The sequence below is a fragment of the Crinia signifera genome, chromosome 3 (genome assembly GCF_055691185.1).
Source record: "Crinia signifera chromosome 3, ASM5569118v1, whole genome shotgun sequence".
Lineage (NCBI taxonomy): Eukaryota > Metazoa > Chordata > Amphibia > Anura > Myobatrachidae > Crinia > Crinia signifera.
In genome coordinates, this window is record NC_139219.1 from 123,648,350 (window position 1) to 123,896,788 (window position 248,439).

Sequence of the window (248,439 nt, forward strand, 5' to 3'; positions counted from 1 at the left end):
CCGGCCCCCACACAGACCCTGCTGCTTGCTCCCCCAAGCGGCTGCTGGGGCTGCCTTACAGTAGTTACGCCACTGCAAATGACTAGAATGCAAAGATAGGCTAACCAGGCAGTAGAAGGTAAGTATACTTACTTGACCCCTGTCAGGATTCCCTCCATCGGCTGATGGCATTCTGACCGCCAGTATCACCACTGCTGGTTATCCATATTTATCCCCCTCACTGATCTATACAATGTGCTGAAATGCATATCCTGTATGTACTGTATGTGTGAAAGCAGGTGGACAATGAGATATTGCAGTTGTCTGTACAGTCAATATTTTTTATTCTTTGTAGTTTCCTTGGGAACTATAAATTTCCTATGAATCTCTTGAAATTGGCATTGCAGCATTTTTGGTAATTTGTTGATGATTGTGCTATCTTAAATATCCCTTCAAATAGCATTAAAGCTAAATTATTTTTACTCCAATTGTTTTCTTATTTCACATTTAAACTAGACTATTATGTTAATAAGTTTCCATTTTGCACACTTTTCAAAATTTAATTTACAAATAATTAGATAAAATAGGATAACAAAAAGGTAATTGTTTTTAAATAGAAGTACCCGAGAAGTATCAGAAATTCATACAGCTCTTTATACAGTAACCACAGCCAATATGCATTTCGCAAAACACCAAAACATGCAATTTGACCAGTGATAACCAAAAGAGTAATAAACTGACTGATTAATTTCAGAAAGGAGGGAAAACAAGTCATTTTGCAGTGCTGTGATGTGCACATTGTGGTTCTTGCCATACACAGTGTAGGACATCTATGCTGTATCTGTATCTTTGGGACCTTCTTCATTCATTGCAGTAGCACTCCCATATTCTATGTATTCCACTGCTCCATAAAGCAAAATTCCTACAACTACAACACACATTAATACATACAGCTTTATATAAACGCATAAAAATGAGCTGTATCCAAAAGCGATGGCAAATCCGAGGGATTCCCAAAGAGAAAAATTGGCAAAGGCAGCTTCTTTATTCTTTTCAAACAGTACACCGTATAAAGCTACAAAATAAACACAATAATGAGACACATTTTAAATGTGGTATTTAGCAAAAATATATAGTATAGTAATTATAAATGCAGTAAGGAATACAGTTTATTGTCTACATGTTGGCATTCATTTGTGTTACACATTTGTAGTCATTTTCTGAAATTTTGCATCACTCGTGGGCCATTTTGAATGTTATCACTGCAATTTCTTACTTTCATGATTATATTTGCAAGCAAATGTTTTTGTTACTATAAAAGGCAATTACATAGCCAACGCAGCCATCTAAAAGCTGAGGTCTACAAACATTGAATACGTTTAATTAACATTAAGATTTGGAATAAACTGTATTCCATGCCTTTTTAGATTATGTACTGAAAATGTTTGTTAACCTTTAAAATTATCTACAGTATGTACACATTGTAAACAATGTAAAAAAACAGACAAAACAAAAACACATGATTATACAGTACTATACTTAAATTATGACATATTGTCATTAACTTATTACAAATCAATTTTTTCTACATGGCCACCCTCAAACACAAGATCATTGATCATGTTCCCAGCTATTTACATGGTAGAGACGGATCCAAGAAGTTGTTGTAGCTTGAGTCTCACTGGATTTTTCGTTTAGACACCCTACGGCCCAAAAGTCTGAACGAGACACTGGGTTTAATTAACTTCATTAAATATGAACAAACACTAGGCTCTTCTTAGTGGAGGGTACATGCAAAGTTGATATCGTGTTGAGTTATATGTCTCGACCTTCTAGTATTATTGGTCTCCAGACCTTTGATTTTGATCCTTGGGGCAGCATAAGTATACACATGTTTGCGTTTCATGTGTTCTATTTTGCACTTTTCAGTTCTAACATATACTATGGGTAAGAAGAAATACCCTTGGACCTGGCACTTCTCGTTTAAATTAATAAAATGTGCTGGTAATTCCCCTAGAGACCGTCAACCTCTAAAAAAAACCGTATACATAAAAAAGGGGTTTGGGAACAGCGCTGTATAACAACTTGCTTATGTGCAATATTGTGTGGGTGGGAAAGCCACAGATAATTCAGTCAGCCTAATCTCCCTATGGTTCCACACTTAGGGCCTAATTCAGGTTTGTTTGCAAAAGCAAACTCCTTTAATGAACAAAACCATGTGCATTGCAGGTGAGGCAGATAAAACGGTACTTCCTCATCTTTGCGAGGACCGCTATGCCAATTACATTAGCCGCTACTTAATCGATACGTAAGGATTTTCGGTGAGGGAACAATTACAAATCTGCTAGATGTGATGTATCGCTACTGTAGCTATAGCAATACGTCACATTTAAAATTTTCCCCTAAAAATATGCCTCCATACTGATAAGGTAGAGGGTGCTATAATGAACGCTCACATTCTTTTTTTATATTAAGTTTATATGTACTCTAGGTTTGTGCTTCAGCATATATGTTCTTTAATAGCCAATAGGTACCAGTACAACATTTTTGTTGGTGATATATTTCAGTAAGCCTTTATTTAAAAAGTTTGATCCCTATATGACATCTGGGTCCCGACTGCTGGACAGCCGAGATCCCGCCCAACAGGTACTATTCCCTCTTGGGGTGGTCCATAGAGGGAGAATAGAATCAGCGTGGCAAGTGCAGCAAGCCAGCAAGGGGCTTTTATGCGCTCTCCCCATGTCGGAGTACCACGAGATCCCAACCGGCCAGTCATACCACACCCATAACATATACTAGACAAACCATATTTGCCCTTATTTACACAAACATAGAACTACTTACAAAAATTCTAAGTGGTAAAGTAAAAGAAAAGTTACATTAAAACACCACTTCAAAAGCTGTCCCCGCATATTTCTTTGTACTTACAGCTTAGTAGTGTCTGCCACACTGCATCTGCAATTCCCCAGAGACCAGACATGACAAAAAATACAGCAAAATTGCCAGTAGTTGGTTTCCATATCAAAAAGCCAATAATGCAACCAATATTTACAGCTGCTCCTGTCACAGAAACATTAAATACAATTAGGATTAAAATAATAACATGATACAATATACAGAAAAAAGACTTGGAAAGATGCATTGTGATTCAGTAGAGATTATCACATTATTATTCTTATCCTTTATTTTTATGATACCACATCGGGTCCACATTGTGTTGCAAAGTATGTAAATAAAAACAGTATTATCAGAACAATAAAAGTGACTAATATTTTCTGAAGGTCAGTATTATACCACTTTCACACTGCCTACATTTTTTTTAAAACGGTATTTTGAAAAGGTATTTAAAACGGGTTTGAGCCTTCACATTGCAGTAGATTACCGTTTTAAATACCATTCACATCAGTCAACCCGTTTAATCCCCTGAACATGTTTCAAGGCAGCCAGCCTATCACAGGTCTGTAGTCTGTTGTTTTTACTAAATACCGTTTCAGAGCCATTCTCACTGCATAAAAAATGGCTCTGAAACGTGTAGGACTCTGCTTTTTAAATGTTTTGAAATACCGGTTATCTTTAACTGGTAAAGGAAGTTCGGTGTGAAATGGGTATTAATCTATTTTGAATGATTAAAGTTCTTAATCAATAATGGTCTTCCAGGGTTAAAATACATAATTTACTAACAGATGAATTGTTTAAATAAATTTTTAATGATAGTACAATTGTTTGAGCCCTGCAAGCCTAACAGGGATGAAGATTGATTTTAATCGGTCTGAAATGTATCAAAATCGATGTTTAGCAAATGTACCTTACAGTGAAAACATAGCAGCAGTCATCAAGACCAAAATAAGCAGCCAGCTGCCAAACCCACAGTTTTGGTGCTTTTGTTGGCAGTGAGGGGGTTATGGGTTAAGTAAGGGGAGGAGTGACAGGCAAAATGTCACAGACAAACAGCAATATCAGGGTCCACCTCTAAATCACACCCAGTGAGTCTGTGAGTATTCTGTGTCTTGTATGAGATATGATGTAGGTATCTTACATATGTTTCTTTAGATGTTTGCATTTGGATACAGATTAAAAAGTAGAAAGCAAATTGAGGCCATCACAGATGAGCGATTTAGAGATAGAGGTAAATATCAGATTAATCAACATAGAGATGATACTGAAACCCAATGAAACTTTTTGGCTTCCTAAAGCTGGTAATGCACTAGGTGATATTTAATAATAATAATAATAATAATAATAATAATAATAATAATAATAATAATGTTATTTATATAGCACTTTTCTCCTAATAGGACTTTTTTAAGGCAAAACCCTCTTTGTATCCACTTTACTTCGAATTTGCATCTTCCGTTCATTGTATCATTGCTAATGTTGTGCTACCACCTTGTGGTATTTAGCTAGCATTACACTTGGGGATATATTTGGTTATTTTGCATAATTTTTCTACAATATTTGCACATATCTTGTACATCTCAGCCAGACATATTCCAGACATGATTTCAGCCGCCTGCCCTGTCTTTGTCCCTGTGCCCGCAAATATGTCAGTCTCCACTGACTTATATTTGCGAGCCCAGGAGAAATCATTTAATGGTTTTGGTGGTACGGGCACTCTGGGACTCGGTAAGTTCCGAGCTTATCGCATCAACCCAAAATGTAGTCACTGCTTTTTTAAGCTTTTCCATCCATTGTGCGGAAAGGAAGATTTGGCTATGTTTGGACAGGTGAAATTGGACTTTCCCTTTTCAGTGGGTACACAAATACATTACATATTTAGATAGTCTACTTCCTTTCCATCACATTTATCTTTACCTTTTATCTTCATCTTTTATCATCTTTTTGTGACTGAATTTGTGTCCAGCTGTGATAAGTTTTGGACTAAAATATGCTAATTATGATACCTATCCCTCTGTGTAAAAGTTAAGGGCCCCATACATCAGCAATTAATTGTGACAATTTTCAGATATGGAGATGATTGCCACAATTAATTTTAGATGTGTGGGCTCCCCCTTTTGGCAATCCCAATCAAAATCGCCAATCGATTGCTTAATCAGGTTTTTAAACATGTTTAATAATCTGGTATTATCTGCAGATCTTTTTTATATGTGTGGGCATTCCCAATTCGTCTTCTTCATCTATTTACATTATGAACAGCTGAAATGACAATCGATTGGGCAATTTCCAGATATGAAGATGCAATCTTTCGATGGAAAAATCTGCCGATCACTGAAATAAATCTGTAATGTGTGGGCAAAGTCAGATAGATTGTAAAATCCATTTATCTGGCCAAAAAATCCCTGTATCTGGAAATCCATTAATTGTGATTGCTGATGTATGGGGCCCATTAGTTGGATGTCATGTGTTCCGGTTAAACCACTATCTGTGTTTTTGTTTCTGTGCTTCAGGCATTATGAAAAGTATCTGCGCTTGAACCAATTCCATGCTGGGTGCAAAATTGTCTTCTAAAACAGGCTTACCAAATTCATCTAAATGCCTAAATCAAGCATAGAAGTCTGGCTTACAACACCCATCAGACACAGCTACTGTACTTCATGTGTTTTATGGGTCTATGCATTAAGCTTTGGATGGAGATAATTTGGAAGGAGATAAAGTACTAGCCAATCAGTTCCTAACTGCCATGTTATGGCTATGTTTAAAAAATGATAGGTTGGTTGGTACTTTATCTCTGTCTACTTTATCTCTCTTCCAGGCTTATTACATAGACCACATAATACTTGAAAACACGTTGCCGCCCAGAAATGCCTGCTTGATGTTAATCTTCATTTAAGATCTATCAAGGTCTAGAACTACTGTACTTGCTACTGAGATATCATAGTAACTTAGTAACATATAGTAACATAGTAATTAAGGCTAAAAAAAGATGTTAGTCCATCGAGTTCAATCTATCTAACTTGTAACTACTGACTTGAGTAAGTCATATCTATAAGATTCCCTTAGTGGCCAAAAATGCATCCAGTTTTGATTTAAATTCATTAACAGTAGTTGCTGTAATCACCCCCACCAGCAATGAGTTACAGAATTTGACTGCTCTAATGGTGAAGAATCCTCGTTTTAATTCAGTATGGAATATACTAATCATATAGATTGTAAGCTTGCGAGCAGGGCCCTCCTACCTTCTGACTGTCTGTAAATACCCTGTTTGTTGTATCACTGTCTCCTTTTGTAAAGCGCAACGGAATATGCTGCACTATATAAGAAACTGTTAATAAATAAATAAACATACCATATTCTCTTGTGAAAACATATTCAGCCTGGTTAACCTATTAACCTATTAGTATTCTGGTTAACCTATTAACCTATTAGTATTCTAGTGATTTAAGACCTTTTACTAGCCTACTCGCCCTTCTCTGTACTTGGCACATATGCAAACCAAACTTAGTTGCATGCGCAACCATGCCTCTATTCTTTATGATGTGTTGGACTCACCCCCACAGTCTAGTCATGGATAAGATTAGGGAGGAACTTGATACTGTATGTGACAAATTAGAACATAATTTTTATTGGGTTACTGCAGCTTTCTAATACTCATATATATATTCGACCTCTTATATAACGACAATGATATGCTCAGACTCAGTAAAACATTTCAGACTCTTAAACTACAGCAACCTGATCAAACAGGGGATTGGGTGTTTGTGCTAATCTGCTTAATATAAAACAATATACAATTGCTTGTCTGCTTAGATTTTGCTTAGCTGGTTAAGAGACAACACACTCTAAAGCTGTGTACACACGGGGGCGATAGGGGCTGAAATCGCTGGAAATATGATAGCTGGCGACCATATTGCCAGTGATTGGAGTGCGCACCAGCGGGTGCGCGCTCCCATTTTCAGCCCCGTTCTAATCGCTGGTCGCAGGAGCTTGTTGATTACCTCTGCGGCTCCCCCGGCAGAGGTTCCTTCTCATCAGCGACCATCTCTGGTCGCTGATGAAAAGGAGAAACTGAGCAATATATTGCTCAGCCATATATTGCTAGCAATATATGGCTGAGCAATATATCTCCCCCCGTGTGTACGCACCTTCAGCTGACACATGACCTCTCTATTTGCAATACAATTGCAAAGTATGCACTGGCACCTAATATTTGTAGATCTGTAAGCATCAGATCTATAATAACAATCATTGTTTTTAGTCCGTGTTGGCTAATGACATGCCACACATGCTTTAATTATATTTGGAAAGTATTACCCTGGTACCCAACGACTATGCAACAAGCAGGTACTCTGTGCTACTGCACAGTAATTTTTACATTATTTTAATTAAATACAAGTGAAGATGCCAGATTGAGTAAGGTTATATGTTAGGAGAGAGGTCCTCCAAATCAAAAAAAATTATTTTCATTTTTAAAAAGAATGATAGTTAGCATACAACTTACCAAGTAAAAACAAAGGAATCCTTCCAGTATATTGTGCAAGTTTTCCAAAGATAGCTGCACATATTGCATTGGTAACACCAAAGCAGATTATTACAAATCCCACATATTTCAGTCCCAGGATACAGGTCACGTAAGACTAGAGAACAGAATCAATAATTGTATTATAAATTAGTAGTAAACTTCAGTTCTTTTATCTTCTACAGGAATAATTACAATTTATGGAGACCACAGAAAAAAAAAGCTGCCATTTTGTTTTTCTGAAAGCCAATATGCAAGAATTAAACTGAACTCTTTAGGTAGGGTTAAGCTAAAACTCTACTTATACAATTGCCTGATTGCCATATTTTATGTTTGGAAGGGAATATAATAACATGATCTAGACGATGGTTTTTTGAACATCCATTGTACTTGGTTGAAGACACCTGCTCAGAAGATTAATTGACTGCATTTTCTTTTTAAAGACATAAACAGAGCTTAAACAAATCAAACAAAATATCTGGAAAAGCTATAATTATTACAGAGAATCGTCCACAACTAAAAAAATGGTACAGGCCTATACTTGAAATTAGAGAAGAGCGGGTTCGGTTTTACTTGGCTCTCAAAGTGGGATCTTATTGGATATTCAAAACACGTGACTGCGATAGCCAATAAGAAAAATCAGAAATTCCAGTAATTTGGGGAACAGAACCGAGTAAAACTGAATCTGCACATCTCTACTTCAAATGGACATGTTTGCCTACAAGCACATTTCTATTGTGAAACACAAGCCAAACAATTTAGCATTACGTTCTCCTATGAAAAAAGGAATAAATTAGCGCTACTACACCAATGAACATATAAAAATGACCATTTAATGAATAAAACAATTAAAACACTTCAATTACGGGTAAAAAGGATCCGTTCCTATATGTACCGCCAAGTGTCCACATGAACTCCAATGTTCCAAATCAAACTCTGGGTAGATGAAGTACCACAGTCCCCATAGGTGGGTTATGGAGTTTTTATAGTTACCACAGTGGTTGTCACCTGGAGATTATATTCCAATCGGATTGCATTCCAGCATGAGATTCTCCAAAAGGGGTGATGTTATCCAGAGGTGGAAAGGAGGATGGAATGGGTGGCAATGAAGTCACTGAGGGCAGGTTTGCTGCTGACGCGTTTCCCTGCATCAAAGCTGCACTTAGATGCAGGGAAACGCGTCAGGAGCAAACCCTGGACATTTCACCCAGCACTTTATCATACTACCCCTTGGATCCGGACCAGCCGCCCTCAGTGACAAGTCAACACCCCTAGCCAGCGCCTAGTTTTCTTTGTTGCTCCGCAACTTGTCCCTTACGTTCTCCTATGGCTGTTTTGCATGTACTGAGCACATACTTTAGCTACCATCTCATAATTCAATCGTTGTTATAAATGAAGTCTAGTAAACGCTATAGTAAAACCTACCTTGGTAAAATCGCTGGCAATAAAACCTTGTTCAAAACCACTGAACATAGTAAGTGGAATGAGTAGACATTGTCGCTTATCACGCAGATGTTTGAGTGCTGACAGAAGTGTGGAACAACAGGCTTTATCTGCTTTTTCATCTTTATCTCCTTCTATTTGATCCAAGAATATAATTATCATCAATACTGCTAGAACTCCACAGCCTTAAAAGAGAATAAACAGAGTCAACATTAGTATTACAAAGTTATACTGCTTTCACATTGCAGAAATGGGTAATGACACGATATTCTTAAATGGGACTTTAAAACGGTCTGAGCCTTGAGACCTTTCACATTGCAGGTGAAAACCGTTTTAAAAATCATTTAATACCATTCAAACATTCAACCCGTTTAACCCCCAAGGGACACGTTTCAAGCCATTGAAATAGAGCTGTTCAAACTGCCCAAAAAACGGCTTTGAACCGTGTAGGACTCTGCTTTTTAACCGTGTTGAAATACCGGTTAACTTTAACCGGTAAATCAACTCTGGCACTTTCACATTGCAGCCTTAAATGTTTTAAAATGGAAAAAACGGCAATATACAGTTTTAAAAGTGCAATGTGAAAGGGGTATTAGATGAATATATATGTACAGTTATATATATATATATGGTTATATATATGTACAGACTGGTTATATATATGTACAGACTGGTTATACAGACTACTCCAAATTCTCCTGAACATACCTCTGGGTAAAAATTGTCTGGAGGGAAATCCCCTAGCCGAAAAGGATAAAAATAACTTGCGTAAATACTCATTATTAGGATTAGGCATTAGGAGCAATTCCTTCTATTTTTATGGCAATATATGCAACACCCTGCTTTTAAAAGCACCGCCTACAATTCCTGATTGTGAGAAATGTTGTCTCCTTTATTAGATCCAAATAGATTTCTACTACCCCTGATGAAGTCCATGCTTGGACAAAACACATAGGGTCTCTTTTATGAACTGAAGTCATTCAGGTGATGGACCAAAATTCTCTGAATTTTTTAACTTGTTGTAACTTTTATGTGTCTACATTTTATTTATTATTCCATAAATATTCATTCTTTTGATTTGGTGAACATATATATAGAGCGCACTTCTATATTCTTTTGTTTTCTGTCAATTCACTTGTTCCTCTATTAACAGCGAGGTTCTATAGAAGTGCTGCCACATTTAGCGCAACAACAGGGTCACACTCTTTTGTGTTTTATGTATATATATATGCACGAAAATGCACCAGCATTGAAACGTTGACACAAGACCAGGCTTGGTGTCGTGTATTTATTTATCCTGAGCGCCGTCAATCTGCAATATATATATATATATATATATATATATATATATATATATATATATATATAAAGCACTTACCCCCCCACGGTGTGAGGCTGTGAGCAGTTGAAACGGCTGTCGGGTAATACAGCTGTTAATGTCTACCTGTTGCTGATACATTAAATCACCTATTCTTAAACTCCGTGTGCCGGCTCCAATTCCTCACGTCGTGGGGGGTAAGTGCTTTTATTATCAACCTTTATGTGCCTGGCACCGGGACTGTGTTTTACTTTGTGGAGTGCCCACCTGTGACCCCTGCATATATATATATATATATATATATATATATAACCAATAGTGTTAAACAGCGCCCTCTATAATAAATCTCTGTCTTTTCTACTACTTTTGCAATAATAGTCAACCAAGATTATTTCTTAAATATAAAACATTTATTGTAAAATACATAAAAATAAATATTCTTGGACTGTAAGTATTTTCTTGGAATAAAGGATCATACAAAGTTTCGTCTCTTTATGAGACTTCATCAGGGGTTAGATACTTTTGGTATGAATCTTTAAAGATTCGATAGTATTGTAACTTTTAGTAAACTAAAACAATGTTCTTGATAATAGAAGTTCAAAGCAAGAAAAGAAAGTCTATAACTGTATTAACTAATCGTAGGCATATGATCTGCCGATATTTAATCTTTCTTTATTTCAATACTAGATGGACGCCATTAGGAATTAAGTATTAATTTCATCATTTAATTAGAGACGTGTTGCCAAGAACCAAAACAACTGTGTTCATGTACAATGGGGTTGTGGATGACAGTGACCGCCTTTATTTTTTAACCTCCAAACTAATGGAACAAATACCTTCCAAAATAAGGCTTGTAATCAGGTTTAAGAGCCCCTCAATGTGGCCTGTGCAAGTGTACTCTCCAACATCCAAATATATATATATATATATATGCAACAGAATTACGGCACTCCATCCATTTAAAAGGTTATTTATTCATAGCAATAAGTAATTCTGCTGCCTGTATATTACCCTCATTACAAGCACCCTCCCAGCAATTTCCTCTAAGTGGCAGCGCTGGACCCACTCAATAAGCTCATCTCCTGAGCAACCAGTGGAAAGTCAGTTTTTTTGCCCTCAGCTTCTCCTGTCCCCAAGAGACCATTCTCTGGGCCGTCCTTTCGGTCCTTTTGGGGTTTCTCTAAGTTCAAAGGCAGACACAGAGGATAATATACATTGGTCAGAGAGGTAGGGGATCCTTCTTCTCATCCTACTCCACTGCAGCATCCTGTCATTAGGGTGCAAAGTATGCAGACAAATCAGAGGCATGATGGACTTCTAGCATACCTGGCGGACCCCAGAGTGGGGGCCCGTCTGCTGGATTTCAAGTGGTTACAAAATTGCTGGGCTTAGTGGATTGTATCCCAAGGATTCAACTTAGAATTCGCATTCCAACCTCCCAATCGTTTCATCACTACAGGACTGCCAGTATTGATGACAAAAATAAATATTATCCTATCACGCCCTGAGCATCTATGTGACAGGATGGCTTCCTTGCGTAAGTCAGATTCCCTGTTTGTTCTCTTTGATGCAGCCAGCAGAGTATGGCCTGCCTCCAAACAGATGGTGGTTGCCTGGCCATTAAATAGGCCCTCAGAGGCCCTCATCTGTTTTTTCATCTCATTCTACTCGTTCAGTGGGACCTTTATTGGCAGCTGCACGCAATGATTCTATGGCTTAGTGGTGTAGAACTTAGTTTGGCTTGTATACTTTGGTACCATTTTACAGGTCTGACACCTTTGCGGCCTCTGCTTCCCGGTTTGGCCGGGCAGTGCTACAGGATTCTCAGAGCCCTCCTGCCCGTGCTGGTAGCTTTGGGACATTTCCAATGTAAGAAAACTGCAGTATCCACTAGGGGATGAAGGGGAAAACAGGAAATTGATACTCACCAATACTGTAATTAAATTTCTGCGGTTCCACAGGGGACAATGCACACCCATGACTCCATGCTTCTTCTGTTTTGGTCCTTTACTGTCTTCTCCTGCTCCTCCTACCCTAGAGATTCCCTGGTCCCTTTCTCCTCTTGGGTACAGTTTTTTAAGACTGGGTCCGGGAGGAGGATAGAAGAGGGGGATCCTGCCACATTTCAATATTTTTAAAGGGACAACTCCTTCCTTTAGTCAGAGGTTTCAATTCACAACCAGACAGTTAGATTGTGTCTACTCTATCTATACACTGCACATGCAGAAACGTATTGCCCATCCATCCTACTGCAGGTGTTATTTATTGGCTGTATATGAAGAAGAATGTTTGTGATGTAAATGCTAATGTACAGTAGGAACAAATATATGTACAATCTATATGACTTCTTCTGTTTTTGACCATTTTTAATGAAGTCTAGTTCCAAAAGCAAAACACGCATGAGTGTTTTCACCAAAATCAAACCATAAAGATGGGTTTATAACAAAAAATAAAACATGAGGGGCACATACATCTCTAGCTTTAAGTTGAATGCATTTTGAGCTAAGTGCAATACAACATATATGTTTGTATCACATTTCTGTTATAAAATTATAACAAATTTGTTCAGGGGACAAAAGGCCTGGTATATCTGTAACTGGTATGCACTACAGACATTGATACCACTTTCACACTGCCTAAACGTTTTAAAAACCGGTATTTTGAAACGGTATTTAAAACTGGTCTGAGCCTTCACATTTTAGTAGATTAACGTTTTAAATACCATTTAAATACCATTCACATCAGGCAACCCGTTTAATCCCCTGAACACGATTCAAGGCAGAATGCAGGGGACAGCCTATCACAGATCTGTAATCTGTTGATTTTACTAAATACCGTTTCAGAGCCATTCTCACTGCATAAAGAACGGCTCTGAAACGTGAAGGACTCTACTTTATAAACGTTTTGAAATACCGGTTATCTTTAACTGGTAAATGAAGTGCGGTGTGAAAGGTGCTTTCCCACTGCAGCCTTAAACATTTTAAAATGGAAAAAAACGGCAAAATACTGTTTAACAAGTGTGGTGTGAAAGGGGAATTACAAATCTATACATCATTATAGTACAAACAAATCCTGTTCTCACCGCAAAAGCACAATAAGATAATATAGTTGACATTCCAAAAAATATAACCATAGATGAAAAAAAAACAATTTCATCTATTCACCTACGTACCTGTGTAAGAGCCCAGGAGAATATAAATAACAGTATTTGATGGGCGATCTGCTGTATTATTTCCAGACTGAGTGACCTGATTTGGACAATCACCTGCTCCACAAATAGTTTGATTTGGAGTATTCAGACCTAAGAATAGTGAAATAGTGTTAAAAAAAAGTACAGTATGTTGTTTTTTATTTCATAAATAGATTATACGATATAAAGCAGCACCGTCCACCAAGAAATTGTGATCATTCATAGTATACAGTACCTGCACAATTACACCTACATTTTAGTTTTTTGTACCGGACAGGGAGAAGCCAGGGACCAGAGCAGTGGCGTAACTCTGGGAGGCAATGGAGTCACCTTCCGTCCTGCTCCTGCTCCCAAGGGGGAACCTCTCCTCCCCTGCGAGTTTGAAACAGTTAATTGAAATACGTTTATATTGTTTCTAAGGCTGACTCCCTCTACTTGCAGGACAATAGAGGTCACACTCTCTTTTTATACCACTTGTTGTCGGTTTTCAGGATTGTCCAATTGCAAGAATTCAAAAGCACATATCGGTCAGACCTGATCGTTGTGCTGCGATTCTTCAGAGCCCAGTGATCAGGTAAACGACATCACGGTCTCCCCCCACCCCTGTGCATGACTGTGAATACGTTTGCAGCTGTAAACACAGGGGGAAAACCATTCGCAAATACTCACCATCTAATGGTTTTCTCTCTGTGTGCAGCGGCTGGGTAAGTCTAACCTTACTTAGCACTGTAGAGGCTGTACGGGGGAGAAGGAGGCCACTGCTGATGGCCTGTCACTCAACTTGCAAACATCCCTGGGCGGCTTGCATTTGCACACTGTGGAGCAGGTGCATGTGAGGTTGTTCCATAATAATAATTCACAACTGGGTCTAAATGACCCCCATGTTTTCAGGCTTGCAGGATAAAAGGAGCTGATATGCAGTATCTTGCAGCCAAGTACGCTCATAAAAGCAAGGATGGAAATCATTTAATTTTCCCTCAGGACCATCGATCAGATGCATTCTATTAGGTGCTGCGGAACCCTTGTGACACATACCTCCCAACTGTCCCACTTATCGTGGTTTTTTGGATGTTCCCGCATCCCTTCCGGGGCCGGCAGTGTCCCGCAGCAGGGGGTGGGGCAGTTGGGAGTCCCCCCTGTCATCCGTAAGTAGATGTTATGTGCATGCGCACAGCGTCTATTCCTGCAGCCAGAGGGGCTGGGGGCATAGCCAGTAGCTCACGGAGCTGCTGAGCATGCCCCCACAGTGGCGAAAATGGTGCATGACAGCGTCGCAAGCACAGGCCACACCCCCTTTTCACTAGGCCACGCACCCAGCAGACAGCCAGGAAGGGCTCAACACATTGTGGCAAACGAAGCACCCATACCTTCTATCCTGCTGCAGATTCTGCTAAGCCCTGCCCCTCACGACCCTCTAAGCCCCACCCCTTACAATCCATTAAGCCTTGCCCCTCACAGAGCCGCTGGACACAGTACAATCAGAATCAGCCCCTTGCAGCATCCAGCCGGACTGCAGACATCACAGCCTCCAGGCATGCTGCTGCAGCCTCTAAACCACTGTGGGCAGAGGGAGTAAGAACCCAGCCACTGCTGCTGCACTGTAAAGGGAAGGGAGAGAAGGTGCCCTCTAGAGTTTTCGGCGCCAGCAGAACACGCTCCACTGGAACCACCCTCCCTACAGTGGCAAACGCAGGATTTTCAGAAGGGGGTTTCCAGAGGGGCGGAGCAAAGCACGGAGATGGACACTTAGGTGACCCAGTATATGCCGGGTCAGTTAAAGTATTATAGATAGACCAAATGTATATAAATAATAATAATATATATCTATATGTATATATATATATACCGTACATATATATACATACAGGGGCGTCAACAGCAGTGTAAACCGCTGGGCATAGCAATGTATTGGGGCCCCTACCGATCCTCCAGCGGTAGGGGTGGGGGAAGCTTTGATGTCCCGCGGGTGGTAGGGGGTATTATATCAAGCGATCAGCATGTAGGGCCTGGATCAGTAATTTCCACTAATTACCCCTTTACTGCACAGATGGTGGGAGATGAGGTGGGAGAAGGGGGCATTGGGCTGAATGAAGGGGCCCTGATACATAACTTCCAGGGTGGTAGAGGATGTTTAGTACTGTTACCATATACAATTTTGCACAAACAGATATGTCAGAAAATGCTAGTAACAGCACAAATATTTTTAATTGAATTATGTTTTATGATGTGTGTTTTCAATCATGATTAATTGTACTTTGCGGCAAGAGTTTGGATCATTGGGTATAGGACGGTGTATTGGGTCATCAATATAGATAGAAGGCTAAATGCTTAATACAGTATAAATGAAATGGATTAATCCCATGTTTTATTAATGGAGTAAGCAATGTATACACTATGGGCCAGACTGCAGCCATCTGGTTTTCTTTCTGGAGAATGTAGGTTACATTGCAGGACAGACAAGACACTATTGTATTTTGACAACAGGAGTGTAAAATAGATTGATGCACAGGAAGAGCCCAGAAACAGGCAATGAAGATTACCACTAGCGTCCAGACAAGTAGGAGACCCTGTCACCATTAGCATCCATAAATTCAATAACGTCATGAGAACAGGGAACTCCATTCTGTGTATTTGGGTTAAAAGGGAGATATAGAGGTTTTGGTAGTTCAGACCAGAGGGACAGCTGAGAAGGAAAGACCCTGAGACGTCAGGTAGTTATTCATATTTACCCTCAAATATTCTTGCAAGTGTATAGTATGTGTATTGTGTAGGTTAGTATAAGTGTTTTGTTTGTTATGTAGGTACCATAAATAAGGAAGCGTATAATATTATAGGACTTATTATCATTGTGTTTCTTATCTTGTATTATTTGTGTATCTAGAATAAAGTATCATTTTAATAGAGCTGACATTCCGTGTCTCGAACTTTCTTGTTGGGATCTCTAAATATCTCATAAGAGATCTATATATGTATATCCTGCACTATATTGCATAGGGACTGCAAGGTTGGTTGACAATTGTATTTTGTAAACATAATTTTCACATAGTCAATGAGCTGGGATGAAATATATGTGTGAAGTATATTTTAATGGTTTAGCTCCCAGACAGTAGATATAGCAGTATTTACCCTGTGGGTCAATCACACTTATATGTATCCAAACGTTTATGTGAAGTACATCTCTGTGTGATTGACTAGTGATTATATTGCCCCTCTAGTTACAAGTCAACCTATCTTGTAGGCCTATTATAATATAAAGGCAGATATTAAATACCTGAAGTGTTGCATCAATATATAATATAATCTATATCATATGATATGATATAATATATATATACACACAGCAGAGAGACCCCAAACTCTTCATTTGGCGACCACGAAGGGACACAATTGGAATGATCGGTATCTATTTTAACTGATACAATATTTTTAGAAGCAACACAAAAGGCTAGACGCCTGTTGCCAAATGTACAAGATCACAGTGGAATAGGTTGTAAATGAGACAGATCTGAAAAGGCCTAAAATATAAAAATCAAAACACTGGTGTTAGAGTAACTTATCAGGCTAGCGAACAGATAAGAGAGGACACCAAGTGTAAAATTGTAGAAAATATTATTCCCAAATAAATATAATTTGTTATTCTTAGCTATAGAATACATTTAAAGGAAAGGGAATAAAACTTTAAAATGGCTACAATGTCAAATATTGACAGTTTTGTAGTGAAATACATCACAAAGCAAAAGTGTACAGACTTTGCTTGTGATGCAAAATTAAATGAAAACCCCTGGAGCTATGTCCAGAAATTGTTTGATGATGAAATCAAATCAAAGAAAAGCAGTAAGAAACATAAAGGTTTAGCCATTGCAGGCTTGTATGCAGCATGTATGGCTATGAATACCAAGCTGAACAGTTTAGCTGAAACCCTCCAAAAATGTAGGGAAGAATCTAATTTAAAAGAAACAGAAAGCAAGAAAAAAATAGAGCAGTTAAATGTTCAACTTAAAACGTTAACAACACTTAATGACATGGGTAAAATCTCCCAGGATGAAGTCATTCAAAAGCATAAAATTTCTCAAAGAGAAGCAACCGAGTGTAGAAAAGCACTAACAGAGGTTACAACAGAAAGAGATGAAATAATAAGTGCTTATAAAGTTATGCAGAATCAGCTTACAGAGTGTATGAAAGGAAAGGTAGTTGACCATGCCCCTTGTATGGACAGGGAGATGCAGCTTAGACAGGATGTATCTGTTTTAAAGGGACACATCGCTGCAAACACTAAAATAGGAGCTGCAGCTACAGGCTCATGTCCTGTATATGCATATGAAAGGGAACAATGGGACCCAAATCATGAGGAGAGAGAGAACTGCTGGGGAGAGGGGAATTCTACTGAATATACCCCTAGGTTGCCCATAGCAATGGGAGAGTTTGCAGAGTCAGCAGGGAACAGGGAGTGCTCTATATTAATAGGTGCAGAAAGTGATGAAGAGCAGACAGAAATAGAGATGCACAGGCCCTATAGACAACCAGCACCCCTCACCGAAAGTAGGAACACCTTACTGGGGTTCAATAGCGAGGGGGAGGCTATTCACTCCAGGGCCACTAGGGCCGACCACCCCCCACAACCCATAAAAACACTCATGGGAGTTGCAGATATGATTGGGAAAATGAATTCAGGCGAACACATCACATCCCATGCAGTTAATGTCCAGCAGAGGTGTGAAATGCTAGGAATTAGAAACATCACTGACCAAGTTAAGGTATTGCAATTAACAATTCCCTTAGCTTCCTGGAGTGCTCTGCCCGATTTAATTAAAGAAGGAAAGGGTACATATAAGGAAACAATAGAGGAGCTTCAAAAGATAATAAACCCTTCAGTGTCAGGTTCAATGGTAGCATATGAAATAAAACAGCAAATTGAGGAGAACCCATTAATATATGCAAATAGGTTATGGGCAGCATATAGTGCTGGAAACAGCAAAAACAACAATAAGAACAGCAAAGATTTTAAAAATTTGTTGGTGCATAACTCACATCCAACAATTAAAGCTAAATGTGAGCACTTGATAGACACCACAAAGCATAGCTATGATAAAATAATGGGGTTAATGCAGCGGTCCTTTCAAGCAGTTCAGGCCAGTAAACAACGCAAAATGGCAGAGAAGAATGAAAAATGTTTTGTAAAAAAGGTTGCAGCAGTACAGCCTGTGGTAGTTGAAGGGCCCCAAATTCCAGGGGAAGTAAATACTCCCTTTAATCCACAATGGAACACAGGTTCACAAAGGAGAGGGGGAATGTATAAAAGCAGACCCATGTTTAGAGGAGGAGGAAGAGGTTACCAAGGCCACTCAAATGATGGTGCTTGGAACCGACACACGGCTTACCCACAACACTTTGGGGACAGAGCTAAGGACTCAGGAGAGTTTAAATACCAGGGTCCCACTTACACTGAGCTAAGACACCAGCTACAGGCCATAAAGGAAAAATATGACATTTTAGAAAAGGCAAATAAAATGCAGCAAGCTGACCCACAGAAAGATAAAAATTGACTATCAGTGGCCCCAAGGATAGTTGCACCAATCACTTTAGATAGGTGTGGGCGCCCACAAGTCTCAGTTCTGTTCAGGGGTCACCAACATACCATGTTACTAGACACAGGTGCCGCAATATCTATCCTACATGATGACCAACCACAACATTCACCTCTGTCAGCAGGCAAAACAATTCACCTTCAAAGCTTTGCTGGGAATAAGGTAGACACAGTATTGTCAAAACCTCTCCCAATACAAATAGGAGATGTGTCTGTTATACACACGTTCGCATTAGCTTCACTGCCTAATGAGACTAATTTGTTAGGGTCTGATTTTATGATCCCTAATGGATGTGTATTGGATCTGACTAATCTTTTACTCCTGCAAAGTCCTCCTAACACAATGCCTGAGATTGTGATAATACCAGATTCCCATGTTATTGCAGAGGTAAAACCCAACAATGCAAAATACAATGTACTTGAGGCTAATGCTAATCACCCTGACAAAGATTTACTTTTGCCATTGCTTGAAGAATTTCAGGATGCCTTTGCTAAACATAAACATGACTGTGGAAAGGTAAACAGATTGATTGATGTCAATGGTCCTGACCCTCCTCCACAAAAGCAGTACAATTTCCCACAAGAGGCTATATGCTTCATTCAAGAGACAATTGACTCTCTGTTAGAGCAGCATGTAATTAGGCCATGTGTATCCACAAACAATGCCCCAATATGGCCAGTAAGGAAACCGGATGGTTCCTGGCGTCTTACAATTGACTACCGCAAGCTCAATGGCCTCACTCATAGCTGCGCACCTACAGTGGCATCAATGCCAGACGTCCTGAAAATGTTAAGCCCAGAACATAAATGGTTCACAGTCTTAGACATTTCAAATGGTTATTGGTCACTGCCTCTATCTGAGAAGTGTCAGTACAAATTCGCATTTACATTTCTGGGAAAACAATATACGTTTACGTGTCTTCCCCAAGGGTTCCATAATAGTGCCAGTTTCTTTCACACTGCCATGAGAGATGTTTTAACTGACTTTTCTTCCCATAAGAATTTGTTACAGTATGTAGATGACCTCTTGCTAGTGACAGAGACAAAGGAAGAGCATCTCCGATTGCTGAGAGAACTCCTCGGCATCCTCAAAGACGCAGGTTTGAAGATTAACCCTTCTAAAGCGCAACTCTTGTGCGACTCTGTTTCCTTTCTGGGGATCAATGTCACATCTGATGGGAGAGCAATATCGGCAGATAAGGTAAAAACCATCCTTCGTCTCCCTCTTCCTGTCAGCATCCCAACACTGAGATCCTTCCTGGGGTTGGTAAATTACTCTAGGACTTTTATTCCAAACTTTGCACAAGCATCTGCACCTCTCTACACGCTCCTTAAAAAGGATGTAAAATGGGAATGGACCCCTAGTCACACAAAGGCAGTGGAAACCTTAAAGGAAGCACTAGCTAGTGCACCTGCTCTTGCAAATCCAAACCCTCAGTTACCTTTTCACATAGAAACAGCAGCAACAGAGACAGCTATGTCAGCAGTCTTGTCACAGGACATACATGCACAACAGAGGCCAATAGCCTATGCATCAAAGTTGCTAACACCTGTGGAATTGAAATACTCTGTATGTGAAAAACACCTTCTGGCCACATTTTGGGCAGTAAAATTGTTCACATACATGATAGGCCTGAACCCAATCATCTTACAATCCACTCACACACCAACAAGGTTCCTCCTCACAGACAGGATCAAAGATGGAAATGTTTCTAATGCCAGATTAGCTCACTGGGCTCTTTTGTTGCAGGATAGGGACATTACAGTAAAGGCAACTGCCAGCCCATCTGCTTGTGCATATGGACTCATTTACCAGGGAGTACCACACACATGTGAATTACCCCCAGCTGACCATTCAAAACATTTCTTTAGAGCAATGTCACAGGAGGCTACAGCCCCTGAACACATCACGCAGATATTTACGGATGGTTCATGTTTTTACATAGAAGGGTCACCCCATGCAGGTTTTGGTTTGTACATACTGCAGCCTCAGACCACACCACAGTCTGTGTCTCGCTCTTGCGATGTAAAGTCTGCACAGTATGCTGAGCTGGCAGCAATAGCACATGCCCTTGAATTGTTTAAAGACCACAAAAATGAGATTGCATTATACTCTGACTCAGCATGGGTATGTAATGCCCTTACAGAATTTTTGCCCTTTTGGCACACACATCAGTATACCTCATCTGATGGAAGCCCTCTGAAATATGCAGACCTCCTCAGGTACATAGTGTCTTTGGCACAGAACCTAGCACATGTCCCCTGGGTTTGCAAAGTCAAAGGACATTCCCTAACATCACAACACCATGAGCACAATGAAATGTCTGATCTGTTAGCCAAACAAGGGGCACAAGAGGGGGAGCCATGGCAGATACCAAAAGAAAGCACAGAATCAACTGTGTGCCCTCTTGTATGTGCAGTAACAAAAAGGCCAGAGATGGTAAATGCACCAGACATTGCAGAGATTCAAAGGCAGGACCCTGAAATTAAGGAAATCATTCAAAAATTGAGAAATGAGGAATTAAATTTAACAGAGGGAAACACATTGGCAAAATACATACACAACCTTACATTAACCAAGGACAAGGAGCTCCTTATCCACAATGGGGAAGATGTAACGTGGGTGGTCCCAAAAGAGTACAGACATGAAATGATTTATCTTGTGCATGACCTCCCTACAGGTGGACACCAGGGTGTAGAAAAAACAAACCAGAGACTAAAAACAGTAGGTTGGTGGCCAGACATGGGGAAAGATGTACAGCAATACTGTGACAACTGTGTGGTATGTGCTCAAGTTAACCCAGCGCCTAGAAAGATAAATGCTCCCTTGAGAATACAGAGGAGGGAAGGTCCCTGGAATGCATTGCAAATTGATTACATGGGCCCTCTGCCGGTCACAACTAAAAGTAACAAATATGTGTTGGTTGTGACTGACTTATTTTCAAAATGGGTAGAAATTTTCCCTACTAAAAATAACACTGCTTTGAGCACAGCTAAAATCCTGGTTGAGCAGATTTTCACACGGTGGGGTCTCCCAGCATCAGTTGAATCAGACCAGGGCTCACATTTCACAGGTAATGTGATGCAAAGTTGCCTAAAGATGCTGGGAATAAAACAAAGCTTCCACATTTCGTATCACCCAGAATCTTCAGGACAGGTAGAACGAGCAAATAGACATATCAAAACAATGTTAAGAAAGCTTGTGGACATAAATGGCAAGAATTGGGATAATTTATTACCCCTAGTGGCAATGGCGATAAGGGCCACGCCCTCATCAGCTACTAGATTAACGCCCTTTGAGTTAATGACAGGAAGACAAATGAGGCTGCCCGAGCATCTCTGGATAGACCTGCACACCCCCACTATTGATAGATTGTCCATGGACCAGTACCTTACAAAACTGGAAAGAGCACTCACAGAGGTTCATCTGTTTGCAGCACAACACTTAGGGAAAGCGCAGAGAAAAGCTAAGGCCTGTTTTGACAAAGGGGTAAAGGAGAATTGTTGGGAAGTGGGAGAAAAAGTTATGCTTTTAGAACTCCGACCCACAGAACACTGTCTGGGCAAGAAGTGGAGAGGACCATTTGTAATAATGGATAGACTAAGTCCCTCAGTGTATAAAATCAGAATCAAAGACACAAAGAAAGTGCAGGACAAATGGGTACATGCCAATCAAATGAAACTGTACAAAGGAGATGGACCAACTGAATAATTCACATTTCCTCTCCTCATACAATTTCATCTTTCTTCTCCCCTCATAATTGTTTTTCTTATTATTCTACAGGAAAATGAGAATCCCAAGTCTGATCCTGTCGTTTCTGATGAGCCTCCAACTCCAGGGTACCAGTGAAATTAATATTTCGATCAGAGTGGAAGCCAACCCGATCCATTGCAAAGAGGGAGAATCCATCCTCATTCCAGTGTCCGTACAAGGCACCACGGGAAAACAAGTATCCTGGTGGGGCCCAAAGCATAAAGGATTGAAAGCCTGGGATAATGGAAGCGCAGGAAACACGCCACAGTACCGCGGTAGAGTACACGTTTTCCCAAATGGATCCTTATTGCTTAGCCATGCAAAGCTCACAGACACAGGAACCTGGACATATGGTTTCATTATTCCCATTCCTACATATGGAAGTCCACCCACTGTGCAAAGAACTTATGTCCCTGGAAGCATCACGCTTAATGTTTCCCAAAAGGTAGCCCCTAACCCAACAATCGCCACAACCAAGGCAAAAATATTTCCATCTGCTATGCCAATTGCATGCCCACAAACCAGTGAAGGGCCCATGAGTGGACTTACGGCTACTTCCATTCCTGGTTCCCTCATAAACAATGTAAAATATATACATGTGCCAGTAGTCCTCAACTTGTCTAAATGGAACATGGCAGAATTCGGTCATTGTGTAAATAGTAGTGTTTCTTTGTTTTACGCTTCCTTATTAGTAGATATTGTTACTTCTCACCAGAGCAGAACTCAAGACCTGTACACAGGACAGGCTAACACTCACCAAAAAGGTATTTTTAGATCCAGAAAATTACAAAGCCTAGATGGTATCATTGGATCCATCCCTGGACTGTTTGGTTCCGGGATGTCAATTTGGAATAGGGCTGATCTGGAGGTGATCCGCAGACACATAGGGAATTTTGAGCAGAAAGAAGGGCAATATGTCCTGAAGCCTGTCCTGCAGGGTATTGAGGGTCTGGCCAGTGAAGAAAAATTTACTGTTTATAACATGCATGATATAGCAAGATTGTTTTCAGAGACACAAGCCAAGATCAATGAAATCATTGAGCTCAACAATAGAGAAGCCACACAAAATCATATAGGTAAAGAGATCATATGCACTGCATATGGTACTTATGTCCTCAATACAATCACACATGTAATTAGAGACATACAATCTGGTAGAATACCTGATATTTTTAGAGATAATGATCTGACCTATTGGTATTGCTCACAATCTAACACTGGACATGGGAGAAATACCCCGAGAGATGATTGCAGACCCCTGCCTATCTCCACGATCAGGAATTTAGGCACTGTGACCCCACACCCAAACAGAGGTTCACCCCATTGCTACAACAAGCAGCAACCCTGTGCAGTCAACGATATACTGTATGTTTCCTTTACCATTTCTCTACCTGTGTTCGAGCCAAACAAATCTGTCTTTGATGAACTGTGCACTGTCCACTCTATCGGCTACCTGGAAAAGGACATTTACAAGGAGCGGCTGGACCTACCAGAACTACTGGTCCGAGTCAATGACACGTGGAAAGTACCGCATACTGCTTGCTGTGCAGTCAAGGACAATCGATATTTGTGTCGCTGCAACGTCTTTGAAATCGAGACACCAATCTGCGGCATGGACTCAAGTACGCCAAGCACCTTGCTCACCGATATAAATGGACTAGACATCATTCCCAGCAAAGTTGTGGGAGGTACCAAACACAGTGCAAAGCTTAACACATCGAACAGCTTCACAGCTAGGGACGTTGCATGTCCAGTGCAGCTAACCAAATGGAGAACTCCAACAGCAAAGGTTACATACAACATGAATGGACAGTACTGCGTGGTCACAAATCACAGAGAGTTCTTGTATGGGGGAAAGTCTTGTCCAGTGCCAAACCCAAACTTCTGTTTCAGCCCACAGGAATATACCGCCATTGGTCTGACTGTTATCACCCCAATTCCTGTTTATGAAGAGGACATAGATATAGATAGTGAACCAGAAATCTCCAATCTTGGAGAATATACACCTGTGTTCAACATACTCATTAACCCTAAATTTAGAGAAACTCTTGAATAGGAAAGACACACACATAGTTCAAATTAATAATATGGTCAAGAAGGCAGACTCCACACTAAATGAATTACTTCATGATGGAGATTTTGAAATTGCCATGACCAACACCTGGCTTGAGTTGAGTTTAAAGGGCTTGTTGATCGGACAAACAATTTTGCTAGTCATTCTAATTTCTTTGATATTTTGGCTTAAGCGACTTATGAGACAGGAACGTAGAAAGCTTAAAAACCTGGTAGATGTAAGGTATAAGCAATTATTATGTTGATGTATGTGTGGCCATCGTCGTCAATTCCCATGGCCACAAGGGGGGGACTGTTACCATATACAATTTTGCACAAACAGATATGTCAGAAAATGCTAGTAACAGCACAAATATTTTTAATTGAATTATGTTTTATGATGTGTGTTTTCAATCATGATTAATTGTACTTTGCGGCAAGAGTTTGGATCATTGGGTATAGGACGGTGTATTGGGTCATCAATATAGATAGAAGGCTAAATGCTTAATACAGTATAAATGAAATGGATTAATCCCATGTTTTATTAATGGAGTAAGCAATGTATACACTATGGGCCAGACTGCAGCCATCTGGTTTTCTTTCTGGAGAATGTAGGTTACATTGCAGGACAGACAAGACACTATTGTATTTTGACAACAGGAGTGTAAAATAGATTGATGCACAGGAAGAGCCCAGAAACAGGCAATGAAGATTACCACTAGCGTCCAGACAAGTAGGAGACCCTGTCACCATTAGCATCCATAAATTCAATAACGTCATGAGAACAGGGAACTCCATTCTGCGTATTTGGGTTAAAAGGGAGATATAGAGGTTTTGGTAGTTCAGACCAGAGGGACAGCTGAGAAGGAAAGACCCTGAGACGTCAGGTAGTTATTCATATTTACCCTCAAATATTCTTGCAAGTGTATAGTATGTGTATTGTGTAGGTTAGTATAAGTGTTTTGTTTGTTATGTAGGTACCATAAATAAGGAAGCGTATAATATTATAGGACTTATTATCATTGTGTTTCTTATCTTGTATTATTTGTGTATCTAGAATAAAGTATCATTTTAATAGAGCTGACATTCCGTGTCTCGAACTTTCTTGTTGGGATCTCTAAATATCTCATAAGAGATCTATATATGTATATCCTGCACTATATTGCATAGGGACTGCAAGGTTGGTTGACAATTGTATTTTGTAAACATAATTTTCACATAGTCAATGAGCTGGGATGAAATATATGTGTGAAGTATATTTTAATGGTTTAGCTCCCAGACAGTAGATATAGCAGTATTTACCCTGTGGGTCAATCACACTTATATGTATCCAAACGTTTATGTGAAGTACATCTCTGTGTGATTGACTAGTGATTATATTGCCCCTCTAGTTACAAGTCAACCTATCTTGTAGGCCTATTATAATATAAAGGCAGATATTAAATACCTGAAGTGTTGCATCAATATATAATATAATCTATATCATATGATATGATATAATATATATATACACACAGCAGAGAGACCCCAAACTCTTCAGTACGCAGAGGAGGGGTGTATAGTGGAGTGGGCTTATTATTCATAATTTTCTGGTGGGAGGACAGCTTGCTTGACTGCAGATATCTCCAGTTCCCAGAAATAGATTTCTTAGATTTTAATGGAATTAAAAACTAGAGAATCCCACCTACCAAATGGTATTGGGGACTAGGGGATCAAAGTTCAGGAGGCAGAGCAATCTGCCAACGAGAATATAAAACTACATACCAGGTGTGTGGAGCTGGAGCAGTAACCAGCTGCTGAAAGGCTGATATCTCTGGTTCTAGGAACAGAAGAGACAAGCTGCTAGTATCCATCAAAGGGGGAGAATCCCAGCTTTTGGAATATACCCTCAGGAAAACTCTAAGTCAGACAGAACCTGAAATATCTGACTGGGAAGAGCATTTAACAGGCTTGGATGGGGACCACTGCTTTGAAGTCGGATATCTCCGGTTCCCAAGGGCCGATTTTTAAAATTCTTGTACCCATGGAAAGAGGGGACCCTCAGCTTTCAGGATAGGGCCCTTAGACTCCTGGGGGGGGGTTCTGGGTACTCAGAACCCCCCCTGCGTGCGCTACTGCCCTACTCCCCTGCAGTTAATGACTAAACAGACAGTCATTCTTTAAATAGTGGTGCAAATAGGGTATCCATCATACAGCATGATGCGCATCTATACAGCTCCATTAATATTTAATATTTGTTTATTATCACTGGTGGCTCCAGCACTGACCATGTGGTGCAAAGGGGAAATTTTAAGGAAAAAATATTTTCATGTATGTAATATATTTGCTGGATAGGTCCCTCAGGGATCGGCATCAAAGTATATTTAGCAGTTGAGTGCTGGATAAAATATTTGGTTTATTTAATAATACAGTATATATTAAATGCAATTGCAGCCAATCAATACTGTGCATTTACCATTTATTCAGCAGCACTTTAATACCATTCCTGCTGCCCAGTTATTTAATTTTATAAAGAATTGTTTCTGAGCTCCCAGTGTTCCCCACCCCTTACTTCTTGCCAAACATTTTGAAGTCTTTTATAGTGGGAGGTGACTATGATGGTACAAACAGGAACAGGAAAGAAAGTGGTCAACACTAAGTGTTGTCCCTGGGAGCGCTAGTTTATGAACTGCTAATCAATGTTAGCTGCTGCTATGTTGGGGGGAGGGTCAGTCCCCGCAGTGGGAAAAGCAAGAAAAAACACAAGGTAATAGCAGCGCTCAAAATTAAATGAGTGAATCAAGATTGAAGGGTAAAATACACTTATTTATTAATACCAATTAAGGTATGGCAATTTATAAACACATAATAACACATCTATTATGTGTTTATAAATTGCCATACCTTAACCCCTTCCCGACATTTGACGTACATTTACGTCATGGTCGGGATGTACTTCCCGACACATGGCATAAATGTACGTCATGCCATTTAACTGTCACCGCGTCTATAGACGCGGTGACAGAGGGACGATGTCTGCTGTCCCTGACAGCAGACATCTTCCCTCATTGCCCAGGGGGGGCAGCGATGCCCCCGCCCATCGGCGATCGCTGTGATTGGCTGTTCAATGTGAACAGCCAATTACAGCGTTTTCTGTGTACCGGCGAATAACGTTCGCCGGTGACACAGGGATCGGTGGTGATTGGTGCTGTTCACGGACCAATCACAGCCATTACACCTCAAATAAGATAACGCAGACAGCCCTGCAGCCGCCATTCCGGTCAGGAACAGCGTGCAGAGCGGTCTCCGTGCCCATCTGTGCCCTATACTGACCTGATCAGCGCTGGTGCTGCCAGCTACTGGTTGCTTCCTGGTTGCTCTTGCTTCCTGTCTGCTTGTGCTGCTGCTGCAGCAGCATTGTGTCAGAGATATAGATATTGTGTGATTTAATTTTGTATCTGCTGCCCCCTGCTGCCCCCCTTTTGTGCTGATCAGTATAAACTAACTGATCAGCACCTTTTTTGGGGTGCAGGTTTTTTTTTTTATATATACCCTGTCAGGTTGCACCCACAGTTGTGGGTGCCTGCTGCCCCTCACTGCTAATCACTGATCAGCAGTTTTTTTTTTTGGAGAGTGCTGTGGGGTTTTTTTTTAAATTGTTTTTACACCCACGGTGCTTTTGTGGGTGTCCTGTGGCCGCTGAGCGCTGATCAGTGACGTACATCACTGATCAGCATTTTTGGCACAGGGTTGATCTAATTTTTTTTTTTTTATCAAATTTCTGTTGCCTTTGACTCATCAGCAGTTATTTTAAAAAATTTTTTTTTTGGAGAGTGCTGTGGTTTTTTTTTTTTAAATTGTTTTTACACCCACGGTGCTTTTGTCGGTGTCCTGTGGCCGCTGAGCGCTGATCAGTGACGTACATCACTGATCAGCATTTTTGGCACAGGGTTGATCTAATTTTTTTTTTTTGATCAAATTTCTGTTGCCTTTGACTCATCAGCAGTTATTTTTAATTTTTTTTTTTTGGAGAGTGCTGTGGGTTTTTTTTTTTATTGTTTTTACACCCACGGTGCTTTTGTGGGTGTCCTGTGGCCGCTGAGCGCTGATCAGTGACGGACGTTACTGACCAACATCTGTGCTCAATTTTTGGCGCAGGAGCTTTTTTTTTTCTTTTAACTTACACGTGTTAAAGCACTACATACACACTACATACCCCCCGTGTTAAAATAAAGTTTGTACCCCCCCCTACACTATACACGTGTTGAAACACTACACTTAAAAATAATAAAAATGTCCCAATCATCGCAAAGACTGTTTTCAGCGGAGGAGGCATATGCCCTTCTTGCCTCTGACACTGACACAGCCAGTGAAGTAAGCGATGAATTGGCATTTGTCTTAAGCTCCTCTTCCTCTAGTGATGAGGGACCCCCTCAAAGACGCCCCCGTAGAGCAGCTGAGACCCCCCCCCAATGATTGATCTCGTATGGACCCCACCACCAGACAATTTTGAGCCCCAGGTTCCTGAGTTTTTGGCCAACCCAGGAATCCAATTTGATAGTACAGGCCTCAAAGAAATTGACTTTTTCAAAGTCTTTTTCTCTGATGATTTTATAAATTTAATGGTGGACCAAAGTAATTTATATGCCCAGCAGTTTATTGCCCAAAACCCCACGTCATCATTTGCTAGGTGGACCCCTGTAGATGCAGTAGAGATGATGACGTTTTGGGGTCTGGTGTTACATATGGGCATAGTTAAAAAGCCAGAAATTAGGCAATATTGGAGTACAGATGTTCTGTACAGCACCCCACTTCATCGTATGGCCATGACCCGGACTCGTTTTGAGACGATCCTTAAATTTTTGCATTACAACGATAATGCACAGTGCCCACCCAGAGATGATCCCACCTTTGACCGGCTATTCAAAGTCAGGCCGGTCATTGATCATTTCAGCGCCAAATTTGCTGAGATGTACATCCCCCAAAAATTCATTTGTGTAGACGAGTCACTTATACATTTTAAAGGAAGGGTTAAATTCCGCCAGTACCTTCCCAATAAGAGGGCAAGGTATGGCATAAAAATGTATAAGCTGTGCGAAAGTACCTCAGGGTACACCCACAGGTTTAGGGTATATGAAGGGAAGGACACAAGAATTGAACCGCCAGAATGCCCCCCCTCCCTCGTAGGTGTTAGTGGAAAGATTGTCTGGGATTTAGTGCACCCCTTCCTGGATAAGGGTTATCACCTCTTTGTGGATCACTTTTACACCAGCATCCCCCTGTTTAAGGCCCTTGGTTCAAGAGGTACAGCAGCTTGCGGTACTGTGCGCAAGAACCAAAGAGGCCTCCCAAAAACGCACGTTGCCCAATTACTGAGAAAGGGTGAAAGCAGGGGAATATGCACCGAAAATATGTTGTTGGTCAAATATAAGGACAAGAGGGATGTCCTTATACTGACAACAATTCACGGAGACAGTACCACCTCCGTCCCTGTACGAGGTACCAGTACCCACACCTCAAAACCTATTTGTATCCTAGATTACAATAAGTACATGGGCGGAGTGGATCTTTCAGATCAGGTACTGAAGCCGTACAGTGCCCTGCGGAAAACAAAAATATGGTATAAGAAGCTGGCCGTGTATATCATCCAGATGGCACTGTATAACGCTTACGTACTATTCCGTTCTACCAGCCAGACGGGGACATTTATGCACTTTCAAGAGGAAGTCATAAAGGGCCTAATATTTGGGAACCAGCAGGCAGAGGGCCCCAATACTAGAAGTACTGGCCCCAGTACTTCTAGTACTGGCCCCCGTATTGTATCAGGGCAGCATTTTCCTAACGAAATCCCCTCCACTGGAAAAAAGGGCAGAACACAAAAAAGGTGCAAAGTTTGCTATAAAAAGGGAATACGAAAGCAAACTATTTTCCACTGTGAAACTTGCCCCGACAAACCCGGCCTATGTATGAAGGAGTGCTTTAAAATATACCACACATCTATGGATTATTAGGTTCATCATTTCACCGTGCTTCGGGGGTCTTGCTAATGCGACATAGCACCCACCATTCATTCCACCAGAATGTGTGCTGCAAAATCCAAATATCACTCCTTCCCTTCTGAGTCCTGCCATTTTTTGGTCACATATGAGGCATTGCCGTACTCGGGAGAAATTGGGGCACAGATTTTGGGGTGCTTTGTCTCCTTCATTCCTTGTGAAAATGAAAAATTTTGAGCCAGAACTGCATTTTTGTGTAAAAAAATGTAATTTTTCATTTTCACAGCCCAGTTGTACCACAATTGGTGAAACCCCTGGGGGTTTGAAATGTACACTATACACCTAGATGAATTCCCTGAGGGGTGTAGTTTGCAAAATGGGGTCACTTGTGGGGGGGTTCCACTGTATTGGTGCTTCGGGGGTCTTGCTAATGCGACATAGCACCCACCATTCATTCCACCAGAATGTGTGCTGCAAAATCCAAATATCACTCCTTCCCTTCTGAGTCCTGCCATGCACCCAAATGGTATTTTTTGGTCACATATGAGGCATTGCCGTACTCGGGAGAAATTGGGGCACAGATTTTGGGGTGCTTTGTCTCCTTCATTCCTTGTGAAAATGAAAAATTTTGAGCCAGAACTGCATTTTTGTGTAAAAAATGTAATTTTTCATTTTCACAGCCCAGTTGTACCACAATTGGTGAAACCCCTGGGGGTTTGAAATGTACACTATACCCCTAGATGAATTCCCTGAGGGGTGTAGTTTGCAAAATGGGGTCACTTGTGGGGGGGTTCCACTGTATTGGTGCTTCGGGGGTCTTGCTAATGCGACATAGCACCCACCATTCATTCCACCAGAATCTGTGCTGCAAAATCCAAATATCACTCCTTCCCTTCTGAGTCCTGCCATGCACCCAAATGGTATTTTTTGGTCACATATGAGGCATTGCCGTACTCGGGAGAAATTGGGGCACAGATTTTGGGGTGCTTTGTCTCCTTCATTCCTTGTGAAAATGAAAAATTTTGAGCCAGAACTGCATTTTTGTGTAAAAAATGTAATTTTTCATTTTCACAGCCCAGTTGTACCACAATTGGTGAAACCCCTGGGGGTTTGAAATGTACACTATACCCCTAGATGAATTCCCTGAGGGGTGTAGTTTGCAAAATGGGGTCACTTGTGGGGGGGTTCCACTGTATTGGTGCTTCGGGGGTCTTGCTAATGCGACATAGCACCCACCATTCATTCCACCAGAATCTGTGCTGCAAAATCCAAATATCACTCCTTCCCTTCTGAGTCCTGCCATGCACCCAAATGGTATTTTTTGGTCACATATGAGGCATTGCCGTACTCGGGAGAAATTGGGGCACAGATTTTGGGGTGCTTTGTCTCCTTCATTCCTTGTGAAAATGAAAAATTTTGAGCCAGAACTGCATTTTTGTGTAAAAAATGTAATTTTTCATTTTCACAGCCCAGGTGTACCAAAATTGGTGAAACCCCTGGGGGTTTGAAATGTACACTATACCCCTAGATGAATTCCCTGAGGGGTGTAGTTTGCAAAATGGGGTCACTTGTGGGGGGGGGGGTTCCACTGTATTGGTGCTTCGGGGGTCTTGCTAATGCGACATAGCACCCACCATTCATTCCACCAGAATCTGTGCTGCAAAATCCAAATATCACTCCTTCCCTTCTGAGTCCTGCCATTTTTTGGTCACATATGAGGCATTGCCGTACTCGGGAGAAATTGGGGCACAGATTTTGGGGTGCTTTGTCTCCTTCATTCCTTGTGAAAATGAAAAATTTTGAGCCAGAACTGCATTTTTGTGTAAAAAAATGTAATTTTTCATTTTCACAGCCCAGTTGTACCAAAATTGGTGAAACCCCTGGGGGTTTGAAATGTACACTATACCCCTAGATGAATTCCCTGAGGGGTGTAGTTTGCAAAATGGGGTCACTTGTGGGGGGGTTCCACTGTATTGGTGCTTCGGGGGTCTTGCTAATGCGACATAGCACCCACCATTCATTCCACCAGAATGTGTGCTGCAAAATCCAAATATCACTCCTTCCCTTCTGAGTCCTGCCATGCACCCAAATGGTATTTTTTGGTCACATATGAGGCATTGCCGTACTCGGGAGAAATTGGGGCACAGATTTTGGGGTGCTTTGTCTCCTTCATTCCTTGTGAAAATGAAAAATTTTGAGCCAGAACTGCATTTTTGTGTAAAAAATTTAATTTTTCATTTTCACAGCCCAGTTGTACCACAATTGGTGAAACCCCTGGGGGTTTGAAATGTACACTATACCCCTAGATGAATTCCCTGAGGGGTGTAGTTTGCAAAATGGGGTCACTTGTGGGGGGGTTCCACTGTATTGGTGCTTCGGGGGTCTTGCTAATGCGACATAGCACCCACCATTCATTCCACCAGAATGTGTGCTGCAAAATCCAAATATCACTCCTTCCCTTCTGAGTCCTGCCATGCACCCAAATGGTATTTTTTGGTCACATATGAGGCATTGCCGTACTCGGGAGAAATTGGGGCACAGATTTTGGGGTGCTTTGTCTCCTTCATTCCTTGTGAAAATGAAAAATTTTGAGCCAGAACTGCATTTTTGTGTAAAAAATGTAATTTTTCATTTTCACAGCCCAGTTGTACCACAATTGGTGAAACCCCTGGGGGTTTGAAATGTACACTATACCCCTAGATGAATTCCCTGAGGGGTGTAGTTTGCAAAATGGGGTCACTTGTGGGGGGGTTCCACTGTATTGGTGCTTCGGGGGTCTTGCTAATGCGACATAGCACCCACCATTCATTCCACCAGAATCTGTGCTGCAAAATCCAAATATCACTCCTTCCCTTCTGAGTCCTGCCATGCACCCAAATGGTATTTTTTGGTCACATATGAGGCATTGCCGTACTCGGGAGAAATTGGGGCACAGATTTTGGGGTGCTTTGTCTCCTTCATTCCTTGTGAAAATGAAAAATTTTGAGCCAGAACTGCATTTTTGTGTAAAAAATGTAATTTTTCATTTTCACAGCCCAGGTGTACCAAAATTGGTGAAACCCCTGGGGGTTTGAAATGTACACTATACCCCTAGATGAATTCCCTGAGGGGTGTAGTTTGCAAAATGGGGTCACTTGTGGGGAAGGGGGGTTCCACTGTATTGGTGCTTCGGGGGTCTTGCTAATGCGACATAGCACCCACCATTCATTCCACCAGAATCTGTGCTGCAAAATCCAAATATCACTCCTTCCCTTCTGAGTCCTGCCATTTTTTGGTCACATATGAGGCATTGCCGTACTCGGGAGAAATTGGGGCACAGATTTTGGGGTGCTTTGTCTCCTTCATTCCTTGTGAAAATGAAAAATTTTGAGCCAGAACTGCATTTTTGTGTAAAAAAATGTAATTTTTCATTTTCACAGCCCAGTTGTACCAAAATTGGTGAAACCCCTGGGGGTTTGAAATGTACACTATACCCCTAGATGAATTCCCTGAGGGGTGTAGTTTGCAAAATGGGGTCACTTGTGGGGGGGTTCCACTGTATTGGTGCTTCGGGGGTCTTGCTAATGCGACATAGCACCCACCATTCATTCCACCAGAATGTGTGCTGCAAAATCCAAATATCACTCCTTCCCTTCTGAGTCCTGCCATGCACCCAAATGGTATTTTTTGGTCACATATGAGGCATTGCCGTACTCGGGAGAAATTGGGGCACAGATTTTGGGGTGCTTTGTCTCCTTCATTCCTTGTGAAAATGAAAAATTTTGAGCCAGAACTGCATTTTTGTGTAAAAAATGTAATTTTTCATTTTCACAGCCCAGTTGTACCACAATTGGTGAAACCCCTGGGGGTTTGAAATGTACACTATACCCCTAGATGAATTCCCTGAGGGGTGTAGTTTGCAAAATGGGGTCACTTGTGGGGGGGTTCCACTGTATTGGTGCTTCGGGGGTCTTGCTAATGCGGCATAGCACCCACCTTTCATTCCACCAGAATGTGTGCTGCAAAATCCAAATATCACTCCTTCCCTTCTGAGTCCTGCCATGCACCCAAATGGTATTTTTTGGTCACATATGAGGCATTGCCGTACTCGGGAGAAATTGGGGCACAGATTTTGGGGTACTTTGTCTCCTTCATTCCTTGTGAAAATGAAAAATTTTGAGCCAGAACTGCATTTTTGTGTAAAAAATGTAATTTTTAATTTTCACATTCCCTGAGGGGTGTATTTTGCAAAATGGGGTCACTTGTGGGGGGGTTCCTAACTTTTAGCATCTTATGGTGCCTAGAAACCTACATGGTGCCTAAAAAATAATCTCATAAAAAGGAGGCTCCAAAATCAAGTAGGTGCTCCTTCTATTATGAAGCCTGTGGTTTGGTCAACGTGCACACTAGGGCCACATATAGGATATTTATGAAAACAAAAGAATTGGGGGAATCAATTTTTAGTCACATTTCTCTAGTAAAATCTACTGTGTTCCTTAGAAAAATGTATTAAAATTGAACATCTGCAAAAAAAATGAAGTTTTGAAATTTCACCTACACTTTGTTTTAATTCCTGTGAAACACCTAAAGGGTTAACAAACTTCCAAAATGCTGTTTTGAATACTGTGAGGGGTGCAGTTTTTGAAATGCCATCATTTATGGGGGTGTCTCACATACAAGTCCCTCAAAGTCACATCAGAACTGAACTGGTCCCTAAAAAAAATCAGTGTTTGAAATTTTCTTGAAAATTTGAGAATTTGCTATTCATATTTTAAGCCTCCTAGTGTCCAAAAAAATTAAAAGGAGGTTGAAATAATGATGGAAACATAAAGTATACATATGGTCTATGTTAGTTATTAACTATTTTGAGTGGTATGATTATTTGTCTCACAAGCAGAAAATTTAACATTTTGCAAATTGCAAAATTTTCAATTTTTTTACGACATTTTGGTATTTTTCACAAAAAAACACAGACTTTATCGACCAAAATTTACCACTAACTTGAAGTACAATATGTCACGAGAAAACAAACTCAAAATCACTGGGATAAGTAAAAGCAAAAAAAAGTTATCCCCACTTAAGTGATACATGTCAGATTTGAAAAAAAGGGCTCTGTCAGGAAGGCAAAAACAGGCTGCGTCGGTAAGGGGTTAATTGGTATTAATAAATAAGTGTATTTTACCCTTCAATCTTGATTCACTCATTTAATTTTGAGCGCTGCTATTACCTTGTGTTTTTACAAACAGGAACAGAGCATTTTGAACCCAATTCAGACCTGATTGCTGGGCTGTGAGTTTTCGGAGCCTAGTGATCAGGTAAATGCCACCCTATGCCACCCCGCAAAAGTGAAATCTCACCCATGTGCATGGCTGCAAAAGATCACAGCTGTTTGAAGAGGGGAAAGGAATTTGACCATCAAATGAAGTCACCCCTCATCTCCATGTGCAGCACGCCTAAGCTGACTTACTGGGCTCTGCAGTGGCTGTGGGGATATCAGGACCGCCGATGACTTCAGCGTCCCTCCCTCCCAAGTACCAAGTGTCATCTGCATTTTCTGGGGCACTGACCAGATAACTCTGCTGGCTTCGAAGTTGCAATCCAGCAATTGGGTCTGAATCGGGACCTTTTTTCCTCCTGGAATGGGCCATGTTGAGGACAAAACTGCCCCTTGGAACAGGAGGACCAGGATAGTATAGAAGAGAGAGAAATATAGGCGAGTGCTGAAAAGTGTACATGCTGCTCGTCCTACTCAAGATAGAGTAGCAACCTGTAATACCACTGTCATAAAATAAGAAGCACCAGGGCCAGTAATAGGAAAAGGATGTGACCAATGCTCAACAACAACCTTCAAAGAAGGTAAACGTATAAAGTGCCATTAGGAAGTTACAATTAATTCTCCAGTGAGAATGGGGATGTAGACCAGTGGCGGAGCTTGTGGGTTGTGGGCCGAGGTGCAAAAATATAGTTTATGCCCCCTCTTCTACCCCAACCCAGGTTTACAATATGAAACACTGCAGTGGGTGACAGTGAGGGGAAGAGGGTGACAGTGTAAGGCAGGGGAGGTAAAATGTGTCAGGGAAAAAGAGTGGGTGACAGGTGAAGACTGGGTGATGAGTACAAGCACAATGTCCTGCGTGGTGCGAACAACGGGTCATGTACCTTGGTGGAGGCAGGACCACAGTGGTTTCTGCTCTGTCTGTGACAGGCCCTCTACCCCATGGCTTTCCTCAGTTTGGCACTCGGGCAGACATACTCTGACAGTGCCAATTACCCCGGTTGTGAGCTGCCTTTACTTCACAGACAGAAGTGAACCAGAAAAAACTGTACAACCATCTGATAATTAGAGGCAGAATGTGACTGATCATCATTGCTCATAAGTGGCAGGACTCCTCTATCAGTCCGAAACACAGGTAAGGGCCAGGTCTCTCAGGCAGTAAGCCCCCCCTGCTCCCTGAACTGGCCCATTCATTCAACATTGCTGAAAATGTTCTTGGGGAGGTCCCAGGGGATAACTTACTGCTGGTTTAGGCAGAAATGGGCCCCTTATGCTGTGTACACATGGTTCGATTTAGTGTCATTTTCAATTTGATTTGGACTAAATAGTCCAATTTGAATCGAATATGACACTGAATCAAACAGTGTTAGCTACATTCGATGCAGATTTAATCTTGATGCGCGGCCTGAAGCATCGAGATCGAAAGAAGAAATAAACTTGCCAGCACATCTATTTCTGCTCCGATCTGCTAGATCAAAAGAGTGCAATGCTGCTCAATGCAGCATCTTCCCACGCGCCGTCCCTCCCTCCTGGTCGGCACCTGTGTGTACACATAATTATTCCTCAGGGGCCCCAATGCAATGCACCTGCTGCACCATTGATAGTTCCGCCTCTACTGGAGACGGTATGTAAGGGAAAAGGAAATTAATACAAGCAAAAGGGACTATCAGATAATATTATGCATTCAGGTCTGCTCTTCTTGTGAATTTATTGAATAATATTTTAAATATAATATATATAAGATATTTTTACTTACCTGCATTTGGTGTTAAGTTAAATACCAAAGAAGAGATAAGATTTCCCCAAACACGACATGTTTGAACAATTAGAAAAAAATAACCAAAATACTGGTTCACAACATCTTTTGGTGTTTGGCCACATGTTTCTGCATTTCTATTTCCGGTTATTGTAATATAAGTGCTTTTGCTGGCCCAGAGTGGCCCTCCTCCTATTCCAACAAGTATAGAGGAAATGATCAGTGTTGGCCTGTAAAAATACACACACACCTTTAAAAAAGCTTTGGATATTATTACCATTGTGACATGCATAAAACTTAAGAATCTAAATCCGTTTTTAAATATATACCAATATATTTAAACATGTATACACTACTATATAAACCAAAATAAGACATCTCAAAAACTTATGTCTATCTTACATTTGTACTTGCTGATTAATATCTCTGAATTTAAAAGGTGTATGTTCAATAGTTCTAAAATGTACTACACATTTAAGTTTTGTTCATATGCAGTGCAATGGTTTGGGCCAGTTCACATTGGGGGTTATTCTAGTCCATTCTTTCTGACAAAATCCTTCTTAGATGGACAAAACCATGTGCACTGCGGGTGGGGCAGATGTAACTTGTGCAGAGAGAATTAGATTTGGGTGGGGTTTTTCTTCAAAGTGAGATCTATATTGAAGTGTAAAATCATGCAGTCAGTATTTTCCCTGCACAGAAACAAAATAACTCACCCAAATCTAATTCTGTCTGCACATGTTTCATCTGCCCCCCTGCAGTGCACATGGTTTTGTCCATCTAAGAAGGATTTTGTCAGAAAGAATGAACTAGAATAAACCCCATTGTGTTCTTCGTATGTCATACTGTAGTCAAACCATCATTTAACAGGTGAAGTCCACCAAAACAGGGGCCAGATGCAAGCTTAAAAAAGTGATAAAATGGAGAGGGTAAACAACCAGCCAATCAGCTCCTGCCTGGCATTTTTCAAACCCAGCCTCTGGCATGGCAGTTAGGAGCGGATTGGCTGATAGTTTATCCTTATCCATTTTTTCACTATTTGAAGCTTAGTGCATTTGGCCCCAGGTCGCAACTGCTCCATTTTTTAAAATTTAAACTGATGTCATACATTATATTTATATAATTACAATTTTAAATCCGAGAATAATGAAAGGGCTTCCAGGAGCAACCTCCATTAATTGGATAAAGCCTGAGTAGATGTTACCTGCTCAGTATAATAACCCAATGTAGATATATTTTGTAAGCATGAAGTAATGTTAAAAATAAAACTGCCAACTCTACCACTGTATAACCTGAGGATAATTTCCACTATGAGACAATGAAGACCAAATAACTTGGGCTTCTCCTGCTACGGTAAAAACCGCTCCAGTCTGGACAGACTGGGTTGATCCTCTTTATAGCAGGGAAGCAAATAAGTGGGCTTCACTGTGTTATTAGCTGCTCTGACTATCACAAGATATTTGCCAAAAGCTGGACAATCACAATGTGGCCACTAGTCGTAAGCAGGTAGAAGTGACATCCCATGGGGGGAGAAAGAGATAGCGGAGTAGTTAACCAAAATAATCAATCTGCTTCTGTCATTTACATAGCACAGTTTTCAAAATTACAGAAGCTGATTGGTTGCTTTGGGCACCTACTGCACTTTATCTCACTCCGGTACTTTATTCCTTGCCCCTATTATTTATTTTATTACCAATTGGACAGCAAAGGAAAACGATTTACCACTGAATTATAAGCAACAAGAAAACAAGACCTTTCATTATATACAGCGGTGAACAATGTATTTTGGGTGAGATTACGTTACATATAATCTTATTTTTTTAAATTTACTTTATTGTGTAAAGAACAATGATTTTAGGGAGTCTTTAGGATTTTGTCATGTATAATGATATGGTGAACCATCTGTAACTATGTTTAATCTAGCATGCTATGAGTGATCTCTTAAATTACAACCCACAACAAACAAAACTGAATCACTATATGCAACGTAGCTACATGGTGACATTTCATGGTTCATACTCTCAATTATCTGTTTTTGGAATTTCTGCATTTGTTAACTTTTATTCAGACGCCGATTGGCAGGATTTTTGCAAGGCATTCACAGACTTGCACGGGTGGGTTTTCACTCTGAGTAGCAGATATCTGATCTGCTACATTGATCACCAGAGATCTGGTCCGAATAACTCCCATTGTTCAATGTAATTCAGATATTATTATTTTCATATAATATGTGTAAAATATTTACCAGCTTGAATAAAAATTGCAAAGACTGTAGGAAATGAAGCAAAACATAGATGCAACAATGGTCCATTTGCAGCCAATTTTCTTAATTAGTAGAGGAGGGAGGAATAATGAAGAGAGACTGAGGGTCACATACATCACACTTAGCGAAGCAACGCCAAGTCCTTCAATCTGATTCATGCTACTCTGTATGAGAAAATAAGCAGAATGTTAAAGATAATAAAGCTATGAGAACAAAACATGTTTGAAAACTTTTAGTTTTTAAGTTTTTAAGTTTTTTTGAATACTCTTGTTTATGTTTTAGAATTGTTTGTAATTCCTAAATGTTTCAGCGATTCAAATAGATTTGAATACAAAAATTCAAATATGCTCTGGGTGCAGGGTGCTATAGTGATCAATATTGTTAGTGTTATGTTGTCAATGTTTATAAATTATAGCTATGTGCCAACTATAGCTTTATTTCTTATTAAAATTCAATTTGAACATATATTAAATATAATAAAATTATCCAATAAACCCTTTTTCCTACTGCCATTCTAATCAGTTATTTAAGTATTATGATGCTTTCGCTGCTTTCTAGTCATTATTACATAATAATTATGGTATACAGTACAATGCATAACACAACATGTCAGCTGTCATTTTAATTTCATGAAAATTAGAAGTGGTAACAGCCCAAGGGAAGAGTCAAACACGCCTCATTTGGATGTGTGTGACAAAGCGTGTTCCTTTTATGTTACACTTTCTAAATTACAGGACACTACATGTAAACGTACAATGTGTTGCATGCTGCACATGATTCAATTGCTTTTCCATTTATAATTATGATGCTTCCTCAAAATCAAAAATGTAGGTCTTTATCCAAAACTATAAAGATATATGAGGCATGCGGAGGTGTTATGACTCCAAATACTTGATGCATCATTATGTATCAGAGAGGAAGCTTGTTAGTAAATGATTGCACTGAAATAATGCAGTGATGGTTTCCACACCTTCATGGACGTAATGAGTGAAGCTTTATTATGGTAATCATAAACCCAGGATACGTTATGATCAAGGTGCTTGTAACTTGTGGTGTGGTTGATTTCTATTAATCAGCTCTCGAATTACATGTCATACTTGCACAGCATTGATTAATGAAACAAAGTAATGTGGTCATGATGTAGTATAGTTAGGTGAGCAGTCCATTTTACCAGGTAATTCCACATTTGGATTACCTGATATTTAGCCAGCCCCCTAAATGGGGAAATCCATAAGCTATATGGACCTTTATTGATCTTCCAGTCCCACTGCACAGAATGCCGGCTTTCCTGGCACTTTGGCAGGGGGCGGGGCTAAAATGACAAATTGCAGAATTTCATGTTATTTTAGCCCCACCTCCTCTCCACCATTTAGCTGGGATGGGGTGGGGCTTAGTGGCAGCAGTGTCCATCCACGAGCTGCACAAGAGTCTCCTCTCTGGGATTTTCCCAGAGAGGAGCCCAATAATATCCATTCATTTTATCTCAGTTCGAATCTTAGTACATAGATCCCACAGACTGAGTGTACCACATCTGTCTGCATGCTACCAGATATGGCATCCAAAGGAAAGTGATAATAGCATTCATGGAGGTAGACATTAACCATAAGACTTCATGTTTTACATTTACTAATTATTTCCTGCTTAAATTATTTAAGAAGTTATAAATGTAGAAACTCCTTCCAGTATCTCATTTTAAGCATTAGAAACATATATTCACAATATGATTTTCAACAATGCATAGCATGGGCTGCAAAGGATAAACAAACAAACAAACAAACAAACAAAATGTGCACCTTACCTGCAGAGTCTGAAGCCCCATATATGCAGTGTATAAAAGTAATATTCCAAATGATAGAACAAGGATATTTTTGAGATTTGAACATTGCATCCTTTATCTCCTTATTTCTTGAGGGTATGTGGGTAATCTAAGTATGTAAGTAACAGTGAAGTGTTACAGTGATTTTATTTAACAATTGCAATTTATGAGACATATTGCATAAACATATACATAGGTGCATGCGCACATTCTGCTTTTTCATGTTTACACCTGCGCTAGTTGCTTTGCACAACATTTTGCTAGCTTGCAGTGTGTAATCATGTCCAGGAAAGTCATGAAAAGGTAAATTGTCAATGCAAAATACTGCCTTTTACCACAAACTATTTTTTCTTCTTCTAAAATACTGGCTTGTTTTGTGTCTCAGTGAAAAGAAAACCCCATCAAGCTGAAATGTAGTAGTGTTACCGACAAAGCAATGCTTGCCATTTATGTGCCATTCACCAGACCTTCTTGGGTTACCGTTATTTGGAACAGGTTTCTTGCAGCTGCTGTGCTCTGTACGCTATCCTTTCGCCAAGCAAGCTGGCATCAAAGGTGCCGATTTATGTTTTTGCTGGTGGGTGCTCAAGCCAAAAATATAGAGGAGTGGCTTCATGGGCAAGGTGGGTGGCCACAAAATAATACCAATTTATATTACGGAGCACAGTTGTCTCCAATATTCAAATTACGGCAACAGAGTTCCACATACATAAATGCCCCCACAGTGCAGGTACATAAATGCCCCCACAGTGCAGGTACATAAATGCCCCCACAGTGCAGGTACATAAATGCCCCGGCATACTGTTTCCCAGGTGGCAATGTGGGTGCTGCAGCTGCAAATTAGCAAGTTAATATGGCGGCCCAGCAGCGGGACTCGGGCCCGTGGGTGCTCATCAATTTCTGTGGGTGCTCGGGCCCTTGAGCACCCACAGAATCGGCACCTATGGCTGGCATGAATACCCATATTCATTTAATTTTGATGGGAAGACAAAATTACAGTACAGGACAGAGCAACGTAGATAAGTACACTGAACAAGTTACACTTACCCAATCTGGCGATATATCAGACCTATTTTGTGCCAACAGCCCACACTAACAGCCACGTATTTACAATGTTTCTGCTGACTAACTTAGCTATTCTTGCTTAACAAGCTCACACCAGCAGCTTTCTATCAAATCCTGCAGCTGGCTGGATAGCAGTAAGGCAGGGACCTACAGACCCTGCACAATAAACCTATAACTGGTTATACTATCCCCTAAAACCACGATCTGCCTCTCCATATGTGACCTATGATTCAAATCCCCCAAGAATAGCTTACCTGCACATTGGTACAATTATTGGGGATATATGAGGCAGGGCCCGCGCTACCCACTCAGCAGCTCCTGCAAAGCAGGGAGGCGCCATGCTGAAAATGCGCTGTCTCCCTCCCTGCTCTGATAAAGCTGCCTCAGCCCTCACTGTCACTGCCTCCTGCACGCTGCCCGCAGCACCTGTCTAACAGCGGGCGGCAGTATGGAGAGGCTGAGCAGCTCCCTGCACCGCGCACACACTGTCCTCCTCCTGCGACCTGCCCTCTCTTCCTCACGGACACTTGCGATGAGGCATGTAGCACTGTCTGTGAATGCCTGGATGACATGTCATGTCCGGACCCGCCCCCTACCCATTGCTCCCTGCACCTGTCAGCTGTCAATCAAATGACGAACAGGCAGCAGCGCCGCCTCCCCTTCCTTCCCTCTTCTCAGTGTGCTGTGCCGGTGCCGCTGCCAGTCCTCAACACTCCGCCCCCCTCTATCTCCTCCCCTCTTCTTCCATCTCCTCCTTCTCTCCCCTCCTTTCCCCCTCAGTCACGAGTGCTGCACATACTTTTTGTACTGCTTTCGGATCGCATCGCACACACATTGCATGCATGCCGTGCAATGCAATGCGATGCGATCTAGCCCATAATGTATGCGATTCTCACAGCGTGTATGGGCACCTTTAGTGCCTGCAACATTTTGCGGACACAGCACTGAGATGGTGTATGCATACATGTACATGCACCCGAGATCCATGTTGCATACACTCCCACAATTGAGCTGCAGCTTGTTACAGTGGCAATGTGAAAGGGCACAAAATGTATGGTTTGCAGGAGGGCGCCGGATACCCTAGCACTGGCCCTGATATGAGGATCACAATTGTTACACATAGAGTTTCAAAGATCTGTGTGACAGCTGTCAGGCAATAAGAAGCCCATACTACCAACTACTATAATTTTGCCGAGCGCTGTTGTTAGACAAGGAAACAATATTGCACTAAAGATTTTAATAATTCCTCTAATAAAAATCCTATGTTTTAGACATAAGCAATAATAGCAAATGTATTGTCTGTGATATAAGGGTGACCCCACCCAGAGTACTTCTTTTTCTCTCCTCCTCTCTTGGAATAAGTGTTACCTGATATATCAGACCTATACAGGTTTGGTATATCCAGCAGGGATACAGTCACTAGGACTACAAGCATATAGGTCAACAAGCATTTGGTCCACAACACTAGGTTGACATGACTGATGGGTGACATGCAGGAAGGTCAACAAGCTCATTAGGTCGACACAAGCCTTAGATCGACATGGGAAAGGTCGACAGGTCGACAGGGTTTTTCACTTTTTTTGAGCCAACATGTACTTGTAAGACAACAAAAAGATTACAGTATCCTATTGGCGCACAAAAAGCTGCAGTAGGTACAGGGAAATGAAGGTCACCCAACCTTTAATAGAGACAAGGAATACAAAGAAAAGTTTTCCCCTGTCGCACACCGCGCTCACAAACTAGTGTAGATATCTAGAAGATAGTCCTTGGTAGGTGGTATAATCCTCTTCCAAGAAATGTCTTTTTCTTCTTTCTTTACTTTTTCTTCCTTCTTTCCCCCTTCCTCTCTCCGTGGCGGGAGTATGAAAGAGAAGCAGAAAAAAGAAGAAGGAATATAGTGTAGTATGTTCTAGAACTAGTAATGGATTATTTTGTAGCCGCCACCCTAAATAGAAGTGGGAAATTGTTTTATATATATATGTAAATCCAGAAGGGTAGCGTACCCTACTCACACCGAGAAAAAGATGTGCTCCTCACATAAAGGTTTCTTTTCAAGCCTATGGGTAAGGCCTTTTTTCTATCAGTTCCTCTCCTTCCCCAAGGTCAGAATGAGTCTCCACCCGGTGCAGGACACTTGTAAGCCCCAGGAGGCAAGGGGTTAATCTATCCTGCCCCGACAGCCTGTGACTGACGGGGCCAGGAGCGCCGTGGATTGGAGGGGGAAGGAGAGGAAGAGGCGGGGAAGAAGAGCAGGAAGGGAACTGGAGCGCGGTCTGAGGTGCGTCCCAGCGCATGGAGGAGAAGGGAGAGAGACCGGCAGCAGCGTGCAACCCCCGCCGCGAAGGAAGGAGAGGACGGAGGAGCGGGTGACGTCAGCGGTGACCCCCGCCGACCTCCAGCTCGGAGAGGAGACGCGGCGCTGGAGAAAGCCGCATCCAGGCAGGAACGGGAGCGCAGAGAGGCTTGTGACCCCCGCTGACCTCCCTGCCTATCTGCCGCGCCGGGGGAGAGGGAGAATGCCCTCAGCGACCTACCCCCACAAGCCGCATCTACAGCGTGGCGAGGTGGTGACCCCCGCTGACCTCACAGCCTGTGCTGCAGCAGCACGGAGCCTAGCAGCAGTGGAGAACCCGCTGACCCCACAGCCTGTGCAGCAGCAGCACTGAGCCCAGCAGCACTAGGCTGGCAGCACCAAGCCCAGCAGCATCAAGCCAGCAGCCCCACATAGCAGTGTCACGACACCAGACCCTGTGTAGCTGAGTGTGGCAACACCTGGCGCCCACACTAGCAGTCCCTGGAGGGTACACAGCACCGGAAAGAACCCCTTGATCCCCAGCCGGAGCTGGCATCATACACCAGGTACCCCAAGCCTTGCCCCTTGAGGCCCTTTTCTACAGTCCTTCCCCATTTCCCAGAACCACTGATGGAAGTCACCCCTGAGACTTAATTCTGCAGTACCCCTGTTTGGTGGGAGACAATACACCAGGATTTTACCCAGTTGATGTGATTACAGTGATAGGGGAACGGTGCCACCTGGTGGACAGAGGGTGGAAACACAGTCCTCATACGAAGAGGGAGTGGGACTAGCCCTCGTTACTGAGTGACTTCGCCCCTGGACTCAAATCCCATGCACGGTCCCTTTGTGGGATTTACCGGTTTAAGTAATAGAGTGTACCCGGGTACTTAGATTTAGTAACATTGCGATGTTATGCTTAATGTTGAAAAGGCCTGTTTAGTGTAATATAGTGTGTGGTGACGCTCATTCGTATTCGTTGGTATTGCTGCCCCCAAGTGTAAATAGTGCATCGAGCCGGTCTGCGGTGTGTCGCGCCTGACTCCGTAAGAAGCAGTTGTTCCCCCCCACAGTGATACCACGAATACCGAATGACCCTGGGTTACCGGTAACTCCATTGTCTTGTATCGTATGTTACGTTTACGCGTAGATTGTTGAATTCATTGTTGAGATATATGTATCCCGTGAATTGCATTGCACCTATAGTATTGTGATACTGTTGAACTTCTGTCATTTTTGGTGAGTAAGAGAAGGTCGACGTTGCTAGTGGCCGCCCCCAGAATAAAAGGTTAACGTTGATTTTGTGTCAATTGGTCTGTGTCGCCATCCTGCATCAAGAGAAGACTCCAGACTAGGATCCGCGAGATCGGGGCAACACAACCCTCCCGGCATCCATAAGGTAACCCCTTTTCAGGTGTCTACATACTGACAGGCGGTATTTCATGCCCTACCATCCACTAGGGCATTGTGGAACAACAAAACAGTGTGCCCGAAGCATGGCGAGCGCAGCGTGGGGACGTGCTGCACTTTTTTAGTGTCCATGTCAACTGTGTCGATATTCGGGTCAAAAAAGTGAAAAACCCCATGTCAACCTTTTGACTGTCAACCTTCCCCATGCAAACCTAATGCTTGTGTCGACCTAATGACCCTGTCAACCTAACCCCATGTTGACCTTCAGTCATGTGGACCTTCATGCATGTCGACCTAGTGGTGTCAACGTAGTTGCTGTCTATCCAATGAGCCATACCCATCCAGCAAATCGAGTGACTGTAACTTATACTTAAGGGAGGCTTATGCAGAGTCAAACATATGCCCAGCTTTTTTGGGGCGTAGGCACACAATTATAGGCTATACAGGGTTGTACATATTGGGCCTAATTCAGACCTAAACACTGGACAAATTTGTTCTCAAAATGGACAAAACCATGTGCACTGTAGGTTGGGCTGATGTTACATGTGCAGAGAGTGTTAGATTTGGGTGGGGTGTGTTCAAACTGAAATCTAAATGGCAATGTAAAAAAAAAAACACAGCCAGTATTTACTCTGCCCAGAAACAAATGAACTCACCCAAATCTAACTCTCTCTGCACATATTACATTTGCCCCACCTGCATTGCACGTGGTTTTGACCATTGTGAGATCAAATTTGTCCTGCAAACTGGTCTGAATAAGGCCCATTGTTTTGAATGCATCTGCATTTAAGACCAGTTCTGGATATTATCTTGGGGCAGCAGCCACCCCTACTACACTCTATAACAATCTACCAATCAGTGAGCCTCCAGTAAGTGCAGCTGCTTTGTATTGAAAGCACAATAAGCTCTGTGAATAGTGCTTCCAATGGGAAGCCACTCCTTTGCCTTTCTGACAGCTTTAATATACTTCCAGGGCCCTTGGCCAATGCAGTCCCAAAAAAACTGAAGGGGAGAAAGGATCTGTTGTGCAGTTTTGCCACTAGCAGTGTATGCTTCTAGGGCAGGGCTGGGCAACACCGGCCCTCCAGATGTTGATGAACTACACATCCAAGCATGCCTTGCATCAGTTTCAGCATGGCCACATAGCAAAACTAATGCAAAGCATCCTGGCATGTGTAGCATACTTGCCTACTTTTGAAAACTAGTTTCAGGGAGATTATAGTTGGTAGCAGAATTTTGCACAGCGCCTCATTGAGGGGGCGTGTCATGCTCCACCCAAAGGACGTGTCTAGTTCCATATATGGAGAGATTGTGAAAAGAGATTGTGAAAAGAGATTGTGAAAAGAGATTGTGAACTTGGCACCTAAAAGCGTGGGTGTGTACTCCTACATCTGAGAGGAATCTTTTAAAATGACTTATATCCAAATGTGGATGAGCCCCAAAGCAGTTAGTAAGAGCTACTATACTTTCTAAAGTGCTGGGGAATGGTGCAGACAATTCAATGTAACTGAACCTATCTCTCATTCCTTGTAATGTAACAGTGTAATGTGGGCTAGGTGAAATGAGGGAGATTGCTAGACTAATGAGGGAGAGAGGGAGATTGCTGCTATTTCAGGGAGGAGGGTAGGCAACTATGATGTGTAGTTCACTAACATCTGGAGGACCGGTGTTGCCCAGCCCTGTTCTAGGGGCTGTAGCTGATGCAGTCCCTGCAAGGTATGTTCCAGTCTCTGTTTTTTTTCTTGTGCTACACATTGCTGCTTACTTAGGTAGGTTGTGGACAGTGGCAGTCCCTCTAAAGACAAAAGGTAGAAGCCACTACTGCTTAAAAAAACTGAATAAGCGGTTTGTTATGGGATAATTAGGCAAAATTCTGTGGAAAATTCCTGCAAATGTGTTTTATTCAAGTCTGTATGTAAGCAAAACTGTTTTTTGGGGGTAAGTATCAGTTGCATCTAGAACATAATTGCTGCTGATGGATAGTAGCAAACCAGGTGCACATGCAGATACAGTATAGCCCCGTACACATGGGGGAGATATATTGCTGAGCAATATATTGCTAGCAATATATTGCTCAGCAATATATTGCTCTGTGTCTCCTGTTCATCAGCAACCAGAGATGGTCGCTGATGAAAAAAAAACTGCCCGGGGGAGCCCGGCAGTGGAAATCAGCTGGTCGCAAGAGCATGTTCCTGCGACCAGCGATCACTACAGGGGTAAAAACGGAAGCACGCACCGATATATCGCCGGTGCACACTCCCATCGCGGGCAATATGGTCGCTCAACGACCATATTTCCCGCGATATTACACAAAATCACCCCCGCGTGTACGCACCTTTAGATCAGATACCAACACACATCCTGCGCTTCATATGGGCATATTTTCTCATACATTTTCTCATACAGTCTTCATTTGGGCATTGTATGTCCAATCTACTGCCAACTATACATCAAGGCCCAGTGTGCGATTGTTATACATGTAAGAGTACATTAAGCTGTCTCAATTACATGCATCACATTTTTGCACTGCACTATTTTAATTTCATTACTATATACAGTATGTGCATAGAATTTTACAAATGGCACAGTAGACAGTCCTATAATAGCAATGGCCAAGACCCAATTATCACTTTCATTGGGGAAATGAAGAAATCAAAGCTTTGTATGTGTTATAAAGAATCTTCTAGCACTCATTAACTAGTTGACCAAAATACCTTCTATTCCCACATCAAGGCCCTTATTCACATGTGATCGCAGTACAAATGTGTTTGTAAAATGGGAAAAATCATGTGCACTGCAGGTGGGGCAGATGTAAAATGTGCAGAGAGAGTTAAATTTGGGTGGGTGTTGAAACAGGAATTTGCAGTGTAAAAATAATTCAGCCAGTATTTACCCTGCACAGATACAAAATAACTCACACAAATCTAACTCTCTCTACACATTTTACATCTGCCCCCCCTGCAGTGCACATGGTTTTGCCCATTTTCCAAACAAATTTGTACTGCAATCCTTTTGTATTGTATAAGTCATTGGATTCTCCTTTTGTTGAATCAGATGAATTACATATTAAATGTTTTCTGATGAAATACTATTATTGTTTTGGCACAAAGTTATAAGATTACTTGTGTGACTACTAGCACTAAACTAGCAGAAATCCACACAAGTTGATAAAGACACATGTGTTTACAAGTAAACAATGCTTTGGAAAGCAGTTTTTGCCCCAGCTAACATTGACATTCCATATAACAGTGTAATGAGTTCCCAGAGTGTAGAGGAAATGGGGTGCCGGACGGTTCCCCAACAGTCGGGATTCCGACAGTCAGTACTCCGACGTCGGAATCCCGACTGCTCCCTCGTGGGGGTCCACGACCCCCATAGAGGGAGAATAAAATAGGTGGCGAGCGCACCATGCCCGCAGCGTGGCGAGCGCAGCAAGCCCACAAGGGGCTTCATTGCGCTCCCCACGCTGTGCAGTTGGGATTCCGATGTACTGACTGTCGGAATCCCGACTGTCGGAATCCCGACTGTCGGGCTTATTATACCACACCCGAGGAAATGTTTAACACCTTTATACTGTAGTGATGAACCAATTGCTAATGTATGCTCAGTTGCTATTGCTAAAGTCACCCGGCTCACTAGACAGCACATTACCTAGTGAGCAGGTAATCACCACCCCAACAAACGTCCCTCTCGCTGCCAGCGCCACCCGCATCCCCTCAGGAACATGCGAGGGGATGTGTCTGAGAAAACATCCCCTCGCATGGAGCCGATGGGGACAGAAATAATTTGATGGTTGCTGACCAAATAATGAAAACCGACCTTTATTTCTGCCGCTGTTCACCGAAAAGAGGGCGGACACTGATACCATGTGACATCAGCCGCCCAAGCAGGCATCGGCCTGCCTGTGTTCCCTTGGCATTTACAAGGGGATGCCCATAAAACATTGGGCATCCCCCTGCTCTGGCCCTGTGTCCCCCTTCCTCCCCTACCTGTGCAAACACCCGGCAAGTGTAATACTCACCAAAGGCGTTTGCACAGGGGGTCTGCACATGCACAAACATGCCCATGTGCACAAATATGCCCATGTGCACAAATATGCCCATGTGCAGACCCCCCACCATCAGAACCGGCCAGAACTCAGTCCTTCCGCGTAAGACTGAATGAGGATGTTTCCATCTGTGTCTAGTCTATTGTTACTTATTTGAGTATGAAAACTTAACGTAACCTGATTATAAACCTAAGTTGCCATAGGACAAATTAGTCATTTGACTGTTGTAGTATAAATAATAACATCACAGGACTTAAAAGCTATGTGAGGATCTGTGACTAATCATATTTAGCAATCATTGTGCCTCATTAACCTTTTGATTAAACATTTTAAAGCTGTCATTTATATGTAGCTTAGTATCCATATACAGGTATTTTATAGTTCTGTATTATGAGTTGCTGTGGTGGAGCCACCAAGCCAACTTACTAATTGTTCTCACTTAAAACACTGGACTTAATTGAATCAGTGTCAAATAAGATCCATTAATTGTACGCACATTCAAATAAATGTTTTTTGTTTTTTTTAATTGTGAAAAAAACATTCCCTGTTTTTGCAAAATTCATTGTTGTATGGATGTTGATTTGTACAAATAGAGGATATTTATCACATCTCAGAGACATAAATTCCAGCCACCCAGCTCCTAACTGTCATTTATCAAACACAGCATGCATCATGGCAGTTAGAAGCGGATTGACTGGTATTTATATCTTTCTCCAAGGTTTGATAAATCTCAGCTATTGCTACTGTAGGGGTAAAGATCAGTTAGCAAAATTTGGGAATCCGTAATGAAAATAAAGAGGCTCTACCAAATAGATGGGGCCATGGTATATTTATTTTTATTATAATTATCATTTATTTATATGGTAAAACAAGGGATCTGCAACACCCAATTTCAGAGTACATAACCGAATAGGCAATACAACGACTTATAGGTGAATACTATAGAAGACAAGTACAAGCAGAGAACACTGGAATAAGTATCAGTGTGGCGGAAAACTGCAGGATTTGGTGCCATCAAAGACGGTTTAAGAAAGAGAAGGAAAAGCACCTGAGGGAAGAGGGCCCTGCTCATGACAGCTTACATTCTAAATTACCGAAGACTGGGCCCCTCTGGTTATAGCAGGTAGAGTGCAGATGCTCCTACATATTAATACAAAGCTTAGTATTATACAATAAGCAAGACCCACTAAGACACGATGCTCCCCTAAATAAAAACACAAAATACCACCAAAACCAAATGATTAAGCTGCAGGGTATTAGATGAATGTGAATTGCTGGATCCTAAACCATATGCTAAGGACATACAGGGTATAGTAACGGATATTAGGATAAGGGATACATACTCAACCTGTATTAAGACTTTAGATTATCATACTCTTATTGGGAGTAATGTTCTTACCACTGTGAGTTAGTGCGGCAACAGCTCGGACTCACATCATTTGCTAACGGTCCCATGTAATAGGGGAAATTTGCTACAGTGAACAAGGGAATCTGGGAGATGCTGGAAAACTATAATTTTGGCTTAATGTAATCACTCTCTTGCCCTCTCTCAGAGATTCAAACCAATAATGTATATTAGTCATTGTCAGAACCATAGAAACCCTCTATTCATGATTAAATAAGAACTTATACCCCTTATAACCCTTATACCCCTTTTACTACACCGCCGCCCAAAAAAAATGTTTTCCCTTGTGGACCCGGGATGTCGTCGGTGCAAAAGGGGTTAACCCGTGTCCCTTTACATGGGACTTCTACCCAGGTCCTGACCAGAGTTAAACACGAGTAGGCACCACAGTGTAAACGTGTTCCAAATACTGGGTTGGATCCGGGATTTGGGTGTAAAAGGGTTATTATAGTGCTGGGACCTGGACTACTGCCCCAAACATCGTACTTATCATCTACAAAGAAACAATACATTTGCAGTCAGTCAATTTAATTTAATTATAAACAGCATTGTATACATATTCATTGCGGAATTGTATGTGAATGAAGCTCCTATATTCATCAGAAAGTATTCATTGTATGAATTTAAAAATAAATTCCCTTTGCAAGACCACTAACCAAAGGATAAACAAAATGTAGCAAAGTGATCCATTCATGTTAATACAAATATATTAATAAAAATAAAGCAACAATTTAGAATTGTCTACAAAACATCTACTAAAGTATTACACTAAATGTAAAACACACAAAAAGTCATTTAGAAACAAACAGAAATAGATTGGCACTCACTATTACAAGGCAGTCCCGTCTTAGGTGCTGGGTCTTTATATTGTACGGAATGTAATGTTCAACAGTGTTCAAATAATATCTTTTCTTAAGTCATGCACAAGCTAAGTTCCTCATACTGGAGTCAGCTTTTATAGTAAGGTAATTGTAATGCACACCCTCAAATTATATAAAAATGCTCTAGGTTACACCTTTCTTCAGCTTTGCTAGCACTTTGTAACAACCATTATGTGTTTAACCATTTATTATTGTATGAATAAGGACACACAAATATTACACATTTTTTTTATATTTAATATTTATAAGAAGTTATTAAGAATATAGAATAGTATATGGTTGAATGATTTATCAAAAACAAACACACTAAGCATTTTTGTTTTGTATTACACAATGTACTTTATTTTAATGTTATGTTATTGTGATTACATATCCAAAGTTGGAAAGTACAACAAACATATTTCTCGATGTATACAGTATTCACTATTCATTGCTATCATTATTTTTTCATTGATATACTTCATTGTATCATAGGAAATATGTAACTTTAATGAAAAAGTTTTATTATACAAAGAATATAGAATAGAAGGTTCTCATTTCTGACTGAGGTTATCACTGAACACCTATCAATACACTTCTGTTCTCTGTGACAATCACCTGTATTCAATGCTGCCGGTGAAATAGCAGGGATTGCAGAAAACAAGCAATCCTCGCTGTTTAACCCCTTGCAATTCTAGATGAGTGGGCAAAAAAATGGAAGATGAGGTTCAATGTAGATAAATGTAAGGTTATGCACCTTGGGAGACACAACCAGTGTGCAAGTTACAACCTTAGCGGAGAGGAACTGGGTAATTCCATACTTGAAAAGGATCTAGGAGTCCAAATAGACAGCAAACTAGGATGTAGTGCCCATTGTAATGTAGCTACAAAAAAGGCCAACAAAATTCTGGCATGTATTAAGAGGGGAATGGAAACTAGGGACTCAAGGGTAATTATGCCACTATATAAAGCATTGGTGAGACCTCCCCTAGAGTACGGAGTGCAGTTCTGGGCCCCACACTATAAAAAGGACATCATAGAATTAGAAAAAGTCCAAAGGCGAGCAACAAAGCTTATTAGGGGAATGGAGAATTTAAGCTACGGGGAGAGATTAAGCAATTTGGGACTATTTACATTAGAAAAGAGACGTTTAAGGGGGGACATGCTCAACATGTACAAGTATATCAAGGGCCAATATAAGGAACTGTCACACACCCTATTTTCTACTAGAAAGGAATCTAGGACGCGAGGGCATGAGTATAGATTAGAAGAAAAAAGATTTCATTCAGCTAGTAGAAAGAATTTCTTTACGGTCAGAACAGTCAAACTCTGGAACTCTCTTCCCAGAGAGGTGGTAACGGCTGGCTCATTAAATGCATTCAAGGCTTTATCAGATGGGTCTCAGTTCTCTATCAGAAACCAAGGGCTAGATTAACAATTAACGGGATCACGTCCCCCTCTTTTGCTCTCTCCAGAGGTACTCGCCAGGGATGCCCTCTATCCCCCTTGCTGTTTGCAGTGGTGGTGGAGCCCCTGGCGTGTGCATTGAGAACAGCCCTGGGGGGAGTGAGAGGGGGAGGGGTCCCTGGCAGAAATCTAGTAGCGCTGTATGCGGATGACTTGCTGGTGGGACTAGAGGAGCCTGGAGAGCTACCTGAGGTCCTGAAGATCATTCAGGAGTTCGGGGGGTTCTCCGGTCTTATAATGAATTGGGACAAGTCCAATTATATCCAGTTGGGGAAAGAAGTGAGATGCGACCAAGGGAATGAGGTACAACTTAACAGGGTGGAAAAATTTAGATATCTGGGTATCTGGTTCACCAGGAACTCTTTAGATTTTATAGGTGAGAATCTAAGCCCATTTATTAAAGAACTAAAATCTAGATGTCGGAGTTGGACCAAACTCCAGCTATCACAATTAGGTCGTGTCAATTTGATAAAGATGGCAATCCTGCCCAAGTTCTTATATATAGTGCAACACTCTCCAGTTTTTATTAAGGATGAGTATTTATGGAAAATAAAGAGCATTGTCTCGTCCTTTATCTGGAGGGATAAACAGCCCAGGGTCAGAATGGACATCCTGAGCCGGGATAGAGAAAGAGGGGGTCTGGCTCTTCCAGACTTTAAAACATACTATATGGCCGCACAGATGGTTCATATATGTACATGGGTTAGGCGGGGGGAAGAAACTTTAGAGTTGCGTGATCTCATGGAGTGTGTGGATCCAGACTACACCCCTCTTCAGAGATTATTTGTGGGCGGGCTTCGGAGGGATGTACCTCCAATAGTCTGTCAGGCCGTTAAAGTTTGGAGATGGGCTTGTAGACTTACAAAATCAGTTGGCCTGGATCCCGACACTCCTATTTTCTCCCTGCCTGGCATGCAAGCTCTTAAAGAACAACAAGGGGGGACGGTCTGGAATAATTATGGAATTACTACAATAGGCCAATGGTGTAAAGATGGGGCTTTGAAGTCATTTTCTCAGCTCCAAGTAGAGTTTGGTTTACGGAATGAATCCTTTTTCAGATACCTGCAAGTAAGAAGCGCTTTGACCCAATCAGGGAAGATTAATTCTTGGCGGGTAGAGGAGGCTCCGTGTAAAAAATTTCTTAAACAACTTGCAAAGGGTAAACGCCTGGCCAAATTGTATAACTTTCTGCATTCATTTATCCAGGCCGATGACCTTGCGGCTTTACGGGCAAAATGGGTGGAGGATATCCCTCAGTTGGAGGAAAATAGCTGGTCGGTGGCCCTGGCCGGCCCCCGTCAAGCTACAAATCTAATGCGGACCCAGCAAGTCCAATTCAATATCCTACATAGGACTTATATAACGCCGGTAAAAATGAAAAAATTCGCTGGGGCAGCGGCGGATAATTGCCCAAAGTGTGGAGAGAGGGGGGCCACATTTGACCACTTGTTGTGGAGCTGTAGTGCGGTCAGTGTGTTTTGGGATGAAGTAGTTAATTCCCTAGTCCAGATAGGTCTCCCACGCCTTGCCCTCAATAAATTAAATCTAGTCCTGGGGATATGGGAAGGGCGAGCGGTGAAATGGGAGCTGAAGCAACTGGCTAAGAGCCTTACAGCCTTAGCAAAGGTAATAGTAGCTCGTTGGTGGATGTCTCCCCTCAGTCCGCTTCATGGAGACTGGATAAATTTGGTGAATCAGACGAGTGAACACGAGAAATTTGTTTATGCCTCCCGGGGGTCGTCAATAAGGTATCGAGCTATATGGAGATACTGGAATAGGTCAGTCAACCACAGAGTTATAAATGGTGAGAGGGTGAATAGTTAAAATTTGGGTTATCAATAAAGTAAAAGAAGTAAGCTTAAAGAGTTCACATATAGTTTAACTGTACACATGTAGGTCACAAGGGCGGTCTAGATAGCACATGTTGTGTAAAATGGGACCTCCTTTAGAGAGGCCATATAATACTTCCCTAGAAAAAAAGGGATCGGATTTCACTTAAGAATTATGAGATGTTAGCCACAAGGTATTAAAATAATTTAATTCAGGTCTTTACTTGATCCGTAATAAAATTTAGACACAAAAGGCAAAAAAAAAAACAAAAAAAAACATTCGGTTGATTCCTATTTTTCTTACTATTATATTTATCTTTTTATTATTATCACTATGGGTGGGTGGTATCCCTGTGGTTGGAGCAAGCAGTAGAATCTATATGGCCTGGGGTACGGAAAAGAGCCGAGGACCATGGATAGTAGGGTTCAAACGTGATCAAGGGGGGACTGTACCAACTAAGTGAATGGGGGTAGACAGCGATTGATGAGAGTGAAATGTGGGAGAAGTCTGAGGGATGGATAAGTGCAAATGGGGCTGGGCAGATTGGGGAACATAGGCGGAGGGGGCCGGGGAAGAGATAAATAATCAAAAAGGAGCTGTGAATTTTCATGTATGTCTATGTCCTTGTATTTGTTGAGTGATGTTGTTATTTGGGTTGGTATAAAATACCGAATGGAAGTATGCCAACGAATGATATAGATTTAATGTACAATGGGATGTTTAATATGTATTTTTTTGTGTACTGTTGTATGTTGGGATAAGTATATGTGTATATGTTCTTTTTATATTGAAAAAATATATAAAATAAAGACTCAATAAAAAAAAAAAAATGCGTTCAAGGCAAAGTTGGACAAACATTTACTGGAGAAAAACATCCATGGGTACAAATAAGAAATATAATTTGTCTGTAAAATACCAGAACCTACGAAATCAGCAATGGATATCTATACCAGGTTGAACTAGATGGACGCAAGTCTTTTTTCAGCCTTACCTACTATGTAACTATGTAACTATTATACTTAATACAAGTAGAGACTGAAGCACAAAGAACTTGCTAAATGTACAATAGTTAAATAGCTTTTTCTAAGAAAGCACTGAGCTAAAGAATAGAATATTAGAAAATGTGAAAATATGAATCAAGGAGTTAGTTCCTGTTACATATAGGGGGAAATTTACTAAAGGAAATTTGTAAAAAATAGGTGTATTTGTATCCAGAAATACACTTATTTTTGACATTTACTATCCCGAAAATACGGCAATTTGTAGTCGTATTGATGTGCTATCAATACGACTACGAATTGCCGTATTTTCAGAATAGTAAATGTCAACAATAAGTGTATATCTAAATACAAATACACCTATTTTTTAACAAATTTCCTTTAGTAAATTTCCCCCATACTGTCAATTAAAAACAAACTATTACAAACAGATTACAAATGTGTGTGATACTGTATACTGTATAACAATTTGAAGTAACTTTGAAACCATTGAACTGACTGTGATGCGTTATTTACCAATGTGTAGGTAATTTCCCAGGCAGTTTTTAGTCTATAACTGTGGACATGCAGTGCGATTCTGGTTATCAATATTGACTATATAGTCATATTGACTATATAGTCATTGAATAGAAAGTTATTCTGAATCACACAGTGTTCAACCACATTGGATGCAGATGCGCGCCCCAGTTTAGTCAGTATGGCATAGAAAATAGACTGTGCAGGCAAGTCTATCTTGACTATCTCGCCTGTGGAATGTATTTGGCCTAGGGCCAAATTGCAAAATAGTCTAAAGCCCCATACACACGCACCGATTCTAGCAAGAACGACTGTCACTGGGAGTGCGCTCCCGCAGACAGCCCTGCAATGGTCACTTCCCCGTCGGTATCCTGTGGAGCAGCAGATTGGCGGCAGCCGCACAATATGGAATATGTGAGTGGCACCCGCACTTGCCCTGACTGTGTCCCCCTTCGGCTTCCCCAACCAGTGTCTCCTTTTCATCTCTGATCGCTGATGAAAAGTAGACACTGAGCAATATATGCCGAACTATTTATTGCTCAGCAATCATATTATTCCATGTCTACATACCATAAAGGCCCCCCATACACTAGTCCGATTTGTCCTAAGGACAAGTCAAACCAATTTGCCCTTGAGCTCCCCTGGCAACTCCTCGGGCAGCTTAGTCACGATTTGGCACTTGATGGATTACTCCCAGGGCACCAAAGGGGTCCGGAAAGCTGGTAGTCGGACAGCTGGTAGTGGTGAGTCCGGGCAGCTGGTAGCGGAGTGGAGCTGGTAGCAGCGTGGTGCGATGTAGCTGCTGAATTTAAAAAAAAATATATTGTATTGCTTGAGAGAATTCTCACAGTCAATCAGTGGCCGGTCAGTCTTTTGAAAATACTTTTTCAAATTCAGCAGCCATTTCATGCTCCGATGCTGGCAAATGCCACTACCAGCTCCCTGCTGCTACCAGCTGCCCGTATCCAGCCTCTGCCAGCTCTCCGCTGCTGTCCACCCCTGCAATGCTTTACATCGGTCCAACACATTGTGAGTGCTAATGGGTCTGACAGATTGATTCTGCAGCAGGTTCAACCTTTAGGGTCTGACCCTATGTGCACGGGACCTTGCATCAGGTCGGAGGGGATGTCAAACATCTGATTTGGGCCCATTTCTTGGTCCAATCTGTCGGATCAGGTGAAATCGGCACATATCTGATAAGTGTATGGGCAACTTAAGTACATCTTAAGTTCTGTTAGAAAAATCAAATAGTTTAAATCAAAATAAAAAAAATCGCACAATGTGTCCACACATTAAGGGGGAAATTTACTAATATGAATTCGTAAAAAATAGGTGTATTCGTAGGCAGAAATACACCTATTTTTTACACATTTGTATTTTCGGGATTTACTATCCCAAAAATACAGCAATTCGTATTCCTAAAGATGGGACATTCGTATTTGTATTTACAAATATGAATGTCTACACCATCGATAGGATACGACAGGAATCACCATTCAAAAGAATGGTGGTTCCTGATTTGCTAATTAGTGTAAAACAGGCACGAAAATACGACAGGAAAATACACCTTGATTGTCCTGTCGTATTTGGCTTTAGCCTGCATGGATCAGTCAGATCCGTGCAGGCTGCATGGTGTAAAAAAAATGGAAAAATAAATAAATGTAAAAAATAAACAGCGTGGGGTCCCCCCCACAGCTGTAACCAGCACCAGGCTGAAAGAGCCGGGGCCGGTAATTAAAAATCAGGGAACCCGACAAATAGGGGTTCCCCGATTTTTAACAACCAGCCCCAGGCTCCAGGTCCGGGGCTGGTTCCCAAAATACGGGGGACAAAATGACTAGGAGTCCCCCGTATTTTAAGAACCAGCCCCAGGCCAAACCAGCCAGCAGGGTAATGCCACAGCCGGGGGGAGACTTTTTATACAAGTCCCCCCGGCCAAAGCATTAACCCTACCGACCAGTCAGCCTGGCCAGGGGCCCTGGGGGAGTGGGCACCCCCCCCAATAAAGGGGTCCCCCCCTCCAGGACTTACCTGACCAGGCTGAAGCCTGGTGCTGTCCTCGATGCCCCTGGGCAGATCCGTGCAGCCTGCACGGATCTGACTGATCCGTGCAGACTGCCTCTACTAATTCGTATTAGGAGCCGTATATACGGCCAGCTAATATGAATTACTACGACATCGGAGGGTTACAAAGCAGTCGTATATGACTGCTTTGTACATCCCCCTCCGGAACACGACTTTGCATACCAATGAAACAGTCGTATGCAGTTGTTGGGAAAATACTAATACGAAAAACTATCCGTATTCACAGTGTCTCTAAATACAGAAAAGCAAGTCCCTGCCTCACTGAGGGTGGGATGTATTAATATACATAGACGCCCTTCACCTGCCACCGCCGCATATGTACTAGGTTGCGGTGACGGAGACCCCCGCGATACCTGTGATGTGGTCTGCGGGGGTCTCCGTCACATCCCGGCGGCTGCCAGTGTCCCTCTGCGTCTCCTCCTCCCCCCCCCCCCCGCAGCGGATGTCCTGCCGGCTGTGACACCTGCTGGGGGAGGAGGAGATCAAAGGAGGGGGGCGCGCGGACGGCGGACGGCGATTGAAGCCCATAGGCTTCTATAGGGTATCGCCACCCAGAGGGTGGCGATACCCTGCCTGGCGAAAATGGGGCGGACGGGTATTGGTACATAGAAAAATGCGGTAAAACCCCCGTTTTACCGCATTTTCCCTTTAGTACATCCCGCCCTGACAAACATAGGGAGATGTACTAAGCCTTGAAAATGATAAAATGGAGAATGATAAACCACCAATTAGCTCCTTCCTGACATTTTTCAAACACATCATGTGACATGGCAGGTAGGAGCTTATTGGTTGGTGGTTTATCACTTTCCATTTTATAATTTTTTAAGCTTAGTACATCTGGCCCATACACATTTCTGAAATATTGAAAAAAATCAAAATGACTGCATAACTCATACGACTTGACCCAATGCTCTCAATACAGATGACTGGTGCAATGATGATCTGTTCAAAGAACATGAACAGGACAATTTGTATTCTCCTATTCTGTAAATGTTTCACCCTACATTATTTTGTTAACTGCATTGCTAAAGGTTCAAACAAGGACCAAAATTTCAGCAGGCTTTTTTCCTCTAAGAAATACACACTGTTTTGGGCTGCTTTTGAACTTGATCACTACAAGACTGGTGAGTGCTGTATTTCCCATACCTGTGATCATTGGTATTACATTGGGAGGGCTGCTTCATGTACTCTGTAACCAGTACCCCAGCAGACGCTTGGTTCTAGGGTGAGAGTGCAGGGCTTTGATCTTATATATACATAACTTTAGCAAGAAGTAGGCACTCACCAACACAACATGTGCAAAAACACAAAGCTTTTATTCCATAGGCAGTCACATTTGATCCTCCACCAGAATCTTTGTCAAGACATCAGCATATTACAGCAGGATCCATAGCTCCAGGTAGTATGCACAAGCAGTGTAACGGGCAGCTCTTAATGGCAATGCTCCAATTAGAAATTGTTATCACTGCGCTAAAACGGGTAAAGCTGCTCAATAAAACATTTGCAATTTGTAAAAAATAATGAACGCTCTTGAGGGGTAGGAAAGAGGAGAAAAGGGATAGGTATAAAGGAGGAAAAACACCTGAAAATGAAAACGTTGTTAATATATGTTTACAGCTCCTTAGAGCGTGCGTGTAAAAGTCCGTGGGGGTGCTGTGCTAGCCCTACCTCTAATGACGACTAATCCAATTAGATCAGACACACCCACCTTTCTGAGTCTTAGATACTGGAAGTGGACCTAAAGCTGTGTACACACAGGGGCGATAGGGGCTGAAATCGCTGGAAATATGGTCGCAGGAGACCATATTGCCAGTGATGGGAGTGTGCCCCAGCGATAAATCGCCGGGTGCGCGCTCCCGTTTTCAGCCCCATTCTAATCGCTGGTCGCAGGAGCTTGCTCCTGCGACCAGCTGATTACCTCTGCGGCTTCCCCAGCAGAGGTTCCTTTTCATCAGCGACCATCTCTGGTCGCTGATGAAAAGGAGAAACTGAGCAATATATTACTCAGCCAAATATTGCTCAGCAATATATGGCGGAGAGCAATATATCTCCCCCCGTGTGTACGGGGCTTTACTCTTATTTCTAATCAACCTGGATATATGGGAACAAGGTCCTTACATTCCAGCCTGGTGATTAGGTGATTCCAAGATTATCCACACAAACTAGTGATCAGAAGGATTAAAAACAAGAAAACTACTACCGACAGTTCCGAGACCTGAATTTGGGTGCATTCCACCGCTGTGGAACGCATACCAAAGCCAGAAGTTGTCACAACCTCGCTCCTGTAGTGATCACAGCAGAATTTCAAAGGGGCAACCTATGCCATCTTCCCCACAACAACTGGAACACTCACTATGGTTCCATATTACATTAGGACAGACGCTAATTCTATTAATAGTCTATAATAAGAGTGTAGCCATAAATAACCGCTGCAGTTCACCTGATACATCACAGTATTTTGATTTGTAATTAGTGTATGGGTCTATAGCGTTAATCCTCAATCTATGTTGGTCTGGGTCCCCATTAAACAATAAAAATAATTATAGTAACCCAGCAAGTTATTGCAGAAGGTCATCACATCACATGTGTGGTCAGCAGACAGCACATGTATGGCAGCATTGTGGAGGCACAAAATGATGTAAGGAGTCTAAAATAACAGACAATTCAACAGATTTTTCAGACTCCTTGAATCACTGACTGAGATTAGAAAAGTCATCAGTCTGATGGTCAGCAACATGGAGTCGCGACCCCATGCTGAGAAGGCCAGGACCCACTTTAGGGTCTTTTTACTTTTTACATAAGGTCCCCCGGCCGAACCATGAGCACCGTGGCTGGTCAGCCTTGGACAGGCTACCTGGGGGAGTGCCCCCCCCAATAAAGGGGTCCCCCCCAGGCTTCACCTGTCCAGGGCTGAAGCCCAGGGCTGTCACCGGCGTCCCAGGGCTTTGTATGCTGGCCTGATAGGGTTACAACACTCATTCATAACATTGCTTTATAAAGGTGAACTACAAGTATCAGCAGGCCTTCCCTGAATGCTGGGACTTGGCGAACGACAAGTCCCAGCATGCGGGGCATTAATGGGCCTGCTGGGAATTGTAGTCCACCTGTAAAAAAATGTTAAAATAAAAGACACACACAGAAAACTAGAATTACGCACACACCTCACACCTCACAAACACACACCTCACTTTTACACTAATACACTTACCAACCCAGGGTCCAGCGCTGCCCTCCCTCCTCCAGAGCCAGCTCACTCCGCACTGACAACGGGATTAGCTGGCTTTCTCTGGTGCTGCTTACAGCTTCTATAGCGCTGTCCCAGCGCTACAGAGGCTGCTAGAGTGGTTGGCTTATGCGTCTCCATGGAGACGCATAGCTCAGCCAATCAGGTGCGATAATGGGCGATTTTGAAAAGTTACTAAAACTCTCATCCTATTAAATATAACCCTAGGTGAGAGCCTTTAAAAGAAAAAAACTTGATGTGGCTCAGAGGAGCCTTCAGAAGGTATCAGTCTCAGGGAGGTCCAAGATTTTTTAGATCTAAAACATCACAGCCCCTAGGCAGCTCATCTCAGTCCAACTCAGATAGTAAGTTCACAGATAACAGACCCCCCCAGAGATCCCGCTAATTCCTACTCTTCCTCTTCCTTTTTTAGCAGGGTCAATTGCAACACCCCAGACCTCACAAACCTTATCAACATTACCCAACGATGAGGGAACGCGTTTGGTTCATAAGTAAAGGCATGAGAAGAAGAACTTAGAAGTTGTGTTTAACCTCTCAAGTCAGGCTCTCTCTACTGCAGAAATTGAACTTCTTTCCCTTGGTTTTTTGTTTGTTCCTACGGTGAGGTACAATAATTTTAAATAGTCAGTTGATAATTTTAAGTTTGGGCAGACATCGCCTTTGTGAGTTCTTTGGTGAGAACTTGCTAGAGGCACCAGAGATTTAAAGTCATTTTTCCAAGCTGAGTACTTTTGACCCACAATCTGCTAACCCTAGCATAAAGACTTTTACATGACTTAGGTTGAGATATACTTAGCCTTGAAGAGTGATAAACAGCCAGCCAATCAGCTCTTAACTTTCATTTTTCAAACACAGCCTATGACATGGCAGGTTGGAGCTGATTGGCTGGTTGTTTATCACTCTCTATTTTATCACTTTTCAAGCATAGTACATCTGGCCCTTATTGAACATAAGATGGCCTTGTGTCATACTGAATCAAACTTTGACAATCTCTCTGTTGATCAAAGGCAGGCATTCAGCACCAGATTAAGGGGGCACAGGGGGTCAGTATCCCTGGGTCCCCCTCTATCTTGGGGCCCCCTGTGGTCAGCATGTATTTTAATATATATATATATATATATATATATATATATATATATATATATATATATAGGATGAAGAAAAAGACTGGCACTCGTGGGTCTTTTTAGAGATTGTATTAAACAAACAGTGGAACAACCAACGTTTCGGGGCTGCGCCCCTTTGTCAAGGTGTGCAGCCCCGAAACGTTGGTTGTTCCACTGTTTGTTTAATACAATCTCTAAAAAGACCCACGAGTGCCAGTCTTTTTCTTCATCCTTACCATCCACCGAGACGGGCACCGGGGCAGTTGCCCATGAAGACGGAGTGCCGGACCGTACCACAAGTATATATATATATATATATATATATATATATATATATATTTTTTTTTAGCTAAAGGTTTTGTGCATGGGAGTGTGGGGTAGTGCTGCAGCTTCACCTATCTGCCAGTGTGAGAATGATAAATGGTTCTGAGCATCGGGAGCCAAGGCACACTGACTGCACAAGTGCATTACTAGGAGTTGACTAAGTCCCACAAGACTTAGCCTCTGACATCTTGTGCAGAGAGGCTTGTGTTGAGCTCTGCTTGGTGGAGCTCATCATATGCTTCTCAGGCCCATGGATAATAGCAGCAGCAGCGGCCTTGTCATGGCCACTGCCTTTACTCTGTGTTTTGACAGTGTAATATTCTCCCATGCAGTTTGCGGCCAGTAATGACAAGTAGGAGGGAGTCCTCTGTTTAAAGTGCCCCGGGCCCCCCCGAATGCTTAATTCGGCCCTGCAGGCACTGAGTGTCACAACTGGGGATGAATGGACCCAGGCATGACCCAGGTGGTCAGCGATGTTAGCTGAATACCAATGGAAGCAGTACACAGATGCAGCAGGATAAGATGAGATAGTAGACTGTGGCTGACAAGTAAATACTGTGGCTTTAGGGATGAAGAACTGAAGACTGTGGCTTTAAGGATTACAAACTGAACAGACTGTGGCTTTAAGAACTGTGGACGCTGAAGAATTGTTAACTGTGGACACTGAAGACTTGATAATTGTGGACACTGGAATACTGCGACTTTAAGAACTGTGGACACTAAAGACTTAATAACTGTGGACACTGTGGTTTAAAGAACTGTGGATGCTGTTCATTACACCCTTATATTGACTTCTGTGAGCTCAACCATATCACCATTAACAACGTGTTCCCCTTACCATTTTTTGTGTCCTTTTTGACCAAATCCATTCTGCTACCATCTTTTCTAAGATTGTCCTATGTGGAGCACATAACCTTATTCAGATAAGAAAGGGGGATGAATGGAAAACCATATTCAATAACCATTCTGTCCATTATGAGTATTTGTTGATGTAGTTTGGACTATCCAAAACTCCAGCTGTATTCTAAGATCTCATCAATGATGTTCTACGTGAATTGCTTGGAAGGTTTGTCATTGTCTATCTGGATGACATTCTGATCTACTCCAAGTCTGAAGAGCATCATGTTCTTGTGAAGCCTGTACTGAAGAAACTCAAAGAGCATCATCTTTTCGCCAAACTAGAGAAGTGTGAATTTGAGGTCCAAACAGTTTCCATCTTGGGGTACAGTATTGGGAAAAGCTTAGTCCCTTTAAGGGACTGAACAGTTGCTGAGATGAGCTCTATTTACCAGCAGCTGTGAAAAAATCAGTCAAATATATACTCAAGGGATGAAGATTTAAAATATCACACATTTATCAAAACACATGCAGATGGAGCATTCTTATCGGCTCTACTGGTGCGCCAGATGCCCAAATCCCGTGTCTGACACGCTAAAACACATGGACGCGCAAGCATCTCACACGTTTGCGTGTCCATTGCTGGGAATGGGGCGCAGGGTGGTGGCTAGCGTGCCGGGCATAGGCTTGATGAGCCTGACTTCATCTGTATAATAATACAATTAAATTTCAATAATCTCATCAATGAAATGATCAAAGAATCATCAAAGGAGCCAATGCTGTCCACTGGACTCCAGAAGCTCAACAGGCATTTTAGGATCTCAAGAAAGCCTTCACTTCAGTTACAGTTTTGTATCACCCCAATCCGGATCTTCCTTTTATTGTTGAGGTGGATGCCTCCAAAATTGGCATCGGAGCTGTTCTGTCCCAGGAGGACAAGCAGGATGGTATTATTATTATTATTTCCAAAATGTATCTTCTACTGAAGCAAATTATGAAGTGGGCAATTGGGAACTATTAGCCATCAAGCTATCAAGTCACCATTCTGACAGATCATAAAAACCTTCCAGAAGCAATGTTTTTTGGAATTTAATGCCTGTAAGACGGCAGGTCACCCAGGTGTATCTATAACTTTGGCTTTATCCTGGGCAGTCTGGTGGCCTTTAATGGCAAAGGAAGTAAAGATTTTTCTATCCGCCTGTTTGTGCAAAAAACAAGACACCTCAGGCTTTTACCTGTGGGTTTGTTACTCCAACTGGCTATTAAGATCTTGATGGAATTTATTGTAGATCTCCCAAGGTCTTTTGGTTACAATACCATTTGGGTCATGGTAGACTGGTTTAGCAAAATGGCACACTTCATACTGTACCATTGGAAGGGTTTCCTTCAGCAATAAGGTTAGTCTCTCTATTTATTCAGCATGTATTTTGTCTGAATGGCTTGCTCCAAGATATAGGGGGAAATTTACTAAAGGAAATTTGTAAAAAATAGGTGTATTTGGGGGAAATTTACCAATATGAAAAACCTAGTTTTTCGTATTGGTATTTCCCCTGCGGCTGCATACGACTGTTTCAGTCGTATGCAAAGTCGTGTTCCGGAGGGAAAATTACAAAGCAGTCAGATACGACTGCTTTGTAACCCTCCGGTGGTGTAACCATTCGTATTAGCTGGCCATATATACGGCCGCTAATACGAATTCGTACAGGCAGTCTGCACGGATCAGTCAGATCCGTGCAGGCTGCAGAGTGTAAAAAAAAATAGAAAAAATAAATAAATAAATAAAAAAACAGCGTGGGGTCCCCCCCACAGCTGTAACCAGCACCAGGCTGAAGGAGCAGGGGCCGGTAATTAAAAATCAGGGAACCCGACAAATAGGGGTTCCCCGATTTTTAACAACCAGCCCCAGGCTGCAGGTCCGGGGCTGGTTCACAAAATACGGGGGACAAAATGACTAGGGGTCCCCCGTATTTCAAGAACCAGCCCCAGGCACAACCAGCCAGCAGGGTAATGCCACAGCCGGGGGGAGACTTTTTATACAAGTCCCCCCGGCCAAAACATTAACCCTATCGACCAGCCAGCCTGGCCAGGGGCCCTGGGGGAGTGGGGACCCCCCCAATAAAGTGGTCCCCCCCCTCCAGGACTTACCTGACCAGGCTGAAAAAAGAGGGTCTGGTGATCAGTGCGCTACTATCTGCAGCTGGTACTGAGACTTGTCAGGTCTCGAAATAGGTGAAAAGGAAAAAGACGTGTACCAGCGCTGGCTGTGAATATTTAAAAGATGATGATAAATAGAACGGTATCCTTTACAATATTTATTATCAATAAAGGTGCTAAAATAGCTGTACCAATTTGTACGTAATATGATGTATAAAAAGCAGGGGGTTACAATAAAATCATAGTAATGGACATTCAATAAGCATCATAGTAAATTATGGGCATTGGGTTTGTATATTACCACACGGACGTCACAGATGGTAGTCCCATAAAGCAGCAGATAGCCAGGTGGCCAATAGCAGTCCCAAAACACAGAGTCCAGTTGGAGAATTAGGTTCCTCTGGTGGGAAAGATGGTGAACCTGGAGGATGAATGGAGTATCCAGTCGCTGCCTCGGATAATGAGTCCGGATGGGGTGGTGCAAATGCACAGTGCGTGGTCAGCTGTGGTATGGAATAAGCCCGGTGGTGATGCAATGGGAAGGGATGTCCAGCAGTGGGAGGCTCAACGCGTTTCCCTGGGTCAAACACCCAGCTTCTTCAGGAGCAGGTATGTGTGTGTCACCCTGCTGGGCTGTATAAATACCCTGGTGGTAATTACCATATTAGGTGCAGCTGTACAATATACATGGAAATTAGGATACCGTTCATAAAAACACATAAATTGACCTTTAACCAGAAGGCAGATTTAACTGACTCATTATTAGAGAGTTTATACATGTAATAATCGTTACAAAAAGAGTGATTTTAAACATTTATAACGAAATTTCATTAGATGTCACGTGACCTGTGATGGTCACGTGATCCGGAAGTAACAGATTGAGAAATATATATACATGTTATACCGATTAAATAATAGATCAATCGTACTCATCTATAGTTCGTGATTTATTTATTATTCATAGATGGAATGGGAAAGTGGTATTCAAAGCTTAAGTAGCGTAAATAGCAGCGGGGAGAGAGTATTGACGTGATGTCTCCGATCACGTGCATGTTCAGACCAATGGGAGTTGGTCACGTGATCGGTGATGTAGCCGGTCACGTGGACAAACTCCCAGTGCGTGCGTCTTCTATCAGCATAGGAGGGTGTGCCTCCGTTGAGATCCAATCATTATCTTGAGTGTGTCTGGCCACGTGGGTATTATGGAAATGCGATGAGTATATTTCGTTACGTGCCGATCACATGTATGGACTCCATTCAGAAAGCAGTCACATGAAACATATAGCCAATCAAGTCATTGTTTGTGGGAGTTTTCTTGTTGCTATGGAAATGGTTCGTTACGCTGTGTGTTCTGAATTGTGATAACAGAATACGACAATATACAAATACTTGTACTATATTTGAGAGAGTAGACTATATATTAGATATAATATAATGGGTCACAATATAATTTTTCGATGGTTTTAACAGAAAGTATTGACGCCGCGGTGATGGGCCACCACGTACCCCGTCCGAACAGATGATATATATGGACTATGGGCGGTGTGTGGGCCACCATCGTGAGGCCGGATTGGCCTATGTACTGTATGTCAAGAGGAGACCTCAATTAAGGTGTTACAATAATAATTATTTCATTAGTAACTTCAACAAGGGATGAAGTAAAAGAGATAGTGAAAGGGGACTGGAGGCAGGTAAAAATAGGAAAAGATGGATGGATGGACTGAGGGGTGATAATCACGATGTTAATTGGAACTGAAATATTCGCATATTATTGTATTATTGAATTCAATTCCACACTCTCATTTAGGCCATCCAGATGTATTGAATTGAATTTTAGCATCCAATAAACTTCACGTTTGCATAGCTTATTAAACCTGTCTCCTCCTCTTTGGGTTCGTTCTATATGTTCAAGTCCTACTATTGTCAAAGATGATGGGTCATGATTATGATTCTTTGAGAAATGTCTGGATACACTATGTAAATTATTTTGATTTATTATGTTCCTTCTATGTTCCATGAAACGAAAATGAAGGGGTCTGATTGTTCGTCCAATATATGGAAGATGACAGCCACATTTTAATAAATAAATTATATAGTTAGAGTTGCAGTTAATAAATGACTTTATATTGTATATTTCATCCGTAGCAGGTAGTGGGATCGTGTTGATCCTTCTAGGTATATGTTGACACATTGTGCAGCGTTTTTTGCCGCATTTGAAAAAACCTTTTGGTTTTTGTGTCAACCAACTAGTACCATTTGTTTCTATGGTTGCTTTGTTGGAAATATTAAGATGGCTTGGAGCAAGTAAAGTTTTGAGAGACCTGTTCTTTCTATACACCACCCTGGGGCATTCGGGGAGGATTTTTCTAAGGATTTTGTCTTGTTTAAGTATCCGATAATTCTGAAATATGATTTTCTTTATTGTGGGGGCCTGGTTATTATATTTACAAACAAAATTGACATCTTCAGTTTGATTCAAATGTTTATTTTTAGGAACTTTTTTGATGAGTAAATCCTGTCTATTAATTTTTAGTACTTCATCATATGCTGAATCTATTAGTGTATTTGGGTAGACTCGGTTTGTAAATGATTGTTTTAAGTCGGTAGCTTGGTCCTTAAAGGTACTGTCACTGGTGCAATTGCGTTTGAGGCGCATGAATTGGCTTTTTGCGATATTTCTTTTCCACGGAGGGTGGTGAGCGCTGGTATAATGAAGATAGGAATTGGTGTTAACCGGTTTTATATAATTTTGAGAGATGATGTGATCGATGTTAGATTGAAGAGTCAGATCCAAAAAATTGATAGAGTGAGTGTCGAAAGTGTAGGTGAAGGTTAAATTATACAAATTGTGATTAATGTGGTTGACGAATTGAGTGGCAGAGTGTAGGTCCCCATCCCAAATAATAAAAAGATCATCTATGTAACGGCCATAGAAGACCAGGCTATCGCCCCAGCCGCCGCCCCACACATGGGTGTCCTCGACCTCCCCCATGTATAGGTTGGCATAGCTGGGTGCGAACCTGGTCCCCATGGCCGTCCCATTCACCTGAAGAAAGAACTGATCCGAAAATAAAAAATAATTGTGAGTGAGTATGAATTTAATGGAATCAATTATGAAGGACCTATGTTTGCAGCTGAGGTCAACATCCATGAGTGAGAGTCTTCGTTCTATTACTCTACAACCTAGGTCGTGCGGGATGTTGGTATATAGAGCACTGACGTCTAGGGTCATGAATGCATAAGTAGGTTTCCAAACAATGTTTTGGATCTTGGTTAAGAGATCAGTGGTGTCTCTGATGTATGACCTCAGCTGCAAAACATATGGTTGTAAAAAGTGATCAACGTAAAAGGAAAGATTAGAGGTAAGGGAGTTAATGCCAGAAATAATAGGACGTCCAGGTGGTGAGGTAAGTGACTTGTGTATTTTGGGGAGGAAGTAGAAAGTGGGGGTAGTGGGGAATTTGGAAAACAGAAAAGTGTATTCTTCTTTGGAAATTACATCTTCCTGTAATGCTGTGGTTAGGAGGGATTTGAGGTCAGCTTGGTAGGTGGTAGTGGGGTCATGAGCAATGATGTTGTAAAATTCACTGTCTTTGAGCTGTCTGTCAGCTTCTTTGATGTCATCTATTTTGTTCATGACCACCACTCCACCTCCCTTGTCTGCCTCCTTGATTATTAATTTTGGGACTGCTATTGGCCACCTGGCTATCTGCTGCTTTATGGGACTACCATCTGTGACGTCCGTGTGGTAATATACAAACCCAATGCCCATAATTTACTATGATGCTTATTGAATGTCCATTTCTATGATTTTATTGTAACCCCCTGCTTTTTATACATCATATTACGTACAAATTGGTACAGCTATTTTAGCACCTTTATTGATAATAAATATTGTAAAGGATACCGTTCTATTTATCATCATTTTTTAAATATTCACAGCCAGCGCTGGTACACGTCTTTTTCCTGACCAGGCTGAAGCCTGGTGCTGTCCTCGATGCCCCTGGGCGGTGGGCATCGAGCTGATAAATGGTGTAAAAAAAAGATTAAACTATTGTCTAATACTGGGGCACTATGAGTCCCAGCAAGCCTCCCCTGCAAGCTGGGACTTGGAGAACCACAAGTCCCAGCCTGCGGGGCATTAAAGGGCCCTCTGGGTCTTGTAGTGCCACAGTATTAAAAATAGTACAAAAAAACACACTGACACATACTTAAAATAAAACTTTAATACATACAAAGCCCACACATGCTAATACTTACCTATCTTCTTTCCGTAGGTAGCCCTGGTCCTGTGTCATCTTCTGGTCCTGTGTCGTCTTCTGGTCCATGTCGACGTCGCTGTCCATGTCGGCGATGGCGTCCCCGTCCGGATCCGACGAAATCCATGGAGGAAGCTGTGGAAGGAAACCATACTCACCTGTCCCAGGGCGACGTGGTCCAGGTAAGGGTCTTGGCAAAAAAACAAACCGACACGCGAAACCAGCTGGACAGTAGGAGCCGCACGGTGTTTGTGTACCTCGTGCGGCTCCGCCTCCCGAATGCCGCTATTGGCCTCCTTGCGGCCTAGCGGCCAATCAGGAGCCGCAAGGCGGCCAATAGCGGCATTCGGGAGGCGGAGCCGCACGATGTACACAAACACCGTGCGGCTCCCTGCTGTCCGGCTGGTTTCGGGTGTCGGTAAAGAAGATAGGTAAGTATTAGTATGTGTGGGCTTTGTATGTATTAAAGTTTTATTTTAAGTTTGTGTCAGTGTGTTTTATTGTACTATTTTTAATACTGTGGCACTACAAGACCCAGCGGGCCCTTTAATGCCCCACAGGCTGGGACTTGTGGTTCTCCAAGTCCCAGCTTGCGGGGGAGGCTTGCTAGGACTCATAGTGCCCCAGTATTAGACAATAGTTTAATCTTTTTTTTACACCATTTATCAGCTCGATGCCCACCGCCCAGGGGCATCGAGGATAGCACCAGGCTTTAGTCTGGTCAGGTAAGTCCTGGAGGGGGGGGGACCCCTTTATTGGAGGGGTCCCCACTCCCCCAGGGCCCCTGGCCAGGGTGACTGGTCGGTAGGGTTAATGCTTTGGCCTGGGGGACTTGTATAAAAAGTCTCCCCCCGGCTGTGGCATTACCCTGCTGGCTGGTTTGGCCTGGGGCTGGTTCTTAAAATACGGGGGACCCCTAGTCATTTTGTCCCCCGTATTTTGGGAACCAGCCCCGGACCTGGAGCCTGGGGCTGGTAGTTAAAAATCGGGGAACCCCTATTTGTCGGGTTCCCTGATTTTTAATTACCGGCTCCAGGCTCTGTCAGCCTGGTGCTGGTTTCGGCTGTGGGGGGGACCCCACGCCGTTTTTTTTTTTAAATATTTATTTATTTTTCTATTTTTTTACACTCTGCAGCCTGCACGGATCTGCCTGATCCATGCAGGCTTAAAGCAAATACGACAGGGAAAGCAAGGTGTATTTTCCTGTCGTATTTGCGTGGGTGTTTTACACCACTTAGCAGACGTATTATCAATACGGCTGCTTAGTAAATCAGAAACCACCATTCTTTTGAATGGTGATTTCTGTCGTATTCTATCGATGGTGTAGACATTCGTATTTGTAAATACAAATACGAATGTTCCATCTTTAGGAATACGAATTGTTGTATTTTTGGGATTGTAAATCAGGGGCTCCCTTCCTCTGACATGTAACAGCGGGGATCGGGCGGCTCTCAGCACAGCAATCCGCGGCAGCAGCTCCAGATCCCCGTGCGCACCCACTTCAGCATCTGCGACAATCAGCCTCTGGAGATCTGGAGCTGCTGCCGCGGATTGCTGAAGTGGGTGCGCACGGGGATCTGGAGCTGCTGCCACGGATTGCTGTGCTGAGAGCCGCCCGATCCCCGCTGTTATATATCAGAGGAAGGGAGCCCTGTGTGCTGGCGCCTGCTGATGCTGGAGACGAGCATCCCCCACCCTGTCAACGGGCTTGGTGCTGCGGATCGGATCCACAACAGAGATCCGATCCGTCACACCTCCTCTGCCCGCACAGCAGTCTATACGTCCATCCGCCGCCGCGTTTCCCCCTGCAGGCCCCCGCACCCACGCTGCCGCACTTTAAATGAAAATGACAGCATACGGTGCAGGCGGCATGGGCCCCAAGAACTCCTTGTGCCCAGGTGCACTGCACCGTCTGCACTGGCAGTAGTTCCGCCTCTGGCTCTGGCGAGCAATTACGGTGAGGAGCAAGCAGGCAGCTTGAACTGGTGCCGGGGAAAGGAGCAAATGGCAGACCACCGCCTGTAGAAACGGCACCTGTAGTGGTGCCTCAGTGACAGCCAGGGACGTGCTTTCTGCCTATATGAAAGAACGCCCTTGTCACTGAGGCAGATGTGATTGCCCAATCACATCTGCCTCAGCGACAGGGGCGTACTTTCATATACGCAGAAAGCACGTCCCTGTCACTGAGGCACTTCTACAGGTGCCGTATCTACAGCTTTTTTGAATGGACTTTTACAGCCCGGTGATCAGACCCGCCCGCTGCCCGCCTTCTGTTTCAGGACCCTTAACATTGTCGGCGGGAGGCACCGCTCTTGGTGCCTCCTAAGTCAGTCAAAAAATAAAAGGGGTTCAAAATGTTAATAAATAAAAAAACATACACTTATGACATAATAAACGAATAAAAAGTATTTGCCTCCCCTGCCTCCCCTGACTGCACGTCCCTGGTATTAGCAGCGGAGGTGAGCACCAAGACAGAGGGTAGCATATCAGAGGTCTGTAGGACCGGGACAGCACAGGGAGCCAGGGTAGCTGAGATGGTGGTCGTGACAGGCAGCCATTAGCGGTGCCATCTTGATCATGCTAATCACAGCAGCAGAAGGGTTTAACAGGCCATCTTCCCCTGGTGAGTGGTGGTGGGGGGAGAGTCAGTGAGGCCGGGGGTAGAGTTCCACAATAGTGTAGCACTGCCCCCGATGGTATAGCCATACCTCCTGCCTTGGGGGCCACCACCGCTGAGTTTCACCTGGAGCTGGTGCAGTCTATTGGGGGGACTCACATGTTGCCGTGTGTTGCAGCCGGGTGCCGCATTCACGTCCTGTGCTCAGGGCCGCCAAGAGAAATCCTTTGCCACGGGACAACAACTTCCTGGGGCCCCCACGGATGGAGCTCCCCGCACACTCTGCTTCCAAGGTGGATACAGGGACAAAAATGTACACCGTAATGCCTATTACACATGTCACACATCCATTACATATTTTACCACATGCCATAATGCCCATTACATGTTATTCCACACACCATAATGCTCATTGCATATTAGGGGGTCAATATGGATTAACCTGCTCTGCCAGGGTTACATGCTCTGCCAGTGGTTAACATGCTCATTGCCATGGAGTTACATGCTCTGCTATGGGTTACATTCTTTGCCAGGGGTTACATGCTGACTTCCAGAGTTGGATCTCAGCCCCAGCAGCATGCAGCAGACACAGAACAACCAGCCACCCCCCTTCCACCACAGTGACCTGGACATGATTGGAGAACCAGGTTTGGGACTGCTAGACTGGATACATGGCACTGGCACCTGCTGATGCTGGTGGTGGTTGGGATGGGAATGTGGGCAGCGGGGAGGGCTGGATTCTGCAGAGTGGGTGGTACTCCTGCGGGAGGTGGCCTCTCTCTGACCCAGTTCCTCTTGGCACCCAGGGACTACCTACCCTAAGTATCCTCCTGTCGCCGAGCCACGGTAAACTCCCAAGTCATGTGGCTGGCTCTCAGCAGGCCCTGGAGTCGGAGAGTGGAACGACACAGAAGAACCTCTGTGATGCTGCTGCCTTCACACTGGCCCACATCCACACTCCCAATGCCACTGCTGAACAGCTGACTCAGGCGCAGTGAGACCCGGCGCACTCCCACCAAATTAAAAAAAACCTGGCTCGGGCCCAGGTAAACTGTACCTGCCCCCCCCTCTTGGCACCCCTGCCTGTGCTGGGTCCTCCTCGCCGCATCCTGTGCCGCGATCTATGCTGAGGCCTCCTTGGCACTCCCGTCCTTCCCTCCGTCCACCTGGTCTGCCTCCTCCGTCCACCTCCGCTTCTTCTTCTCCAGGGGCGGGGATGGGAGCTCGGAGATGTAGCATATGGTGCTCGGAGATGGCGCTCCATGTGCAAGTGACCATCCCCGGCCCCCACCGGGCTCATGCACGCACAGTCCCTCAACTCCATGAACTCCTCAACTCCATGAACATTGGCATTGAATGCACCCTGTTCTGAAAAGGCCTTTAAAGCTGCACCTATAAAGCTAGCCACAATTAACATTGGAGCTGATTATCAATGAGTTTTATAATGTACCATGAGATTTAAAACTTGTGGTACTTATATGTTAGTTGGGCGCCACTATAGTTCGTACGCTCATACCCACACTATCCATGTCGGCATGGAGTTGATTTTATACAGTGTTGCGAGCCCGAAGCGTGGCAAGCGTTGTGAGCCCCGCGAGGGGAGGCGGAAAATGAATCAAATAGCTTAGTGGGTGCCCAACTAACATATAAGTACCAAACTTGTTTCTTAGGATAAATCAGTGGTTCCCAAACTGTGTGCCGTGGCACCCTGGGGTGCCTCTGAATTTTTGCAGGGGTGCCCTGGCTTGGTGGTCCAGGCCCAATAAAAAAAATGATTTATGGTCAATGTAACAGGCAAAACTAATAATGGTGGCTTCCAATAAAAAAATATGTGGAAAAACATAAGAAAATCCTGTCACTCACCACACAACTGACCCTAAGGATGACATAAACACAATTTACTTTACTTCATTTTTTTCTAAATTACTCCATAAAACGCTTTTGCTTAGGGGTGCCTGATACTATAGGGAGCCGTGATTCGAAAAAGTTTGGGAACCACTTGGATAAATTATGCTCCAACCAATCAGCTCACATTTTTTAAACACATGACAGTTAGAAGCTAATTACCTGGAGCACCATTTATCACAGGCAACAAGTTTTAAAACTCATCTGCATTTGATCATCCCCATTGCATAGCTCCTAACTTTGCTGCACTGGGAGGCGGGAAAAGTGTGCATGCCTGAATTTAAGGGCATGGCCCCATGATCAGGGGGTGTGGACTGTGATTGCATCACTTCCCCAATGTTGCACACCCTGTTTCATCGAGTTGGGGCATGGCTAGCGCTCTAATAATTGCTCAGTCTTCAAAATCGTAAATCAGCGTTCAACTTTCAATCAGTCCCAAAAACTTTTAATTTGGTGTATAATGTACCCTGTTCAGAAAACTGCATCATAGAAATATGAAAGTTAGGTACTTATGTAGTATCTGGGCTGCCGATTTTTTGATTGTATGCCTTAAGTTAAGGCATACAATCAGATGCGATGCGATGCGATATCGCATCGCATCGCATGCGACCATCGGATGCGATGACCCGATTTTTCCATAGGAATCAATGTTAAAATGGACTGAGTCCATTTTAACATGGAATTCAATGGGAAAAAGGGGTCCTTTTCATAACCCTACTATCCAAGTGGGCATGGAGTTGGATATAAACCTGTGGCGAGCGCAGCGAGCCACCGAGCCCGAAGCGTGGCGAGCGAAGCGAGCCCCGCGAGGGGACGGTATTCTGTGTCCCCTCGCGGGGCTCGCTACGCTCGCCACGCTTCGGGCTCGGTGGCTCGCTACGCTCGCCACAGGTTTATATCCAACTCCATGCCCACTTGGATAGTAGGGGTATGAAAAGGACCCCTTTTTCCCATTGAATTCCATGTTAAAATGGACTCAGTCCATTTTAACATTGATTCCTATGGAAAAATCGGGTCATCGCATCGCATCGCATCGCATCGCATCCGATGGTCGCATGCGATGCGATGCGATGTACCCGATTTAGAAATCGGCAGCCCAGATACTACATAAGTACCGAAAGTTATTATTGCGCTAATGTGATGATACATTTGTATACACATTCACTTTAAGTCCCTTACCAATGCTTCTCCCAGTACCTTTCTCATGTAAATATAACCAGTGGTTTCAGCTAATATTAATGTCAAATTTGAAGATTATCAGTTACACCAATTTGTTGCAATTTCTGTAAACAATTGGAAACAAGCTACTTCCAGCATTTAACTAATCATATATGTGCAAATGTTTTCAGTTATAAAATATATAATTACATTTAATTCAACTAGAAGGCTTAATTTACTGTACATCCTACCATTTATGTATTTAAGTTTAAGGCTTAGTATAATCGTATTTCAGATGCACACCCTCATTAGTAATCCCTTTAATAAGAATCACACCAAGCGTACTATGGAGTTAATAGTACGTGTACCACAAATGATGTAGAGCAACCTCACACATGACAGGCTCTGGTTGTGTTGAGACAGAATGCTAAGCACTTTGCACGGATTACAATTATATTTATAGCTTTTCTTTCTTTGGCAAACTATTTAATGACAAATGCTGTTTAAGTTTTCCCACTTTCTCTATACTTGAAAGTACAATTAGTTTCTAAAATAAATAAATTACTTTTTCTTTTATCTGCGGTTGCTATAAATTTTTGTCTTACGAAAGAGCAACAGAAAAATATAAATTTCATTTTTTTCTACCATGATTAATGACATACAGATGTAGCCATGCTCATCTATCCTCCCTACTGCGGTCTGGTCACAATGCGATCTGCACCGCAGCGTGTCTCAGCAGGTTGCAGCTTTGCACAACATGGCTAGTGTGGCAGTTGGCGTTGCTGATAATTGTAATGCTTACATTCATCCACCAGATGTCGCTTTTCAAAATCACCACTGCACATGTGGGAGATGTCCGATCAAATGTAGTACAGTAATATAGTCCAAGAACTACTCTACTGTATGTTACAGTATGTTAAATGCAGTACAGTATGCTTTACAGATGAGCACTACAGTATCGCTGAATACAGATCATGGATAGTATGGCAAGCTTAGCTTTGTAAGGGCAGGCTAAGCATGGCTTACTGGACATTATATCTCCATTCAGCTGCGGCCGTCTCGCTGTCCCCAGTCACTCCTGAGCTGCAGGTACTGACTTTTAGGTTGCCTGCAGACCTGCTGGAAGTCGAGGTACCATCAGGGAGGCTTCAGACCGGTTTTTATGTTTAGTTTTATGCTTTTTTGTTGTTTTGCCAGCCAGTAAATGCATGTATTGAGGTGATGCCCATCTTGGTATCCCTCTGTGCTTTGCTGAAGCACTGATCTCACCACTACAGTGGTCGCAGCTGGCGCTGTGGAAGTGGCTGCCTGTTACAGCATATCTTATTCTACTCACTCTGTGTAGTTTCTGCCGATTTCTATTTTCTATTTATTCCAGTCCACATTTATTTGTAATTTTTATTTTATTTTTATATTATTATTTTTTGATGTTGAAATGTTTGTGGTGGGAGGTGTGGGAGGGAACCAGAACTGTATTACGTACACCAGAGATCAACTGCTGGCTCTCCGGAGTGTGGAGACGCTAACTGCGGATAGACCAGTAGTTCCCCGCGAACTGAGGAGAAGGGGATGCCGTGCAGGGGTGAAGAGGAGGGAGAGAAGAAGGAGATATAGACCTGTCCTTCCAACCGTCATTATGGGGAACGTTCGATCTCTTCCCAATAAGATGGAGGAGCTAACAGCGCTGACCTGGCACCAGCAGGTGTATCGGGAATGCAGCATCATGTTATTTACAGAAACATGGCTAACTGAGATAATACCAGACACGAATGCTTCTTTGGATGGTTTTTACTTGCTGAGGGCAGATAGGTCAAAAGAGAGTGGTAAGAGGAAGGGAGGAGGGATGGCTGTGTTTGTGAATAATAGATGGTGTAACCCTGGGCACACCACTATTAAGGATCAGATCTGCAGTAAGGATATTGAGCTATTAGCTGTTGGCATGAGGCCATTCTATCTGCCTCGGGAATTCTCGCATGTTATTACGGTAGCTGTGTACATTCCCCCCTCTGCTAATGCTGAAGTGGCATGTGATGTGATTAATACTACTGTAAGCAAGATGCAGTCTCAGCACCCAAATGCCTTTCTTCTGATCTCGGGTGACGTTAATCACGCTTCTCTTGCTTCCACTTTGCCAACATTTATTCAGTACGTCTCTTGCAACACCAGGGACAATAAAATACTGGACTTACTATATGCCAACATCAAGGAGGCATACAGTTCATCATCTCTTCCTCCCCTGGGTAGATCGGACCACAACTTGGTACACATCCAACCAGTGTATGTGCCTATTGTAAACAGGCAGCCAGTGTCTACTCGTACTGTGAAAAGATGGTCTGAGGAGTCAGAGGAGGCCCTGAAGGACTGTTTTTGATTCTACTGCGTGGGATGTGTTCATTGACTCCCATGGGGAGGACATCAATGGTCTAACGGATTGTGTTACAGACTATATAAACTTTTGTGCGGAAAACACTGTGCCTGTAAAAACAGTACGGTGCTTCTCATACAATAAACCCTGGATTAACCCTGGTATAAAGACTCTTCTCAAAGATAAAAAGAGGGCTTTTAAGTCAGGCAACAAGGATGAGTTGAGGTCTGTGCAGAGGGAATTGAGGGTGAAGATTAGGGAGGGTAAATTGAGCTATAGAAGGAGGATGGAGGAGCAGCTCCCGCTTAAGAATGTTAGGGGAATCTGGAGAGATCTAAAAATCATTTCTGGGTTCAAAGATTCGGTATCCCAGCCAAAGGAGGATCTTGAGTGGGTGAATAATTTGAACGTTTTCTTCAACAGATTTGATCAGGCTGTCACCTCACCCCTGGTAAACTGTCACCACCAACAGCAGTGCCCTAGTTCCAACTCCACCCTGTCCTTTACAACAAATCAGGTGAGGGGAGAATTAAGTAGGTGTAATGTAAGGAAGGCTGAGGGTCCAGATGGTATCAGTTCACGAGTCCTTAAGTCCTGTGCTGGTCAGCTGTGTGGGATAGTAGCGGCCATCTTCAATCTAAGCTTGGAGCAAGGGAGGGTACCGATGCTGTGGAAAACCTTGTGTGTGTGGTACCTGTGCCAAAGTCATCACGTCCTAAGGACTTCAATGACTACAGGCCGGTGGCGTTAACATCTCAGCTGATGAAGTCCCTGGAGAGGCTGGTTCTTGGCTATCTTCGACCTCTAGTGAGATCTTCTATGGACCCACTGCAGTTTGCTTATCAGCCTGGAATTGGTGTGGATGATGCTGTCATACATCTGATGCAGAGGGCCCTGCCTCATCTGGAGAGAGCTGGGGCCACCATGAGAATAATGTTTTTTGACTTCTCCAGTGCTTTTAATACCATTCAGCCCATGCTCCTGGGGGAGAAACTGGTTGACTCGGGGGTGGATCATCATCTAATCACCTGGATCCTGGATTACCTTACAAACCGTCCACAGTATGTGAGGACCAAGGAGTGCCAGTCCGATACTATTATCTGTAGTACAGGGGCGCTGCAGGGAACAGTTTTGGCACCATTTCTTTTTACTCTCTATACTGCAGATTTCACATACAATACATCAACCTGTCATCTACAGAAGTTCTCTGATGACTCTGCTATTGTGGGTCTTATCGTAGATGGGGACGATAGGGAGTACAGAGAACTTGTGCAGAACTTTGCTACCTGGTGTGTGGAGAACCATCTTCAACTTAACACGAGGAAAACTAGGGAGCTGGTAGTTGATTTCAGGAAACGTCAGCATACCCCCCCAACTCCGTTGAGCATTCAGGGAATGGATATTGAGATCGTAAGAACTTACAAGTACCTAGGTTTTCACCTTAACAATAAACTGGACTGGTCTGATAATTCTGCCGCTCTATATAGGAAGGGGCAGAGTAGACTTTATCTGCTGAGGAGACTGAGGTCCTCTGGAGTGCAGGGAGCGCTCCTGAAGACCTTTTTCAACGGTGTAGTGGCATCGGCCATATTCTACGGAGTGGTCTGCTGGGGCAGCAGTGTTTCAACAGCCGACAATAAGAGACTAAACAGACTGGTAAGGAAGGCCAGTTCTGTCCTAGAAATGCCTTTGGATTCGGTAGAGATTGTGGGTGAGAGGAGAATGATCAGCAAGATAACATCATTATTGGATAATGCTTCACACCCGCTCAAAAATGTTTTGAAGGATCTGTGTAGCACTTTCAGTGATAGGTTGCTTCACCCTCGATGCTCAACGGAGAGATATCGCAGATCGTTCCTTCCGGCTGCAATTAGAATGTACAACTGTCATGTTCTGAAGAAGACCTGCATGTTCCTAGATTCTTGAGTTATATTGTTTGGATCTTATCTTATTATGTGTGTTCTTATTATTATGCTATTACTCTTATCTGTTCTTGAACCTTGCTGTAACACTGAAATTTCTCCATTGTGAGACGAATAAAGGAATTCTATTCTATTCTATTCAATTCATGTATTTCTGGAGTCCAAATTTGTCTACATAGCATACAGTATTAACACAATTGCGGCTAGCAGACCCTATCTGTCACAGATGAGATCATTACAGAGCTGAGCTTGGCCTACATTTCCCTTCAGTGTCCCCATGGCTCAATGTGCGATTATGCAGCAGATAAAAAAAAAAAAAAAAAGACTGGTTCCTGCATCAGGTGTAAATGAGCTGACAGGGCAGAGGTACAGTACATATGGAGCTGCTCTCATCTGAGCGGCTCCCATCCCACCATCCGCAACAATGCAATAGTGCCAGACGGTAAAGCGTTGGAGATACTTGTGTGACCCATTTGCGGCAATGGACATGTGAGCGTATGAAATGCTCCTGCATCCATGTCCGGCAAAAAGGGGGAGAACAGCTGCATCTGTAATATTCACTGTGCCTGCAGGTTCGGATGCCACTCAGGATTGACTCATGTTTTGGAATTCCACTTTTTGATCATTTTCTCTGTCCCCAATTATTTTGTACATACTGTATGCGATGCTACATTAAGCTAGGTAGTTGCACATATACTGTTGATTAGATAGAGTATTTACCAACTGTCTATGGTGAGAGGTGATAGATTATTTACCAACTGTCTATGGTGAGAGGTGATAGATCATTTACCGTCTATGGTGAACTGTAAAACCGTGTTTATCGTTGTCTCCTTAATCTATGTCAGGTTTACAGTTTTCTAACTGGGGAATCCCTCAGATCCATTAACACCGTACCCCTTTTTGTATTGCTGGGCTCCCCACTCTATTCTGCCCACCCGGTCTGGCATGTTGTTTTGTGCCATTGTTCTATCTGCAACATTGTTCTTTCTAATCAAAAACCATACTGTCTTCATGTTGTGTTAATGCTGAATAATCTTTATTCAGCCCAACATGGCTGTCTCATCTGGTACACTCTTGAATAGAATGAAAAATACATAGACCTGACGGTCCATTACTCCTTGCATTGACATTGCAACCACCCATTTTGTGTCATCTCTCCTGGGCCTGACATTCTGCTGGGGTAATCCTATGTAGTGGGGTGACTGAGGCACGTGCCTGGCCCGCATAGGTCCAATCTCATCTATCCTTGGCACTAATCAGTTTTGGGCATGGTTAGTACTTAAATGGGAACACAAAAAAAATATATATTTTTTTTTTTACTCCAGCCATTTAAGGTTTTTTTTTGCATTAAGGGACAGATGTATCAAGCTTCAAAAGTGATAAAATGGAGAATGATAAACAACCAGCCAATCAGCTCCTACCTGTTATTTTTCAACCCCAGCCTGTAACATGACAGGTAGGAGCTGATTGGCTGGCTGTTTATCACTCTCCATTTTATCACTTTTTAAAGCTTGATACATCTGGCTCTTAGGGAGAAATAAAAGAGAGCAAACAGAAACCACAGCCCTTTCCCACAGCCACACCACATTGGATAGGCCCAATCTTATCTGATCTTGGCATGGCAGCTAAGCAATGTTGAGCTGAGTTAGAACTTGCATGGGAGACCACCTTGGAATACCGCTAGGTATATTTACATTACCAACCACCCTTTTGTTTTTGCACTCCGGCCAAGTTTTGCACATGGATCTCCTGCTAATTGAAACTGCTCATCCTCTATTACCAAGTGCAAACATCTACTGGCTATTTAGTGAAATGCATGCCATTTACAGGGCCGCTGCAAGGCACCTGAGCGCCCCAGGCGAGTCGGGGTAGGGACGCCCCGGTGCCGGGGGGGTGTGTACCTGTCCTGCGGCTGTGTATATAAAGCTGGCGGTGACGGTGGCAGCGGGGGGTCCCTGCAGTCAAGAAATAACGAGCGCTATCCGCCTGGCTACGCAGAAGCGCTTCTGTTGTGAAAACACTGGCCGCACGGCGCACGCTGATTGGCTGAATCTCAGCCAATCAGCGTGCGGCTAGTGTTTCCACAACAGAAGCGCTTCCGCGTAGCCGGGCGGATAGCGCTCGTTATTTCTTGACTGCAGGGACCCCCCGCTGCCGCCGCCGCAAGCTTTATATACACAGCCGCAGGACAGGTAACCCCGCGGCACGGGGGGGGGGGGGGGGGGGCAAAATGCCGCCCTCCAGTGGCCGGCGCCCTAGGCAAATGCCTAGATTTGCCTAGCGGTGGCGCCGGCCCTGGCCATTTACAAATAAAGTGCATGGAACTAGGCACTGCAGTAATGTATGCTAAGTTGAGTGAGAGTCTGCCATAAGCAATGTAGGCAAAACTGCAGCCATATTTGAGTTGTGTGTATGCAGAGATCATATTGATTTCAGATATAGAGCTTGTGCAAGGGCGAGCTTCTAAGACTGCTATTTCCACAAGTGGATAGAAAGAGGCTTTGCAGTGAATACCTGATCATACATGTATGAGTGACTACCCGCTTTTAGGGCCTGATTGACTCGATAAGCAGTGTAAATTAACTGTTTAGCGAGCCATCTAACGCTGCCCACCGGGCGAGTGACTGACATTCCCTCACCACCATGCGAATTTCCCTGAGGCATTGCAAATGCATATTTAGCATAAACATCCAATTGCAGGGGAGCAGACGGGGCAAAATCATTTGATGGGCGCTAACCGTTTTATGGGCAAGCCCACAAAATGCTGGGCATCCGCATGCGACAGCCACCTACCCCCCTCCGTCCAGCCCCCACCCTGTGCAAGAGTCTCAAAGATTTTGAAAGTCACCAAGGCATCCACACAATGGCCCTGCACATGCACATATGAGAGAGCCTAAACATTGGCGGTGTGAATGCACCAGGGACCGAGCAAACCAGAATCGGGCCCTTAGTACAGTGCAGTGTGAGTGTAATTTAATTGCAGCTCTGAATCATCCTTATGAGGTTACAGACCAGGGCCGGACCAGGGCAAATGCCAGAAGGGCCGATGGCCTTGTGGGCCGATTTTCTGCATCCATTTTTCAGCGTTTCCAGCATCGCCTCCTGTGCTGAGCACCAGGCAGCCACATCATTTGCATATTGAAATCATAAATTCGCAGTGTCATGACATCATGATGCGACTGCTGCACGTCTGAGCCAGTCGCAGACAAAGTCATCACGTGTGGTCAGATACGTCCTGGGCTGCCTGCTGCGAGAGTGCTCGTGAGTGTCCTGCCTCCCCTACACACCTCTGACTTCTCTCTGCTGTTAAGTTAATTAACTTAAACCACTGCTTGCTTGTACTAGGGATCACTTGTTGTCCTGCAGTGGAAAAAGGAAGTTACATTCTATAGAACATGGGTCTTCAAACTGTGGCCCTCCAGATGTTGTGGAACTACATGTCCCAGCATGCCCTGACAGTTTTGGCATGCTCTTAGAGGAAAAAAATGTGGCAATGCATGTTGGAACATGTAGTTTCACAACATCTGGAGGGCCACAGTTTGAAGACCCATGCTGTAGAATGACAGTGACTGTGGTGGTCCCCTAAAAAGTGTTATTCAGGAGGACACAAGGCAGATCTCAGCTGTATTAAGCATATTTTCATGAACCTGGAATTATTACCCTAAGTAGATGCAAAAAGGCATAATGTTTAATGGGCATGCAATGCTTTACGCTGCTTGCCACCATGGATAATGGGCATAACAGATTGTGTAGCCTTACATATAATGGGCAATACTGTGTATGTCATGATGTGTAATGGGAATAATGGATAACAAATATTCTGTAATGAGCATTATTTCAATGTGTTCCATAATGTGTAATGGGCATTAAGGTGTATGATGACACGCCCCCTTTTTCTATGCAGCTTCGCTGCGCAAGGGTCCCGTCTGCTACAGCATTTAGGTTTGGGACCACCCATTACCATATTTCTAGATTCACCAGTACCCACACAGGCCCCATCAGCATGACACCGTATTATTAATGGGCATCACATGCAAGTGGGCCTGTGTGGCCACAGCAGGTGGGCCTGTGTGCTCAAAATGCCAGGGCTGATTTCTGGTCCCAGTCCGGCCCTGTTACAGACACACATGATTACTCTTAAGGCCAATACAGACACAAAGATGTGTAACGAAGGACCATCGTTTACTATCTCCCTTGAAGGGGAAAGTGAACGACCAGTTAAATTCAAAAGAACGATGATGGACAATGTTCAACGATCTGTGGTCGTTGAAGTCCTAATTTTCTGTCAATCATAGAAATGTCCAAAACAATGGGCAGGAATGTGGGCTGGATATATACAGTGAATAAATAGGCTCAGCCATTTTCAAATCTCTGCATTTGATGCTCTGTGCTAGTTCTGTCAGGATTTATTCCCGCTGAACGCTCCCACAGTGCTATCTTTGTTGGTTGAAGGTTTCGTTCGTGCTGGTCAAAGAAGTGGCTCCAGAAGAGGGATTCGCTCTCTCACATGGTGCTGCTTTCTGAGATACACGAGGACTGCCCAGATGATTTCCGAAATTTTCTCTGCATGGATGATGCCACGTTCACGGAGTTGTTGGGACTGGTGAGGCCTCACATCCAGAAGCAGGATACGCGGATGCGCAAGGCAATTCCTGCTGAGGAGAGGCTGATCGCCACTCTGCGATTCCTGGCGACCGGCAGGTCCTTGCAGGATATGAAGTTCGGAGTGGTCATTTCCCCACAGGCTTTAGGGCTCATTATTCCAGAGACCTGCAAGGCTATTTACACTGTCCTTCGTGAGCAGTAATTCAAGGTAAAAACTATTTACTTATTTTGCATGTTTTGACCCTTGAATGTGATATGCTGCACCCCCTTCATTTGTTAGCTGATGTGCACTATTGTTAACTCACTTTTTTTAAATTACTGCATCCGTTATGGATTACTGCTGCAGCACTCTCTGTTTTCCCTCCAACTGTGAAAAGTGTTTTCCCTCCATCTGGTTATTGCCACCTTGATTTAATAGTTTTTTTTCCAAAGTCTCTGTTTTGTACAACCCCCAAATAGATAATTTTTTAAAACACCTTTTAATGCTTTCATTTTTTGCATGTTTTAACTGTAATGTTATTCAACTGTGTTTAGCATGCCTGATGTGGTTTATAGTGCATTTACCTGGTGCAACTGTGTTTAGAATGCCTGATGTGGTTTATAGTGCATTTACCTGGTGCAACTGTGTTTAGCCTGCCTGATGTGGTTTATAGTGCATTTACCTGGTGCAACTGTGTTTAGCATGCCTGATGTGGTTTATAGTGCATTTACCTGGTGCAACTGTGTTTAGCCTGCCTGATGTGGTTTATAGTGCATTTACCTGGTGCAACTGTGTTTAGCATGCCTGATGTGGTTTATAGTGCATTTACCTGGTGCAACTGTGTTTAGCATGCCTGATGTGGTTTATAGTGCATTTACCTGGTGCAACTGTGTTTAGCATGCCTGATATGGTTTATAGTGCATTTACCTGGTGCAACTGTGTTTAGCCTGCCTGATGTGGTTTATAGTGCATTTACCTGGTGCAACTGTGTTTAGCCTGCCTGATGTGGTTTATAGTGCATTTACCTGGTGCAACTGTGTTTAGCCTGCCTGATGTGGTTTATAGTGCATTTACCCAGTGCAATTTTCTTTCCATTCTAATAAATTCTTCTTCTATTGCAGTTACCCTCCTCAGAGGCAGAGTGGCTCAAGTTTGCTGATGATTTTCGGGACAAGTGGAATTTCCCTAACTGTGGCAGTGCTATTGACGGGAAACACGTGGAGATAATTCCACCCCACAATTCTGGGTCCTTATTCTACAATTATAAGGGCTACTTCAGTATAGTGATGATGGCCATTGTGGATGCCAATTACAGGTTCCTCTATGTGGACGTGGGAAAGAATGGCCGTGCCTCGGATGGGGGGTCCTTTAAGGACACCTTATTTTATAAGAGCCTAATTTCTGATAGCCTCCATCTGCCCACATCCTCACAGTGCACAAATGGCATGAACTTTGTCTTTGTGGCTGAAGAGGCCTTTGCCTTACAATCGCACGTCATGAAGCCATATGCCAAAAGGGGGCTTACACACGAAAGACAGATTTTTAATTACAGACAATCGCGAGCACGCAGAACAGTGGAAAACGCATTTGGGATCCTCAGTAATCGCTTTAGGGTTTTCCACACAGCCATCAATTTAAGAATGGACAAGATAAACTGGGTGGTGTCGGCGTGCTGTGCCCTGCATAATCTCCTGCGTACAAAGAAAATGGCCCGCAACCCCCCATCTCGTACTGAACCTCCCGAACACCTTCAGCCACCAACCCAAACACTTGCAGAGGGATTTACAGCACTGCAACGTACAGGAGCTACAGCAGTATCCACTTCTGAGGCCAAAAGAGTCAGGGAGCAGTATACTACATTCTTTAATGGGGAGGGGGCAGTGCACTGGCAGGATGACGTAGTGTGATTTTTTTTCCGAAAAATAACACCTCCACCTTTTCAACTTACCATGGTTCCATTTTTTTATGATATTGTTGTTTGTTATAAAGTTTATGCATTTGCTATTATGTGTTCCCATTACTTTTGCCATTTATTATTGTGTTTTCCAAGTACATGTACAACTATCACCTAGGTGTGGTATAGGGGTCCAACAGTCGGGATCCCGCCAGTCATTAGCCCGATGTTGGGATCCCAACTGTCCGGACCCAGGCAGCATGGTGAGCACAACGAAGCCCCTTGCGGGTTTGCTATGCTCGCCACGCTGCAGGCACGGTTATTCTTTACCTTCCCAACATATTCTATTCTCCATCTATTGGGGTCGTGGAACCAACTAGGGAGATTAGCCGGTGGCCATTGGGCAGCCGGCTGTCGGTGTCCTGACAGTAGGGATCCCAACTCAGGTAAATGACCCCATCCGCCAGTCCTCTCACCTATCCCCTCACCCCATCCACTTAGCTTCTCACCCTGTATCCCTTACCATAAATAAAAAAATCACATTTTTTTTTTATAAACTTTATGAAAATTTTAGAATTATTTTTCATACAATTTTTAACTGTAATCCTATAGCAAAGAATATGTCAATAAGTTAACTATCAGGCTCAAGTGGAAAAAAATACCCCACAAAGTGTAAACTGGGTACGTTCTGTAACATGGCCCACATAGAGTCGAAAGCCATCAGTGTAGTAATATGCTCCATTCCTGAACATCAAGGAAGAAAGTGCAACAGCATGAACATAATTTTTTTGCAACAAAAAACTTAAAATGAAAATTCACATATGCAACAAATCTGGCTCATCACCTTGTAGAGTGGCATGGGCACTCAACCAAGCTGAGTAGGTACTACTTGAGGCACTATAGGGAGCAGAGGATGGTGGGGAGTGGGCCCCCAAGGCAAACTGGTGGTTTTGTGGAGAAGTATTTGGTGAAGGTGGATATGACGGATAATGCGGGTAATTTGTTGGAGGTGGGCGAGGTGGCCAATGCAAAGTCTGCAATGGTTATATGGGGCTCTCAGGTAATTTTCCATTTTCACATATTAGCGCATCATAGACAATGCTTTTAAACCGTAGACGTTGGAACGGATCCAACGCCTGCAGTTCAGTGGCGATGTTCATTCCAAAATTTTCATGTTCATCTGGAGGCTTCTGAAGAACATGCTCCACTCGTCTCAGAAAGTGCTCAGCACACAATGGTACAGAGCTCATAGTCTGTGCAGCAACCCGACGTCTTCTAGGCGGTGGTGGCCGAGTTGGTGGAGGAGGAGATGGCTCCACGTCAACAATTTCAGGCTCTGTCGCTCTCTGGTGCAGGCTATAATAAAGGTATACAAAAATTAATTAGACAGACTGTACATATGGTGTTGGACAGTAATGGCTAACCATGACACTCCAGCAATTGTTGAACTACACATTCCAGCATGCCCTGCATCAGTTTTTGCATGGCCAAATAGAAAAACTGTAGCAGTGCATATTGACATGTGAACTAAACTACAGCTGGAGTGTCAAGTTGAGCCAAAACTGGTGTAGGATGTTTGTCCTTTGTATATGTACTTATCAGCTCATCTTGCTCCCCAACAACTACCTGGGGCATATTCCCCATCATCGAGCACGTAGACTGCTTCCTGGGCTCATCTTCAAGGGTGAACAGGAGTAGATTGTAGTACCACAGTGTGGGCCTTCGGACTTCATCAGCCCCTGCTCCCGAATGCTGTGACTCCTTCACTCTCTTGTGTTCCTTTAAAAACACTGTTCGGAAATTTTGGATCTTCTTTTTAACCCATGGCAAATCAGCTTGACTTTTACGGACTTTGCAGTATTCAATGAGCTGCTGGTATGCCTTCGTTTTTTTCTCCTTATTGGCATAGTCTTTGGAGGTTATTTTCCACAGACACTCATGGGACTGGTACAGTTCAAGGAATCCAGTCCAGTGGTCTTGTTCTGTGATTTCAGCTGACATGTCTGTAAAATAATGGCAAAATGATTAAATAAAAATAATTAATATCAAATAAAATACTTTTAAATATAGTAGAGAACATATAAACTGCACCAGGCGGCCATTAGCAGTTTGCACCAGGCACTACATGCATAAACTGCACCAGGCGGGCGGCAGCAGTTTGCACCAGGCACTACATGCATAAACTGCACCAGGCGGGCGGCAGCAGTTTGCACCAGGCACTACATGCATAAACTTCACCAGGCGGATGGCAGCAGTTTGCACCAGGCACTACATGCATAAACTGCACCAGGCGACCATTAGCAGTTTTCACCAGGCACTACATGCATAAACTGCACCAGGCGGGCGGCAGCAGTTTGCACCAGGCACTACATGCATAAACTGCACCAGGCGGCCATTAGCAGTTTGCACCAGGCACTACATGCATAAACTGCACCAGGCGGGCGGCAGCAGTTTGCACCAGGCACTACATGCATAAACTGCACCATGCGGGCGGCAGCAGTTTGCACCAGGCACTACATGCATAAACTGCACCACAACCACAGCACACATATCATTCACATCAGTCTTGTAAAGTACCCTTCCCAGCACACATCATCCATCACTATACTCAGACCTGGTATATAATGTGGCACCAGCTCAGTCCTGGTATATAATGTGGCACCAGCTCAGTCCTGGTATATAATGTGACACAAAAAAAACTCTTCTCTGCCAGCCATCCCCATCACACCCCTGAATATGCATATATCTCCAGAGCCAGCCAGCCACCCATACACTATCCCCACTGCACATGGCCTCAGCCCCCCCCCCCCCCCGAAACATAAAAAAACTATAAACAGGCAGCGATCACCCCATTAAAAAGTATAGTACACTGCAGCTGCCCCCCTACCCCCACCACCGCCCCACTCAACTCACCAAATTACTGTTGAAAACACCCCTGCCGTGTCCTGCTACGCCCGCTGTGCTCCTGATGCGAACAGCAACGTGTGGGTTCATCAGGAAATGGCACCTGGGAGGGTCCTGGGAATGGCTAGGTCGCTTGCCGTCATTGCTTGTCCGTCGTTGTACTTCGTTTGCCGTCATCCGCACTGGACGATGTAAACGACCATAGACAAATTAACCTGCATGCAAGGACGATGACTGAGATTATTAGCGATCCGCTGGTACGCGCAACATCGGAGATCGTCTGTCGTTTAAAGCTGAAAAGGTAAACAATGTCAAACGATTCACGACCACACAAAATTGCTCAGGGTCGTTGAGGGAGGTGAAATACATGGAATCTTTTATAGTCGTCGACATGACATCTTTATGTCTGTATGGGCCTTTATTATACAGAATCACACACTGCATAGTAGTAATAGCGCAAAGACTGAACATGATAGGCAAAAGATACCCCTTCCAGATAATATTTGTGTTTCAATAGATTTATATAAGAAAGACAGAATAGGTGCACAAATATTCTGGTGCATATAAGTAGATGAATATGCCTGTAAAAGATCAAATAAAAAGAACACCTAACAATAAAGTTGCAAGTATAGTCAGAAAACTGAGGGAGAAACAAGTACATTTACAGAGGAGAAAGTCCTCACAGAACTCTCAAAACTGAAAGTGGATAAATCAATGGGGCCAGATGGGATACATCCAAGGATACTAAAAGAGCTCAAAGGGGAGCTGGTAAAATCAATAACAGAATTATTCAACCAGTCACTAGCTACTGGAGTAATCCCAGAGGACTGGAAAACAGCGAATGTAGTCCCACTGCACAAAAGTGGAAGCAAAGAAGAGGTAAGCAACTATCGACCAGTGAGCCTTACATCAGTAGTAGGGAAATTGATGGAAACACTCTTAAAAGAAAGAGTTGTAGAATATCTCAAAACCAGCAATTTACAGGATCCAAAACAGCATGGGTTTACTGGGGGAAGACCATGTCAAACAAATCTTATTGACTTTTTTGACTGGGTGACTAAAGTAATAGATCAAGGTGGGGCTTTAGATGTAGCTTATCTAGACTTTAGTAAGGCTTTTGACACTGTCCCACATCGCAGACTGTTAAATAAACTTGAAAGCTTGGGATTGGATTCTAAGATAGTTGAATGGATAAGAGCATGGTTGCAGGACAGAAAACAGAGAGTTGTAGTAAACGGAGTACAGTCAAAGGAGGGAAAGGTTACAAGTGGAGTACCCCAGGGATCTGTACTTGGACCAGTGCTTTTTAATATCTTTATTGGTGATATTGCAAATGGAATTGAGGGTAAAATGTGCCTTTTTGCAGATGACACAAAGGTATGCAACAGGGTAGACACACCAGGAGGGGTAAAACAAATGATTGATGATCTAGGTAGATTAGAGGAATGGTCAAGAGCATGGCAACTACAGTTTAATGCCAAAAAATGCAAAATCATGCACTTGGGTTGCAAAAATCCAAAGACTAAATATAGTATAAATGGCACTATAATGGAAACTACTGAGGAAGAGAGGGATCTAGGTGTCACTATTTCAGGGGACTTAAAGGCAGGTAGGCAATGTAACAAAGCAATGAAGAAGGCAAGTCAGATGCTTGGTTGCATAGGGAGAGGTATCAGCAGTAGAAAGAAAGAAGTAATAATGCCACTGTATAGGTCATTGGTACGACCTCATCTAGAGTATTGTGTTCAGTTCTGGAGGCCATATCTCCAGAAGGATATAAATACATTAGAGACTGTACAAAGAAGGGCAACTAAAATGGTTCATGGCCTACATCACAAAACGTACCAGGAAAGACTAAAAGATCTTAATATGTATACTTTAGAGCAGAGAAGGGAAAGGGGGGACATGGTAGAAACTTTCAAATATATCAAGGGTTTTAACAAGGTACAGGTGGGAGACATTCTTCACAGGAAGAGGAGCAGCAGAACACGAGGACATGCACTGAAACTAGAGGGAGGAAGATTCAGGGGAAATTTGAGGAAGAATTACTTCACAGAAAGAGTAGTAGATAAGTGGAATAGCCTACCATCAGAGGTGGTAGAGGCAAATACAGTAGTACAATTTAAACATGCTTGGAATAGGCATATTGATATCCTTACAAAAAAATAAGGATCAAATATGGTTTGAGGTAACATGTTTAAAAAAGGGGCAGACTAGATGGGCCAAGTGGTTCTTATCTGCCGTCAAATTCTATGTTTCTAGATACAAATGCCTTAGTACACAGTATATTTTCTTAAAATAATATGTTAATAAAAATGCCAAACATTTTAATTGAATGATATGAATAAGAAATTGTTTCCAAATTGTTTTTATTGCAAAAATTAAACATTACAATGTGGTATAGCATTCACAACAATATGTATTGCAAGCATTTTCCATTTTTCTTATTCATCATAAAAGTTATTAAATATGTCCAAGGGTTTGAGAACTAAACAACAGAGATTATGTATAGATGTCGATTGTAAACACCAATATCAAAACATTTGAACACGTAAAGGATTCATTTAAACAAGATATACAATTTACTAAACAGTTTCTATATAAATGTCATTCTGTTCAAGACAAACTTCAATAAATGAGATCTAGAATTGAGCTCCTGGCGTAACTGGTTATTTTTTCTTGGGTTAGAAAAATTGTCTTGTCGATTATTAATGATTCCATCTCGTTATTCCCAATCAGATGAGCATGAATAAGAAATTGGACAATTAAAAAAGTCTAACTACTTTGGAGTTCAGAACTGTGCATAAAAATGGATTACTCATTCTTGCATCTCTGTCCAAGAGCAACCTAGCCAAGAATGAATAGAAAGAAAGTTGATGATCCACAACTTCCCTTTAGATGTTCATTGTGAGACTGATGAACTGAAAATGAAAGAAAAACGAATGTTATCACTCATTGCCTCCATTTTCAGTAATGATATGGGTAACATATGCAGAATAGAATACAAAATATAACAAGGAAAATTACATTCTAAAAAACATGAAAATTGAGAAAGTTGTTTATAAACTGGAAGACTTTCCATATATGAAAGTATTTTATTGTAAAAGTCCATAAATACCCACCAGTAAATAATGTTGCTGAATAATGTTTTGCAAACACTAGTTTATTTCTAATAAATTTGCACACGAACTATATGAAATGGTTTAGAATGGACTGGTCCTCAACATTAACACACACAGGGGGAAATTTACTAAGGACAAATGGCTACAAATAGGCTCATTCATAGCCATTTGTACCCGTATAAGTCTGTAAATTCGTATTTTCTGAATTTACAAAGGCCAGTATACGGCTATTCGTATTTGTATATTAATTTGTATTTCGGAAATACGAATGAATGCACCATTGCAACAATATGAATGGATTACGAATGGATTTGCATCCATGGGTGTCTATGATGGAAACCACCCATAGATGCCCATGGAGCCACGCAGAGCCAATCATCCGCGGAGCTCCCCCGTGGGAGGACCCGTGAATGACATCACCTGAAAATACCCCAGTTCGGGGGAAGAGCCCCAAGTGTAAACACACTTGTGGCTCCTCCAGTTCGTGACTGTCAGTTTGTTATTTTAACCTGTGGATGCCTGCATGGACCAAAAAGAACGCAATCTACACTGGATTGGATGGTAAGTATAATTTATGGATTCTACTGGAGAAGAGGACAGGCCAACAGTGGACCCTATAGGTAAGTAGGTATAGGTGAATGTAGTGTGAATTCAAGTTTTATTTTTCTGGGTCTATCTGTTTTTTATTTCATTATCAGTTAAGTTATACAACTACAAGAACCAGTGGGCTCTTTAATGCCCTGCATGCTGGGACTAGTGGTTTGCCAAGTTCCTGTATGTGGGGGAGGCTTGCTGGGACTTGTAGTTACACAACTTTACCCAATAGTTTATTAGTCTATTTTTTATTACAATTATGGCTATCAGGCTGTTGTCCACCGCCCAGGGGCACCGGGGACAGCCACGGGCTTCAGCCGTGCTGGGGGTAGCCTGAAGAGGGGGTCACTTTATGGGGGGTCCCCACTCCCTCAGGGTCCCAGCACAGGCTGACCAGTCAGGTCTTAATGCTTTGGCTGGGGGAACTTACTCTGTTTGTCCCTGTATTTTGGGATCTAGGACCGGCTCATGAGCCTGGTGCTGGTTATAGAAATACAGGTGGACCCCAACCTTTTTTCCCCACTGTATTTCTGCAACCAGAACCGGCTCAATGAGTCCAGGCTGGTTATTGCCGAGTGGTGGGACTGCATGCCATATTTTTTTAAACATTTTTTTTTTTTTTTACACAGGGTAGCATCGCAAGTATGTGCCTGATCTGTGCCATGCTGCCGCATCATACGTATTTGGCAGCCATTAAATACGGCCATGTAGTTACAACATGTGGTTACAACATCCAAAGGTGAATTTGGCAGATCAATCATTTGGCCTATTCACGATTCGTATGTTTTCTGTAATATGGCCAATGCTGGTCATATCCATTCATACCGCGGATCGGCCGTATTTTGGTTTCTTAGTAAATTCCCCCCCACACATCTTGTCCTATGCTTATGAGAAGGCTTACGCTGTGTACTCACAGTGAGATTTGACATTCGATTTTGACTATATAGTCAAAATTGCATGCATATCGTATGCTGATCGTAAGCAGATCGCATGCAGATCTCACAGGTTTTTTACCTTTCGATCCCGATGCACACTCCCGGGACAGCACAAATCGAAACCCAGATAGACAGGGCAGCAATGACTATATAGTGCAAATCTAATGCGGATTGTATGAATTGTATGTTAAGTACAGAGATAGCAAAGATTGCATAGCACTCGAATCTTAAGTCGAATAGCAAGGGAATCTCACTGTGTGTACACACCATAAGTGTAATTTATAAAATGCTCTCTCCCAGGACAATGTTGGCGGTTGTATGAATGCAGGGTGGCACAATCATGCTTCCACAATGCTTCAACACGCGTTCCCCTGTAAGAATGAAGGAGAGGGTACCTTTTGGCATCTCCTGTGGTCATGCAGAAAGATAAGTTGGTTTTGGGAGGGGGTTTGCAATATCATGGAGCAAATTGGTATTCCGCGGTTGCTTCTGAATGAAGGCAATCTAATTCTGGGGCTAGGGGAGGAAGGGGGTACAGGGCAAGAAGTTAAGCAGTTGCTTAGGAACCTAGCAGCAGTAGCGAAAGTGATTATCGCCCGTCAATGGATGTCCTCAAAAGGCCCGGAGATAACAGAATGGGTTAACGTAGTCAACACGATCTATGAACATGAGAAGTACACGTACGCCTCACGTGGCACGATTAAGAAATTCTATGTGGTATGGGGTTATTGGAACAAATCACGTTATTATAAAATTGTAAAATAAGTAAATAAATGTGTGTCAGTAAGTAAGCACTAATTAGCCATAAGTCGCTACCAGAATTTTCATTATAAAAACACAGTTATAGACATAAATAAGTAAATAAACAAATAAAGTACCCATTATTGTATAGGGTCAGGTGGCATTGAAATATGTATTGTCTTTTTGAGTTCACTTTTAGTTTTTATTATTCTCATATATTATAAAATTGTTATGTGCACTGTGGAGGACATAGAATAAGGTTCGAGCCCGTGGAAGGGGTTAAAGTAACTCCCTAAGGGAGATGGGTTCTAGACGTGGTTGGCGCAAGGGCAGAAGATAGCGAAAGAGGGCAGGGGCAGGAGCTAGCGGTAGGAAAAGAAATAGAATGGATAAAAAGGGGGGAACCAGAATAACCGTAGGAGAACAGGAAGTCGAGAGCTGTAACAAGGGATAGTATGGTTAATATTAGGACCGTTAGGATGAGGAGGGTGGTATTATGTGCATTATGTATGTGTGGAAGAGCGTATGGTTTCTGTGTCTGGGGGGTTGTCTGTCTTTCTTTTGTTATTTTTTATATGTTTAGGTATATGTAAATTGTAAATTCTGATTGATCACCGGATGAAAACTTTTTTATGTGTTGTTTTGTTATATGGAAATACAAATAAAGACTCAATTTAAAAAAAAAAGAATGAATCCTAGCTGTGACCTACTGTATAAGTAGTTATACCAACCCAGTATTCTGGTCTGCCCAATGCTTTGGCTGCTGTGACTAGGGCTATTTGTGTAAAAGAATTTATTTAGACTACATGCATTCACTTTTGTTTTTACCTCAGCTTGGTTTACACTGATTGTATCATTTGTGCTCCGGTTCAGTGCCTTAAACACTCCTGGGAATGAAAAATAAATACCTTTAATGTATATAGTAGTATATGAAAACAAAATAACATATATACATTTACATATTTCTATGCAAATATACAAGTATACAGGAGTAACAAAATAGTTTGGATTGCAGTTCACTATTGACTTGACGCATGAGCTACAATTGGAGGTGGTGATTACGATAATGATTTTTTCTATTACTATGAGGATAAAGTAATAGCTGTATTTAACATAATAAAGATTAAGGGGTTATTGTAATGGGAGGGAATGAGGAGGTTGATACCCTGGCATATCTATAATGGGTTCAGTGTGTGGGGCACACACAGGTGTCTGGTTCCAGGGAGGCCCACACACAGTGGCGTAACTTCAAAAATTGGGCCCCCCCACCAAAGGTGATGATGCGCCCGCCACATATACATACATAAATACTACATATATACTTACTCAGGAGTCTGACTGCGATGCGGGTTGGAGTCCGGTTGTCATCGGCGCGGGTGGGAGCTGGGATGCCTGTCAGTGCTGCAGTGGTCCCGGCTCCCATCCTGCCTTCATTCTGATATGAAGAACGGACCATCACAAAATGTCCGCCCCCATACAGCAGACAGTTTCAGAGAACTGTCTGCTATATGGGGGCGGACATTTTATGATGGTCCGTTCTTCATGAAGCCAGGACGGGAGCCGGGACCACTGCAGCGCTGACAAGCATCCCAGCTCCCACCCGCACCGTACCGCTATTACAATAGCACCGTAGAAATATCAGTAACAATGTTTGCCACAGCCATTTTCCCAGGTATGTTCACATGCTCACTAGAGGTGTCCCTTGGAGAAATGAGTCTTGTTCCCAGAAACCCTTGAAAGTTCAGTGTCCGAACATGAGGCATTGCATATTGGCACTTACCTGCATGCTAGATAGCATGTGAGTGCTTCTAATGTCAGTCACATGGTGCTTTCTGCTGCCCTCAATACACCCCTTTCTCCCAGATCTAGTGAAGCCAGCCTCATCCTGCCACCTCTGCATCTCTGCGCTATAATACAACGCTATCCCATACATACCTGCACTTAGTGTTTGCAGCTGGTTCCCTGTATACTATTATTTGTTCCAGCCTGGTTATGAAGAAAGTGTCAGTTCCAGCTTAACTTCTGTTCTGTTCTGTTTGATTTCAGTCCAGTTAAGAATCAAGCACTAGATCTAGGTATCACAGGTTCCTGGCTAGTCTAGTGACATTCTGACAGCCTCCTCCTGAAGTAACCTGACAGTTCTGTCACTGTTAATCTACTCCTGTCCTACTTTTCCAAGTCAACCTTTTCCACGTCGACCATTTTACCATGTTGGCCTACTGCATGTCAACTTTTTTCATGTGTCGACAGTCTGCCTGTCCATCAATAATGGTTGACCTTCTGACTGTTGATCTTGACACGGTCAACCTAATGATCCACACCCCACACTTTATATTGGATATGTATATATATATATATATATATATATATATATATATATATATATATATATATATATATATACACACACATATATATAGCTAGTGGTTGGCGGGTGTGTACACCTAATGGGGGTGATTCAGGTCCGAGTTATTATGTTTCTGTACAGGGTAAATACTGGCTGCTTTATTTTACATTGCATTGTATATTGAAGTACACACCCCACCCAAATCTAACTCTCTCTGCACATGTTACATCTGCCCCACCTGTAGTGCACATGGTTTTGTCCATTAGCAAACCAAATGTGCTTTGTGAGCCAACCTGAATCACCCCCAATATGTGCAGCACAGCCAATGCATACCTCCCAAGTTCTGATTCAATGAAATAGGGACACTCGCGCGGCGAATCCGCGCAAGCGCCTGAAAAGGGGGTGGGGCATATGCAAATGAGGGCGCGGCTTATGCTAATTAGCCGCAACCTCATTTTCATGCGAGAATAGATGCTGTGCGCATGCGCACAGCGTCTATTCTATTAGATTGGGGGGTCTCCCAACTGCCACCCCCCGCAGCGGGACAATGCCTGCCTGCCGCGGGTGGGACAGCGGGACAGGACCCGAAATCGGGACTGTCCCGCTGTAATCGTGACAGTTGGGAGGTATGTAATGGCCAATACATTTGCAAAGATACTGTATTATTGCATCTGGCTGTGTGTACCTGCAGTACACTGGCTTCCCATACAGCTGCTGTATGGAGTGTTGACACTATGGCGCAAAATGCTTGTCAAACGGTCTCTGTCAGTGCCTGCGTGCACCCAGCATAAGATACAGTACACATCCACCTTTGCTTCTCTCCAAAATTTAAGTCACATCATTATAAATATGAGTTTGTTGCAATCAAGTAATGCTTTTTACAAGAAAACATTTGTGTAGGTCTCAATTAAAATAGAAAACTTTAAGCCATGTTATACTCACTGCAGGCATTGTCCAGACGAACTATACAATTCAGGAAATCATCAAACTCTATTTGATAACAGTCATCAGCATATCTCAAGACGATCAGCTGCAAGATTATGTTATTAAGCTGATATCCTAGAGAATGATACACAAAATGTTCTGTAGTATGTTGTAATTATGTGACAGCTACAACACAATTCTGCAATTATTATTATTATCATTATTATACAGTGGCGGATTCAGGGGGGGGGCACCCGGGCACGTGCCCCCCCTGTCATTTATTTTGTAGATGAGGACCAGAGCTTTCCAACAAGCCCAGCCCCGTGTCTCTAGCCCCCAGGGAACCGGAGATATCGCCTGGCAAAGCTGTAACATTTTTTTCCCCATAGGATAATATGGGACCCGTCAATTCCGACCCCCACCCGGTTCCGACGGCTGCCAGTTCCCCCCCTGGCATCACAGGAGCTTGTGGTTGATGGCATTCAATTCCAAATCGCTGGGCCTTCAATATAATACCAGTCTGGTCCATATCGGTCAATCGGTTCCAGAGATATAGCGTGTAAATTGATTTTTTTATTTTTGAAATGTAATTTCATGGCTGTTCATGTTCTTTGAGGGCAGATTACTCTGGAACCAAATGTTCCAGTTTCACTGGACCAAAATTATTCAAAGCCCACTCAAAAGTTCTTCAATATGATACTTGTCTCATGTAAATGGGTCAGTCAGTTCCGAAGATATAGCCGGTTAAATGAGATAACTGGTTAAAGAGGGGGAGGGGTGGTTTTCTCTCCCCCTCACACCAGAAAATGCAGGGACTAGGCTGGTGTAAAAGGGGCCAACCTGGGAATGCATTTTCTGGTGTCAAATGGGTATTATTTCAAATAGCTGGGACCTGCAGTGCTCGGAATACAGCCAGGCTCTGCCACTGTCAGTGGCTATCACTTCTGCCTGGCAGTGGCTGTCCCCCATTTACCGCGAGCATGTATTTCCCCTTGGCAATGAGCATGTAATCCCACATGGCAACGAGCATGGAACCTCTGGCAATGAGCATGGAACCTTTGGCAATGAGCATGTAGATAAGCAGCACTTACTGTATGTAGCATAATTTTTAATAGGCATTATGGTGTTTGGCATAATATATAATGGACATCATGCCGTGTAACTTAACGTGTAATGGACATTATGGTGTAAATGTTTAATGCGTGCCTTTGGTGGACAATGTCCCTGTTTATGAAGCGTATTGTGAATTTTGTCTTAATCTGTGTGGCATTATGTGAATTCTGGCTCAATCCGTGTGGCATTATGTGAATTTTGGCTCAATCCATGTGGCATTATGTGAATTTTGTCTCAATCCTTGTGGCATTATGTGAATTTTGTCTCAATCCGTGTGGCATTATGTGAATTTTGGCTCAATCCGTGTGGCATTATGTGAATTTTGGCTCAATCCATTTGGCATTATGTGAATTTTGGCTCAATCCATTTGGCATTTTGTGAATTTTGGCTCAATCTGTGTGTTATTATGTAAATTTTGGCTCAATCCGTGTGGCATTATGTGAATTTTGGCTCAATCCATGTGGCATTATGTGAATTTTGTCTCAATCCGTGTGGCATTATGTGAATTTTGTCTCAATCCGTGTGGCATTATGTGAATTTTGGCTCAATCCGTGTGGCATTATGTGAATTTTGGCTCAATCCATTTGGCATTATGTGAATTTTGGCTCAATCCATTTGGCATTTTGTGAATTTTGGCTCAATCTGTGTGTTATTATGTAAATTTTGGCTCAATCCGTGTGGCATTATGTGAATTTTGACACAATCCATGTGGCATTGTTTGAATTTTGGCTCATTTCATTTGGCATCATGTGTAAGGGGCAAGTATAATGGGGTCTAGTATTTTGTAGCATAATGTGTAGAAGTTGTATATGGTGTTGTACACTACACTCAAGGATACGCCCCCTTTTGAGTGGCCACACCCCCTTTTCCAGAGCGCGCCTTCGGCGCGCGCACAACTACATCCTTCACTTTTGTTGCCATGGTGGGTCTATTTTTAATCCCATTCCCACCCTCTCTCTGCCGCTCTCTTAGCATGTACACTGGCACCACTAACACTGGCCCTCCCCCACCTAAACCCTCTTTTATCATGGTGCCCCCCCTGTCATTTTATCCTGGATCCGCCCCTGTTATTATACAATTTAGAAGACATTTTATTTTATGTGTTATCTGGCCCGTGAAGCTGCAGAGTGGCGTCTCTCCTCTAAAGAGGGCGGGTGAGAGACGCCACTCTGCAGCTTCACGGGCCAGCCTGATGCCTGACGGAGGAGACCCCAGCCGTGTGTGAGAGACACAGCGTCTGGACTGACAAAAACTGCCGGCTTTGGGTCAGCGTCATGGCATCGGCTATTTGCGGGTGTAGAACGGAGAGCTACAGACAGAGTTATACTACACAAGCTCTCCTGCCTCCCTGCTAATTCAAACAACGGCCCAGCATCTACAATTTCACGTGGAGTCTGTTGTGAGTATGAAATCTCTATAAAAGTGCAGTGGACAACATTCATTAAAACCACAAGCGGAGACCGGAGATCACTACATTGGCTGTTAACATTGTCCCCTCCTTGAGAAAAGTAATCTTTATTCTTGTTTCTAGAGCTCAACAAGCCCAAAGAAAGCTTCTTTTGAGAAGCAACATTGTTTTATCATTTATAGGTGGCCACCGATTTTCAAATTTCTGTGTAGAGTTTGTATGTGTATATGTTAATGATATGATAAAAAATGTTTTTAATTTGATATATTCTTATAAATAAATACATTTGTTTACAAACAAGAGGTGAGCATTAATTCAGACATACATGCACCTGGTTTTTATAAGCGCAGTCTTTCTGTACAAATTCTTAGATTGTGTTTTAACCCTTAGTTACCCTGCTCGTTGACTGTTTATTCTGCATGTATACTGCTGCATTCCATGCGTAGATAGCCGTGTGTTGTACATCATTGCTTGCATTGTGTTAGGCGTTGAGTAGGATTGTTCTAGGCCATAGGTCGCTTAGGATTGCGCTAGGTCGCAGGCTGCGTAGGATTGTGTAGGCCGCAGGTTGCGCCAGGCCGCAGGAGTCAACCTGCCTGTGAGGGTGCATTGCCCTGCCTTAGGAAGCAGGAGGTTGCGGTTGTTCATTTGCAGGTGCCGATACCAGTACCGTGCCCGAGTCAGGAGACTGGTAGCTGACTGGTGAGTATAACCTGTGTTGTATCTGTTGTGTTGTTCATGCTCCTTTCCCTCCCCGGAGCGTGTCTCTCCCCGAGTTGCACCCGTCCTGTTAACAAGCAGGTGTAACCAGTCTGAACCAAGTAGTGCCTGTGATGATCATCCCCCCCCCCCCCCAGTGGGATTCTCCTCCCCCATTTCCCTTACAGGTGGCATTGCATCGGGAGCCAGGGGAAGTCCTGGGACCATCACCGGCCCGAAGGTGAGAGACGGAGAGCGGTGAGGTGAGTACGCGTGGCGAACGTCGGCGCAGGCCACGCCCCCGATCCTCTCACACATCAACAGTGCTTGCAGTTTGAAAGCTAATTAGAAAATCATGTCCAAGACAAGAAGGCCCTGCGGACTAAACATACAATGTAAAAGAGATGGGGCCAATGTAATAGGGTGTGAGAAGTGAAAGATTTTGTGAGCATTTTCCATTTTTTTTTTTTTTAAACGGCAATTAATTACATGGCAAAATCAACCTGGTTCTGTGGTGTAAATGATTGGTGCTTTACTACATTTGGCCCATGATGTAATGAAGAAGTTGCATGGATAAAAGAAGTTTATTTATTTTTAGTGTGCCGGATATGCTTTGTGGCCCATGTAAACAGCAAGTAGAATCAAATGTTAAATAATGCTGTACGAACCACGTAATCAGCAATAAAGCATAAAAATAAAGTTCATTGAAAAGAACATTGAAAGGCAAGTCTAGTGTGACTGTTGCAGATTAAGTAACTTGAGGAGGGCAGGTGTAGGTGAAAGGGGTTTGGACTGCTCAAATAAGTCTTAAGGTCCATACACACTGGGTGATTTTGCTCAGCGAGTATGGACAACGATTATGGGAAAAATCATTGGTCTTAAAATCGCTCAGATTTTTGCCCTTCTGAGTGATTTTCCTGGGGGTGGAAGACTTTCCATAGCAGGACGCTATGCAAAGCTGTCCACCCCATCACTCATCTGCTGGTAATACCAAAAGATGAGCTGTGGGCGCCGGCTATGACACGGGAGTGTGCATCTGCGCTCACCGATCATTGCTAATCTGGAATTTCCAACATATTGGTCGTTCGGTGTTAAGAGATTTATAGGTGAAGATTAGACATTGTAATTTGCATAACCCTTGCCCCTGTGCTCATCCTTCACTGTTCTTGGGCCTGATTCATATGCAGCCAATGCCTATGTTGTCGGTGTTGAGCGATTATATTTTTCCTACTGCTATGCAAAGTCATTCCTGAAGGGTCCTACATCACATGCATAAATTTATATTTCAAAGCAGGGTAACACAAAGGTCTAGGAAAAGAGCTGAACATTCTTGGGTGGTGACTTGGTAAGGGAATATTATTAAAACGTGCTATTAATGGTCTTATAAGAGTGTTATAGGAATGCCGTGGGCGTGTTGCAGAAGAATTTGCATACACTGGGGTAAATGTGCTAAAATCAAATGGCTACGAATGGACTAATTCGCACCCATTTGATCTTAGCTATGGCCGGGATCAGACATTTGGCTGATTTACTAGCAGTCAAATTCGTCCGATTTGCCATTTTTACGAGCGCCAATGTATATGGCCATATGTTTTATGGTGGTTGTCCATATGTTTTATGGTGGTTAGTCTTTCAAAACATTCCCAGAGGAGCATAGAACAACTACTGTGTGACATTATGACATCATTTGGACCTGCCCGCGCTCCCAAAATCCCTTTGATATTCTTTGTTTAGGATTAAAAATGTTTAGACAGAAAATAATGGTTTCATCCATTGTATGTGGGAAGTCAGTTTACTTTAAATGTGACAGACTGTGGGGTAGATTTATGAAGCAGTGATAAGGGAGGAGAAGTGATAAAGTGCCTGGTACTTTATCACCGGCCAATCAGCTCCTGACTGTTAAGTTACAGGCTGGGTTTAAATAGGAGCTGATTGGCCGGTGATAAATTACCAGGCACTGTATCACTTCTCCTCCCTTATCACTGCTTCATAAATCTACCCCTAAGCCTATTTCCAAAAGACCTAGAGCCTGATTCAGATTTGTTCACAGTGCCGATGTTCACGCAGCTGAGCATATATTGGTAGACTGTGCATCCATCAAAGGTACTCTATTGATGCTGACTGCAATCGGCAGCAAACATTTTGTGTTATTGATTATTCAAGGGACGAGGGCCCCCATAATCTGATGGAAGATCTGCCCCTGCCATAGTGCTGTATGCAAGTTTTACTGCCTCTACAAATGCTCAAAATGGGAGTTCTTGCACATTATTACATTTAAAATGACATTCTTGAAGAAACAGGCAACCAGTGCAGTTATAGGCAGTTAGTGGCAGCAATAAGAAAAGGGAATTTAGAAAACCAGCCTGGTAACCGCATTGAATTGTTGAAGTTCCCGATTTTTATTTTAATATAAGAGACTTGATATGAAATGATGATGAGAGCATCAATGAATGTTCTGGAGGTGTCATTTTACTAAAATAAGATAAATACAAGATATTCATAGATAGGAGACAGTCAAAGGCAGTAGGGTAGATAGATGAGGAAGATTTAATAGTCAGGCATCCATTAGTGCTTTTTTTAGTGCACAGAACCCAGATTAATACAATAGCGGTCACAGTATATCAGTTTAAGGAAACAATGGATCAATGAATAGCTTTTTAATGATTGGAGTAAACAATGTAAACTGAAAATTTCAATGAATTGAAAGTAAAATATAATGAATGAAAGTAGGACATTTGTTTACCACCCTCACATGGTTATAAAGGAGCTGCCCGGAATATGGGGTAGTGGTTTTTGTAGAATGATTCTTTAGCTTTCTGGATTATATGAATGCAGGGCCGGTGCAAGGCACCGGAGCGCCCCAGGCGAGTCGGGGTGGGGGCGCCCCGGTGCCGGGGGGAGGGAGGGGGGTGGTACCTGCGGAAAAAACTTGCGGCCCCGGCGTCCCTGCAGTGCTGGGGTGGTCAGGGGTGTCCGTGCCGTAGGGGGAACCTGCGGCGCCGTCATGTGTGTAAAGCTGGCTGCCTGCGGCCGGTGGGGTCCCTGTAGTGAATAGAAAATAACTAGCGCTTCCCGCGCCGCCGCGCGCATAACGCTAGTTATTTTCTATTCACTACAGGGACCCCTCCGGCCGCAGCCAGCTTTACACACATGACGGCGCCGCAGGTACCCCTACGGCATGGACACCCCTGACCGCCCCAGCACTGCAGGGACGCCGGGGCCGCAAGTTTTTTTACACAGTTCGCTGGGGGTGAGGGGCGAACTTCCGCCCTCCAGGTGCCGGCGCCCTAGGCAAATGCCTAGAGCTGCCTAGTGGTGGCGCCGGCCCTGTATGAATGTCTTCCTTAATGTGTCTCAGACTTTTCCTTCAAATATAATGCTATTGTATAGATAACAATTAGATGATAGAAAAAAGGGAAATACTGGCAGTTTTTTCAGGCGCTCCTCACTCTGGCCCTTATTCTGATCGGTGCGGCCCGATCAGAATATGCGGCCGCGACCGTGCAGGCGAATCCCCGCCTTCCATACGGATCGCCACCTGCCGTCCGTACGCGGATATGTGGCGATCCGCATGAAATTGGACGGGGATACGCCTCCTCCATGGTGGGAGCAGCCCCTGCATTCGATGGTCGCCGAACATCGAATGCAGGGCCGCACGCTCCACCAGGTCCCGCAACACAAGACCACACGGACACTTGTCCGTGTGAAATCTTGTATGGGGGCGGGCAGCTGACATCCGGCGATGTCAGATGCCCGCCCCGTACCCACGCGTCACGGCCTCATTACCATGCATACGCCCTGTGTTTGCATGGGAACGCCCATGAAACGCGGGGCGTATGCATAGGGTAATGAGGATAAGTAGCCCCTCACGCCCCTCTACGCCCCCTGTGCGGCGTATAGAGAATCCTTGCGGCGAAATCGCCTGCACATGCGCAGAGTGACCTCTGCACATGCGCAGAAGATAAACATCGGCGGCCCGTACGCAAGCGGGAATATCCGCATCGATCAGAATAAGGGCCTCTGTCATATATTCAGTGCTGTTTTCCACTAATGTTTCTCAACAAAAAGATGAAAAGACCATATGTGTATGGTGTGTTACCCTATTATTATACAGATATAACACATAAAAAAAAAACCCAGGTGGGGAACCGTACCCTCTGTTATTATCCACTTATTCTAAGTAGACAATATGCGCTTGATAGGAGGGAGTAATCAACTCCAAACCGCAATCTTCTATCCCTTATTCTTTAAAATACAGTAAACGTTTTACTGTATTTTAAAGAATAAAATGGTATTTCACTATTGGATGCAAATTTCTGTTCTCTCCACATGGTGATAAACACGCAAGGGATAGAAGATTGCGGTTTGGAGTTGATTACTCCCTCCTATCAAGCGCATATTGTCTACTTAGAATAAGTGGATAATAACAGAGGGTACGGTTCCCCAACTGGGTTTTTTTGATGTGTTATATCTGTATAATACTAGGGTAACACACCATATATGGTCTTTTCTTCTTTTTGTTAAGAAACATCAGTGGAAAACAGCACTAAATATATGACAGAGTGAGGAGCACCTGAAAAAACTGCCAGTATTTCCCTTTTTTCTATGTTCTTGTGTATGTGGTGACATATTCACTGGACAGTATCAGGCAGCACCCAGCGCATTAATTTATTCCTAAAAAACTAGAAACACAACAATTAGATGGTGCTTCAATAGTCTTAATCCCCTCGGATTTAGAATATAACTGTTAAAAACAAAAATTTACCTGCAGCCTTCAAAGCCAGTCGAAGTTCATATGAAGACATAGTTCCTGATCTGTCTGTGTCAAACTTCAAAAAGATACCCTGAAAACACAAATGCCATATTTTATTTGAAGCTAAGGGCCTGATTCAGGTTGGTTTGCAAAGCACATTTGGTTTGCTAATGACAAAACATGTGCTCTGCAGGTATGGCAAATGTAACATACAAAAGAGTTAGATTTGTGTGAATTATTTTGTTTCTGTACAGAGTAAATACTGGAATGCTTTATTTTTACGCTGCAGTGTAGATATCAGTTTGAAGAATACACCCCACCCAAATGTAACTCTCTGCACATGTTACATCAGACCCACATGCAGTGCACACCCCTAGTTGTCCTGGCCAATTTGCATAATCTACATTATTATTATTATTATACGCGATTGTAGAAAGCATGATCAGTGAACGCACTCCTTACACCTATTTCATAAATAAATTAAGAATTAAAAGGAAACAAACTCTCGTTTTATTCTTCATTAGAATTTCAGAAAGATGAAAAAATGCTATCAAGCTGCTCTAGAGAGGGAAATCAACTGGCGAAAATAAGTAGATATTTTCTTGTGGTTTCTGGTGCCTAGTTCATAATCAAATCAGACAATCTATTTTTTATTTTATTGGTTTTACATACTTGACCTCTTTTTCTTCGTGAGATCTGAGATAAGGGGTATACACACAATACGATTTACTTTCTATTCGGGATCGAATCAGATGGTACGGTGTACACATTTGATTTCGACTATATAGTACAGATCTATTTTTCTATTCTATTTCGATGTCGCAGGGCCGTGCATTGGGATCGAATTTCCATTCGATTTCGATTCGATTTTGCTTATACTGTATAAGCAAAATCAAATCGAAAAATAGATGAAATCGAATGTGTGTGTGCCCTAGTACTCTGGGTAATATTATGTATTTAGTCAAAACGCTGTCCAGTGACCCCAAGATCCCTGAGGCTTACACTGGTGCTGTTAGTTCTCCATATCAAGATAATTAAATATTTCTATTACAGAAATACTGAAAATGAAAATAAGCACTACCACATACTCATTTCTCTATGCTGATGGTGATGGTGTCACATACAGTACAGGCAAATTGGCAGGTGGTGCCTCCTGTAACTGAGGAAAAGAATGTCCCTCCTTCATCAATCTTTCTTAGTTTTCCTTGCTTGCATTATTGTTCCTAGCTTTGTGCCCTGTCACCTAGTGTCTGCCTCCACTTTCCATTCCTTTTCAACATCTCAATCTCGAATGGCATCTTCCTCTCCACCTTCAAACATGTTCCAGTCACCTGGAGGCAAGTTTCAGTTTAGTGCCCTCCCCTTTAGAAAATGGGAAAACAATAACTTGTATGCGAATGTGTGTTTGTATACATTCACATACCCAGTCTACTGGGACCGGAACCTACAGTGGATTGGCTATGCTGTGTGACAATGGCCATTGTCACACAGCAGGGTTAGGGTTAGACTCATGACATTCAGCCATCTGCAGCATACAGAATCAGCGTTTACATGTGGCTCACATCTCCCAGTCCATAAGCAGTGGTAGTGGGCGGGGCACCATTGCTGGTTGCAGTGCAGGCTGAGCAGTTCTAGGTGGGAGCTGCTGCTTTCCTGTGTCCTATTGCAGATGTTAGTGGGACTCCTGGGGCACAGCCGATTTACTCTGCAGCAGTAGCGAGTGCACCACAGGGCTCCACTGCAAGAACAGTGCTCACCCTTGGATGTAGCAGTGAACCACATGTTGTATATGTTGTACATACAGTCGCCCCTTTAGGGCTTGGAGCCTGGAGGTAGGGGTCTCCATTCACTCTGGTAATTACGCCCCTGTTGCTACATCCCCTGATCATCTCTTACCTCAACTATTTCAAACTTATCTGGCCTTCCCACTCACCTGCTGATTCAAGACTGATTTTTCTTTTTCTTTTTAATGCTAATTTGTAGTACCAGCTCTTTTACTACTTATAATGGCTAATATTTCCTAGAGAATTCATAAACTCCTCATCCTGACCTACAACGTCTCCACATACATCACCAACCTCTTTCCTACCACATTCTTTCCCAGACTCTATAGGCAACTAGGGACTACTACCTTTACTCCCTGTTAAACTCTAACATGCAAGTCTAATATGTTGCACCGGATCTCAAATTCTATGTTTCTATGTTTCACTATGGCATTCTCTCCCTGTCATCATGGCTCCTTCAGCCTCCATTGCTTTAGCAGCTCCCTCACTTCATGATTTCCAGTTTCAGCCACATAATTTGAGAAAAAGCTGATTCAGTTTTATATTTGTGGTCCTCCTAAACTGGATGATGACTCTGCAAGAACTTATCATATCATCGCAAACTCACTTGCCAGTAATATTTTGGTTTCTACTGTCAATTAAAACAATGATTAGAGTATTTTCTATGCAGCTTAAATACACTTGTTACAATGTTGTATACAGTATCTATTACACAGCCTGGTTTCTATACTACTGTTACTTCTATTTATGGTATTTGCCCCTTGCACTATTTTCGGTCTGCCATTTTGTTAAACATTCCTTTTTATTTTATATACTCTACTTGCCAAAATGCATGGGGAGAATTTGGGTGAACCACAATAAGCAAAATGTGCATATCTTTATCTCGGTAATTTCTATACTTTCAATTTCATAAAAAGTTATATTAAAATGATCCAGGTGCCTCTTACAATCCAGGTTTTAAGCTTCTCCCAGAAGACTTTGAACTCTTCAAATCCAAGCTTCCCGTTGCCGCTAGTCTAGTGTATTACATGTTAAGGCTTAAATGCACTTTCTAAACAATAGCGAAAAATGAATACATGGATATTAGCAGCATACGTTTATTTGCTTATTTTTAGTTTTACCAAAATATAATAATAATACTGTCTTTTTTCCCATAGGACTCAGGATTCAAAACAAAGCACATGGGGCCTGATTCAGACCCACTCGCGGTGCTGCGAACGGGTCTAATGAGCCATAGCAAGCACTAATACAACATGAAGAAATTATAGTTTTTGATTAAAAAGAAAAATGTTGCAAATGGCAGATCAAACTATGGCACGAAATAACATGTCAGATCATATGTGCAGAGTACAGTGGGGAGCACAGAGGTGAGACCAGCAATACAAAAGGTCCAAAGCAAACAGTGGGAGCAGATATGGGGGGATACATAGTCGGTAGAAGTACAACCATATCAAAGAAAAACAGATGCCTCAGACACCACATATCCAACATCACTATGCAAACATAAGCACGGCCAGTGCCACTCCTGTGCAATGCCTTTAAGTGATAACTGAGCCAATATAGATTTCTATTCAATATTCAATTTGTCAGTTAAATTGAGATGGTATATCTTTAGCCAAGAAATAACATGTGTTATCAAAAATTAAATGAAGCAATATCTATAATATTTATTAAATACTGTATGTTCCCCTTTTGGCAGTTTCCAGTCCCTTGACATGTTGTTGCTTTGTCTAGCTTTACACCTGCAATAAAATCTTATATTCCCATGTGACTGTGTCTACCATCACCTATTGCCTTATGAATACCTACAGTACATTATCTCTATAATTGAATAATCATAAAGGATGCTCATAGGCAAACGCAGGGTGGTTTTGGTTGCTCCTTGAAAGTGCCTTATATACCAGTGCTACTGTCATAATATAATATGATCAATAGAGCTTCCATCACATCATGCAGTGTAAGGGACAGAGCAGAGCTGCTACACATACCAAGTGGTAGCAGCATCTTCTACCACATTTACTGTATGTGTGGATCTGAGCCTGGACCAGAGAGTAGCTGCCAGGAGGAAGAGTCAGGAGCCCTACCATAAAGTGCGAGATTGTGACCTTAAATCTTGCAGTCCTGGGTCTATTATGTTTGTGACGTTGATTATGATAGGTTTAACCTTTTCCTGACCACTTATCTTATTTAAATGTTTTAAAGCCTATACTATGGACTATCTGTACAGATAAATAGTAATACTGTATTCCGTACAGTGTCCAGTGTATAAAAAGACCAATTTTCAGGGCTGTTACCGCTCCCCCAGACTCCCGTACGTAAGATTATGGATTACATTTAGAACCCCCCCCCCCCCCCCTTCTAAAAATCCTGCGTTAGCCACTGATGCTATAATAGTTCAATATTGGACTTTATTGCCAAACATTTTCACTTACATGCATTTGTTAGTTATTATATTAGCGCTGTCTGATGTCTGATCTCTTTGTGTTTTCTGTGTTATTTTATAGACTATTACTAAAAGAGGGTCTATCAGGAGGTGCAGCTGTAAACAATTTCTTAAAGGATACATCCATAAGTGAGATTATGTTTATGCATGACAGAAGGCTCAGTTCCTTAAACTTTATATTCTTTGCTGAAATAAAAAAAAAACACAAAAGATAAAATGTCAAGTAAATGTGCAATAACAAAATGGATACATTAGCATATATACCAGATGAAGTCCTTAAAGCCATGTTAATAATATAAATTATGTAATTCTTACTTGTCTTTACCCAGCAACAAGTTTCAGAGAGCACCTTAGAGAACAGCGGCTGATCAATCAATAGGTTGATTAGGGTGCAAGGACTGGTGGACCCTAGGCTTCTGATAGAACCATTACTTTATGTACATTGGGCCTTATTCAGATCTGAGCTCAGTACAAATTTGTTTGGCTAAATGGGCAAAACCATGTGCACTGCAGGTGGGGCATATGTAACATGTGCAGAGAGAGTTAGATTTGTGTGAGTTATTTTGTTTCTGTGCAGGGTAAATACTGGCTGCATTATTTTTACACTGCAATTTCAATCTCAGTTTCAGCAAATCCCACCCAAATTTAACTCTCTCTTCACAGGTTTCATCTGCCCCCACCTGCAGTGCACATGGTTTTGCCCATTTTCCAAACAATCTGTACTGAGCTCAGATCTGAATAAGGGCCATTGGCCCTTATTCAGATCTGATCGCAGTACAAATTTGTTCTCAAAAGGGGCAAAACCATGTGCACTGCAGGTGGGGCAGATGTAACATGTGCAGAGACAGTTACATTTTGGTGGGGTGTGTTGAAACTGAAATCTAAAATGCAGTGTAAAAGTATTTACCCCGCACATAAACAAAATACCCTGCACAGAAACAAAATAACTCACATAAATCTAATGTAATAAAGGGAAAATGCGGTAAAACGCCCGTTTTACTGCATTTTCCTATGTACTGTACAATTACCCGGCCGCACGGATTTCGCCAGGCAGGGTATCGCCACCCAAAGGTGGCGATACCCTATAGAAGCCTATGGGCTTCTTTTTGCCGCCGCCGCCTCGCCGACCCCCACTTTCCCCCTCCCTTGGGCTTACCTTCTTGCAGGTCCTCCTGGACCCCGGAAGGTAAGCCCTTCCTCCCCCTAGCAACGCAGCCGGACGTCCTTCCGGCTGCAGGGGGAGGAGGAGGCGCCGGGGACAGCCTGCTTAGCTGTCCCCGGCATGTAGGCAGCAGGAGGCGGCAGGGAGGAGACGGAGACCCCCCGCAGACCACAGTACAGGTATCGCGGGGGGTCTCTGTTACCGCGATGTCAGCCGCATATGTTAGTACATATGCGCTGGCATCGCGGCGGACAGCCGGCGAAGGGCGGCGATGTATATTAATACATCCCGCCCTATACATGTTACATCTGCCCCACCTGCAGTGCATATGGTTTTTCCCATTTTGAGAACAAATTTGTACTGCGGTCAGATCTGAATAAGGGCCACCGTGCTTCAGTGCCAGCTGGGCAGTCTAAAGCCCAAGCCTCCTCCCCCACCACAAGCATTAGATCATACTTGCCAGTTGTATAAAACTTTGTTACATGCATATGGGCAGTGTGAATGAGTAGTATGAATGGGGAATACACGTGTGATTATCAAAATTACAAGGGGAGCTACATGTGTATTAGCCTAGGGCACCTTTAATTAGGCCTTGGTTATGTAGTGGTGGGTATAGAGGGGTCAATTATGTAGTGTTGGGGTTAGAGGGGTCAGGGATGTAGTGTAGAGTATAGGGGGGTGGGTCAGGGATGTAGTGTTAGGGTTAGAGAGATCAGGGATGTAGTGTAGAGTATAGGGGGGGTCAGGGATGTAGTGTTGGTGTTAGAGGGATCAGGAATGTAGTGTATGGTATAGAGGGGTCAGGCAGTACAAGGTATAATGGGGTCAGTAATGTAGTACATGGTACCCTCTGTACCCTGTACAGTGATTTAGTACAGGGTATAGAGGGATCAGGGATGTAGTACAGGGTATAGAGGAGTCAGTTCAATTACTAATAATTTTCTGTAGGGGAAGGGGTTGGCAAAATCTTTATCTTGCTACCAGGCAACTGGGATGAAGTTACACTACTGCGATATAGTGCTGTGGTGCTTAAACAGTGGCAAGATGGTGCCATACATGCAGAAGACAAATATTTGACCATCTTGGTAAATATATTATGGAGATAATGCAGGATCGCACAACATTTCTAATAGAAAAAACCCTGGAGGAATTGTAACATTTGTCAAGTATGTAAAGCATAAAGCTGCTAATTGTATAATGTGCTAAAAATATATTTTTAAATAAGTAAAGTATAATGCCATTTCAAGTGACTTTTACCACCTGTTACATTGCTGTTCACTTACTCTTTTGTAGAACAGCATTCAAAATATACTGAAGTTCTCTCTCATTCACTTCCATGTCCTGTAATTGAAAGAGATATGTATTTAGCAAACCTAGAGAGCACAATAATCATAAGGCAAGGTTGGTGCAGTAATTTTGGATAATAAATGCCACAAGCTATATATTCCACCCATGACAGGTACCAGGTGAAGCAGGGTACACTAAGTATTATTACCCTGGGTGGAATAGGCCACACCTAGAGTAGATTACATAGAATGTGTTGGATGCCGAGTCTGAACACTCATAGTTGGGTCCCAACAACACAGTCAAGCCCATGTATTTTTCATCCCATCCACGAATGGACAAGGTGAGGCAGCCATGTTGGGTACACTACAAAGTTGGGAGAAAAGCCACATAAGAACCCCAATCATATATAGGAAAACTGCCAGGTTTGCAATATGATATAATCTATATGAGGCATTCCAAAACGCAGTCCCCATGGTTTACTAGCAGCCCAGACCCCAATGCTTGGGGTCTGGGCTGCTAGTACTGAATTATTCAGTCACTAATAATTTAGGTACCGAATAATTCAGTACTTACATTTTTCTGATGTGCTGAATCCCAGATACCACAATAACCTTTTGTTTGTTTAGGTTACAGGTTAAATACAGCAGCACACAATGACTTCAACGTAATTTATTATAGCTGATATATTACCACTCAGTTACAGAATATAAATTAACAAATTTCACACCATTACAACCATTTTATTATACCGGAACGTGCAGCTGCTCCTCCGAACTTCAGTTCCCTTGGTACATGAAACGCATCAAATTACTGTAAATTCTATACCGACTATCAGATAAATTCATGCATATACTTCTATCATTTACTATTGGCAGTATTCATGAATCCAAACTTACTACAATTTACTTATCTTAGAGCTGTTACTTTAGACTGTAATCACTATATTATTGCGCAATAATTTCCTACTTAACTTAAACAACTAAAGCGCTTCTTTACATTACAGAGTCCCTCCCTGTGGCCACTGTCCTAATAGGATGCAGTTTCTTTCCAAAAGTCTCGAATACGACTGCAGGTGAGTTCTCGCTAGTCTCAAGTTTTACTCCCTTTTAGATGCACACCATGTAGACTATAATGATGCAGTTTTCTTGTGCCACTAAGAGTGAGAGAGTGCAGTTTTATTCTCCTCTGTGTAACTCTTGTGCAGCACATACTTTTTGTACTAGATCTCATCTCATCTTATCGCAAAATCGAGATTCGATGAGATACGATATTGTATACTATATTGTATACAATAATTGTAACGTGTATGGGCACCTTAACTCTTGCTAAAATGGCTGCTCCAACGGTTTTTCTAACTGGCTATCACTCTGATAGACACAATATTAACTTGCTTGCTGCTAATCTGATGCAGTTTTTCTCTATCCCTGAAGGTCTCCTGATATGCTGCTAGCACTAATTCAGAGTGTCCCCTGGTGTCCCACCGGGTTTAACTCACTTCTCCTGTTCTGTTATATTTGTTTTTATTACCACTTTAGAGGTCTCAAAAGGCATCCCCCAGGCTGGATAAGCCGGGTTTACCCATTACTTGCTTCTGTTTGCCACAAACGATGATACTGCTCAGCAATACAGAGATTCCCTGGTTAAGATTGTGTCCGTGAAGCGTCTCCAGGCTTCTAAGCCAGGTTTATCTCTACTCGTTCTGGTGTAATAATGCCAAAAGTTAGGAGGTTAAAGGAGATTCCCCTCAGTTTAGGGCTATTGCTTAAATTACTATTGGGTGCATAAACTCTACGTCATTGCTCCTCCCTGTCTGGGCGTGTGGGATGCGGAGTTTTGTGTACTCACCAGCTCCTTGCTTTTACTCCGGCTGCCAGATCCCCTCACACAGCTCCGCCTCTCCAGCACAGGCCTACGCCGCTTCCCACTTCAGCAGCATCACCTCGCCCAAAGCACCGGAACTCACACAGACGGACTGCGGCAGCTGTGGATCGCCTCTGTACACTCCTCGGCAACACTCGCCGCAGGTAAGGCTCTCTCTGACTCCAGGACCACTTCTGCTTCGGTCCTGCTGCGCAGCTCTGCCTGCAATCTCTCCCTAAGCAGACTCTCCAGGGAACTGCCCAACAGCTCCAATGGCTCTTTCCTTTTATACCCTTCCCCTCATGCTACGCTGTGCCTGTTTGCCCATGCTCCAGAAAACTTTATTTACAGTTTAACTTATATCCACCTACAGACTCCCTGACAAGCAGGGACTTTGGCTTGGTCCTTTCACAAAGTTCATAGAACAATGTTGAACAGACATAGTTTTTTATTGGGTGTACTAGCATCTTTAATAAAGTCCTTTTTACCTTCTATGAAGGTAGGCCCACAAGTAAACACAGGCATTTCATCTGTGAGGAAATGAATAAGAGTTCATCTCGGCTGCCATTTATCTACCGTAAATAACTAACTATAGGGTATATAAGTTTGACCACAAATCATTTTTACATATGTACAATAACAGTGGTATAGGATGTCACATGAGGCAGCCATGTTAGGTGCACTACAAAGGTGGGAGAAAAGCCATATAAGAACCCCAATCATATATAGGAAAACTGCCAGGTTTGCAATATGATATAATCTATATGAGGCATTCCAAAACTCAGTCCCCATGGTTTTCTAGCAGCCCAGACCCCAATGCTTGGGGTCTGGGCTGCTAGTACTGAATTATTCAGTAACTAATAATTTAGGTACCGAATAACTCGCTACTTAAATTTTTCTGATGTGCTGAATCCCAGATACCACAATAACCTGCAATGCCAGGATGTAACCACGCAGCATTACCTACAGCCTGTACACTGTAGGTAGTGCTGCGTGGTTTGTGCTGTGGTTACATGACAATTGATGTTTATAGATTATTTCCCCTGATGATGGTAATGTTGAGATAGAATTATGTACCCACCTATGAAGGTCTGAATAAATACCAAGCATTATTAATTGTAAAGCTGAGACTGGTGAGTGCTTCCTATTCTTCCCTCTGTCTGTCTGTCTGTCTGTCTGTCTATATATATGTGCAGGGAAGAATGGGCACTCAGGGACTTTCAGTCAAATGGTGAAGACAGGACAAACTTTATTCCTAAAGCTAACGTTTCAGGGTCTCCCCGTCGTCAGGACATATAAAGGTGTCCGGTACTGCATGCCGACAGGGGTTGGTTCCCACATATGTGGCAGTGAGTACTTTTAAACTGACACCACTTTGCCTTTTTCCAGTACAGGTGAGGTGTACTTATAAACCGGTTTCCCCTCACCAGTATAGGGGGTGCCTCTCATAGGCACCCACATGCCTCACTTGTTTTGTTTGTTTATTGCTCAGTGACATCAAGCATTTGCCTGTATTGTTTCAGCGCACAGCCGCCCCGCTACGTGACCAGATAGCAGGCAGCCGGGAGCGCGCATCAGTGACGGGACAGGACGTAACCATCGCAACCATCGATGTTACGCACACAGCGTCACAGAGACGGCACCAACCCGGAAGTCGCTGGAGCTGCACACGGTCGGGACACACAGGGGGCGGGTAAGTCACCTATATAATTCACCTGTTTGCATTGTATTCTTTGTGCTTTCCCTGACCTGACGATGGGGCCTTCGAGCTCCGAAACATTGTCCTTCATGCACATGGATTAAACATCCTTTTCACTTCACCATCTTCTGAAGCCTCCGAGTGCCGCTTATTCCTTTCTCTAAATACTGCTGAGGCCTCATCCCCTCTTGCCAGAGGGCACCGGAGCCAGTACATTGGGGCATTCACCTGTAAGACCTGAGTGCCGGTCTTTTGGAATATATATATATATATATATATATAAATAAAAGGATCTTGTTGCCCGGCACTCGCTGGTTGAATTTTATTGTATCACCCGGTGCCCTCCACGATGGGGTCATACGACCTTGCAGATAGTGGGCACAGACAGGCGGCACTCTCAGGATTTTCTTGTGAAAAAAGCGTGGTTTTTATTTCTAACACGATCCAAAATGTTTCGGGTCTTGCCCGTCCTTAGAAATAAATACCACGCTTTTTTCACAAGAAAATCCTGAGAGTGCCACCTGCCTGTACTATATATATATATATATATATATATATATATATATATATATATATATATATATATATATATATATATATATATATATATATATATATACACATATATACACACACACACACACACACACACACTGTATATAAAAGAAGCATGCCTGTATGTATAACATGGATCAGAATATATTTATATTAAATGCTTTAGCCTGTTCTGTTTCTCTAGAAATAAAGTGGGGGAAATGTAATAAGATCACTTAATAACACAAATAGGCGTGTTTGTAGCCATTTGATGCCACATACGGGGCGGGATGTTGTAACATCCGCGCCCATTATCGCTGGCTACCGCATTTTTAATAACGGCATATGCTATAACATATGCCGTTATTCATGCAAGGGACAGCTCTTGCGGTAAGAGCTGTCCCTTGCGATGCGGTGCCGGCGCTGGACTTCCGGGTCTGTGACCCGGGAGTCCATCTGCGCATGCGCAGACCCCGGCGCCGGCCGCAGGGCACGCTGGGAGGGATCCGTGACGGATCCCTCAAACAGCGCTGCGGTAAGAAGCCCATAGGCTTCTGCAGGGATTCGCCAGCTTTAGCTGGCGATTCCCTCCGCAGCGCTGACACTGCGGAGGCGCCATATAGCATATAGAGATGCGGTAGAAACCCCGAAAACGGGGTTTTTACCGCATTTCTGCTATATAGCATCCCGCCCACGGCCATAAATTTGTTTTTTTAAGTATTTTCTAAGGCCAGTATAAGGCTGTTCGTATGCTTTTACGAATGTTATATTCATTCATAATTCTTTTTACAAATAAATACACCATCAAAAGAATACGAATGGATGTCACCATTCATTTGAGTGGTGAATCCAAAGTTACTAGTGAAGAAAAAGAAACTGTGTAATAGAGTCCACAAACATACACTTCAAGGCAGCTGGTGGCAATCAAAAGGTGTTATTCTAAACCACCTTAACAAATAGACATGTAGGAGAAAATATGATTGCTAATCAGCGCACACAGAAGATCCTCCTCATATAATCACCATACAATCAATTGTAGTCCAAAACAGACTTTTTGAAGATGATGTACTCCTCCAAACATGTAATAGAGAAAAGTGCAAAAATAGTGCATAACGTTTTTTAAACAGGAATTTAATACAGGTTTGCGGTTACAATATAGTTCAGGGCTGGGCAACACCGGCCCTCCAGATGTTGATAAACTACACATCCCAGCATTGGGGGGGGGGGACCAAAAAAGAACACTGGACACGCTTTAGAATTATAAGTTTTTATAGAAAAAGAACACTGGACACGCTTTAGAATTATAAGTTTTTATAGAAATATAAAAAAAGGAAAAAAACATATATACATACACAGTAGAATTATAAAAGCACCTAAATAATCTAAAAGCTTACGGGGTTAATAATCAAGTGATCAGATGTGTCTCCAGGGTTATAAGAGGGTTTCCCAGTGGTATAATTGCTCAGTTCCGAATACTGGTATATCCAAGATATATTAGATACTTATGTGAAACAAAGTTATTTGACCTGCAGCAAGATGTTAATAATGCCAATTAGCATGTATACGGAACATGCACTAGGTGGAAGGCAGTTCATTAAACAGAGAAATTAGTAGTATTGAGGTTTCTCACCCATAGATGTTAATTGTAGCGGGGAGCTTTTTGATGTAGATAGCTCAACCCTAATTAGATTCTCCAGATGCGGGTTTCCTGAAGCAGGGTTTCTCTGTTCAAATGGATGGTGAATGAATAGCGCTTGTAGCGCTGCAGCTGGAGTCCCCAATATGGTGATCCGGGGGACAAGCTGTTTGACAGTGGAGGGTCTTATTACTCTCACCCGCCGGGATGAAGTGAGACCAGCCGGCGCCGCTGAAGAGGGTGTATTGCTGGTGGGCAGAGGTGGTAACAGGCGGCTGCGAGGAGAGTGAAAGTCGGGAATGCGGCTAACGGTGAGCCGCGCTGTTGAGCTGAAGGAGGGACCTTGGAGACACGTCTGCAGACTTCAGTATGACGTCAACGCGTTTCGTACCCACAGTAGTTGGGAACTTTTTCAAGACAAGTGATCATCATCTACATATATTTTTCTATGTAAAATAGTGTCACCGTGAGTCAAAGGTCTTTTGGAGTAATATATATGCAGGTATGCATTTATACATATTCTTTTGATATATCCTCATTGAAATTTATCTCTACTCATTATTGGTATATTATACATTTTCTATATTGAGATATTACATCCCTACAATACATTTGTATATTATATTTTTATCTTATTTCATTTTCTATATTATATAAAAATTTCCTATTTTTGTATATCTTTATATTTATTTATTCTCATTATTTTCCCACCATTTTTTTATTATAGATTTTATTTTATTATTTATTCTATTTATTATTATTATCATCTTCTATATTTAGTTTTATATATATATATATATATATATATATATATATATTTCTGTTTATGCATACATATGTGTACAATCTTCTTAATATATTTACTCTTAAGTATATCTCCGATGCTATCTTCATAATGTATATATTTCTTGTATCGGTTATATATGAGAGCAATAGAAACATATATATCGAACTATAAATTAAATGCTTGATTCTTGTCTTTCTCTCTCTCCCTCTCCTAACTTAAAAGCATAATGAACAACAGATGATGTATTTAATCACGTCTGGATTATATCAGAAATTGACAATTACAACTATGTAACTAATTATGAGTTATAAGGATATTTATATCGTAACAAACTAGTATTAAATTACTATCAATGTATTGGACCATTCATTAGGACTGTATTTTAAAGCTTAGATTATTGCATTACACTGGACACGCATGTTTTTTAAAATAAATCGATGTAATTAAAATGATTGCCTTTAATTAAATTAGCCCTATAAATAAAGCACCCATGTAGATGATGATCACTTGTCTTGAAAAAGTTCCCAACTACTGTGGGTACGAAACGCGTTGACGTCATACTGAAGTCTGCAGACGTGTCTCCAAGGTCCCTCCTTCAGCTCAACAGCGCGGCTCACCGTTAGCCGCATTCCCGACTTTCACTCTCCTCGCAGCCACTTGTTACCACCTCTGCCCACCAGCAATACACCCTCTTCAGCGGCGTCGGCTGGTCTCACTTCATCCCGGCGGGTGAGAGTAATAAGACCCTCCACTGCCAAACAGCTTGTCCCCCGGATCACCATATTGGTGACTCCTGCTGCAGCGCTACAAGCGCTATTCATTCACCATCCATTTGAACAGAGAAACCCTGCTTCAGGAAACCCGCATCTGGAGAATCTAATTAGGGTTGAGCTATCTACATCAAAAAGCTCCCCGCTACAATTAACATCTATGGGTGAGAAACCTCAATACTACTAATTTCTCTGTTTAATGAACTGCCTTCCACCTAGTGCATGTTCCGTATACATGCTAATTGGCATTATTAACATCTTGCTGCAGGTCAAATAATTTTGTTTCACATAAGTATCTAATATATCTTGGATATACCAGTATTCGGAACTGAGCAATTATACCACTGGGAAACCCTCTTATAACCCTAGAGACACATCTGATCACTTGATTATTAACCCCGTATGCTTTGAGATTATTTAGGTGCTTTTATAATTCTACTGTGTATGTATATATGTTTTTTTCCTTTTTTTATATTTCTATAAAAACGTATAATTCTAAAGCGTGTCCAGTGTTCTTTTTTGGTCAACATATCTTTACTCAGAGTTATATATATGTTTGCTTAGCAGTGCATTTGTGTTGAAACCCCCCCCCCCCCCTCCCAATTCTCTTACCCTTCATGAGCTGGGCCAGCTCATTTAACACGTGCAGCAGCTAAGTTTACATTAATTCGATGCACATTACAAGCACCCTAAAAAAACATATTTTTATTTACTAGAGCGCCAGGAATGTGAATGTGAATTAGCTGGTCCCAAATTGGTATCAGTTCTAAATTCACAGTCCCCATTTTCTTGTCAAATACACATCCCAGCATGCCTTGCATCAGTTTCAGCATGGCCACATAGCAAAACTAATGCAAAGCATCCTGGGATGTGTAGTTCACTAACATCTGGAGGGCCGGTGTTGCCCAGCCCTGATATAGTTGAAGGTTAAAAGCATGAATCAATAGCCCGGGCACAACAGGAACAACAACCGTCCAAGATGAATAGACAGTCCAGCTCCGGAAACTGGGGCGATGCCGTTAAGACAAGGGGGGGGGGGGGGGCAAGGCATGCTAAACTAGTTTCGGATCGCCTGGATCCTTCTTCAGTAGCATGACGCTACTTTTAACCTTCAACTATATTGTAAGTGCAAAACCTGTATTAAATTCCTGTTTATAAACCTTATGCACTATTTTTGCACTTTTCTCTATTACATGTTTGGAGGAGTACATCATCTTCAAAAAGTTTGATTTGGACTCCAATTGATTGTATGGTGATTATATGAGGAGGACCTTCTGTGTGCGCTGATTAGCGATCAAATTTTCTCCTACGAATCCAAAGTTACTATCAGGCCATATGCTATATATGGACGGTAAGTGTGCCGAAAATAAGCCTGGAGAATACTCCTCATTTCAGGCTTCAGGCCAATACGACTGGCCTACTTTGGAACGAAGAGTATGCAATCTTCAACGGAGCAGCTGGTGAGTATAGTTTTCTTTCACAGGTACCCTAATGGATTTCTACAGGAGAGAAGTGAACTAGCCTACACGGTAGACCCTATAGGTAAGTATGTATAGATGAATGTAGTGTGTAAAAAAATTATTTTTTCTGGGTGTCTGTGTGATTTATTTGGCTATTGGTTATGTTGTAAAACTAGAACACCCATTGGGCCCTTTAATGCCCCGCACGCTGGGACTTGTGATTTGCCAAGTCGCTACGGAGGCTTGCTTTTAGTTCCACAGCATAACCCAACTTATTTTTACACACTGCCTATGGGCACCAGGGCCAGGCCTGGGCTGGGGGTGCCCTGGAGGGGGGACCCCTTTATTAGGGGTCCCCAGTCCCCCAGGGTCCCGGCCTGGACTGACCAGCCATGGGGTAATGTTTTGGCCAGGAATGCTTGTATAAAAAGTCTCCTCAGACTGTGGCATTGGTCTGCTGGCTGTTTGGGCCTGTGCTAGCTTACAAAATACGGGGGACCCCTATTCATTTTGGCACACTTATTTCGGGAACCAGGACCGGCCCATGAGCCTGGTGCTGTTTATGGAAATACAGGGGATGCCTAATTTGTTTCCCCCTGTATTTCTGCTACCAGGACCGTCTGAATGAGCCCATTTAAAAAAATGTATTTAATCTATTTTTTATATAGTCCCGCATCACACGTATCTGACTGATCTGTGTGATGATGATGCATCATACGTATTTGGCGGCCCTTAAATACGGCTGCCAAATACGAACAGATATGACATCGTGAAATACGAATCAGGTGAATACGGCCACTTAGTAAATTTGCCCTAATCATGACCGATCCTGGTTGCATAAATTTGCACCGCAGACCTTCTGTAATCCCACGGTTTAGTAAATTTCTCACAGGACAGTATGTTACTAATATCCTACTTTTAGAGGATTTAAAGTATCTCACCACTAAATGCGTATTATACTTACTTCTCCAGCAATTTGCTCATAAAAGGTACGGAACTGTTTCTCTTCATCAGTTTCTTTGTGTGGAGGATTTGGCTTCGGTGGCTGTAAAAACAGGATTTAATAAAATTATAGATGGGTAATGTTTGACTCAATACTGTAGAAACATAAATACATACCATCATATTTTAGCTGCAAAGACATATTGCTTAGATTAAACAACAATAAAGCAAATTAAATATATAAACTCTATACAGACTTACCTCAGGGATGTTCACTGTTACATCTCCATCAATTTCTCTATAAAAGAACACATTTCTTAGATTACAAGATTTAATTTAATTGGTGCAGTAAGTTACATTTTAGGGTTAATTAAAGTTAATTGAAATATCCTATTTGAAGGAAACTGAAGGAGCTGCTTATTTTCTCAGGTCTCCTTTTCCTGTACAATATTGATTATTGTAATAAAGTAACACCAGACAAGTATGTGTGCCTATTATGCGCTGTAGAGGCCTCTTATAAACACATTCTAAATTACACCCTTCTGGTGTAATTTAGCCAGAAGGGGCCTCCCACCCATTCCATATACTCGAGTATATACGGTGTGTGTGTATATATATATATCAGGTTACTATCAGGCCATATGCTATATATGGACGGTAAGTGTGCCGAAAATAAGCCTGGAGAATACTCCTCATTTCAGGCTTCAGGCCAATACGACTGGCCTAAACCCACAGACCGCAACACAATGTTATGGGCTACCAGTCATCATCCCGAGGCTTTAAAGTCCAAATTACCTATCTCCCAATTTCTTCGGATCTTAAGAAATAATTCTGACAAAGTGAAAGCGGAGGAACAGCTGCAAGATTGTTGTGTGAGATTTAAAGAACGTGGGTACAGGAGGCAGGACATAATGAATTGTCTGACAAAAGCAAGACAGAAACATGCAGTACACCTAATGGAAGGTATTCAGAAGAGAAAAACGCCAAATATGGTACTAAGTGTGCAATGTGACACCTCGCTGCAACAGGTGCAACAAAGTATAAAAAAGAACTGGCATATTTTTTCTTCAGATCCTTCATTTGTGAAAATGGATAAAAAACCACCTTTACTCAGTGTACGTCGGGGACGTAACCTCAAAGATTATTTGTTGAGACCAAATATGTCCCAGTCCAAGGTACCTGTGAAATCGACTTGGTTATCTAAACAGACTGGCTGTTTTAAATGTCTTGGATGTACTACATGTAGGGCATTGATCACTGGCCGGTCATTTAACCACCCACATAGTGGTAAAAAATCGACCTGAGATATCGGTTGACCTGCATGATGGATCACGTTGTGTACTATTTAAAATGCCCATGCGGGTATTTATATGTGGGCAAGACTATTCGCACCTTTCGAGAAAGGATGTCGCAGCATAGATCTTCTATACGACTAGCCTACAGCACTGGATCTTCAGATAAACCTGTCGCGGTTCACTTTGTCAAAAAAGGACACCAGATTTCCACCCTACAATACATGATAATAGATTGGGAGCCCCCTAAGGAAAGAGGAGGTGATAGAGGGCGTGCTCTCCTCCAGAGAGAAGCTAGGTGGATAGCTAAGTTGGACACTATTGCCCCTAGGGGGTTAAATGAAAATAATTCCTTATCTGTATTCTTGTAATAGGACCAAATAAGCAGCAGCACTTTATTCACTTTTGTATGATGTCTTTATGTGTTTTTTTGTATAGATTATTTTTTGTATTTTATATAAAAGGATGTTTTGGAATAAATATTATTGATGTACAACTGCAACAGTGCTATAGGATGTGAATATATATTTCCTATATTATGGGTTAACTCAGCAGACAAACATACCATGATCGACATAATACTTTTTGAGACTAAGTGCTTGGTTCTACTATGTGCGCATGTGCGCATCTATGGCCATGGTAACGATATGTCTATAGCTGTTTTCCGCTGAATAGGCGGGTAAGCGTCACGTAGTGATGTCAGTGAGTAGAGCCTGGTAGCTAAGGACGCGTGGTGTCAAGGCGCTGTATAGCGCTAACACCGGAAATAGGAAGTGGACGTTGCGTTCCATAGATGCGTCTCATTGGGCGGAAGTGACAGTCTGGCATGAGCTTAAAAGCCAGCCAGCGGGTCCAACATGTGCAGGATGGCGTGCACTTCATTTTGGATGTCATGAGGTATGTAATACTGCTGGGTTCCTTTGTTTGTTAATACGTAAATATGTTCTCTAATGGAGGTTTTTTCTAATGGACTAACACTGTGTGATATGGTACATCACGCTGTTGATAATTTTGAAGTATACTTATAAATTATATCTATAGACAACCTGATGCACTGATGCAGTTTCTTTGTATGTTTTTTGTATTTTGTATAGGTGCTCACGGCACATATTTGCACACGTATTAAGCTGTCTGCAAGTCTTGAAAAAGGCTCTGATGTGAGCCGAAACGTTGACCAGAAAAATGTGGCAGCATTATTGAAAAATAAAATGCAGTTCTGAACTTTCAACAGTCTGGAGAGTGGCCTCTTTTTGTACCCACGTCTATTAGTCTCCACAAAATGGATTCTTGAGTGTAACACCCCAGCAAAAAAGTCTTTGTACTAGTGAGTGCTACCTTCTCCCTGGATATATATATATATATATATATATATATATGCAAAGAAGAGAAAAAATGAAGCGCACAAATCAGCAATAAATTTATAAATATTTACTTCTGTATATGCTGACATACATTGGGTTAAAATCTGAAAGCTTGCCGTATAAGCAGGGCCAAACAGCCGGACCAGGCGCCGATGTAACAGCCGCAGGCAGTGATCAATTGCAGGCGGAGCGCATCAAAGTCAGGCAGTCAGCTGGGAGCCTTCAGGATACAACACGGACCAGACCAGGACGTCACCACGTCGGGAACAGGTAACCACGCCCAACGCGTTTCGTCACAGCTACGGACTGACGAAGTCCGTAGCTGTGACGAAACGCGTTGGGCGTGGTTACCTGTTCCCGACGTGGTGACGTCCTGGTCTGGTCCGTGTTGTATCCTGAAGGCTCCCAGCTGACTGCCTGACTTTGATGCGCTCCGCCTGCAATTGATCACTGCCTGCGGCTGTTACATCGGCGCCTGGTCCGGCTGTTTGGCCCTGCTTATACGGCAAGCTTTCAGATTTTAACCCAATGTATGTCAGCATATACAGAAGTAAATATTTATAAATTTATTGCTGATTTGTGCGCTTCATTTTTTCTCTTCTTTGCAAGCATACCCCTGTTTGGATTCGTGGTTGGATCCTGCTAGTGAAGCTGCACACATTATATGGGACATTGGACCTACCCTATAACGAGACTGTGGACTTTTTTGCGCTGGGTATTTTCTTTCCTATATATATATATATATATATATATATATATATATATATATACACACATATATACACACACACACACACACACATATATATATACACACACCCACACACACCGTATATACTCGAGTATAAGTTGACCCGAATATAAGCCGAGGCACCTAATTTTACAACAAAAAGACTGGGAAAACGTATTGACTCGAGTGGGACCCTCACTCGAGTATAAGCCAAGGGGTGCTTTTTCAGCATAAAAACTGTTCTGAAAAAGTAGGCTTATACTCGAGTATATATGATATATATGATATATATATCTATATCTATACTGTATATAGATATATATATATCTATCTATATCTATGAGATATGATAACACTCCTATATAATAGGTCTGCAACACGACTTTCTTATGATAGTCCTTTGGACTTTATGTGTGCTTTTTCTTCCTCTTCGCTATAATAATCAGAGAGTCCGGAGTGATTGTGTCTCTCTAAGCAGTGTGCTATATTTCTTCTCTTACTTATCTCACTATACTGCTCCTTTCATTACATTCATTTGTCCCTCGTTTATAATTTTGGTTCGGACTCATATTGCTTGTTGGTGTGGGTTGATACTAGCCCTGTCAACCCACAAAAACTGAATATATAGAGAATCTGGAGTGGGTACTTCTCCCTAGTAGTGCAGCCATCTCCATATTTCCTGTATAATAAGCCGTGTTACCTGTGAGATATGTCGACAGAGACTATGTCGACGTACACCATTCGTTTCATATAGAAAGAGTGTACCCAGTATTTCCATGCTTTTTAGGATGTTATTGAACGTATAACGATAGTTGTCTTAAAATGGTCTTTTCTCCTATGTATTGTCTTGTGTATCATTTTGATAAATATCACTCGTTTTTGTTGATAATGCACTGTTTTTATTTTGCACTAGTTTTGCATCGTTCTATTTGATGCATCTTATTGTGTCACTTTGTGTTACTATCAATTGTATATGCACAAGTTTTCTATGTACCACAGGGTGAACCAGTCACGCCTGGGTAAAACTGGGATCTAAGCAGCCAATGCGCTTCCGTTTTTTTTTCCCTTAACGATCTCCATAACAACCAGGAGCTTGCGCTCCACATTGCGTGCCACAGGCAGGATACCCGCCGCACACATCGCTACTCCACTTCCTGTTTGATCCCAGCACGCCCGCAGACGTGACCTGCTCACCCTCTCACTTTGTGATAAAGGTAAGCACATTGATTTGTATCTTATTGCACAGTAATCCTTGACAAAGGGGTGATATAGACCCCGAAACGTTGGAAGCTATTTTTACTACAATACACGTTTTTTCTAAAATTCCCAGAGTGCCGCGTTTGTTTTCTTCTATCAACACCTGTATATTGCTGATCCAGAGGGCACCTGGGTCCCTTGCTTTGCTGGAGGAGTGCCAGGCCTATCTCTACGTTTGTTTATTGGATGCTCTCACATCCCCTGGAGCCAAGGCACCCTACCTTGAATGACAGTGTGCCTGCCATTCACCATAAGTGAGTTTGCTGTTCACTTATTTTTAAATTGAAAAGACTACTACAGACATCTCCCGTCAACCCTTCCTGTGTCGACCTAATACCCACAGGTAACCTACAAGCCGACAATGACAGACACCAGTGATACCGCGTCCCTTTTGAGAGACACACCTGGCTTCCAAGGCATCACAGTTGATAGGTGTGAACATTTTAGCTATTCTGAGGATGATCCAGATAGAATACTGTTTACCCAGAGGTTACATAAGATGGAAGACCAGCCTAGCCTTGACATCCTGTACAAGCAATGGTTCCGCCTGAAGAAGAGAGAAATTGACTTCTTGCTCCACGGCGTATCCCTCTCCGAGTATCATCGAGAGAAATTGATACCTCGTGGCTTCCGCGTTCGGAATACCCCAACCATCGGTCGGCATAACCCCAGTGTTTGCCGCCAATGGATTGGGATTCTGAACAAATGTAGCCACGATTTAATTTTACTCGTGATAGAGGAGGCAGCAAGTGAGCTAAAGTCTGCCAAACAGGCCGTCAGTGATTTTGAAGCATCACACAAAGCCGAATTCATTAGAGATCCTGCTCAGGACTGGCTCAACAAACTGCAAGCACAGTGTGATAGCTACCAGAGGGAGCTATTAAAGTTTAAGAAAAGTAAATACTATACCGTGAAGGATGATTACGATAACAACAAAGTATATCGCTGGCTGGCTGGAAATGATTCAGATTCCACAAGAAGGAATCGTCCTCCACGACACCGTCCCTTTAAACGGGCACAGTACCCTCAACGAAAGACCGATCACTCGTCAAACAGCGATAGTGAGTTTAATGTGGAGTCTGACACCCCTGAACATCCGATCCCTTTGGGGAACTCCGAGGTAGTGTCAACCCCCACTACCTCCAAAAGAAGAGGAGGCGGAAAGCCACCCGCAGGGGCGGCCAGTGTTCGCGCATCCACAAGAAAAACCAGCAACCGATAGACTCTCTTGTTTACAACCTTTCGAGTCGTGCTTTTACTGGAGAGGAACTGAGTGTCCTTAATCATGGACTTTCCTTCGTTCCCACTACCTCATTTGATGATCTTACCTGGAAGGTAGATCTTTACCGCCATTCTAGAAATTTGAGGCTGAAGGAATTTTTTCAGGAGAAGACTCCGACGCCAAGCATAGAACAGCATGCACAGTTCATTAAAACCAAATCTAAATCTTCATTTGATCCTCCTTCCCAGAATCCAGCTATATTGACTTACACTCGCCTCTTGGATACAGCCATCAACAAATTCGATGGCGCCAAACATACTTGTCATTCTAATTTATCTAGAAAAGAACAGAAGGCTCTCTCCAATTTAAGCGGCTACCGCGACGTTGTCTTTAGAGCGGCCGACAAAGGCGGTGGCCTTGTGATACAAGATCTGACAAAATACACTGCTGAATGTGAAAGACAGCTACAGGATTCATCGGTCTATGAAAAATTATCCAGTGACCCCACTACAAGATTTAAAACTGAAGTTGACAACATGCTTACTAAGGCAGTATCCTCTGGACATATTTCATCTAAATTACAGAAAGCATTAGAACAAGCGCATCCCACTGTCCCTATTTTTTTCACGTTGCCTAAGATCCACAAAAATCTCCAGGATCCACCCGGGCGTCCAATAATATCAGCCCGCAATTCAATCTTCCAGCCTATCTCCCAGTTTCTGGATGGGATATTACAGCCTCTCATCAAAAGCTAACCTACGTACATACAAGATACGACAGACTTCCTTAACACCCTCAACAAGTTCCAGGCTGTACCACCGAACACATTACTGTGCGTCATGGACGTCAGTAGTCTGTATACTTGCATCCCCCACAGTGATGGCCTACAAGCTATGAAATCTTTCCTGAGATACACTGACATGCAAGACCTCAATCATGATTTGTTCTTAGATCTGCTGAAACGAACTCTCACAAAAAATTATTTCCTGTTCAATGGTGGCTTCTACAAGCAATTATCCGGTTGTTCTATGGGAAGTAATGTTTCCCCTTCCTTCGCAAATGTCTACATGTTTCAGGAGACCAAATCAATGTTTATTGATAACCCTGAAGCTAGTGGCAAGATCATCTTAATCACACGCTACATAGATGACTTGTTCATGCTATGGGGGGGCAGTACCGATGAATTTGACCTCTTGATGGAGAATATCAATAGAAGGGACTCCCCAGTCAAATTTACCCATCAATCATCATTGAGCACGATTAATTATTTGGATGTACAAATCAAGATTGCTGAAGGGTGTATTACCACCAGTCTGTTCACGAAACCGACTGATAAGATCAATGTACTCAGAGGGAATAGCTTCCATCCTACCTCTTTAAAAAAAGCTTTACCGAGGTCCCAAATGATGAGAGCGGCAAGGATCGTCAGCAGTGCCCAAGAACTACCCAAAGTGCTAGATGATATGATAATCAAGTTTGAGGCAAGAGGCTATAAAAGCGATACCCTGCAGACACAGAAATTGGAGGTACTGAAGATGTCCAGAAAGTCCCTACTGTCAGCCAATTCCAAGAAAGTCCGACGTGATAATGCATTACCATTTGTGACGAAATTCAATACAGCTTCATATGTTCTCCCAAGAGCCTCCAGGGCACTGTGGCCTATCATAAGGAGTGATAAGAGTCTTACCAGTCTGTGCGACAAAACACCCCTAATCTGTCACACAAGGGGCAGTAACATCAGTGACAAGATCGTTCATAGAGACATTACAGGTTTTTCTAAGAGCATTACAACAACTGAGGCTGGCTTTCTACAACGACCAAGTGGATGTTACAAATGTCTACATTGCACCACATGTCAACATATGGATGACTGGACCTAAGTTCCAGCATCCAACAGATGGGAGATCTTTCCCCATCAGGCATGTAGTCACTTGCACCACCACTCACCTGATTTATGTCATTCAATGCCCGTGCAAACTTTTGTACGTCGGGAAAACGATCAGAACATTACGCACCAGAATGGCCCTTCACAGGTCCTCGATTAACAAAGCTCTTAGTGGCAAAGAAAACGAGCAGCCCGTGGCTAAGCACTTTGCCCAGATGGGACATACCCTTAATGATTTGAGACATATGGTCGTGGATCATATCCCGGAATCGTTACGCCGAGGTGACAGAGATGGACTTTTACTGAAGAGAGAGGCAACGTGGATACATAAACTAAACAGTGTCAAACCAAATGGACTTAATGATAAGTTCAGTTATGCAATCTTCCTATAGTTTGACCCAACTACATGAAGAAGTTTAATATTGGCTTTTCATGAGTGTGCTTTCTTTCCTTCATCTACCTTTCTATCCTTTTATATTTCCTTGATGCTACAAGTATTACTGCAGTTATATATACCACTTAACCTCAACGAGGACATTTGTGTGCTTTTTCTTCTCTCTGCTTATCTTACTATCACTTTCCCCTTTCCGATTATTTATTCCTTTGTCCCCATTAGATATATTTAGTTTCTCCTCCCAGACACTCTATCAAGGGTGCATCTTAGAGCTGAATTGTTATGAGATAAATACATCTTGTCAGTTAAGTCTTCAAAACTACTCCAGGATTATTATCCCCATGAAAGTGCTTTTTCTTCTTCTCCGCTTCACTTACTATCCCTGCACCCATTTCCGATTTGTTAATTTCTCCCTACATTTATCTTGGTTTTCCCTTAAGATAATGATAGTCACTTCCAGTGGGTACTTGAAGATGACTCTGTGTGCTTTCTTCCATCTCTGGCTTATCTTACTATTCTGCTCCCTTCATTAAATTTAGTTGTCCCACAGTTATTATTTGTGTTTGGACCTATATATTAACATTGATGGGTATCCACACGTCATAGCAGGCAATGAGATATGATAACACTCCTATATAATAGGTCTGCAACACGACTTTCTTATGATAGTCCTTTGGACTTTATGTGTGCTTTTTCTTCCTCTTCGCTTTTTCTTACTATCCCTGCTCCCCTTTTCTATTGAATTTGTTTGTCCCAACATTTTATATATAATTTGTCCCTGATGACATGTAGAAATCCAAGCGATTGTTGGAGATATATTAGTGTGCTTTACTTCTTCTCCTACTCATCTTACTATACTGCTCCTCTCATTATATTTATTTGTCCCCCGTTTACAATTTATTTTTGGACATATACAGCAAGCGAACTGCAGTGTATACTGACAACACTATAATAATCAGAGAGTCCGGAGTGATTGTGTCTCTCTAAGCAGTGTGCTATATTTCTTCTCTTACTTATCTCACTATACTGCTCCTTTCATTACATTCATTTGTCCCTCGTTTATAATTTTGGTTCGGACTCATATTGCTTGTTGGTGTGGGTTGTTACTAGCCCTGTCAACCCACAAAAACTGAATATATAGAGAATCTGGAGTGGGTACTTCTCCCTAGTAGTGCAGCCATCTCCATATTTCCTGTATAATAAGCCGTGTTACCTGTGAGATATGTCGACAGAGACTATGTCGACGTACACCATTCGTTTCATATAGAAAGAGTGTACCCAGTATTTCCATGCTTTTTAGGATGTTATTGAACGTACAACGATAGTTGTCTTAAAATGGTCTTTTCTCCTATGTATTGTCTTGTGTATCATTTTGATAAATATCACTCGTTTTTGTTGATAATGCACTGTTTTTATTTTGCACTAGTTTTGCATCGTTCTATTTGATGCATCTTATTGTGTCACTTTGTGTTACTATCAATTGTATATGCACAAGTTTTCTATGTACCACAGGGTGAACCAGTCACGCCTGGGTAAAACTGGGATCTAAGCAGCCAATGCGCTTCCGTTTTTTTTCCCTTAACGATCTCCATAACAACCAGGAGCTTGCGCTCCACATTGCGTGTCACAGGCAGGATACCCGCCGCACACATCGCTACTCCACTTCCTGTTTGATCCCAGCACGCCCGCAGACGTGACCTGCTCACCCTCTCACTTTGTGATAAAGGTAAGCACATTGATTTGTATCTTATTGCACAGTAATCCTTGACAAAGGGGTGATATAGACCCCGAAACGTTGGAAGCTATTTTTGCTACAATACACGGTTTTTCTAAAATTCCCAGAGTGCCGCGTTTGTTTTCTTCTATCAACACCTGTATATATAGATATCTATATATAGATATCTATCTATCTATATATATATATATATATATATATATATATATATACACACGCAAGTGGGGGTTGACCCTAATAGCGCTTCCAATAACAGAAAGCAGCTACCTCTACAGAATCTCCCCTGTTAGCGGGAGACAGAACAGAAACCAGGAAAAATAATGTAGAGGGCGCTAATAAAAGTATCACCACCTTTTTGTGCGACCAGATTAGGCAAATACACAGTTTGGCATTTTTAGTAACATTTAATAAAAAAACATAAAAAAGACATCTGTTGGTTTAAATTCTTTAAATGGATAACTGTATGGAAAAACCCGACGCGTTTCGTCTCTGAAGAGACTTCCTCAGGGGTACACAGAATGAGCGGTATGTTGGTCTAAAACCAATAGCAGAATCTTTGTGTTTCTTTAAAATTCATTATCTCAAATAGAGATCCTATGACAATGAACCTTTGGTAAGGGCCCTTGGAAAAGAGGGGCACTCGAAAAAGGGAGGAGGAGTTTATACCAGAATCCCACTGAATCGAGTGTATCCTCCAGCACCTTTTCAGATATATATCTTATTTTAGATTTTTATATAATAACATAGACAACTTGGAATATCTAAGATCATGTTAGGAAATGTAATATGGCAGCACTGTGTTTATACATCTTGGATTCCCCTTGAATGAGGGAATGTCCTTGGCTCCCCTAACAGGAGCCAAGGACATTCCAAAGCCAAAGATTAGACAAATTGGGATGGTTTATTCTAGAAAAGAGACGTTTAAGGGGGGACATGCTTAACATGTACAAATATATCAGTGGTCAATATAAGGAACTATCAGGTACTCTTTTTGCTTTGAGGAAGGTCTCTAGGACACGTGAGCATGCATTGAAAAAGAAGATTTTATACCCTTAGAAGACCCTTGTCCCAACACCAATTCTCATGCTTTCTGATCTAAGAGTAAAGAGCAGAAATATCTATAATAACACCAAATTCTTATGCTGCAGTTCTGATTTCTAATCTAAACAGTTTCTATTACTATTGTTTCAACATTTTGTAACAGAATAACCAGTGATTGTGTGTTGAGATTATGCAAGTCGATACTGTTGCAGTACAGGATCAGAAATGATTCTGTTCCTCTGGGAGGGTTTATGATTTGACCTACAGGGAGTAGTACAGAGAAAAGGAAAGATAGGCTCCAGTGTGAGAGAATTGCACTATCTTTCCTTTTCTCTGTACTACTCCCTGCAGGTCAAATCATAAACCCTCCCAGAGAAACAGAATCATTTCTGATCCTGTACTGCAACAGTATCGACTTGCATAATCTCAACACACAATCACTGGTTATCCTGTTACAAAATGTTGAAACAATAGTAATAGAAACTGTTTAGATTAGAAATCAGAACTGCAGCATAAGAATTTGGTGTTATTATAGACATTTCTGCTCTTTACTCTTAGATCAGAAAGCATGAGAATTGGTGTTGGGACAAGGAGCAATTAATACCCCAGATATTGAAATAGGGGAATTTTTATTATGTATTTCCTATTTTTTCAGTGATATTTTCGCAAACTGGAATGATCTGGGAAACCAGAGGGGAAATCAGATAGCCCTCTGTTTGACAAATTTTGAGCAAATACTTTAAAGAATATCTTATAATAAAAGCATTTATTCTTTTTATGTTGCTTTGTTATGATAAGCACAATTCGTTTTAAGGCATACCTAATAAAAGTTAATTTTTAATTAACACCTTAATACCAATCTAATTAATAAAGAGTGCCCCAGAAAATACATAATCAGTCTTCCTTTTTCTTGCACCCCTGTGAGAAAAATACCCCCCATAACAGAGTTTTCCTGAACTTGTTCTGGGAGCACCACCAACCCTGTAAGTTACACAAATACAAACTGTAATGCTTCTTATGTTGGTTTTCTTGATCTGAAACAATAATTGTCTCTAAGATTATGTGCGGACTCCCAAAAGTCTAGTAAACAATAATAACCTGTCTATAATTAAATCATGTTACACTGCTTATATAAAAGGATGTAGCAAATAGACCATGCACTCTAACTAAAGGTTGAACTCGATGCAATGTACATGACATTTCTGGTTCTACAATACAGCTTTTTGCAATAATAAAATGTAAACTATTATTATCTTTTACCTCTAAAGGGCCAACTTTATATTATATTGCAAATGTAAACCTAGAATATCAGACAGCTTATGTTTTGAATTGGATAACTTTTGAATTATTGGAGTTATTTATTTGTAGAAATTTCTTACTTAATCGTTGCTTTCTTCTCTGAAAATATTCTGAGGCAAAAATCGGCCTCTTGGTGAGGTTCAAAAGTTGTAGGGATGAGCATGTACTCCCCAGGCGGAAGCCTGAACCTCTGGGAGATTTCTCTCAAATTAATGTAAGTCTTGCTTCTTGCTTTAGATGCATTAAATTTAAAGAACTCTTTTGTCACCTGTGACTCTGCACCAGGACACTGCAAGTCATAAGCAGAATACAATGATTAATAAAATAGTAACATTCCAAAACATGATAACCATGGCATTATTTATCTGACCAGAGGAAAAAATAACCCATGACAGCTAAGGGTTAATACTTTTATGACCTAACTAAGAGACACAACTCCAGTTGCAGAATGTAAAAATGTGACCGATGTCACATATTTATAGTGCATGCATAGAACTTGAGCCTGCATATGGGTCAAAGCTTATCGCATGCTTGTGTCCATCTGCTTTTGGTGATGCTGGTCAGAAGGGTTTACACAGAAGTTTAGTACAGAAAGGGCATAGATATGTAAGCCAACTAAGCCCCTTCCCTTAGACATGCGTCCAATAATGATGTAGACATATATTTACGGTAAGCAATCTTAGCGGCACATCGGTGTGCTTACAAAAGGCCTAGTGCAAGCTTTAGTTATTGATGATGACCATGTCTATGTGATGAACTTTGCAGATGTCCGATACTATAGATAATAGCAACATGGGTTAAAGTGTTGGGGTCGAAAAACGTCCAAGACTATCCTAGCAGTTTCCACAACTATTACATAGCAGTTAAAAGCCCTGTTATGGATAAATACTGAAAAACTATTCTTTGTCCCATTCACAAAAGGGGTTACCGTGGAGAAATCAATTTCCCCAGCGGTGTCTCAGTTCTGTGTCTGGATCGCTTCCTCTTAAGGTGCCCATACACAGTGCAATTGCTGGGTGCGATGAGATGCGCACTCCCGTCACACATCTCATCGCACAGCTCAAAAAGTGCTGCACATACCTTTTGAACTACAGTAGATCTCATCTCATTGCAAAACCTATGCGATGCGATCTAGTTCAAATTGTATACAATAACTGTACAGTGTATGGGCACCTTTACAGTAATAATGGTATAGCGGTTCATAGAAGCACGGAGAGCTCTGATCTGCTTTTCAGTTTGCTTCTCAGAAAGTTTTTGGCATAGGGCCAGATGTATCAAGCTTCAAAACGTGATAAAGTGGACAGTGATAAACAACCAGCCAATCAGCTCCTAACTGTACCTGTAATTTTTTCAAATCCAGCCTTTAACACAGTAGTAAGGAGGTGATTGGCTGGCTGTTTATCACTCTCCATTTTATCACTTTTTGAACCTTGATAGATCTGGCCCAGAAAGTGGTCGATGAGGGGAGAAAAGCATAGAAGACTGCTGTCTCCTTAGATCCTTGTGTTCCCCCTGTCCCCTTCTCAAGCTGGTCATTCAGAGGTGTTCCAGGGAGAGAAAGGCACTGCTCCTTGTATGACCAGGACACTCCACTTGGAAAGCACATTTATTTTTTATGTTAACATGTGTGACCCAGAATATGCTGAGTCACTTCAGGTTGCCTGGAAACAGAAGATATAGATCTAGCCTGTACCCTGGAGTTGCAGGAGGTACATAAGTGCAAATTCATTGGTGCAGAGTATGTGTGTATTATTCTCTGGGGGTGTTGTGACATAGGGGGAGAATGCGGTAAAAACGCAGTTATCAGGTTTTTACCGCATTTTGGGAAGCTGTAAGCGTCCCCCGCTGGGTTACCGTGGCGGGGGCATTGCTAGAAAAATCTGGCGATGCCCCATAGAAGCCAATGGGCTACTACCGCATCCCACCGCCACCCCGCAATGACCCCCCGCCACCCTGCATCACCCCCTCAGCTGTGTCCGGGCAGCACAGAGCTGTGCTGCCCGGACCTGTGACCTCCTCCCTGCACTGATCCTCTTCCGGGTGCAGGGAGGAGGAGAGCCCGGCACATCAGCAGCAGCGCCGGGAGTGGGAGGGAGGGGGGAGCCATCGGAACCTGCTGGGACCCGGCGACTCTCACCGCAAAGGACAGCTCTTAACGCAAGAGCTGTCCTTTGCTATAATTATCGCATATGTTAGAACATATGCGATAATTATAATTGCGATGGGCGGCGAAGGGGGGGGGGGGGGGGCGGAGATTTTTAGAGAATCTTCCCCATGGACTTTTACACTTTCTGTGACTATGGGGTCAGATTATGGGGCAGTGTGTGTGGCTATGGGCACATAGCATGCTCGGGATTGCATGCGATTTATCACATGCAAAAGGATCACATGTGATACATTGCATGTGATCCTGTCACCCAGGACGGTTCCGGGTGGCTCACATGATCTCAGCATGCGTGTTCTCCGAGAAGGCCTTTAAACATATTACAATTTTTGATGACTCGAAAGACAAAATTTGGATGGATAAATAGACATCTGAATCTGTGTAAAGGGTACAAAGACATGGTGAGATATTGGCTATGGATGATTTTTACTATGAAATATTCCCTTGAAGTGAATGGAGCCAATTTTCACTATGTTCACTTCTGATTTTGGCTATGGCCAAATATATTGTATTCGACATAGTCGAAATTGCCTTGCCTGCACAGTCTATTATTATTTTTATGTTGCCATACCAACCTTGCAGGGCCATGCATTGTTATGTCAAGCAGTACAAACACTGTGTGATTTTGACTTGTCTATATATAACATTGTAAGCCAAAATTGCACCTTGTGTATGCACCTCAAGTCAAAATAAAAGATGAACAAAATGTTATGAGAACAGAATTTTCACATTATTCTGCATTTGTTGTGGTATGTTGTCTATTTCTTTGGTCCTAAATGTTGAATAGGCCTCTTCTATTTTTTTGTTCTGCAAGAGCATGAGAATAAACTGCAATAACTAAACAATGTTCAATTGAAAATGTGTGATTTACAAATACAGCTCGGAATTTTTTTTACAGAATAGCAAAGCTAAAGCAGAGCACAAATATTCTATTTCTGGGACTTTGCATTTGTCCTAACCCATGTGGTGTAACATTACACCATGACACTGTGACATTGCTCACCGACACAACTACTAAAATAGAACATTATATCCATTTCCATGCAGATAAATACTTGGAAAATATGTCCAATTTTAGTCAATATACTTTTAGGAAATGCAGTAAATCTTACCGGATAGATAGCATATCCTATTGTTAACATATCCACTCCTGTTTTTTTTAACTTGCGTCTATTCTTTTGCATCAAAGCTGCAATAAAAGTACATTCGTGATGGTCATCGTCCTGCTCTTTAAGGCTCAGCTTAATTTGTGGATTTGTCCAAAAGGTTTCTTGAAAGAAAGATAATATGATAAGTGTACATTAACAGTAAAATGAGAAAACTCCAATACATGTATTATGTAAAATGCAATCACATTGTATCACATTGTGACAATAAACAATAAATTAAAGCTGTAAGGACTCATACTGTATACAAAAATCCCTCTGGCACCAGAATTTAAGTTCCAATAAAAAATGATTAAGGAAGCAAAGAGCACAAAGAAGACACAAAATAAAATCACCATAGTTACAGGGTACAACAAGCTAAGTAATAAAAAAACACCAAAAAGGTCTAAACAGATTAGATTACAACATGCACTAAGAACATAAAGTCAAACAAAACCCTCAAACCAGCTACAGATGAAATGCGAGACGTAAAAGGCCTTATAACACAAAGCTAGTATCAACTATGATAAAAGAAGGGAAAACATTTGAATAGTGAAAGCAATAGGAATTGAAATATCGAAAAGTTTGGAATGTACTGTAGAGAATGAATATCTAAAGCAAGAAAGAATGACGTAAATGGAAGGAAAAATAACAATGTATGCAAGCGAGATAAAGCAGAGAGGCAGTCAGCCATTATACATAGCAGTGTAGGTACTAGACTCTGGCAGGTATTCAATGGGTAGAATCACGGGCGGCAGCGAATCCTGTGTAGGATTCGCTGCACTTTCGCCGCAATTCTTCCTTGAGGGAGCTTCGCCCGGCAGCCGCCCCTCCTCCCTTTTCAACGCCTCAGGGGCTCTCTGCCCCTGGCGGTGAATTTTAACCCCCCCGGCGAATGGCGCCGGGGAGCTGGGGGACGGCTGCAGGCAGGGAGATGGAAGTCTCCCTGCCTGCGCCTGACACTGAGGAGGGCTGCCAGGACACTGGCAGAGCCCGCCCAGAGCTGGCAGTGGGCTGGGATCATCAGCCGCTGCACTCCCTGGTCCTGATCGTGCATATGTAATGATCGGGACTAGAGTGAGCAGTGAATAAATGAATATCAATGAGCTGCTCTCGGCTCCCGGCCCCCTGCTGGCCAAAGTGTATAAAAAAAAATGTTAACATTTTTTTTTTAAATAAAATTAAATATATATTAATGTGCTTTAAGCACATGATTACAAATAAATCTGATTTTGACACCAAACTCCCCCCCCCCCCAAAACCCTTTATTTCAAAAGATCACTTTCCTGTTCACCTAAAAAAGATGTCGAATGCAGAACTACTTAATTTGATATATATGTTTTGGGGTCTAGGGGTGCCTTGGAAAAATTTTGATACTCTAGGGTGCCATGATTAGAAAAAGATTGGGAACCCCTGGCTTAATGATTATTTAAAGAAATTACAAATGGAGCCGGGCTCCCTCTTGCTGGCAAATCACCAGACTGTCACCGCTGGCGATCCGCCAGCAGCCCGGCTCTCCATCTGACTGAGACGCGTGTGCGTCTCATGCGCACGCGCGTCTCAGTTTCCGTGCGGCGGGGCGACGGGAACCTGTCCGTCTCCGCTTCAGGGAGACGGACAGGGTTAGGGGGGGGGGGGTTGCGAGGAGGCGGTGGGGACAAGCCGCCGGGGACCCGGGGGAAGCCGTCGGAAGGGGACGTGCGCGCATCTCGTGCGCGCACGTCCCCTTTCGCAGATACAGATGGTGGGTGGCGGGGGATGGCGGCTGGCGTCGCCATTGCCATCCCCTGCAAAGACAAGCCCGGCTCCATCTGTATGTGTTCAGGGAGGCGTTGGAGTGTACAATAATTCCCTTGTTGTCAAGAAAAAAAGCTTTTATTATGCTAGATAAATTACAGCAAAATCCAGGAACTAAAAAAATACTTTGAGTCCAAAAATGTAAATTGCAAAAAGATTCCCTTTAATATTTGATCCCATGGTTCTTTTAAAACAACCAGCATTGTCCATAACAACTAATGACATTGAATCCACATTCCAGAAACTGTCAATGTACAGTAGATATACAAGTTAGGTACAGTATAAAAGACAACTAGGTACCCAAAAAATTTCTGCATCCGCCAGCAGTAGAGCCTCTTATCCAGCTCCCTTCATGGGCTGTTACCTCCCACTGATGCTCTGTATCATCATCTAAGGCATCAGGAGTAAGGTTACAAATTTCTACTTTGTCATAATATCTCTTGAAATCTTCAAATTTCATCCTAAATGCAAATATATAAATGTTACTAAGCTGAGCTAATGTAGAGAAAATTATAGGATTACGCAAACAATTTAAGATTACAGCACATTTACAAGAAATCTGTACTTATTAAATTACCAGAATTCTCCATCATCAAGCGATGTTTGGCAAAGGCGTTTCCTCTCAGCTGGGTCAATAGAATTCCATTCTGTAGCGCTAAAAAGAAATTGAAAGTCATTTTTATTTTAAAATAATCCTTAAACTAGCTCTAATAATTTAAACTATTTCCTTATTAGGAATTTAGCAACAATATGATTGATGTTAAATTTAATATTTTGAGATTCCAACATTCAATATGGGAGTAAACACAGAAAATATATTACATGTGTACTGTAACTTATGTTTTAGAGTCCATATTTCCGTGGAATTGCCCATGAGACTATACATGTACAACATTATTAATCAGTTGAAGTGCTCTACTGTATTTTACTAATAGCGGAATTTTTTTTTTATTTGTGATCTAGTAGAGGTTGAGCATCCCTTATCCAAAGATCCATAATCCAAATTATTCCAAAAACCATAGTCTCCAAAATGTTATTAACTGGCACTAAATATGTTCAAGAAAATTATTGCTTGGTGTTCAAATTTAGTACCCGAGATTGCACAAAAAATTAGTTTCAGGTTTTAAAACCTTGTTTCATGCTTAAATAAAATATATTTGTGTGTATTTCATGTGTTTGATGTGTTTGTACAACATAAAAGCAAGATACCGCAAGAAACATCATTCAAATATTCCAAAAATACGGAATAATCCGTTCTCCAAAATGCTTCTGGTCCAAGAATTTTGGATAAGGGAAACTCAACCTGTACTTCATTCAGTGTTTCTTGAATTAAAACAATATAGATAGGACTTTCATGTATGCCTATGCAGCAGCAAAGCGGGCTACATCTTGGTTAAATTATTACATATTATCAGGGTTAATATAGTGGAAATAGGGATCATTCCATGGAAATGTATTTTTTCATGTAACATTTGTTACCAATTTCATGACAATCTTTGTATCAAAATCAAAGCTTATCATATACCACACAAACAACATTTACTTGCACAAAATAATCAAAACACATGATCAAAAAAATGTATTTCATATGAACTTTTTAGTAAAAATGTAATGTTTGTACCATGGAATGACCCATTAGGCAATTTAACAACCATAAATAAATCTTTATTTATGATATTGTGAAATTAAAATGTACAATAGTAAAGGTGATTCTATTAATGGAAAAGGTAGAAACGTTGATTATTTTATTCAAATTTCTATATATTATGGGGGGTATCTGCTCAACTGAGAATTTGTAGGCGGGATTCAATGTCCCGCTTGCAGCGGGACTAGAAAGGGGCATGGCTGCGAGCTGCGGCTGGGAAGAGGGTAGCTGCAGCTGGGAGCTGATCACTTCCTGGCTGTTCTCGGCAGAACGAGCCCGATTGCTTGTGAAGTCAGGCTCGTTCTGCCAAGATCCCCTGTTCAATGCTGACAGGGAAGACAGCATTGAATAAGGCCCCGCAGCCATCTCCCCCGTCGGGAGATGGCTGCGGGAGATTGAGTACCCCCCTATGTCAAAATTCGGGTTTTTTAATATAAAGTTTCTAAATAGAAGCTCATTTTTAAAAGGAGATAATCCTAAATATTTTTCCAAGCTGTAAAGAGGTAACAGATTCACCTGATTTTTGGTAATAGAAATGCATTAACATTGTGTCCTCATGCAACTAGACTCAATTCACCATATGAAATGAGACACCTGGCACAAGTGAGCCTCCATGTCCTGTGTGACTCTGTTAGCACTGGACACATATATGTGGGCAAATTAGTCTTTACACATAGCACAGCGGATTTTGGCATGGAAAAAAAGCAAGGTCTGCTGCAATAAAACAATACGCATACCCAGGGGCATAACTAGAAATTTCTGGAAGCATACAAAAAAAAGAGAGTTAGAGAAACAACAGCGCTGTAATTGGACTCATCTTAAATACTGTATGTCCGTCTCAGGAATCTTGCTTTCCTCCACACCTACTTTGTTTACACATACTGTACATATATATGAATGGCTAACCAGAGCCCGATGGAGTAAATCAGAATCCTCGTCACGCTATCTAAGGCAGACACTTACTTAAAAGTTCTGCCCTGCGTTCACATAGCATTTTCTTTCTGTGTTTTCTTTCATACGCACAGGCTTGCATACAGCACAGTGGTATAAAACTTACTTTAAAATTCAGTCTTGCGTTCACGTAGCAGAAATTTCTGGACCCCATAGCAAAATTTTTAGAGGCCCCGCCACCACCACCACCAGAGCGGCAGAGAGGGGAAGAGACAGGGAGTAAGAGAGAATGGGTGCCAGTGTGTGAGAGAAATACTGTTAGAGAGAAGGTGGAAAGAGACAGAGTGGAAGCATGGGAGAGGAGAGAGATAGAGAATAAAGAGAGGGGTAGACATTGAGTGAGAGGATGTTGAGAGAAAAATGGGGGCAGGGGGAAGAGAGAGCAGAAGAGAGAGGGCAGAGACAGAGAGAGAGAGGGAGAGGGCAGGGGGTATAGAGAGAGAGCAGGGGGAGAGAGAGGGTAGGGGGGATATAGGGCAGGGGAGAGAGGCCAGGGGGAGGGGAGAGGACAAGACAGGGCAGAGAGAGGGCAGTAGAAGAGAGATAGGACATGGGGAAAGAGAGAGGGCAAAGGAGAGAGAAAGGCCAAGGGGAAAGAGAGAGCAGGGGGAGAGAAGGGGCAGAGAGCAGGGGAGATGTGGAGATAGATGGCATGGGGAGGGGATAGAGAGGACAGAGGGGAGATAGTGCGCAGAGGAGAAAGGGAGGGTAAGGGAGAGAGAGAGAGGGGGCGGGGGAAATTGCAGGGGAGACAGCAGGTTAGGACAAGTCATTAAAGAGAAAAAGAATTGCACGGTGCATGCACACCAAGAGAGATAATATTCTAAGAGGAGAATATTTAAATTTGTTAAAATTTAAACATTTATTGGTAAATTCAAATAAAAGAAGAGAGGACACTGTCCTGTGCAGATTTTTTAACATATGGAATCCCATAGGGTGACCTCAGTGGCGGAGATACCGTAAGGCAGCCCCCGCTGCTGCTTGGGGGAGCGGGGGCTGCGTGGGCACCGGGTGCGCCGGGTGCCGGACAAGTGAGTGTCCGGCACACTACACAGTGTATGTGGCTGCTTGTGCCACGACCGCCCGCCCACCGCCGCCTGCCGCTGCCCGTGTGCTCGCTTATCACAGGCGAGTCAGTGCGGGTGCGGCCATGAGAGTGGCAGCACACAGTGGAGTAACCCCATGCCAGATAAAGTTCCCCGCTAGCAGCCGCAGCACTTCTCCCTACTGTCACAGCTGCCGGCTCTAAGAGCCATGCTGGACTGCTGCGGCGGCGATGAATCTGACTGAGTGAAGCAACAGCCTGCAGGGTCCCAGCTGCGGCTGCTAGCAGGGGACTTTCACTCCCTTGTCTGCCCGCCCCAATGCCCGTCGGTGCCTGCCATACCTGCATCTCCCACCTGCTGTAAGAGGTTAGAGAATATTTAGCAGCAGCAAATTTTTATGGTATTTTTTTATGATTTAGGTGTAATTTTTATTTCTGTATGATAGTGGTGTAGGGGGGACAGGGGGACTGAACGGTGCAGGGGGGACATAGAATTGCAGGATGGACAGGGGTTTATACATTAGTTCCTATGCCACTGGCCAGCACTGTTATATTATCAATATGGTAAAATGTCAACATACTGCTATCAGTAGTGGTCTAGCAGTTCTAGTGTTGGGTATTTTTTTTTCTGGAGAAAGAGAAAATCTCAGGAGTGCTGACAGGGAGGTGAAGGGCGGGCGGGGGGGGGGGGGGGGGGGGCGCAATCAACATTTTTGGCAGGGGGGAGCCAAATTTGTAGTTACGCCACTGGGTGACCTCCTTCCGTTAGCTTGTGAAAATATATCAGGGGTTAAAAGTTTTGGACGTACATACACACAACATATGTTAAAAAATTTGCACATGGAGCAAAGTGAGCAAAGTGCCACAGCGCTCTATATGCCATCCTCATACTGTATAGCACAATGTTTACTTGTCACTCCAGGCTCCATTCCACTCCACCTGTCCCCATGGGTTCCTCACTCTAATAAGCTGCACCTTTTGTCCTCTGTAAGACACCTAAAGTATGGAAGAAAGAAATCAAATGCATTTATTTAGTATATTGAGTCTGTCACATGATTTTAGGTCAAATAGTAGTAGAGTATTTGCTTTATTTATATGTATCCAATATTTTATCCTTTATCCTTAAGTTCATATGATAGATTTTGTCACTCTCTGTCTCTCTCTGAAACCCTCTCCCTGTCATGCACTGCTTATCATTATCTATCCCTGAACACCCTCTCTCTCTCCTTCACTCTGTGCCTCTCCTTGATACCCTCTCCCTGTCACCCACTGCTCATCACCCTCTCTGTCCATCACTCTCAGGGTCTCCATGTTACCCTCTCTCCCTGTAATCATTTCTCCATCCATGTGTTTTTTGCTTTTTTTTTTTAAATGCATTTATGTTTTATTATTTTCCAGTGGAGGCATGTATGTGCGTATGCTTTCCTATCTGTACCTATATGTGTGAATGTTCATTTGTGTTTTTGACTATCTATACCTATGTGTGTGTCTTTTTTTTCCCTGTCCGGGCCTGTGTATGAGTTTTCCTATTAGTGCAAACTGTAGGTTTAACGGTTGTCCCATTACATTTTCACTCTTTGACCATTGTGTATAGACCTATTTTTCGCTCTCCGAGAATTGATAATGTCTCCCCAGATCTGCCATTTGAGCTTTAAGCACTGTATGAGAGGGTATGGGTCATAGGGTCGACAGCACTAAGGTCAACATGCATTGGGTCGACCACTTAATGTCGACATGCATCAAGGTTGACATAACTTACCTAAAGGATGCATGCATTCGGTCGACGTGGGCTAGGTCGACAGTCAAAAAGTCAACATGGGGTTTTTCACTTTTTTGTCCCAAATGTTGACACACTTAAAAAGTGCACCATGTCCCCTTACATGGCTCGCTGCACTCGCCATGCTTTGGGCACGGTGCCCAGGGCAGGCGACAGGGGGGGTCAAGGGGGACAAGTGTGATGGGCCCCAGAGATCTGAAGGGCCCCAGAGCTTCCATGCCCTGGCACGGCCACTGCCTGTACTAGCTGGCCTGTCGGTGACCCTTGCGTCCCAGCCATCTACTGTGCACCATCTGTTTTTGTCTGAGTCTTACTGACTCACTGTGTGCCACTGCCATCTACTGTTTGTGCGCCCTGCCACTCGGCGCACAGAGCCATCTACTCTGTGTGTGTGCACAGCCTGGTGCCGCTGGCGCACAGCCTGGTGCCGCTGGCACACAGCCTTACCTGCCGCTGGTTCTGTGGCCTCAGTCACTGGCTCCTGTACTTTTACTGCGCGGGTCGTTTGTTCAGCACTCTGTGAAAGACCTGCCCTGCCTGCTCATAGTGCTCAGCATTATTTTGTGAAAGTGACCGGCCAGCAGCAGCCGGGAGCCAGCAGGTAGCAGCAGCAGGAGCCAAGCCAGCAGGACTGAGAACGAGAGAATTCCGCACCTGAAAGCAGGATCTGGAGCAGCGAAAGGTTAAATGAGGCTCATGCAGAAGAGCATTGTGTGGATTTGGGATTAGGTGGGGGGCCCCAGAAATATCATTGTGCAGGGGTTCTCAAACTCAGTCCCCCACACAGTTCACGTTTTCTAGGTCACCCAACAGGTGCACTTATTACTGACTGACATAGTTTTAAAGATCCACAGGTGGCGATAATTTCTTCACTTGATTCTGTGGGGAGACCTGCAAAATATGCACTGTGTGGGGTCCTGAGAACTGACTTTGAGAACCTGTGCCCTAGTGGATGGTAGGGCTTGAAATACTGCCTGTTGGCACAAAAAGTTGAAAAACCCCATGTCGACCTAGCCCATGTCAACCTAATGCATGTGTCAGCCCAAGGACCTCTCCACCCAACCCCATGTCGACCTTCAGGTGTGTTGACCTTGATGCATATTGACCTTCAGTGGTTGACCCAATGGACATTGATCTTCCCTTGTCGAGCTAGTGACTGTATGAGAAAGCAGTTGTGACATACTGTAGAAGCCTGCTGTGTGTTAACATTCAGTTTTGATCGGTTTTATGAAATTCTCATGATCAGAGATCCATAAGGTTTAAAAAAAGTTTGACAGGGTGCATTATGTTAGGGAGCACAGAATAATGCTCAAGGAGCAAATTACCCATCTACTTTTTATTTAACATTCTGTAAATCAAGATGTGAAATGTGTAAGTACAGTAGTTTAACAATTCTGGGAAATTAGGTTGTGTTGCAAACTGCTGTACTAAACAAATAATAAAAACCACAACCTGCATGGAAATAGATTTGGTATGCCTACATCAGTGATCTGGCCTACCTAGATCGAGGAATATAATAAAAAAATAAAAAGTATAGTTCAAGCGCTTGAAAGGTGGGTACTTATTTATTATCTGGACTCCCATGTTAAATGCACCCCATTTTTTCATACCCCTACTATCCAACTACGCATGGAGTTGATTTTATATAGTGTGGCGAGCGCAGCGAGACACCCTGCCCGAAGCGTGGCGAGCGGACGCGGTCTCATAAGAAAAACGGGAGCCCAGATATTACATAAGTACCGAAAGGTGTATATATATATATTAGTTGTAATGCATTAAAAAAATATATATTTATTTTTATATATATTTATTTTTATGTATATCTAGTTGTTCTTTGAATTATCTATTTTAAAAAGGAGCAAATTCAAAATCTATATTGAGCCCTGTTGGTTTCAATGTCTATAGTTCATAGATCCACTTAGTATTTTTAAATTGTCTGAAAAGTCCCTTCCTCTCCAACTTGGGGTAGCCTTTTCTATTACATTTATACTTAATTTACTTGGATCTTTGTTGTGATATTCAGAAAAGTGTTGGGATAGTCTATATGTCTGGAGGCCCTTCTTAATGTTGTCTTTATGCTCCGCTATTCTTATTTTTAAACTTTTTTGTTTGAACTACATATTGTAGGCCACACATGCATTTTAGTTTATATATTACAGCCTTTTTTCACAAGTTATAACATTTCTTTGTTGAAACTCTTGAATTTTGGCTTGAGACAAATTACATAATTGGATTTGTGCTCTGTTTCTTAGTGGTTCTGCAGCCTACACAATTAAATAAGGGAAAGAAGCTTTTCTTATTGTTGTATTTTTCTCCTTCTGTTGGTATGTGACTGTTTGTTAAATATTCCCTCATTGTTTTTGCTTGTTTGTAAATTATTCTCGGTTTTTCTTGTGTCCAGACTTAAAACGTGCCAATGATTGGAAAGGATCTATTCTATTTGTTGTGATTCAAGGTGTATTGAGTTATGAATGTCACAAATTCATCATTTTGTTTTGTTTCTATGTTCTTGTATGATTCGATCTTTTGTATCTCTGTTTTTAATTTATGTCTTGGATATCCTTTGTTCAGAAATTTTGATTTGATTTCTGTACATTGTTCTTTGAAGACATGTTCATCTGTGCAATTTCTTTTTATTCTTCTTATTTGGCCCCCAGGGATATTTTTCTTCCAGTTGACATGATGATTACTTTCAAATGGTCGATAGATTGTTCCTATCCACTTCTTTGTATACGTTTTGGTCATAAGTGTGTCATTTTCTATATATATTTCAAGGTCCAGGAAAATCACTAATTGGCTGCTGGATACTGTGGTAAATTCCAAACCAATGTTGTTGTTTATGTGGCTCTTGAATTCATCTAGATCTGTGGATGTGCTGTTCCAGATGAAGAACAGGTCATCTATATATCTATACCAACAGATGATGTTTTGTTGTTGTTCCATATATTGGACTCCTCCCATTTCGCCACAAATAGATTAGCATAGGATGGTGCAAAGGATGTCCCCATCGCTGTACACTTTGTCTGGATGTAAAAGTTACCATCATACCAAAAATTGTTGTTATTTAAAATGAAGTTGATTTGTTCCATGATGAAGTTGATTTGTCTGTTTGGTAATGATGATTGGGTGGTCAAAGCAGCACATCCTAAAGAATGTTGGATGCAAGTGTATAATGACTTGACGTCACTTGTACAAAGTGTGTAATCTTTATTCATGTGATGGTATTTAAAATTTGTAACATACTGTATGTATAGTGTCCTTCAAATAACTTTTTTGTTGTTGTACCAATGGTTGAATAAAACAGTCAATATATTGCAATTAGTTGGAAGGGAGTGAGCCAATTCCGGATACAATTGATTGTCCTGGAGGAGTTTGGAGAGCTTTGTGAATTTTTGGCAGTTAGGAAAATGTTGGTATGATAGGGTGAGACATAGGGCCTTATTTTGGTTCATTCTTTCTGACAAAATCCTTCTTAGATGGGCAAAACCATGTGCACTGCAGGTGGGGCAGGTGTTACTTGTGCAGAGAGAATTAGATTTGGGTGGGGTTTTACTTCAAAGTGAGATCTATATTGCAGTGTAAAAATAAAGCAGTCAGTATTTTCCGTGCACAGAAACAAAATTACTCACCCAAATCTAATTCTCTCTGCACATGTTACATCTGCCCCCCCTGCAGTGCACATGGTTTTGTCCATCTAAGAAGGATTTTGTCAGAAAGAATGAACCAAAATAAGGCCCATAGTGATGAATTGATGTTCCTTTTTGGTTAATATTCCTGAAGCCAGACTTTCATCCAGTTGTTTTGTAGTTTGTTTTTGAAGATCTGTGTTGAGTCTGCAGTTAGCTTCCTATAGGTATCTTTTTCAGCTAGCAGGTTGGTGACCTCGTTCTGATAGTTTTCTTTATCCATAATCACCAACCCTCCCCCTTTATCTGCTGCTTTGATGACTATTTGTTATTTTTGCTTTAGTTCTTTTAATGCTTTGTTTTCTGCCGTTGTGAGATTGTGATGGATCTTTCCTTTGTCTGGTAGCTTCCTCAAGTCTTCTTCTATAAGTTTTTGGAATGTTTGTATATGTGGACCTTTGATGTAAGGTGGATATTTATTATTTATTTATTAACAGTTTCTTATATAGCGCAGCATATTCCGTTGCGCTTTAGAAAGTTGAGTTTGGTTTGAGATCTGTATGTTGGTATTATTAATCTACTTCTGTTGTATTTGTATTGATATTTTTGTGGAAGAAGTTTTTATACATCGTTTGCGTAGTTTGAGGAAAATATTAAATGAGTCCAGGCAAGTGTAGAACTGACATATAGTTTTTAAGGGACAGAGAAATATTTCCTACTAGCTGACGTTCCCGCTGTTGCTCGGGTTTGATTGTGCAGTAAGCATTAATTGAACTTTATCCTCTTGTTTTAAGCTTGACAGCTCTTCCAAACAGACTCAGGAGGTGGCTGGCTAGTGTCATCTGAAATTATCATCCAAATCCATCCAGTGGAAGGCCCTGAACATGCTCCCCATGCACATGGTGTGCCCAGGATACATCTCTCTGTGGTCTGCTCCCAGATCTCAGCACATTTTTTTTCTTAAAACCCATGTCCCCTCTAGGTTAGGAAACTCTGCCATATCTTGCTTCCCTGACCCACTTTGTGTAGTGTCCGGACACCTTTTTGGGCCCCTGTGACCCCCACAGGGTCGGGATTAGGGGTCTTGGTGGAGTAATCTAGACCCAATCAATCCATCTGGCATTGGTTTTGTCCATATTGGTCCAACAGTGTCCGAATGCATACCGGACAAAAAGACAAATAACAGACAACAAATACAGTATTGGTTTAATAGATCCTGCACACATACCTCCTCTAAACCAGTTATGGAATATGCATGGCCCTTTACAAGTCCTTGGGGGGTTTTAGCTTCTGATTCGGCAGAACTTGAAGTCTGAAAAGATATGGAGAAATTTTTTGATAAACTGTAGTAAATTAAATGTAATTATCAATTATTATAATCATAATATAAAGGTTTCTTAGGGAGTGTAGTACTATTTTATTCAGTAGAATAACTTCACAAAATTGATAATGTCTATTTAGGTTTAGTATGTTATTTATCCCCCAAAATCTTTGCATTATAATGATTTTCCAGTGGCCTAATGTAAATGGTTACTGCAGTGGAGATATTGTTAGAGAGTGCACTCCACCACTATCTCCTTCTGATTTACTGTGAAGCCAAGCAGACACTTTTACCAAGATGGCCCTAGCTTGATTCATCATCTTTGCACAGTGTCAGGCAGCAGCATGAAGAGCCCACCAGATGATTACAGTGATAGGGGCCCATATTTACAGGGTGTGATCATCCAGATAAGACGTGGCCTACTTTTACTTGGGATACTACCTTGTTGTAGTTTCTATAGAAGCAAACTAAGCATCAATGTTTATCAGTTGTCCTGCTCCATCAGATACAGTAACTGACACTCTAATACCCCTTTTACACCAAAGCAATATCTAGACTTGTTGCCGAGTCAACCCGAGTTATTGCTTGGTGTAAATGGGGTAAAAAAAAATACCCGGGTACTGTTACTCAGCAATTCACCCCGGGAAATTTTCTGTATTGTACATGGCTTCAGGGGCAGCAGGGGCGGACTGGGCTGGGGGGGCAGGGTGCCATTTGCCCCCTGGACCGCTCAATCGATTTGTGTGTGGGATGCCTTTGTTCTGAGGCTGCTGTTGCTGCAGCCACAGCTGACCAGTCTCCAGAAACATGGTCGCCGGACTCCTGCACTGAGAACATGTCTAGTGCAGGAGGCTGCTACAGAGACTCTGTGTGTACTACCTTACTTCCGGCCTGTGCGTTCCACCTGCTTCCCCGTGCTGCAGCCCGCCTTGATGTCTGGCGTCAAGATAAGATAGGAGGGACTGTACAGGCGGTGCAGCCTGTGGGGTCCAGTTATTATACAGGGGGGAGCAACCTGTGGGGTCAAGTTATTATTATAATGGGTAGCAGTCTGTGGGGTCCCATTATTATTATTAATATACAAGGGGAGCAGCCTGTGGGGGCAGAGGCGTAGCTAGGGCGGAGCCAACGGAGCACACGCTCCGGGCGCCGGAGCCGCGCACTCTGCCACCGGCTCCCCCACCCTGCTTGCCCACTCCCCGCTGTGCCCAGCATCAGTACCCAGGGCGGCGGCACCTATTAGGGATGGCACAGCAGGCTGCCTTGAATTTTTTTAAAGTTTGCCGCCGCCCCCCTGCAGACTACTCCATATACTGCTGGCATGCATATGTACGGGAGAGGAGACCCCCTCATCGCCCGCACCATCGCATTGGCTCTAGCGCTGATCTCAGGGAACTGTCCTCGGCAGCTCCTGCCAACCCCCGTCACCATGAGAGATCCAGCGCTGACGTTTAACTCCCGACTTGGCTCCCGGGTCCCCCATCCTGCTGCTGCACTGAGCATGGTGGCTTCACCCCTCCCCCGCACCCAGCCCCACCGGCAGCAACGCTTATTATCAGACCCAGCAAGGGGGGATGACTTGGTGACTCCCCCCCTCCCCCAGCGCGCATCATGGAGGAAGTTCAAGCGATACCCAGGTTAGTGCTTCCATCCCCTGTCCCCAGTCCAGTACCCATCTGACCAACCATTCCCCAGCCCAGTGCCCCCATCTAACCAACCATCCCCCAGCCCAGTGCCCCATCTAACCAACCACCCCCCAGCCCAGTGCCCCATCTAACCAACCACCCCCCAGCCCAGTGCCCCATCCAAGCAACCATCCCCCAGCCCAGTGCCCCTATATAAACAATTTTTGAGAAGGAGAAGGCTGTCATTAGTGTGGCGCACTGGTAAAGAGAGGTGGTTTTAAAATGGCGACATATAAAACACATAACATACATGGGTACATTTTTGACAAGGTAAGGATAAAAAAAGAAAAAATATGGTTGGTGTGTGGTGCGCTATCAACAGTTGCTGACACTTGGGTTGTCAGGCCCAGGAAGGTAGAGCAAAAAAGAAGAAGATTATTGTGCCAGCGCTGGCTGTTTTAAGAAAAGTACAATGCACGGTTCTCAAAATATTATAACAATTTATTATTATCAACAACAATAAAACAATATAAAATATATAAAATGTAATCTAGTAATGCAACATATTTGAAGCTAGCTATCACGGGGATAATCAGGTTGTTTTAGCTGATCGGCTAAGGGTGAGTTCAATTGTGAAACAAAAGGTTTTGAGCTGTATATTACCATCCCATTTGGCCCAATTTAAAATGGCCTGATGCTGTGACACGATGTCCCGTAAATGTCCTATAATTTCAAGGACTCAAGGTTCCCAATGATATCCTCTTGCATACGTCTGGAACAATTAGGGATCATGCAGTTATCCCACTGGTATTTGTAGTCCAGGAAAAAACGAGGGTCCTTTTGGGAGAGGTGGACAGGTCACTTGGCAGAATGGAGGGTGGTATATAAACAGCGGTATTCACAGGTGCTCAACGCGTTTCCCCGGTATCACCGGCTTCATCAGGAGCAAGTATATTTGTGTTGGATTTAGGACATGGTTTTATACCTGATTGCTAATCATCTAGGCGATTCACCTGTGTACTCAATTGAGTACTAAAAACATTTCTACTAGGAGAACCGTGTATTTCAATAATATATAAGATAATCACATTCATAAAGGAGGCAGTCATATAATTATAAATGTATTTTATACACATAAAATAGTTTTTTAATAGTTTTTTAAGGCAAATAGAAATATATGGGAGGTCCCTTTGTTTGGGTCACGTGACCCACGACAAATTGATTCTATTTCAGTATAAGGAAACACAATCAAAGTGTGTAGTTACACATTAGAAGAAGGTCCCCCCGGCTGTGCCACAGAGGTATCCGAGGCGTACCACCGCCACGAGCCGATTGCCGGCATCAGCAACATTGGCGGCGATCCACACACGGAGTTCCGGGCACAACAATTGCGTTGCCGGGCAACAGGCGCGGTCACGTGATAATACGTGACTCGCGTCGTGCTCGGCAGCTGGATGGACGTCCTTAGCCGCACACGTCTGTCGGGGAGGACAGGCGTCATTACATCACATGACATGTGATGTTCCCCGGCAGAGAGGCGGAGTCCGGACGTGGCATCGCGTTGTCATAGCAACGCCCAATAGTCAGATCTCGAGAGATCTGAGCGGGGAGCACAATATGTTAAATTCTGGATTCTATTGGCACAAATCCTCAGATCAGATACATAAGTGACAAGGCAGTGTATAGAGAATAATACATATCGTCTTTCATTTATAATGATAGTTTAGACAAGACAGGCAAATGGCAGATTGTATAGCGGAGACATAATTCATTATTCGATAGATACATAGGAAATTGTTTGTTTATGAAAACAATAATATACAAAAATTAATATTTATATAGAATAATAATCAATAAAGGTGGATTAATAACAAATCGATCAACAGTGTATATAGAAATGATATTGATAATAATCAATAATCAATCAATTAATCAATCAATAATCATTACACCCGGGGTGTTCATGGTGGAAGGACCTGCTCTCTATATTGCTTGGCTTTGACAAAGGTCTGTGTAAGACCGAAACGTTAGCCCTGTCATGTAAGCATTAATAAATCGTTTTTTCTTCAAATTTCATTCAACGATTGGTGAGTGCCCTCTTCTTTTGCTCTTTATTGTTTGGATATCTCATCCTTGGAGTGAGCACCACCGTGGGGACTCTTCTGTGATAGGTGCGGAACTTATATACATACATATATACATACATATATATATATACACACACACACACACACACACACACACACACACACACACACACAAGCGGCAGCACTCCTAGGACTAAAATAGGTAGTAACGGAGAAACAAAAAAAGGTCAAAAATCAACGTTTCGGTTTTAATGAACCGTTTTCAATTATATATATATATAAATATATATATATATATCTCTGCCTGAAATGAGGGTCACTGAGTCTTAACGATAATGGTGTAGTCCAGATGTTTATTAAGTGTACTGCATTGCCTGCCTTCAGGACATACAAAGTACTCATGTAATAAATATGTTGAAATGGGGGGGTGGCCAAAAATGTTGTGCATAGGGGTGGCCTGACACCTAAATTCGGCCCTATTAGTACCCCGTACCGCCATAAAAACCCGGCGAGCGCTCTCACTGCGCATGCACCGGTTTGGGACGCCAGTGCCAGGGATGCGGCGCCATGACATCATAAAGTCATGTTGTTAATATACAGGAGGAGTAGCCTGTGGGGTCCTGTTATTTTTATTATACAGGGAAGCAGCCTGGGGTCTTGTTGTTATTATTATACAGGGGGAGCAGCCTGACCCTTTCTCATGTAGCCACTCCCACTAGTGTCATATGGCCATGCCCATGACGCACCTTCGGGGTTAGGGTTCAGCTCTGGCCCAGGCGGGCACAGAGGGGAGCTGGAGAGCTGGGCTGGCAGGGGAGCGAGCATGGCAACAAGCAAGATCAGTCCCCCTTGGCAACGAGCATGAAGTTCCTAGCAATGAGCATGTAGGTAAGTGGCACTTATGTGACAAATGTGTAATGGGCATTACAGTTTGTTATATAGTATGTAATGGGCCTCATGTGTGGCCTTATGTGTAATTGGCATTATGGCATGTGGCTTAATGTGTAATGGGTATTACAAAGTGCGCCAAAATGTGTAACGGTGTGTGGTATAATGTTAGGCCATGCCCACTTTTCACCACGCAAGAGCTTACTGCAACTTGGGGAGGGGGGGGGGGGGGTTGTGCGAAACTTGCCCTTGCTCCGGGCACTGTGGCACCTAGCTACACCACTGTGTTGGGGTGCTGTTATTATACAGGGGGAGCATGTGGGGGTACCATTATTATTATTATACAGGGGGAGCAGCCTGTGGGGGTCCCATTATTATTACACAGGGGGAGCAGCCTGTGAAGTCCTGTTATTATTATTATAAGACAGGGGGAGCAGCCTGTTGTGTCCTTTTATTATACAGGGGGAGCAGCCTGTGGGGTCCTATTATTATACAGGGGAGCAGCCTGTGGTGTCCTATTATTGTTTTTTTTTAATACATATTTTTAAAATGAAAAACCTCAATTTAACAATGCACTGTTACTTATGGGCCATTGCTCTGCACTTGATCATCAGGCTAAAAGTTGGCAGCCATCCCCTGAGGGGCAGGGTCATCCAACCACAGACCCGTTTCCACCAATGAGGGAGCCCATACCTCCCAACCACAGCTTCCTGAGATCAGTCCGCTGCGGTCTGCTATGCTATGCATATAGTAACAGAGCTGGGGGGGTGTGGGGGTGAATGGAGGCTTGGTCGCTTTCTCCCAGCATGTCAATGAGATTGACATTGATGTCATCTCCAAGCGCTGGCTCAGTACCTGCCTCTGCCCAGGGGAACGCCGGTGGACTGTGTAAAAGAGGACAAAGGTTGGAGCAGAGTCCGAAAACCCAGGTGCGTGCCAGCGTTTTGGTGCAAAAGTGGTAAAAACAGAGTAGTAATGCAGACTAAGGGTGGGATGTATTAAAATACATTGCCGCCCTTCGCGGCCCCCCCGCCGCGATGCCGCCGTATATGTACTAACATATGCGGCTGGCATCGCGATGCGGTGACGGAGGCCCCCCTGCGATGCCTGGAATGTGGTGTGCGAGGGGTCTCAGTCACCTCCCAACCGGCTCCTGCATCCCTCACGCCGGGGACAGCTAAGCATGCTGTCCCCGGCGCCTCCTCCTCCCCCCTGCAGCCGGAAGGACCTCCGGCTGCTTCACTAGGGGGGGGAAGGGTTTACCTCCCAGCAGTGGCGTAAGTTTGTCCCAGTTGCCCGGAGGCAAGATATATATTGGTGCCCCCCAAATAGTTTAGTTAGTAAGGTGTCTGTCTAAACTAAGTCATGGGCTCATAATACAGGGTGAGACACGTGTTGGGAGGGGGAGAGAGCCTCAGAAGCGATATTGATGGCTTTTAATTGTTTGAAACTCACAGAGGAGGAGAGGTGCCCCCTTGGGAGCAGGAGCCCGGCGGCAGATGACTCCAATGCCTCCCAGAGTTACGCCTCTGCCTCCCAGGGTCCAGGAGAACCCTTCAGGAAGGTAAGCGAGAGGGGGGGTCGGCGAGGCGGCGGGTTTGCATCGGCGGGCGGCGAAAAGAAGCCCATGGGCTTCTATAGGGTATCGCCACCCAGAGGTGGCGATACCCTACACTGCGGTATCATTTTTGATACATTGGAAAATGCGGTAAAACCGGGGTTTTACCGCATTTTCCATTTGATACATCTCGCCCTAAAGACCAGTACACACTTGGTGACTTTCATGTGAAAGCTGCTCAGTTTTTACCGTCCACCCCCGGGGAAAATGGCTGGGCAGGTGGAAAAAAGCTCAGTGTGTATGTACTGATCTTTGATCAACCCAGCTATTTTCCCCATCATCATGCAACACTCGACCAGTGTGTATGGACCTTAAGGAACCTGTATCCTAGAGAAGAGAATGTGCCAAGGATTTCCCCTGCATCACTTTAGCAGTGCCGGTGCAAGTCGCCGGATCGCACCAGGCGGGGGGGTGCCCCGGCGCTCACCTGCTCCACGGGTGAGGGGTGGGGAGGAATACGGATGACGTGCTGCTCCTGGGTGGGGGGGGTGTGTGTGGGGTGATGCAGCCGGCACGCTGATTTGGGGGGGGGGGGGGGGGAGAGGGATACGTCCGCCTTGCTGTTCCGGTGTATATATAATTACTCACCCTTCAGGAGGAGCTCGGGTCTAGCTCAGCGGGCGGGAGGGAGAGCTGGTGGTCTGGCTTAGCGGGCAGGAGGGAGGCCTCGCAGTTCAGTCCCGGCGCAGTGTGACTGACATCTCCCTCCACCCTCAGACGCTGCCCGGCTGAGCGGCTGTACGCGGTGCGGGTGGAGGAAAATGTCAGTTAACATGCACCGGGGTCCGGAACTGAACTGCACACAGTGCAGCGAGCCCTCCCTCCTGCCTGCTAAGCCAGACCTCCAGCTCTCCCTCCTGCCCTGCTCCCAACTACCGCCCCCCAGTGGCAAATGCCTAACACTGCCTAGTGGTGGCACCGGCCCTGCACTTTAGGGAAGTCCAACCATGTCCTAGTACCGACTTATGCACACACAGTTGCATATAATGATATGAGGCTTGTCTCTAACTCTGACTGTTTCTGCATAACAAACAATAAATGATACTGTTTGGCTAGGAAATACTGTATCAGGAAATATTTTATGTAGCCGTGCTCATCGTTGCTGTGATTTAACCTCTTGGGCTTGATTAACGTCTCAAAGTGGCACGTGTGGTATGGAATCACCAGGCTGCAACATCAACGCCCAATGCTTTTCTATGAGCTGTGAGCGTGAATTAGATGCACGTGTGGCGAGGGGAATGCGTCAATCGCCACGGAAATCACAGCAACGATGATCATCTGTACAGTATATAGGCATGCTGTATATTATTTTTATCAGCAAATCTGCTTGTACAGCTAGTTAGTATCCTGATGTGCATAACATGCATTTAATGGGGAAAAACTTATAAATGTCATGTGCAGAACATGAGGTTTTTTTGACAAATCAAAGTGTATTTTACATTTTTAAGGTTAGAAATATTTTTTTTAAATTGTATTACAAATATGCTCTAATTTTGTACTTACTGTAAGTTCATTTAAACATTGCTATTTCTAACAAATAAACCAGTTCTTATTATGATAGACTTTATAGAGCTATTTGGTTTGAAACTTGCCAACTTAGTACTTGGGCCTGCAATTGTTCTAATATATACGTTGCATTCGAGTTGGTAGGGGGAAAAAAATCAGACACTTCCTGGTCTAAAAATCACATCCAATTTATATTACACGGCTGAGAACGTTTCTAGAGCTGCAAAAAATGGCTCTTATTTCATTGTGGCTAATGTGTGTTTTTTTAATTGATAAAAAAGACAACATGAGCGAAGTATTTTTCCCATTCACATGATGCTCGACACTAAATAAGATTAGCAATTACTGTATATCAAAACACTTTAAAATGCAATAAAATAGGTTGGCATTGTGTTTTGTTATATTAACAGAAGTATACATGCATTGATCTGTAATGCATGCAGTTTACATTTTACACTTAACTAGAGCAATACTGCCACCTATTGTTTAAAGATAGCATTGCTCTAGTCAATTAAGTTTGAGAACCCTGTGGGACAATTATTATTAGCATTGTTTTTTATATGGGACCACAAGGGTTTTGCTGTGTCTAGTAAAATACATAAATTAGAAAAAATAATAATAATAATAATAATAAAAAAAAAACTTACAGCACAATAAATACAAAAGTTTTATTTGTGAAGTCCGGAGTGCCGCCAAGTCTTGCCTTGTTTGTATACCCCATGTCTGGTGCACGTAGTTAGTGTAGGGCACCCGGCCAGCATACAGTTACGCGTGAGTGCCGACCCAGTGATTTTGTATATATACACAGGATGTCCGTGTACAGCGTTGCTTGTCGGAGGCCACGCCCAATGCATTTCGTCACTGTGGGACTTCCCACATATATATTTTGCACATATCCAGCAGCACTTAGGACTTGTTCTGTTTGATAAAAGCCAATAGAGGCTGAAACGTTACAGAGACAGACGTTGTACGTTTTTCAAGTTATGAGTACCCCTGGATGTGTGCAATATTGTGATCCTACGGAGTTGGATTTTTATCAGAAGGCACCTTGCAAGTCATTTATTGATTTTATGAGTGCCAGATATATTTATATATCTTCATCCATTGCGATGGTGTGTAAATTCCAGAATCAGAACTTACCAACGTCATGGCATAAACTTGCACTATACTCTATGCAGGTTTATTTACTTAGATGAGAGTTCAATTGAAGATGAGATGTTGCTATGGGCAAGTAGATTCTGATTGGTTTCTATGGACAACGCCCAGTGGCGATTTTTATCTATGAGTTGCAGGACTGCAGCCCCCCAGGTAATATCTGCCACTGTGCCCTGAATAAGTGAAGCCAAATGCAGTCTGTGAGACTGCACTGGCTTCTCTGTGACTGACAGTAAATTTCTATTGGAAGTCCGACCGGTCAGTCACCCAAGGCAGTCCCATTGGGAGGTGTTCACTCCCTCCAGGATGCCTCTATGGACTGTTTCGGCTGCAGCCCATAGAATCTGGGGTATATGTGTATGCGCAGTACCAAGGCCTATACTGCACATGTGCAGGTCCCAGTGCCTGTCATCTGCAGTGTTTAGGGCCGGGACCAAAGGTGGTTTTTACCTATGGGTTGCAGGGCTGCAGCCCCCCAGATAAAATCTGCCACTGTGTATAGTCAGAGGCAGAGGCAGTCTGTGAGACTGCACTGGCTTCACTGTGACTGGCAGTGACTTCCTATTGGAAGTCCGACCTGCCAGTCACCAATGCATTTCCATTGGGAGGTGTTCCCTTCCTCCAGGACGCTGTTCTGCAGGCTGCCGAGCAAATTATTGCGCATGTGCAGTACCTACATCAGTACTGCACAAGGCCGGTCCCGGTGTCAGTCATTTGTATTATACAGGCGCCAGGACCATGATTCCCTTTTATGGGCTGTTGCCGAAGCAGCCCTTAGAAGCTGGCCACATGTGCAGTACAGATGTATGTACTGCGCATGTGCCAGTCCCAGCGCCCATCATTATAGCACAGGCACCGGGAACTCTTGGAGGAGAGGAGAGACAGCGGTGGTGGCAGGGGGTGCCTGCAACGCGGCACCCCCGCAGAGGCGGCAGCCCCCCTCCCCCCAAAAAGTACAAGCTGCCACTGGCCAGGACCATGATTTAGATTTCACGGGCTGCTGTGGAAGCAGCGCATAGAAGCTGGGCTTCAGTGCATGCACAATAACGAGGATGCTACTGCATATGGCGGGGATGGCAGCAATGGAAGCGGGGACCAGCAGCTGTCCCCCTTCTGCAATAAGGTTGAAACTGCCTCTGGCAACATCTCCTCTTCAACAGAACTCCCATCTCCGTAAATAAACCCCTATCGAGCTGTAAACAATATTATGTAAAGTCCAGATGTACCATAAGTGCGTTATAAACAAAATATACAGTAATTTCACTTATTTGAAATACCTCTATTGAATGAGGTAAGCATAACCTTGTGTGAGTTGGAGACACCATGAGTTTTCTGCAATTTAGCCATTAGTATTAAAGCTGCAATATAGTCAAATAACCTAGTTTTGACATTTAATTTATTGCTGCTTTAAAACAAGCAGCTAAACTGGCAAAAACTTACGGGTGTCTACAACTACCAAGATAAATAAAGTGCCAGGGCATTCTGATGACCCTTTCTGGTGAGTGATGATACTCAGTTACACCTCTCCTCCATGAAGATTTTATGATGCAGATTTTATCCAAAAGGCCACCAAACTCAGATAGCCATCGTCGTCGCCATGCATAAACCTGCCAAATCAAGTAACCTCATCAAGTAACCTTATTCTGTAGTTGATTAAAATAATTGTCTTCCACATCCTGAGAGTCAAGGCCCAGCGTGTATGGACAACAATTATGGGGAAAATCGCTGGGCTTAAAAACATGCATACACATTGAGTGGTTTTTGTCCATTTTAGTGATTTTCCCGTATTTGAAGGACTTTCCACAGCAGCACGCTATAGAAAGCCGTCCACTCCATCGCTCATCTGCTGGTAATACCAGCAGATGAGCAGCGACCGGCCCATCGAAGATGCATGCATCAGCGCTCACCACTCATCGCTGCCCCGTACACACTGGTCGGATTTCGAGCTCAAAGTCGCTCAGTGTGTATGGGCCTTTAACTGTATAACTTGTAACATAAAGGGTGAAATGTAATAGGATGAGAGATTCAGAAAGTGAGAGATTTGGTAAGAAATCTCCAGTTTTTTTAAAGTGGCAATCATTGACACAGCAAAACCAGTGTGATTTTGCTGTGTCAATGATTGCCACTTTAAAAAAACTGGAGATTTCTTACCAAATCTCTCACTTTCTGAATCTCTCATCCTATTACATTTCACCCAAAGTATCAGAATTGTGTCTAAAATGTTTTTTTTTTCCATAGTTTTGCAATAACTTCAGAATGAGACTAATTTGATGTATGTTAATTTTTTTTAGTTATATAATCTCTGTAAGCAAAAAAGTAGATAAAATACAGAATAAAATGTACTTACATCAATAGAACATCCTAACATTGATCCTCTTTTCAAAGCTTTGTTCATTATATCAAAATAATTGTTGGGAGCACTTTTGTTTTCATAAGTTTCAGAAACTCCTCCTGTAAAATCTTCCATTGCTTCTAAGGTACTGCCCCCTTTTAAGGCTTCATAACTGCCATTAAGTCTAGAACAAAACACAAATGAGATTTTTAGATTTTCACGGGACAATATTTAGATTGCTCAAAAGGCATAAATGGTTTTCTTTATTCATCTGGTCGCTCATTACACAATATTGCAATTATTAAAAGAAAATTATAACAAAGTACAATATTACATTACTATGTAAAAAAAAGACATCAAAACATTGCAGTATTATTTATTTTGTTCAGTTACTGGTTTAACCCCTTCCCGACATTTGACGTACATTTACATCATGGCCGGGATGTACTTCCCGACACATGGCGTAAATGTACGTCATGACTTTAAAGTGCCACCGCGTCTAGAGACGCGGTGACAGAGGGACGATGTCTGCTGTCCCTGACAGCAGACATCTTCCCTCATTGCCCAGGGGGGGCAGCGATACCCCCCCCGTTCGGCGATCGCTGTGATTGGCTGTTCAATGTGAACAGCCAATTACAGCGTTTTCTGTGTACCGGCGAATAACGTTCGCCGGTGACACAGGGATCGGTGGTGATTGGTGCTGTAAAGTACAGCACCAATCACCACAGGGTGTAAGGGTGACACTGGTGTCACCCCACCTCACCCCACCTGCCCCCAAAAGGCTGTGATTGGTCCGTCGGACCAATCACAGCCATTTCACCTCAGATGAAATAACGGAGACAGCCCTGCAGCTGCCATTCCGGTCAGGAACAGCGTGCAGAGCGGTCTCCGTGCCCATCTGTGCCCTATACTGACCTGATTGTTACTACCAGCTCCTGGTGTGACTTCCTTGTGACTTCCTTGTGTTGCTGCTGCTGCAGCAGCGTCATTGTGGCTGAGATTTAAATTGTGTGCTATTATTTTGTGCTATAATTTTGTATCTGCTCCCCCCTGCTGCCCCCCTTTTGTGCTGATCACTATAAACTAAGTGATCAGCACCTTTTTTTGGGGTGCAGGTTTTTTTTTTTATATATATACCCTGTCAGGTTGCACCCACAGTTGTGTGCCTGCTGCCCCTCACTGCTAATCAGTGTTGCATCACTGTGTTGCATCACTGATCAGCAGTTTTTATTTTTTGTAGAGTGCTGTGGGGTTTTGTTTTTACACCCACGGTGCTTTTGTGGGTGTCCTGTGGCTGCTGAGCGCTGATCAGTGACGTACATCACTGATCAGCATTTTTGGCACAGGGTTGATCTAATTTTTTTTTTTGATCAAATTTCTGTCTCCTTTGAGTCATCAGCAGTTTTTTTTATTGTTTTTTTTTGGAGAGTGCTGTGTTGTTGTTTTTTTTATTGTTTTTACACCCACGTTGCTTTTGTGGGTGTCCTGTGGCCGCTGAGCGCTGATCAGTGACGTACATCACTGAACAGCATTTTTGGCACAGGGTTGATATCATTTTTTTTCTGCAGTTTTTTTTAATTGTTTTTTTTTGGAGAGTGCTGTGGTTTTTTTTTTTTAAATTGTTTTTACACCCACGGTGCTTTTGTGGGTGTCCTGTGGCCGCTGAGCGCTGATCAGTGACAGACGTTACTGACCAACATCTGTGCTCAATTTTTGGCGCAGGAGCTTTTTTTTTTTTTCTTTTAAACTTACACGTGTTAAAGCACTACATACACACTACATACCCCCCGTGTTGAAATAAAGTTTGTACCCCCCCCTACACTATACACGTGTTGAAACACTACACTTAAAAATAATAAAAATGTCCCAATCATCGCAAAGACTGTTTTCAGCGGAGGAGGCATATGCCCTTCTTGCCTCTGACACTGACACAGCCAGTGAAGTAAGCGATGAATTGGCATTTGTTTTAAGCTCCTCTTCCTCCTCAAAGACGCCCCCGTAGAGCAGCTGAGACCCCCCCCAATGATTGATCTCGTATGGACCCCACCACCAGACAATTTTGAGCCCCAGGTTCCTGAGTTTTTGGCCAACCCAGGAATCCAATTTGATAGTACAGGCCTCAAAGAAATTGACTTTTTCAAAGTCTTTTTCTCTGATGATTTTATAAATTTAATGGTGGACCAAAGTAATTTATATGCCCAGCAGTTTATTGCCCAAAACCCCACGTCATCATTTGCTAGGTGGACCCCTGTAGATGCAGTAGAGATGATGACGTTTTGGGGTCTGGTGTTACATATGGGCATAGTTAAAAAGCCAAAAATTAGGCAATATTGGAGTACAGATGTTCTGTACAGCACCCCACTTCATCGTATGGCCATGACCCGGTCTCGTTTTGAGACGATCCTTAAATTTTTGCATTACAACGATAATGCACAGTGCCCACCCAGAGATGATCCCACCTTTGACCGGCTATTCAAAGTCAGGCCGGTCATTAATCATTTCAGGCCAAATTTGCTGAGATGTACATCCCCCAAAAATTCATTTGTGTGGACGAGTCACTTATACATTTTAAAGGAAGGGTTAAATTCCGCCAGTACCTTCCCAATAAGAGGGCAAGGTATGGCATAAAAATGTATAAACTGTGCGAAAGTACCTCAGGGTACACCCACAGGTTTAGGGTATATGAAGGGAAGGACACAAGAATTGAACCGCCAGAATGCCCCCCCTCCCTCGTAGGTGTTAGTGGAAAGATTGTCTGGGATTTAGTGCACCCCTTCCTGGATAAAGGTTATCACCTCTATGTGGATAACTTTTACACTAGCATCCCCCTGTTTAAGGCCCTTGGTTCAAGAGGTACAGCAGCTTGCGGTACTTTGCGCAAGAACCAAAGAGGCCTCCCAAAAATGCACGTTGCCCAATTACTGAGAAAGGGTGAAAGCAGGGGAATATGCACCGAAAATATGTTGTTGGTCAAATATAAGGACAAGAGGGATGTCCTTATACTGACAACAATTCACGGAGACAGTACCACCTCCGTCCCTGTACGAGGTACCAGTACCCACACCTCAAAACCTATTTGTATCCTAGATTACAATAAGTACATGGGCGGAGTGGATCTTTCAGATCAGGTACTGAAGCCATACAGTGCCCTGCGGAAAACAAAAATATGTTACAAGAAGCTGGCCGTGTATATCATCCAGATGGCACTGTATAACGCTTACGTACTATTCCGTTCTACCAGCCAGACGGGGACATTTATGCACTTTCAAGAGGAAGTCATAAAGGGCCTAATATTTGGGAACCAGCAGGCAGAGGGCCCCAGTACTTCTAGTACTGGCCCCAGTACTTCTAGTACTGGCCCCCGTATTGTATCAGGGCAGCATTTTCCAAATGAAATCCCCTCCACTGGAAAAAAGGGCAGGACACAAAAAAGGTGCAAAGTTTGCTATAAAAAGGGAATACGAAAGCAAACTATTTTCCACTGTGAAACTTGCCCTGACAAACCCGGCCTATGTATGAAGGAGTGCTTTAAAATATACCACACATCTATGGATTATTAGGTTCATCATTTCACCTTGCTTCGGGGGTCTTGCTAATGCGATATAGCACCCACCATTCATTCCACCAGAATCTATGCTGCAAAATCCAAATATCACTCCTTCCCTTCTGAGTCCTGCCATGCACCCAAATGGTATTTTCTGGTCACATATGAGGCATTGCCGTACTCGGGAGAAATTGGGCACAGATTTTGGGGTGCTTTGTCTCCTTCATTCCTTGTGAAAATGAAAAGTTTTGAGCCAGAACTGCATTTTTGTGTAAAAAAATGTAATTTTTCATTTTCACAGCCCAGTTGTACCACAATTGGTGAAACCCCTGGGGGTTTGAAATGTACACTATACCCCTAGATGAATTCCCTGAGGGGTGTAGTTTGCAAAATGGGGTCACTTGTGGGGGGTTCCACTGTATTGGTGCTTCGGGGGTCTTGCTAATGCAACATAGCACCCACCATTCATTCCACCAGAATCTGTGCTGCAAAATCCAAATATCACTCCTTCCCTTCTGAGTCCTGCCATTTTTGGTCACATATGAGGCATTGCCGTACTCGGGAGAAATTGGGGCACAGATTTTGGGGTGCTTTGTCTCCTTCATTCCTTGTGAAAATGAAAAATTTTGAGCCAGAACTGCATTTTTGTGTAAAAAAATGTAATTTTTCATTTTCACAGCCCAGTTGTACCACAATTGGTGAAACCCCTGGGGGTTAGAAATGTACACTATACCCCTAGATGAATTCCCTGAGGGGTGTAGTTTGCAAAATGGGGTCACTTGTGGGGGGGTTCCACTGTATTGGTGCTTCGGGGGTCTTGCTAATGCAACATAGCACCCATCATTCATTCCACCAGAATCTGTGCTGCAAAATCCAAAAATCACTCCTTCCCTTCTGAGTCCTGCCATGCACCCAAATGGTATTTTTTGGTCACATATGAGGCATTGCCGTACTCGGGAGAAATTGGGGCACATATTTTGGGGTGCTTTGTCTCCTTCATTCCTTGTGAAAATGAAAAATTTTGAGCCAGAACTGCATTTTTGTGTAAAAAAAATGTAATTTTTCATTTTCACAGCCCAGTTGTACCACAATTGGTGAAACCCCTGGGGGTTAGAAATGTACACTATACCCCTAGATGAATTCCCTGAGGGGTGTAGTTTGCAATATGGGGTCACTTGTGGGGGGGTTCCACTGTATTGGTGCTTCGGGGGTCTTGCTAATGCGACATAGCACCCACCATTCATTCCACCAGAATCTGTGCTGCAATATCCAAAAATCACTCCTTCCCTTCTGAGTCCTGCCATGCACCCAAATGGTATTTTTTGGTCACATATGAGGCATTGCCGTACTCAGGAGAAATTGGGGCACAGATTTTGGGGTGCTTTGTCTCCTTCATTCCTTGTGAAAATGAAAAATTTTGAGCCAGAACTGCATTTTTGTGTAAAAAAATGTAATTTTTCATTTTTACAGCCCAGTTGTACCACAATTGGTGAAACCCCTGGGGGTTAGAAATGTACACTTTACCCCTAGATGAATTCCCTGAGGGGTGTAGTTTGCAAAATGGGGTCACTTGTGGGGGGGTTCCACTGTATTGGTGCTTCGGGGGTCTTGCTAATGCAACATAGCACCCACCATTCATTCCACCAGAATCTGTGCTGCAAAATCCAAAAATCACTCCTTCCCTTCTGAGTCCTGCCATGCACCCAAATGGTATTTTTTGGTCACATATGAGGCATTGCCGTACTCGGGAGAAATTGGGGCACAGATTTTGGGGTGCTTTGTCTCCTTCATTCCTTGTGAAAATGAAAAATTTTGAGCCAAAAAATGTAATTTTTCATTTTCACAGCCTAGTTGTACCACAATTGATGAAACCCCTGGGGGTTTGAAATGTACACTATACCCCTAGATGAATTCCCTGAGGGGTGTAGTTTGCAAAATGGGGTCACTTGTGGGGGGGTTCCTAATTTTTAGCATCTTATGGTGCCTAGAAACCTACATGGTGCCTAAAAAATAATCTCATAAAAAGGAGGCTCCAAAATCAAGTAGGTGCTCCTTCTATTATGAAGCCTGTGGTTTGGTCAACGTGCACACTAGGGCCACATATAGGATATTTATGAAAACAAAAGAATTGGGGGAATCAATTTTTAGTCACATTTCTCTAGTAAAATCTACTGTGTTCCTTAGAAAAATGTATTAAAATTTAAAATCTGCTAAAAAAATGAAATTTTGAAATTTCACCTACACTTTGTTTTAATTCCTGTGAAACACCTAAAGGGTTAACAAACTTCCAAAATGCTGTTTTGAATACTGTGAGGGGTGCAGTTTTTGAAATGGCATCATTTATGGGGGTGTCTCACATACAAGTCCCTCAAAGTCACATCAGAACTGAACTGGTCCCTAAAAAAATCAGTGTTTGAAATTTTCTTGAAAATTTGAGAATTTGCTATTCATATTTTAAGCCTCCTAGTGTCCAAAAAAATTAAAAGGAGGTTGAAATAATGATGGAAACATAAAGTAGACATATGGTCTATGTTAGTTATTAACTATTTTGAGTGGTATGATTATTTGTCTCACAAGCAGAAAATTTAACATTTTGAAAATTGCTAAATTTTCAATTTTTTTACGACATTTTGGTATTTTTCACAAAAAAACACAGACTGTACCGACCAAAATTTACCACTAACTTGAAGTACAATGTGTCACGAGAAAACAATCTCAAAATCACTGGGATAAGTAAAAGCAAAAAAAAGTTATCCCCACTTAAGTGATACATGTCAGATTTGAAAAAAAGCGCTCTGTCAGGAAGGCAAAAACAGGCTGCGGCGGTAAGGGGTTAAGATTGTATTTTACAAATGTACTATTACTGTTATCAAAAGGTATGATGCTCTTCCCACGGCGCTCCTTTCTGGAATCGGAATTTCTTTAAACAATGTGAATATTTTGAACAATGTGACAATGAAGGGACACTGAGGAATAGGATCAATTCCTTTTTAAAATAGTGATTTTTTTTACCTTGTTTTATAATAGCCATATTTTGAATAAATTTGCCTTTAATTGAGATACTTGCAATCTTTGGTTTGGTGGATAAAGAAACCTTTATATACGTTTCAAAACACCTGACAACGTGAGTACAGGTATGCAGGGGCGAATTTAGGGGTCAGGCCGCCCCTAGGCACAACATTTTTGCCCCCCCCCCTCCTATTTTAATGTACTCATATATGTATATACATTGTTATTTATATATTTCATTAAAATTTAACTGTAGCCCACCTCAATATTTTAAGCACTCTGGACTGCTCACTGTACGGAGGACCCGGATGGAGGGAGGCACTTTTTAATACAGTGTTTTAAAGCACAGTGTGTTTCACTCTCCATAAGCCTCTCTCACACTGTGACTGACTGAGCGCAGGGAGGATCTGCATGCCACTCAGCTCAGCTGCTGGATACACAGCAGCCAATAGACTGTGTGTGTGTGTGTGTAGAGTAGCCAGTGGGTGGGAGCCGGCAGCAGTATGCCTGAGCCATTTCCGGTCGCGCAGGGGGACCGACGGACCCAGCCACTAAGGGGTGATATAATGTGCATGGCACAGCGGGTGGGCAGTGGCGGGTGATGAGCGGCGCTGCCGCCTACACATGATAATTCATGTCTGCGGCGGTCGTCACTCACTGCTGCCCACCTGTTGTGTCATGCTGCTATTTAACAGAATGTCAGCCTGCCTACCGCCCTTAATTGGTGCCTCACGTGCCTAGGCACAAATCTGGCCCTGCAGGTATGATGTTGTTCTTTCAGGAATCCAGTCAAAGATACCTTTGATGTGTATGAATAGTGATCTGTAGAAGTGAGTGGGGTATGCAAATTACTTTAGATCCTATTAAAGATACCTTGATATGCTTTAATAACTTCTCTGTAGAAGTGAGTTGGGTACCCTTGTTCATTTGAACACCAAAGCTGAATGTGGGGTACCAGGAGGAACGTCCACTTATCTGCTTGATTGTATTTCTATATTACACCATTTTGGGATCGGACTTTCCAACGCATGTTTATTAATTCCTCTTTATTTGTATATATCTGACTGAGACCATCGGATGTGCCACTATGAGAAATACACACTGGGTGACACCAACAGGTGCCAGCCAAAAATTTTTTGTACTTGAACCATCATCGGTGGAAAGGACCCCTGATTGGAACTCGACCTGAGAAATACATACTGGTAACACCAGCTGGAATATAACAGATAAGATCAGTTTTTTAATTCATACTATTAGTCACATTGTTTAAAAAAAATCACAATTCCAGAAAGTAGCACCCTAGGAAGTGCATCATACCTTTTTATCCTACCTTTAAAGGTTTTCTTCGGAACAGGCCCTTTTTTGCACATCTCCTGTTGGCAGCAACTTTTTTCAGAAGTGTGAAGGTCCTCTTTATCTATTTACTCCCTACTATTACTGTTATGTTTACGCATTTTTAGTAAATTTAGTCTCCCATAGACTTCAAGTTTAACTATTGTTAGCAGGAGAAGTTATTATTATTACATTTTATTTATAAAGTCACCACAAGGGGTTCACAGTACCATACATTTGGCACCAGGGGCATCTTAAGAGAGGAGGAGGCTTGTGTGCAGCCTCCTCAGCTGGCTCCCTACTCTCTGCTGGAAGCGGTGCCAGAAGCAGCAGGGTCTGAGTGCTCTAATGCTCAGACCCTACTGTGCATGCGTGAACCTCCACTGCGCTGTGGAGTCTGATCATTAGAGCGCTCAGACTCCACTGCGCATGCGTAGATCGCCAGTAAAATGGCCACTGCGCTCTGGAGGGTGGGTATTACCAAATGGGTGCATTTTGGTAAGGGGGACATGGCTGACACTGAGGAAAGGGTAACATAGCTCACAATAGGGAGAGGGGGACATGGCTGACACATAGGAAAGAGGGACATGGCTTATAAAGTGGGAAGGGGAACTTCACTCAAACAAGGGGAAGGGAGGATATCACTCACAAAGAGGAAATGGTTCGCCAAGGGGAAGGGAGACATAGCTCACACAAGGGAAGATTTACCCCTGGAGAGTAAGGGGAAACAGGGGTACAAGGCTCTCACAGGGGAATGAATGAGACATGGCTCACACAGGGAACAAATGAGAGGACGATGACACAAGGGCCCCTAGTTATAATAAAAGGGAGAGACACAGCAACATACTTTTTGTACTGTGCGATGAGGTGCCGTGGGAGCGCGCACCTCAAAGCACAGATCGCATCGCCCGCATTGGCAGCTTTAGACCCATGTGATCATTGAGATTGTAACCTTTGATTTTCCTATCAGCGACGATGTGCTTGCTGTTTTTAATGTGAAGCCATTGTGGAGGACTATGGGCCTGACTCAGAGTCAGTTGTAATTTTGAAAAATTACAACTGCTGGCACTAGGCTGCAGAGGGGCCGCTCAGCACAGGACAAGGCCACAAAACCTGATCGCAGGATATGTTTGTTCTCAGTGTGGCTGCTTTATTTGGTACTTGTGTATTAGCAGGGCGCCCATTACGTAGTTTGCGTAGTGGTGTGCTGAGAATACCAATACACCACTATACTGGGGGTATGACGTGGATAGTGGGGATATGACGTTGTTAGTGTGTGTGTGTGTGGTGCTTTATACTAACATGTCCCCGGCGGCAGCTTTGCTCTCTCCCTCCTGTGTGTGAGCCGGTGCCAGATCCCCGCTCCCTAATGTACGCAATTAGCGCAGTGCTGCTGGGGGAGCAGAGAAACCATATTAAGCTCCCCCAGCGGCAGTATGCTGAATTACGTACGCCAGCCGCCCGCCCTTCAGTGCCCCGCCACCTGCCCTTCACCGCTGGACTGATGTGCCAAGCGGCGCCCGTCCTTCAGTGTCCCCCCGCCTGCCCTTTACCGCCAGCCACCCAGTAGGTATAAAGGCAGATTTTAGCAGGGCACATGGCTACGCTACGCTGACAACGTAGCCTAAGGTACGTTGTCAGCGTAGCGTAGCCAGGCGCCCTGCTAATACACAAGTACCCTTTATTTTTACACTTCAATTTAGATTTTAATTTCATCACACCTCACCCAAATCTAACTCTCTCTGCACATGTTCCATCACCCCCCATGGTTTTGTCTATTTTAAAAACAAATTATCCTGCGATCAGGTCTGAATAAGGCCCTATATGTGATAATATTTTACTCTGGTAGCCTATGGGGCTAATTCAGCATGGATTCATAAAGTGACAAGTCGCAATGGGCTGCGAAAAGTAAGCCGCCACCGCTACAGAAAGAGTATCTATCCTCTGCAAAATTATAATTTAGAATTTCAACTTGATCACTAATCAGTATCCACTTGAAAATCCATACGCAATTCCTGAACCAGTGAAAGGATTTTACTGTCTGTGCAAATGTGAGTAAGTCTGAGGCTTCCACTAATCTGCGACTGAGAAAGGATACTCTAAGTATTATTCGCTGACATCACAGACCCTCCTCAACAACACCAGGGCATGCCTGTGTTTTTTTTCTGACACACCCAGAAAGCGGCTGGCTTCCACCTCAAGCACTGGCTCCTGTCAGTCAAACTGTGAGAGGCCAAAGATTACAATCCATATGTATTTTCTGACAACAATTCCACTTGCACATGCGTGATGCTTAAAGCACGCACAGTCCTTTGAAAATCACTAGATTTGCAAATTCTCTATTTAGCGATCCATGCTGAATTATCCCCATGTACATATTATTTTTCAATCAATGTTGATGTGTTTTATTATTTTCCTGTGGGGGGCCTCCGTGCTTTTTGTGGTGGCATATGTGCTTTATCATTTTTTTTATCAGTGACAATGTGTGCATTTTGACCTACAATGGGGTTAGTAATGTAATGTATGGTATAGAGGGGTCATTGATGTAGTGTAGGGTATAGAGGGTTTAGTTATGTAGTGTAGGGTATAGAGGGGTCAATAATCCAGTGTAGGGTATAAAGGGGTCATTGATGTAGTGTAGGGTATAGAGGGGTCATTGATGTAGTGTAGGGTATAGAGGTTTCAGTTATGTAGCGTAGGGTATAGATGGGTCACTGATTTAGTGATGGGTACAATGAGGTCAGAAATTTAGTGTAGGGTAAAAATGGGTAAATAGTTTAGGGCACGGTATAGTGGAGCTAGTGATGTAGTTCTGGGTATAGAGGGATCAGTGATGTAGTGTAGAGTATTGAGGGGTCATTGATGTAGTGTAGGGTATAGAGGGTTCAGTTATGTAGTGTAGGGTATAGATGGGTCATTGATTTAGTGATGGTTACAATGAGGTCAGAAATTTAGTGTAGGGTAAAAATGGGTAAATAGTTTAGGGCACGGTATAGTGGAGCTAGTGATGTAGTTCTGGGTATAGAGGGATCAGTGATGTAGTGTAGAGTATTGAGGGGTCAGTGATGTAGTGTAGGGTATAGAGGGGTCATCGATGTACTATATGGTACAGAATGGTTTGAAATTTAGCGTAGGGTAAAAATTGGTCAATAGTCTAGGGTAAGGTATAGAAGAGTCACTGATGTAATGTAGGTATGTAGGGTATGGAGATTGCCTCCAGGCAACTGAGGTGAAGGTTTATCACTGGTCATACAGTGACATATTCACATACATAAATATACAGTCACACACACACTATATATATATATATATATATATATATATTTGTTTTTATATATATTCACACATATAGACACAGAGTAAATAGAGTACATATATACAGGTGCACTCATACAAACAAATAATATAGTTTCCCCCATTTGTTTTGCTGTACCTTACACTGTGGGTACACTATCTGCAGCTGCTCCTTTCCATCTCTCTCCCATGATGCTGGCACTGACTGCCATATAGCACCAAAGCCCTATGTGCACAGTGTCCTTTACTATTTCAATATCTCGCAGTGTACTCCTGCACTGCTGTAAGTAAAGACTAGGGTGAATGAAAACGGAGAATGAGACCTACGGCATTTGTGACTCCCCTTAATCTGGAGATAAATCATTTATAGGATTCATTTAAGATACAATTTTTAAAAATCCCCTCCTCTTTCAATACATCAGAAGGAAATATTTAAACACCACTGTGGGTTGAATTTATGTACTGTAAATTAGCAATTTTCTTTCAATATTTTGTAAAATTTCTTTCTAAGCTAAAACTAGACTGTCAAAGTATCATCATAAGATTTTTTAAGTAACTTCCATTTTATGTTGTATTGATCTTGGTAGATAAAATATATATTTACTTCAGTGTTTGACAGCCTTTAAATTCTGCCTAGTAAAATATATTAATTTGTGTAAGTTGCTATAACGCACAATATTATATATATAAAAAAAAATCTTTATTCTAAAATATAATAAAGAAGAAAAGTGAAATATTTGGAAATACTTACTTAGCATAAGCTTTTTCCAGTAACGCGCTCCAGAACTCATTAAGGTCAGCTGAGTGAAGAAACACCAGACGGTTTCGAAAGGTAGGAAGTCTATCATCAATGACAATATCAAGCCACTCATTATGTTGCCAAAACTACAAGAAAGTAATGAGCAGTGTCAGTTTCATAGGGTTAGGTTGAATACTAAAGAATCAAAGTACCATTTTTAAAGACATATTATTTCATATATTGACCTTTCATCTTGTTGATGCTTATGAAAGCATATATTTTGCCAAATGTGTACATTCACTAGATTTAAAGATGCAAAAATGCATTTGTGAAAAAGTAAAATTTATGGGTTTATCTTAAAATCAATCATTACTGTAAATCGTTATAATGTGATGTCCATTTTATGTGATCTCTTTACAATGTTGCATATTTATTTTAAAACAATGCATTTACATGTAAACAGCAACATTATTTAGACTGATAATAAAATAACTTAATATACAGCCTTACTTGAAAATGAAATATGCCAGCATATCCCGAGCCAAAAGATTGGTCGGCTGGAACCACTCTATGCAATATCTTCTCACTGAGCGTGAGAGAGGCGATTGCAGCCAACAACCAGCAGTCCCCTGCAAATGTACACAAAGTAAATGCAACAAAATATAATACAATTATAAGTTACAGCAGGGGCAGCATCAGATAGGTGGGAGCCAGTGTACAGTTTCCATGTGCCCCTCACAATGACCCCTTCCATCATTAAGTATAAAATGTTCTGTTCCTGAATTCTCTCTTAGGGGGGATGTTCTAACATCCGCACCCCAGCTCCGCCCCCTATCACCACCCATTGCATTCATAATTATCGCATATGCACTAACATATGCGATAATTATGGCAAAGAACAGCTCTTAAGTTAAGAGCTGTCCTTTGCGGTGAGCACCGGGACCCGGCAGCTCCCTCCCTTACCCAGCTGCTGGCTGCTACGGGGGGGGGGGGGGGGGGGGGGGGGTGGGCTGGCTCTCCTCCTCCCTGCACCCGGAAGAGGATTAGTGCAGGGAGGAGGAGGTCACAGGTCAGGGCAGCACAGGTCTGTGCTGCACAATGCCCTCTCTTGCTCAGCAATCTCAACGCTGGGTGTTCCCATATGGCAATGAGACAGGTCGGCTCCCCCCACCCATCTCCGCCCCCCCGCTGGTTATTTTGAGTGAGTGCACCCGGCGAACAAATGGTTCACCGTGGGTGCACGCACCATGCGTCCGCACATGCTCAAAAACACGTCTGCAGACGCACACCATTGGTCTCCTGTGAAAACGCACTGGGGATGTGAATCAATGTGAATAACCCCCAAAGTTAACTTTATCACTTAGCACTTTATCACTAGCTCCTATTCCAGACAGACCTTCTCAAATGCGGTCTTCAAGGCACCCCAAATGGCCCAGGTTTTAAGTTTATCCAATAAGAAGGTTGAATGAATTAAATGTTATATTATTGTACTCACAAAATGGCTTTCACTGGTTTGTAACAAATGTACTTTATATTAAAATGAAAAATACAATTAAAATGATCTCAAATTAATTTTATTCAAATTATTTAAAATCATAGATGCTTACCGAGGTCACCTTGACACACATCAGTTCTTGAAGCACCACCTAAAATAAACTCAGGGTCTTTAACAATGTCCTGTTGGAGAAAATAAAGAAAAATGATCAAAACACATCTTTACAGAATAACAAAACTTACAATGTTTTAAGAAACTACTGTAGATCTAATGTAGGTTCTTTAAAGAGCATTAAAAGAGTTAAAGGTAAACTTGGTATGCGGTCAATAGGTTGACAGTCAAAATGTAGACACATGAAAAAGGTTGAAATGCATTAGGCTGACATGGTCAAAAGGTTGATGTGGAAAAGGTCGAAATGGGGTTTTCCTGATATTTTTTTAAAAACTTGTTCATACTTTCCCATCCCAGTGGGCACAGAGGGAGAATATAATAGTATGCTGATGGCAGGTGAAAAACTAATTTTCCCATGTAAGCCTATTCCATGTCGAACTTTTGCTTGTGTCGACATTTTGAACATGTCCTCCTAATGCATGTCAACCAGAGTTATATAGAAGCGACATCATTGCCATGGGGCAATGATGGCAATGCAAACAGCGTTCTGTACTACTTCTGGTGGCACCACTTGCACTCAACAATCTAAAGACCTTTAGTATACCTCCCAACTTTATGAGATCCCTGGTAAGGGAGGGGGTGTAGTTTCAAATGTGTGGTTTTCCAGGATGTCTGCGATCATGAAGCCACTCCCCCGTTTTTGTCACTGTGGGGGCATAACCAGCTCTGTGTGAACTGCAGACCAAGCCCCCTGTCTTCCTGCCTACCATAAATAGCAGCTGAGCGCATGCGCACAGCATCTATTAACCACTGGCATGTGGCAGCATGTGGCAAGGGGACTCCCAACTGCCCCCCACTATGGGACACTGTCGGTCCTGGGTGGGGCTCGGAACCATCCCAAAAAAACATGACAGTGGATGGAAAAGCAGTGGTTTTAGACTGAGAGATTACGAGAGAGATGCAGATACTGTATCACATGTACTAAGAATTGGAAAGTGATGAAGTAGAGCGAGAGATATAGTACCAGCCAATGATTTCTCAAAGAGATCCCAACTGATAGACAGAGGAAAATGGATGGTTGCCAGATAACTGCATGACAGTTGGGATCCCGACGCTCAATATACCAACATCCGAATCCTGCCTGTTCAACTGGGATCCTGAATGACAGAAGCTACTCTACATCGTTGTGGTTCACAACCCCTGTGAAGGAGAATAGAACCTATGACGAGCGCAGTGAGCCCATAGCGTGGTGAGCACAGCAAGCCCGCAAGGGAGTACCGGCGGTCAGGAATCCGATGTTGGTATACCGATAGTCAGAATCCCGACGTTGGCTACTAATACCACACCGGGATGGACATGCTGCAGAGAACTGATAAGCTTCAGAAGTTTGGGAAATTTCTGCTGAGGCTGGAATCAGAGAGGATGCTGTCCCCACAACACACTGCTTGGTGAGAAAGTTGCACATGCTATATTATCATACAGGTTGAGTATCCCGTATCCAAAATGCTCGGGACCAGGAGAATTTTGGATAACGGATTATTCCGTATTTCGGAATATTTTAATATTTCAATGATGTATTTTGAAGTATCTTGCATTTATGCTGTATAAACACATAATATACACACAAATATATTTTATTACCACATAAAATACACACAAACATATTTTAATTGTTCAAAAAACAAGGTTTAAAAACGTGAAACAAAATGTGTGTACTATCTCAGCACTGAATTTGAATGCCAAGCAATCATTGTCTTGCACATATATAGTGCCAGTTACATATCATGTCCCCAGTGATGCTGTTACATATGTCCCCTGTGAGTTTTTAGCAAAAAAAAATTTTTTTTTAACTTTCTGGAATGTCCGTATTTTGGAATAATTCGGATAACGGATATTCGGATACGGGATACTCGACCTGTACCTCCTAAATTCACTGACAGTAAGTTGCGAGTCCCGTGTGGTGAAAAGTGGCATGACCTCAGAAAACAGGTGTGTCTTTTCATGAATGCCTGCCTTTGCGAGCGATGCCTCCTGCTTTCGTTACTATGGAGGCATGGCAAGCTCTCTCTGATCTGTTAGCATGCCTCCAGAAACTCTGTCTGCAGCTATTAGACACTGTGCACATGGGAACAGCATCTTATCGCTGCAGCTCTTCTATGCAGAGAAGTGAGTGACGAGGGGCTCCCAACTGACCCCCCCCCCATGACTGGTGGATGTTAAAAAAAAAAAAAAAAGTGACTGTCCCACAAACTTTTGAGCAGAACAAACCATACTTGCCTAGTTTTGAAAACTAGTTTCAGGGAGATTATAGTTGGTAGTAGAATTTAACACAGTGCCACATTGAGAGGGTGTGTCATGCGCCACCCAAAGGGCATGTCTAGTTCCCTATATGGTGTGATTGTGAACATGACACCTAGAATCGTGGATGTGTACTGCTATATCTGAGAGGAAACTTTTAAAATGACTTAAATTCAAATGTAGATAAACCAAAGCAGTTAGTAAGAGCTACTATATTTGCTAAAAGTCATTGATACGTATCAGGGATTGTTCTATATAAATAGCCACAAGGAATGCATGTAGCTTTCATTGTGGGATCATTGGGGGGAATTTACTAAGATGTGTATTCTACTTCACATGTGTTGTTGCTTTGGGCAACCAATCAGATCTACTATGTTCTAGAGGGTGCTTAATAAATAAGAAGTAGATTCTGATTGGTTGACCATAGCAATATCACATGTGAAGTAGAATACACATCTTAGTAAATTTCCCCCATTGTGCTTTATCACCAATGCTCGGAAATGGTGCTGATGATTCCATATAAATGTATCTCTCATTCCTTTTTTTTTCCACAAAATATTTAACAGCTACATAATGTGGGCTAGGTGAAATGAGGGAGATTGCTAGACTCAACTAATCAGGGTGAGAGGGATATTGCTGCTATTTAAGGGAGTCTCCTGCAGAATGGAGGAGGCAGTGGCGTAACTATAGAGGGTGCAGGGGAAGCAACTGCTATGGGGCCCGGCCGCTTGGGGAGCCCGACTACCAAGCAGGCAATCCCCTGCATCTATAGTTATGGTACGGACTGCAACCTTATTTTTTATTATTTGATAGTGCCCTGCTGCCGAGTGTGACACCAGCCTAAGGGTCTTACGCTGTTAGTTCTTCCTGGTAGGAGCCTAGGAGGTGGTGTAAAGTATGCTGCGTAGAGTGCGTCGAGCATAGAGCAGTTATGGGCATGGCTGCTGCTTTCTACAGTTGCCGGGCGCTTCCTGAGATTGTGTAGCCAGCAGGCGCCCCAGCTCCATTACGCGAAGACGGAGCAGTTTCATATATGCCGCGCTGCTGCAGCTTTGTGCGATGGGACGCCGGAGGGAGGATGGCACAGAGCTCCATGACAGCGCTCACAGTGCAGCGCACACTAAAACAAAGCTAAGAGCAGGTAACTGGGTGGGGATGGAGTGGGACACAGGATGGAGGGACACACGGCTCTGGATTAAGTGGTGTGATTGCTACTTATTCCTCCCCTTCCTATGCATCACATACTTTGCTCTCATCCTCCCTGCCGCTCTCTTGCCTCCACCTCACCCCCCTGGAAGTCAGCCTGCGTCCTCCTTCTTACCTGAAAACCCCCCAGGACAATTTCTCCCACCTGCACTTCCCTGCCACGACCCCCACAACTGATAGCCTACCTACCCTGCCCTTTTGTGTGTGTCTGCAATCCCCTCTCCATGCAAGTGACGACCTGCCCCCCCTTACCTTCCAATACCTCATTACATCCTGCCCCCTCTCCCACTTGCACATGCCTTCCCACCCTTCACAAATAACAGCCTGTCTCGCCTGCCTTCTCTTGTGTACTGCATGTGCCTGTGACCCCCCCACTAATGACAGCCACCTCCTCAATATCAGAAAGAACTGTTCTCTATCCTAAAAACTGCTTTTGACAACTATTTGATCCCACAGAAGGTGTTGGGAGCACTACAAGTCCAACATCCGGTAGTCCCTTTAATATATACAGTGTGTAATTTCGGCAAACATGCTATTAAACCCCCGGGGAGACCGATCATCTCTGCCCGGGGGTCGCTTTTACAACCAGTTACTGGACAGTCTTGCTCAACCGTTTTTGTCCTGTCATAATTCTTTCCTTAAGGATACCAACTCTTTCCTGCAAAAGTTGCAGGAGTGCAAAGACATCCCTGAAGGCACATTGATGTGATGCCTGGATATTAAAAGCTTATATACTTCTATCCCACACCAGGGTGGGCTTAGGGCCATGAGGCTGTATTTGGAAGAGCACATTGATTCATAGGTCTTTGACCATCAACTCTTCTTAACACTGCTGGAGCTGACGTTATGTCGGAACTATTTTTAATTTGATGGATCTTTCTTTTTACAGCTACGTGGGTGCGCCATGGGATCATCCTTAGCACCTACGTATGCTAATGTTTTTATGTTTTTTTTGTGTGGAAAATTACATGTTTTTTTTCAGACCCCAATGTATCTTGATGTATCTCGTTATATGCGAGATACATCAATGATATTTTCTTGTTGTGGACAGGAGGGAGGGAATTGTTTGAAGCACTGATGGAAAGATTGAATGGGCTAGATTCTCCCATCAAATTCACTTATACGTGTGATGGGACTCAAGCCAATTTCCTCGATGTAGCTGTGACTTTAAGTGAGGGCAAGTTTAGCCCATGGGTGTACTCTAAGAGTACAGATCGTAATACCCTACTTTGGGCCTCTAGCCATCATCCCCCGGCCCTTAAGAAGGGGCTCCCATTGTCTCAAATGGCGAGAGCTGCCCGCATAACCAGCCAACCTGATAAAATCCCTGAGGAATTGTATAAAATGGTCCAAACATTCTGTGCTAGAGGCTATGACCCCGTCTTGCTTCAGCAACATAAAATTAAGGTTAGCAATATGCCCCCGCTGGTTTGATGTTGCTGCTGGTGGCTATCAGGATGCGCAGCCTGTGGAGCGCATCAGGGACCTGGTGAGACGCAAGCTTTGCGGTGATCATGGTGCCAGTGAGGACGCAACCGGAAGTGCGTCATCTGGAGGTCCCGGCTCGACTGCGGGAGTGGACATAGCGGCGTGGTAAGTAGAGGGGTATATGTAGGGGGTTTGTTCACTTTATTGGTTGCTGTAGGTTATCTGAGGAAGGAGCTGCGCTCCGAAAACATTTATATCTGCCTTCAATACAGAATTTTGAAACTGCTGTGTAGTCTCCAGAGTGCCTTCATTTGGACTGTGTACGTATGGTATTTGTGGCACCGGAGCAGCTGGATGGATTAGAGTGCCGGCATAATTGAACATATATAGATAGAGATACTGTAGATATGCAGCCAGCACCTAAACAGGTCTGACTCTGAGGGTGCCACAGGAGGCGGGTATATGGCACTGGCAGAAATATTAATAATAATAATAATAATAATACAGCCTGCCTCAGTGAATTCTAGGGGCGGGATGTTCTAACATCCGCACCCCAGCTCAGCCCCCCATCGCATATATAATTATTGCATATGCTCTAACATATGTGATAATTATGGCAAAGGACAGCTCTTGCGTTAAGAGCTGTCCTTTGCGGTGAGTCAGCGGGTCCCATTGGTTCCCGCCGGCTCCCTCCCTTACCCGGCGCTGCTGCTGCACCGGGCTCTCCTTCTCCCTGCACGCGGTAACCCAGTGGGGGATGCTTAGAGCATAACAAAATGCGGTAAAAACCCGATAACGGGGTTATTACCCCATTTTTAGATTAGAGAATCTCCCGCTAGGACGGAATGAGAGACTGTCTTATGTTGTTTTTTTTATAATCTCTTCTATAGTCCAATTTATTGCCTTCAACCTTTTTCATTCCCAAAGCCCAGGTACTTCACATGCATCGCCCATGGTATAGTCCAGCCCATAATAATCCCACACCGGTGTACAGTCAACAACTGCGCACATACAGATGGAGCGGGTCTTATTGTTGCTGGCGATCCGCCAGCAACACGGCGCTCCATCTGTCTGAGATGCGTGGGGGACGCACGCGCGTCTCAGTATCCGGGGCGGCGAGGCAGACGCAATCCTGTCCGCCTCCCGCTTCAGGGGGCTGCGGGGGGCTTCAGGGGGCTGCGGGGACCCGGTGTAGACACCGGGCGACCGCCGGCAGCACCATCAGAAGGGGACGCGCACGCACCTCGTGCGCGCGCGTCCCCTTCCGGCATACAGATGGCGCGGGGCAGGGGATGGCGGCTGGCGTCGCCATCGCCATCCCCTGGATAGATAAGTCCCGCTCCATCTGTATGTGGTTTCTGCATCCTTTAGATTTCTTTAAACCATGTTAACATAGCTTTTTCCACTTACTTAGGTCTATATTATTCCCAGCTGACATTGGCGGTTTAATACCAGTGGCAAAACACAATTATGGTGTACTTATAAAAAAACGTACACAATTTTCTTCATACCATGCCATTACAGCAACTATAGCCTAAGTAACTTTCCTTCCCCTCTCTTTAGGTTTACAATACCCCCAGCCGATACCAGCAGCTATTTTAGTGGTAATATATGACCACAGTGTATTTATATATCACATATTTTAAATGAGTCCCACAGCATGCTTTTTAAACTCACACACCACCTATGTTAAATCACCAATGTTCACCACGCTGAAATATCCACATTTATCATGCACTGTTTATTGTTTATCATTGTTTATTATCTTTTTCACAGGCACGGAGTGACACAGCAATGACAATCAGGCTGGTGTCTCCTAAAAACTAGGGATGCCCAGTGTGTTCCTTCCCCAGCTGCCGCGTCAGATTATCATCTCCTACACAGAGTCACATGAGAGATGCCCAGCGGGCTCCTTCCTCCCCTCAGCCGCAGCGCGAGACAAGCATCCTATAGACCAGTGGTTCCCAAACTGTGCGCCTAGGCTCCCTGGGGTGCCTCAGGACACTTGCAGGGGTACCTTGGGTTGGTCGTCCAGGACCAATTCAAATTATTTATGATCAATTATATCTGGACAAAACCAGTGCTGGTGGCTGCCAATCATAAAATCCTGCCCTTTACCACATAACTGAACCCAGTACTATTTTTCTGGAAAAATAGGTTCAGGAACTTCAGGTCTGGGGGTGGATCAATTAATAAAAAAAAACACATATATAATAGAGAGAGGGAGGGAGAGATAGATGAATATATTGTATTTAGAAACAAAGACACTCACAGGTGACTTTAAAATAAAACTTATCTTATGAAAAGTACATTTTCAGTTCCTGATGATGTCATATTTAATTAGAGGTTCAGGAACTGAGTTCCTGCTGAAAAATAGCACTGACTGAACCTAAGAAGCACATATAATCACAATCTACTTAATTTGATATATATTTTTGGGGGCCTAGGGGTGCCTTGGAAAAATTCTGATACTCTAGGGCAGTGATTTTCAACCTTTTTACCTCGCGGCACACTAAATAAGATTTTCAAATTGCCAAGGCACACCATGAGATCCCTACAAGGCAACACATTGGCCCCCACAGGAAAAAAAACCTATTGGCCCCCATATAAAAAGCAATCACACTGGTCCCCACAGGTAACAAAAATAAAATACATTGGCCCTTTACAGGAAAAGAAGAGACTAGTAAATAACAATTGAACTGGTGGTGGCTGTAAACTGGTCTGTAGCTCTGGGGCACACTTGAGAACAGCTCAAGGCACACTAGTGTGCCACGGCACACTGGTTGAAAAACACTGCTCTAGGGTGCCGTGATTAGAAAAAGATTGGGAACCCCTGCTATAGACAGTCGCCATGACTACCAGCGCGCCGCTCGGTCCGCTCCCTCCCCCCTCCACACCGGAACTGACGTCAGACGATGGTGCCTTATCACTGTTTGTACACCTTGAAAAAGGGGTGGTTGCTAGCCCTGAAACATTGTTTTTTCACTAAACGATTTTGCTCATTCACCAAACCCTGCTGCTGAGTGCCGCTGTTGTTCTCTTGTGATTATATATATATTATGTAAAATTTCAGGAAAACAAAGTTTCCCTTTTGATAGAGCTCTGAGAAGAGATTATCCTTCTCTTTCAACAGACCTCACATCTCAATAGACTCTGCCCCCTATTAAGGCTGCTTCCAAAAATTTCCCTGGCTGGTTTTTCAACCCAATCCGCCCCTGTGCAGTGTTGTGCAGTGCAGAGCGGGTTGTGGCAGTGCAGTGCAGAGGGTTGTGTGTAGTGCAGACTGCAGAGGGGATTGTGTGCTGGGTTTGTGGTGGGATATAATATATACTTAATTATATTGTAGCAATTGTACTGGTTGTGTGTTAGGCAGGCTGTATGGCAGTGTAGTGGAGAAAAGTAGTACACAGTCAGTCAGCTTTGCATTGTTCATTTTTTTTTTTAATTGTGGAGTGTGGTCACTGTGGTGTGCTGCACTGCAATCCAATACACCATATACTACTGTCAGAAGCAGAAAAAATTCCGTGTGTGATTTTTCAGCTTCCACGGTACACGGAGTGTTACACAAGCCCCGTCCATAAAAAAAATTACAATATAAAAATACATTTTGCTGTTCTTTATTTTTTTGGTGTATACTGCACCCCAATAGTATACACCACAAGATTGTTCTGCGTCCACACAGCGTTATACAAGCTGCGCATTAAAGATAATTAAAGTATAAAATATCCAAATCAATTTTTCTCTTCTTTATTCATTGTTTGTGTATACTGCACCCATAGTATACTGTCAGAAGGTCCGTGTGGGATTTTTCTGCCACCACGCAGCATTATACAAGCTGCACATTACAAAAATATAACAGAAAAAATTAAAATCAATTTTTGCTCTTTTATTGCTTGTGTGTACTTCACCCATTGTATACTGTTAGATGGGTACTAGTTTCCTAGAACGGCCCCCCCCCCCCCACTATCCACGCCGCCCGCGAGGGGCGGCAGTATGCGTCCTCCAATTTTTTCATTACCCCACTATCCACATGTGAAGTAATCCTCGGGGCTCCCCACGCTTCGGGCTCGGTGGTGCGCTGTGCTCGCCACACTATATAAAATCAACTCCATGCCGATGTGGATAGTGGGAGAATGAAAAGGTCCGAGGACGTGTTCCGCCGCCGCTCGCCACGCTTCGGGTTGGCGTGGATAGTGGGGGGGGGGGGGGTGCGTTAAACCTATTTTTGGGACATACAATCATATTATTGTATAGTTAATTTCATGGCATCGCACATCCTATTAAAATCGCATTCGATTTTGCGGGACATGCGATGCGATATAGTGGGGTACAATGAGCATAGGAAAAATTACATTAAAAAAATTGCATAGCATGCCGCTATAATGGCCCATGCGATGCGATTTCCCTACGGTGCCATACGTAGGAAATATGGGCACCGTGCTAGGAAACAAGTACCGTTAGATGTTCCATATGTGATTGTTCTGCGTCCATGCAGCATTATACAAGCTGCACATTAAAAATAAATTAAGATATAAAAGTAAAAAAAACAAAATACTGTACATTTTTCTCTTTGTGTGTAGTGTACTGCACCCATAGTATACTGTCAGAAGTTCTGTGTGTGATTGTTTAGCCTCCACGCAGTGTTATACAATCTGCGCATAAAAAATAAATTGTAGGAAAAACAACATTGTGAGCTGTAAAGTGGTCAAAATTGTCTGGAAAGGGCTGAAATTTAATGTTATTGAGGTTAATATTACCCTAGGGACAAAAAAACCCCCCACAAAGCCAAATCCAAATCCAAATATTCAGCCCTGGAGCTCATCTCTACTTAGGGCCTTGTAAATTATTCAGGGGTAAAAGGGATCAGAAAGTTGAAAGAGTCCTGTGCCCAAAAGTAACATCTCACAATTATAAAACTTATTGAATTTACGCCTCAGTATGGGACTTTACCTTTCTGCTATTTGGTGGAACAATGTTGATTAAAAAGTTACATTTGCCTATAAATATCCTTTAATACGTTTACGTGAGTTTTACCTCATCATAAAAACATACTTTCTATTCATTCAAAGTCACTTTCTGATTAAATTGTCTTTTTAATGTAAATATACCTTAGTAAAGTAAACTTCGTTAAAGCAGTGAAAAATAAATAAGTTTCTGGGATTCACCAAATTCTCTACATGTTTGCCTTCAGGTCACATCTCCACCCAAGATAAATGATAACCGCAAACAGTAGTACAAGGTTCAGGAGTGTAAAATTTAACACACCCTCCCAAATCCTAAAAACCAACAAAACCTTTGACAGGTTAGTAATTATTTAATGTTTCTGTCATTCAGAGTTGTAAATAGAACTTTTTGGGCCCCATAACAAAATCTTGTAAGTCCCACCCAGTCACTAAAATATACCTTAGGGACAGGAGTGTGTGTGAGGGGAGTGAGACAGACAGGGGTGCAAGTATGGAGGTACGGGGTGGTACGGCGTACCGGTAAAAGATACATCGCCGGTACCCCGTACCGCCATAACAAATACCCCCATAAGTGTTCAATGCGCATGCGCGCATATATAAGTGAGGGGGAGTGGCCTCCACTGCCCCGCCACAGCTGATTGCCTTTGGAGGGGAGCGCATCGCGCGTCTCTCCTCCCTGTCTCATTGTGACACAGTCGCCTGTCAGCTAATCAGAGCTCGCGGGCTAGCAGCCAATCAGGAGCCAGCCCGTGAGATAGACGCAGGGCAGGAGAGAAGAGAGTTGCGCTCCCCTCCCCCCAGGGAAGCAGCAGAAGCAGGCAGCGGTGGTGGGGGAGAGGACCGGACCTTACACAGTGAGTTGCTGCTTACTGTACTTCTAGAACTGTGGGGGCATTTATGTGTGGCACTGGGGGCATGTGTGGCACTGTGGGGGCATATATGGCACTAGGGGCATATGTGTGGCGCTGTGGGAGCATGAGTGACACTGCAGGGGCATATCTGGCACTGGGGGCATGTGTGGCACTGTGGGGGCATATGATATCTGGCACTGGGGGCATATGATATCTGGCACTGGGGGGGGCATATGATATCTGGCACTGGGGGGGCATATGATATCTGGCACTGGGGGGGCATATGATATCTGGCACTGGGGGGGGGGCATATGATATCTGGCACTGGGGGGGCATATGATATCTGGCACTGGGGGGGGGCATATGATATCTGGCACTGGGGGGGGGGGGCATATGATATCTGGCACTGGGGGGGGGGACATATGATATCTGGCACTGGGGGCATAGGATATCTGGCACTGGGGGCATAGGATATCTGGCACTGGGGGCATAGGATATCTGGCACTGGGGGCATAGGATATCTGGCACTGGGGGCATAGGATATCTGGCACTGGGGGCATAGGATATCTGGCACTGGGGGCATAGGATATCTGGCACTGTGGGGGCATATTAGTAATGGGCATCAGTTGTGCGGTGCAATGAGCATTATGGTGTGGGGCATAATGTGTAACAGGCATTATGGCATGGGTCATCTGTATTGGGTGTGTGACGCGTAACAGGCATTACTGTGTAAATGTTGGCCGTGTGCCTTCGGCAATATTCCAGCAACTCCCCCTAGTGTCATATGACCACGCCCATTTTTAATCGCGCACAGTACCACTAGGTCGTTTTTCCTACTTGCACCACTGGAGACAGAGCAGGTGGGGGGGGGGGGGGGGGGGAAATAGAGGATTGCGAAAGAGGGGGATAAATTGGAATCAGGGAGAGAGAGAGAGAGAGAGCTAGGGTTTCATGGAAGAAGAGGTATTTTAAGAGACAAAGGGATGAGGAGAGAGCGAGAGAAAGAGAGAGCACCAGGGAGAAGGACAGAGAGTGTAAGGTATACAGATCGACAGTGCCAGGGAGGGAGTGTCATGGAAAGAGTTTGATTGAGAGATAGTGCCAGGGAGAGAGGCAGAGAGTGTTTGGAAGATAGAGGGAGACAGTGTCAGAAAGTAGGGAGAGAGGGGAAGCAAGCAGGATAGACATTACCTGACTAAAGGACATGGATGCACAGATGGAGCACCATATGGGGGTGTGGATGGACATACAGGCAGACAGATGGACAAGATGAGCATAGACAGACAGACAGGAGGGCATGGGCAGATGGATAGGGAGTGGGCATGGACCAATGGACAGGGAGCAGGTATAGATGGATGGACAGAGCATCATATGGGAGCATAGGTGAATAGGCATGAACTGCCTCCCTCATACCTCCATCCACCCATACACTATCTCCCTCATTAACAATATCATTCAATGTTGACCTGTGTTTTTCATTTCATGGCACCGAAAATATCATTATCCATATCAGCAGAGCTGCATATCATATAGTGTGTACGGGGTATACATTTCTCTGCACATGTTACATTTGCCCCATATGCAGTGGGCATGGTTTTGCCCATTAGAGAAAGATTTTGGTTTTCAGATACTTACTGCAATGTTCTATATATCAAATATCCTATGCCTGAGTTATAGAATGCCCACAGTATTCCATTACAAAGATCAGTGGTGTAACTAGATATTCGTAGGCCCCATAGCAAAAGTTTGTAAGGGCCCCCTATTTAGCAACTGATGGTGATAAATGTATGTAAAACATATTACTTAGAAAATAAAGATGGACCCCCTTCAGCTCTGGGCCCCAAAGCAGCTGCACCCCTTGCACCTATGGTAGTTACGCCCTTGACAAAGATAATGACCACCACAGTAGTGTCCCTTCAACATATAATGCCCACATTAGTAGTGCGGATTACACACATAATGTCCCACAGTCTTTGCGCTGCTTATACACATAATGACCACAAAATTGTTGCTTTTACACATATCGCCTCCAATTACCAATTATACATATAGCGGCCTTTGAAGTAGCCACATGTGAAGTAAGTTCTGACACCGTTAGATTCACTCTGGTCAGGTGATTCCCCTAGTTAGGGTTTTGGAAAATCAGCTTGAGAAATTGAAGAAGATAAACAAAGGGTGCCTGAGGATTGGTGGTCGGTGGGCACCAAACCTGGGGGGAGGAGCTGATCTGCGCATGAGGAGAAGCTGTCTGCAGTAGAGATGGGCAAAATGGGTCACTAGCGAGAGCTGGGATCCAGCAGATCAGTCAGTGAAAATATCCGTATCTTTTAGGCGGATCAACGGTTCACTTTGAAAGAAGGGGTAATTTGTTAATAACGAAGCATACTTTGTCTTACAATCATTTATTCCCATTATTTTTTACTTTTTTTTTTTTTAAAAAGGTACTTATTTCCTAGCATGGCGCCCATCGCATAAGATTATATGCCTTAATTAAGGCATACAATCTATACAATTGAAAATATTTTTAATTGTATGTACAATATCACATCTTATGGATCTCATCTTATGGATCTTATGCATCTTATGGATGCATAAGATCCATAAGATCCATGAGATCCATAAGATAAAAGATCCATCAACACCAACCCGAAGCGTGGCGAGCGCAGCAGCACGCGTCCTCCGACCTTTTCAAACCCCCACTATCCACATCGACGCGGAGTTGATTTTATATAGCGTGGCGAGCGCAGCGAGCCACCGAGCCCGAAGCGTAATACCTGTGAAGTAATGCGTGTGCGCTCGCCACGCTTCAGGCTCGGTGGCTCGCTGCGCTCGCCACACTATATAAGATCAACTCCACACCGACGTGGATAGTGGGGGTATGAAAAGGTCGGAGGACGCGTACCACCGCCGTTTGCCACGCTTCGGGTTGGTGTTGATGGATCTTTTATCTTATGGATCTTATGCATCTTATGGATGCATAAGATCCATGAGATCCATAAGAAGAGATCCATAAGATGCAATCTTTTCAATTGTATAGATTGTATATCTCGTCGATCTCGTCCATGCACAAACACATAAGATGCATGCAATGCTTACGATATCGTCCCGACACATACAATCTAGATTGTGGGCGCCGTGCTAGGAAATAAGTACCAAAAAAAACATTGAGCTGAACAAATAAGAACATACATAACAGAGTAAAACACTGATCGAGAGACCCAGCGGTGCCCACGAGAGACATAGCCAGAGCAGGGACACAGTACGCCCGCACCACCATCTGTGACCCCCCAGCCCACAGCGAATCACACCTCCGCGTAGAGCGACAGTCAGGCTGAGCCCAGCAGCGCCCCACCATAGACAGTGCTGCAGGACAAAATGGAGCAGGGATCCAGGGGGAAGTGAAGCCAGCGCCCTCCTGCAACTAAGTCCCAGATGCAGAGCTGACCGCAGAGAGCCACGTGGAGGTCCCCAGTAACAGGGCACCAGCACTGCACCCCGCAGCCAACCCTGACAGGTCTTGCGCAGCAAGAAACCGTGACTGGCGGGTGCCAGCAACAGACGTGCAGGTTTTGTACTGTTGCCCCCCACACTGACATAGCCATCCCTGGCAGCCGACCACCATCAGCACCACAACACCATTTGGGTCCCAACCCAGGAACTGCCTCCACTGGGCCGGTATTGCCAGGCTTTATCATTGAGCCCAACCCGACACACACTTATAATGCCTCTAAGGAACAGATTTCCTGTTTCCTTTGCCTTGGACAGGACACTGTGTCCCCTCAGTCAATGCCTCTTAAACCTCAGGCCCAAAACTCCCATATTACAACGTTAGGCCAATTGGGCCATTTATTGGAACCTTTTTATGAAGTAGACCTTTAGGGGGAAATTTACCAATATGAAAAACCTAGTTTTTCGTATTGGTATTTTCCCTACGACTGCATACGACTGTTTAAGTCGTATGCAAAGTCGTGTTCCGGAGGATCAGTTACAAAGCAGTCATATACGACTGCTTTGTAACCCTCCGATGGTGTAATGATTCGTATTAGCGGCCGTATATACGGCTGCTAATACGAATTATTTCTAGCAGTCTGCACGGATCAGTCAGATCCGTGCAGGCTGCATGGTGTAAAAAAAATAGAAAAAAAAATAAATTAAAAAAAAAAACGGCGTGGGGTCCCCCCCACAGCCATAACCAGCACCAGGCTGACGGAGCCTGGAGCCGGTAATTAAAAATAGGGTTTCCCCGATTTTTAACAACCAGCCCCAGGCTCCTGCTCTGGGGCTGGTTCCCAAAATACGGGGGACAAAATGACTAGGGGTCCCCCGTATTTTAAGAACCAGCCCCAGGCAAAACCAGCCAGCAGGGTAATGCCACAGCCGGGGGGAGACTTTTTATACAAGTCCCCCGGCCAAAGCATTCATCCCTACCGACCAGTCAGCCTGGCCAGGGGCCCTGGGGGAGTGGGGACCCCCCCAATAAAGGGGTCCCCCCCCTCCAGGACTTACCTGACCAGGCTGAAGCCTGGTGCTGTCCTCGATGCCCCTGGGCGGTGGGCATCGAGCTGATGGTTTTGTGTAAAAAATAGAATAAAAACCATTGTTTTTTACTGTGGCACTACAAGTGCCAGCAAGCCTCCCCAGCAAGCTGGGACTTGGATAACCACAAGTCCCAGCCTGCTGGGCATTAAAGGGCCCGCTGGGTCTTGTAGTGCCACCGTAAAAAAAATAGTTAAATAAAACACACTGACACCCGTTTTAAATAAAAGTTTAATACACACATTACATACATACTGATACTTACCTTTCTTGATCCCGTAGGTAGCCCTGGTCCTGATGTCCTGTGTCGTCCTCCAGGTCCATGTCGGCTGTCTGCGTCGTCCTCCAGGTCCATGTCGACGGTCCGTGTCGTCCTCCAGGTCCATGGCGGTGTCCGGGTCCGAAGAAATCCATGTTGGAGCTGTGGAAGGAAATCCTACTCACCTGTTCCTGCGCTGAAGAAGTCTTCTCTTGATCCGACGTAGTCCAGGTAATCTTCCTGCTGTCGCCGGTCCCCGCTGTCTGCGCTGTCCGTGCATCGCGCTGAGGAGAGATGCTGAAGTTTCATATTCGGCGCCTCTCCTCAGACTGAATTCTATTGGCCGCCTAGCGGGCCAATCAGGAGCCGAGAAAGTCGGCTCCTGATTGGCCTGCTAGGCGGCCAATAGAATTCAGTCTGAGGAGAGGCGCCGAATATGAAACTTCAGCATCTCTCCTCAGCGCGATGCACGGACAGCGCAGACAGCGGGGACCGGCGACAGCAGGAAGATTACCTGGACTACGTCGGATCAAGAGAAGACTTCTTCAGCGCAGGAACAGGTGAGTAGGATTTCCTTCCACAGCTCCAACATGGATTTCTTCGGACCCGGACACCGCCATGGACCTGGAGGACGACACGGACCGTCGACATGGACCTGGAGGACGACGCAGACAGCCGACATGGACCTGGAGGACGACACAGGACATCAGGACCAGGGCTACCTACGGGATCAAGAAAGGTAAGTATCAGTATGTATGTAATGTGTGTATTAAACTTTTATTTAAAACGGGTGTCAGTGTGTTTTATTTAACTATTTTTTTTACGGTGGCACTACAAGACCCAGCGGGCCCTTTAATGCCCAGCAGGCTGGGACTTGTGGTTATCCAAGTCCCAGCTTGCTGGGGAGGCTTGCTGGCACTTGTAGTGCCACAGTAAAAAACAATGGTTTTTATTCTATTTTTTACACAAAACCATCAGCTCGATGCCCACCGCCCAGGGGCATCGAGGACAGCACCAGGCTTCAGCCTGGTCAGGTAAGTCCTGGAGGGGGGGGACCCCTTTATTGGGGGGGTCCCCACTCCCCCAGGGCCCCTGGCCAGGCTGACTGGTCGGTAGGGATGAATGCTTTGGCCGGGGGGACTTGTATAAAAAGTCTCCCCCCGGCTGTGGCATTACCCTGCTGGCTGGTTTTGCCTGGGGCTGGTTCTTAAAATACGGGGGACCCCTAGTCATTTTGTCACCCGTATTTTGGGAACCAGCCCCAGAGCAGGAGCCTGGGGCTGGTTGTTAAAAATCGGGGAAACCCTATTTGTCGGGTTCCCTGATTTTTAATTACCGGCTCCAGGCTCCGTCAGCCTGGTGCTGGTTTCGGCTGTGGGGGGGACCCCACGCCGTTTTTTTTTTTATTTATTTAATTTTTCTATTTTTTTACACCGAAGCCTGCACGGATCTGACTGATCCGTGCAGGCAAAAACGCAAATACGACATGAAAATGGTGTTCTATTTTCCTGTCGTATTTGCGTGGGTGTTTTACACCACTAAGCAGCCGTATTATCCATACGGCTGCTTAGTAAATCAGAAACCACCATTCTTTTGAATGGTGATTTCTGTCGTATTCTATCGATGGTGTAGACATTCGTATTTGTAACTACAAATACGAATGTTCCATCTTTAGGACTACGAATTGTTGTATTTTTGGGATTGTAAATCCCGAAAATACAAATTCGTAAAAAAAAGGTGTATTTCTCCCTACGAATACACCTTTTTTCTACGAATCCATTTTGGTAAATGTCCCCCTTAGTGTTGGCAGAGTGCCAAATCTTATTATTACTTCAAAACTATACGGTGCACCTAGGCCAAAGGTACCCGACACTATAGAGAACTGCGCAGTTCAGGGACTCAGTGTTTTAGGCCCGGACACTTGTACCTGTTATTGAATTGAACCAATTACATTGCACTATTGTCATTTTCTTACATGATATTGCATGTTATTCTTTACTGCATATCTTCTTTATTGACAATTGAAGTGGATTGTATTGTGTCATAATTGCTTAATGATACGTTAGGTGCAGCATACCGTGCGAATTGCGGCCCGAGGTGGCAGTGGCCCCATCGTGCACGATATCCTCTTTACAAATCATTATTATCCTTTTTTTTGTCATTCATTGCAACTGTTGCTTAAAGTGGGTTATCATCATTACTGTGCAGTGTGGGGTCAGCGGGGGATCCGTGCGGGTCAGAGGTAGGCTTTTGCTGGCGATAAACCTGCAGTTAAAACCCAGAGAGTGGGTTTTACTGCATATGAAAAATGTGGTAAAAATCCTGATAACTGGGTTTTTACCACATTTTTCGTTTAGTGTAGGGGTGGCCAAACCTGTCCTCAAGATCTACCAATGGTGCATGTTTTCCAGGCAACCTGTGGATCTATAATAGGAATGAATGCAGCAGGTTTGCAAATGTGACCGTTAGTATTGACTACAGCTGTGCATCAGCTAGGTGATCTGGAAAACATTGACCGTTGGTAGATCAAGGACCGGTTTGGCTACCCTGGTTTAGTGCATCCCGCCCACTATCTGTTATCTTCTAGAAGTGGTTAAATAATTAAGAAGTACATTCTGATTGGTTTCCCATAGAAACATCCCCATATGAAATAGATTCCCATCTTAGTAAATTTCCCCCTATGTGTGGCACTACTATGGGCAGTGCCGAATTTCCCATTAGGCATGTGAGGCACGTGCCTAGGGGCGGCACATGTTTGGGGGCGGCACTTGGATGCATGTGATAGTACTGTCAGCCTGAAATATACCAGTAACTGCTAAATATCCACTGCACTGTACCATATTCCATCTTGAATAGAGTGTAAATGAATAGGACATGCAGATACTGCATGTCTGATATTAAATTGGCAATCATTAAATGAGGGCTTATAACTAATCAATAAAAATAATACAATTAGGCAGGGGGGCGGTCATTAATGTGCCTACGGACGCCCTTACCCCTAAATCCACCCCTGACTATGGGTGTTATGTGTAAGGGGTATTACTACTGTGGGCATTATGTGTAGGGTGCACTACTGTGTGCATTATGTGTGGCACTATGCTGTGGGCATTATGTTTAAGGAGCACTACTACTGTGGGCATTATGTGTAGGTGGCACTACTTCTGTGGGTGTTATGTGTAATGGGTACTACTACCGATCCTTTCCTGATCTCTCTCCCTATATCCTCACTCATATCTCCAATTGTCTCTCTGCTGTCTACTCTTGGATGACCCAGCGCTTTTTTAGACTTAAAATATTAAAGACGAAGCTGATCTCTTCCCACCCTCCTGCATAAAACCCCACCATCTCTCATCCTAACCTACTGTTTATGCTCACCTCCTTCCCTTCTGTGTCAACCCTGTTTGTCTAACCCTCCCCTTTAGAATGTAAGCTCTCACGAGCAGGGCCCTCTCTCCTTATGTGCCTTTCTTAGAATATATAAAACTCTGCCACCCCGATAATTGCTTCAGTGTCCTGCAGTGGCGTAAGTTTGTCCCAGAGGCAAGATGTGTATTGCTGCCCCCCCCCCCCCCCCATACACACACAAACCTTAACGGTATATAAAGTATAAACTGTATATACTGTATGTCTGTTATGAAATATAACAGACATATATATATATATATATATATATATATATATATATATATATAATATATATATATATATATATATAGAGAGAGAGAGAGAGAGAGAGAGAGAGAGAGAGAGAGAGAGAGAGAGAGAGAGAGAGAGAGAGAGAGAGAGAGAGAGAGAGAGAGAGAGAGAGAGAGAGAGAGAGAACACATATTTCAGAAGTCTTATCAATGGCTTATCAATTAATGAATTTAAAATTGCTGGGGAGGAGAGGTGCCCCCTTGGGAGTGGGAGCCCGGCGGCAGATGACTCCATTGCCTCCCAGAGTTCTGCCACTGGTGTCCTGTCCCCTGGTGCAACTATCCATATTAACCATGTACTTGTCCTAAACTGTCTTGTACTGTAATTGATGTGTTTTTGATTATAACTATGCTCTGTAAAGTGCTGCGGAATCTGTGTGTGCTATATAAGAAACTGTTAATAAATAAATAATACTTTGTGCAATACATGTGGCACTACTACTGTGGGTGTTATGTGTAATGGGCACTACTGCTTTGGACAATACATTTGACACTACTACTGTGGGTGTTATGTGTAAGGAACACTACTACTGTGGGTGTAGCATGTAATAGGCACTACTGTGTAGCATAACAAGTATAATTGGTACTACTGTGCAGCGTAACATGTATAAAGGCACTACTGTGTAGCGTAATGTGTATGAAAGGTACCATTGTGTACCGTAACGTGTATAAGGGACATTGCTGTATAGTGTTCTGTGAATCAGGGGCACTATGGGCCTGATTCAACGTTATTTGCAGTTTTTAAAAATAATGTAGAAGTGCAACTGGCAGCGCTAGGCTGCGGGGTGATTGCCCATCACATGGCAAGACCAACCCACTAACCGGTTCCCACCCCACGGTGTGCCTGTCAAATTTTGCGGTCACACCACTAAAGTGCAAGTGCTTCACCTCTTAGCAAAACGTCCAAATATTACCAGCTGCCCGCTGGCTGTTCAGCCTAATTGTGAAGCCAGGTGCAGACAGGCACCCTAGCACCAGCCCTGGTAAACACAATTGTGAGATCTTGCACATGCCCAGTGAGCTGGCCAGGGTGAGACACAGAGCATAAGGCGCATTAGCACTAGACTGATGCGCAGTGAGCACTGACAGGGATCGTCATAGGAGGTCGATATTACTCCCCCACTTCAGCAAACAAGATGTTAATATATCTCACTGATGTTGCATCTGAGGCAAATCTGAATAACTCACACCTGTTCTGCCTTAAGTGTATTCTCTAGGTTTCTGAGGATGAGATCCAGGAGTGGCATGCATTAATCATGTGTTGCCATGCTTTCCTGTAATAATGCATTTCATTTACTACAGTGTGGGTTTGATTGACATGAGCATCATCTCCACTGCACAGCCTCTGCCTCCCCTTGACCACCAGATGTAAGTCATGCGAATCACGTAATCACAGCCCTGCACCCCCTTTACAATGGTGGCAATCTATGCATTGTATATCTGGGGTGTGGCCGCGATGAAGCGATCGCGCGTCTGTGCCCCGCACTGCCCACCGTGGAGGGTGCCACTCCCTATCTCTTGTACCTCTGGGAGGGGGCAGCCAGAATGTCAGCAAGTTTGAATGATAAGAGCTCGATAGCAGGTAATAATAATAAAAAAATATATACAGTACTGAGTTTAAAGTGTGTAATCATAAGAAGCTTTCTTAAATGTAACTGTCTAAATAAACAATAATTTACTATCATTTGTGTATATATATATATATATATATATATATATATATATATATATATATATATATATATACACACACATACACACACACACACACACACACACACACACATACATACATACACTCTCATGGTGATAATTGAGAACTCGAATATACTGACAGCTATTGCTAGTGAAGCTGAAAATCGTAGGTACATATTCCGTGACAGCATATATCACATCGCTAATAGCTCTATGTTTTCATGTACAGTCACTTCAGCAGAAACGCAGCACATTCTTGGATCCATTCTTGGATCACAGCCAGAAAGTCTGAGTCATATAAAAGAGATAAAGCAGGTTGAACAGGATTTGGTGACAGCTCCACCGCCTCCTAGTTAAATATGTTTGTCATTTGATAGTAACAAAGTTCGCTACAAATCTCACATTTCTAGTTTCTAGAATATTTAATATTAGCCTATGGGTATATATTAAACTCTAGTAGTAGAAGGCTTCATTCAAACCTGGTTGCTATGGATTGTAATGGAAAGTGTTAATGTGACATTTATACTGGATAGCACTCCTACATAACAGATGGAACATTTCTCTAGAAAACCTTCTTGTCTGTGTCACAGTGACATCACAACATTTACTATATATACATTTTATTCAATGTCACTGCATTAGTTTCAACTCTAATTTACTTAATATTGGCACAAATATCTGCATTGGCATAATGTGGTGCGAAGGTGTATTGGTGCAGCATACTGTATATACTCGAGTATAAGTCGACCCGAATATAAGCCGAGGCACCTAATTTTACAACAAAAAAACTGGGAAAACTTATTGACTCAAGTGGGACCATCACTCGCGTATAAGCCGAGGGGGACTTTTTCAGCATAAAAAATGTTCTGAAAAAGTAGGCTTATACTCGAGTATATATGGTACCTATCTAATTTAGGGGGTTCTCTACCTGGGGATCTCAGGTGATAGGGTCGAGTGTGTGTGTGTGTGTGTGTGTGTATGGGGGGGGGGGGGCAAGTAATAGGTGTACTTACCTACTTGCCCATAAGTAGTGGAGATTCATGATTTTTCAGACATTTTCCAAGAAGAGTGGGTAGCATTCATCGCAGAATTCACAGTGGACTAAGGGCCCGATTCGGGATCACTTTCAGTGATCCAAATTTGGCCCCAGTCCCGATGGTCAGGGTTTGCGCATGCAAACCTGGCACAGAACAGCTTCAGCGAGTAACACACTTGCGGGGCCATTCGTTGCAGGGAGGTAGGGCCAGGGGCAGGCGGAGGTGGAAACGGCGCTGGAACAGGGGAACACCGAACAATTTATGGCCGACTCATGACAATTCTGGATGTTCCCCTGGGAACGCCGGCGGCCCGATGCCTGCCGGGGGTGGTTGGCTGACATCACATGACGTCAGCGGATGCCCTCTCTTCTGTGGATGAAGAGGAGAGAAATCATTCAATGGTCAGCGATAAGCAAATTATATCTCTCCCCTTCAGCCGCATGCGAAAGCATGTGTTTGCGTACATTCCTTCGCATTTTACCTAGGGGATTCAGTGGCGGGGACATTCAGTTGAGCGGCGGTTGGTGTTTCAGGGCTCGCTAAGCAGCCTTGCTGAATCAGGCTCTAAGAGGAGAAAGCTGCCACCCAGACAGAAAGATATCCGTCCCTTGCAAAACTGCAAATAAATTGTGAACGGATTGCTAACCATTTTCCATTTGCAAATTCATTCACAATTCCCGAAATATTGATGAAACTTTGACATCTGTGCAAATGTGAGTAGGTCTGAGGCTTCCACTAATCTGTGACTTAGACATGCTGAAAGCGGTCATTACTTATGTCACCGACCCTCCTCCAAAATGCCTGGACAGGCCCATGTTTCTTCACACGCATCCAGACAATGGCTGGTTTCCACCACAAATTGCTGGTTTTCTGTCACTCAAGCTCTAGCCACATTGCGTTTATGACCCAAATGCATTTTTCAGTTGCTATTCCACTTACACATGAGCGATGCGTATAGTACACATGCACAGTTATCCTCTAATTAGTGATCCCGGCTGAATTAGGCTCATAGGGCCTTATTCTAGTTAATTCTTACAGGCGAATTCCTTCTCAGATGGACAAAACCATGTGCACTGCAGGGGGGCAGATGTAACAGGTGCAGATAGAATTAGATTTGGGTGAGTTATTTTGTTTCTCTGCAGGGAAAATATGGACTGCTTTATTTTTACACTGCTCAGGGCCGTTTCTAGAGGCGGACAAGCCGTGCAGCCGCCCGGGGCGCCGCACGGCTTGTCCGCCTCTGTTTAGCTGCCAGGGCGCCCGCCAGCTTCCCCAACGCTGCTGTCCCCCCCGCACGCCCCGTCCGCCGCCCCAAAAAGATGCTCTCTCTCTTGGACTTGGAGGGAGAGGAGCGCATAAGTCTCTCCTTCCCCTCGCTGTGTCATTGGGCTGTAAGCCAATCAGCTCGCGGGCCGGCAGCCAATAAGCAGCCAGCCCGCGAGATATGATTGTCTGACAACCGTCATAGTGAAGGGGAAGGAGAGATGCGCTATGCGCTCCCCTCTCCTCCCCTGGGAAACAGAAGCAGCGGCGGCGGCGGCAACGGGACGACGGAGACCCGGACTCTGCTCTCCCCAGCAGCAGCAACGGTGAGTTGTGCTGCTGCTGGGATATTTATCCTCTGGCACTGTGGGGGCATATAGGTCTGGCACTGAGGGGGGCAGATGTGTGGCACTGTGGGGGCATATTTGCCACTGTGGGGGAATATATGTGGCACTGTGGGGGCATATATGTGGCACTGTGGGGGCATATATGTGGCACTGTGGGGGCATATTTGGCATTGTGGGGGCATATGTGTGGCACTGTGGGCGCATATGTGTGGCACTGTGGAGCATATTTGGCACTGTGGGGGCATATGTGTGGCACTATGGGGGCATATATGTGGCACTGTGGGGGCATATCTGGCACTGTGGGGGGCATATCTGTCGCACTGTGGGGGCAAAGCTGTCACTGTGGGGGCATATATAGGTGGCACTGTGGGGGCATAGCTGTCACTGTGGGGGCATATATGTGTGGCACTGTGGGGGCATAGCTGTCACTGTGGGGGCATATATGTGTGGCACTGTGGGGGCATAGCTGTCACTGTGGGGCATATATGTGTGGCACTGTGGGGACATATGTGTGGCACTGTGGGGACATATGTGTGGCACTGTGGGGGCATATCTGCCACTGTGGGGGCATATATGTATGGCACTGTGGGGGCATGTTAGTAAATGGCATCAGTTGTGCGGCAGCGGCGCGTTGGGCATAATGTGTAATAGGCATTACGTTGTGGGGAGTATTGTGTACTTGCCATCATGATGTGCGGCGTAATATGTAATGTGTAATTAGCATCACAGATAAAAAAGTGTATAATGATTTAAGTAGCCTGTCATTGTTTGGCCTTGATCTGTGAGGCATACTAGGTAACTGTGTGGGGCTTTATATTTTTATGTCACCGTGTGGTCTTCAGCCCGCCAACTTAAGTGCGGGAGGACAATGACAATTCCTGCGGTAACCAATGTCTGGACATGCAGGTTGCAAAAGTGAGATGTAAGGTAATTGTTTTGCTGCTAGACCACGCCCTTATTTAAGCCACACCCCCTTTTAAAATAAGCCACGCCCCCTTTTTCGCCGCGCGCGCCTTAGGCGCGCGCAATTTCTTGTATTTCATGTTATGTATTTGGGGGGGGGGGGGGGGGGGCGCATTTTTATTTATTTGCCCTGGAAGCTAAATTGTCTAGACACTGATATATTGATCTCACTTCGAAGAAAAACCCCACCCAAATCTAACTCTCTCTGCACATGTTATATCTGCCCCACCTGCAGTGCACATGGTTTTGTCCATTTGAGAAGGAATTTGCCTCTAAGAGTGAACTAGAATAAGGCCTATAGTGCCCACATGCAAAACCATGTTGAAAAAATGAAGTGGAGGACATTTAAAATGTGCAGATTTAGTTTTTAGAGGGGTGAGTACAGATTGAAATAGAAATTGCAGTGTATAAACAAAAACTAAAAGATACTAGAGCTCATATTTCACCTCTAGCGTCTGTCTCCTCAGGAGTGCAATGAGGGAAGGTGGCAGCGGGCTGTGAAGGCAGGCGGAGAACTGTGGAAGGCGGCCGCGAGCCATGAAGGCAGGCGGAGATCTGTGGAAGGCTGCAGCGGTCTATGAAGGCAGGCGGAGATTAACCCCTGGCAACAAGCAGGTACTTTAAGATGAATTACAAGCCTTATGGGACACTGGGGCAGATGTATTAAGCCTTAACAAGAGATAAATGCAAGGGTGATAAGGAGAGATAAACGTCCAGCCAATCAGCTCCTTTCTGACTTTTTTCAAACACAGCCTGTAACATAGCAGTTAGCAGGTGATTGGCTGGATGTTTATCTCTCCTTATCACCCTTGGATTTAGCTCTTGTTAAAGCTTAATACATCTGCCCCTATGGGCAGTATTAAATGAGCTTATTTATGGCGTGCAGCGAATCCTGTTTAGGATCCGCTGCACTGTCGCCGTGTTCCGGAGCCTCGCTGTCCCCCTGCTATCCCCCTATTCAATGTCGCAGGGGCTCGCTGCCCCTGACGGCGAATGTGAACCCCTGCTGCGGACGCCGCAGGGAGCCCGAGGACAGCGGCAGGCAGGGAGATGGAAGTCTCCCTGCCTGCCCCAGAACCTATGTGGGGGGGAGGTGGGCTCCCCGAGAGCCAGACAGCACAGGCTGCCCCTCGGGTGAGCCAGCAGGGGACCGGGTATTCACTGCACCCGATCGTGCATACGTAATGATAACAAAGGGAATTCAAATGTGGCGCCAAAGGAGAGCCAATCATGGCTCTTGCTCTGGAGCCCAATGGCTCTCCACGTCACAAACCAATCCTGGCTCGCCACGTCACGAGCCCCGGGGGCTGGTTTGATCTAACCAGCGCCGGGAGTGAGGAGGACAGTTCGGCGACGGAGGAAGAAGATAGCGAAGAGCCAGAGAGTGAGGAGACACAGCCGCCGGAAGCCCCGGGAGGCGGCATCTGTGTGCGCAGGACTGCTACACGCTTCCGCCCGCTGGGCGAAGTACACAGTGCCGGGGACAGCCATCGAAGATGGAAGAAGCCCGGGTGCGGCGGGGTGCAACGCAAAAGAGCTTGCCCCGGCCCCCGCTGCCCCGGTGAAGACTGCAGGAAGCCCGGAGGTGGACCCCCGACGTGGCTGGACCAGGCTTGGTCCAGCAGAAGTCCCTAGGACGGGTAAGTCCACATGCGGGTCCCCTCCCTAGACCACCAGGTGTTCGGGCAATAGGCCCGTGGGCCCAATTCCTCACTCTGACAGTGAGCGTTGGGACGTTGCCAGGCAACGTCCCAGAGCTTCCGCCCGGCGGCCGCAGACGCGCGCACCTGACGTTAGTCAGGTGGCGCAAAAATTGAATAAATGTGCTGGGCACAGATGCCGGTTATAGCTTTTTGGTCCCCAGAGTATGTTTGCTCTGTCCAGCCTTGCTTCTCCGGTCCCCGAGGCTTCCTAGTTCTCGGTCCCAGGATACTGCTGCAGCCAGTGTCTTACTGTTGTAGCCAGTGTCCTACTGCTGCAGCCAGTGTCCTACTACTGCCAGTGTCCAGCTGCATCCTGTGTCCTGCTCCACCCAGTGTCCTGCTTCAGCCAGTGTCCAGCGTGGGCCAGGATCCTGTATCCGCCAAAGCATTCTTCAACATCCAGAGCCCAGCTTCAGCGCGTGCTTACACTCGGCCCACACCTTCCATCATTCGTGGGTCACGTAAGTGCTCCCTGTGGAGCCTGGGTCTCTTTTCCTTGTATTCTGTGGCCCGCCGTGGCCGTGCCCCTCCGTGGGTTCAGTATTATCCGCACCAGCTGTTCTATCCTTCTTTCTCTTTTCCCGTCTCCCATTAGTCTTCTATTAGATCTTTTAGGCAGGGAGTGCCCCTTTGATTTTCAGTGTTTTGAGGAGTCGCCTCCCCTGTGTGGTATCCTGGTTGGGACTCCTCTTATGGTCCACTTGTGTCTGTGACTCGGTCGCATCCCGGTTTGGCCAGGTGCCGGCAGTCAGGGGTCTTCTTCCAGCTAGGCCCGGTAGCTAGTGGTCCTCTTGTGCACCCTGTGGCGATCGTCTACCCCTTGTCCTTTTCCAAAGACCTAGCTGCATCGGGGTTGGAGCGGGCCTAACTCGCTCCTTCGGACGCGGCGGCCACAGGTGAAGCCTAGCTCTACAGGGATTTACCATCTGCCTCAGGGGCTCAACAGAGTCAGAGTAGCATCCGCTGTGGCCGTCCTAACCGGCGGTCCCGGCTACGGGCTCACGCCTGACCTCCTGCTTCTACCAACTTACAGCCTCTCCCCAAGTCCTTGGGGACAACATAACAGTAAGAGGCCTGCGTCGACAGGCCGCGAATTCAGGTATCCCCACAAGGGTTATTATGGTATGACTGGGAGCAGCCAGAGGGAGGTAGGCCCTCGTTAGGTGTTGGTGCAGTGTTGTCTATTTGCATTGTACTGTATGCTGTACTTGGGTTCACCAATTGTGGCCCTGTGCAGATTGTGTTCTTTTTAAGGTTGTGCGTGCGTCAAGCCGCAGTTGCGCGACGCTAGGCCGTGGCATCGGAAGATCCGGCGCTAGGTCACAGGTTGCGCGGGCATTAGGTGCCAGGTTGCGCGATGCTAGGCTGTGGCATCTAGGGATCCAGCGCTAGGTCGCGAGGTACATAAGACGGCTGCAGGATGCGTGGGCGTTAAGCCGCAGGCGCATTGGTGCATTGCCCTGCCCTAAGGAGCAGGAGGTTACGTGAGTTTATTTTTAGGTGCCGGTATCTGCATTGGAAGTGTGACGGAAGACCAGTAAACGACTGGTGAGTAGAAATTGTATTGCATCTGTTGTTGTGTTGTTTGTGCTCCTTCCCCTCCCCGGAGCGTTCCCCCACCCCATTTACACCTGCCGTGTTCCACAAGCGGGTGTAACCATTCTGAGGCCAATAGTGCCTGTGATGAGCATCCCCTCCCTCCCCTTAGGCGATTTCCCCCCCCCCCCTGGTTTCCCTTATAGGTGCAGTCGCTTCCGGAAATCGGTGGAGCAAGAGGACGGTACCGGGACCATCATAGACCCGAAGGTGAGAGAGCTACCGCGTCTCCCACATTTGGCGTAGTCGGCAGGATCTGAACCCACAGGCGCGATGTGGGGCACCCCCAGAGAGACCCGCCGGAAGGACCTTCCGTAAGTGCCTTACCCCTGTGTTGATGAAGACGGTTGGGTGACGGTGACAGGAGCGGACCTGATGAGGATTGTACAGAGGTCCATCCAGTGCGACAAGGGCCAGCGACGGGAGGAGAGGCTTGCGAAGGCTCTGGTGACCCCTTGCCAGACATGTCAGCAGATGGGACACTTTACCAGCTACTGCCCCCGGAGCCAGGCTGCGATGGAAAGTACTAGATCGACGGAGTGGAAGGGGCCAAGGCATCAAGACCCCTTGGTGATGGAGATGGCCGCAATATCTCCCTTGCGGATCACGGAAACGCCCCCAAGGAACCCTCGGCACTCCCCATGCTGGACCAGTCTCCAACTTGAACGGTTGGGACCAGAAGCTCCGGGAGGTAGGGACGTGCCGATAGGAGGAAGGAAGTCCGCGGAGGAAGAAGACGTCCTAGAGCAAAAGGTCTCGCCGGGAGCGCATTGGTGGGCAGATACCACCGGGGGAGACGAAGGCTACACAGCAAGATGGGACGAGCCCTGGTGTGAACTCTGCAATGAGGTGGACCACGAACCGCCGGATTGCCTCTACGTCTCCGCCCAGACGATTAAGAATTGGCGCCAGGGGTACGTCGACCACCATGACCCCACCAACTGGTCCTCGGAGGACGACTGGAGCGAAGAGGAATCGGAGAGGTGCACGGGCTGCGGCGACCTTGACCACATACGCCCTGAATGCCCCTGGCCTATGGACTACGATTCGCGGGACAAGACTGACCCTGGAGGATCTGAGGACGACGGTTGATAGACTATGGAAGAAGATGACGCCCCCCCCCCCTCGAGGGCGGCTGCCCGAGAGGTAGGGAGTGCCCCAGAGGGAAGGACTGGTGGGCAGAGGGCAACCCCTCGACAGGGAAAACGGATAGAGGCCCTTGGAAGGAAAATCTCCCAGTTGGCCTATGGCGAGTGGCCACGGCGAATGACCCCTCCCTCAGAGAAGCCGACGGAGGAGGCCTGAAGCCAAACACAGGAGTCCAACGCCCACAGAAGACCTATCCCTGGAAGCCATACCCCCAGACAAGAAGGTGGAGGTGAGTTTGCCTTCCACAGATGCTGACCCAGGCACCCCAGATGGGAAATTCGGACCAGGACCGACTTCCCGAGAGGACAAGGGTGACCCAGACGCCGGAACGCAGGTAATAGCTCACTTTGTGGGGACCACAAAGGAAAAGGGGGGGGGGGGGGGCAAGTGTAGAAGTACGCCCTGGTGCAGTAGCACCGGGACGGAAGGAGCAGTGCCGCTGCCGGGTGGCGCTGCAGTCAGGGCCAGTGTACTCGTGCGGTCACTGGCCCTGCTGCTGGTTTGCGCCTGCTTCCTGGCCTGGGGTGGCCTGGCGCCACCCCAGGGAGCCAGAAGCAGACCCTCTAATGACGCCGGGTGTGGGGGCAGTGGCGAGCCTTCGCTGCTGATCCCCACGAACAAAGGGAATTCGAATGTGGCACCAAAGGAGAGCCAATAATGGCTCTCGCTCTGGCGCCCAATGGGAAGCGGCGGCGGCGCGCCAATCATGGCTCGCCACGTCACGTTTGATCTAACCAGCGCCTGGAGTGAGGAGGACAGTTCGGCGACGGAGGAGGAAGATAGCGAAGAGCCCGAGAGTGAGGAGACACAGCCGCCGGAAGCCCCGGGAGGCAGCAGCTGTGTGCACAGGACTGCTACACGCTGCCGCCCGCCGGGCGAAGTACACAGTGTCGGGGACAGCCAGCGAAGACGGAAGAAGCACGGGTGCGGCGGGGTGCAACGCAAAAGAGCTTGCACCAGCCCCCGCTGCCCCGGTGAAGACTGCAGGAAGCCCGGAGGTGGTGGGAAGCATCCCACCTTCGGTGAAGACGGACCCCCGATGTCGCTGGACCAGGCTTGGTCCAGCGGAAGTCCCTAGGATGGGTAAGTCCACATGCGGGTCCCCTCCCTAGACCACCAGGTGTTCGGGCAATAGGCCCGTGGGCCCAATTCAGGCACCAGGCCTGCGGGACCATAGTCGGGCTCTAGGCCCGTGGGGGCCTCAGGTTGGTGGCGTTGGGCATTAGGCCCCTTTGTGTGCGTTGGGCATTAGGCCCCTTGTGTGTGTCGGGCATTAGGCCCAGTTGTGCTCTGGGCTTTAGGCCCATATAGTCGGCCCTCAGGCCCAATTGTGTTTGCTGGGCACCAGGCCCATCTGTGTCGCTGGGCACCAGGCCCATCTGTGTCGCTGGGCGCAAGGCCCATCTGTGTCGCTGGGCGCAAGGCCCATCTGTGTCGCTGGGCGCAAGGCCCATCTGTGTCGCTGGGCGCAAGGCCCATCTGTGTCGCTGGGCGCAAGGCCCATCTGTGTCGCTGGGCGCAAGGCCCATCTGTGTCGCTGGGCGCAAGGCCCTTGTTGTGCACGAGGCCCAGACCCTCCTAGGGCTGAGGCCTCTCTGAAGAAGTAAGAGGCCTGCGTCGACAGGCCGCGAATTCAGGTATCGCCACAAGGGTTATTGTGGTATGGCTGGGAGCAGCCAGAGGGAGGTAGGCCCTCGTTAGGTGTTGGTGCAGTGTTGTCTATTTGCATTGTACTGTTTAATTTGACACAGTGTACTGTATGCTGTACTTGGGTTCACCAATTGTGGCCCTGTGCAGATTGTGTTGTGTTCTTTTCAGGTTGTGCGTGAGTCAAGCCGCAGGTTGCGCGACGCTAGGCCGTGGCATCGGAAGATCCTGCACTATTTTGCAGGTTGCGCAGGCGTTAGGCGCCAGGTTGCTTGACGCTAGGCCGTGGCATCGGAAGATCCGGCGCTAGGTCACAGGTTGCGCGGGCATTAGGTGCCAGGTTGCACGGGGCTAAGCTGTGACATCTAGGGATCCAGCGCTAGGTCGCGAGGTACGTAAGACGGCTTCAGGCCGCAGGGTGCACGGGCGTCAAGCCGCAGGCGCGTTGGTGTATGGCCCTGCCCTAGGGAGCAGGAGGTTACGGGAGTTGATTTTCAGGTGCTGGTATCCGCATTGGAAGCGTGACGGAAGACCAGTAAACGACTGGTGAGTAGAAATTGTATTGCATCTGTTGTTGTGTTGTTTGTGCTCCTTCCCCTCCCCGGAGCTTTCCCCCACCCCAGTTACACCTGCAGTGTTCCACAAGCAGGTGTAACCATTCTGAGGCCAATATTGTCTGGGATGAGCATCCCCTCCCTCCCCTTAGGCGATTCCCCCCCCCCCCCCCCCCCCCCCGGTTTCCCTTATAGGTGTAGTCGCTTCCGGAAATCGGTGGAGCAAGAGGACGGTACCGGACCATCATAGACCCGAAGGTGAGAGACGGAGCGCAGCGAGGTGAGCCCCTGCGCCTCCCACACACACATACATACATACATACACACACTAGGTGATTCATTGCGTTCTTCACACCGTCGTAAGGGGTTAACCTATGAACGCGTTTATTGCATTTAATATGGGTTTTATTATATGGTGCTGCGGGAGGACAGACAGAAGGATCGTGTGGTGTGTGTGTGTGGGGGGGGGGGGAGGCACAGAGAGAGAGGTTGAGTAGAGAGACAGGTGAGAGACGGGGGGGGGGGGGGGGGGTGTCCAGCCGAGAGAGAGGGTAGGAGCAGGCACGGAGAGAGAGAGGTCTATGAATGAGGACGTTCTTTTTCATCCACCCAACCCCAGATTACGGCCATGCCTCACACGCTGCAGGAGTTGACAGCAGCTTGAAAATGTGTACTGATAAAAGGACCATCACCTTAACACTGCCAGAGCCAGGACATGAAATTGCAATGTGCGGCAACACTTCCGGTGTTCCGCAATTGCTGTGGGCTGTGATCATGCACCACGCACATAGGCAATTAAGTTTTGTGGTGTGCGGACAGGCGGCGGGTGTATACGTGGAGATGGGGACGGGTGCTCTGACAGTGTCAGCGGCCATAGTGAACAGTGAGAAGAGGGAGAGAGGGAGGGATGGAGAGAGGGAAGAGAAGGCAGCAGCCAGAGCATCAATTAGCAGAGGAGGTGGCTGCGGGGAGCAGCTAAGGGACGGATGCACTGACAGCGTACGGAGTGAATAGCGGCTGGAGGAAACTGCACAGTGGGCGGACCGTGGCTGGCGAGTCACCTCTGTGCCCTTCAGATGACAGACGGCGGCCGCTCACTCTCCGCCTGCTGTTAATAGTTTAGTAGATGAAGTGTTGGGCAGGGACCGTTTGCAGCTCAGAGGAGGTCAAACGGAGATCTGCCGTGACTGGCAGCCCTGTCATGCAATCCCTGGGCAGCAACAGGAGGCAGGCTGGGCATCAGTTATGGGGGGGCATGGCAAGAGTTTCCTACAAAGGATGTGATACAACGACACAGGGAGGAGGCAGATCTTAGTGAAGACACAGGATCCTTTATTGGGCAGGACCCCGATCTGTCACTGACTCCACCCAGCGTTATACACACAGGGGGTTATTCTTGTACACTCTTTCTGACAAATTCCTTCTTAGATGGACAAAACCCTGTGCACTGCAGGGGGGCAGATGTCAAATGTGCAGAGAGAATTAGATTTGGGTGAGTTATTTTGTTTCTGTGCAGGGTAAATACTGGCTGCTTTATTTTTACACTGCAATATAGATCTCACTTTGAAGTAAAACCCCACCCAAATCTAATTCTCTCTGCACAAGTAACATCTGCCCCACCTGCAGTGCACATAGTTTTGTCCACCTAAGAAGGAATTTGTCAGAAAGAGTGAACCAAAATAACCCCCACAGTCACAGAGTGACAGATCTGGCTAAATATATGTTACACACACATACATATATACATATGCTCATTATATATATCTATATTAAATGAATATTATATTTCCAGATTGGGATCGTCCGGATCCCGGGATTTGGCCCCAAAATTCCCAGGATTTCAGGAATAAACTGCGCAGTCTAATGACGGGCAGTGTCTGAGCATCCGCACAGATGCTGCCTGGCTGTTCCCGACCTGGCTTGTGGCCTCTGCAGCATGTCATAGGTCACTCTGCGCAGGCCCCAGGGCTGCACTTCCGCTGCCCAACCTCTTCCGGCTGCACATAGTGACACAAGTACCTCCGGCATCACACCCACCACATGCCTCCATTCCACTCAAGTCAATGTGGGGGGCAGGGGCAGTTTTGTATCAGGGATGCCAAACCAGGAATCAGGGGATTGAGAATTTTCAACCCCGATTTAAAGGATATTATTCATTTGTGGTTTTCCTTATTTTTGCAGTATCCTTGGATTAGAATGGCATGTTTGCAAGATGTCAGAGGACCTATATTTACTTATACTGTATGTTGCCAGAGAGATATCTATTTATATAGCCGTATCATTTGCTATTACATCCATTTCTGCAAAACTCTATTAGGGTTCCTTTTTATTAGAGATGTATAGCACGCAAGGAGATATGAAACACGAGTCACAGTTTCGATCTTCCTGCCATTTGGAGTTTAAAGTTTAAATCCAAATTTCAAGTTTTATCCATTTTTATCAATAATTATTGATTTTATAGCGATATTAAACTGAACTAAAATCTGAATCCAAACCCAAACATTTAAGGGTCATTTTCCTATACCAAAATACGAGGATAAAATTAGAATCTAAATCAAAACATGGGGTGCACACATACGGGTATACTGGATCTGCTTTTTAGGAGATCCCATTTAGCACCTTTATCTCCTCTACTCACTGATGTTCTTTTGACATCACAAAGATATTTCCATAAGTTCTCTTTTCTGTAGAATGCAGAATTACATAGTATGTCTGAGTTTAACACACAGAGGTCACGTTGAATGCAGATTTAAATATATGTAAAACCAAGTTCCTCTCTGTATAACACCTGGAGCCACTGAAGGTCCCTAACTGCAGTCATATACTAACAATCTAGGTGATTCATCGCGCCCTTCAAACCGTCGTTAGGGGCTCTGCCCCCTAACATGGGAACGGCTTTATTGTGTGAAATATGGTTTGTGCGGGAGGGGCGGGTGTTTTGTTTTCACAGGTGGATGTGGGGGTGCTGTGGGGGTGCGTGAGGGGCAGGTGCGAGGGGCAGTGGAGAGGATGCTGTGGGTGTTCTCAATTGGCCCCATTCATACTATGGGGCTGATTCAGAATAGCTGGTATCGATCCGTATTCGGCCCCAGTCCTGATGCTTGGGGTTTGCGAATGAGCATATGCATTTCTGTGCATGTGCAAACCCCGGCACCAAACGGGTATGCGAGTTACATACTCACCAGGCCGTTTGTTACGGGGAGGGGGAGACGGAGGCTGAAGGGTGCTGGTAGACGCAGGTGGGCATAGGAGCCAATTCCTGCCGCGGGCAGGTGGCTGACGTAGCATGACGTCAGTGCCCGCCCCCTCTTTGGTGGACTCTGGACATAAATAAAGGTCAGTTTAGGCTGACTTATTTCCAAAGGGGAGAAAAATAATTTGATGGTCAGCAACCACCGCATGATTTCTTTCCCTATTGGCCACATGTGAGGGGATGTGTTTTCGTACATCCCCGCACATGTTACCTAGGGGATTTGTCCATTGGGCCGGCAGTGGTAAGCAGCGGACAACTGCTGTTTAGTGAGCGATAAGGAATCAGGCCCTATGAGTATCGTCATTGTCTATATGGATGTGTTGTTGTCAGTTTATTATAGACTTCTGAATGTTAATTTACTGACTCCATACTGGAAATAGTCCATAAAAATATAATATTCAAACAACTAAAATCACTTCTTATGGTGCGAGCTATACTGTAAATAGCTTAGTAGTTTTATTATTTATTTACAGTTTTTCTATAGCTCAGCATATTCCATTGCGCTTTACAATTGGAAACTGATAAAACAAACTGGGTAGTAACATATCAATAAAGAGGTAGGAGGGCCCTGCTCACGAGCTTACAAGTTTTAGCAGATATGTTTTCATATATCCCTAATTTTTCGTGAAAAAACAAATATCAGTTCATTTTAGTTGAATATGAATAGATTTGTCTGACAATTGATAACCATAATAATAATAATAATAATAATAATAATAATAGAAAAGAACATGTCAATATGTGAGTCATGACATGCAGATACTGATGAAAAGGAGGTAATACAATCTAGATACTTGTACTGCAAACATGTCATTAGGGCTATTCTCAGCACAACGGCTGTAACCCGTTTAAGACAGTAGTATTTATTATCTGTTTATGGTGTGGCGCTATATAGACTCGTCTTTTTTTTTACTAGTTGTCTATATATCCAGTTACGCTTATTACATGCTTGGGAGAAATACTGTAAGCATGGCCTGACAGTACTCACACAAGTAGAACAACGGGTATATACATCTGCAAACCGTTTGCCTTGTACTTCATAATAAAATGTAACAGTATTGACAACCATTGAAAATAATTTTTATTGACTATTTATAATGTTTTACTGACAAATACAGTAGTATATTCCTCACATTATCTACACAGGGCTTGCAGATGTTAAATATACAGTGGGATCTGAATTTACTTTCAACTTATTTGAGGAAAATCTTTTTAATCTATCCTGTGCCTAACTGAAAATGCCTTAAATAGACATGTTAGTGGCAACTGCAGCACAAATTCTTGTTTTTACTGTCAGTTAATTTAATGATGACTGGCAGCTGGAGAATGCTAACTATTGGAATCTCACCATATACTTAGTAAAATAAATGATCAGAAATGCAGTTGAGCAGATCTGTGTAGTGTGTGGCTGCAAGGGATTTAACGTATATACTCGAGTATAAGTCGACCCGAATATAAGCCGAGGCACCTAATTTTACAACAAAAAAACTGGGAAAACTTATTGACTCAAGTGGGACCATCACTCGAGTATAAGCCGAGGGGGGCTTTTTCAGCATAAAAAATGTACTGAAAAAGTAGGCTTATACTCGAGTATATATGGTATATGATAAAGCCATTACTCACTACTTATTCTTCTAGAGCTTTCTGCTTCTTTTTACACTGTTGATCACACTCTTCTCATACAAACGCTACACTCAAAAGGTCTTAATGATACAGCCCTTTCCTGGTTCTCATCTTACCAATGTGATCTCTCTTTCAGTGTTTGCTTCTCTGATTCCATCTTCTCTACACTACCTCTTTCAGTCAGAGTTTCTCAATCTATAGTTCATCTCTTGGCAAACTAATCAGCTCTTTTGGATTTTAGTATTACCTATATGTGGACGATACTCAAAATCTATCTATCAACCCCAGAGTTATCACCAGTGGTTTTGGGCAGAGTCTCTGAATTCATCTCTGCCATCTTATCTTGGATGTCTTCTTGCCACCTCAAACTCAATATTCTAAAATGGATTTTCCCACCAGCTAAGAACAGTTACCATCCTGATATCTCCATAACTGTTGACATCTCAACAATCTAGCCTACTCCACAGGCTCGCTACCTATGGGTCATCCTTGACTCTGAACTCTCCTTTGTTGCCCACATTCAATCTGTCTCTAAATCATGTTATATGCATCAAAAAAACATATCCAAAATATATAACACAAGACAATGCTAAATCTCCAATCCATTATATCCCACATTGATTATTTCAATAGTCTTACTGGTCTTCCCAAGAACAGACACACGCCACTGCAATCCATTTTGAATGCTGCTGCTAGTCTGATCTTCCTAGATAGAGGTTTATCATCTGCTGATTTGCTCTGCCAGATGCTCCATTGGTTGCCTGTATTTTACCATATTCAATATAAAATATTTCTATTCACATATAAAGCTATTAACAATACTACACCAACGTATATCTTTTTATTTATCTTTAAATATCTCCCAACTTGACCACTCCACTCTGTACAAGATCTGCATCTGTCCTCTGCAAGGATTGCTAGCTCCAATTCACTATCACAGGACGTTCATTGAGCTGCCTCCACCCTATGAAATGCCCTTCCATGCACAATAAGAATTTCCAGTAGCCTCCAAACTTTCAAGCGTTCCCTGAAAACTCACCTCTTCAGGCAAGCCTATCATATTTTAGTACCACACACATAACCTTATGTATTATATTGCTTCCTTTCCGGACTTGCAATGCTATTACTGGAGCGTGTTCTTGCGTTTCCCTCCTATGTTCCTCCTACCTCCATGTCTGTCTGTTGTTACTCAGTTTGTTCTATCACTGTCTGCAATTGTAAAGCACAACAGAATCTGCTGCGCTATATAAGAAACATATATGACTTCACACATGACTTCCAGCTAGAAGAGAAGCCAGTGATTTCACTATGTTGTGGTGGTTGTTTCCTGTAATTGAGAGGAGTTACCTCTGTTCTAGAACCTTTCTATCATTCTCGGTAAATTGTGGATATGGTTCATACAGCTCTGGAGACTTAATGACCACATTTTTGAGGACCTCGTTTAACAGGTCACAATCGTTTTTTCTGATGACCTCCATTTATTGATGTTTTATCATCGTTCAAATTCTTCCATTGTACAGACCTAAATATGAGGTCTAAATCTTGCAACACCCCTGATGAAGTCGTTCTGACGAAACGTGTTGGGTTTTAATAAAGAATTTCGCATCTGAACTGAGTATACGATTTATTTTGGAAAATAACTAGCACATAACGGAGGCCATATTGTGTATATATATATATATATATATATATATATATATATATATATATATATATATATATATATATATATATATATATATATATATATATATATATATATATATATATATATATACACATACACACAATAATAATAATTGTGTATATTACTGTACTTTACTGAAAGCATAAACATGGAAGTTAAAATATACAGTATATTCAATGTCAACTGCTGACTAGAGAACTTGGGTAGTTGCAAACCATTAGTAAAATATGTAATACAGAAACTAAAGCATAACTTGCATAAGAAAAAAAAGGCTATCTACTGTATGTTCAGCAATTACACAATGTGTGAAAGTTTTCATGAAAAGGAAATGCAATATTACAACAACCACACCTAAGTAAGAGCTCAGTATAACAGCCCTCATTGCATATTTACATTTTATTATCTGTGCTACGCTTAACAGCATAAGCAAATAGCATATGAACTCAATTCCAACTTTGCATTACCTATACTGTACCATGTAGATAGAATGCCTCAGCAGTGTACTTGGAAACTTATATGATTCAGCCCATTTATGTCAGATAGGGCACTTCTGTATTTAGCAAATTATACTGATAAGTCGTTTGCTTACTCTTGGTTGTTTCATTGATAGTTCCCTGATAGCAATAGGTTTTATCACGTAAGAAAAAGCAGTATGGCAGCTCCTAGAAATTGTACTATAAGTTAGTATAGACATTATTTGTAACTGACTGTGACATCTTGTTCTCTCACACTGAGCGGGATGCTCTAATATCCGCGCCCCCCTGTCTGCCGCACATCGCGTGTAACCTAGGCACAACATTATTACTTGACCCCATCACTTTGCTGCCCTCCTCATGTTAGGGCATCCTGATTACCACAGCACATGCACACAAGAGCGCAAAGCCATTGAGTCTTTGCTTTTAACTGTGTGCCACTTTCTTTCCAAAGTTGTCACTGTGATGATGACATTGGGGAAGTGGTAGCTGCATGCCAGCATATGATATATATAAGTATATTCTGGTTGTAGAGTGTGAAGGGCAAGACCCACATGTTTGCTGCACTTCCTACACCAATTATAAATATACCTACAGTATGTATTAAGGGTAACACACAACTTTGATCTGAGGAGAGTCTTACACTTTTTAACCAATGATTGATACTATTCTAAACGTGTGCCTCTTGCCACTGCCACCCAGTGCAGGCCAAGTAATCACCAACCTCTAATTTTACAAAACATTTTCTATTATTAAATTAATGGTATCAACTGCACAGTTCTAAATTAAACTTCCTCTACTCCTTTATTCTTCAGTTACCTCCACATTAGGTCTATTCATGAAACAGTGACAAGAGTGGACAAGTGTGCCAGTGGAGAAGTTGCCCATGCCAACCAGTCAGCTGCTAGTGCTACCTATAATTTTATAGAATGTACTTCATAAATTTACCTCAATGCTGATTGGTTGCCATGGGCAACTTCTCCACTGGCTCACCTCCATTGTTTTCACTGCTTCATTAATAGACCCTGTATATCCTATTCCTAACAGACTATATTAACTCTTTGAGTGCCAACGTTGCTGTAGAGATGTGCAAACTATTCGCTAACAATGCCAGGGCCATAGTCAAAACTGGGTAGATAAAGAAATGTGCATTCAAATCAGTGACATTATGGTACAGTTGTATCATATTCATTTTAATACAGTTCCAGGTATACATGGCCAATAAAGTTGATTCTGGTCCTGATGAGCAGCATTTTGAAAAGCAAAACAAAGTAATAGCTTTTTAATTCAATCAGAAGTGTTAGCTGACAGGACTATAATGACGTGCTTTATTATGACAGACTTGAAATGAGCCATGAAAAAGTCTGCACAAAGCCCTTTAAATTACAGTCATGCATCTGTGTGCAGGCACAAGCATGCTATACAAGTATATTCCTTGCAGTGCCAGTTACACATTCATTGTGGTTTGTAGTATATCCTTGCTGTTAATCTTCCCTTGCTGTGAGGTAATCCACACTCACATTACACAGCTTTATAATTGGCAAAAACTAAAGAATAAACCAAAACTACATATAGAGTACTCATGTGCTTTCCTATATCAAACTACCTACTGTAGGAGGACTCAAATGAAATTAGTCACAGGCTAATATTATGCAGTGGAACCAAAGTCAGATGCACGTAGGTGGCAAGTGATCACTATTACAAGTGGTTTTGTTGTGGTGAGGTGTGAAGAATTGTGGCTGACAAATCCACAAGAAAGTCACGCACAAAAAATGCTTCTGTCCACCCAAGGTTTCCCCTCCTGAACAAGGTATACTTTCCTTCTCAATTATTTGACTGACATATTATAGAAGTCCCATATTAATGCTGAGGTTACAGCGACGTAACTTTCGGTTTTGTAAAGTTCTTGCATTAAATGTGTCCCTATATGTCATAAGCAAAACTTATACTTTATTGATGGTGCATCGGGGTAGGGCTAATATTTTTTATCTAAATTAGAAGAACTGCATAGATATTAAAATGGCACAGTGATATATTCATGAATTCATAATCAATAATAACTCATATAAATATATTCAGCCTTAACATAGGGTACCATTGAATCCAAAATGTGGACTTGCACTATTAAGCTAAACTTGCACACAAGATTTAGGGCACCATACTATTAGCAGTGGTACTTTACCGCTGCTAATAGGTTTGGTGGGACTATCTTATTAGCATGTCCCTTAGCCCCAATGTATGCAAAGCCTTATCCTAGATAAGCAACCACCGGATGGGCGAAAACACATGGGATCGGGTACTTATCCCTGATCCAATGTGTTTTCACCTGAGCGCAGGTCCATTTTTGGCCGATAGAAATGGACGCAAATTGGATACAGTGATAAGGGCCATTGGTCATTAATTGCAATATCTGACTGTTTTTATCAGCCAAAAGTACATAGTTGCTAATAGGATAACACTCTAATTCCCCTTTATACCGGGTAGGCTAGTGTAAAAGCGCTTGCAAGCCGGGTATAAAATCCTGGGTGCGATCCAGCTTTCAAGTGGAAAAGGGGTATAATTCTCATAAATAAACTAAAAAGTATGATTGGATATGAAATTATTTTAACAATAATTTTTTAAACTAGCAATAATATCTTACTATGGGGCAGATTTATAAACAAGTGACATTTTAGTAATCTTAAGTGGTTCTCCAACCAATCAGCACCTGTCAATTTTCAAAACACATGACAATTACTGCAGGAGCACCATTTAAGATTGGTAATGAGTGGAATTAGAATATTACAAAATATATATCAATATGTTTTAAAATTTTAATGATTTAAGGAGATGTTGTCAGTCTACAGAGCAATTCATATTTTGTGCAACTCCTGTTCTTTAAAATAGAAATGAAATATTAACTGTTATGAGATATAGCTATGAAAATTGTATAACAAAATTCATTTATGTAGCCTAACATGTCATACAATAATTATATTTCTCACCTTAGGCCTTTTCCAGACAAAAGGTATATTTGGCTTCTCACTGTAGAACAGCGAGGAATCATTTGCAGGGAAATCTGCATCTTCAAACAGAGTACCATTTCGGAGACACTCCTGCTTCAGCTGTTCGTAACTTTTGCCAGATGAATGAATACTTCTTGCAGTCTGCGGGGAACTGGGTTCCTTCTTTCTTGGGTCTTCATAGATGTATGGCATTCTCAATCTCTACCTATCTAGTTTTTTTCAAAGTGGCACAATGTGCAAGTGTTATTAAGTTTTGGAGAAAGAAAGAAAACACAAATAGGAGTGACACAAGCACACACACACAGACAGCTACTGCATAGCAGCCTAACAGCTCAGTGGAAAATACATGCAAGGTGGACAAGCTGAAATCTTCACAGACGGGTGATTAAAACAAACATTCAAAAAATGTTTGCTCCTCCTTTCCTTGCACCTGTTAGAATGAGAGAAAACCTACCTTTGTCAAAGCAAAATGCTGTTAGAGGCAACACCCTGTTGAGCCAACAAGAGTAATGACAATCTTTTAGCCCTGACAGTATATTTTGTTGTGCTTGGTAAAAAAGGATGTTAAAATTAATTTATTTTTAAAAAGTTACATAATATATAAAAACTGTGGCACAGTTAATTCCAAGTCATTTTATTCACATTAGTGATCTGACTAATTACAAAAATACTCTTCCAAATTACCACTTAAATACATTTTCAACAGTGATTTTAATTTCTTAACAAGCTGTACAACAATTCTATGGAAACTATAGTTAAATAATTTATATTTTGCATCCTTGTTTATCACTCTTCACACCATCTTCTTTTACCTCTTTAACAATAATATAACATTTTAGCTTGGTATAATGCAGGAGTTCCCAAACTTTTTGAATCATGGCACCCTAAAGTATCAGAATATTTTCACTGCACCCCTAGGCCAAAAGTTGGTTACTAATTCAGGGAAAAATATTAAATAAGTTGTGATTTAAATGTTTTCCTTAGGTCCAGTTATGTTGTGAGAAACATGAGTCCCTTCTGTTTACCTACATATTCTTAATTGGAAGCCACAAGCACTGATTCTGCCTATTACATTGGCCATACATAATTTGAATTGGTTCTGGACCACCAACCTGAGGCACCCCTGCAAGTACTCCAAGGCACCCCAGGGAGCTTAGGCGCACAGTTTGGGAACCACTGGTATAATGACTAAAAATATTTAAATTTTAATGTGATGCAGTCATTTGGTCTACAGCATGATGATCGACAGTCATTAGGTTGACACCATTAGGTTGACATGGGAAAAGGTCAACATGGTTCTGGTGGACATGGTTCTAGGTCAAAAGGTCATTAGTTCGACAGGTCATTAGCTCGACAATGTCTAGGTCGACATTCAAAAGGTCGACATGGGGTTTTTCACTGTTTTTTGAGCCGACATGTGCCGACAGTCGGTATTTACTGCCCTACCATCCACTAGGGTGTGGTGGGAGAATAAAATAGTGTGCCTGACGCATTGTGAGCACAGCGAGGGAATGCGTGCACTTTAAACTGTGTCCATATCAACTGTGTTGACATTCAGGTAAAAAAAGTGAAAAACCCCATGTCGACCTTTTGAGTGTCAACCTAGTCATTGTCGAACTAACGACCTGTCGAACTAATGACCGTTCGACTTATAACCATGTCGACCTAATGACTGTCGACCATCATGCTGTAGACCAAATGATCCCAACCTCATTTGTATAGGGAGTGTGGATGGGTTGGTCGACCTAAAGATGCTTGACAGTCATTAGGTCGACACCGTTGGGTCAACATACTGCAAGGTTGACAGGTGTCTAGGTCGACATGGGACAAGGTTGACTGGTCCTTAGGTTGATATGGTTTAGGTCGTCAGTCTAAAGGTCGACATGGGGGTTTTCACTGTTTTTAACCGAATGTTGACACACCAAATGTGCACCACGTCCCCTTGCATGGCTCACTGCGCTCGGCACACTATTTTATTCTCCCACTATGACCTATTGGATGGTATGGCATGAAATACCGCCTGTTGGCACATGTCGGCTCAAAAATCAGTGAAAAACCCCATGTCGATCCTTTGATTGTCGATCTAGACCATGTCGACCTAATGCTTGTGTCAACGTAAGGACCTGTCGACCTTATCTCATGTCAACCTAGACACCTGTCGACCTTGCAGTATGTCGAACCAACAGTGTCGACCGAATGACTGTCGACCATCTTTAGGTCAACAAACCGACCGTATCCCTTTATAGGGTTATAGTTGCTCTGAGATCTACAGTATGTAAATATTTTTATTTTTATAGCGTAAAGTACCTATGGTAAATGGGAGCCATTAGTAATATAGTTAAAAACAGAATATATACTACAGTAACTACAGTATATATATAAAAAAAAAAGCACCATGGAGCTGATGCATGGAATGAAGTTCTCCCTATCAGAGCGTCCCTATCTGTATGGCAAACTATTATGCAGCTTATAAAATGATCCGTGTAATTTTTGTATAGTAGAAATTGACTACCATGACATATGGCCTGCCCATCCTTGCAGCTACATGCAGCATGGACAATGTAATGGTTCACATTGCTGCCTCCTAGCTCTGAGGTCATGGGTTTGAATGCCACCATGGCCCTATGTGTATGGAGTTTGTATATTAGGCCTTATTCTGGTTCACTCTTAGAGGCAAATTCCTTCTCAAATGGATAAAACCATCTGCACTGCAGATGTTACTTAACATGTGCAGAGAGGTTTGGGTTAGTTATTTTGTTTCTGTGCAGGGAAAATACTGACTGCTTTATTTCTACACTGCAATATAGATCTCACTTTGAAGAAAAACCCCACCATATCTAATCATATCTGCACATGTTATATATATATCTGCCCCGCCTGCAGTGCACATGGTTTTGTCCATGCCTCTAAGAGTGAACGAGAATAAGGTCCATTATCCATATGCTTGCAATACCGGTAGGCGATAGTTACCTCTCCCTCATTAGTCTAGCAATATCCCTCATTTCACCTACTGTAGCCCACATTACACTGTTACATTTTTTGAGGAAAAAATAATGATTTACATTGAATCATCAGCACCATTTCCCATCACTTTAGCAAGTATAGTGTCTCTTAATAACTAGCTTTGGGGCTCATCTACAGTTGGATATAAATCATATTAAAAAATTCCTCTCAGATGTAGCAGTGCACACCCGCGCTTCTAGGTGCCACGTTCACAATCTATTTTCACAATATATCCATATATGGAACTAGACACGCCCTTTGGGCGGAGTATGACATGCCCCCTCAATGGGGCGCTGTGCAAAATTTTACTACCAACTATAATCTCCCTGAAACTAGTTTTCAAAAGTAGGCAAGTATGTGGTAGGTTAATTTTAACAAGATTTTGCTGAAAGACCAGATTGCATATACAGTATGGCCAGCATAACGATAATAATAATGTTATTAGCTTTGTGCTATGACACAGACTTGGGATGAGGAGGAGTGCTGTTCTTATTAAGCCACTTAGCTGTGATGTATGACTAGACTTTCTTGCTTTGTTCTAAAAGCACTCTATGATAAATATCCTTTGATGCCCACAACATCAGTGACAAGTTAGGTTGCATGATTTCAAATGGGAGTTTATTACGTGTTCTCACTGCGAGTGAGAAATACACGGCTTTTCCCCTGCATTGAAATGCCGGGGACTGCCACGCTGGACCCCCGTTCTCACTGCAAAGCAAATTCCCGGGTGAAGAAGTTCTACCCGGGAATTTGCCTTTAAACACAGGTTTTTCTGCATTGTGAACGGGTCAACCCGTGTCTGCATACCCGGATCTCAGACACGGGTAAAAAGATGGGTTTTAACCGTGTCTGAGATCCGGGTATGTGACCCGTTCACACTGCCAAAAATCCTGTGTTAAAAGGCAAATCCCGGGTCGACATGCTGGACCCGGGAATTTGCCTGCAGTGAGAACGGGGTATTATATATGTGACTTTAAAAGATTAATGGTGCACATTTATTAATATGTCCATCTGCTCCCCAATATTTAGGTAACCAACTCATCAAAAGTTACAGCAGTGGATGCTATATTTATAGAGCACTGCAATATTGCACCGATGCACAGAGCACACATGCACAGAGGGAGCTGGCATGTACGAACGGATCAGATACATATTTGCAATTTGTTTCCTTTCTATATACAGTAAGTAAATAACTATTTTCACATCCATTTAGTCATGATTAAATGGGCCCCTATGACCTGTGTAAAGTAGCCCCCCTCCCCCAAACTGTAAAATGGACAGCTCAATTCTCTTAAACAGAGTTATGTAAACTGGACTATGTAAAAGGTTATGCAGATTACAGGTGTGTAGTAATTACCTAGCCAGTCAGGTTTGGGGACATCTAGATGCAGGAAGAGAAAGCAGAAGGGGCTGCTGCATTGTCTATAGGTAGCACTCAGGCTACAAACTGTACAAAGCTACAGTAATAATGTCTTCTAATAAAAATTATCTTCATGGCGCACAGCCATATGAGATCTGTATTTAGTACAAGCTTTAAAGCATTGACCAACCTGACATTTCATCCATGCTAAAAATAATTCTATGTGCGGTTTGTGAATATGATATTGCCATCTCTATAAGCACCAACAGTGCCACCTAGATGTCAATGTTATGAAAAAGTGGCACTCAACACTGGGGCTAATTCAGCATGGATCGCTAATCAGAGATTTCACAGCACACTGCGAGGAGAATGCCGCCTCCCAGCCTGAATGAAAACAAGGCCCTGCAGATGATTTACAAATGGATCGTGAACTGCAATCCATTTGTAATTTCCGAAACATTGCAAAGACTTTGGGCCTTATTCTAGTTGACTCGGTAAGCTGCGATCTTTGAGTCCCAGAGTGCTCGCCCCACTGGCAAAATGACTCCTCCCCCCGCACTGCCATATTACGAAAACACATCCCCTTGTGTATGTGCCTGCATAGGAGAGATCATTTGATGGTCGGAGACTGACTTATATTGCAGGCTCTGGAATGACAATAGGGCAGGTGGCTGACATCATGTGATGTCAGCCACCCGCCCCGGAACACTGCATCACCACCGCATTTATGTGGTAATGCCCAATGTTTGCATTGGGACGCCCATGAAATGGTGGGTGTTCCCATGTCGGAGTGCCCTCACTGCCCACTGAGGCTTCCACTAATGTGCAAATAAGACAGGTGGAATTGGCCAGTGCTGACTAGGGATGCCAATCCCGGGGCATTTTTTCAATCCCGGGATTCGGGATTGAAAAATGCTCAATCCCGGGATTCCCGGGATCCCGGGATTGGCATCCCTAGTGCAGACAGACGCCTGAAATATGGCTATTTAATGGGAAATGCATCCATTATACCACCTACACGCATAGCGCTATTATTAGCTGCCTAAAACGCCCTGGCCGCCCACTATTTACTTACATTTTGCAGAGTGGGCGGCCGGGCTGGTGCAGGGTGCTGCCGGGAGCAGGGTTGGGAGAGCTGTTGGGTTGGAGGCGGGGTGCTGGCCAGGAGCCGGGGCGGATGGGCGGGCTGTGCCCTGCGCAGCGTGACCTCATCACGCTGTGCAGTGCTACGTTTCCGGGTATCGGAGAAGCCGGGCAGTGTCTGAGCGAGTGCTCAGACGCTGCCCGGAATTAGACGGCGCATGCGCCGTCTAATCCCGAAATCCCGGGATTGGAAACTCCAATCCCGGGATTGAAATCCCGGCGTTTTGGGGGCCAAATCCCGGGATCCCGCCGATCCCGATCCCGGGATTGGCCACCCTAGTGCTGACGTCACAGACCCTCAAAAAAGCATAGGCACACCTGCGTTTTTTTAAAAACACCCAGAAGACAGCAGGTTTACACCCCCTGCTGGGTGCCGTTTTCTTTTATGGGTATGGATTTATAGATCGACAATGTAAAAAAGATCAGCAGTACTTTAGGTCGACATGAAAATATTTATTACTCTTCAACATTTTTTTATTTTATCCCAAATGTGGTACATATCTCTCCATTTATCTGATCACAATCAGTAGAAACTGGTATCCTCGCACACTCACCACATGTGCATTGTTACTATTCCCAAAAGATGCTCACGTGGATAGTAATTAAAGCAGATCCTAAATTTGGAACAAAATAACCGCAAAAAAAAAATAATGCGTTGGTCATTTATGTGTCATCCATTTTTGTGCCAACCTTTTTGATTATGTTCACTTATTGAATGTCAACATATTGTGTCAGCCTAGTGATTGCTGACCTATACATTGTTGATTTATCATCCAGATGCCTTCTTTTATCTCCTTTTATGTGAAATTCCATATCTAAAGATGGCTGCATTAGTTATATGCACCAGGATGGTGAGGCCAGGTATTCTTTAATAGATTATCAAAACCTTGAAAGCTTTGAACCTGAAGTCCATTTTAAATATATATTGTGGCCCCGGATAGACACACTTTTGTGATTCATTGCATACACAGGAAATGATCTGCCACAACCAGTCCAATTTAGTGCCCTAGACAAGAATTAGTGTGGTGGACCCCTCCTCTCCACACTTAGGAACTCATGAAAAGGAGGCAGGGCCTCACTGAAGGGGTGTGGTCTCATTGAAGGGCATGTTTCATGCTTGCTAAGCTATTCGCTCCAGAGGGGGTGGTTGTGGGCGGATGCCGAGACAGAACATTGGAACGCCCACCATTTTATGGGTGTCCCCATGAAAACGCTGGGCGTTCCCCTGGGTACGATGCCTGCTAGGGGTGGGCGACTGATGTCACATGATGGCAGTGCCCACCCCCTTTATGTCCATCTCTGTGAAATAAAAGTTTTCACTAACTTTTATTGCCAAAGTGGGGGAAAAAAAATAATTTTGATGATTTCTGCGCCCTATGGCAGCATGCGAGGGGATGTGTTCTCGTACACATTCCCTCAAATTCTACGGAGGGGATGCAAGAGAATATATGCTGCCTAGCGAGTGGGTCTGAATCGGGCCCTTCATAAGGTGCTATGGAACACTTGTAATGTCAAATAAATAAATAATAATAATAGATGTCCCTAGGCATTTAATATGCCACTAGCATTTTCCTATATTACATATTCCTAGGGCCAGCATTGCCATCTGAAAGTATTCTGCTAACTTGTGTACAGAGGAGGTCATTCTGGTTGAGTCACAAAGCGCCCTGCTGGCCTGCTACATGAACAGGGCAGGCAGCTGACATCTGGTGATGTCAGCTGCCCACCTATGGAAGGCAGGAAGCCACCCCCATTCGCATGGGGATGCTCAGTGTTTTCCTGGGCGCACCCAGTGTTTTCACCCCAGCACGCCTCCTGCAGCCCTCCTCCCCCGCTGCAAGCACCTCAGAGACTATGCAAGTCTCCGAGGGCGCCCACGGTGAAGACCTGCACATGTGCATAGGCACATGCACAGATCTACAACATCGTCCCCTGTTGCAAATTTGCAATGGGTGGAATCAACAAGAATGACCTCAGCGAGTGGCTTTTATCCCGGCTGATAGAGCTTTTCACTGCGTTGTATTATTGAGAAGTTATCACATGATTTCATTTATTCCACATTAGAATACCAGTGATTTCAGAACAGTGTCACATCTGCTGTAACTGCTGAGCTAACAACTTTCTGGCTTCATTTACTATATCAAAATAGAAATGTTATCTTCTTTCAATTAGCAATCATTTGCCCAATCTGAGCCCTTGTATATAACCATAAAGCTGATATACTGTAATGAGATTAAAAAAATGGTACTCTTTACCTAGAAGGGCGCCCGTCGCGGGCATCGCGGGTACATTTATGTATGGCCGCGACGCGTCCGACGCGATGCCCACGATTTCCCATTGAAACCAATGTTAAACATGGAAATCGCGTCGGTCGTGTCACGGCCGGCCATAAATGTACCCGCGATGCCCGCGACGCGATGCTCCCGATTTCCCATAGGAATCAATGTTAAAAGGCGCGATGGACCCGATTTTACTGTTAAATGGCTCAATCCACCCGATTTGGCCATAGGAATCAATGTTAAATGGGCCACAGAGCCCATTGACCCTTAAATGTCCCCCACAATTTTTAACGGCACCCCACGATCCACGCCAACCCGAAGCGTGGCGAGTGCAGCGAGCCCGCGAGGGGCGGCGGTACGCGTCCTCCGACCTTTTCATGCCCTACTATCCACTAGGGCGTGGTGTGAGAATATAATAGTGTGGCGAGCGCAGCGAGCCACCGAGCCCGAAGCGTGGCGAGCGGACGCGGATACCTTCACAGGTAGACGCGTCCCCTCGCGGGCTTCACAGGTGTCCGCCTCGCCAGGGACACCTGTGAAGCCCGCGAGGGGACGCGCATAACTGTGAAGGTATCACAGCGCTCGCCACGCTTCGGGCTCGGTGGCTCGCTGCGCTCGCCACACTATTATATTCTCACACCACGCCCTAGTGGATAGTAGGGCATGAAAAGGTCGGAGGACGCGTACCGCCGCCCCTCGCGGGCTCGCTGCGCTCGCCACGCTTCGGGTTGGCGTGGATCGTGGGGTGGCGTTAAAAATTGGGGGGGACATTTCAGGGTTAATTTGGCCTATTTGGCCCCAAATCGGGTCCATTGAGGCATTTAACAGTAAAATCGCGGTCAATCTGCCGTTTTAACATTGTTCCCTATGGGAAAATCGCGGTTTACCCGCGATGCCCGCGATGACCGCGATTTTTACCCCCGATGACCGCGATTTCAATCGCTGGCGCCCTTCTAGGTAAAGAGTACCAAAAAAATAAATACATTTTTGTTATACAGAATATCCATAAACAGCATGATTATTATATTGTAGAAATTGATTTTTTTTAACTTTGGAATGATGTATTTTTGTTATATTCTGCACAGGTGTTTGTGGCTCTTGTAGTTATAATTGAATTACTATTTGTTATGTGGTAATACAGAACCAGCAAATCAATAAGGCTCATCGGAGGGTCATGTGTCAGCGGGAGGATCAATCAGAAACCCAATTTCTTTAATGTAGTTGTCATTGATCTTCTTGTACGCAATCCCTGGCCACACCTGTCTTTCAGCCAGGATTTTCAGAGAAACAGGTGAAACCAGGGAAATTTGACTGCATAGACAGCCTTAGGGCTTGTTGCAAGGAGTAGGAACACGTTAGTAATTTTCCCAGATGGCTGTGCAAGTGTATTTAAAGGCCTCCATACCTGATTGTCCCCGCAGCTCCCGGGGCGGGAGTACTTGTGATTAGACACTTCATGTGCCACGTTTTGCATGTGATAAATCGCTTGAGGAGCTCAGTGGCATGTGGTGGGGTGAGGCAGGTGAGGCACAGCCTTTCCTGTCATACTATTCTATGCATACCCTCCAACATGACCCATTCCATTCGGTACACAATGCTCTGTTCCTGGACGTCCCTGGTAATGTATGATTGTCATCACCTGTGTTGAAACACCCTTCTCTTCAATTACCTAGTTCCACACAGGTGCTGGCAATCATACATTACCAGGGACGTGCAGGAACAGAGCATTGTGTACCGAATGGAATGGGTCATGTTGGAGGGTATGTCTATATGCTGACATTTTGAATTGATAAAGTATGTCAAAAATACAAATAATTTATAAAAAAAATCTTATTTTTATTATTGTAATAATTCTTATAGTCATATGATTGTATGTCCACAAAAATTGTTTTAACGCACCCCCCCCACACTATCCACGCCAACCTGAAGCGTGGCGAGGGGTGGCGGAACGCGTCCTCCGACTTTTTCATTACCCGTCTATCCACGTCATCGTGGAGTCGATATCATATAGTGTAGCGAGCGCAGTGAGCCCCCGAGCCCAAAGTGTGGCGAGCGGATACGGAATACATGTAAAGTAATCCCCTGTTCTCCTCTATGGTAGCCGGCATCCCCCGCCTGCTGCCGTCCCCCACCCGATTCCGGGCTGCACATAAGATTTATCAAATCGACAGGATGTCTACATGTGTGATTTGGGCCAATTTCACGGCCCGATTCATCTGAATCGGGTGAAATGGTGCCCAAATCGCATAGAGTATGGGGGCCTTAAGAGTTTACAGTACAAAATATCACCAAAACTGTGCTGAACTTATACCAACATAAATAGACTGCTCAAAAAAATAAAGGGAACACTTAAACAACACAATGTAACTCCAAGTCAACCATACTTCTGTGAAATCAAACTGTCCACTGGAATAGACAACAGGTGGAAATTATAGGCAATTAACAAGACGACCCCAATAAAGGAGTTGTTCTGCAGGTGGTGACCACAGTCCACTTCTCAGCTCCTACTGTATGCTTTCTGGCTGATGTTTTGGTCATTTTTTAAAGCTAGCGGTGCTTTCACGCTAGTGGTAGCATGAGACGGAATCTAGAACTCCCACAAGTGGCTCAGGTAGTGCAGCTCATCCAGGATGGCACATCAATGCGAGCTGTGGCAAGAAGGTTTTCTGTATCTGTCAGCGTAGTGTCCAGAGCATGGAGGCGCTACCAGGAGACAGGCCAGTACATTAGGAGACGTGAAGGAGGCCATAGGAGGGCAACAACCCAGTAGCAGGACCGCTACCTATGCCTTTGTGCAAGGAGGAACAGGAGGAGCACTGCCAGATACCTGCAAAATGACCTCAAGCAAGCCACAAATGTGCATGTGTCTACTCAAACGGTCAGAAACAGACTCCATGAGGGTGGTATGAGGGTCCGACATCCACAGGTTGGGGTTGTGCTTACAGCACAACACCATGCAGGACGTTTGGCATTTGCCAGAGAACACCAAGATTGGCAAATTCACCACTGGCGCCCTGTGCTCTTCACAGATGAAAGCAGGTTAACACTGAGCATGTGACGGACCTGACAGAGTCTGGAGACGCCAAGGAGAATGTTCTGCTGCCTGCAACATCCTCCAGCATGACTGGTTTGGCAGTGGGTCAGTAATGGTGTGGGTTGGCATTTCTTTGGGGGGCCACACAGCCCTCCATGTGGCCTGACTGCCATTAGGTACCAAGATGAGATCCTCAGACCACTTGTGAGACCATATGCTGGTGCGGTTGGCCCTGGGTTCCTCCTAATACAAGACAATGCTAGACCTCATGTGGCTGGAGTGTGTCAGCAGTTCCTGCAAGACGAAGGCATTGATGTTATGGACTGGCCCGCCCAGACCTGAATCCCATTGAGCACATCTGGGACATCATGTCTCGCTCCATCCACCAATACCACGTTGCACCACAGACTGTTCAGGAGTTGGCAAAAGCTTTAGTCCAGATCTGGGAGGAGATCCCTCAGGAGACCATCTGCCATCTCATCAGGAGCATGCCCAGGCATTGTAGGGAGGTCATACAGGCACATGGAGGCCACACACATACTACTGAGCCTCATTTTGACTTGTTTTAAGGACATTACATCAAAGTTGGCTCAGCCTGTAGTGTGTTTTTCCACTTTAATTTTGAGTGTGATTCCAAATCCAGACCTCCATGGGTTAATAAATTTGATTTACATTGATCATTTTTGTGTGATTTTGTTGGCAGCACATTCAGCTATGTAAAGAGCAAAGTATTTAATAAGAATATTTCATTCATTCAGATGTAGGATGTGTTATGTTAGTGTTCCCTTTATTTTTTTGAGCATTGTATATAAAGCATTATTTTATGAAAAAAGGACTTTGTAAACTTTATAGTGCATTTTCTAACTCACTTTTCTTTTAGCTAGAAATACAGAGTTCAAGTTCTAACATTTCATTAGTTTTGCAGGATTTTTTTTATTTCTTTTTGCACTTTTAGATAAAGTCATAAATCCCATATTCCTCAGACCCACAAGCTTCTTTTTGTGTGCCTTTCTCTTCCCCAGAGGCTTGACACAGACTTGCACATAAGCCCCTTTGCACTGTATCTTTTCACATTGCACATGCTCTAGGTCTACGGTCACAATCCAGAGTTGTATGGATTTCAATGCACTGCAACTTGTGACTAAAGCCGAAGCGGCATAACTGGGCTGTAAAGGGGAGGTTCTCATGTACAGGGCCGGCAACAGAAATCTTGAAGCTCAGTACACTGATATCTCTAGGGCCTCCCCAACCCCACCCCCACATTGAGCAGCATATTTTAATTACATTGCATATCGAATGTGTTTATTATTATTAAAAAAAAAAAAAAAACCTCAGATAATCTCTACGCAATGTAATAGATACCTGTTGCACTACTGCCTGTTCATAATGGAAAATGAGTGAGTGACAGCACTTCCACACTGTCAATTTTAGCAGCACACCTGCTTAGTACCGCTAGTGCCACTATCCTGGCTCCAGTCCATGCTGCCTGTGTTTCTTTTGTAGTCCTGGTCCCTGTAAAGCATTGCCACTGCAGAGACAGAACAGGTGGGTTGTGCGGTGTATTGCATGATGGCATTACAGTCAGTACGGGGACTGAGGAATTCTGGGGGCAGGCTGCTGACACCTTTATAAACTACTTCTAGGCACTACACTGTCACAGCCATGCTTACAGCCCTTGAATCCCTCAGAACCTTGGAGCCACTCATATGGGGCGGGATGTTCCAACATCCGCTGCCCTGTATCGCCCCCCCCCCTTCTCCGCCCACCACATTCTTAATAATCACATATGCTCTAACATATGAGTTCATCTGCACATGCGCAGAGTGCCGGGTCTGGCCGCAGGGCATCCTGGGAGGGATCTCTGACGGATCCCTCACACAGAAGAAGCCCATAGGCTTCTGCAGGGAATCGCCAGCTTTTGCTGGCGATTCCCTCCACAGCACTGACACGATAACGGCGTTTTTACCACATTTTTGCATTAGAGAATCCCACCCAGGGTCAGGGCCCGGTAGTTAAATAATGGGACAGGAACATATAAAGGTTAGGCAAAGTTGTAATTAAGCTTGGATACCTTTGTTATTGTACAGTATATGTCTTTTCCACCTGGTTCATGTCCTACTGATGATGATGAAAACTAATTAAAAAGCATATGAATAGGAGCAAGGGGCATCTTAAAATGCATTCAACTCCATATATAACAAATGCTGTATGGCATTTTTTTTATGCAGGCATGCAAATACTGAAAATGACTGTAAAATTCAGGAATCTAATTACTACACAAACTTTAACAACTACCTAAACTTTCTTGCTCTTCACAATGTTAATCAATATAAATGCAATCCTAATTCAAATAAATTTGTCAAAACAGAAAAATAGCTAATTTAGTAAAAACATACAAATAAGATCGGTACTTGTGTAATATCTGGGCGCCCGATTTTTTCATTGAATTGCCTTGCTTCACAGTGCATTGCATTGCATCGCATTGCATGCAATATAGTGGCATACAATTCATGCAATGCTATTTTTCATTGTAAAGACCAGATTTTTAATTGTATAGTCACCCATGGGTGATTTTATACCCCCACTATCCAATTACGCATGGAGTTGATTTTATATAGCATGGCGAGCGCAGCGAGCCACCGAGTCCGAAGCATGGAGAGCGCACGCAGTATACATGTAAAGTAATCCGCGTCCCCTCGCGGGGCTCGCTGCGCTCGCCACGCTTCAGGCTCAGTGGCTCGCTGCGCTCGCCACACTATATAAAATCAACTCCATGCGTAGTTGACTATGGTTGACTATGCAATTAAAAATCAGGTCTTTACAATGAAAAATCGCATCGCATTGCATTGCATTGCATTGCATTGCATGCCTTAAGTAGTGGCATGCATTGAAAAAATCGGGAGCCCAGATAATACACAAGTACCATAAGATCTGTTATGGGTCATGTAATGGTGTCAAATATAGAAGACTACAGATACTTAAATATTTGAGGTACGTTCATCTGGTGTTCTACGCAATAATAATTCTTGTAGTTCTAAACATGTACTATCATTTATATTTTATGCCCTGTGGCAAGAAAAAAAAACAAGTCAAACAGGAAAAAACACATATTCTACATACAGTAATCCTCAGCCCATCCCAGCATTTGCAGAGGATGCAGTAGTAAGAATGTAAGAAAGCATGTTTTCTATGACCTTTTGTCACATGAGACACTCTTCTTTTTCAAATGTTTATGGTTCATAGGGTCTGTTCAGTTTACAAACTAAATAATAAACAATGTAAATGTTTATATTTCTTCAAAAATAAAATGATTGAATATTTATTGCATTTATGTATTAAAAATAAGGCATTATGAGCAGTTAAAACTAGTCCTTAATATATTTTATATGTGATATGAAAATAGGAAATTATGCAGAATTTACCCCAGCCGGACATACACCGCAGACGCCCAGCAAACCGTGAGTGACTGTACACACACACTGCGATGCGGGACGCCGCTAGCAGTACTCTGTGAGACACACCACGGACACCTCACAAAGTGAAGGAGCAGAGAGGGCATAGGTATCCTACCTATGTGATTGTAAGGGGGTTCCTGCAGGAATCGCCTGAAACCCATCTGAGGCACCTCTCTGCACACTCCACCAGGCCAGACTGTCACACTCAGACTTCTCACTTCCCACACAAATCGCCAGGAGAGGCCGTAGGTCCTGGGCTCAGGACCCACGGTAGCTAAAGTAGTCTAGAATAGACTTACTGAAAACCCACAGGGAATTTTCCCCTGGCGACACTTGTGCAGGAAGATTCCCATTAACTGGGGACCCCAAGTAGGTGTACAGAAACACCATTTATACCCATCAAGGGAACCCATTACCCCTAGGGTAACAAGGCTGCAACACCACTCAGAACTACCGCCCCCCCCCTCCCCCGCAGCCCACCTCCCCCCCCCTCCTTAACAGAGTCTGGCTCACACATATTATACTTAATAAAGATTCTGTTTTACCTTTACACCACTTTGCAAATTCTTTATACATCTACACCATTAACCTATTTTCAACACCATCAGGATAGCGCTTTCCCACACATATGCTGTACCTGCTGAAAATATGACATGACCTAGACTGCCTTCAGCCGGTTATGTAACGGCTCACCCTCATGTCACTGGTGCTCCACGCTTACCTACCAATCTAATGTGACACCTCAGGCATATATCACACTGGCATTGTATCACATACTTCTACTTTACTGTAAACGGTAACAGGGAGTCCATCCCCTCCTCTTCAGGTGGGATGCCTACAAAATGCAACAAGGGCTCCTCCCAAGTATCTCCGGTGAGCTTCTTCAAACAGTCATCGCCATCTTTTGGAACATCGGAAAAATCCCATCCTAACAAAACACGAAACCCTCCTACCATTACCAGTAACCCTCCGGACCTTCCCTCCCCAACCCCATCAGCAATGTCTGAGATGGCGGACAATGCCCCACTGGTGGTTGGCACAATGAAACAGCTACTTGCCTCCTTCAAGATGGATGTCTCACAAGAATTTAAACTGGCCCTGCAAAGCTGCCAGTATTCCGTTGATGCTCTAGGCCAACGCACTGACCATATAGAGAACAAACTAGAGGAGGTGGTTAAATCCCACAATGAGCTCATCTCACTTCATGAAGATCTCCAGGTAGAAGTTACGACGCTTCGCAGCAAGGTCGGAGATCTGGAGGATAGATCCCGTCGAAATAACTTAAAAATAAGAGGAATCCCGGAGTCGGTACCTAATTCTGAACTTAATCAATTTGTCACAGATATCTTCTAAAAATTGCTTCCTACAGTTCATATCACAGACTTCTACTTGATCGTATCCATCACCTCACCAAGGCGAGAGCGGCACCGAAGGAGGCACCAAGGGACACTCTTATGCGTCTGGACTACTAATACATCAAAGAACGGATCCTCCAAGCTGCCAGATCGACAGGTGAGAGTGAATCTATCCTGGGCGACCTACAGATCTTCGGGGACCTCTCAGCTGCCACACTGGCCCTCAGGCGATCTTTCACCTCGATCACCGAACCCTTCGGGAGGCAGATATACTCTATCGCTGGGGCTTCCCTACCTGTTTGATCATCAGACGAGACGGTTGCATCATAACTATCTCCTCCCCGGCTAAAGGCTCCCAACTGTTGTCCTCCTGGAATTTGAAGGTGACATCGGGCAGAGGATCGCCTATGCCAAAATTGACACAAGACTGGTAAATGGTGGCCGACGCGACTTGAGCAATGATATCCTTTGGACTGTATGTTCAGTTTAAGGGATATCCTTTGAACTGTATGTTCAGTTTTGCCTTAAGTTAGAATCTTCTATATGTAGGCCTCAGGAAGTGCACTTCCCCACCCGTTTTCCTCTCCTCTAGGAGGCCTACATTTTCCCGTTAGAAGTAATATTTTCAGAGTATGTGTTACTATTTATGGTATGTTCTATACACAGTGTTGCCAGTTTACTAAATTTTTATTGCACAGGCCCATCTAACACTTCCTATATTTGATGGGCTCCAGTTTTTTCACCCCATGGTCCTAATTACCTTCACAACTTTGAGTGGAGGGGGTGGGACTGTGGGGTCATAGATGTTTGAGGTTAACTATGTTCCCTGAATATTAAGTGGAGCATTGGTGGCACTTTTGGTTGCCACTACCCCCAATATGCTACCATTTGTGGTGGCCCACAGTCGCTCCTATATGGTGCGCAATTTCAATTTCTGTTATTTTTTTGGTTTGCCTTATTACCTTATTTTTCTTCCCACTCCCCCTTCCACATCCCCACCCCCTCCTTGAGATTAAAATAGGAAGACACATCAAGTTAAACATTGTTATTCATGTGACTGCCGTGTTATATATCTGCAAAGTTGCTATATCATATTGCTGCAGGCCGACTCTGAGACGCAACTTATTTGTATTTAATAATGGTTAAGGTACTTTCGTTAAATGTTAAAGGCTTAAATTTGACAAACAAACTACGACTGGCGCTCTCCGACTTTGCCAAGCTAAAGGCACATATTGTTGCCTTACAGGAAACCCATTTCAGTTCCTCCTCCCCCCCAAAATTCTCCAATCATATATTCCCCACATGTTATATGTCCAATGGACCGACTAAAAAAGCTGGGGTAGTTATTTTATTGGCCAGTTCCTGTGAATTAACTGTAACTAAGCAGCTCTCTGATCAGGATGTCAGGTACTTAATTTTGGTGGGCAAACTTCAAGATAAACCTGTCACTATAGCCCCTATTTATGTCCCCAACACCAAACAGGTTCCCCTTTTCCGCAAGTTCTGTAATGTTCTACAATCTTGCTTATCGGCCAATTACTCCTTTTAGGGGATTTTAATATGGTGGTTGATCCGAGTATCGATAAATCATCTAAGTTTCGTCCCTCGAAAGCCCCAAATAGATGTTATAACTCTGCGGCTTTTCGTCGTGTTATTCATGAATACGACTTATATAACATCTGGAGAGCCAAAAACCCTAAAGATAGAGACTTTACTCCCCGGTCCATGGGTCGTTTTCCAGAATCGACCTGGCATTTTCAGATAGGTGAACATTGCAACAATGTGTAAGGCTTCTATCCTGCCAATGGCATGGTCCGATCATTCTGCTCTCCTTATGATTTGGGATCCCCAATCCTTTAGAACTCCGCCCAACCCCTGGCATTTAGGTGAATACCTCCTAACAAATCCTGAAACTAGAGAGATAATCGCCCAATCAATTACCATGTATCTGGACACCAATGACCCGATGGACATCTCAGTATTTATGCACTGGTGCGCGCTTAAAGCCGTAACTAGGGGGGGGGGGGGGCGGCTATCCAGGCGGCAGCACAGCTGCGCAAAAAGAGAGAGGCTTGCCAAAAGGAAGTTGAAACTAGGCTTGCAGATTTGGAAAATAGGCTTAAATCCTCTCCGTCCAATAAAACGGTCTACCGAGATTTTAAAACCAGAGAGGAGTGGAACATTATTGCTCTGACAGAAGTCCATAGAAATTTATTCCATTTAAAGCAGAGGTATTATACCCAGGGAGATAGAGCAGGTAAAGTATTGGCAAGGCAATTGAGGGCAAAAACGGCAAAAGAGAGAGTGAAGGGGATAACCAACCCTCAAGGAGTGAAGGTCTCTGACCCGGCAGATAGTGCAGCTGCCTTTGCCAATTACTATTCTGATCTATATAATCTGAAAGAGGATGCTAACACACCTCAACCAACTGCTTCAGATATAGACTCCTTCTTAAGGAAGCTATCTCTACCTAACCTAAAGATGCCCGATCTCCAAGCTCTAAATCTTCCCTGGACAGAGAAAGAACTTATACAGGTTATTAAAAGCTTACCGCAAGATAAAGCCCCAGGCACAGATGGATTTATTAACAAGTTTTACTCTTGCTTACAGGAGGTTTTGTCTCCGGTACTACTCTCGGTTTTTAATGAGGCTTCTGTAGCAGGCTCATTTCCCTCTGAAATGCTGGAAGCCAGAATAGTAGCGTTTCCCAAGCAGGGGAAAAATCCAGCATTAGTGTCTAATTATTGTCCAATAGCCCTTTTAAATGCAGATGTGAAGATCTATGCTAAGTTGATTGCAAATAGACTCAGCCCCCTACTCCCCTCATTAGTCTCATCAGATCAGGTGGGCTTTGTTCAAGGTCGCCATGCCCCGGACAACACTAGGAGACTTGTCAATTTGTTGGATGCCTCCTCTGCTTCCCCGGAGGCACTCTTACTGCTTTCGCTGGATGCAGAGAAGGCTTTTGATAGGTTCCATTGGGGCTATATCCATGCAGTTTTGAGGAAATTGGGTATAGATGGAAGAGCACGTTCCTCCATCTCAGCACTGTATTCCAACCCCTCCGCCAGGGTATACATGAATGGCATCCACTCCGCCCCATTTAAAATTACCAACGGTACTCGTGGGGGCTGCCCACTGTCCCCATTGGTTTTCGCCTGAGCAATAGAACCCCTCACGGAAGCTATCCAATCCAATGAGTTGATTCAGAGCCCCACAGTTTTTGGTAATGAATACAAAATTAGCTTATTTGCAGACGATGTTTTGCTCACATTAGCAAATCCAGATGTCTCGCTACGCCACTTACATGTGACTCTGGAGCAGTACTCCGCTGTCTCATACTACAAACTAAACACCTCCAAGACATAAGCCCTCCCAATAAATTTTTCCTCTGCCCTTCTCCACTCAGTGAAGACCCAATATAGCTACGCTTGGCAGGATAGAAGCCTACAATATCTCGGAATCCACCTTACCCAGAAGGTCTCAGACCTAATATCCGCCAACTACCTCGCCTTTCTCCGCAAAATTTCCATATTATTATCTGATAGGATGTTGCACCATGTTTCATGGGTGGGTCGCATAGCCGCTTTGAAAATGATGGTCCTTCCCAAAATGATGTATCTGTTTCGAACAATCCCTATTTTGCTCCCTAAAGCTTTGATCACTAAGTTTAACTCAGCCCTTATAAAATATGTCTGGAAAAGGAAAAAACCTAGGCTGGCTCGCTCTACAATGTCACTCCCTAAATCAGAGGGCGGTCTGTCACTCCCAGATATACATCTATACCAATTAGCATGCATCCTTTCCCCTATTAGTGCTTGGTTTGTAGATAGCAACCCAAAACATGGGTCCAACTGGAAGTAGGATTAATTTCACCCCTCCCTCTGACCGATGTCCTTTGGCTCCCAGAAGGTGAGGGCCATTATCTACTGTCACGTTCAGTGGTGGTCCACTCCGCAAGGAAAGCATGGCTGGAATTGATATCTACAATAGATAATGCTCACCGTCCATCCCCTGATTTGTCATTAGCAGGTTTAGCATTTCTAATCCCGCATTTGAATTTAGATTCTTGGATATCTGGTGGTATGGTCTCACTCAATGAAGCAACTAACGATGGCCATCTCCTAGCGTTTAGCCAACTTCAATCCCAGTTTTCCATACCTCATAGAGATTTTTATAAATTCTTACAAATTCGCTATTGGTTATATAGCGGAACACAAGCCCCTTATAAAATCTATGTAACCCCAAAATATCTTAGAGATTTAATATATAGAAATGACAGTAAGTGTGGAATAAGTAAGCGTACTCTTGCATCATAGCCCTACATTCACCTCAGAAATTGAAGGCCTTAGTGAAGTGGGAATCTAATCTTGCCTGCTCAATATCAAATGAAGAATGGCAGGGAGTGTTCTATAACTGTTTCCATGTGTCAAAATGCATATCTCATATTGAACAGTACTATAAATTGCTCCATCGGCTGTATCTAACCCCTGCCAGGCTCCAGTCAATTTCGCCATCTCACTCAAATATGTGCTGGCGTAACTGTGGGGGCGTTGGCTCCCTTATTCATTGCTTCTGGTCTTGCCCTACCCTTGCCCACCTCTTAACAGCAGTTTTCACCCTCATATCTGACATCCTAGGTTACTATATACACCCACTAGCTGACATGACCTCACTAGTTACCCTCTTATACTGTACCTAGTTCCCTTGTGTAATTGACCCTGTAGACATTCCTTGATGTAATGTCTTGATGTTTTACAGTATATAGTGTTTCCTTTATGTTATACAGGTTGAGTATCCCGTATCCAAAATGCTCGGGACCAGGAGAATTTTGGATAACGGATTATTCCGTATTTTGGAATATTTTAATATTTCAATGATGTATTTTGAAGTATCTTGCATTTATGCTGTATAAACACATAAAATAAACACAAATACATTTTATTACCACATAAAATACACACAAATATATTTTATTTGTTCAAAAAACAAGGTTTCAAAACATGAAACAAAATTTGTGTACTATCTCAGATATTGAATTTGAATGCCAAGCAATCATTTTCTTGTACATATATAGTGCCAGTTACATATCATGTCCTCAGTAGTGCTGTTACATATGTCCCCAGTGAGTTTTTAGCTAAACAATTTTTTTTTTCCACTTTCTGGAAAGTATGGTTTTCGGAATAATTCGGATAACGGATATTCGGATACGGGATACTCAACCTGTACGACAATACTTTGTAATTAACTACGTATTTGTATCCCTATTCCCCACAGTCCCACCCTTCCCTTTTTACCATTCTGTACCCTTTCCCTTTAACTGTTTCTCAAGAAATCTAATAAAAATTGAATTTTGAAAAAAATTTAATAAAATAATTCTATAAAGATAACGTGAATGAGGAGGTGTTTAGCAAGTACAAAGAATCAAACAAAATTTGTAATTGGGTAATCAAAGTAGCTAAAAGGGAAAATAAAGAGCATAACCACTGAAAGCAAAACCAATACCAAGAAGTTTTTCAAGTACATCAATAGTAAACGAATAATTAAAGATAGCATAGGCCCATTAACCAATATCAATGGTAAAAGTTTTGCAGAGCATAATGGAAAAGCAGAACTGTTAAATGATTTCTTCTCATCAGTGTTCAATAGGGGAGAGCAGACAGTGGAACGCACAGGTACCACAAATGGGACAAACAAGCCAGATCTTAATATTGCTTTCACAACAGATGAGATAATATTGCGGCTCAGCAAAATAAAAACAAACGAATCACCAGGCCCAGATGGGATTCATCCTAGGCTACTAATGGAATTAAGGGAGGAACTAGCGACCCCTCTGTATTACATTTTTGATATCTCACTTTCATCAGGTAAGGTACCAAAACACTGGAGAATAGCAGAGGTAGTGCCCATATTAAAAAAAAAAAGAGAAAGGGATGACCCAGCTTATTACAGACATGTGAACTTAACATCAATAGTGGGTAAAATATTTGAAGGATTTTTAAGGGATGGTATCCAGGTATATTTAGACCTTCATAGTTTACTTAGTATTAACCAGCATGGGTTCATGAAAAATCAATAATACCAAAAAAATTACTAGGCTTCTATGAGGATGTTAGCAAAAACATTGATAATGGAAACAATGTAGATGTGGTCTTCCTAGATTTTGCTAAAGCTTTTGATACAGTGCCACACAAGAGGTTGATGAATAAATAGGGGTAAGAATCTTTAGATGGGTAGGGAACTGGCTGTGTAATAGAGAACAGAGAGTGCCACAGGATTCGGTACTAAGGCCCATTTTATTTAACATTTATTAATGATATTGGGCTGGGATTACTCAGCAATGTATCCATCTTTGCTGATGACACAAAACTGAGTAGTTATTAAATCCACCGAGGATATCTCTGTGCTTCAGAATGATATTAACAAACTAAATGAGTGGACAAAAAAGTGGAAGATGAGGTTCAATGTGGATAAATGCAAGGTCATGCACCTTGGGGGACATAATCAGTGTGCTAGTTATAACCTAAGCGGGGAGGCATTGGGTAATTCAGTACTTGAAAAAGATCTAGGAGTCCAAATAGATAACAAACTGGAGTGTAGTGCTCAATGTCACATAGCAACAAAAAAGGTCAACAGAATTCTAGCATGTATAAAAACGGGCATGGAAACTAGGGACTCAAAAGTAATGATGCCACTGTACAAAGCATTGGTTAGACCACAGCCTGAATACGGAGTACAATTCTGGGCCCCACACTATAAAAAGGACATCATAGAACCCAAAGAAGAGCAACAAAGCTAATTAAGGGAATGGAGAATTTAAGCTATGAGGATAGACTGATCAAATTGGTATTGTTTACATTAGAGAAGAGACGTTTAAGGGGGGACATGCTCAACATGTACAAATATATCAAGGGCCAATATAAGGAACTGTCAATCAACCTTTTTACTGCAAGGAAGGAGTCTAGGACATGCGGCCACGAGTTTAAATTAGAAGAAAGAAGATTTCGTTCCCTTAGAAGGAAAAATGTATTTACAGTCAGGGCAGTCAAACTATGGAACTCTCTTACTGGAGAAGTGGTGTCAGCTGCCACAATAAATACGTTTAAAATAAGGTTGGACAAACATATATTGGTTTAAAACATCCAAGGGTACAAATAAGAATCATAATGTGTCTTTAAAAATATATTATTCAGCTTTATCTACTATGTAACTATGGACCTTATTCAGGTTGGATCGGGCGGACGGACCGTCCGAACAGATCACTCACTCTTTCAGTATTGAATCCCGGCGGTCGGGATCCCGGCGTTCAGAATCCCGACGCCGGAATCCCGACAGCCGAAATGCCGACAAGGGGGGGACGTGGATCAGCCCCCCCTTGCGGGCTCGCTGCGCTCACCACGCAGCGGGCCTGGTGCCTCGCTACGCTCGGCACACTAATTTATTCTCCCTCCAGGGGTGTCGTGGACACCCCAGGAGGGAGAATGTGTCGGCATTTCGGCGGTCGGGATTCCGGCGTCGGGATTCTGAACGCCGGGATCCCAAACGCCGGGATTTTAACTGCATCCCCACAGAACATCCGCACACGGTCGGTGGGAAAAGCCAGCAAAGGGGAGTGGCGTGCATATGAGCGTATGCTACCATGCTTGGACGAATCTCATCCTTTTCTGACAATCAATCATAGGAGGAAGCGTACGTCCAATCATGGTCAGGTACGCTTCACATATATGGTCCAGCAATTATTCCCTTTGAAGTTACCTTCTAACAATTACCCAATTATGCTAAGTTTGATCGATTGATTGCTTTATATTACCTAATATGTCTCCTTTAATTAATCTACAATTAAACACTCATTACATCAGTGGTGTAGTTAGGTGCCACGGCCTGGAGCAAGGGCATGTTTCGCGCCCCCCCCCCCCATTTGTAGTAGGCAGGGCCCTACGTGGCGAAAAGGGGGTGTAGCCTAACATTATACCACACACTGTAATGCCCATTGCACATTTTAGTGAACTTTGTAATGCCCATTACACATAAAGGCCCTTATTCTGATTGACGCGTACTTTACCGCATACTTTCGGATCGCGTCTTTACGGCGTCTGCGCATGCGTGGAGAACGCAACGCGCATGTGCCACGCCTTGACTCCGTACCTGTTCGGCCAAATCCCGTACAAAACTGTTCCCCGCAATCAGTCGGGAAATATGGGCGTATTATGGGCGTCATGCGGAATGACACATGGGCGTAGTTTCAAAGTGGGCAAAACGGGGCGGAAACATGGGCGGACACGGGGGAGTACACTTATGTTGGGGGGCGTACATTCGGATACCACTCCGAATGCACGCGATCAAAAAGGGAAGAAATGTGCGGTGTCCACAAGTGTACTATTGCTTTGCGGACACCACTCGTTCATGCGGTAGGCGAACGTACGCCTAATGACTACAAGCATTAACACCTGAACCCAATAGAATCGACTCCTTTACTCATTACTCACTAATAGGACGCTTGTCAGTGCTTTAATTGAAACCATTGCTGCTTCAAGGAAACCGTACTAATCCCCCACATATGCTGTACTTGTCACACACTTTAAAACTGCTAACAATGGACATGACTGAATATTAATACTAGCAATACACATGTGTATTCGACATGTACTCATGAAACCACACATTTTTGGTAAAGTAAACAAATTTATTTCTATACATGTCACAGTCAATGCCACTGTGATGCAATGACCAAAAAATAAAAAATCCCAAACAAAAACAACATGGCAGGAATGTACAAAAATAAATAAGAATACAAAACAAATATAATTGCACACAGATGGACTACAGCACCTCCTATGTGCCACTGCACATGCAGCCAGTGGGAAATGAGGAGGCTGCTGGCCCTTCGACAGCAGGCCAACCTGCACCTGACCATTCTACAGCAGGGCAACCTACACCTGGCCCTTCTGCAGCAGGCCAACCTGCAGCTGGCTCATATGCACCATCAGCAGAATCATTTGGAACACAACCGGGGACTTCACAAGATAGTACCATGGCCATCACTTCAAGTACAGCTGACAGTAATGGCAGGCAAAAGAGGGCAACAGGGGCACCAAAAAGGACATATGAAGCAAGGGCTCATCTGGTTACCCTCAGCACGTGATTGGACACAAGAAGCTGACACACACAGCACAATGGAAGATTTGGGACCACATAACGGTGGAGATTAATGCAGCCACAAGTTCATTTGCGACCACGTTTGGCCTTGGGAGGCTCCTTGGCCTGTGCAGCAGCTCTTCTGGCACGGGCAGATGCTGGGGCAGGTGGAGCAGATGATGTTGAGGGGTTGGCTGGTCTACCCCTCCTGCCAGCAGGGAGTGTTGCCGGTGGTAATGCACCAGAAACGGATGACATTAGGACCCTGTTGCTGGTAACCAGCTCCACCATAAGCTCATTATGGTGGAGGAGGAGATCATTTTGGCGGGTGGCTTGCTCGGCCAGCACCTGAGCACTTGCAGCCATGGCCTGATGTGACTCAGCCATGGCCTGCATGCTCGCAGCGATGGCCTGCTGGGTGCTGACCAAGCTCGCCAGGATCTCCTCGGTCCTATGCATCCGTTCTGATGCCAACTCTCCCTGCTGGTTGATGTCCCCAAGCATGTTGGCCAAGGCGGCCAAATCGGCTTGGTCCGATGGCTGCTGCTGCACAGGCCTACCCCTGGGGCCAGGTGGCACGGACTCCTCCACCTTCTGAGCAGAGTCGGCACCAAGCGGTGGGTTGTCTGTGGAAAAAGATAAACAAAATTAGGACACATTCTAAGATAATTACTTGCACAAGTTTATGGCATGACCAATATTTACCTTCAATAAAAGACGCAAACACTTCAGCTGGGGCCTCGCTATCCATCGTGCTCACCCCCCTGATCTCCTCAACTGATATACAGCTCTCGGCCAGCAACTCCAGGGGGGTGAGCTCTAGCCCTGATGGCATGGGCCCGGCCCCAGATGTCTGGCTGTGTTCCCACCGCTTGGTCATCTTCCTCTTCAGGTTGGTTTTGAAGTCCTGCCACCTGCAATGTAAGTTGACATATTAATACATGTCACTCCAGATGTTAGCTGTTGCAGCCATTGCTCTGTGCTACATATTACGACATGTGATTAATGTCCAATAGATAATATTACATGCAACTATGATATCAACCGTTACAATACACATTCACAATCACCCTACTCTAACTCTCAAGGAAATAACATGTCAATAATGTCTGTGTATCGTAACAACCTCACGGGCCATTTGCAAAATCCATCTAAGCATCAATTAAATCATTACTTGGCTATTACTGGGCACATGTATCACAAAACAACTTGCCTCTTCTTCACATGGTCCGTCTCACGAACTTGTGGCGCTACTTCATTAATCTCTGCCGTTATCTGTTCCCAAATCTTCCATCTGCGTGTGTGTGTCAGCTTCTCCGATGGACACTCAATCCAATCACGTGCTCGGGGAACCAGGATGGCAAGCTCCTGTGCTTCATATGCCTTATTTTTTTTTGGTGGTTCCTCTGTTGCCCTGGCTCTCCCCTTGCCACGTCCATGGCCACGCCCCCTGTCACGTGTCGCTGCACTTGAAGGGCTGGCCATGGTACTACCTTGTGAAGTCCCCGGTTGTGTTCCAAACAATTCTGCTGATGGTGCATATGAGCCAGCTGCAGGTTGGCCTGCTGCAGAAGGGCCAGGTGCAGGTTGCCCTGCTGTAGAATGGTCAGGTGCAGGTTGCCCTGCTGTAGAAGGGCCAGCAGCCTCCTCATTACCCACTGGCCGCATGTGCAGTGGCACATAGGTGGTGCTGGAGTCCATCTGGTCAAATAGTTGCTGCAGGTCTGGGTCCACCTCTGGTTGTGATCCAGACATGTTAGCAACAACATTGTCACCTTCTAATACACCTTTATATACTGTTTGTGTATCCTGTTTGGCGGACATCAGCGGCAGCTGCGTTCCGTGCGTGAGCGTACGTCGCTGTTTTTTCGCGCCGCATACGGTGGCGGAAATTCCATTGTGTAAAACCTGGCGAAAGTTCGACATGAAATACTGGTCACCAATGCTAACATTGCATAGAATCTTCTGATACACCTGTGACTATTGCACAATACACATGCTATTTGCTAGCATGACATGACATTTGATTCATGACTACTGTGGTATTGTGGAGTTTGTTTGCAAGCTAAAAGTAGCCCAATCCCTTAGATAATCCAGGCCACAAGTCATGCAATACTCATCTCTACTGTTATAGACCACACATGTGAGAGGCCTATAAATAGTGACTGGCTGCTAGAATCATTTGTCTCCAGATCTGGACTTGTCAGGGTCTAAGGTAAGCTCTTCCATGCTCCTTGTAGATATGATATCCATTAACAATGTAAGTGTATGAATGTATGCACCATTGCCTCACTGCCTACAGATTGTTGGGCCAGCAAAGTGCGTGTCGCATTATTGCAACATGTCACATGTTCACTATTTCACTCACAGGTCTTAAACCTGTGTGGGTTCATCTATTGCAGGACAACATGTCCCAGCAATAGATGAAATGTCTCATAGTACATGATGTCGGCAAAAAATGCTGACACCTTTATCTGTGTGTTTAGGACGGTGTGTATTGAGTTCATATTATTGTTACATCATTATAGAGTCAAATGGATCTGCGGGATTTCACGGGGCGGCCATCTATTGTACGTATTGAAGCATACAAATCTATTTGTAGTCGGATATGGCCATTATGTGCATAGGTGCATCAGTATTTATGTTCATTTCTTTATAGGTTGCTGAAGCAATGATGCGCTACATGGAGAGGAGGCTAAGGGCACTTGCGGCTCTCCCCACTCGTCGCCCAAGGAGGCCAGGACGTGCTAGAATCTATCGCACACGGGTGACTCTGTTTGCTATGCCCGATGATGAGGTACTTACTAGGTACCGGTTACCGCCACATGTAATTCTGGATCTGCTCTCGTTAATTGAGAGTGATCTGGAACCTCTACACGGGATCACGACAGCAATTCCGCCTCACACACAGCTGCTGGCGGTGTTGCATTTCTGCGCCTCAGGATCATTCCAACAAGTAGTGGCAGTACTTGCTGGAATATCTCAGCCGGCCTTCTGCCGAATCCTGAGGCGTGTGACGTCGGCCATGTTCAGGCGCAAGGGGCACTTCATGGCCATGACATTTGCCACCGAGACCCTGCGCAGAAGCCAGCAGGCCTTCCATCAAATTGCTGGCTTCCCTAATGTGATAGGGGCTGTGGATGGCACCCATGTACCATTTGTGCCTCCATCTCGAAGTGAGAAGATATATAGGAACCGCAAATTGTTCCACTCACTGAACGTGATGGTGGTATGTGGCCCATCCATGGAGATTCTCGCCTTCAACTCGAAGTTTCCCGGAAGTGCCCATGACTCTCATGTCATCCGACAAACCGGGATATGGCAAAGACTACAAGAGCTGGAAGGCCGTGATGCGTGGGTTCTGGGTGACTCCGGTTACCCATGTACGCCCTGGCTACTTACGCCGTACAGCTACCCAGCACCGGGCCCACAGGAGGCATTCAATCGGGCGCATGTTGCCACCAGGCAAGTGGTGGAGCGCTCAATTGGCCTTTTAAAGGGTCGATTTAGAGTGCTCCACCGCACTGGTGGTGACTTACAATATGCGCCTCAAATGGTGTCGAGGATCGTGGGCCTGTGTATATTTTTCCACAACATTGCTGTGCGGCGTGAGATACCCTTTGATGAGTGGGAGGTACCATCTGAGCCGCAAGATCCGCCCATGCGCCCATCCCGCGCCCCTGAATGCCGGAGGGGATACCAGCTGCGGGACTCTGTGGCGCAAAGATACTTCAGGTACATGTTATCGAGTTGACAGAACACACCAATTTTAGTACAAATCACCCCTTCAAATAAGTACAGTGTGTTAGTTGTCAGTGTTACAAAACGAAAATTAGCCAGCCTGCCCTCCTAATGGCAAAGAAATAGGAGATATTTATCATATGTGCTTAGTTTTGGGGGAAGTTCAATATAGGTGCTCATTATTATACCTTGTACAAGGGATCTTATGTGTTTGTTATATCTTCATTATTGTAGTTGATACTATCCCTGATGACTGGTGAGTACATTGATTTATTCTCTAATGTGTTGGGGATTTTTTCCTGTGTTGATGTATGATTTGTTTGCAGATATATATATATATATATATCTATATATATGATATTTGAATTTATTAACATGTTTCAACATTTCAAGGAGCAGGCAGCCAGGCAGCCAGGCAGCCAGGCACCCAGGCAGGCAGGCAGGCAGCCAGGCAGCCAGGCACCCAGGCAGGCAGGCAGGCAGGCAGGCAGGCAGGCAGGGCTGGTGTATAATGCTGGTCTCAGGATACCTGCAAGTATGTGTATGTGTCTTTTAAACATAAATGTACGCATACACATAGATGCATAGAGTAAGTAATGCTAACTACAGCTATGCGTTGCTAAGCTATAGCACGCGTTGCTTGGCGGAGCGAGGCGTCATTGGATTTGCTAAGTGCATACACACTGTGTTTTATATATATCAGATTTGTTCATTGCCATACATCAGCACTACTGTTTTGAAGGCATGCGAATTTGTCACCATTTGTGTTGGCGCAGAGACGCTGTTCATGTAAAGATGAACAATAAAGTTATTAACACAAATAACTGTGATAAACCAATGCCACCACCTGATTGGTTGATAGATGCCATTGTTAACATGGCGGAGACACGAAGGGCAGACCCCTTTTCACCTGCGGAGCTGAGGGTTCTGGTCTCCGTCATGGAGACAAGGCTGGGCCGTGCGGGGCCCTTTATCAGTAACCGCCATAAGCGGAGGGCCTATGCTGCGGCAGGGCGCCGTATTTACGCCCGCACTCGGGTGCGGAGGTCCATCGGGCAGCTCGAGAGGCGGTGGTCGGACCTCCGCAGGCGCCAGCCCCAGCTGCTACAGCAAATCAGGGGCGAAATTGCTGATTGTGAGTATTTTAGCTATGAAATTTCGCACTTACAACATAGCATATATAAACAATAAAATGTGTCTCATGATAAGTGGGTGTCCATGGGTTTAAAAGTCCATAGACTGTTATGTGTGCTTCTTCCTGGTTAACATGCAGTCATGTGGCTTTTATATGTAATGACATAGCATTGAGGATTCTGATGCATACAATGTGCCAGATCTAATATGTGTTACACATTGATAAATGCCAGGGTTGTAATGTTTGAACAAATTACTAACAATCACATAATAATTTAAATGTCACATTTTGGAGCCCATTAACAGTAAGGAGCTACTTTCCTGCATCGTTTGCCATCATTATCACCCTTCCATGTATGTCTTGTTATGGCTTAATACATGTGCCCCAATGACCCGACATTGACCATGATTTTTTTTTCTACCACACAGCACGAGCCCGAGCCCGACAGGCACGTGAAGAGGCCGAGGCAGCCCTGGCCCAGGAGGAGGCCCAAGACCCTGAGGAGGAGGTGGCGGCAAGGGTGGAGGAGGAGGAAGTGGAGGAGGAGGAAATGTTGGAGGAGCAAGTGGAGGAGATGGTGGAGGAGATGGTGGAGGAGGTGGTGGAGGAGGAGGAGGTGCCTGAGGAGGTGGTGGTGGAGGAGGTGGAAGAGGAGTTGGTGGCAGAGGAGGAGGTGTTGGTGGCGGAGGAGGAGGTGGAGGAGGAGGTGGTGGTGGTGGAGGAGGAGGTGGAGGAGGAGGTGGTGGTGGTGGAGGAGGTGGTTGTGGCGGAGGAGGTGGACGAGGTCATGGTGGCGGAGGAGCTGGCGGAGGAGGGGGCTGAGGAGGCCACGGTTGCCCCAGAGGTGTCCGATTCCGAGGGGGAGGAGGCATGTCAGGCCCCGGAGTCACATCTGATCGGTATGTTTACATAATGCATCATTCATGAAGTAGTTGTACTGGTATTTGTTATGTAGCACTGGTGATGATAAATGTTGTTACAATACTATTAATACAGACCCCAAAGTGGGTAGCTACAGATACAGGTACGGGTTAGATGGGGTGTCCAAGGCATCCCTTTCATCCAGGACACCTCTGAATTACACAGGTTTGTGGGA

The 248,439-nt window shown here is 43.7% G+C and overlaps 2 protein-coding genes across 2 annotated transcripts; both read right to left on the reverse strand.

The window, feature by feature from the left end:
• Nucleotides 1-809: 809 nt before the first annotated feature.
• Nucleotides 810-41,870, reverse strand: LOC146062908 (protein unc-93 homolog A-like). The gene is made up of 8 exons (XM_083174917.1): nt 41,781-41,870; nt 39,965-40,146; nt 37,720-37,949; nt 13,327-13,455; nt 8,819-9,021; nt 7,376-7,511; nt 2,908-3,039; nt 810-1,054 (listed from the first exon to the last, which is right to left on the reverse strand). The coding sequence occupies exons 1-8, from the start codon at nt 41,868-41,870 to the stop codon at nt 810-812; spliced, it is 1,347 nt and encodes a 448-aa protein (XP_083031043.1).
• A 51,543-nt stretch (nt 41,871-93,413) lies between these two features.
• CAPN9 (calpain 9) lies at nt 93,414-218,101 on the reverse strand. The gene is made up of 20 exons (XM_083176463.1): nt 217,683-218,101; nt 176,473-176,542; nt 175,376-175,494; nt 174,878-175,011; nt 162,963-163,131; nt 151,644-151,727; nt 145,923-146,008; nt 141,949-142,026; nt 141,672-141,832; nt 139,542-139,699; nt 136,346-136,554; nt 124,311-124,347; nt 124,072-124,152; nt 114,358-114,415; nt 112,034-112,098; nt 110,417-110,485; nt 107,698-107,776; nt 99,731-99,847; nt 97,270-97,328; nt 93,414-93,970 (listed from the first exon to the last, which is right to left on the reverse strand). Exons 1-20 carry the CDS (start codon nt 217,893-217,895, stop codon nt 93,944-93,946), a joined length of 2,073 nt encoding a protein of 690 aa, XP_083032589.1. The 5' UTR covers nt 217,896-218,101; the 3' UTR covers nt 93,414-93,943.
• Nucleotides 218,102-248,439: the final 30,338 nt, after the last annotated feature.

Excerpts from the sequence above, each read along its gene's own strand:
- CAPN9 (XM_083176463.1), bottom strand. The coding sequence starts at position 217,895 with ATGCCATACATCTATGAAGACCCAAGAAAGAAGGAACCCAGTTCCCCG. Across the intron at positions 141,833-141,948 it reads CTTGATGATGGAGAATTCTG|GATGAAATTTGAAGATTTCA; the intron begins GTAATTTAATAA and ends ATTTGCATTTAG. Across the intron at positions 124,153-124,310 it reads TAACAGTGAACATCCCTGAG|CCACCGAAGCCAAATCCTCC; the intron begins GTAAGTCTGTAT and ends CTGTTTTTACAG.
- LOC146062908 (XM_083174917.1), bottom strand. The coding sequence starts at position 41,870 with ATGCAATGTTCAAATCTCAAAAATATCCTTGTTCTATCATTTGGAATA. Across the intron at positions 7,512-8,818 it reads TTGCCAGCGATTTTACCAAG|TCTTACGTGACCTGTATCCT; the intron begins GTAGGTTTTACT and ends TCTGTTCTCTAG. Across the intron at positions 1,055-2,907 it reads GTGGCAGACACTACTAAGCT|CTTTATACGGTGTACTGTTT; the intron begins GTAAGTACAAAG and ends TTTATTTTGTAG.